The 288,358-nt window shown below is 42.5% G+C and overlaps 2 protein-coding genes across 2 annotated transcripts; one reads left to right on the plus strand and one right to left on the minus strand.

Annotated features, from left to right (window-relative positions):
* The first annotated feature begins 20,720 nt into the window (after positions 1-20,720).
* Positions 20,721-208,292, plus strand: CPXM2 (carboxypeptidase X, M14 family member 2). The gene is made up of 16 exons (XM_006136104.4): positions 20,721-20,784; positions 73,639-73,769; positions 74,560-74,721; positions 86,918-87,019; positions 124,936-125,045; positions 132,741-132,880; positions 162,833-162,917; positions 164,949-165,099; positions 171,860-171,948; positions 183,513-183,636; positions 185,502-185,698; positions 187,537-187,716; positions 189,281-189,578; positions 196,489-196,628; positions 197,908-198,007; positions 204,800-208,292. The coding sequence occupies exons 1-16, from the start codon at positions 20,726-20,728 to the stop codon at positions 205,051-205,053; spliced, it is 2,322 nt and encodes a 773-aa protein (XP_006136166.2). The 5' UTR covers positions 20,721-20,725; the 3' UTR covers positions 205,054-208,292.
* A 50,566-nt stretch (positions 208,293-258,858) lies between these two features.
* On the minus strand, positions 258,859-279,732 carry GPR26 (G protein-coupled receptor 26). Its single transcript, XM_006136103.4, has 3 exons — positions 279,065-279,732; positions 270,152-270,265; positions 258,859-259,705 (listed from the first exon to the last, which is right to left on the minus strand). The coding sequence occupies exons 1-3, from the start codon at positions 279,730-279,732 to the stop codon at positions 259,477-259,479; spliced, it is 1,011 nt and encodes a 336-aa protein (XP_006136165.1). The 3' UTR covers positions 258,859-259,476.
* Positions 279,733-288,358: the final 8,626 nt, after the last annotated feature.

The following is a 288,358-nucleotide window of genomic DNA, read 5'->3' on the forward strand; positions in this document are numbered from 1 at the left end:
CCCTTTTGTGGTACACAATTGTCTTCCTGATTTGTGGAATATAGTGGTAGCTGCCTCCCATGACATTGGAACACCAGTCACTGCATTGGAGTCGGGATAGAGCAGTTCTAGTGTTTCCAAGAGCTACAAGGGTATGTCTACACTACCCTCCTAGTTCGAACTAGGAGGGTAATGTAGGCATACCGCACTTGCAAATGAAGCCCGGGATTTGAATTTCCCGGGCTTCATTTGCATAAGCGGGGAGCCGCCATTTTTAAATCCCCGCTGGTTCGAACCCCGTGTAGCGCGGCTACACAGGGCTCGAACTAGGTAGTTCAGAATAGGAACCCTAGTCCGAACTACCTAGTTCGAGCCCCGTGTAGCCGCGCTACACGGGGTTCGAACCAGCGGGGTTTTAAAAATGGCGGCTCCCCGCTTATGCAAATGAAGCCCGGGAAATTCAAATCCCGGGCTTCATTTGCAAGTACGGTATGCCTACATTACCCCGCTAGTTCGAACTAGCGGGGTAGTGTAGACATACCCCAAGTGACTACAATTCCACCTGGCCCTATGGCAAATGTGCTAGGTCAGGGGAAGACTAGTTTCAACTTCTCCACTTGGCACTGACCAAGCACAAACTTGGCCTAAGTGAACGTGTGTCACATGGATTCTGAATACATAGCAGGAACTGTTCTCCAGGACTGTAATTTGGATTTTTGGTGCCCTACACAGTACTAATAAACTGCAGTGCCTATGCCTGACTTGCTTTTAGCAAAACAAACATAAGGTTACAGTACTGGAAAACTTGCTACATGTATTGTATTAAAACCAGTTTAAACAAATTAAGCATACTACAATGCTGATAGACTAAGCCATCTATTTAGAAGTAACAGGATTATAATGTCAATGTCCATATTATTTGTTTCTCCGATGAAAACTGTCCCACTCACCCCCCCAAACCAAGTTTGTCACAAATAACTGTCAACTTAATTTTCTATGTTTGGCTAAGATATTGTTTTGTTTTTAAGTATTGAAATTGGATTGAGGATTATTTGGGAAGCATATTTGGCAGCCCATTTGTTAAATGATAATCTCACATGGTTTTGATAAAGGTATTTAAAATGTCACCAAAGCTGGCAAAAAAAAAAAAAAAAAAAAAAAAGAGAGAACCAGTCCATTATGAACCCTGCTCAAAACATATGGTTGAAAACATGTAAAAAAGAGAAAATAACCCACAATAAAAACTAGCTCTGATCCTATGATAATGTTCTGTTGCTAAGAACTTGTTCATGTTCAAAGCTGATCAATAGCAGCACTGCAAATTGGCTCACTCTTAGCCAGCTGGTCCAATGGCCACAATAGATGGAATCTGTGGAACTCAAAAATCCATCTCTTGGGGTGCAGAGTGCTAAAAGCAGCAGCAAACCCTCAGATCACGTCCCACCACCTGTCACTGTTGCCTGGCATCTCTAGGATGGGGGACTTACGAGGCAGCAGTTGCTCCTCCTTCCCCATGCAGTGACTGAGGAACAGGGAGACAGTGTGTGTGTGTGGGACTAGTGATGGGGGCCAGTGGAACAAAAACAGTGGGAAGGGTGAGGGGGAACAGAGTACAGTATGGAAAAGAAGAGGTAGGAGGACAGTGTGGGGCAGGGAAAGCAGTGAGTGAGGGGCAGAGGGATAGTCGGGGAGGGGAGGCAGGTAATGGGGACCATGGTGAGGTTGAAAGAGCAGAGGGACAGGAGTACAGTGGATGGAAAAGGCCAGGGAAAAAAGGAGGACAGACCTGGGGAGGGGAACAGGAGAGGAACATGAAGACGGGGGGCATAGTGAGGGCATTGAGTGTGTGCGTGGGGGGGGGGCAGGAGGATAGTCAGGGGAGGAAAGGCAGTGAGTAGGGATTAGGGGAACAGTTCGGGGAGGGGAGACAGTGAGGGGGGACCTAGGACATAATTCCCCCTGTTCCCCTGCCCCCTTCACTGCCTCCCTCAGGGGAAGGGAAGCAGTAATGGGGGATGGACAAGGGCAGAGGAGGGGGCAGTGAAGTGGGAGGTAGGGAGCAGGGGAGCCAGTAAATGGGCATGGGAGGGGGGCACTGGAGGGGCTGTGCAGTGGTGGGCTTGGATCTGCTTTCCCAGTTAACACCTGAGGCCCACCCACTGGGGTCAGCTGCTGAGGTGCAAGTGTGAATCACTCAGCTGAGCCAGCCAGCTCAAGCACCTGGACCAGAGCTGATCAGCAACCCTTTCCCCCACCAGGGCTGGGGGACCCTAACCTCCCACAAGGGGCTGCTACTCAATGCTGAGGGGCCGGTCTGGAGCTGGGCTCTCCTTGTGGGGGCTAGAGGGGGACTTGTTACCCATGCCACGTTCTGCAGCACCCCAGTTTGGTGTGTACTCATTTGCTTGGAAGGGAGGGGCACATGAGCTGGCTGACTCCTGAGGAATGCTTGGAACGCTGTCTCTCCAGTCCAGCAGCTGTGTAGGGCCCCCAAATGCCCTGAGGCCTCACACACCTGCATAGTTTGGGAATTGGTAGAGACCACCCTGCTGTTTTTATTTTTACATTGTTATAATGAGCCATAACCGCAGTCTGTAACCTACTAACCCACCTTTGTCCATGGAATGCATAGGCGTTAACTTCCCACTTCACTCTGAATGGTCTCTTGCAACATATGTTAACTCCTTAATGTTTAACAATCTGTTCTACCTTATATTTAGCTGTGACACTCTGTCTACCTTTCCCAGGAATGAAGAAGAGCTCTGTGTAAGAAGCTTGCCTCTTTCCCCAGGAAGCAATAGAAGATATTGCTCAGCCCATTTTCTCTCTCTATTATTATTTTTACATAGTCCTTTTCAGAATAGGAATCTGGTTTTCAGTAGCAAACCAATACAAAGCTAAAGTACAACTTGTGGTGAGACTATCTGACTGGAGAGTTGACTGATCTAAACGAATTTAAATAGAAGGGGTTCTTTTAGGTGAAATGCTGAATCCTTTAACCCATATGAGAGAAGGCCTCATCAAATTTTAATATAGCTTAGGATCTTGGTGCTTATAACAATAATTGTAGACTGTTGCAGGCACATAAATGACATATGTCTGGGATATCAGAAATGGATGTCCAAGAGGAAAAAAAAATCAGGGAAAGGTACTAGAGCTCAAAGAACTTTAATTAAAGTATGAAGGGGAAATGTAGATTATCTATATAATATATATTATCTATATATGTGAGATTTTAATGTAGAGTCCAAAGGAATCCTCTTTCATTCCTATGGTTCAGACATTGCAAGCAAACCAAATCTCCATGAAGAATACTTATAAATGATACCATTAAGTGTTATCCCTTAGGGTATGTCTACACTACCCCGCTAGTTCGAACTAGCGGGGTAATGTAGGCATACCGCACTTGCAAATGAAGCCCGGGATTTGAATTTCCCGGGCTTCATTTGCATAAGCCGGGCGCCGCCATTTTTAAATCCCGGCTGGTTCGAACCCTGTGCCGCGCGGCTACACGCGGCACGAACTAGGTAGTTCGGACTAGGCTTCCTAGTTCGAACTACCGTTACTCCTCATTCCACGAGGAGTAACGGTAGTTCGAACTAGGAAGCCTAGTCAAACTACCTAGTTCGTGCCGCGTGTAGCCGTGCGGCACGGGGTTCGAACCAGCCGGGATTTAAAAATGGCGGCGCCCGGCTTATGCAAATGCAGCCCGGGAAATTCAAATCCCGGGCTTCATTTGCAAGTGCGATATGCCTACATTACCCCGCTAGTTCGAACTAGCGGGGTAGTGTAGACATACCCTTAGAGTGAGCCATCTACATTTTTTTTAGGGGGGGAGGAATAGTTAAATTAAATAATCTTTCTTTTCTGCTAAAAAAAGAGATGCCTTTATTCTGGGTTGAGATACAAATTCACAGATTTTTCCCATCTGTCTACACACAAAAAATAATGTTTTTAGGAACTAAAAGTTTGATGCAAGTATTTGAGGTATGGATTACATTATTGGCTGATATTAAGATGGAATGGTTCCAGCAGTTTTAAATGGTTCATTTTATTCATTTCTTTTTCAAGTTAATAAATCCTATAGGATTGGCTGCAAGTGTTAGTTTTGGTGTGAGATCTAAAACACAAATTAACCTGGAGTGACTGATCTCTTGGGACTGGAAGTAACCTGAATCCTTTGTGAACTTTGGTGTATGGCAACCAACTATCACTTAGTCCAGTTTGCCTACGTGGTAAGAGTGGCATGACCAAGGGGACTGTCCATATGAGTCCATAGTAGGACAGTTAGGGTGTGTCTAGACTACAGGGTTTTGTCAACAAAAGTGGACTTTTGTCGACAAAACTATACCTGCATCTACACTACCGCCGAGTTCAATCGAAATAATGTTGACACAACTCGGCAGTTTTGTTGACAGCAGTAAACCTCATTCTGTGAGGAATAACACCTTTTGTCGACAGAGTTCTGTCGATAGAAGGCATTGTTGTATCTACACTGTCCTTTGCGTCTACACTCTCATGTCGACAAAGTGGCTTGCTTTGTCTGCGGAACTGGATGTAGTCTAAATTCTCTTTGTTGACAGAGCTTTGTCGACAGTATCTGTAGTCTAGATGTACCCTTAAAGTGCCTCTGGAGTTTGCACTAGTTACTGGGTTGATGAAATCTAATTATAAGGGCCATACCAAATTCACAGCCAGTTTCACAGACTGTGAAATCTGGTCTTCTGTACGCTCTTACTCTATACTATGCAGATTTCAGAGTGGAGACCAGAGGGGTCCTGATCTAAATGGCAATAGCAGGGGAGGCCACAAGTTTATTTTGGGGAAGCTTATTGCCACCCTTACTTCCGTGTTGCTGTCAGAGCTGGGCAACTGGAGGGTGGCGGCTATTGGCCGGCTGCTCAGCCCTGAAAGCAGCACCCCGGCTTAAGGAAGGGTGGCAATAACATAATATGCAACTTTTACTTTTTCACTGCTGCCTTCAGAGCTAGATGGCTGGGGAGTGGTGGCTGCTGAGTGAGCACCCAGCTCTGCAGGCAGCAGCACAGAAGTAAGGGTGGTAATACTCTACCATGCCATCTTTCTGCCAGCAGCTGCCACTCTCTGGCCACTCAGCTCTGAAGACAGTGTCCCCTCCAGCAGCAGTGCAGAAGAAAGGATAGCAGTACCACAATACCCCTTGCCATACCCCCCCACTCATTTTTTGTGTCAGGACCCCCACAATTACAACACTGAGAAGTTTCAGATTTAAGTAACTGAAATAATGAAATTTATCATTTTAAAATTCCTATGACCGTGAGATCGACCAAAATGGATTGTGAATTTGGTAAGACCCTAGTAATTATAGAACATATCATCAGTCCGGGGTGTCAGCCATGCTTTTAACAGTCTGCTGTGCAGTTGACACTCACTGTTGTAAACCACTCCAGACAGCATGACATTGGCAGCTAAATTCTCTAAAGGTTCTGTCTGCACAGAACCTGCTCTGCCCCTTCATAGCACCCGTGAGCCAACTTCCAGAGCAGCTGAGCATTCTCTGTCCCAGGGCTGCAGGGACTGAGAAGGTTGCTTCTCCTATGTGTCACAGTGATCCTAGGCAAAGGAACTGAGAACTAGGACACTGTCTTTTCTCTCGACTCAATGCTCCCCATGCTGTTGTCCAAGCAGCATGAAGGGGAAGGAGGAAATTACATTACTATAATGTGGAAGGGCAGTGGGGCTCAAATGTTTCCAAGTCATCCTTCCCTTACCAGTTATGGAATCTATCTATGGCCCCCCTCCTTTACCACACAACCGAGGCTTCCTCAGCAGTGCAGTTTTGGCTGAAGGTGGAGCTGGAGGTGGAACTGGGGATGGGGAAGGAGCTGGAGCAGGAGGTGGAGCTAGTCTGGGTTCAGAAAGGGAATGAAGGCAGAGCCAGGCAAGTGGAGCTGGGACTGCGGGCCAATGCTGATCTGGTGGTGGAGACAGACTCAGGGAAAGCTTGGTTTGGGGGGGAGGGGCAAAGTGAATTTGCAGCTGGGGTTGGAACTGGTTTGGGGATGTAGAAGAAGTGAGGGTGGAGCTAGGTGTAGCGGTGAAGCAGAAGTGGGGGTTGCACCAGGTTGGAAGCAGAGTAGAGTTAGAAGTGTGGCGCTCCCTCCCTATTGGGATTGGCTTTAGCCCTGCCACATGCCCCCCTGAATGTTTGTCTGTGCCCCTTAGGGAGGTGTGCCCCATACTTTGAGAACCATTGCAGAATGGTGACAAAGGTAAGTGGGGAAGAGTTAACTGCAAGTGGTTGCACAAGTGCCACAGAATATGGGGGCAAAAGTGATAGTCCTGTGGGAAAAAATAATGTGATCACAGATTAATAGGTTTTAAGGACAGAAGTGACCATTATGACGATCTAATTTGATCTTCTGCATAACACAGTTGAAAAAGCTTACTGATAACTTCTGCATCAAGGTGACTATAGCCTATTAACCATGTAATTAAATGCTATCACAATGCATATGCCCAAGGAGGTTGAATTAAGTTTTCACAGGTTTTGGATCAGGTCCTTCATTCCTTAGTCTAGGATTCTCCCGTGGCATCCTGCAAGAGGATGCCCCTTCCTTTGATTCAGCTCGGACACAAGTTGGCAACAAATAGGTGCTGTTCTTACAACGGTAGCATGGCTACTGAAACTTTTTAGAGCTATTGGTCAAAACGAATGAAATATATTGCACCCAACTTACTAACTACATCTAGAAATGATGGAATGCAGAAAATGGTGAGTCTTTAGAAATTCATGTACTTAAAAGAGTTTGGCAAGATTATTGTTCCAAATCCCACAAGTTATTTGAAAAAGTTCTGATCTGATTGTTAAATCACTCTGATGCTAATTTGCTCTAGGTAGTCCTAAACTGCTGGGAGCTGATTTGTTTCATCCACAATGAGAATTTACCAAACAGAAATGCTAGGAAGGCTGACATTAACAGTGTGTTTGTAAGCAGAATAGTAAGTGATGATTAAAAGACTCCACCTTTCCCTTTGGTTTAGGAGGCTTCAGGAGGTGGATAAAATCCCCTCAGGTAAATATAAGAAAGCGAAACTACTGTCAACATAAATAAAATTATTTGCTAAAAAGTGACATGGATACCCTTACAAGAGCTATTCCTAAACTAAAGGGCTATATTTACACTCGTGGCTTCTTGTGCAAGAAATATGCAAATTAGGCTAAGCGTGGAATATCGCCAAGCCTCATTTGCATACCTAATGAGCCACCATTTTTTGCAGAAGAGGCTCTTGCGCCAGAAGGAGCTGTCTACACTGCCCCTTCTTGCGCAACAAAAACCCTCTTTCGCAATGTCGCTATTCCTGAAAATAATCAGCGTAGCGGCATTGCGCAAGAGGGTTTTTCTTGTGTAATAAGGGGCAGTGTAGACAGCTCCTTCTGGCGCAAGAGCCTCTTCTGCAAAAATGGCAGACCATTAGGTATGCAAATGAAGCTCGGCGATATTCTACGCTTAACCTCATTTGCATATTTCTTGCGCAAGAAGCCGCGAGTGTAGACATAGCCAAGTATATCTGTTCTAAGCAATAATGCTACTAGCCACTCTACATTTCCTTTTGGGTACTAATGCACATCATTTACAAAGGAACCCCTCTTTGTCTCAGCTTGGAATTCTGCTATTACCTCACCTTAAAACACAAAACACCTCTAGAAGAAAAGAGGAATTGGATGAGCTGATATGCATTAATCTGGGAAGGATAATACACAGTGGAATGGATGGACTTGGGCAACGCAATGTGGGCTGTATCTGCATGTGGTATCTAAAGTGATAATTTTTCTCTCAAAATATATGGTGTTCTGCATTGAATATGGCTTCAGATGCTTTACAATGTAGTGTTTTAGATAATCATATTATTGAGTGCTTAGACTCTATCCAAAGCCCACATAAGTCAGTGGGAGTCCATTTCTTACCTGGTGTATTGGGTATCCGATGACTTGATAGGTGTTATAAGTGATTACCCATACTGTATAGCAGCAACACCATATGTGTTTCCTCAAAATGATTTATAAGGAGGCTTTCACAAAACTGTGAGTAATAACAGAGCAAACACTTGGGATTTTTACAGAGGTAACCTAAGATGAGCCAGGAAAATCAAGCTATTGCCACTGCTTAGATATAGAGTGGTAATTACTTAGGTGCTTTTGAAAATTCCAAGTCCCGTTGATTGCAAATAGGATGTGTGCTCCTAGGACATTTAGGGTCAGATTTTCAAAGATAGGTGCCTTAAGATTCAGCTATGCACCTTCCTGCATAATTAGGCATCAGAGGGATTTTCAAGAGCACCAAAGCAGGTTTAGACATCTAAATGCCATTGAAATGCCATCTGCTGGAGGATTTGTGCAACACTTTCATGTGTATCTGTGTCCCATACAACATGCCAAGAGAAGACACATGCAGCTGGCTGAAGACTTGCTGGAATGTAAGGGTATGGCTACACTATGGGCGAGTTTTTCGGAAGGGGTATGCAAATAGCGCTCGCATTTCCATACCTTCTTCCATTTTTTTCCTGGAAGAGGCTTTTCTGCCATTCGGCTCCATGTACACGGGGCCAAATGTCAGAAAACCCCCCTCTTTTGAGAGCCCCCTTATATCTGGTAAAATGAGGTTTACAGGGGCTTTTGAAAGAGGGTTTATTTCCGACATTTGGCCTCATGTAGACAGGGCCAAATGTCAGAAAAGCCTCTTCCAGAAAAAAACCAGAAGGAGGTATGCAAATGTGAATGGTATTTGTATACCTCTTCCAAAAAACGCCCAGACTGTGTCTAGACTGGCCACTTCTTCTGGAAAAGCAGTTGCTTTTCCGGAAAAACTTGTCAGCTGTCTACACTGGCCGCTTGAATTTCCGCAAAAGCACTGACAATCTCATGTAAGATTGTCAGTGATATTGAGGAAATACTATGCTGCTCCCATTCGGGCAAAAGTCTTTTTCTGAAAAACTTTTGCGCAAAAGGGCCAGTGTAGACAGCAGAGATTTGTTTTCCGCAAAAAAGCCCCGATCGCGAAAATGGCAATCGGGGCTTTTTTGCGGAAAAGCCCATCTAGATTGGCCACTGATGCTTTTCCGCAAAAAGTGCTTTTGCAGAAAAGCGTCCTGCCAATCTAGATGCGCTTTTCCAAAAATGCTTTTAACGGAAAACTTTTCCATTAAAAGCATTTCCGGAAAATCATGCCAGTCTAGACGTAGTCCAACAGTGTAGCCATACCCAAAGAAAAAGATAGAGGAAGAATTCGACTAGCAAAAAAGTAACTGCTCAAATATATTGTGATTTCATTCTACAGGATCTTTTTAAATGCCTTCACTTATTATCCAGATGATGCGCTCACAGCCTTTACTACCTTTTAACGTGCTTACATCATTTCTGCTTTATAGCACCTACTCACAATCTTACACACCCATACCTTTCTACAACTTCTTTTCATAGAGCAAAAAAGTATTTACTGTTTATGTAGCTGTAACCGATGGGTTATATTTTGGGCTTGAGACATGTCTAGAAGAAAACAGCCAAAGGAAGACCGAAAAAACCTTTCATTTCAGTCTGATGTTGGGAAGAAACATCATACACTTTTCAACTGATTGAACTGTGGGCTGGCAATATGAGTGTGCCAAACCAGGCTGGCAATCCAGGTACCTGTCTGAAATATGGGTGAAGTTGCTCTCGCTCTAAAGAAGAGTGTTATAAAGGTCATCTGTGAAACATGGATACATCACAGGTGAGTTTGGGAGTAAGGCCCAATATTTCAAAAGGGCAGCCTCTCTTTTTGTGAGCCCAATTTGTACCTGTGACTAAACCACTTTGGGAGGGCTGCCCATTTAAGGTACGTTGCTGGGTAGAGGTAATTTGAGGTTCTCTTGCTATCCAGGAGCAGACCCAATTAGGGAGAATAAAAGGGCATAATGTCTTAGCAATATTCATGAACAGATTGAAACAAAATACAGGACTATGTAGCACTTTAAAGACTAACAAGATGGTTTATTAGATGATGAGCTTTCATGGGCCAGACCCACTTCCTCAGATCAAATAGTGGAAGAAAATAGTCACAACCATATATACCAAAGGATACAATTAAAAAAAAGTGAACACATATGAAAAGGACAAATCACATTTCAGAACAGAGGGTATGTCTACACTACAAAGTTAGTTCGAACTAACGGACGTTAGTTCGAACTAACTTTCCTAGGCGCTACACTAGCGCTCCGTTAGTTCGAACTTAATTCGAACTAACGGAGCGCTTAGTCCGAACTAGGTAAACCTCATTTTACGAGGATTAAGCCTAGTTCGAACTAGCTAGTTTGAATTAAGGGCTGTGTAGACCCTTAATTCGAACTAGTGGGAGGCTAGCCCTCCCCAGGTTTCCCTGGTGGCCTCTCTGGGCACAACCAGGAAAACTCTTCTCCTCTCCCCCAGCCCCGGGCCCTTAAAGGGGTAGACTCTGGCCAGACAGCACTGGAGTCAGACAGCCCTGCCAGCAGTCTCTGCCCCTGGGCCAGTGGCCCCATCATGAGCCAGGCAGCCAGTGGCAGTGAGCCATCCCCTGCCCAATCCCCGAGCACCCAGGGGCCAGGCAGGGACCGTAGACGGCGCGCGGCCTCCTGGTCTAGTGCGGAGGTCATGGACCTCATTGAGGTTTGGGGGCAGGCCCCCAATCTCCAAGATCTCCGCACTAGGAGGAGGAACGCGACCGTCTACGGCCGCATAGCAGCCGCCATGGCCCGAAAGGGACACAGGCGCTCGCAAGAGCAGGTGCGGAATAAGTTGAAGCAGCTGCGGCAGGGGTACGCCAGGGCCACAAGGGGCGGCACCGCTGCAGGGGCTGCCACCTGCCCCTACTTCGCTGCCCTCCACCAAGTCTTGGGGGGCAGGGCGGTCCGTGCCAACCTGGGGGACAGCGAGCCGGGACCAGAGGGCCCTGACCTGGGCGCACCGGAGGGGCCACCGCCAGCAGTTCCAGCAGGGTCGTCCAGGGAGACCGTACCGGGTAAGTAGTTTGAATGAAGTAGTTCGGGGGAGGGGGGAGGTGGGAGGGAGACCAGAGACCGCGCGTGTGGGCCATGCCTTCCACGGATCACGCAGACACCTGTGCACATGCGAGCACGTGCCATGCCACCCTTGGGCAGGTGGCTCCAGCTGCGTCACACCCAGGGGCCATTGCCCAATAGGCACATGCTTGTGCAAAGAGACGTGACATGCTCCCGATCCCTGGGCAGGACCCAGCAGGATGCTTTCCCTTCACATGTCCCCTCTACACGGAGGCAGGGGACATCTCCCCCTCCCCCCCGCCGCCCCGGCCACACTATACATGGCACAGGGACATGGGTGCGGTCTTGGGGCAGCTCCCAGTCCCGGGGAGAGCCAGACATCCTGACCATGGCCTCTGTACAAGCACAGCGGCTCTGACGGTGCAGGACATGGTCACCCTCACGTTGCGGGGTGGGGGAGGGGGCTGGGCATCATCCTCTGCGCCCCCAGGGAGAACTGACCACTTCTCTTCTTTCTCTACAGCTGCACCAGCTGCTCGTGCAGGGCGCACCACCCCACCCGGGATATGCGCCAGCACAGAGCAGGAGTACCAGGACCAGCACCTGGGGGCCCTGCGAGCCGTACACCGCACACTGCAGGCCTGGATGCGGGAATACCTGCAGGTCCGCCACGAGCTGCTGGCTGAGGTCCGAAGGCTGAGCACCATCCTGCAGCTCCTGCTGCAGAGCCTGGTGCCCCGTGCTGGTCCTGCGCCTGCTGCCCCCCAACTGCTGTCCCTCCTCCCACTCCTGCCCCCCCTCCCACCTCTTCCTCCTCAACCCCCACAACCTCTTCCTCAATGACCACACCCCCCACCTCAACCTCCGCACCCTCCACCCCATCCTCCCGGGGACGCCGAGGCCCCCTCCCTCGCCGTGCTGGGAGGCGGTTGGCCCGGCGAGACCCCCACCCCTGATCCTTCAGTTTCCCCACCCCCTCCTTTCCCTTGCTTCCCCCTTTCAGCTCCCTCCTCCCAGTTTTCCCCTCCCCTCTCCCACCCTCTCTCTTCCCCTTTCCCACCTGCTTTTCCCAGTTTCCCCGAGTTTTGTTCAATAAATAGAGTTTCTAGTTTTGTCCACACGTTATCTTTATTTTGTACATCAGGAACTGGAGGCTGGGGAAGGGTAAGTGGAAGGAGGTGAGGGAGGAATGGGGTACGAGCCCCCGATGGGGAGGACTGGGCTGGCTCTGTGGGCTTCTGGGGGTGGAAGCTCTCCTGCAGCCCCCCAATTGCCCCCTCTCCCCAGATGGCAGCCTGCAGCAAGTGCAGCCGGGCTGATGGCCGAGTGCTGTGATGTACCCAGTGTGGGCACTCCAGGCACTCCAAGCCAGGACTGCTTTGCAAGTGGGGCACCCCTGAGAACTGTCTGTCCGGGGTGGGGGTCGGGTCCCTTTAAGCACAGCCCTCGGCTAGCCTGAGACAGCAGCTCCACGCTCTAAGTCCTCCTCTGATGCCCTGCCGGCACTGCTTCCGGCCATCCTTAAGCCCGATTCAGGGTCCACTTAATGTGGACATGCTAGTTCGAATTAGCAAAAAGCTAATTCGAACTAGTTTTTAGTTCTAGACGCGTTAGTTCGAATTAGCTTAGTTCGAATTAACTAATTCGAACAAAGTTAGTTCAAATTAACGTTGTAGTGTAGACGTACCCAGAAGGAGGATGCGGGGGGGGGGGGAGGTAAATGTCTGTGAGTTAATGACCCACGACCAGGACTTTTCTATCTGCTTCCCAAGATCCATAAACCTGGACAGCCTGGACGCCCCATCATCTCTGGTACATTTACCTTCCTTTCCCCCCTCCCCCCCCCCGCATCCCTCTTCTGTTCTGAAATGTGATTTGTCCTTTTCATATGTGTTCACTTTTTTTTAATTGTATCCTTTGGTATATATGGTTGTGACTATTTTCTTCCACTATTTGATCTGAGGAAGTGGGTCTGGCCCACGAAAGCTCATCATCTAATAAACCATCTTGTTAGTCTTTAAAGTGCTACATAGTCCTGTATTTTGTTTCAGCTACACCAGACTAACACGGCTACATTTCTATCACTATTCTACATGAACAGAATGGTATGGTCCCATGGGCCAGTGCCCCCAGTTCTTTCTCTTACTAAAAATAAAAAGAAAGAATTGTAAGTGGTTGCTGGGGAGACAGAGTTCATCCAAATATTTTCAATTTGTTTTATTTAATTGCTCAATTTGCTGGTTAAAATCTTTATTGAAATGTTTATTTCAGATGTGCAGGATGTTATTTCTGCATCAATTCCTACTGCTTATATTTGGCATGTCTTCAGAACTTGAGCTAGAATTCTTTTTCTTTCATCTCCTCTGATTTTGGCTTCATACCAAACGGCTCTTATATTGGAGCTTAAACTGTCTGCAATCATGTCTTTGTTTACAAAACTGTCTTTGGATATTGGGAGCTTGCCTAATTTCAGAGTGACAAATCCTCTGCTGTTTGAATTTGAGCTTTTAGAGAAATTAGTGGCCTTTCGTCTTCTCACTTCTTATTATACCCATAAAAAAGTTTTTCCTGCTGGATGACAGAGTGACATCATCACATCACTCTGCGCCCCACAGCTTGTCCCCCCCTCAGCCATACGGCCTCCTCCCACTCTCTTCCCTGATGCTAACCCCATAATGGGGTGGGCAACCTATGGCTCGCAAGAGATCTAAGTATGGCTCTTTGATTCCTCAACAGCAGCACTCACCTTCCTTGCACCTGGAAAGTAAGCTGTTGCTGAGCTTGTGGGGGAAGGAGAAGAGGCACAGGACCACATGGCGAGTGGGCAGGCGGTGGCAGGATCCGTGGGGGGGGCAGTTGGAACTGGGGTGCATCCTGGCCCCCAGAGCTGCTGCACAGTGGCTGGCTGAAGCTCCAGTAGCTGCCACATGGAGGGCAGCTCCCATTTTAAAAACAGCTGATCGGGGCATCGGCAGTGGGATCTGCACAAGCAACCACACTGGGGGGAGACGGGACAGTTGTGATGGGGCGTCAGGACTGGGGTACACTCCAGTCCCCATAGCTGCTGCACAGAGGCTTGCTGAAGCTCCGGCAGCTGCCATGTGGCGGGCAGCTGCCAGTGTTTTAAACAGCTGCTCCAATCTGCATGGGGAGGCTGCAGCAGGACCTATACCAGGCGGGGTCTGTGGGGAGAGTCAGGACTGGGGTGCACCCCGGCCCTCGGAGCCACCACACAGCAGCTGGCTGAAGCTCTGGCAGTCACCACGTGGCAAGTGACTGCTGGTGTTTTAAACACAGCTGCTCCGTTGCACCAGCAGTGGGACCTGTGCAGTGGGGGATGGGGAGGGAAAGAAAGTACTGGGCTGGCAGAGGGGAGGACGCCTGGGCTGGTGCAGCTGCAGCAAGGCCCTTCCCGGTGGCTGTGGAGGGGAGAGCCAGGTTTGCCTACTCTCTGAGACAAGGGGGTTGGGGAGCGCAGCAAGCAAGGGGCTCACCTCCTAGTGTCTTCATATAATTGTGATTAGGTTTTGGAATCCAAACTATGTGCAAAGAGTTTTATATAGGGGTGTTGTAGGGTGACTGCCCCCTCAAAAAGGAACTGGGGCAAGTATATCTAGATTAATGAACTGATTGACTAAAAGGAGGGCACCTGAGCTTTAAAAAGGGTCTGAGCACCTTTAGAAGGGGTACTAGGATGTGTCCCTGGGGCACCAGAAAGTAGTGCAGTTGTGTTGTCAGAGTCTAGTTCAGCGTGTTTTAGTGGGATCCTTGCTATCCCAGTTGTGAAACTCTCTGCCACTGTTAGGACCCTAGGCTGGGATCCCTTTCCCCTGTGACCAATCCCACACCCACATCCTCTGTCTGGGTGGATTTTTCAAATAAGAGGAAGTGTCTGGAATTTCTGCAGATCAAACATTGCAGCTTAGAAAGAGCTGGTTTTGTCTCTTGATGGGTCCCTTGGCTACAGCTGCCAGATCCCAGCCCTGCAGAGGGGAGGTACTGACAGACAGCTGGCCCAGTGAACTGGGGCCTGCACTAGCCACCCTGCCACTGTGACTATCCTAGTGAGATAAATAGAAAGGAACATAAACACTGTCAAATCAAGTGTAAACATGTAATAAGAAAAGCAAAAAAAGATTTTGAGGAACAGCTAGCCAAAAACTCAAAAAGAAATAACAAAATGTTCTTTAAGTACATTAGAAGCAGGAAGCCTGCTAAAAAACCTGTGGGTCCTCTAGATGATCGAGCTATAAAAAGAGCAATCAAGGACGATAAAGCCATTGCGGAGAAACTAAATGATTTCTTTGCTTCAGTCTTCACGGCTGAGGACGTTAGGGAGATTCCTGAATCTGCACCGTCCTTTGTGGGTGATGAATCTGAGGAACTGTCCCGGATTGAAGTGTCATTAGAGGAGGTTTTGGAACAAATAGAAAAACTTAATGTTAGCAAATCTCCAGGACCGGATGGCATTCATCCAAGGGTTCTAAAAGAACTAAGATGGGAAATTGCTGAGCTATTATCTGTAGTTTGTAACCTATCCTTTAAATCGGCTTCCGTACCTAATGACTGGAAGGTAGCTAACGTGACACCAATATTTAAAAAGGGTTCTAGAGGCGATCCTGGCAATTACAGACCAGTAAGTCTAACTTCAGTACTGGGCAAATTAGTCGAAACAATAGTAAAAAATAAAATTGTGAAGCATGTAGAAAAGCATAATTTATTGGACAAAAGTCAACATGGTTTTTGTAAAGGGAAATCCTGTTTTACTAATCTGTTAGAGTTCTTTGAAGGGGTTAACAAACATGCAGACAAGGGGGATCCAGTAGATATAGTATACTTGGATTTTCAGAAAGCCTTTGACAAGGTCCCTCACCAAAGGCTCTTGTGTAAATTACATGGCCATGGGATAAGAGGGAAGGTCCTTTCTTGGATTGAGAACTGGTTGAAAGACAGGAAACAAAGGGTAGGAATAAATGGTAAATTTTCAGATTGGAGAGGGGTAACTAGTGGTGTACCCCAAGGATCAGTCCTGGGACCAATCCTTTTCAACTTATTTATAAATGATCTGGAGAAAGGGGTAAGCAGTGAGGTAGTAAAGTTTGCGGATGATACCAAACTGTTTAGGATAGTCAAGACAGAAGCAGACTGTGAGGGACTCCAAGAAGATCTCACCAAACTGAGTGGTTGGGCAACAAAATGGCAAATGAAATTTAATGTGGATAAATGTAAAGTAATGCACATCGGGAAAAATAACCCCAACTATACGTACAGTATGATGGGGGCTAATTTGGCTGCGACAAATCAGGAAAGGGATCTTGGAGTTATCGTGGACAGTTCTCTGAAAACTTCCACGCAGTGTGCAGCGGCGGTCAAAAAGGCAAATAAGATGCTGGGAATTATTAAGAAAGGGATAGAAAATAAGACCCAGAATATCTTACTGCCCCTGTATAAAACTATGGTACGCCCACATCTTGAATACTGTGTACAGATGTGGTCTCCTCACCTCAAAAAAGATATTTTGGCCTTGGAAAGGGTTCAGAAAAGGGCAACTAAAATGATTAGGGGTTTGGAACGGGTCCCATATGAGGAGAGGTTAAAGCGACTGGGACTTTTCAGTTTAGAAAAGAGGAGACTGAGGGGGGATATGATAGAGTTCTATAAAATCATGAGTGGTGTGGAGAGGGCTGATAAAGAAAAGTTATTTATTAGTTCCCTAAATAGAAGAACTGGAGGACACCAAATGAAATTAATGGGTAGCAGGTTTAAAACTAATAAAAGAAAGTTCTTCTTCACACAGAGTGTAGTCAACCTGTGGAACTCCTTGCCAGAGGAGGCTGTGAAGGCTAGGACTATAATAGAGTTTAAAGAGAAGCTAGATAATTTCATGGAGGTTAGGTCCGTAAAAGGCTATTAGCCAGGGGATAAAATGGTGTCCTTGGCCTCTGTTTGTCAGAGGCTGGAGAAGGATGGCAGGAGACAAATCGCTTGATCATTGTCTTCGGTCCACCCTCTCTGGGGCACCTGGTGCTGGCCACTGTCAGTAGACAGGCTACTGGGCTAGACGGACCTTTGCTCTGACCCAGTACGGCCGTTCTTATGTTCTTATGTTCTTATGACAGGGAGCAACACTGCCCCCCACATCAAGGGTGAGGGATCCTAGGGAATCCCACCACCCTGCTCCAACTGGCCCTCATAATTCACACCCCTCCAACACCTCCAAAATATGTCTGAGTACACACACACCCCTCTAGCACCTCCACTATCTCCTCGTACACACCTCCAAATAATACCCCGTCAGCACACACATTGCCTTCCAGTACCCTCCAAATACTACATCCTATAACCCCCAAATGTATCTCCCTTATGGGTGGAAACCTGGGAGATGGTAACTCCGATGATCAGCAAATCCTCTGCATTTGCTCCGGAGTGCAGAACTAGAGCTTAAGGTTTGCAACGTGGGTAAGAGGCTCTCTAGTCAGTGTTTTCTCCACAGCCTTGTGTAGGAAAATTGATTGGGAGCCAGCCAGAAGCTCTTTACTATGCTTCTGTGTTGGAGACCTGGAGCACAGTCCTTTCTGAATTGGTTGGCCAGTTCTTCTGTTCATCTAAAATGCTCTTCGAATCTGCAGATAAAGCTATATTTAGCATCTGACAAATAAGATTGCTCAAGAGCAGACTATTACTTAGTAGGGGTAGGTAGATGTTAATCTGCTCTGTGATAAGACATTAAAGTCCAAATTCAGAGAAAGAAATTAAACTGTCAACTTTACAGAACATTAAACTCATTTTTAAACTGCATAAATTACCTGGGCGCAGTCCCCTAAAGATCAGCATAATATGCTTGTATTTGTTTAATCTAGTTAGAACCCCAGAAGTATTTTCTCTCATGTGCAACTGATCAAGAAGGATTTTTGATCAACCTCTCAGCATAAAGTTAAAGGGCAACAGCTCTGTCCTTAAAATACATGGGTATGTGTCATATTGGTGGCAACTTAGTCATCCAAATAAGAACAAAATGTGAATACAGCTCTTTCTTAAGAATGAGAGGCACTGTGAAAGAAACACAATTATTATCTGAAGAAGCTGAATTTATAAATATGACAAGATGTGGAGCCACATGGTTTTTGGTATAATGCACTTCATTGCAAGACAGAGAAATCATGCATTCTATTAATGTCCTGTAGAGGCCTAGAAATTAGCATTTTGGTTAGACTGTGCTACGTTGGTATGTAATGTGAAGACTCTTCTTTGATAGCTGAGAAATGCCTGCTCAATATCATAGCTAGTATCCTTCCTTGTGCCAATGACAATTACACCTGAGTATCATGGAGATAATTATAATGAAGTAAACCATATTTGGAAATAGTGTCACCCCCTCAAAAAACCCAGGAAGAGCTGGTTTTGTCTCTTGACGGGTCCCTTGGCTGCAGCAGCCAGATCCCAGCTCCCAGTCCTGCAGAGGGGAGAAGCAGGAAGGTACTGACAGACAGCTGGCCCAGTGAACTGGGGCCTGCACTAGCCACCCTGCCCTGCACATCAAGACAAAAATCTTTTATTGGACCAACTTCTGTTGGTGAGATAGAAACTTCTGAACCACTCATTGCTCTTCTTCAAGTCCAGGAAAGATGCTCTCTAGCACAGGGGTCAGGAATGTCTCTTCTGGAGCCCCAACTCAGCCCCCTTATTGCCCCTGCAGCAGGGAGGAAGCACTAGCGCTACGGCTTTACGGCCCCCCCCACATGATTAGAACACCAGCACTGGCTTCCTGTGGGTGGGGGGCAGGGACGGGGGGAAGGGAGAAGAAAAAGCCCTGAGCCTTCCTCCAATCCGGCGTGCAGAGAACAAGTGGAGCAAAAAACAATGTCTTGGTGTGCTGCTCTTTTCCTTCCCTTGCATGTGGGAAATGAGCAGCCAAAATGGCTCCATGCGCACTGAAAACACTTCCCTGGAGGCTTCTGGGGAATGGAAGCAGCAGGAGGCCCTGTTACACAGTGCCTGGCATGCAGCACGAAAACAAGTAAGTGCCTCCCCACTCCTTCATGCCCAGACCCCAACACCCTAACTCACCCCCTTCCCAGACACCCCCTGTCCTTTGCTCCCTGGCTAGAATCTCCCCTACAGGCTGGCTAGACACCCCTTGCCCTCTGCTTCCTGGCCAGAATCCTCTTTGCCCCCTGGCCATGCACCTCTTTCTCCCCTGCCCAAAATCCCCACCCACCCCCTGGACAGACTCCCCCTGGCCACAGCCCCCTTGGCCAAAATCCCCCCTGCCCTCGGCCCCCGGGCCTCAGCCCCTGGCCCAAATCCCCTCTGTACCCAGCTCTCTGGCCAGATACCTCCTGGTCAAAATCCGCCCCCTGCGCCCAGCCCCCTGGCCAGAATCCCCTCTGCCCTCTGCCTCTTGGCCAGAATCTCCTCCCCGCCCCTGCCTCCATCAGCCAGGCAGACAACCCCCAGCCTACTCCTGCCCCCTGGCGTATGGCTAGGCAGCCTACCTCCTGGCCAGACCTCACACCCTCGCTCCTTCCCATTCCCCACCTCCTCGGGCCCAGATCCTGCACTCCCATCCCTATTCCATTCTCTGGCAGCCCTGTTCTACACACTTAACCCCTCATTTTTTACCTCACCTCAGAGTCTAGGGGGGACCACAAAATCCACTAACCCTGGAACTCCAGAAGAATAAATCTGGCCTGAGGCCTTGAACCTCAGTCCTCCCTGTTCCTCCTCCCAATATGGATCTGGAGCACCAGGGGACTGAGATGTTTCATTTGGGGGTCACATCAATGAGGGTTTGTGTGTGTGTGTGCGGGGGGGGGGGGAGGTTGGAGTTTGTTTGTTTTTTGCTTCTCACTTGTGTGTTCCCTGACTGATTTTTGTGTGTGATCCAAAAAAGGTTCCCCACTCCTGCCATAAATCAAAATAATGTTGAAATCTTTTGTGTTGGACATAATATTTTACTTTATTTAAAAATGAAGCCTGGCCAATAAGCCCTCAATTGGTCCCCAGCCCTCATCTGGCTGTAGTGTCATAACACTACTGCACTCACACACCAACCCTGAGCCCATCATACACCTGAACCTCCTGCCCTGAGCCCCTCATACTGCCACATCCCCAGACTCCTGCACTCCCACATCGCCAGATCCCTGCCATAACACTCCTGCAACTCTACACACCCGAATCTACTGCACTGAGCCCCTCGGACACCTAACCCAGACTCCTGCACTCCCACATCACCAGCCCCTTGCCATAAGATTGACAGAAGACAGTCTGAATGCATGCATGAAGTTGGATTTGACCAGTCATGATGTCAACTTCAAAGAAATGTGTGAAAAGATGCAGCAGCTGAAGTCCCATTAAATAAAGTCTGTGAGTATAATGTTTCATTTATACTATTATTAATCATTATGTCAATTATCAATAATATTTAATTGTCTATTTTCTGTCATGCAAATGGGCATTCTTATAGGGCTCTTTGTTGACCACTTGTTCTGAATTTTGATGTAGTTTGGCACTTTGGTTTGGAGCCCTTACTCCTGCCGACTCGATAGAACTGCAACTGGTTTGTCGTGACCATGAGGGATGGCCAGCAGCCTGGAGACTAAGGGGTTAACTGTGTCCCTTGCCTAACCAGGTAGCAGTCAGCCAATAAAAATGCAGATAGGGATTTCAAACTGGGACAAAGGAATTTTTGGGTTTTTCCTTCCTTTGTCTCCGGGCAATTTCTCTCCAGATGCTGAGGGAGAGCGACATGTCTCTCTCTCCAAGAAAAGACTCTTTACTACAGTATCTGTAAGTAGGATAAAGTTTAGATAAATCCGTTTTATTGTTTGGGAATGGAAATCTGATGTCTGTGCTTTTAGAAATGGATTTTCCTCTCTATTGCAACTAAGTTTTGGCCCATGGTGAAATTCCTCATGAGTTTATTCATTGGTGACTTTTCCATCTACACACTATGCTTGTAACAGGAGTATTGTGGTGATAACAAAAGTTCTTTCTTTTTTATTAACCAGGTATTGGTTCATTTTTGTGTTCTGGTTTTACTTTAGGGCTGAGATTTCCCAAGTGATCTCTTCCCTGGTTTTCTTACCATTACTTGGGTGGTGGCAGCAGATTTTTATCCCCCAAACCTAGGTTTTTAAGATTTTGTGGGGAAGCTTTATACGACAGCCTGGAAAGATAAAGCTTTGCAGGCCCCCACTTCTGCATTTATCGTGCCAGAGTGGGGAAAAATCCTTGGCATGGTGGCATAGCGGTGGGATGATTTTGAGAACCCAGGATTTTTCTTTGTGGACCACTTGTTCTGAATTTTGATATAGTTTGGCACTTTGGGTTAGAGCCCTTTCTCCTGCTGACTCGACAGAATTGCAACTGGTTCCATTAATCTCAGTGACGTTACTGAATAGGCCTGGGCTAGACTAGGTTGGTTTAAGGTATGCCACTCCAGGATGGCTTCCTTTAAGCTGAGTCATGGCAGCATCTACACAGTGGGAAGCCAATAGAGTCCTGGTTTCCAGCGGGGGCTGCCCTCAGTGTTCAATTTATGGGTCTTCAATAGACCTGCTAAATCAAACACTAGAAGATCGACCTCTAGACAGTCGAGCTTTTTGCTACTGTAGAGATGCCTTTGGAGTCAGAATATAAAAATTTGGGCCCAAAGCCTCTACAGGAGGATGGGTTTTTGTTGTCCAACCTCTTTGACGCTTAGGGCTTGATCCTGTTAATACTACTGTGCATGGGGCTTACTAATGGGAATTAGGCCGTTGTGTTTGCTGCTTACAGTTGTAGGGCCTTTTGGACGAGAACTGTGTCCACTTCTTCTAACACATGCAGAATTAGATTTTCCCATTTGTGGTCAATATCATGGTTAACCCCACAGATGTTGGTTAGTAAAATAGATCAGTGGAGTGGTAAGGAAGCTGTATTTTTGAATTACTACAACACTTAGTGTTCTAGTAATTACAGTATTACTGAAGTAGTAATTATTTTCAAAAGGAAGATAAATCTTCAGCTCTTGACATGTAGCCGAGTATAAAATTACATTCTTGTTAATACTCTCACCTGGGAAGAAAATAATTATATTAACGCTCATTAAAGCACTAGATGCATAATGTATTCCCCCCTTTTTCTCCACTGATATTTATTTTAGGAAAAAAAACCCATAATTGTCAAAATTAAAAAAAAAAAGAAAAAGAAAATCCATTAAAAAATCTCTTAAGTACTACTGAAAACTTGGGAGGTATTTTCTTCATAAAAATAAAATTATTTGTTTCATTTATACTATTATTAATCATTAGCACTAGAGAGAGCTGAAGATCCTTTACTTTTGTGATTTTGTTTTAATGAGGAACCATAATCTAACATTAATCAGTTTATTTTTCAGTGACCAATGGATTTCGTGGCCAACAGCGACTGGTCGACTATCCTGTCAACTATCCGATAAGCATTTGCTTATCAGATAGTCGACTAGTCCTTCACATCCCTAGTTTTTTTGCCTCCAGATGGGACACTCAATAGGTGTGTGGGTTACATAACAGCTGAAAGACAACAATGTAATTGCCATCCTATTTTCATTTACACCTGTTACATATTCTTTTGTTTCCTCACCTTGTAATTTATACCCACACAGACTCTCGTAGAATGACTCTACTAATCATATAGAGAAGTCAAAGTGAGAATTTAATTTACAGTAATGGAGTCTTTACAGATATCACCTTTAACGTTACTTCTGAATTTGGTTAATAATCTATAGCCCTTAAAAGGAAGAGTAATTATGGATGTGGGGATGGTATAGGATTTGATAACAATAATTCTGTACAGAGAGATACCCTATGTTCTCCTTATGCAATTTACAACTCAGCAGTATTTCTTATTCCCTGAAATAAATAGTAGCTTTTCTGACTCAATAAGATTGCATTCTCTGGAGAGAATAGACATAATAATTGGCTCTGTGTCAGAGGAGATTAGAGGGCAGCCCAGACATTCTCTTCCATCTTTAATGATGAGATGTCTTGGATCCTAAGTCACCTTGATAAAAGGTAAAGCCACGTGGCTTGAAACACAATATTAAAAAATGTTTGGCTTTGGGTGATATTCACCCATTGCTGTAGGATCTAGGAAAGGTCAACAATGCTATAGAAGCCCGACAGTATCCCTGGAATAGTGTAGGAAGAAGATCTGAATCTTCTGTGCACTGGCCCAGAGGAAAAATGTAAAACCTTGTTAATGACAATCCAGAGGCAGGTATGCCTCTTGAGAGGATGAAGAAGGGCAGTGGCTGCTTCTTGGGCCCACAGACCGAAATATCTGCTGCAGAAGATCTTAAAATAGGCTTATTGCCAAGCTGCAAGCATGGGCTGAGATGGAGTAGGATAGGGTGTGTGTGGATTGCATCATGCTGCAACCCCAGTGCACGACAGTCTCATAAAGCCTTAAGCTCCATGTGAGATTTATGAGTAATGAATGGTCATGGATCAGAACTATTTTGGCTGGGGTATGTCTTCTGGCATCTTCTTCACCAAGCTGATCTTGCTTGTGTTTCTACACTTTGTTTGAAGAACTCTGTAGATATCTGTCACCAAAGCCCCCACGGAGCATGTGGCAACTTCCACCAGCAAGACACATTTGAATGTCTGTCAAGGTTCTGCAGATGTGGTCAATCTATTTCTGATCAGCCTGCCAGAGAAGCCATCTTTGGGATATTGTCTCAGATTGAAGGGTGAATGATTTAGAAAAACCTCATACTGGTAGAGATGAGGAGTAACACCACTGAAGTTACATTGGTATAAAATTAGTGTGAGAAGAGAATCAAGCAGATGTAGGTCTGATGAAACTTATAAAGAGAGTGTCTTTGTGTATAAATCACTGTTGTCCTACCATTTGAAGTGGATTTCCGCCCCCCCCAAAGGCCCTTTTTTTAAGAGTAAATAGTTTCTACTATGTAATAGAGAATAATTATAGGGTTAAACACACCTTTGGATCTTATGAGCACAGGAAAGTTTGGAACTCATGGATTTGATTAGCTGCATCTGGTAGTTCATGGAATTAATCTTAGAAGCTGAATTTGTTCTTCCCCACAGGTGGCTAGAACCTTTCAAGTCCATGTGGCTCCCCCAGAGGTGTTAGTCTGGGAATTAGCAACAAGAATCCAACACCCCCACCCCCCACTCCCCGCATATCTTACATTATTGAAAACTTTCAGTGTTTCATTCCTATCATCTGGAGATGAATAGCAGACTCTATCATGTTTGTTTTTTTAAAGAAAGATTTTTGATATCCTGAAACATGCTCCCCAATAAGTCATGTAAAGCACATTGCAGATGGTGTCATTTATTGAGATGTGATCTAACTAACATGAGGGCAGACAAAACATTATTTTATCCGGCAAGAGTCTGAGTCATTTGAGGGTAGCATGTATTTTTTCCAATATAATGAAACCAGCACATTTTTGGCAGCTAAACAGGAAGAGGAGTTTTTATAAGAAAAAAGTTAGAGAGTCTGGGTTTTAATTTGGTTATAGTTGCTCAATATTGGGATGGTTAAATGATTCTTACAATACAGGCAGTCCCCGGGTTATGTACAAGATAGGGACTATAGGTTTGTTCTTAAGTTGAATCTGTATGTAAGTCGGAACTGGCATCCAGATTCAGCCGCTGCTGAAACTGACCAGTGGCTGACTACAGGAAGCCCGAGGCAGAGTTGCTCCGCCCCGGGCTTCCTGGAATCAGCCGCTGATCAGTTTCAACAGGCTGAATCTGGACGCCAGTTCTTACATACAGATTCAACTTAAGAACCTCAGGCGTCCCCAAGTCAGCTGCTGCTGAAACTGATCAGCAGCTGATTCCAGGAAGCCCGGGGCAGAGCAACTCTGCCTCGGGCTTCCTGTAGTCAGCGCTGGTCAGTTTCAGCAGCGGCTGACTTGGGGACGCCTGGGGCAGAGCAGCTGGGGTGCTGCTGGGTTGCTCCAGTAGCACCGCTCTGGGCGCTACTGGACCAACCCAGCAGCACCCAAGCTGCTCTGCCCCAGGCGTCCTGATTCAGCCGCTGCTGAAACTGACCAGCAGCGGCTGAATCAGGACGCCTGGGGCAGAGCAGCTGGGGTGCTGCCGGGTTGGTCCAGTAGTGCCCAGAGTGGCGCTGCGGGACCAACCGGCAGCGCCCCAGCTGCTCTACCACAGGCGTCCGGAGAAAAGCCTGGTCTACTGGGGGGGGGGGGAGCGTGCTAGCTGCGCCCCCCCCCCAGCAGACCAAGGAGAAGTGGGCGGCGGACCGAGACACATCGCGTTCCCACCGCCCAGGTCCTCCGCGGCTTTGCTCCGCGTCTCCCTGGTCTGCTGGTCTCCAGCAGACTAGGGAGACGCATGGGCAGCGGGATAGCCCAGACGTGCCGCGGCTGTCCCGCTGCTCGCGTGCTCTGCAGCTTTGCTCAGCGTCTCCCTGATCTGCTGGGGGGGCTCCCCCCCCAGCAGACTAGGGAGACGCGGAGCAGCTTTTCTCGTCCCAGAGGCGGACGGCCGGACTGCGGCGCATCTGGGGGTCCCGCCGCTCCCGTCCTCCGGGGCGAGAAAAACCCCATTCGTAACTGCGGATCCGACATAAGTCGGATCCGCGTAACTCGGGGACTGCCTGTAGTTATTTGATAACCTGCTATGTTATAAACAGTATCAATATTGGACTATAGCTATTCATAGCTTCATGCCAGAACATATTTTCCATTTTTGAGATGCCTGACCTTGTGTCAAAAGGTACTTATGCTATTTCTTCTAGGACTGTTATTTTCTTTCCCACTGATTTTTTGTAGACAATAGTAGATTATTACATGGCAAAAATATTCACTAATGCAAGAGTTAAGGTTGCCCAGTGATACTTTGTGACCTTCCAGAACATCCTCTTCAGCAAAACTCAGCCTTCTGAAAACCAAGAAATACAGAATGAAGGAAAACAACTACACAACCCTAATGCCACTTGTCCTGAGCTGGCACTAGCCACTGGGGATTATTTGCCTATACTCCAGCTGAAGTTGCTGTGTTCAGGGTAGTAGCATTGAATAGTAGAGAGTGAGTTGTCTTTCCTCCTCTTTTTTTCTCCTTTTCCTAAGCCAGGACCCAGTCCTAAGTCAGCAGGGCTCCAAGGGGGGAGAGCGTTCTGGCACTTCTTGCTTGAGGGCTCAAGCACTGTCCTAGATCATCTGAAGGGGCAAGGGAGTGGGCCTCAGAAATGGACAGGGAAGCCCCCTTCCGGAATCTGACTCTCATCAGGAGGGACAGAGAAAGGAGGCTACACTCCACAGATTAGCAGGGACCCCCAAAGCTTGGCACGTACATGGGAAAGAAGTGGAGTTCAGACATCACTGGGGAACAGGGACTCCCAGATCCCTTCTCACAGAGAGGGGTTTCAAAGCTGAGGAGCTTTGAAGCCCATTCCCATCAAGAACCTGATTTATCTGAGGTGGGTAAGGAAGCATCCCTTCCCTGTAGGCAGGCTGGGAGTCCCCCAGATCATGGGACACACACAAGAAGGGAATGTGGGCCTGACGTACCCCTGCCATTATTCTCCCACAAGCTGTACTATCATTCTTCCCTATGTCCCCACTCCTAGCACCCATCTCTATCCTGTGGTCCTAGTTTCTCCCCATTTCCTGATCCCATAGCCCTTCCCTCTCATTCCCACATATTTTTTTTATCCCAACCACCCTCCCCTCCTAAGAAGCATTTGGAAGTGTAGTTTATTTTTCTTAAAAAGAATAGTATCAGCCCCTTCTGACTATTCCTCTGCACTCAGATTATACTTCCTACTGTAGGAATCATAAAGACAGCCTTGGAGCAGGGTGGTTATTTAGTTTCAGCTTTCTGTCCTTCATTGGCTTTGCACTCAGAATGCCTATGGAGAAACTCAGAGCTCCTGACTATGCCAGTTCATCAGAGAACACCCAGCTCCTTTAATAAAGAGATTGTTTACCAGATAATTAACTTCTTTCACTCCATATGCTTGGTATAATTCTTTAGCACATCACTTAGTGCATGAGCCTCTGCAAGGAGGAGGGGGGATGCAAAATCTTATTCCAATAACTGTGTAATCTAATTTTCCCCAAAGGGCTTGTGTCCCTATGCACATTGTTGGGGTAACTCTTGAGGGCTATACATTCATGTGCAGTGATCCAAGCCTTTGCTTATGCAATACATGAGTAAAATATATTGCCAATCTCTCTACTTTGAGAAAAGCTGTTTTTCTGGGGTTATGTCTAGACTGCATCCCTCTGTCGACAGAGGGATGCAAATCAAACACGTAGAAATTGCTAATGAAGCAGAGATTTAAATATCCCGCACTTCATTAGCTTAAGCATGGCCGCTGCTTTTTTCAAAACGGAGATTTAAAAAAAAAAAAACCGGCAGTCTAGACGCAGATCTGTCGAAAATAAACCCTTTTTCGACAGATCCTGTATTCCTCAAAAAATGAGGTTTACAGGATCTGTTGCAAAAGGATTTATTTTCGACAGATCTGCGTCTAGACTGCCTTTTTTTTTCTTTCAAAAAAGCTCAGTTTCGAAAAAAAGTGATGGCCATGTTTATGCTAATGAAGTGCTGGATATTTAAATCGCTGCTTATTAGCAATTTCAACGTGCCTAATCTGCACCTCTCTGTTGACAGGGAGGTATAGTCTAGACACAGCCTGGGGGTGGTATCTTGGGAACCTATTGATCAAATGGCACCAAATTTAGCCTGTTAGCAGAGCATTACACTCCCCTTCCAAAACGGCACATCAAATTTCAAGGCAATCCAAGTAACCATGTGGATTTTACAGCATTTTGAAGAGCTAACCTTTAAACAGAAACTTGGTCTTCATTATAGCAAGTTTGCTGCCCTTCTATAATATAGGTCATAAGCAATGAGAACAGTATTGATATTTTCTATATTTCCTTTTAATGGCAAGAATACATGTGTATGGGATAAATCAGCAATGAAATAACACACAAAATTACATTTTTCCTCACTGCCAGTAAAAAGGTTGTACAACATTTCCTGGCAATTTTTTGAAAGTATTTACTTTTTAAATTGTCTCAAGTTTTTAATTCTCAGAACCTTCCAACAAGGTTTTTAGCTAGTTAACATATCTATTAATTATTAGAGGGTTAGCTGTGTTAGTCTGGATCTGCAAAAGCGACAAGGAGTCCTGTGGCACCTTAGGGTATGTCTACACTACCCTCCTAGTTCGAACTAGGAGGGTAATGTAGGCATACCCCACTTGCAAATGAAGCCCGGGATTTGAATTTCCCGGGCTTCATTTGCATAAGCCGGGCGCCGCCATTTTTAAATCCCGGCTCGTTCGAACCCCGTGCCGCGCGGCTACACGCGGCATGGACTAGGTAGTTCGGACTAGGCTTCCTAGTCCGAACTACCGTTACTCCTCGAGGGTTCGAACGAGCCGGGATTTAAAAATGGCGGTGCCCGGCTTATGCAAATGAAGCCCGGGAAATTCAAATCCTGGCTTCATTTGCAAGTGCGGTATGCCTACATTACCACCCTAGTTCGAACTAGGAGGGTAGTGTAGACATACCCTTATAGACTAACAGATGTATTGGAGAATAAGCTTTCGTGGCCAAAGACCCACTTCATCAGATGCATATAGTGGCACCTGCCTCTGGAAATTTCTGCTTCATGCAAAGACCCACTTCGTCAGATGCATGGTAGTGGAAATTTCCGGAGGCAGGTGTCATTATATGCATCTGATGAAGTGGGTCTTTGCCCACGAAAGCTTATGCTCCAATCCATCTGTTAGTCTATAAGGTGCCACAGGCTTCCTTGTTGCTTTTGCATATCTATTAATGTTTTTATTGCAAATGTAAGGGGGCTTCCATTGAAAAATTGAATTTTGATTAAAAAAAATCCAGTCATACTTGAAATTTGAAAAGAAATGTGATCAGCTGTCACTCCAAGTTACAATTTTCTCCTGTATGGAGAATTCTTGTTTGTAAAGATTTTGGACCATTCAGCCCACCAGTAAATGTGTTAATACACCTATATGCCATTTGTAGGACATTAAAGACTTCCATTTTCTTTGTTTTTCCAATTTGTTGACTGATCAGTTTAGTTTGGGGATGAGTGGGCATATAGGGCTAAGAATAAAGAGTCCCTGTGCAGTCATTAATTTATGAAGACCTCTCATTAACCGACTCTTATACAAGATTTTATAGTTAAAATATAATCTAACCCATAAACAAAATCAAAGTATACATAAATATAAAAACAATCAGTATTTCCCTTCTGGACATCAGTGGAATCTGCTTCATCAAGATTTCACATTAGAGCCGATTACGAGGAGAATCAGAATCCTTTCTGTACCAGCCACAGTGTTACTATTATATTAGATCATACCTATAAAAATAGCAAAATAGCTATCTGAGGTTCTTTACATTGGCTTCATCCTCTTTTGCTCCATTTGAGAAGTACTCCATTTTAGTAGAATCTGGTTGCAGCTACCCATTTAAAAATTCCTCTGGCAAGAGTGGACCTCTTGAAGGCTATAAAGAGTATGGCTAGACTGCATGGTTTTTTTTTGAATACCTCTGGTATCCCAAAAAAACTCCGCCGTGTCCAGGGATCACGTTTGTTCTTTTGCTTTTTTTGAAGAAAAGCAAATGCACTCTTTCGGAAGCCCTTGTATTCTTTGTTCTACGAGGAAGAAGGGGGCTTTTTTTCCGACATTTGGTCCAGTGTAGATGCCTCTTCCAACAAAAGAATCGGAAAAAGGTACACAAATGCAGAGCGTATTTTGCATACTTTTTTCCGACAAAAACTTGTAGTTTAACCGTACCCCGAGTGAGCAAAGCTAGCTCTTGTACTAACTACCCTTCAGCCTGATATCTAAGGGTATGTCTACACTACCCCGCTAGTTCGAACTAGCGGGGTTATGTAGGCATACCGCACTTGCAAATGAAGCCCGGGATTTGAATTTCCCGGGCTTCATTTGCATAAGCGGGGAGCCACCATTTTTAAAACCCCGCTGGTTTGAACCCCGTGCAGCACGGCTACACGGGGCTCGAACTAGGTAGTTCGGACTAGGATTCCTATTCCGAACTACCGGTACACCTCGGTACACCTACCTAGTGCGTGCCGCGTGTAGCCGCACGGCACGGGGTTTGAATGAGCGGGGATTTAAAAATGGCGGCGCCCCGCTTATGCAAATGAAGCCCGGGAAATTCAAATCCCGGGCTTCATTTGCAATTGCGGTATGCCTACATTACCCCTCTAGTTCGAACTAGCGGGGTAGTGTAGACATACCCATAGGATGCTATTTGGAGGAGTAAGGAGAATAATGAGGGTGCAAGGCAGAGGTCAGTTACAGGCCACTAATTTTCCTTCATGACCACAGCAGCATAAATTACAACAGCCTTTAGGCTGCTCTAAATTACCATAGGGCTGGTTGAGAATAACAGCTATCACCTGCTCTCCTCTGTGCTAACTGCTCAGAATTTGACCCTTACAACTGTGAGGACTGTTATTAGCGGGGGAACAGGTTGGAAGACCTACTTTTTTTTCTTATTTTGCAGAAAGCTTCCAAATGGGTTAAAACAAAGTATTGCCAGTTGTGTATTAATATAGGGGCATTAAGGCTAGCAATGAACAAAGCCTGATAAACTCTATATGACTATAATGCTGCTCTTTTGTGACAAGAGTGCTAGTTTCTACTGTACTGCCCAACTCCAGAAGGGTCCCTGGGGCCTTCTGGCATTGTAGCCAATGAGCTCATGATATTTACACTACTAATAATGATAAACTATTCCGAACTGATGGGCTGACAGACAGATTGTCAGAATCTGCCTGCAGGGTAAAAACTGCAGCGAAAGCATAACATCAGGACTGAGGGACTCATCTGGAGAGATGCTGAGTTCCTTCTTCTCCCAAAGACCATAGAAATTGTGGATGCTCCAGCATTGTGCAGGATCAGAATCAAACTGAGAAACTTGAAGTAGGAACCTGCAAGACTTTTCCAGGAAATGAGCCTACACCTTGGCTAAGCATTTTTGTTAAAATGAGTTTAATAGTGATCTTAATGAATTTCCAGCTTCATGTTGTTTTTCTATATTTGTCCTGGCTTAAATGTAAGTGTTTTACAGCTTTCCATGCTTCAGATCTCTGATGGCTGTGGGCTAGAATAGCTAGTGCCCCAGGCACCACCAGACACAGCAGCTGGAGTGCCTGGGGGAATTCTGTGTGATTTGCTCAGACCTCTCCGAGGGATTCCCAAGCTGTGCCCACTGACACGGCAATTACACCTTGAGGTTACACATCCCACCAGCTCTGTGGTTGTTACATGGAGTAGAGGCAAAGCAATGGCCCCACACTCAGGGATTGTCTCGCCTGACAGCACTGCAGCAGCACAGCTATAGCACTTAATGACAACACTAGCTTCTTTTCTCAGTGTACTCCAACTCCTTGACAGGCAGGAGCTATGTTGATAGAATAAGCCCTCCCAGCAACCTAGCACTGTCTACACTGGGGGTTAAGTCAGTGTAACTATGTTGCACAGGGGTGTGAATTTTCTGGTATAGTTATAGTGACATAAGTTTGGAGTATAGATTAGGGCTCAACCTCTTTCTTCCCTCCCCAACATATATTGGCATTGGAAAAGGTTCAGAAAAGGGCAACAAGAATTATCAGGGATTTGGAATGGGGGCCATATGAAGAAGAATTAAAAAGACTGGGACTTAGAAAAGATAAAGCTACAGGGGTGGATATGATAGAGGTCTATACAATCATGATAGTGAAGAAAGTGAATAAGGACAAATTTACTTGTTCTCATAACATAAGAACCGGGAGTCACCAAATGAAATTAATAGATAGCTGGTTTAAAAAAAGAAGTTTTTCTTCACACAGTCAACCTATGGAACTCCTTGCCAGAGGATGTTGTGAAGACCAGGACTTTTAACAGGGTTCAAAAAAGAACTAGATACATTCATGGAGGTTAGGGCTATCAATACTTATTAGCCAAGATGGGTAGGAATAGTTTCCCTAGACTCTGTTTATCAGAGGCTGGAAATGGATGACAGGAGAGGGATCACTTTGATTACCTGTTCTGTTTACTCCCTTTGGGTAATCTGGCTTTGGCCACTGTCAGAAGACAGGATAGTGGGCTAGTAGATGGCCCATTTGTCTGACCATGTATGGCCTTTCTTATGTTCTTATTTCTGACATTTGGAACACATGGATCTACTAGAATAGAGCGGGGTCTGTAATCACTGATGAATTTTTTGCCATCTTGTATACCTAGACATGGCATGGGGAGCTCCTAGTATTCTCTCCCTCTTCCTTGCCACACCCCTGTAGTAGATTTTCTTTTGTGGGTATCACACCCTTTTCAAAGCATTGGTTTCCAGGGCTTCCTGCACATGGACATTGCTATTAAACTAGTGCTTCCATAATTATGGTGTTTGCTTTTTTTCTCCTGGGGTCTCCTCATATAAATAGTCCTGTCATGGCTCCTTCCCCACTCTGGCACGATAAATGCAAAAGTGGGAAACAGCAAAAGTACCCCAAAACCTTATCTACTAGGCTTTGGTATAAAACTTCCCCCCAAAATCTTAAAAACTTAGATTTTGGGAATAAAACATCACTGCCACCACCCAAATATTAATAAAGCATCCAGGGAGAGACTACTTGGGAAATCTCACCCCTAAAGTATAAACCAGGACACAAAAATTAACCAATACCAGGTTAATAAAAAGAAAAGAGAAAGAACTTTTATTATCACCACAAAATTCCTGTTGCAAGCATAATGATTAGATGAAACAGTAACAAAATAATATATTCATAGAGGAGAAATTTACCATGGGCCAGGAACTTAGTTACAAAGGAGAGCAAAACCCATTTTTAAATGCACAGATCAGATCCAATTTCCCAAACCATAAAACAATAAAACATAATGGATTTATCTAAACTTTATCCTACTTACAGACTGTGAAGAATATTTTCTTAGAGGGAGACATCCTGCCCCCTTCAATAGCTGGAGAGAAACTACTCAGAGACAAAGGAGGGAAACCCTAAAATTCCTTTGTCCTAGTTTGAGATTCCTACCTACATTCCTATTGGCTAACTCTACCTGAGGGTATGTCTACATTACCACCCTAGTTCGAACTAGGGTGGTAATGTAGGCAACCGGAGTTGCAAATGAAGCCCAGGATTTGAATTTCCCGGGCTTCATTTGCATATTGCCGGGCGCCGCCATTTTTAAATGTCCGCTAGTGCGGACTCCGTGCCCCGCGGCTACATGCGGCACGGACTAGGTAGTTCGGATTAGGCTTCCTATTCTGAACTACCGTTACTCCTCGTTCCATGAGGATTAATGGTAGTTCGGAATAGCAAGCCTAATCCGAACTACCTAGTCCATGCCGCGTGTAGCCGCGGGGCACGGAGTCCGCACTAGCGGACATTTAAAAATGGCGGCGCCCGGCAATATGCAAATGAAGCCCGGGAAATTCAAATCCCGGGCTTCATTTGCAACTCCGGTTGCCTATATTACCACCCTAGTTTGAACTAGGGTGGTAGTGTAGACATACCCTGAGTTAGGTATAGTTAATCCCTTAGTCCTCAGGCTGTTGGCTAACCCTCATAATCATGACAATTCCTTAAGGGGGCTTGGTGATGGTATATCCTATTTTTGTAGGTAGGCTTAATAATATTCCTAAAATGCATTTATATGACACATTAGTAATAAAAGTAGTCTGAGGAGCAATAAGAATTCAATAAAAAAGTAAGCCTCTAGGTTAAATGCCATAACATGGGACACAGCAAATCCAGTCTGAGCCATTATTCATTTCAGAAATGTAAAATTTAAACAAGGGAGATTAGCCCAGGTTACAGTAACCTACAATGCTTCTCCTTGTCAAACAGCTGATACCCCAGATGTTAGTCGGTAGCCAGTGATTCAAGCCTCTAGCCTTGCAGTATGAAAAATGTGCTCTTCTCCAGGAGGGAAGACTCCAGCTTTGGTATCTGTTTAAATGTTGAGTATATTCCAAAGGCAGGTCCACAGTTGCATTAGTGAAGATGGTCAGCAGAAAGTGATTTTTAGCTCGCTACTCGAAGAAGAGAGGCAGTACATAGTTGAAGCCAGGTTTTCACAGCCTCCACTAATGCATGTGCAAAACTGTGCAGGTGTAAAAGCGAGCCTGTAGTTTGCTGAGGCAAACACAACAAATAGCCACCAAATCATAGACATGTTGACTCATTCATCATAGACACAGGAGGCCCCTCCAAGTTGAGGACTATAGTTTTCACAAACTGTAGACTTAGAGCCTTGTTAGTGGATTGAGAGAAGTAACCATTCCCCTCTATTCAGCACAGGCGAGGCCACATCTGGAGTACTGCATCCAGTTTTGGGGCCCCCACTTCAGAAAAGTTGTGGACAAATGGAAGAGAGTCCAATGGAGGGCAACAAAAGTGATTAAGGGGGCTGTGGCACAAGGAAAGATTAAGGAGAGGTAGAGGAAACTGGTCTTACTCAGTCTGCAGAAGAGAAGAGTGAAGTAGCTTTCAAATGTTTGAAGGGGGGGGGGGTCCCAAAGAGGAGGGAGCCAGGCTGTTCTCAGTGGAGGCAGATAACAGAACAAGGAGCAATGGTCTCAAGTTGCAGTGGGGGAGGTCTAGGTTGGATATTAGGAAAAACTATTTCACTAGGAGGGTGGTGAAACACTGGAATGGGTTTCCAATGAGGTGATGGAATCTCCATCCTTAGAGGTTTTTGAGGCCAAGCTTGACAAAGGCATGGCTGGGATGATTTAGTTGGAGTTGGTCCTTAGAGCGGGGGATTGGACTGGTGACCTGCTGAATTCTCTTCCAACCCTAATCTTCTATGATTCTATGATTAGAAACAGCAATCAGTGTGTATATGGAGAACCATGCAGTTCCTTGAGGGGGCAGATCTCATGAGACATCTAGATGAACATCTAACTCAATACAGTACTATGGAAGGCCCATTAAATGTGTAGAGGAAAATTATTTTTTTAGAAGTGGCTGGCTGGGGCCCAAGGCCACAAGAGAGATTTCACTCTGCCCCCATGGGCTAGTCTTATTCTATAAAGAAATTCCGAAAGGCCCATTCTTTCGTAATTACCCATTGTGTGAGGGCTTCCTGTGACACAACCATGAATATAGCAAGCATGCACATTACACTCTCACTCTACATAAAAGCTTCTCACAAATTGAGCGTATGGTAGGAAACTAACAAAATGACTGATTTAGCTTGTGAAAATCCTATCAATATTTTACTGCGCATTAATACTCCTTGGTTCATTATCTTTTCTAAAGCAAATGTTAGGCGTTTGTGGTAGGGGACTGAAATGCCACATGACATTTTATTTTTATTTTAAAAGACCATGTGCTTAGTTTTAGTTTTCTTTGAAAATATAAGCTTCTCCTTAACTTTTCATGATATGAAGCTGGCTGCTTTTTCTCTCATACTGCTTTGACTTTTCAAATTGATGTTTATTTTTCCATTGTGCCATATGGAGTAAAGAAATGCTTCCCTTTCCCTAAAGAGAGCTACATATTTGGCCAGGCAATTAGATTAAAGTATATAGTCTAATAATTTCAAACATAAGGGGCCCAATTTATCCTTGCTGGAACTCCACTGAAATGGTTGTGGTGCTATCCAGGATGGATATCACCCCAAATTCTGGTTTCCTTAAGTAGATTTTTAGTAAAGTTATATTATTCTAGATTAGGGGTGGGGAACCAAAGGCCCAAGGGGCAGATGTAGTCCCTGGCTTGCCTGGATATATCCCCTGGGGTGCCAGGCATTGGTCCCTGGCTTGCCTGTATACAGCCCCTGGCACTCCAGCCCCTGCTGCCTCCCCTCCCGACTGATTTTTCTGTGGGTCAGTGGCCCCTGACCCATAAAAGGTTCCCCAACCCTTCTTTAGATACTGATTCCAAAGATTGTTCTTCATAATCAAAGTGTTATGAAAGCCTAGAGTATATAGCAAAGACCTGCTCTTCATTAAATAAAAACAGAGACTGGAAACTTAGATGTCCTCAAAGCTTTCTTTTTGACATGGCAAAGTTGTGGGCAGACAAACCTAATGGGCAGAACCAGAATTAACAGCAAGAATCAGGGGCGGATATAGGGCAGGGTGAACAGGGCGGCCGCCCCAGGCCCCGTGCTTAAAAAAGCCCCGCGCATGCGCCATGGTGCCACCGCGCATGCGCATGGCGTCACGGCGCATGCGCCATGGCAAAGGGGGGGCCCCGCGGAGTTACGCTGCCCAGGGCCCTGCAAAACAGTCATCTGCCCCTGGCAAGACTACCAGGGGATCAGAGGAGGAGACATAGTGGAGATTAAAACCACACATTAGAGGTTAAGAGCAAAGCCAGATCACCATGCAATGCTATGCTGTAAAGGCACATGATCCACTCTTCTATGTAAGGTAGATCCCAGTTGTTCCAGCAGCTTTCTGGCCCCACTGCTGGTTTAAATAGGGCTAGCAGGTCAATCAGCTGTTCTGGGACTCTACCAATAAGTTATCAGTGGCTGAACCTCAAACTGTGGATAGGCTTCAGGAATCATGGGTGAGCTGGTTGCTCCCTTGGACCCAGGGTCAAGGCCAGTGGGTTTTAATACTTTATATTGGACAAATGGGAGACTCATGTTTGATTCTGTCCAGCTCTTACACTTCTAGATGGCATTTGATAATTCCATTGTGAGTCTTCTTCCTCCACCAAGAAAACATGGAAAAACAATCACGAGAAGGAAAAAAACAGGAGAAGAGAATGAAGACATTTTGGTAAGAGAGAAACTCTAAAAAATTAATAAGGGACAGCCTTCGGGAAAAAATCATAGACTGTCAGAGCCATAACAAAATAAAAGTGTTTTGTGGGTGCTTTTTTGTAACAAATCATGCCAGACAATCTTGATCATTTTCACAGTTATGGGGTGATGAACATAGAGTCATGTAATATAAATGGACCTTAATACAGTGTGTGATCCACTTTCTTACAAAATTTCATTGGCAAAACAAATTCCAGTTGTGAGCCCTGATACATGGATTGAAAACTGGCTGAAGGTTTATGCGGGGGGAGCCAATGGATTGAGAAACTGAGAAATACCCAGTGTGGTGCCTCAGTGGTTGATTTTATTTGGTATCTTTATTAATGACCGAGAAATAAAAAGAAATCCAATATTATTGGTGAAGGTGCCTGGTGGGGAGGGAGAAATAAACTGAAACATAATACAGGTCGAGTGCCCAGCCTACCTGTGACAGACTCTGCAAAGGAGAATGAATCAACCCAAATCCACCAGTGAGTAGCTAATTATCTAAGTGACTGTGCAGCAGTGAATTGGCTGAGGTACATCTGGGCCCAACACTGGCTCATAGGGATTCAAGGTGGAAGCCCTACTCCTAAGGAAAGACATTTCAGCTGTGCTGGGCAATGAGGACACTCGGAAAAGGGGACTTAGGAAAGGTGCTGCTGGAGGGAGCTACTCCCGAAAGGGCTGCTAGTGGGCTAGGGAAGGGCCAATTGCTATAAAAGACCTTACAGGAAAGCAGTAAGAGGTTTATATAGCTGAGGAGCAATACACTGATCTAGGGAAGGCCTGTACTGGTTTGATGTCTGGAGGAGGATTCCTTGTCCAGCGGACACAGTAGGCCTGATAAAATAAGAGTATCCCTGCTCAAGAAGGCCTTGCTGGTGAACAGCCTGGACAGAGCAGACTCTTGGACTAAGGTGGGAATATTTTTCTCTCCCTCCCTCCCTCCTGCCAGGACACTGCTGTTGAAGGCCTTCTTAAATAAAGTAGACCCTAACAAAGTACTGTTGGCTATTATACAAGCTTCATTGAATCTAGTGATGTCCATTAAAGGAATATGGAGGCAGGGAGGTACCTTTTGCTCCATATTGGCCTGCTAGTGGGTATGTAGGGCAATGTTAGTGATGATGATGGGGGGGGGGCTGTTGTGGGGAAGCCCCATCTCTTACACATGGATATGTCATTTGAAGGAGCTGCTTGTCAAGCAGTAATGTCAAAACAGAAATAATAGATGATAGGAGAGAGACTAAAGACAATCTAATCTTGCTATGGAATATGATAGTAAAGTAGCTTATGTGATTTGGGGCTAAGTACCTTAAGGCATCATGTCGTGGAACTGGGAATCTTTTTCTGTGGGGGTATGACTAGACTACAGGCTTTTGTCGACAGATACTGTCGACAAAGCCTCTGTTGAAAAAGAGCATCTAGACTACAGCCAGTTCTGTTGACAAAGCAAGTTGCTTTTTCGACAGAGCGTCTAGACGCTCTCTTTTGAAAAAGCACAGTGTGGATGCAATAGCATCTTTTTTTGACATAACTCTGCCAAAAAACGGAGTTATTCCTCGTAGAATGAGGTTTATCACCATTGACAAAACTGCCACGTTCTGACGACTTATTGTCAACAGAACTCGGTGGTAGTGTAGACACAGGTATAATTTTGTCGGCAAAAGTCCACTTTCGTTGACAAAACCCTGTAGTCTAGACACACCCTGGGGTTTTTGTGAGGTTTCATTGAGGGTATTACAGTCTGTTCTAGGCACTTCATTTCCTGTAACAGGTAAACAAATGTGTGGGGGAAGGGGGATTAGAAGAGGTGGCACCAAAAGGGGACTGGAATGACTGTTTTATAAAGGAAGAGTTACATATTTGTAGGGAAAAAGATTATAACTAATGGGGAGAGGAAGAATGGCTGATCATCTCCCCATATTTCAGTATTTCTCAAAGTGGTTCACGAAACCACTTTGAGAAATATGCTAACTGGCTGTGCTGATTTCTTTATGTACTGGTGCCACAACCACAGAGAGTCATGGCTCCTATTGGCTCTGTTTTGCCATTTGTAGCCAAGGGAGCCAGGAGAAGTGCCATGGGCTGGGCATGGGATTAAGTTTCAGCAAAAGACAACTCAGTTAGGGAGCCTTTTGGAAACAATCTAATGGAGAAACATTAAACAGTAGACTAGTTCCCCAAAAACGAGTTTTGGAAGCTGGACAAAGTGCTGGTGAACAGCTTGTACTAAAGGGACCAAATCTTTGTACTATAAGAATGATCCATAGGGTTGTCTCTTTTTTTCCCCCTACTGATATTTAGAGGGATACTGATTACCTTAAACATGTTTAACTCAAGGTTGAGTTGAGTGCTTTGTTCAAAGGAGATGTTTTAAAAATGAGAAATCTAGTTCCAAATTGGATCACTAGGGAGGGCTGCTCACTGGAGCCTCAGCAGAGGATGGGGAGAGAGATTTCAATAGGAAAGAAATGAGAAGCCTACTGAGGGAGTGTGTGTGTGTGTGTGTGTGTGATGATTTGGCTTTTCAAAGCAACTGGGAATAACTTTTCAGCTCCGCTGGGAAAATCTCTGACTTTTTCCAGCAAAGGTCGCTGCAAAGGCAGATGAAGACTAGGAAGAGCAGTGTTGACAGGAGAGCCCAGCTCAGAGAAATTGAGGCACCAGGAGAAGTGACTGATACAGGCAGGTTGTCTTCAGCTTCTCTTCAAAGCTTCTCAGATGAGCACTTCTGTGCTTGTTTCCCTCTTAACCCCCTTCCATTCACAAAGCAATCAAGGCAGTTTAATCACCTGCCTCCAGTTGGTAGATAAAACTTGCCTCCAGTGCAGATGGCCAGCACAAGCACAGTATATACCTCTGAAATTGCACTTCAGTCTCTTTTTCCGGGCTAGTGCTTGTTCTCTGTGCAGGGTGAGCTTCACCATCCGTGATTATAGGAGAGGAAATTGGTGGTCGAAGTAGGCAAAAGGAGAGACCAGATGACTAACATCTGGCAAGCTAATCCAAATAACTTTTAATTGGTCTGTTAAAAATAAAGTTTTGAAACAGAATGCCTGCTGTTCTTTTCTAATTTGTCCTTAATTTTTAAAAATATTTTTGTCAAGTGTTTTTCCATTATTTATCTTTTTTAAAAAATGCACCCTGGCATCTTCTTAAAGGAATATTTTCTATTCCCCTGGATACATCTGTAGTTAATATAAACCAAAACTTAATGACAGTCTGATTCTCTTTAAAGAATGAATTAAAGGAGCAGACAAACGTAAATTAAAAACCAAGTACACAGCATTAAGCTTTTTATTGGACAACACCACAATAAAGGCCTTTGCTGCTCTTAAAGAGGTCATAAGCAGTGACTTGGAAATACAATAATATTGTGCAGTAGTAATACAAAGTGAATGCACTATTATCTTTCAAGCTTTGATTACCTCTTCTAACCTCACAGCAGAAAGTCTCCAGACTGAACTACTGAGTGTGTGTGTGTGTGTGTGTGTGTCCACATAGATAGCATGCCTAGACCCCGAAGAAAGAATTTTCCTATTAAAGGGAAACCAATTATATGACCTTTATATTTCAAAGATCCATCTGGAGAATTTTAATCACCAAGACAGCATGAATGATTCAAGTCAACTCTGCTTACAGTCAATCACAATGCATAAGCAGTTTTATACTTGCCATAAACTGGCTAAGAAGTTACCTTGAGAGAATCAGTGATTTTTATAGTTAGTATGTGATAACTTACATTAATCTTCTTCTTTCTGATCCTGTATTTATGTAGTGGTAGGGAAAACTTTAGGGGAAAAACTAAGGTTAAGAACATATATCTATATCTATATCTATATCTATCTCATGTCCTCCAGTGTTTAAAAATGGCCATTATTATGATTTATCCTGTTAGCCAAGTTGTGCTGTTATACCAGATCAAGTTTATTAATCTCCTTTAACCAATCCATACTGATGCTACTTTAGAGTGAATTCAAAAGAGGGATTACAAGAACAGACATGGCTGAACCATGCAGTTTGAAATTCACATGCCTTTCCCCATTTGTTCTGTGAGGCTTTCTGGGAATGAACTGAAACAAAAGGTTCTAAGTTCAGCTGCCAGTGAGGATACATCATGGTGCCTTTGATTTAAATAGCAAAGGAACTTGGTTTTTCCATAGTATTTGGAAGGGAAAACTATAAGGCTACGTCTACACTGGCATGATTTTCCGAAAATGCTTTTAACAGAAAAGTTTTCTGTTAAAAGCATTTTTGGAAAAGAGCGTCTAGATTGGCACAGACGCTTTTCCAGAAAAGCACTTTTTGCGGAAAAGCGTCCGTGGCCAATCTAGATGCGCTTTTCCGCAAAAAAAGCCCTGATCGCCATTTTCACGATCGGGGCTTTTTTGCGGAAAACAAATCTGAGCTGTCTACACTGGCCCTTTTGCACAAAAATTTTGCACAAAAGGGACTTTTGCCCGAACAGGAGCAGCATAGTATTTCCACAAAAAGCACTAATTCCTTACAGTAGGAAGTCAGTGCTTTTGCGGAAATTCAAGTGGCCAGTGTAGACAGCTGGCACGTTTTTCTGGAAAAGCGGCTGATTTTCCGGAAAAACTGGTCAGTCTAGACACAGCCTAAGAGAAGCAAAGTAAGGGAGGTCAGATATATAACATGAGGGTCTGGAGAAAATAAATGAATGGCTAAAAAGAGTGAAGGAATCACAAGATGGAAGACTCTAGCAGCTGTTTGTGACGAATTCTAGCTCTATAGATGCAACTGGACACTTCTTACCATGTTTAATCATCCCCAATATGGGAGGCAAGTATCCACATCTTCATTTTCCATAACACTTAAGGTTAGAAGGGACCATAAGTTTATTTAATGTGATATATAAAAAATCAGATAATTAAATTTCACTCAGTTACCCCAGTATTGAACCTTCTGGCTTGTGTTTGGCTAAAACAGATCTTCCAGAAAGGCTTTCAGTTTTGATCTGCCAAGCAGTAAGAAGTCCACCACTTCCCTTGGTAGTTTGTTAATCACCTTGCTATTCAAAATTAGTGCCTAATTTCTAATTTTAATGTATATAACTTTTGCTTCTAGCCATTGGTTCCTGTTAGGCTAATGGAGAAAAGCATATCTGGCATTTTCTCCTCCATGAAAGTACTTCTGTACTTTCATCAAGTCACCTCTCAGTCTTTTTTTTTCTGATAAGCTAAACAGATGGAGCTCTTTAAGTGTCTCCACTTAAAATGTATAAAATGTTTAAAAATGTATAAAATGTATAAAATGTTTTCTCCAGCCCTCAAATAAGTTTTGTGGTTCTTTTCTGCAACCTTCTGATTTTAAGGAATATTCTTTTCTTTGTCAGAATTTTAGATCTGTGTGGCACAATCAACCGAATATGGGACTAAGAACTAGGAGCCAATGAGTTTTACTAGTGACTTAATGAGTAAGATCTCAGTTCAGTGGAACAGGAGACCTAGGTTGATTCAAGAATGGAAGAGGGTGACACTATCCAAAAGGATGAGAACCATTGATCTAAGTCTACTCTAAATTCACAGGCAATGCCTATTAAATACACAGTGCTTGATTCTCCCTTTACTCCTGCATAAACTCATGGCAGCTCCAAATCAATGCCATTAGATTGGTGCAATATGGGCTTAACTGACAAGACAGTCAAGATCACTTTTCTTTCTGGCTGTATATGTCCTCCACAGACCTTAAAAGTAAGTTTTCCCACCTATGCTGAAGCTATGACATGACATGTAACTTCTGGTTTCAAGGTGCATGGGAACATGAGACTATTGCAAGCAGTTGTGAGAAGGCTTGATGTCTTACACTTGTCTGTGAATTAGGAACAGCTAGCTGTAATATTAATCTTTTTTTTTTGCTAAAGTGTTCTATGTCTCATGAAGAAACACTGGATACATCATGTGATTACCAGACATTTTTATTGGGTTCCATGATAGAGGTTACCTTATTTATGGTATTTCCATAAGTGCCATAACTCCCATTATGCATAGATTAGGTACAATTTCCATATGGCAGTGTCATATATAATCTCTTCTTGTTAGCAAAGCAGAAAGTATTAGAAAACAGTATTCCCATTTTACAAGCTGTGTTAGATACCAAAAATAGACTATTCACTCACTTTTGGAACATTTTTCTCATGACATTAAATAGCAAATGTTGATGTGGAAACTCAGTTTCTAAAATATCGCTCTGACTCTTGTCACTTATAGTTTAAGCAGGGGCTGTATAAAATATTTCTGTCCCAGTGGCATTTCAGAATGGAAGAAGGCTAATGTGCCTGGTAACATAGGGGAGATCTCACCTCACCCATTTGGACAGCATCATAATGCTCTCTAATCCCCCCCCCCCCCGCCCCCGTCCCTTGTTCATTCCACCTGCTATTCAACAGCAGACCTGCAACTTTGTCAAGTCCCATGATTAGAATGGGGGTGATGTTATGTATTATTTATAATGTGGTAGGAGGTACAGGATTCCACTTGGTCAGGGGCTCACTCAACTCTAACACTGTTTTTTTTTTCTTTTTAATTTCTTTGCATCAAATTTTGAAAGTTTAAAACACTGTGACCAGCACCACTGACAGAATATATTGTACTATGATCTCTGGTCCACATCCCTTTTTCTTCAGTTTTTTGTGTCACTGTGAGGTTTGAAAAGACCAGTAAAAATCAGGGCACCTACTGTTCACTCTGTCTGTCTTGAGCTAGTCAGCGTTGTTTGCATAAATATAAACTGGCAATAACCAAAGCCCAAGGCTCATGAAGTTTTCCATAGAAAGGGTTATGGAGGTTGGCTTTCCCAGAAGCTGAGCATGGGCAACAGGGGGTGGACAGTAAATGACTACCTGCATGGGCTGTGGGTGAACTCCCAAAGCCCGTCAGCCTTGCCCCTTCTGCCCACGTCCCTTTCTCTGCATGATGGTGCCTCAAAGCCTCCACCCCTATAACAGGAAAAGCCCTGAGGTCATCTCCCCCTCAGACCAGAAGACCCCTGGAATGCCTGCTTCAGCCACATCAGGCCAACCTGTCATCTTCCCCCCCCCCACCAGATTGAGTTGCTCTCCTGGCCCCAGAACACTGGTCTGGCCCCAGGGCCTGACTGGACTGGCAGCCACCCTGAGCTGGTAATAGTCAGGCTCTCCTGTTATTAAGCTGAAATGCATTTACTATTGTTTTTTTCAGGGTTTGGTTTGAGCCTCCGTTTTGGGAAGCATTCTTCCATAGTTCAGAGGTCTTCCATTAATGCTTTCTCAATGTCATGGAGGTTTGGTGCTTGGATTACCATAGCAGGATCATCTGTATATCCAAATATTCATTATTATATTCAAACAAACTGCTGGAGTACAAAGAGATGCAAATTAGACTGAGCTCAGAACATCTTGCCCAGTTTGAGTGGAAAGTTTACACACACTTAAATTAAGAAGGAATTATAATCCCATAGTCTGCCATAGAATTTCACTACATCATTCCTTCATCAAGTCCATAAATGTGTGTAGACCTGGGGATATATCTGCAGCAAGGGAGATTTAGGTTAGATACTAGGAAAATCTTTCTAACTATAAAGATAGTTACTAACTGATACAGGTTTACAAGGGAGGTGGTGGACTCCCTGTCCTTGGAGGTTTTGATCAACAGAATAAACAAACTCCTTACAGGGGTGGTCTAGATATAGTTGGGAGAGTGGACTAAGAGGACTTCAACCTTACATATCCAAACCTGATTTACAGATTTCAAGTGCTGGAAGATCCACCATTTCCCTATGTATGTTCTTCCGATCATTAACAAGGTACACATTTTTAACAGTGCTGCTTACTGCTAGTCTGAATGTGTTTAGCATCAGTTTCCAGCCATTGGATCATGTTATGCCTTTGGTAAATTGAAGAGCTCACTAATGTAAGAAATCTACTCCCACTGTAAGGTATTTATAGGCTGTAATATTTATATAACAGGGCACTTGTTAACCTCTTCTTGGATAAACTTAAACAGATTGAACTGCTTTACTTTCTCTTGGTAGGTTTTCCAGGCTTGGAATCCTTCTGTAGCTGGACCCTTTCCAATTTAACAGTTCTGTGGATTGTGTGCTATTTCTGTTGTGGTAAAATTAAAATGACTTCTCACTCTTTCAGATTTAACACAGCATCTCAGTTTTTAGTCTGAAATCTTTTCAGACTGCAGAAATACTTACCACAACTATTACATTCTGCTTAGACCAAACCAGGAAAGTGCCAGCACATAAAAGTGGCCGCTTCCACTTTTATCAGTGAGGACACTGTGATATATTTCCTTGGACTGTATGTCTTGAGACAAATATCTCATTCAGACCACCAGAGAGAAATGAGACTAAGCTAAAAATAGTGGTAAGGTTGTAGTGTTGGAAAATGGAATCAAACCAGGATCAGAACTCAAAAAAAAGGAGGAAAAGGAAAAGGTTGGAACACTACAAAAACTCTGTTCTTACAGCACTAATTCAACAAATGATTTTCTCTAAAAGGAAACTTGGAAATGTCCTTTATAGAGAGGAATTGTTCATATGGGGATAAAGCTTTTATAGAACAAATGTAGGCTGCTTGCTGTGACTCCCCAGTCACATTCTTTGGAATTCAGCGATGAAAAAGATTTATGTTCCAGCTCCTGTTGGTATTGTTCTCTTACTCAGACAACAGAATCTGGGCCTTCTCCTGCTTTCATTGTAATAGCAAGATTGAATCCTAGGGGCCTTGCTGCAGCTGTCTTTATAGCTTTGCAGTGCAGAACAGCTAAAAAGATGCTCAAAAGAGGCAAGTGAGGTTTCCTGCTAATGCAGGAACCCCACAGGTGATGGAGAGTTGATGTAACAAGCTCTATTGTGATGTAACAAGCTCTTCTCCAGGTCAGTGGTACATAGGGATAGGAAAGAGGAGATAGTGCAGACCACCTTGGCTAACACAGTGGTTGGCTGCAGAAAGGATAACAGAGCAGGTTTTCTCCTTCAAGGCCACACCAAGTGTAAATTTTGTGTAGCTGAGGACTGAACCGAGCGATTAATCACCATATTCCTTAGGAATAGGATGGGGCCCTGTACCCACTCCCGATAAACATAGGCATACAGAATGAAATACCAGTATTTACTGTGTTGCATTTATGTCAATCTATGGGTGGATGTGCATCTCATATTTAACTAATCCATTTAAAACAGCATGCCCTTTTATACTTAGCTATCTCCGCACTGCTGCATCTCAACCTGAAGTATGATAAGTGTCTGTCCTTCCATCCATGTCGGTTTGTTCAAGAACTCCTCCTAAACGGAAAGAGTTCAGACCATCAACTTTTGTATGTCGCTTCCTCTTATCACAGCCTAAAGCGATGTCAGGGTTTGGTTATTCCAGGACAATGGGACATGCATGGAATGAGATTAATTCTCTCTGCTATTACACTCCTCCCTTTCCATTCGATGGGAAACATAGTAATCAATGACCATGAGAGCAGCAAGTGCCCCAGCTCTGGGGACCCTGGGATCAGCCCCCAGTGGGCTGGGCACCGCCCTCCCCCACCTTGTGCTCTGATTCCTGCATAATCCATCCCTGCCTTGAGCCTTTCCTTTGCCCCCAGCCCTGACTCCTACACCCCTCTCACCTCCAGCCCCCTGCCCTGAAGGACCTGAGCAATTCTGGGTAAGTCTTCTAGTTGTTAGTATAAGCCCAAAATTGCAATTTTAATTGTCTGTTTCAATGACAGAATACTCTGGATTGTTATGATTGGTAATAAAATAAAAGCCAAGTCTTCTGTATATTGCTGTCTAAACTGAAGCTTATGAGCTGGTGCTGACTTTCCTTTTGCTGGTGTAACTAACAGTCATTGCAGTCCTGTTTAACAGTGAGGGGAGATTTGAAAAAAAATCATAGACCTATGGCCGGGAAATCTAACTTTAAAAAAAAAAACGATTATGCTTGGGTGATTCATTTATCAATGGTAGGAATCCCTTCTTGATTGCCTCCAAACTTTAAATAAATCCTATCCACCTTTTAACAGCAGTTCTCAGAGTGGGGGTCTGTGGGTCTCTGGAGGCCTGCCGGGTTGTGTCCAGATTAACTCCTCCCAATCTCTCCCAGTGCCTCCTCCAATTGCAGAACAGCTGTTCAGGCACACAGGAGGTGCTGGGAGGGAGGGGAAGCAATAGAGATGGAGTGGGCTCAGGAGAGAAGATGAAGAGGTCCAGAGAGTGTACTTACTGACATGTCCACATTTACAGATCATGTCATGATCTGCTGTTTCTGTTTATCTTACTTTGTTATATGTATCATTTGTGTGTATAAAATTAGACACATGGAGTGGGGAATACTTTGTGAGTTTCGAATGGGAGACATGGTGGGTATTACCCGCAACTTCTTGATGAGCCGCTGTTAAACAATATTTTGTCCTTAAGTCTGAGCACTGGTTGGTAGGGAATGGCCTCAACTCCTTAACAAAAAGATAGGAAAGCAGAGCCCTGGGTCTTTTGGCTGGGCAGCACCTGAAGGAAGGAGCGTGAGACCCCAGGGTGGGGGAGACAGCCCTGGTTTGCAGAGGCAGCTGGAAAAGAGGTTTTAGGGTGAGTTTGATTAAGTTTGTACTGAGGTTTCAGTCAGAGCCGGCCCGAGTCCTTCTTGGGCCCCAGGCGTGCGGTGCATGGGTGGACCTGCCCCTGGCCGTGTGGCTCATTCTTGTGCCCCGGGCGCACAGCGCATGCGTGCCCCCACTCCTGTCCCCGCCTGGCCCCACATCACCACACGCCGCCCCTTACAATCGGACGCCCCGGGGTATCGCCCGGTCAGCTTGTAGCTTGGGCTGGCTCTGGTTTCAGTGTAGAATTAGCCAAGTTGCCAGGTGCCCGGCATTTTTGCCTGCTGGCCAGGGAAGAAATCAGAAAGTACCGGACATTTTAGGTATTCGGTATTCTCTGAATTTTTTACCAGACAGGAGGTGAAAATACTGGACACCTGGCAATCCTATCTCCTTAGACCTGAAGAGGTTCAGTGTCTGTATTGCTTCTCGGTGGGGGCAGGGACCTCAGCTCGGGGTCTTGTCTAGGGGAGACCAGTGGAGCTGGCCCAGCAGGACTGGGTGGTGAGGAGCCCCAGACAACAGGAAGGCAAATGGCTGTGGCTGTGTCAGCACCCCAGGAGGCACCCCCGAGGGGTCATCTGTGACTGTACCCCATCACAGCTGTTCTTACTATGTTGTGGAGCTGTTTACTTCAAAGAATTAATGCTGTCAGCAAATCACTGTAAAAAGTTGGAAAATGTATTGAATGCTGCACAATTGTTAGCCTCAGTTACAAGTTTTGCCATGGAAGTTTGAAATGGCTGTAAGTCTGTAGAAACAGAGGCACTAGCATTAATGGAAAATACAGATTCCTCTGATATATTTGATGAGAAGAGGTTAAAAAAACCCAACAAACCAGGAAGCTATTTTTCCATGAAATTAGAGACAATGAAATTAATTTAAAAGGGAAAGCAAAGATCATCATTGAGACGTCAATGTTATTTGTGGCACAATAAGGGTGTGTCTAGACTACAGAGTTTTGTCGACAAAAGTGGACTTTTGTCGACAAAACTATACCTGCGTCCACACTACTGCTGAGTTCTGTCGACATAACGTCGACAGAACTCAGCAGTTTTGTCGACGCTGGTAAACCTCATTTTACGAGGCATAACGCCTTCTGTTGACAGAGTTTCTGTTCGCAGAAGGTGTTATTGCATGTAAACTGTCCTTTGCGTCTACACTACCATGTCGACAAAGCAGCTTGCTTTGTCGACAGAACTGAATGTAGTGTAGACGCTCTTTGTCGACAGAAGTTTTGTCGACAGTATCTGTCGACAAAACTTCTGTTGACAAAAGCCTGTAGTCTAGACGTACCCTAACAGTGCAATTGCAGAGTAGAGGTGTATCTCTAAAGGAAACTGTTGATTTATTTTGCATGTTTTTTTGACAGAAGTATAGATGAAGATGCTAAAAGCCATTACAGTAAGAAATTAAGTGAATTCTACCAAGAGGACATAGACACAAATCTTTTTGAAGATTAAGTGAAACATTTCATTCATTTTATTGAAAATGATGAGGTCTGTGCTTTGAAATCGCTAGTTGATTTGTACAGACTTATACATGACGGTTTGCAAGCAACCTTTCCAAATGTAGAAATCATTCTGAAAATACTTTTAACACCACCTGTCACAAAAGCTTCTGGTGAACATTCTTTTTCTGTATTGAAACGAGTTAAAAATTATTGGCAAAATACGATGAGTCAGGAACATTTGACAAGTTCAGCAATATAGACAATTGAAAGTGCCTTTTACAAAATCAACAAGAAGTCCTGTGGCATTTTATAGACTAACAGATTTATTAGAGCATAAGCTTTCATGGGCAAAGACCCACTTCATCCATGCACGTACATCTGACGTCAGATGCATGCAGGACTTCTCATTGTTTTTGCAGATTCAGACTAACACGACTACCCCTCTGATACTTGTCTTTACAAAATATTACTTAGGATGACTTAGCTTTCTTTCTACACCTTTTCTTTACAAAATCAACTATGTGAATAAATTTATTTTTTCAAATTGAATAAGTTTCTTCAGAGGAAGCTAACTTTTCTATTTTTCCACTCATGCGTCATCTATACATTTTATTTTTACACATTTTTCACATTAGCTTAATGCAAATACGAGCTTTCATCTAGACCAGAAATTCTCAAACTGTGCTCTGAGAACTCTATTCAGCTGGACTAAGGAAAGGTTATTATGGTTTTTTTTATATAAAGTGCTCTTATTCAAAGCACTTTACAATAGTTAGGAAATGGTACAAACAATACTTGGAAAGATCATTAAGTGGTCCACCGAGATCCTCAGCAATTTTCAAGTTGTCTGGGGCAGGGTGGGGGGGAGTTAGACGACAAAAACAATCAAAGTACCTCACTTTTATTTTCATTTACTTCTTATTACTTATAATATAGGAGGAGGATGAAGAAAAAAGAATGAAAATGGGTGGGGCAGGAAAAGTGAATGTTCTTTTTTTTGGCTCATTCTCTAGTGGAGCCCCAAAAATGAAGCTGAACTCAGGGCCCCACTAACTCTAAATTTGCCACTGTTTAAAGTGGCATTGTGTCTTATTTGCAATTAAAAAGAGGGGTGTGAGTGAAGATATTAGGCTAGTGGTTAGTGGCCCCAACATACATGAGCAGTAGAAACCTTTTGCAACCATAATCCATGTCAGATAACTAGGGCTGGGAAATAAAGATTGATTAATATCTCTTATAAGCAATCTTTTTTTTTTTAAAAAAAAAAAAGCTCGATAAAAGCTTTTACTTTAGAGAATGACACAGATCACTGCTGGGACTTATTGTTGTTTTGGTCTTAATACACTTGTTTCCTCTGAGTGTACACAGAGAGAGCTAAGTATCCAATTATAACATTTTTTACTATCCAAATCATGGGACTATTCCTCAAAAATGCCACACTTCTTTGCCATTCATTCCAACATACTGGACTCTTATAAGGGAAAGTTATGCATCGTTATCTGTACACTATCAGAAGACAAACAAATCACTGATCTCTGGGGGGAAAAAAGCCAAACAAACCTCTCATTAGCGATACTTCTAAAACAAAATCTGTCAGCCGAGCCTAAATCCAGATGGGAAAATATTAGCATCTGTATCCAATGGAAAAGTACTGCCTTAAAACAAACGTGTCAGTAAGGTACAGGAAGCCAGTTTTGCCAACAAAGACACTTCTCCCTGTTGCTGGGCAAAATTTGAGTGATCTATTTTGTGGCTGAAATGGTAGTGATTCACTGTGGATGTTTCACTTACTCAGCCACTTCCACTTTTCTGTGAAGTCTTCTATTTATTTAGGCACAAGAACTTTAAGCTTTTGTATTACACAAGGAAAGATGCCTTCATTTGTAACCTTCATCTGTGGCTTCCCTAGCAAACCCAGGTGACCTGTGTATTCTCAATCTCCATCCTTTTACTGAATGCATTTCCTATTAACCTGAGTCAGATTTGTAGCCAACCACCGATTATATAATAATTAAACATTTAAGTAAAGCTTTGACAGCCTTAGAACCCCAGTAAATTCTGCACTAAAATTATTGGATTACTATACAAATTCTATGTCCGGTATACTAAATGAGTTCAAATAGCTTGTACCCAAATTACAGGCAAACAGAAACAAGTCTGATTTATTCTGGGTGTAATTATACCTTAATAGGTGCAAATTTAGTAAATATCCTAATTTTGGGTAATAGATTTGAAAATCTCAGCCAGTGCCTATTAGTTAGTTTTTGATGTGCCCCCTTCCCTTGGGTACTTTTGAGAATCCCACATGTCCTATGCAGTTTTTACAAAAATAGATAGTTAATCCACTTCCTATTTGGAATTTCAGAGTTAAGATTGAAACAACTGTGCTGCTTATACAGTTCAACGCAAAAGGAGGTGGTGACAGAAAGGACACTAAAATAGGATCCTCTTTATAAGGAGACTCTTCAGAAGATTGGCTGGCAGTTTAGAAGCTGTTAGTTCGTGGTGAAGAATCATGTAGAGAACTGACTAACCAGCTTGGCACCCTTGCGTCTGTCAATAGGCTTGCATTGTTGTTGCTGTTGTCAGTGTCCATATTAATGAATCTGCCAGGTCCAAAGCTATTTAGTAATGTGAAACGTACAGTTCCAGGTGTGAGATCAGGAAACTCTTTAAATAAAACACCTGAGCACCTGGCCACTGTCCCCTTGCCTGGGTTCCAGATGCTGGCCCCAGGGTCCTGGATGCCTGAACTGCATATCCCCAGCTTGCAGTCCTGTCCATGAGCTGGGGTTCTGTAGGTGCCCCCAGCTGTGACCCCACCCCCCAACCTGGGGTAGTGAGAGGCACGGACAGGAGAAAGGGTGGGGAGGTGTCACAGCTCAGCACACTCTATACTAAACATTTTTCCTTACCACTGTGGATATAGTGATTTCTTTTCCCCATGGCTAGCACACTGTGTTGAATTCCATCTGGCTACAATGTGGCTGAATATATGTATTCCAATTTTGGTGTGACGACACACAGCCCAACTGCTAGGTTCAGCTTACCATTAAAAATGTATCTTTGGAAGGGTTTACTTCCCCTCCTATTCATGGATACTTTGAATAACTAATACTGACTTCTAGTGAACCACAGAGAGAGATGTAGAAAGATACAAATAGAATCTATAGTCCTTTGCAGAGAGGCACTCTTTTTGCATTATTGAATGCCTTTCCCTTTTTCTCCTGCCTCAAATCCCTTCCCTTACATTTGCAAATTGAAGACAATGTGCATGAAAGTAGAATTTTCTGCAGTCGCAAAATGGAAGTAATTGAGAGTTCCATAAACAGAGAACTTGCAAAATAAAGCAGTCAAGCAGTTGCAGCTGTAGTTTCAAAGGAAGAAATGGCTCTATCAGAAGTTTAGTGCATTGAATGGAGGTCAGGAGAGAGAGTCAGTTCCCAAACTTGGTATCTGCATTTATTTACACACACAAACTGCCCTTTAAAAGCCTTGAACTGTGATTTAAAATCTATATATGGTAAATTTCAGTGCCATTACCTACATGGCCATACTGTACAATTATAACGGGGGAAGGGGAAGCTTAGCTCCACTAGCCCCAAATGACAGCATTGTGTTGTCATCTTTTTATTTTTATTTTTGAGCACACTGATGAAGAGGAAGCAATTATAGGCAGCATTACACTGCTATATAGGTTTTTAACAATACTAACTGGACTCAAAATGTTCATGACATTGTGCACAATTACAATACTATTAAATACCTTGATTATGGGACTGCTTTCCCCTTTCACTAACAGTAACCATATTACTGATTTAAGGCTGGAGCCTATTTCCATCAAAATCAGTGGTAATTCAGACATTGACTTTAATGGGAGTTGGATCAGTCCTTATCTGTGTATAGTACGCAGTCGGCATAATATCCATTACCACTGCTCAGTCTCAGGTTAACAATTGAATAACTCATAATGGATTTTTGTGTAGGGATGTAAAATGCTCTTTAATCTGTTAACTGGGTTAAATGTTATGTTTAATCGGTTAACTGCTTAAACAGGGGCAAGCAGGGGGCTCTGAGGCACACCGTGGGCAGAGGCTGCTCCAGATGGGTTGGCATGATCCCCACCCATGGCATGGCTAGATGGGTTGCTCCAGCCTGGCTGGGCCACCAGTTAACCAGTAACCAATAATCATCACCTGGTAAGGCTAACCGGTTAACTATTCACATCCCTATTTCTGTGTCAGCTAAAGTATTATCTGACTTGCTCTCTTGGTATCTTTTGAATCTGCTTGTGCCAATTGGTAGACAGAAAGAGCATCTACACTACACCTGTAGCTCAAAATAAGCTATGCAATTTGATCTACACAAATTGCATATCTTATTTCAACAAGAAGTCCTGTGTCACCTTATAGACTAACAGATTTATTGGAGCTTAAGCTTTCATGGGCAAAGACCCACTTCATCAGATGCATGTAGTGGAAATTCCAGAGGCAGGTATAAAAATACAGGCATAAGAAAAGAGTTCCAATCAAGAGTAAGGTTAGCGATAATGAAGTCAATTCAGTCAGATAGGATGAGGCCCCCTTCTAGCAGCTGATGTGGAGGTGTGAACACCAATGGAGGAGAGACTGCTTTAGTAGTTGGCTAGCCATTCACAGTCTTTGTTTAATCCTAAACTGATAGTGTCAAATTTGCGGATGAATTCTAGTTCTGCAATTTCTCTTTGAAGTCTGTTTTTAAAGGTTTTTTTGTTGCACTATGGCTACTTTTAAATCTGCTACTGTGTGTCCAGGGAGATTGAAGTGTTCTTCTACAGGTTTTTGTATATTACCATTCCTGATATCTGATTTGTGTCCGTTTATTCTTTTACATAGGGACTGTCCAGTTTGGCTGATGATACCATGGCATAGTTAGTGAATGATACCAAGCAGTGAGGGGTTGCAAGCACTCGGAAGGACAGGTTTAGAATTCAAATGATCTTGACAAACTAGAGACATTGCATGAAATAAATAGGATTAAATTAAATAAGGACAGATGACAAGTTCTACACTCAGGGTATGTCTACACTACAGCGCTAATTCGAACTAACTTAGTTCGAATTAGTTAATTCGAACTAAGCTAATTCGAACTAACGCGTCTAGAACTAAAAACTAGTTCGAATTAGCGTTTTGCTAATTTGAACTAGCATGTCCACATTAAGTGGACCCTGAACAGGGCTTAAGGATGGCCGGAAGCAGTGCCGGCAGGGCATCAGAGGAGGACTTAGAGCGTGGAGATGCTGTCTCAGGCTAGCCGAGGGCTGTGCTTAAAGGGTCCCGACCCCCACCCCGGACAGACAGTTCTCAGGGGTGCCCCGCTTGAAAACCAGTCCTGGCTTGGAGTGCCCGGAGTGCCCACACTGTGCACATCACACCACTCGGCCATCAGCCTGGCTGCACTTGCTGCAGGCTGCCATCTGGGGGGAGGGGGCAATTGGGGGGCTGCAGGAGAGCTTCCACCCCCAGAAGCCCACAGAGCCAGCCCAGTCCTCCCCATCGGGGGCTCGTGTCCCATTCCTCCCTCACCTCCTTCCACTTACCCTTCCCTAGCCCCTTTTCTTGATGTACAAAATAAAGGACAATTGTGTTCAAAAATGGCTTGGTCACTGTCCCCTCCAGGGTCCCTAGGGTTAGCCGCTGTCAGCAGACAGGCTACTGGGCTAGATGGACCTTTGGTCTGACCCAGGACGGCCATTGTAAGCTCAGGGCTCAGGGTCGGGCCCCCTTGATTTTCATGCACACCTGCTCCTGGGTGGCCAGGCTGGCAGCTCTCCTGCCCAAGCCGGCCACTTTCCTGTGCCTAGTGTGGAGATCGTGGACAAGGTCCACGATGTCCGCACTAGCCCAGGCGGGTGCCCGCCTCTTGCGGTCCTGGGTAAGCTCCTGGGAGCCGCCAGCCTGGTCCCGGGAAGAGGGGGTGGGCTGGGGGACATCGGGTGGGTGGCTCGATCCGTGCCAGGTGCAGGGTCTGCTGGCTGGGGGATGGCAGGCTTGCACCTGGCACGGGCACCGTAGCCAGCCTGTGCCCCTTTAAGGGGTCCGGGGCCAGGAGGGGGGCATAGAGTTTCCCTGGTGTTGGCCAGAGTGGCCATCAGGGAAACCTGGGAAGCCTTAGCCTCCCACTAGTTCGAATTAAGGGTCTACACAGCCCTTAATTAGAACTAGCTAGTTCGAACTAGGCTTAATCCTCGTAAAATGAGGTTTACCTAGTTCGAACTAAGCGCTCCGCTAGTTCTAATTAAATTCGAACTAGCGGAGTGCTAGTGTAGCACCTATTAAAGTTAGTTCGAACTAACGTCCGTGGAACGAGGTGTACCGGTAGTTTGGAATAGGAAGCCTAGTCCGAACTACCTAGTTCGAGCCCCGTGTAGCCGCGCTGCACGGGGTTCGAACCAGCGGGGTTTTAAAAATGGCGGCTCCCCGCTTATGCAAATGAAGCCCGGGAAATTCAAATCCTGGGCTTCATTTGCAAGTGCGGTATGCCTACATTACCCTCCTAGTTCGAACTAGGAGGGTAGTGTAGACATACCCAGAGAGAGTTCGGGTGAAGGAATGGGTTGTGATTTGGGTCAGGAGATTGGGGTGAAGAGTCAGGGAGGGTTTTGGGGTTCAGGAGAGGATTCTGGCCTGGGGGAGCTGTGTAGGAAGGTGTATAGAGTCTGGGAGGGTATGTCTACACTACAAAGTTAGTTCGAACTAACGGACGTTAGTTCGAACTAACTTTAATAGGCGCTACACTAGCGCTCCGCTAGTTCGAATTTGAATCGAACTAGCGGAGCGCTTAGTTCGAACTAGGTAAAACTCATTTTACGAGGATTAAGCCTAGTTCGAACTAGCTAGTTCTAATTAAGGGAAAATGTAGGCGTCTTCCTCCACATGGCTCTCTTCTCCAGAAGGAAGGAAAGGCTTGTTCAGCCCCTGTCCCTCAGGTCGATCTTTCAGCTTCGATTGTCTGGTTGTTTGTGGCCAATCAGAGCTGAGAAACTGAGTGGGGTCAGTTCCTATTGGGTGATTGTTTCTAGCCAATAGGAGCTGAGGATTTGGCTGGGGGCGGGGAGCTCACTCGAAGTCTTCCTCTTCCTCCAGAGTAAAGAGTCACTCAGAGCATCCCTGCACTTAAAACAGTGGCTGCTGTGTGCCTGCGGTCCTGGCAGGGGGCCCTTTGGTCTAGATCTGGTGGCTTCGTGGGCTGGATCTGGCCCATGAGAGGTATCTGTCCCACCCCTGGTCTAGATAACATTAGTTCTGTCCCAGTGCAGAGAATTGGACAAGATCATCTGTCTAGCTACCTTCAAGCCTAATATTTCTGTGCCCGTTTTTTAACTCTCTTTCATAGATCAGATTTCTAAAGCTCTTATTTTTGTTGTTCTCCTCTGGACTTTGCAGTTTGTCTACATCTTTCCTCAAGTGACATGCCTAGAACAGAATATGGTACTCCATAAGAATTTGTAAGAGTTGAACAGAAGTATGTAGGTTTCCTGGGCAACCACCATTTCCACAGTGCCAGCAGTGACATGTACACTCCCCAAAACCTTCAATGTGCAGAAGTTACACGTTACAGAAAAATCCATGTTGAGTGTCTGAGAGTTGTCTTGGTGATTGTTGATCATCTCCTTGATTCTATATAAATCCCTGGGGCATGCCAGAAAGTGTCCAGGCAATAATATTAATTTCTAGGTAGCTGCTGTGACTGTCCTGCTTCTGAATTTTTTTGCTGGTATTTACCTTGGCTCTTACTTGGATACTGAGCCCCGGTCAGTTCTGGGAACATCACCACTGACTCTGGTTCTTCTTCGAGTGATGTCCAAATGGGTGCTCCACTGTTGGTGTCGTGCTCAACCCAGTGTCATGGATCGGAGACTTTCAAGCAGTCATCAGGCGGGCTGTGCATATGTGAGGACAAGAATAATATGGCAGACACACTCAGCCGCAACTACCTCAAAGAGCAAGAGTGGAAGCTGCACGATCACATCACCCATGAGCTCTTCCAACGTTGGGGTATACCGCAGATAGACCTCCACGCCACCAGACAGAACTCCAAATGCCCCAAGTACTGTTTGAGAGCAGGCATAGGATGTGGCAGATGCAATGATCCTTTCTTGGGGGACCCATTTACTATATTCCTTTCCTCCTATCTTCCCTCTTACCCAGAGTCCTCTGAAAGATACAGGAAGACGGGGCCCAAGTGATTCTAACAGCCTCAGCATGGCCTCGACAGACATGATTTCCATGTCTTTATTAACTGTCTCTACGACCTCCCTGCCCACTTCTGAACTTCCCAGACCTTCTCTCCCAGAACAAGGGCTCAATACTTCATCCCCAACCGCAAACACTACACTTGATGGCATGGTACCTACCTGGTTCTCAGAAGCGGAGCAGCAGTGTTCCCAGCAAGTGAGAAACGTACTGCTGCACAGCAGGAGGCAAACAACATGCAAGATTCACCTGTACAAATGGAGTCACTTTACACAAATGGTGTCACTTTACACAGTGGTGCATACACATAGGAATCCAACCCTCCGGGGCGCTGCTCCACCTGATAATTGTCGAGGTAAAATGGAAGATTCAGGAATGTGGCCAGCCCTGGGGAGGTGCGGAAACAGGCAACCTTGTACTGAATATCTTTTAACTTTTATTAAAATGCTTTTAACTATAACTTCTATTTAGCAGTTTTTTACAGGCGTGGGCGCCAAATAACTATTAACAGGAACAGTAAACAAACTGCAGTGCAATAGAGGAAGATACCCTGAGGTTTTTCCAAGTCCCAGTAATTATCAATAACAAGCCAGGGATTTTTAACAGTTATATTTACATTAATTTCACTCATAAGGTCTAACATCTATCTAAACTCCTAACAGTACTATTTAACAAACTTCTAACTAACTTACTCCTAACAGTATTATTTAACAAACCTCTAACTAACTTTACACAGCAATACTCACACTTATCAGACATACAAGGGACAACAGAGACAACAGCATATTTGTTATACATTTACGCTCTGCAGAAGATTCAGTTGATTCGGTGAGTGGGAGGGGGCCCTCGGGTGATCAGCCCTCAGAACCTGGCTCGTGTTCTGCCTTCCAAATTTTTGGGAACCCTCAACTGGATGCAGGAGGGGTAGCTGTTTTATAGAGCGAGCAAGAGCTTTCCCACGCTTCGCTGTGATAGGCGTAATAGATTCTGTCTGCCTAGTGACAGGACTGAGGGGGAAGGGGAGGGGGTGAGATGGCTCTTGACTTGCGCGAACTTTGCATGACCCTTACCTGCCTGGTTTTTTACTCCTGCTTCTTACTGATCTTAAGTCACATAGTGCAGGATTTTTGGTTTGAGGGGAAGGTAATCTTGGGGTAAGAAGGCTATGCGCATGAGGCCTGGCCAGGAAAGAGCCTGCTTTTACAATAATGGGCTATATTATGCACCTGAAACAGCAAAATTTATCATTCTCATCACTCCAAGTGCACATAGAGGCCTTTACAGCCTTCCATCCCCCCATTGATAGGTTCTCCATATTTTCCCATCCCATCTCGAAGAGATTCTGGAAGGGTCTACAAAACGTTCACCCACAGCGTACCTCCCACGTGGGACTTAGGACTGGTCCTTCACTCACTCACAAAACCACCTTTTGAACCAATGGCAACTTCATCACTTACCTTTCTCACACTGTTCCTTCTCGCAGTCACATCCACAAGGCAAGTTAGTGATCTTGCAGCACTCAAGGCTTTGCTTTCATACATGACCTTTCACAAGCACAAGATTATTCTGCAGCCGCCTCCATCCTTTTTATCCAAATTTGGGTCAGAATTCCATATAAATGAGCTGATAGTCCTTCCCACCTTCCATCCAAAACCGCACCGCTCTAGAGAAGAAACCATATTACACACTCTGGCTGTTAGAAGGGCAATTGCCTTCTATCTTGATAGGACTCAGTCCTTTCAGTTTTCCCAGATATTGCTGGTATCCCTGGCTGAAAGGTCCAAAGGACAACCACTGTCTTCGCAGCACATTTCAAAGCTGGTAACATCATGCATGTTACTCGCTCCAGAACAGGTCATTACTGATGACTCCAGGGCCTATTCTACCAGGGTGATGATGACATCAGCTGCTTTCCTAAAGGGGGGGGTCTCATTCCAGGAAATACACAGAGCAGCAACATGGTTATCAAATTACACATTCATGAAGCACTATACTATTCCACCATGCTCCACAACAGATACTGGAGTAGCCACTGCGGTCCTCTCCACAATTTGTAGCAATTAATCAAAGCCCACTGTCCATTTCAATGGGCACTACTACAGAGTTACCAACAGTGGAGCACCCATGGAGACATCAGTCAAAGCAGAAAGAGAAGTTACTCACTTTGTGCAGTAATGATTGTTCTTCGAGATGTGTCCCCCTGTGGGTACTCTACAACCTGCCCTCCTCCCCACTTCTTTGGGTAATAATAGCAGCCCACAAGGGCGTCAAAGAATAAACAGAGGGAAAAGCGGGCTGCATGCATTACTTCAAAGGTGGGAATGCTGCTCTCCGCTCAGGCATGCAAGCCTGATGACTGCTTGAAAGTATCCAATCTGTGGCACCAGGACAAGTCCAACACCAACAGAGGAGCACCCATGGGGACACACATCTCGAAGAACAATAGTTACTGAACGAAGTGAGTAACTTTTCTTTCTGATCCTTGGTCTGATTTTTGACTTTGTCTCTGACACTAAGCTCAATTCTTGAACTTGATGCTAACTTTGACTCATAGCTTTCATTGCAACAGCATGTATTCTGTCTTCTTTTCTGAGCTTCCCTCGTTCATTCTCATTGGGATTACCACCTGTTCTTGTTTATTCCAGACAGAAGTTCTAACAACCTCACTCATCCATCATCACAATTCCTATGAGACTTCTCATGAAACAGAACCATGAAATTGTGGAGCAATGAAGCAGGTACAATCACAGTTGTGAAAACAAGTCTTAATATGAACATGGGTCTTAAAGCTGTGAAGGTGACATTGAAGAATAGTAAGCCTGTTTAGCTAGTTATTTAAGGAAATGACATAAAAGCTGAAACTTCATTCTATTAGACATCTTCCCTCTAGTTACCCTTAGGTCAAAGCCAATAAAAGGGAAGCAGATCTAGTGGCAGGGGTGAAGGAGAGGGATAGGAGCAGAGGAAAAGAGATTCTAGCTAATTATAAGGTGCTATGTAATATTAAGTCACAGAAAAAAATAGATATTTCTGTGTTTAGGTTTGTTTGTCAATTTAAATGACAGTGGTAAATCACTGAATAGATTCTCTTGGAATACAAAACGAATCATGTGCAAATGGTGGACAACAGGCAATTGCTTTTGATGTTTATTTTCTTCACACAACGCACAGTCACCCTGTGGAACTCCTTGCCAGACTACAACAGGGTTCAAAGAAGAACTAGATACATTCATGGAGGATAGAGCCAATAACCGCTTTTAGTCAGGATAGGCAGGGATGGTGTATCTAGCCTGTTTTGTCAGGGCTTGGAATGGGAGACAGGGAATGGGTCACTTGATAATTACCAGTTCTGTTCATTCCCTTTGGGACACTTGGCATTGGCAATAGTCAGAAGACAGGATACTGGGCTAGATGGATCTCTGGTCTGACCCACTGTGGCCATTCTTATGTTCTAATCCATGTAACTACTTACCAGTAATGCTTAGGCAATAGGTCTGCTTTGGATTCTTAGGCCAGACCTACACTAAAGAGAAAGGTCAACTCAAGATACGCAAGTCCAGTTATGCTAACTATGTAGCTAGAATTGATGTACCTTGTTTCGAATGACTCTGCCATCCCCACAGTGGGAGGCTGATGAGTGCAAATGCTCCAGTAGGCTTCCCTTACTCCTCACAGAAGCAGGAGTACTGGCCACCAATGGGGGAGAGAGGTGCCCTCTGAGTTTGATTTAGTGGGTCTGAAATAGACCTGCTAAATTGAACTTCAGAGGATTGATCATGGCAGCACTGATCTTCTGTTTAGTAAATCATAGAATCATAGAATACGAGGACTGGAAGGGACCTCGAGAGGTCATCGAGTCCAATCCCCTACCCCCATGGTGGGACCAAATACTGTCTAGACCATCCCTGACAGACATTTATCTAACCTACTCTTAAATATCTCCAGAGATGGGGATTCCACAACCTCCCTGGGCAATGGGTTTGACATGATTTGTTCTTTACAAATCCATGCTGGCTGTTCCCTATCACCTTGCCACCTTCCAAGTGTTTACAGATGATTTCCTTAATTACTTGCTCCATTATCTTCCCTGGCACAGAAGTTAAACGAACTGGTCTGTAGTTTCCTGGGTTGTTCTTATTTCCCTTTTTATAGATGCGCACTATATTTGCCCTTTTCCAGTCTTCTGGAATCTCTCCTGTCTCCCATGATTTTCCAAAGATGATAGCTAGATGCTCAGATACCTCCTCTATCAGCTCCTTGAGCATTCTAGCATGCATTAAGGACATGAAGACATGTCCTTAATGATTGCCTACTGTTCATGTAAGAACTCTCAGCTGTCAAGTGAAGGCCTGAAACTGTATAAAAAATCCTTGGGTCCTGATCTTTTTAATCTCATACCTGCTTGATGCTTTATGCAGGGGAAGCTTGAATCCTAAGAGTGAGATGTCCAGGCCTACCAGGATCATCCTGAATAGGAACATTGGACCTGTAATCTCTGGCAGAAGGTTCTTTCAGAATTAGTAAACTAGAAAGTTCACCACCTCTACTATAAAACTGATCTGAGAACTGCAATCATGTCTGTATTTGGACAACACTTCCCTTCTCTGTGTGCCCGGTACACAGAAGCATAGGTATCCAAATGAAAGTATAACCATAAGGTGCACTTTAACCCACTTGCAGCCAGCACAGTATATCTGAGTGAAACACTATTTCTTTCTCTTGCTTTCAAAACAGCCCTATAATCTGTTTGGTTTTGGACAGTGCAAAGGGTGTAAGTGTAACTTGGTGAGCTCACTGGGGACTTGTTGGAGCCAGTACTTATTGTTTCCAAGAAATTTGAAAGACTCTGGCTGTGTCTAGACTGGCAAGTTTTTCCGCAAAAGCAGCTGCTTTTCCGGAAAAATTTGCCAGCTGTCTACACTGGACACTTGAATTTCTGCAAGAACACTGACCATCTCATGTAAGAAATCAGTGCTTCTTGCAGAAATACTATGCTGCTCCCATTCGGGCAAAAGTCCTTTTGTGCAAAAACTTTTGCGCAAAAGGGCCAGTGCAGACAGCGCAAAAAAGTCCCGTTCGCGAAAATGGTGATCGGGGCTTTTTTGCGCAAAAGCGCATCTAGATTGTCACGGACGCTTTTCCGCAAAAAGTGCTTTTGCGGAAAAGTGTCTGTGCCAATCTAGATGCTCTTTTCCGCAAATGCTTTTAACAGAAAATTTTTCTGTTAAAAGCATTTGCGGAAAATCGTGCCAGTTTAGACGTAGCCATTGAGTTTAGAGTTTGAAGGACATTTTATTTACATACCATTTTAAAGTTTTGTTTATCAGTAGTGAGGCCATTCTGTCCCATTGTATCTCAAAGTTACATAGGCTCTGTGTTGTTCCCAACTTCTAGATAAACTATGTAAATAAATATGCAATATATGTATCTGTTTTGATCAGGGGTGGGAAATAATTTTGGAAGGGGGCCACTTCACAAATTTTGGAAGTGCCCGTGGGCCGACTCGGAAGGGGCGGGGCCTCAGGCAGAAGGGGCATGGTTGAGAACTACCCTGTGGGGTACTGTGACCTTATTTTCTGAACCAGCTGCAGCTAGTAAGAACAGTTTAATTTAAATTATGAAACAGATTAAGCATTTTAACTTTCTCATGTTAATTTATCAAACTTTATTTTAAATAAAGTAAAATATTATGTCCAACACAAAAGATTTCAATGTTTTCTTTATTTATGGGAGGGGTAGGGAATCTTTTTGGGTCTGGGGGTCACTGACCTGCAGAAAAATCAGTTGGGGACCCCACACAAGTGAGAAGCAAAAAAACTCCTCCAAACCCCCGCAACGGTCACTGATGTGGCCCCAACTGAGACATCTCACTCCTCTTCTGCCCCAACCTCAGTGGATGAGGGGAAAGAAAGCGGGAAACTGAGGTTCAGGACTTCCCATCGATCAGATTTACTTTTCTGGGGTTCTGGAGTTAGTAGATTTTATGGACCTCCTTAGGCTCTGGGGGAGGGACAAAAATGAGGGGTACGGTGTGAGAAACAGGGCTGCCAGCAGGTGAGATAGGGATGAGGTGCAGGATCTGGGTGGGAGGTGGGGTGCAGAAGCAGGCTGGGAGTAGGCTATCTGGCCAGGTGGAGGGAGCAGGAACAAGGGAGGGTGCAGTGTGTGGCCAGGAGAGAGGGTGCAAGAACAAGGAAGGATGTTGGAGCAAGCTGGGGGTTCTGGGTCTTGTGGGAGAGGGAATTGGCAGGATTGGGGTGGGGCTGTGGGGTCTGCACATGAACAAAAACCTTAACTGGCTTCGTGCTCCCTTGCAGCAAAAGCTGCAGCCACAAGGTCCTGGCCACCCTGAAGGGAGGTCCTGTTGCTGCAGCCATGCGGTCCCGGAGGCTGGAGACACGGCTGCCATGGCCATGCATTCCAGGGATGGCCCCGAGGCACCATGGCCACAGGCCGCCCCCAGAGGCACCCCTGCTGTGGCCATGTGGCTTGGAGCTGGCCCTGGAAGCACAGCAGCCACACAGCCCCAGGGTGCTCCGGAAGCACCACGGCCCTGGGCCGGCCCCAGAGGCCCTGGAGGTGCTGCTACCATGACCAGGCAGCCTGGTGCCGGACCAGAGGTGCCACTACCATGGCCAGTTGGCCCAGTGCCAGCCTGGAGGCACCGATACTGCAGCCTGGGGCTGGTCCCGGAGGTGCCACTACCGTGGCCACTGTGGCCTGGGGCCGTCCCTGGAGGTGCAGTGGCAGCAGCACCTCCAGCCTCTGGGGCTAGCCCCAGACCATGTGGCCGTGGAAGTGGCCCCATTGAGGACCCTCAGTCCAGGCCCTGCCTCCTCTCCAGCGGCAGAAAGTGGAGGGGTGGGGCTGAGCTCCTTCCCTCCAGTGGGGCCTGTAATTGCCTCGCGGTCTGGATTAAAGCCGAAGGTAGGCTGGATCTGGCCTGCTGACAGGCTTTTGCCCACCCCTGGTTTTGATTAATATGAATGCCAAAATCCCAACACTTAAACCAATCATTCATTCAGAGCTACAGTCTTTAAATACAAATATGTCAGTTAAATAATCTGAGTAATTAGCTCCTTTTCTTTTAGCCACCCAATTGTATAAATGTTTGGAGCACCTGTGAATCTCTTCAGTCCCTCTCCCTTAGTTATGCACCTCTTGGAATGTGATTAACAAGTGCCAGGTCAGCATAGGGTTGGCATTAAAACCTTTAGTTATGCTGGGACTTGGAGAAATTTGGTTTCCATCAGTATTCTTTTAAAAAGTACCAGAAAATATTTTAACTATGTTTGCCGCCTTTTGAACATGCCACAGAGACATTGGATGATACTGTCCAATCTGCGTTCTTTAAATGCCATTTCTCCTAATCTGTCTCCTCTTTAGGAATTGAGCAGTAAACAATTTTTAAAAAATTAGTACATATACACCCTCATGAATAGATATGGGTCTGACCCAAGAGGGCAGATACAAACACTCCTGTGTTGTAGGGGTATGGAGTGCTGGAATCCAAATTCTGACTCAATTCCAAAGTATTCCCATTGTGGACTGAGCCAAAAGGCAGCACAATTATGGGGAGGCTCAAAATCCAGATTCAAATAGTGTAGCTCAGGACCTCTGTAGGTATAAATGGGTTCATATGATGATTATGATATCATAGCATCTGGGAAGTATTAGATATCAAGGTTATCAAGGTTTCCATGGCAATTTGAGCTCCTTCCTCATACACACAAGTACAAAAAGTGATCTTGTGAAAGTCGTGTTGTTTTTTTACCAGAAGAGACAGAGATAAAACCATACTATTTACCCCTTTGGGAGCTGTGCTTCATTTCTTAAACAATTCAAATAAGCAATTTCTAAAAGCAATTGTCTAAATTAACGTCACGTGCCAGTTTTAGACATTGCTTTCCTAGAGGAAATACAATGAGCAGTTCTGTGGCATGCTAGAGACTAGCAGTAGGAAACAGCAACTTTTCTTGAGCAGAGGGAGCATTAATGGCTATTCTTAGTTGTAGTTCACATTTTACAACAGTTTCTGATGTGCTCAGGAGATAGAGGTGGCTAATATTTTGGCAGCCTCCATTTGACAAAACCATGAAAGTCTGTTTATACTAAAAACCCATTTACAATTAATAAAATGGGTTAATATGAGATCAGTGTCCGGCCACTGTTTGAAGACAGGGTTGTAAGAGGCATGGTTCCAAATTTTAAGTGAAGCTTGCTTTTTATTTTCCAATAGCACTTTAAGGTTTCCCTTTTCTGTGGCGATATATTTTGCCTATATTGACAGCTGGAGTAAAATGGTTTACGAGTGTGGGGGTATTACTTCAACTTACTTCATTTTATGGTCCACGATTTACAACACATCTTAATTGTAAAGGGACTCATACTTTCCTGGTGCTTGGAAGAACAGTATAGTTTTGGTTCCAAAGCATATAGAAACCTTATGCGCTATCTCAAAAAGCTACTGTGCAATAGTAATTAAATAGGGCTGCTGCTTTGTTAGATTACAAGATTTTTTTAGTGAGCTAATGACCTAAGTAGAAAAAAATCACCAAAGGTCACCCACTGGTTTAATATATAATTAATTTATATCTAAAATAGAAGTATGCTGTATATGAGAGAAAAATTAAGGCCCAGAATCAAGAAAGTACTGAACGTGTGCTTATAGTTAAGCATAGGTATGCATGTGCTTATGTGCCCTTCCTGAATAGGGATACTTTCCTGAATGAAGACAAAAAACCTGTTTGTCAGAATACTAGCTGTTAAGAATTAAAGCTATTCTCTCTCTTTCAGCAACATATAGGATCCAGTTTTCCACAGATGAAAATTAAGAGTATTTCCACTGAAGACATCTGAGTTAATCTTATGTTAAACTGGTATCAGTGAAATCAAAAGCAGGTCCATAATCTCCAAATGCATACTTGTTACAATTAGAGTGAAATCCTGGTGCCTTTGCAACTGATTTTTGCATTTGACTTCTGTGGCGGATTTACGGGTGCGAGCACCTCGCGCCCCCTCTTCTTGGCTTAGCGTAGAGCCGGGGGCGGGGCTCCACGGACCCACCGCCTTCTTTGTTCTCCTTGTCCCCAACCCCAGGGCTTGTTGGCGGGGTCGATTGGGGAGGGGGGGTGCGATCACCTCCCGACCAGGGGTGGCCGAGAGGGTTCGGCGAACCCCGAGTTCAGGCCCCCTCCTCCGGCCGGAGGGGGGGGGGGTTTGGTTGTGGTGTCTCTGGGGAAAGGGGGTTGGGGTCCTGACCCGTGCCAGGTTCTGCGGCTGGCGCCGTCCGCCTTGCTTCCAGCTCTTGAGGGTTGCAGGAAGGGTGGGGGAGTGGGGGACCCGGGCCCTCCCTCATCACCGGGTCCCAGCCCGAGGCCCTAAGTGGAGTTGGCGTCTAAACGTCGCCCTCCACGGCGGATGGGACGGCAGCCCTCAACTCCTCCGCCCACGGGCGCCAAAAGGGCCCTGCCTCGGGCTCCTTCCACTCCCTGCTTGTCCGCCCCGGCGATGGGGCTGATCGGGGTGCACTCACCGCGCCGAAGTCTCCGGGTGCGTCCCAGTGCGAGCCGCCAGCTGCTGACTTCGTCCTTCCTGGTCGCCCCGGGGGCCGAGCCCTTGGTGCCCCTGGAAGCCAGGGTCGCCGCCTCCTCGCTCCTGCCCCCCCGTCCGTCTGCCCGGCTGCCACCTTTATGGGCGCCGGGGAGTGACGTCCGGGCGTTCCGCCACGTCCGTGCACCGCCGCCGCCCCCGCCCTTGCCCCAGCGTGGGCCCGTGCCCCGTTCAAAGCCGCCAGCCGGGGCGGGCGGGCTGGCTGCTTTCGCGCGGTCCGCGCCCTCCCCCGCTCCCGGCGGGGTGCCCCGGGTTGGGCTTGCTGCTGCCCCAACTCCGGGGCTGTGATGCCGGTCGGCGCGCCGCTTGCGGCGCGCGGTTTCTCCCGAGGGGGGGGGGGGAGTCCCGCTCCCTCCTCTAGTGTGGACCCCGCCGGGTCCGTCACAACTTCCTTGGGCCCAGGATTTAAATATAGTATAGTGATCTACATAGTAAGGAGAATAATTCATTGCAATAACAGGAGTGTTGTGAGCAAGACACAAGTCATTCTTCCACACTACTCTGCACTGATTAGGCCTCAGTTGGAGTATTGTGTCTAGTTCTGGGCACCACATTTCAAGGAAGATGTGGAGAAATTGGAGAAGGTCCAGAGAAGAGCAACAAAAATGACTGAAGATCTAGAGAACATGACCTATGAAGGAAGACTGAAAGAATTGGGCTTGTTTAGTTTGGAAAGGAGAAGACTGAGAGGTGACATGACAGCGGTTTTCAGGTATCTAAAAGGGTGTCACAAGGCGAAGGGAGAACAATTGTTCTCCTTGGCCTCCGAGGATAGGACAAAAAGAAATGGGCTTAAACTGCAGCAAGGGAGGTTTAGGTTGGACATAAAGAAAAACTTCCTGTTAGGGTGGCTAAACACTGGAATAAGCTGCCTAGGGAGGTTGTGGAATCTCCATCTGTGGATAATTAAAGAGCAGGTTAGTTAGACATCTATCAAGCATAGTCTAGACCAGTGTTTCTCAACCAGTGGCATGAGTACCCTATGGGTAGTCAAGAGAAGTCTGGGGCATACATCAACACAACTTAAATGTGGAGAGAGCTGAATTTTTGTTTTAAGTTTTACAGTGCTTTGTTATTTTTGTACTTTCTACACCCAAACATGTCATTGCCCGTCTGGCTATGATTAAGTTGTTTAAACAAATGTGTTGCAATGGTAGAAAATTTTTTTGTGTTTCTGAAAACTGTAGGTACTGGGGGCACTTATAATTTTTTTAAAGGAGTACTTTATAAAAAAAGGTTGAGAAACACTGGTCTAGATGGTACTAGGTCCTGCCATGAGGGCAGGGGACTGGACTCCATGACCTCTTGAGGTCCCTTCCAGTTCTAGTGTTCTATGATTCTATAAATAGTAGAGAATCCAGCTAGCTGTAGTTGCTTTAAGGAAATATTAATTTCTTACCATTGTAATTATTTTTAAACTGCCCTGACATTTCATAAGTAAAACTGATGGAAATTGTCTTAGGCCACCACACCCACCGACCAGGGTAGGAAGGTGTTGAAGGGGAGAACTGCCCCGGAACCTGGCAATACAAAAGACCCCTGAGATTCAGGTCCTTTAAATCACTACTGGAGTGGCATGTGACACACTCCGGGCAGCACTGAAGGTTGCCTGATGCAGGCACAGTGTTCTCTGTGCTGCTCAGGACTGCATAGCCCCAGCCCTTCCTCCTCTACCCAAAGCCACACCCTTTCCAAGAGGCCCCTCTTCCTCAGGAGCCCAGTGAGGCTTTTGGCTCTGTTCTAGGCCTCATTCATTCTTAGTTATTGCCATTGTGAATTCAATGATCTAATAGAATAATACTAGTTTTATGGGGCAACATTTGGCTCAATTTTTGCAAATTGTGTAGTCCTACAACTCCGTTTTCCAACAAAACCTCCCTGTTAAAAAGAAGAAAAAACTGCAACCACCCTATGCTGTTAGGGGATATATTCTGTCCAGAGATGTGCATGCATAGCTTCAGCTGACTGCAATGAGAACCATGTGTGTATTATCCAGGAGCAGAATTTGTTCCAAAGGGAGCCAGCAACGTGTCTGTATGCATGCAGTTAGGGGGTGACAGCTATTTCTAGAAGGAGTGGAATTACTAGAACTGCGCCGTTTGATTATTCTCCCCAGATGGGATATATGGAAAATATTTGAACTATGAGGAAAAGTAAATAAAATTAAACAAGATATATAGATGTTTGGGTAAATGAGCCTCTCCGTGCAGATAAGATCTAGTGATGAATGTTAGTCAGAGATAGGCATGTGTACATGAAAAAGAAAACAGTTGTTTGATATTGTTGAGGAAATGTGAATGGTGCCTGTGCTGTTTGGGAGTCTGCAATATTCCACTAATAACCGAAACTTTGTGTGTGTGTGTGTGTGTGTGTGTGTGTGTGTGTGTGTGTGTAGGGGGGAGGATGATAAAAAAAAATCTGAAGAATATGGGGAAAAACAGTGTGTGTGTGTCTGATGTTTCAAAACTGGGTAAACATAATTTCATGTATACTACTGTGTTTTTCTATTTTGCATATGCAAGTGTTATAACCTTCTCATATCAGGCATTTGCACTTACTAATGGACTCATCTGATGAAGTGGGTTTTATCACGAAAGCTCACGACCTAATATATTCCTTAGTCTCAATTGGGTGCCGAGGGACTGCTTGTTGTTATTAATGGTTCTGCAGGGGTTTGTTTTTGGACCGTCTCTGTTCAGTATCTTCCTCAACAACTTCGATGATGGCATAGAGAGTATGCTTATTAAGTTTGCAGGTGATACCAAGCTGGGAGGGGTTGCGAGTGCTTTGGATGATAGGGTAAAATTCAAAATGATCTGGACAAACCAGAGAAATGGGCTGATGCAGTTCAATAAGGACAAATGCAAAGTACTCCATTTAGGAAGGAACAATCTGTTTCATACATACAGAATGGGAAACTACTGTCTAGGAAGGATACTGCAGAAAGGGATCTAAGTGTAATAGTGGCCCACAAGCTAAATATGAGTCAACCTTGTGACACTGTTGCAAAAAAAGGAAACATGATTCTGGGATGCATTAACAGGAGTGTTGTGAGCAAGACACGAGAAGTCATTCTTCTGCTCTACTCTGTGCTGATTAGGCCTCAATTGGAGTACTGTGTTCAGTTCAGGGTACCACATTCCAAGAAAGATGTGGAGAAATTGGAGAAGGTCCAGAGAAGAGCAACAAAAATTATTAAACGTCTAGAAAACATGAGCTATGAGGGAGGACTGAAAGAACTGGGCTTCTTCAGTTTAGAAAAGAGAAGACTGAGGCTATGTCTACACAGTGGCAATTTTTCGGAACAGGAAATGCAAATGAAGCGTTCATTTGCAAATCTTGCTTTCTCATTTGCATATTCTCTTGAAATCCTTTTTGCGGAAGAGGTTTTTTAAAGAGCCTTGTGTAGATGGGGCCATTGGTTGGAAGGAGGTGGAGGCAGAAAAGGAGGAGGCAGAAAAATTATTCTCCTTGGCCTCCAAGGATAGGACAAGAAGCAATGGGCTTAAATTGCAGCAAGGGAGGTTTAGGTTGGACATTAGGAAAAACTTCCTAACTGTCAGGGTGGTTAAACACTGGAATAAATTACCAAGAAAGGCTGTGGAATCTCCATCACTGGAGATATTTAAGAGCAGGTTAGATAGATATCTATCAGGGATGATCTAGATAGTGTTTTGTCCTACTGTGAGGGCAGGGGACTGGACTCAATGACCTCTCAAGGTCCCTTCCAGTTCTAGCATTCTATGTTTCTATGAATGGACAGTTAAGTACATGAGTACATGTATACTAACTGTGTAGTATTTGTATGCACAAATCAGATGCATGCAATTGAACACATGCCATTACATTCACTCAGCTTTGAAATTCATACCCTCTAGCATTGTAATATATATTCGGTGAATTAATAAATTAGTAAACATTTATCATAGTAAAATAATTTTTAGGTAAGAAAAGGTTTCTGTATGATGTGAGGGGGTAGCTAATGTACTGAAGTGTATATCTTTAAAGCTGTTGAATGCTACTTATGCAAAATTCCAAAAATTCTATTATCCACATTTTTACTAGACACTTGATTCCAAATGTTGAGAAAATACTTTCAGCTTATGTTCAGACATGGAAATCTGTTCCAGTTTCTACATAAAGTATTTTTTTTTGTCAACTGCAGTGAATTAAATAATTTCAGTTCAAACTTATTTAGTTATTGAAAAGATAAGGTCATTTCTGCTAACATGGAAAAATAATTAAAATTGTCCTTCTTTTACAACAACTGAAAGTACCCTATTTCTGGTTTGTATTAGATTTATGTACACCTCTGGAACATCTGAAAGAATGCAGGATAGTAAAATTATGCACATTTTCTGTGACTAAAGATCTGCACTAATTTATGCATAAGTCGAAAGGAGTAGAGTTGTAGATGTCCTAGAAGGAGAAAACAATGTAAGAACATCTGTGAAATCCATCAGGATACAAGATGGATGCAAGAGGTGCTACTAAGAAGGATAATCAGGAATTATTATGTAAATTTCCCCCAAGTACAGAAGTCTTAGCTCCCACAAACTGCCTTCTTACCATCATTGCTCTAGGGTCAAAGTCTGATTTAAAAAAAAAAAATACATCCTGTGCAGAACTGGTTAATTTTTTTGCATCAAAACTTTTTGGATAGAAAATGGCTTTTCAGTTAAATTAAGCAATTTTAATTGTTTTCATTTTATATTTCAGTGAAAGAAATGAAAACTCATACATGAAAAAGTTTTGGCAACTAAAAGCCACATTATGAAAATAATTGGTTTTCAGATTTTTTTTTTCAAATAAAACTTTAAATGAAAACATTTTTTTCATTTCTGTTTTTTGTTTGTTTGTTTTTTGTTTTGTTCAGTAGTTTCCTACCAGCTCTAATTCTGTGCAGGAGAAGTGAGGATCATAGCTGTAATTCAGAAATTGCTATGAGGAAGAAGAATAAGAAACTTACGTTGATGATTACGCATAAAGTAGTGGATCAAAAGTATACGGATTCACTTAAATTTCAGTGGGTAGGTCTGGAAAGCAATTGTTTTAAGGTTTATGGGTGCTGAGATCTGAAATTTTGGTTTAATCAACAAGAACGTTGTGCAGAAAAACTACTATGAATTATGTTTGATATGTATAATCTTTCTCTCTGGTATGTTGTATTAGTAGTAATGGTGTGGGGGCAGGGGAGACAGGAGAAGGTTGGTAAAGGTAAAAAGACCTGATGGACTTGAAATCTGTGGAGGATATTTTCACTTGATTTTCATCTGCTTTTGCCTGGAGCAATTCATGCGTCTTACTCCAAAATGAGGCTTAGAGAACCCCAGACTTAATATGATTCCCTTTCCTCAGCGTGTAGCAAGATTTGAGTGGCCTATGAAAGGTTACACACTTCTTACATTCCATGGCACCCAATATGCCAACGACTCCCATGGTGTGTCTACAGAGCTCCTTTACCTCAAAATAAGCTACGCAATTTGTGCTACACAATTTGCGCAGCTTATTTCAAGGTAATTTTTGAAATAGCTTATTTTGAAATTTTGAAGTAAAATGCTATTCCAACAAGTCCCTTTACCCTCATGGAACAACAGTTATAGGGATGCTAGAATAGCGTGCTCATTATTTCAAAATATTTCAAAATAATGGGCATGTTTAAAGACGCAGAATTGCTTATTTTGGGATACTTCCAGTATCCCAAAATAGCCCCGCTATCTAGATGTAGCCCTATAGGGTTGTGGTATATGGGCAGTGGTGTACGCTAGGGAGTTATTTCAAAATACCCCCCTTATTTTGAAATAATAAGCAGAGCATTAATGCTGTTTTGAAATCTCTACTCCTGCTTTCCTCAGGGAATAATGCTTATTTCAGAACAGTCATTTTGAAATAATATTAGTGTGGATGCTCTGCTGCTGCTATTTCAAAATAACTACTCCTCAGAGTCATTCAAAGTAATTACTCCCCAGAGTTTCCTGGGGCGATACGTTGCAATAGCATATTCACAATAACAAAGCTTGGCTCGGAATAATTTCGAGGCTCCCCTATAGTGGGGACACTTTATTTCAATTTTGTTATTTTGGGAGTTGTTATTTTGAATTTAATGATTTTTGAAATAATTTCCTAGTGTAGACATGCCCTGGCAGAACTGGGGGCAAAGTTAGGTGAGGACTTAGAAGGAGTGGAAGTCCGGCAGGTGGATACAGTGGGACTGTAGGTTTACTTTCCTTACTTAAGACCTTCTCCAGTGACTTTTCTTGAGCAAATCTTTCATTTTCTTTCTTGCCTTTGTGTTGCTATGTAGAGCAAGTGCACCATAAAACTAAGAAAATATGAAGGAAAAATACAAATCACCATCACCTGTTCTATATCCACCCCATGCAACCAAATAAAATGCCTTAGGACTAAAGGAGATCATGCAGGCACATTTTCCTTTGTGTACAGCTTCATATAAAACAATGTTAATTTTACTTTATAATCAAAGCAGAGAAACAGAACGTTTTCCTTTGATGTAGACACAGTCTCTTTGGCAAGAAGGAGATGTACATTTATATTGTGACTGGGAGGCAAATGCTTGTTGTCAATTTTACTTTTTGTCAAATAAATGAAGTCCAGAATCAGCTGGGTGATTGAGGGCTGGAGTCACTGCAGCTTGCAAGGGTAAGCCAGGGTCTGAATGAGCTCTCCCCTGCCATCTAGTGAGGGCCTAAAGGAAGACACTTCAGGAGCAGTGTGTATATTTGCATAGAGTGGTGCTGCAGCTGTGTCAGACCAAGGATATTAAACAACATGGGTGAGGTAATATCTTTTATTGGGGCAACTTTTGTTGGTGAGAGAGACAAGCTTTCAAGCTTATACAGAACTCTTCTTCGGGATATGAAGTAGGCAGAGCTGCTTTGCCAAAGTGATCAGTTTTGGCATTGTTCAATGCCCCCCCTTCTTTCAGGGGTAGGAATCGATCCCACATGGATGCACTCTCGAGTTCCAGGACTTGGCTGATACAGACAACTGAGAGGGAAGGGAAAACGGAGTGGCATGTTGAAGGGACATTCATCCATCAAACTTTCATACTGCAAGGTGGGAAATTAATTGTCCATTCCTTCTCCCTTTTAATAAAACTTTCCTTTTGTTATACACAGACTAGGGGCTTGAGAGTAAGGAACTATCACCTCTTAGATGATCCTGTTAAATTTTCCCAGATTAGAGTAGGAGCTTGAACGAGTTCTGTTTCTCATTGTTCAGAGGATCCCCTAAATATTGAACTGGATGATCTAGCAGAAGAGTTATACAAACCAAAGACACTGAGCTGAAAACTGTGTCTTGTAGCTTTGGTTTTTGCAGGGAAAGAAAGAGGGAAAAGAGAAAAAAAGAAAACAAGGCAGAGTGTTCTGGAGAGCCACACCTGCCAAGTGCTGGCAGAGCAGAGCTCTCTCTCTTCCCCCTGTGTGTCTATATATGCGTCTGGCTGGTGAGTCCTATGATCACATGCACCTCGGGCTCCTGCCTCCCTCCCTCCCTCCCCAGCCCTCTCTCTCACTGCACTACTTGCAACTTTTGAAAACTAGTCTAATGCAGAAGCACTTACCATAGACCGGACTCTGTATCCTTCCTGGGATTCACCAGCAACCAAGGCTTACTGTTTTTCCTATCTGCTGAATAAAGATCTGGGATTCACAGTGGAACTTTTGTGCTGCTTTAAAAATGATTCCCCTTAGCAAGAAAGGCTCCTGTTCTTCTCATCTCTGTCTTGCTCTCTGTGCCTTCTGGCTAGTGCTGCTTTGGGATTTTTCCCGGGCTTTGCCTGTGGAGGATCAGGATTATTACCTACAGGAGATTATAAGCAGGGATCATTATTATTCTTATCCAGGTCCCGATGAGGAATTTTCCCCTTTCACAGAGCAACCTAGAGAGGAAGAAACAGTCCCCGTCGCAGAGGCAGAGGAGCCCCCAAGGTTCAGACCAGGCAAGAAAGAGTTAAAACAGAAGAAAGACAACAAAAAAGAAAAATCGATTCTCGAGATTCCACCAGGTAACTTTCCACCTCTTTCTCCAAACTTTAAGAGCTCTGCTGAGTCTCACACTGAATCTGACTTTTAGCACAAATTAATTCCCTAATAATGACAGTAATAATAATAATGAATGTGATGGTGATGATGACACTAACTTCTAACACCAGACTTGTTCTGCTCTTTGGAAATCTCACATGCACTTTCACCCTTTCCCTCTCACCTGTCATGTTAAGAGCTTTCAAAAACACTGCATTTTATTAATCAAATGAGACTCCAGCTGGTGCATGAACTTCCCTACTCATTGTTTTTCACATTTGGCTTGTTGTTGAAACTACTGTTTTGCAATCACATGAAGAGAGACTCACTCAGTGGTAAAATCTGATTGTTTATTTTATGGTGATTTTTTTTTATTGTACCACTGTTCATTTTAACTCTTCACCTTTGTACAAGTGAATAACTATCCAAAGGTTCTTTACCTTTGTACAGGTGAATAACTATCCAATTTCACTTTAAAGCCCTCCTATGAAAGAAGCCTAAACAGGGATTTTCCTTCAGAGAGATCAGTTCCTAGGGGGATTAATTTTAATTATTAGGAGGTACTTGTGAAAACAAATAAATGAAAGGGCAGCCATATCATTTGTCATTTCAATTATTCCATGTCACTACTTTGGCTGAAAGAAGATATGCTCTGGAAAACCTACACATTGCTATAATTCACAAAACTGTGGTCAATAAGCAGAGAAGTGTGGTTTATGTTATGATACAGTCACACTAAGTTGGAAAGGTGGTTTATTCTACAGGCATTCTCTGTTTTTATTGGCCTTGTTTGATTTCTTTGGTGAATATTCAAAATCAAAATGATTTCACAGAGTAAGCAACAATCTTATAAAATTTAGGGTGAAATCCCACAGTCCTTGATTAGGCAAAACTCTCTTTGGCTTTAGTAGGAATTTTGTATCCTTAAATACTATGCGATATGGTATCAACTTGGCAAATTAAAGACACGCACATCATATCATATATAGACCATATCATATCAAGCTGAAGAGGTAAGATTCTCATAGTAGCATTAGCTCTTAAGTTGCATATCTACTATATATTTGAGAGCGTTTGTCTGTGCATCTCTGCATGAATCTGTGTCTCTGTCTGTTTGTTCGAGAACTCCTCCTAAACTATAAGAGCTAGGACCACCATGTTCGGTATCCAGCTTCCTCTTATCATAACTTAAAACCAAGATAAGGGGTTGGTTGTGCCAGGGAAATGGGATGCGCCTGGAATAGGATTGCGTCTCATAAAACCATACAGAAAAGAGACAGAATCATGAAGAGATGAAAGGGACTGGTGGTGATGTACCATCCCCTCGTCCAGGACTGCTCTGGTCCCAAGCATCCCATCCCCTAGGTGCCCTTTCTGGAGCCTGATTCATACTTGAACATTACTGGCTGTTCCCCCCTCTTCAGGGAGCATAGGGAAAGTGCACAATTTGCTGCATTCCTCCATTTGTCTGGGTAGCACGGGGGCAGATGAACTGGACCTGACCCAGCTGGGGAACACATACCCTTTTCCCAGCTGTGAATGCTGGAGCAGTAGCAGCCATGGAGAGATGTTTCTCACCAAACCACTCATCCCCAGACCCACCCAGCAATGATTCAAACAAAGCATGTACATTTTCATTTTATTTTCTAACCCCCCTCAAATTAATTGAGTTAAGGACCCAAGCAACGCTGGATAAATCTTCTAGTAGGTGATATTAAATTTAGGGTTGCAGTTTAAGTGTAGAACTAGTAAAGATCAATTACTTTTCAGTAATTGATCTTTACTAGTTCTACACTTAAACTGCAACCCTAATTTTAATATCACCTACAAAAATATCATCAACAAAAAACTGAAAACACTTTTTGTAAGTTATGCATTTAAATTGTCCCAAATTTCCCATTTTGGCAGTGTGGAAAATTGTTTGAGGGTCAGCAGATCTTAGCTGCAAGTACAGGTCCTTGCAGAGGATCTTAATGACAGAGAGTCTGCCTGATGTGAGGGTAGCAAAGGTACAAGAAACCTATAAACCTGATGCTCTACTGGGGATCAGCAGTGAGGTTCAAAAGCAAAGTGCGCTGACAAGGTATCTCTGTGATGTGCTGATTGAGCGTATTGTCTGGGCAGTCCATGCAGTTAATACTTCCTCCCTGCATGTCCTTGAAATGTGCTAGTGCAAGTTCTGTCTTTCCTCCCATTTTGTGTGGAGCAAGCCAGGAGTGCAATCGCCCGTTTGTGTACAAGGCTCAGTTCACAGCTCTCCAGACTTCAGGGGGCATGTAGGAAGCCCCACATATGGACAGCCAAATTATCCCCAATAGCTCAAATTGATGTCTAGAAACTTTGTGTGCGTGCAATGGGAGAATTTACCTGCCTCCAAGCTCCCTGACTCTCCTGCAACTTCCATTGCAAAACAGCTGCGAACATACTCCTAGAGAGCCCAGCATTACCCAGGGGCTTTGTAGTAGAGGCAGGGATAGAATTTTCTCCTCTCCTCTTCTTGCAATCTCCTTCTTCATTCGCTACACACTTTCCAACTTTTGCAACAAATGAGGCCAGAGCCCTCCAAACAGCAACCCCCTTTAAACTATCCTGATTAAATCCCAGTACAGGTCCCTTTTGTGGAGTTAATAAGGTTGGAGTCCCATGGGAAAAAACTTGTATGTAATCATGTAATTAAAGACTCTCATAATGCGTATGCACATGGGAGCTGAATTACTGGCCTTTTTTAGTGCCTTGTTTCTTTAAGGGCCAGAGGCCTGGGCCCATCCAATCTTAGATAGTAAGGAGGTACACCTGAGACTGGATCAGCTGATTCCCTACAAAGATTGCAAGGAAGAAGAGCAGAAGGTCTGCGAAAAATAAGGAAGTACATAGAAAGGAAGGAATAGTGAGGACTGCTGGAGACAGGAGGCCTGGCTATAAGCTAGAGGATATTTTCATGAAGGCAGAGACTAAAGCCAGAAAGGTATCTTCATGTTTGCATTTTTGTATTGGAAAACAAAGCCTCGCAGAAGGGCCTGCAAGAGTGATCAGCTTGTGAGTTTCATTGGGCAGCCTTGGAGAGGGGTGAGATTGATGGAAGGGGGCCTGCAGAGTGACCTCATGCCACACGGGGGCATTTGGGAGGCAGCACACTGTGAGGCTGGTTTTCCCAACTTTTGAGCACATGGTGGTGTCTGAACCTCAATGTTCTTTTAACATCTTTTTTTTCTTTGTAATTTCCTAGATATTTTATTTAAAAAAAAGAAGCAAACTGTCAAAACAGAAATTCCATATTGTGGCATTGTATTGACACTGATCTGATTCATCAGGTGGGCTGGAACATTTAGATCTATCACATGGACTTCTGCCACTTGACCCCAGGGAGTAACTGACAGCAACAGTAGCTGGTCATCCTCTGTGTGGACCCATATTAGTTGGGGATAAGATACATTTTGCCAGTGGGTTTCATGCACATTTGCTGACAGCAGACGAATGGTGAGACTTGGGAATGTTGGTGTCCTTGTCCCCGCCATATTTGTTCTTCATCCTAGTGTCTTGCAGCACCAGTCCCTCACCTAGCCACTCTCTATCTCCTTGTTCCAGTTCCTGTGTCCTTGACCAGTCAGTTTAGGCTTCTTCGACTAGTTAGTCCCAGACTCCATGTCCCCACATACTCTCGGTCACAGTTCCCTCAGCTTCTTGTCCCAGTCATTCCCAATCTCCTTTTCTCCCCTGCCTCCTTTTCCAGTCTGTGTCTCATTCTTTCATCCCTTGTTCCCCATCCCAAATCCCCCATCAGATTCCTTGTCCCAACTCTACCCCTTGTCCCAACTCTACCCTAACTTCCACATTCAGCTCCTTGTTTCTTCCACATTTCTTCCTCCTCCTCCTCACTACTTGGGTCCCAGATCAGTGGGTAATGAGAGAGCACGAGTGACTATTTCCTTGTTCTGGTGATTTGGTGCCATATTGCCTTAAGCTATTACAGAGAAAGTCCAGTTCAGCCTTGGGCTGGAGTATGTTTAGTGCAGAGAAACTGAGCTGCCGATCTCTAATAAGTCTCTGTGGAGCATGTGTGATCTGAAATCTTTCAGACCTATAGCATGGCCATATTTGGACATTTTTGTCAGTGAGACAGCAATGGGCATATCCCCAACGCCAGTGTGACTCTGATGAATTTCAAGTCCCTGCTGTGAACTAAGAGAGGCTCTAAACCATCTCAAATAATTGGTCATAATTTTTTTAACATGGGGGGGAGGGGGGGAGGTCACATTTTCCTCTTACTCATGCTCTGGAATGTCTGAAACATTTTAATTGAAACTACTGAAAATCAATCAGCCTAAGCCAGACACCCAGAAGGCTGAAACTCAGCTGGAACGCATAAGGACTGGTACATTTTAACTAACTGAAAAAAGGGATCCTTAATAAGAATTATTGAAGAGCCTTAACTATAGGTGACACTAGTAGCTCCATATATACTGTATATCAGTGGTCTCCAACCTTTTAAACTACAAGATCACTTTTTCAATTTAAGTGCCATGTAAGATCTACCTCAAACCTAAATACCCTTGCCCCGCTTCCTTCCTGCCCCTTCTCTGAGGCCTCACCCTGCCTGCTCCATCCCCCTTCTTCCCCCAACCTCATTCACTTTCATGAAGCTGGGATAGGGAGTTGGGGTGCAGGCTCTGGTCTAGGGCCAAGGAGTTCGGAGTGTGGGAGAGGGCGGGGAATTGGGGTCTAGGAGTGGGTTTAGGATGCAAGCTCTAGGAAGGAGTTTGGGTGCAGGAGAACTCATGTCTGGAGCAGGAGGGAGTTCAGGACTGGGACAGGGATTCAGGATGCATGCTCTGGCTGGGCACCACTTAACTGAGACGACTTGGCCCTGTACCCCTCCTGTAAGCAGCAGGCAGATACAGCAGTGGCTCCATGGCGCCATGTGCTGCCCCTTATCTACAGGCACTGAGCCCACAGCTCCTACTGGCCACAGTTCCCTGTTATTGATCATTGGGAGCTGCAGGAGTGGTGTCTGCAGGCAAGGACAGGATGTCGAGACCCCCTGCTCAGGCTGCAGGGACATGCCAGCCACTTCCAAGAGCAGCACACGACAGGTTAGGCATTTTAGAACTCACTACTCAAAGAATTAAATTTAAGTATTAGAGAAATTAACATTATGAAATGCACAGACCAGTCAAAAACCAAAACCAACCCACTTTGCAAGCAGTAAGAGTAGTAGCAACAACCCACACATGTGTTGGGTCAGATGAGAGTGAAGGACAATTGATGTTTGTGGGAATGACAGACACACACAGTGTGTGAGAGTGACAGAGATTTGCATTGCCTAACACCCTCCATCCCCTTCTCTCTGTGTGGAGACAGGGTACAGTAGTGGGGGGAGGAGGGACACCCTGACATCAGCACCCCCCTTCTTGCTTCCACACTCTGCACAGCAAGCAGGAGGCTACCAGCGGGGCAGCTCCAAGGCAGAGGGCGGGAGCAGCATGGCCGTGGGCGGAGGGGCAACTGAAGTGCGAGCGTTTGATAGCTTCCTGCCAAACCAGTCAGGATCACCTGTCAGAGGCTCCAAGATCTACTGGTAGATCTGATCTACTGGTTGGTGACCACTGCTATACATAATATAACTATCCAAAGCAATGTAGAGTGATCCAGCAATTATGCAGGTTAAATCTAAAACACCATCCCGTGCAGTGCCATCTGGATTAGTACTATTATAATCAATTAAAGTTGTTGGTTTTCAGCACCTTTAAAGATCAAGCCACTTACATACATGCCAAAATATAAATGTAGGTACCTCACATTGCACTCCCAACTTTGATAATTTGGCCTTATAAAAGTACAGAGTGTAGAACTCAGGATTCATTGGTGCTTACCTAAGAATTATGAATCTCACTGTAAACATGTGTAGGTGCGTATAACTCTATGTAAATTTACATACGTGAGCAAACACTTTTATACATTGAATGGGGATTAAATCAATGGATGTACAGTAAATATAAAATGTGTTTTTTTGGTGAAGTTCAGTGGAAGCAGGGGCGTGTTGGATTAATTATATGTTGTAGCAAACAATAGACTGGATCTTGGTTGGAATGAAGAAAGGAAGAGGAGTGAGAATGTATGATCTGCCCTTTGGCTGGGCAGCTGGTAGTGATCAGTGCTAACTTTGAATTCAAGTTGGACTAAAATCATAACAGTGTAATGGCTACAGCAAATTGCATGTGACACATACTTGATTAATTTAAGCTAATTACTGTTGATGGCATGAATGCAGCTGTTTTACGTTGTGAAGTATTAATACATTGTGAAGTACAAATCCTTTTCTATTCAAGTCAATGGGCAGGGCTCCCAGTGACTTTAGCTGGGCAAACCCAGGATTATGCCTTGATAGTTTTTAAATTAAAGCATATTTGTGAGCACTTGAGTTACAGAGCAATACATCAATCTTATCCTGCCCTTTGACTCCTTTATCTTACTATATATTTTAGAAATGTGCATCTGTGTGTCCGTCTATTTGTTCAAGAACTCCTGCTCAAGGGTAGGAGCTAGGACTGACAAATTTGGTGTGCAGCTTCCTCTTATCATCACTTAAAGCAAGGTCAGGGTTTGGTTGTGCCAGGAAAATAGAATTCACTTGGAATTTGATTGTTTATCATAAAATGGAAAGGGAGGTGTCTGGCAAGAGGAACAGTTATACTGTTAAATGACCACAGGGGGCATCAAGGGATCAGATATGGGGACTGTGACAGTTATACCCCGTTGGGCAAGTCAGGGGCATAGGTGGAGGAAGGGAAAGCTATCTACTATATATTTCAGAGAGTTTGTTTGTGTGTCTGTATGGTTGTTTGTGTGTGTGTCTGTCCCTGGGGGACATGCAGCCTCCCCCCACTGTGGCAGTGGCCACGGTCAGGCCACGGACAAGTGCTTCTCACCTGGTCCCAAGTTGCTGCAGTGAGAAAGGGTTGGGGTTGTTCTCTCTCCCCAGGGCAGCCTGCATACTGAACCCCTCATCCTCATTCCTGCCCCAGAACAATGATTTAAATGAAGAAAAACAAAACTTATTTGAGTTAAGGACCCAAGCCATTCAGGGTAAATTATCTAGCAACTTTTATAAATTCAGCTGTACCCTAATCTCTGCAAGGCAAGACAGATCCTATCAAAAGTAGATTTGTACTTTCTAATTCCATTCTCACTTATTTAGGGCATGATCCATTGAAATCAACATGTCCCACTGGCTTCAGTAGGTTCTATTCTATATCTGTTCTTATGCCACATTCATGACTATAATATCTGAGGTCCTTCCAGTAATGCATTAAATAACATGGTCATATAACTCTCATCTGTTATTTGTTCTCTCCTCCTCTTCCTAAGTGTACAAACATGTAGTGTAGTGTCTTATTTTTGTAGATTTTTTTTAAATACATACATTACTAGGGCTATGTCTAGACTGCAAGCCTCTTTCGAAAGAGGCTCTTTCGAAAGATACTTTCGAAAGAGCCTCTTTCGAAAGAGAGCGTCTAGACTGCACGTTGAACTTTCGAAAAAGCGGCTTGCTTTTTCGAAAGAAAGCATTCAGTGCGTCTGGATGCTCTCTTTCGAAGAAGCCCTATTTACATTCAAGAACGCCTTCTTTCGAAAGAGGAACTTTTGAAAGAAGGCGTTCTTCCTCGTAAATTGAGGTTTACCGCCATCGAAAGAAAAGCCGCGTTCTTTCGATTTAATTTTGAAAGAACGTGGCTGCAGTCTAGATGCAGGTGAGGTTTTTTCGAAAAAAGGCTACTTCCATCTACTTTTTTCGAAAAAACCCCTGAGTCTGGACACAGCCTATGTGTATATAAGGGAAGGCAAATCAAAATGTGCCTTGCACTTGAATAGGAAGATGATGCAGTTTGTGATGGTCTTTAATTCTTAGGGGAATTTCTTCCGAAGTCTCAGATCAACGCTCAAGAATATTTTGTCTCCTGCACAGACAAGCTTTATATTTGTTTATCTTTCATTATGCCAGAGGGGCATAGTTATTGACTGCCGTTCCCCCTACCCCCAGAGTTTCTGGTGTTTTTTCAGATGTGTTCAAGGATCTCCATGGCCTGGGACCAGTATAAGGACTGAGACCTTGAACTTGCATTTGAAATTCCAGGGGAAGTCAGTGTAGTAGAGAGTAGAAAACAAGCCGCAAAGTTCTTGTGGTAACCTGTGTTGCCGAGGAGAATCTCTGTAGAGTTTTGTGTTAGAGTTTCTTAAATGTTGAAGGCTTCATGCCCAAGGTGTACAGCACTGTTGTAGTCAAGCCAAGAAGTGGCAAAGGCACGAATACCTGAGGTTAGACCTAGACGAATACCTGCTAGGACAGGGCAGTCTCCTAGTGAACAAGAGATATTAGAAAGTGCTACTCACAGCTGTTGCTTTGTTAGTACTTAGAGCCCGTGAAGAATCCAAGAGTATTCCTATACTATGAATGGATCTGATGCAACGTGTATGTGTACCTTCAATCAAAGGAGAATGTGCTATGGCTGCAAATTCCTCCAAATAATTCCCTCTGCCCACCACTGTCTTGTTTGGATTCTGCTCCAGCCAGCAGTGCATCCATGACTTCATCCTGGTGGCAGCGGTGTAATTGTATGTGGTGAAGAACAGGTAGACTTATGTACTATAGGCATATTGCTGGCAGTTGAGTCTATGTTTTATGATCATTTCACCTAATGGATGACTGTAGATGTTGAAAAGTAGTGGAGAGACAATTGTTCTTTGTGGGACTTGACAAGTGAGGAGTTTAGTGATGGAAGTGGAGTTTCCTGGCACTTCTCTTTGGATGTGTCACTTCAAATAGGACTTAACTCATTTTAGCAAACTGCCTTGGATAACAGTTCTCTGTCCAAAGTTATCTGGAGTTAGAAAAGCCCATACCAGTTTTGATAGGACAGCTCAATCAAATGCTATTGTTTCTATTTTCTGATTGGATGAGTGTAATTCTAAGGTTTGGGGGAGGATTCCAAGAAGTCACACGTGCTTTGATTCGCTTAGGCTGTGTCCAGACTCAGGGTTTTTTTTGGGAAAAGTAGCCTTTTTCTGAAATAACTTCACCTGCGTCTAGACTGCAGCCACGTTCTTTCAAAATTAAATCGAAAGAACGCGGCTTTTCTTTCGACGGCGGTAAACCTCATTTCACGAGGAAGAACGCCTTCTTTCGAAAGAAGGCGTTCTTGAATGTAAATAGGGCTTCTTTGAAAGAGAGCATCCAGACTCACTGGGTGCTTTCTTTCGAAAAAGCGGCTTGCTCTTTCGAAAGTTCTGCGTGCAGTCTAGACGCTCTCTTTCGAAAGAGGCTTGCAGTCTAGACATAGCCTTAGAGAGAGGTAGAAGTATTGGTGTGAGAGCAAGATATAAGCAGCACTAGCTGATTTGCATAAAATGTGGAAAACATAGTTATCAACTTCATGGGTGCTCCAATCCTGAAGCACCCACAGAAAAAAATTAGTGGGTGCTTAGCACTTATTGACAGCTGCACTCTCCCTTCCTCCCCAGTGCCACTCGTCTGCTGGCAGCCCTCCCCTCCCCCCATCAACTCCCTCTTCACTCCCAAAGTTTCCCTGCCCACTGCAATCAGCTGTGGAGGGAAAGGGGATGAACAGGGATGGGGCATGTTTGTAGGAGTGGGCACAATTGGGTTAGAAGAGACAGGGCAGGCTGGAGTGGGGATGGGAAGAGGTAGTGTGTGTAGGCATGAGGGAAGGGGTGGGGTTGGAATGTGGCTGGGGGCAGAGTGAGGAGAATGAGCAGCTCCAGACCTGGAGGAAGCCAGAACCTATCATGAAGAAGTCTTTTTTTTTCTTTTGTGGGACACACAGGTACAAGAAGGATGGAGCAGAGACAGATGAAACCTCCTCAGTTGGGAATTAAGCTGCTGCTGCAACCTCAGAGGCAATGCAGTGCTGAGCTGGCAGGTGGTCTCCCCAGTCCCATGGAGAACAGCCATAGTGGAGGAGCTCAGGCAGATACTGGCACCAACTGGAGGGGTTGGTGCCTCCAGAAGGGTTCAGTGCATGCTGCCCGTGTGGCAGAGGGAATGTCAAGGGAATGGCTCTGGGAATTCTGGTTCTAGGAGTGGGTGGTGACAGTCTGGGAAATGGCATTGCCACCACCAGACCCTTTTACTATGCACTCTTCCCAGATCCCACTTGAGGCTGAGATCTGCTGCTGTCTCCTAACAGTATCTCAAGAGGCACGGGCTGGTGCCAGGCAGGCTCAGTCCCAGGTGTCTGGCCAGATTGGAGGCCCAGGCTGGCTACCACTGGGTACTAGTGCGTAGAGTAGAGATGGAGCAGAAAAGCAACAACCTCGAACAGCAATTCAATTTTGTGGCTCAGGCTCAGATTACATGAGACCCATTTACCTACTCCCATCCTTGAACCACCCAATTCCAGCCCTTTAACTCTCCCTCTGGAGGCATCTACCCCAGTTTCCTCCATCTGCCATGATCTCCACCCTGCAAATCCTTCAATCACATCCTTCCCTGTCTCTAACTCCAGCTTCTGGTTCCTGACAGTCTCTGTGCCAGCCCTCCGATTCTAGTCCTCCCTCCCTCCAACAACCTCAAATCCATTGCTCATTCCACTCCATCTCACGGCTCCAATCCTGCAAATATAGCTGTGGGACTCACACCTCCCCTTCTGTCTCCTAAATACATTCCACCAGTTGGCCCTTACTTCCCGATGGCCAGCTGTAGTGCTTGCTCCTTCTTGCTTTTGAAATGAACATGGTCAGATCCCTGTATACTGAGAAAATAACCCAAAAGTGGAGTGCAAGTAAATCATGGAAAATTTCCCTTGAGCTAACAGTTTATCAGTCCAGACATTTAAAGTAATTATTACTTGCCTATTTTGTCACTGCAGAATTGCTGTGGTAGTTAGTCCACAGAGCTGATCTCATTCAGTATAATTTCAGGAAACGTTAGGTAAGTTTTTGAGACTCCATCCACCTGTACATCTGAGACTCCCATGGTGCCTGATATGTCATCCCCATGACAATTAGGCTACCAGAAGATTTTGTTGCCTAGTGCAGAGTTTAAATTTGATGTTTCTCTCATCACATTCACACACAGAGGAGCTGCTTGTGCATGCGCTGCCATATAGACAAAGGACACATCAGATACATATGTGGCTTGTTTAAATGTCCCATGCAAAGGAACTGGTGAGCAACCTGTGTCAAGCAGCATTCATGGCCATATAATCTATATCATTCCTGGCACGGACACGTGAGAGCTTAACATTCTACTTTCTGGATGTTCGTGCAAAAGTAGACACAAAAGGAATCCAAATATGGTTGAAATGAGTGCATCTTAAAATTCAGAGGGAGAGTATTTGGCTAGCTCAGATACACATGAACACAAAGAGAATTAGTAATGGTGGTGGCACAAAGCCAGGTGAGAAATAGAGCAATACATTTCCCCTTTTATTCTCTCCATAGAACCACTCCTGAACAATCTGCACTAATATCAAATGTTTAATAGAGTGGGTGTATATTTAAAAAGAATTAAGAGGGGACAGGCCATCAAGACTTGTTCAGTGTTTTCAGGCTTCTCTTCTGTTGGAGTAGGATTGCATTGCTGAATGTTCTTTGGAGGTGAGAGAGCTTGTATGGAGGACACTGTAACAAATCAGAATATAGATGCAGAACGATGCTGCTTTTCTGCTCACTAGCTTTGGGGGCATTCTTGCCTGTGGACAGAATATTGGTGGAGGTCTGGGAAGATGTTAGATTACTGCAGTCTAAATATAGTCATCCTTTTTAAGGTCTGATCTAGCTCCACTGAAGTCAAGGGGAGTCTTTTTGTTTACTTCAATAGGCGTTGGGTGTAGGCCTTATATATCTGATTAGGAGCACTGAGCAATTAACTGTAAATGGTGCACATATAATCATTAATAACTGAGTTCCCTTAGTGCAAGAAAGAAATGCATAGTGTTCCTTCATAGTGCAGTGAAGAAAAGACACTCATGATTCCTTGTACTCATATTTCTACAGTACTCATACCTGGAAAAAAATAACAGGCTATTCTAAACTGCTATATTGGAAGTCTTGGAATGCCATCACACAGAAGCAAACAGTTTTATTCGTTCTGTAGTTATTAGAAATTGTTAAATATGCTTTATAGTGACAAAAGTAAAACTTGTTTTTCTTTTATTCTTACAGCTAAAAATGGCAACAAGAAAGGTGAGAAAAACAAGAAAGGGAATGAGAAGATGCCTGATGGTGACTATGAAAGTCGAAATGCCTATCAAGACCTCAGGGAAAGTATGTGGAGAGTTTCTAAAATACTTTTGGAATTCTTGGTTTAGCTGCTACTCTCTCCAGTGATGTTTAAATTAAATGACAAAAGATGCTGAAGAGTGCTATGAAATGTCTAGATGCAGCTGATTATGAAATGGCATGCTTAAATAACCCATGTTAGCCCCATGTGTGACAAAAGATGGGGACCGGAAACCACATTGTGTTAGTGTGGGATGAAGAGAGATACAAAGAAAGGGAAGAAGCCTCGTTCACATTTCCACTAAGGCCTCTTTTAACATCACTGTGGCAGTAAAAGGGACCTTACAGTAAGTTTCCCTCTCTGGAGTTGTGTTTAATGGCAACTTTGTGGAACTGAGAATGAAGCCCAAGATATTTTTTTATCATTTATAAAAGAGCATTGTTTCATTTAAAACAAACAGTTTGGGGCTTTAAGAATAGTGCTAGATTAAGAGTTTTGGAGAATGAAGTCCTGTCTCTCTGGAACAACAATGGCAAAGGAGTTTTCATTCTGTTGTACCAATATGCCTTCAATCTGACCTGGAGAGTTCACCTCAATTTATGTGAGACTGAACTAGCCAGATGCTAATTGTGGTTTCTGTACTGTGGATACTTGTCCATTGTGACCTGGACTAATATTTCAAACGATTCATGAAAATTAGTGAATTCCATAAGCTGTCATGATTTTCAGTTATTACAAGCCTCAGGTGGAAATGAATCACTGATATACCAAAGAGAGTCTTTGTAATACCTTGAGAAATCCAGTCTTCCTTAAATTTATGGGAATTTATAGCATGGGCATGCTATGAATTTCTATTACTAGCATGGAGACTCAGACCAGTATTGGGAGTACCATCCATCTGATCCTCTCTACTCCTGCCTCCCAGAGTATTTTAAAAAGTGTTCTAAAGTGTTTTAAGAAGTTGGCTTTAAAAAAAAAAAGTTTTCAAAGTATTTTCATGTGCAGGTGTATGAATCCAAATTTCATTTTGAATATGTCTGTTCAGTAGCTTCTCATTTATGGAGATAGAAAATTTTGCATCTCCAGTGAATAGTTTCTGATTTATTTTTCTCCCATTGTGACTTACTCAGACATTCTGATTTTCTTTAATGTAAATTGTCCAACAACCGTTTTGTGCGAACATATGTCGGCCTATAGGCTGTTTGCAAATTATCTGCAGTGAGTGACTGCCAACAGTACAATCTGACCAAAAATCAACTTAGTATTCCTCTGATTCTCCAGAAGGACTGGCTAAAAAAATAGTAGAGTTGAAATTCTCACAAATGTTAGATTAAGGGAGCTTTAATCATTTTGATTACTTTGACTCTTAGAAATTTGCCCATTTTCAAAATATCTTAAAAGGCAAGACAGTCTGGTGGTTAACAGTAAACTGGAAAATTCAGGAGATCTGGGTTCATTTCCTAGCTTTCCCACAGACAATGTCTATGGGTACGTCTAAACTACATGACTCTGTCGACAGAGCCAAGTAGATTAGTTTACTCGAAAAAGGGAAATGAAGCAGTGATTTAAATAATCGCCGTTTCATTTAAATCAAAATGGCCACCGTGCTGCACTGATCAGTTACTTGTCGGCACAGCACGGCAGTCTAGATGGGGATCTGCCAGCTCCAGAACCCTTCGTCGGCAGATCCTGTAAGCCTTGTTTCACGAGTTATAAAAGATCTGCCAACAAAGGGTTCGGGGGTCGGAAGATTCCTGTCTAGACTGCTGCGCTGTGCTGACAAACAGGTGATTGGCGCAGCATGGCGGCCATTTTGATTTAAATGAAGCAGCGATTATTTAAATTTCTGCTTCATTTCCCTTTGTTGTCCTGCCTCATCTACATGGCTTCGTTGATGGAGCCATGTAGTCTAGACACACCCTATGGGATTGGATGAAGGGAGATACAAAGAAAGGGCATTTAATCTGTCTGTAACTCAGTTCCCCATTTGTAAAATAGTGATGATAACATTTCCTATGTCTGATTTCTCCATTCAGATTGTAAGGTTTGATGGCACTCTCTGGAGTTACTTCAGAGAGTGAAAATTTCTTACCCACATGCCACTGACAGAGTAGCTCTTTGGGCCTTTCCTGCTTTTTTTGTTGCTGTTGGCTCTCTAGCTCTTTCTCTGGCTACTCAGTTCTCCTAAACCTTGGATCCATGGAGAGGATGTAGGGAGTCTGTGTGGGCTTCCATCCACAGCTGCTTTATGCAACCCTATGCAGGAGACATGAGGAAGCCTTCAGTATCACTAACCTCAATGGGACCAGAAGGCAGATCTTCAGCTTCTGCAGCTTTCCCTGGTCCCATTCAAGGGACCAAGAGGAATCTTGAGGACTTGCTGGTTGGCACCTGCTAGAGCCACCAGCCCTATGGAGACTAAGGCTAAGTGTTTTATTCCCACTGCTCCTAGAGCTTTGCCCAATTCAGTCTGACTAGTGGAGTCTCCAACCCCTAATGCCCTAGTTAGAAGCCAGTGTTTTGTTTGGTCCTAAAGAGGGATCCTGGAGGGAGACTTCCAGTCCCTTACTCCTCCACCTCATTTCTCTTACCTCATTGCATATTCTATAGGAAACAAAACAGTCTTCTTCCTTGACTTCATTCCCCTTGATTTCTATGGGAATTATGCTTAGTAGGGAGTGTTGGGATAGGCCCCATATCTCCTGCCTCCAAAATGCTGAGTTTTACTGTAAACCATCTGAGCGCATGACTCACTACAGTGTGTTGGGAAATGACACTCTTTGGAATGTGCACAGTTGCAAACCATGCTTTTCCAGCAATTAGAGTATATTTATGTTCACTTCTTCAGAGATAGCTTATATTATGGTGACAGTTTTACAGCCTTCCTTTACTGTCAGTGTCTTCCTAAAACATTCATCCAAGGAGGGGAAAAGTTCAAATATATTAAAACTGTAGATGTGCCTAAACTGCAAAAGTTGTATCCAGATTATGAACCTCTTCCTACCCCCCGTTTTGAATGAGATGAGATTATTCCACCAAAGTGAGGGTGGAGATCTACAAAGGTCAAAACTGGATCCAGGATCAGCTTCCAAATCTCTAAAATACGTAGGAGTTGTTCAGATCTGAATTTTGACTCATGCCCATCATTCCTTGTAAACTGTATTGTAAATTTACACTCACAGAAATAAAAAAGGATTTATCCGGACACAGAAGCTAACAACTCCAGCCTGCAAATTAGATCGTAAATTCTCAGCCTTTTCTTTCTTTTCATAATTGATAGATGATGTAAAATGTTACAAGGGACAAAAAAAAAAACAAAAGTTGGCATCCACTCAGCAGGCTGGCTTCAGCTCTCTGTTCTGAAGTACAGAGTCAGCTTTGCTCCCTATGGTTTCTGTAAAGGGAAATCATGTTTTACTAATCTATTAGAATAGTGATAGAAATGTAGCCGTGTTAGTCTGGTGTAGTTGAAACAACATACAGCACTAGTCTTTAAAGTGCTACATAGTCCTGTATTTGTTTAATCTATTAGGGTATGTCTACACTACCCTCCAACTTCGAACTAGGAGGGTAATGTAGGCATACCGCACTTGCAAATGAAGCCTGGGATTTGAATTTCCTGGGCTTCATTTGCATAAGCCGGGCGCCGCCATTTTTAAATCCCGGCTAGTTCGAACCCCGTGCTGCATGGCTACACGCGGCACAGACTAGCTAGTTTGGATTAGGCTTCTAATCCGAACTAGCTGTACTCCTCGTGGAATGAGGAGTACAGCTAGTTCGGATTAGGAAGCCTAATCCGAACTAGCTACTCCGTGCCGCGTGTAGCCGTGCGGCACGGGGTTCGAACTAGCCGGGATTTAAAAATGGCGGCGCCCATCTTATGCAAATGAAGCCCAGGAAATTCAAATCCCGGGCTTCATTTGCAAGTGCGGTATGCCTACATTACCCCGCTAGTTCGAACTAGCGGGATAGTGTAGACATACTCTAAGAGTTCTTTGAAGGGGTTAACAAACATGTAGACAAGGGGGATCCAGTAGATATAGTATACTTAGAATTCCAGAATGCCTTTGACAAGGTCCCTCACCAAAGGCTCTTGTGTAAATTATGTTGTCATGGGATAAGAGGGAAGATCCTTTCATGGATTGAGAACTGGTTAAAAGACAGGAAACAAAGGGTAGGAATAAATGGTAAGTTCTCAGAATGGAGAGGTGTAACTAGTGGTGTTCCCTAAGGGTCAGTCCTAGGACCAATCCTATTCAACTTATTCATAAACGATCTAGAGAAAAGGGTGAGCAGTGAGGTGGCAAAGTTTGCGGACAATACTAAACTGTTCAAAATAGTCAAGACCAAAGCAGACGGTGAAGAACTTCAAAAAAATCTCACCAAACTGTGGGATTGGGCAACAAAATGGCAAATGAAATTTAATGTGGATAAGTGAAAAGTAATGCACATTGGAAAAATAACCCCAACTATACATACAATGTGATGGGGGCTAATTTAGCTACAACTAATCAGGAAAGAGATCTTGGAGTTATTGTGGATAGTTCTATTAAAACATCCATACAGTGTGCAGCAGCAGTCAAAAAAGCAAATGGGATGCTAGGAATGATTAAAAAACGGATAGAAAATAAGACAAAGAATATCTTACTGCCCCTATATAAAACTATAGTACACCCACATCTTGAATACTGCATACAGATGTGGTCTCCTCACCTCAAAAAAGATATTTTGGCATTTGAAAAGGTTCCAAAAAAAAGCAACTAAAATGATTAAGGGTTTGGAACAGGTCCCATATGAGGAGAGGCTAAAGAGACTGGGACTTTTCAGTTTAGAAAAGAAGAGACTGAGGGGGGATATGACAGAGGTATATAAAATCATGAATGGTGTGGAGAGGGTGAATAAATAAAAGTTATTTACTTGTTCCCATAATATAAGAACTAGAGGACACCAAATGAAATTAATGGGTAACAGGTTTAAAACTTATAAAAGAAAGTTCTCCTTCACACAGCTCACAGTCAACCTGTGGCACTCCTTGCCATAGGAGGCAGTAAAGGCTAGGACTATAACAGAGTTTAAAAAAGAGCTAGATAAATTCATGGAGGTTAGGTCCATAAAAGGTTATCAGCCAAGGGGTAAGGAATGGTGCCCATGGCCTCTGTTTGTCAAAGGCTGGAGAAAGATGGCAGGAGACAAATTGCTTGATCATTGTCTTCAGTCCACACCCTCTGGGGCACCTGATACTGGCCACTGTCGGCAGACAGGATAGTGGATTAGATGGACCTTTGGTCTGACCCAGTATGGCCATTCTTATGTTCTTATATACTTAAAAAAACAAAGTTTTCTTGTGTTCTTTAATATTTTTATACTCCAAGCCAAAAGACATGCTCAGTGCCAAAAATGTAACACAACTTAGGCAAACTGTTCTGAATTCTGACATATCCAGAAGTGACTTAAACAAGTCATGTACGTCAGTCATCTCAGCATGGTGAAGTTCAATCTTAAATTATATTCCCGACAATTCCCATAGCACTCTACCGGGGTGTAGCAGCTGTCAGTCTGGCCTAACCAGTCATAGGAAGTTCACCCTAGGTTAGGGGATTATTGCAAGATGTACAGCCAAACCAGCACCTCTTATTACACACATCTTCCCTGGTGCTGGTGAATGGCTTGAAACCAGGGGAATGGGAAAGCTAGCAGAGCTTTCCTCTGTCCTGATGATTCCTGACTGTCTAATGCAGTATTTCTCAACCTTTTTTTTTTATAAAGTACCCCTTAAAAAATTGTAAGTACTCCCAGTTCTTACAGTTTTCAGACACACATTTTTTTTCTACCATTGCAACACATTTGTTTAAACAACTTAATTGAACTGGGCAGACAATGACATTTTTGGGTGTAAAAAGTACAAAAAAAATAAAGCACTGTAAAACTTAACAATTCAATTTTCTCCAAATTTAAGTTGTGTTGACGTACCACCCAGACTTCGCTCAAGTACCCCTAAGGGTACTCGTACTGGTTGAGAAACACTGGTCTAATGGACCATTGGCAGAAAGGAGACCAGACAAGCCCATAGCCAGCATACGATATAGGGAAAAGGAGCTTAAAGTGGGAGAATACACACAACTGGAACATTGGTATAGAAGGGTACAACTTGCTCAGGAAGGACAGATGGGGAAAAAGGGATGAGATGTTGCCTTATATATCAAACTGGACTGAAATCAAGTTGGAAATAGGACATAGAATTGTTGAGAATCTCTAGGTAAGTAAAAGGGGTAAAAACAAGGGTGATGTCATGATAAGGGGTCTACTACAAACCATCTAATCAGTTGAAGCTTTTTTTAAACAACTAACAAAATCATCCAAAGTGCAGGACGTGGTGTGATGGGGGACTTCAGCAATCCATACATATGTTGGGAAACTGATAGATCAGGGCATAAATTATCCAGAAAGTTCTTGGAATGTATTGGAGACAATTTTTTTTTATTTCAGAAAGTGGAGAAAGCTACTAGCAAGAAAGCTGTTGTAGATTTGGTTTAAAGAGAATTTGAAAGTGGAAGGCAGCTTGGGTGAAAGTGATCACGAAATGATAGAATTTATGATTCTAAGGAATAGAAGGAGGGAGAAGAGTAAAGTAAAGATAATGAAGTTCAAGAAGGAAGACTTTAGTAAACTCAGAGAACTGGTAGGTAAAGTCCCATGGAAAGCAACTCTAAGAGGAAAAATGATTGAAGACAGTTGGCAATTTTTTAGAGAGACATTATTAAGGGTACAAGAGCACATTATTCCACTGCATAGACCACTTCGGCTTTACCAGATCTTCAATGATCTGAAAATCAAAAAGGAGTCTTATAAAAAGTGGAAACTAGGTCAAATTACTGAGGAAGAATATAAAGAAATAACACAAGTATATAGGGGCAAAATTAGAAAGGCCAAGACAAAAAATGAGATCAAACTAAATAGGGACATAAAAGGGAACAAGAAAACATTCTATGAGTATATTAGAAGCAAGAGGAAGACCAAGAACAAGGTAGACCCATTACTAGATTAAGAGAGAAAAACAGTAAGAGAAAATGTGGAAATGGCAGAGATGCTTAATGACTTATTTAATTTAATTTTCACCTAGAAGGTTGGTGGTGATTGGACATCTAAGACAGTAAATGTAAATGGAGTAGAATCAGAAGCTAAAATAGGAAAATAACAAGTTAACAATTACTTAAACAAATTAGATGTCCTTAAATCACCTGGGCCAGATTCAATGCATCTTAGAATACCAAAGGAGCTGATTGAGGTGGTATCTGAGCTATTAGCTATTATATTTGAAAAGTCCTAGAATACGGGAAAGATTCCAGAAGACTGGAAAAGGGAAAATATAATGCCCACATATAAAAAAGGATAAAAACAACCCAGGGAATTACAGACCATCAGCAGAACTTCTGTACCAGAAAAGATAATGGAGCAAATAATTAAGGAATCCATTTGCAAACATTTGGAAGATAATGAGGTGATAAGGAACAGTCAGCATGGATTTGTAAAGAACAAATTATGTCAGACCAACCTGATAACTTTCTTTCACATGATAAGAAGCCTTGTGGATAAGAAAGAAGTGGTAGATGTGGTATATTTAGACTTAAGTTAGGCATTTGATACAATTTTGCATGACCATCTTATTAACAAACTAGGGAAATACAACTTACATGGACCTACCGTAAGGTGGGTACAGAACTACTCTCTGAAAATGGTTTTCCTGCCAGTTATAAATGGTTCACAGTCATGCTGGAAAGACATGAGTAGAGCTCTTCAGGGAACAATTCTGGGACCAGTTTGGTTCAATATCTTCATAAGATTTAGATAATGACACTTATACAATTTGTGGCCAACACCAACCTGAGAGGGATTGAAAGTCAAAATGATGGAGAAATGATCTCAGATAAATAGAATGAAATTCAATATGGACAAATGCAAAGTACCCCATTGAGGAAGAAACAATCCATTACACACATACAAAATGGGAAATGACTGTCTAAGAAGGAGTATTGTGGAAAGGGATGTAAGGATCACAGTGAGAGGGGACATAACAGCTTTTTAGTATCTAAAAGTTTGTTACACGGAGGAGGGAGAAAAGTTTTTCTCTTTAACCCTTGATGATAGGACAAGAAGCTATGGGCTTTAATTTCAGCAAGGGAGGTTTAGATTGGATATTAGGAAAAGCTTCCTGTCAGGATGGTTAAGCATTGGAATAAATTGCCTCAGGAGGTAGTGTAATCTCCATCATTGGAGATCTTTGAGTCCAGTCCCCTGCCATGAATACAGGGCCCTAGTCTTGATGACTTCTTGAGATGTTCTTTCCAGGTCTATTATTCTATGATTCTATAAAAGCCACTTCTGCAGACACCCTCCATTTGTCCTCAGGTTGCTCTGTGTGCACCTTGACAGCAGGCATGGATTGCAGCCTCATACTCTTCCAAGACCCTAATTCAAAGGGCAAGATTTTCTGTGCTGATTCAGGGTAGATAGACTGAGGTGGTGAAAAGGGCGGCTCTAAAATCCTCATGTCATCAGGTGGGAGGATTTCTGTGGCTCAGGTCCTGTGGACTCCATGCAACCCTGACATAAGGGGTAGAAAGAAGCATGGTGGAGATGGGAAGGGTATGTCAAGAGAGGAATCACAGCACATGGTACTGCAGAAACCAAAAACAGGACTGTGTAGCACTTTAAAGACTAACAAGTTGGTTTAATAGGTGATGAGCTTTCGTGGGCCAGACCCACTTCCTCAAATCAAATAGTGGAAGAAAATTGTCACAACCATATATACCAAAGGATACAGATAAAAAAAATGAACACATGTGAAAAGGACAAATCAAATTTCAGAACAGAAGGCGGATGGGGGGGGGGGGGAGGGCGGGAGGTAAATGTCTGTGAGCTAATGATATTAGAGGTGATAATTGGGGAAGCTATCTTTGTAATGGGTAAGATAATTAGGGTCTTTATTCAAATTTGAGTGTAAAGTGTCGAATTTAAGCATGAATGACAGTTCAGAGGATTCTCTTTGAAGTGAAGTCTTAAAAGGTCTTTGAAGCAGGATGCAGGTAATCAAGTCGTTGAGACAATGTCCTTTCTGGTTGAAATGGCAAGAAACTGTTAATGATAATGTGAATTTGAGAGACTGTTGCAGCACAAAATTTGCAGGCCAGCGCGAAGGGAGGCTGAGGCAACTTTGTGCCACCATTGCGCCTTCCTGATCCCAGAAGGCCTCCTGTCTGACTTTCCCCAAGTTCTGTGCTGTCCATTCACACAGGACAAGCAGGACGAATAGGTCAGTTTCTCTGACACTGCAATGGCATTCCTAGAAGTGGCAGCTATGAAAGAAATGGGCATTAGCATTTACCAGATGACACAGCATCATCTCAGTACTGCAAGTGCTAAATATCTTCCTTGCCATATAGTGCATGAGCTCTGTTAATCATGGAATCATAGAATCATAGGACTGGAAGGGACCTCGAGAGGTCATCGAGTCCAGCCCCCCGCCCTCAAGGCAGGACCAAGCTCTGTCTACACCATCCCTGACAGATGTCTATCTAACCTGTTCTTAAATATCTCCAGAGAGGGAGATTCCACCACCTCCCTTGGCAATTTATTCCAATATTTGACCACCCTGACAGTTAGGAATTTTTTCCTAATGTCCAATCTAAACCTCCCTTGCTGCACTTTAAGCCCATTACTCCTTGTCCTGTCCTCAGAAACCAAGAGGAACAAATTTTCTCCTTCCTCCTTGTGACACCCTTTTAGATATTTGAAAACCGCTATCATGTCCCCCCTTAATCTTCTTTTTTCCAAACTAAACAAGCCCAGTTCATGAAGCCTGGCTTCATAGGTCATGTTCTCTAGACCTTTAATCATTCTTGTCGCTCTTCTCTGTACCCTTTCCAATTTCTCCACATCTTTCTTGAAATGTGGCGCCCAGAACTGGACACAGTACTCCAGCTGAGGCCTAACTAGTGCAGAGTAGAGCGGCAGAATGACTTCACGAGTTTTGCTTACAACACACCTGTTGATACAACCTAGAATCATATTTGCTTTTTTTGCAACAGCATCACACTGTTGACTCATATTCAACTTGTGGTCCACTATGACCCCTAGATCCCTTTCCGCCATGCTACTTCCTAGACAGTCGCTTCCCATCCTGTATGTATGGAACTGATTGTTCCTTCCTAAGTGGAGCACTTTGCATTTCTCTTTATTAAACTTCATCCTGTTTACCTCTGACCATTTCTCTAACTTGCTAAGGTCATTTTGAATTATGTCCCTATCCTCCAAAGAAGTTGCAACCCCACCCAGTTTGGTATCATCTGCAAACTTATGGGGGAGTTCATATTCAGAAGTACCAGAACCTTGGCTTGGTTTCGGAGGAAGCTGGACAAATGTATGTGTGTATTTATGTGATGGGGTTATTTGTGATGCTAGAGGGCCAGGACTCAACAGACCCAGGGCTTCACTTATGTCCAAAAAAGCTCATGCTACTGGGTTTCAGCTGGCCACCTGTGGAGGACAGGAAGGAATTTTTCCCGTAATGCATTCTGGATTTTTTTTCTCTTTCCTATCAAGCATCAGGGTGGTCACAGCTGGAGATGGGCATTGGAATGCAGGGGGCAGGGTTCTCAGGTGCCACTCAGCATTCTCGCTTTTGGTTGCGTGGGTAGCTGGCCCTTGCTCACGTACCTAGATTCTAACTGATTTGCCATATGTGGGTTTGGGAAGGAATTTTCTTCTAGGTGAGAAAGTGACTGGAGACGTGGAGGAGGGCTTGCCTTCCTCTACAGAGCATGACTGTGGGTCACTTACCAAGGTTTTCTGTCTGTATTGCACTTAATTAGCTCCCTGCCATTATGGGGGAGCTTGGGAGCAGGGTTCTGCCTGTTCTCTGCCTATGGCTCATAACAGTCTAGTTTCCTGGGGGCTGCAACACTTGGATCTAATTGTGATTGTCGGGTTTAGTGTGTGTGTGCGCTGAGGGGCACTGGTGGCCTGTGATATACAGCAGATCATATCACATGATCTGGTGGTCCCTTCCACCCTCAAAATCTGATTTTTGTGGCCCTTTCTTGTTCCTGCTTCTCTGAAACATTCACAAAAATGGTAACTCTACTTGTCAGCAAAGCCAACAACAAAACATGAAGAATATTTTAGGGTTCACATGCTAGAAGAATATGGGAACAGTTTAACACCAGGCCTGCCGATGGTGGGGGTGGGGTTGGGGCAAAAAGGGCAACTCCCCAAGGACCCAGCGATTCAAAAGGGCTTGGGACTCCCGATGCCACCACTGCTACTGCAGCCAGAGCAGTGACCAGACCCTGGTCACTTTAAATCACCACCAGAGCTCTGAGGGACATGCTCTGATTGGTGCTAGAGGGCTGGTAGGAAGAGGCTAGCTCCTGTCCTGCCCTTTCCACTTGAGGCCCTGCCCCTTCTGGGAGTGCAGAGCCACCTCTCCCACCTTGCCCAGGGGCCTGGCAATTCTGTTGACCTCCTCTGCGCAACACTGAAATCTTAACAGGTCCTTTATAAATTGCAGCGACCGTGCTAAGTTTGCTTCTGATGTATTTATTCCCTAAAATGAGGTATTTATGGAATGTAACCGATCATGCAAATTATACGGCATGTTGTTTGCTTCCTGACTGGAGGGCTGAGACTTGAAAACAAAAAAAGGAGAATTGTGAATTATGACTAATGCGCTTTCCATAGGAATTTTCTGCAAAATAACTTTTGTACTAGACTTCATTCAACGTTCAGGATCTGAGACCCTTTCCACAATAAATTGGCACTTATGCGTGGGTGTCTGTGAACAACAAATAAAACCCCACAAAGAACAGCAGAGCAGTCTCAGTAAGGTTGCATACAGAAATACTCCCAAATAAGCTCTAGGCATTCAGCGCTATTTTAGGACTATACAGGAAAAAATGATGCTTAAATGTCCTTTGGGCCCACTTTCCAAACAAATGTAAGTAATGACCCTTTACATTGGCTACTCACAGTTCTGCTAATAAATCTGAATTCTCTGGTATTGCTAAATAAACAGTAGCAGTCTTCCATGTCACTTTCAGAATGCTAGTCCAAAAGCAATCATCTCCTGGGGGAGAAGGAAGCTACATGGGTTTTTCAAAGAGAACAACATAACCTTTTCAAAGCACAGCAAAAATGTGAGCAGCAGGGTCCTCACTAAACTGAAGGAGAGTTATGCAGTTAAATCACCATCCAGCCCCTTAAAATTGAAATGGCAGAATAACCATCCTCTATGCGTTCATTGCTCACTTTCATTCTCTGATTCTGAGGGTGTGTCTAGACTACATGGCTTTGTCGACGGAGCCATGTAGATGAGTGTATTTGGCAAAGGGAAATGAAGCGGCAATTTAAATAATTGCTGCTTCATTTACATCAAAATGGCTGCCGCACTGTGCCGATCAGCTGTTTGTCGGCACGGCGCGGTAGTCTAGATGGGGATCAACCGACCCCAGATCCCTTTGTTGTCAGATCCTGTAAGCCTTATTTAAATAGCCGTTTCATTTCCCTTTGCCGAATACACTCATCTACATGGCTCCGTCGATGGAGCCATGTAGTCTAGACACACCCTGAGTGAGATCTCTTCCCCTTACACATCTGAGTTAGAGAATATAGTTACAGAATGGGTCAGATTAAGCCTTGGGGCAGCAATAACAGAAGTAAGATAGAAGTAGGCATTTGGGGCATGCTCTCATGGTCGATTTTCTAGCATTCAATTTAGTGGGTCTAATATAGACCCCTACAGCGAAGGCTGAGGGTGGCCCCTGTCAGTGTCCATACTTCTTCTTCTGCGAGGAGTAAGAGAAGCCAATGGGAACATGTGCTCTTGTTGGCCTCCTGCTGTGTGAATACCGCCATGGCTTGGTTTCAGGTAAGCTGACTCCAGGTACACACTTTGTATAGCTGGAGTTGCGTATCATAAGCTGACCTGCCTGGTCTGGTGTAGACCACACCTTGGAGTGTATATGGGAAGAGAAAGTAACATGGCTAGAGTCCCTGGAACAATGACACAGGCACAAGCTGAGGCACAGCAAAACATGTGTTTATTGCTGGGGGAGGGGACAGAGGCAGAGGCCCAATTCTGGCCAGTACTGCAGAAACCTCCCCACCCCCAAAGACTTGTATTCCTACCCAGGGAAAAGCAGCCCTTCATCTTCTGAGTCAGAGGTCTTCCCCTCCTGGAGGAGACACCCCCTTTAGGGGCAGTGTGTGGGATAAAGTGTGGGAGCTCTATTTAGTCCATGTGCAACGGGTGCTGCTACCTCCTGAGCACCCCTTTGTGATTAAGTGTGACTCTGCTGTGGCCTGCCTCCGTTTCCCCCAGATGAGGTAATAGTAAGGTCCCAACTAACAGCCTGGTCAGGGAGAAGCCAGACACTCCACTTTACAGCAGTCTCTCTCCCTTTAATAAAGCTTTCTGAAAGGAGCACTTATCCTACAGCTTAAAGGCTTTTGTACCAGAGCACTGATAAATAAATTCTCATAACAAAAATCAGTCACGGGTAGGGTGGACATCTGACTCTCCTTAGAGGACCAGCCCTGTGATATGCTAATATGACCTGAATTAGGCATCTGGAACAGAGACGGGAGAACCTGAGTGCTCAGACATTTGGACTGGGTAAGTGTCTAAGCCAGGGGTCTCCAAACTACGGCCCGCGGGCCAGATGCGGCCCGCGAGGCCCTCTCATCCGGCCCGTGGAGACCTTTTTGTCTACAAAACTTTTGCATCAAGGTACCTTTCAATCTTTGGAACAACATACCTGTGTGAACAAACATTTTCAAGAATGAAATACGTGAAGAACAATTTGAAAACAAACTTGTCCGATGATAATCTCAGGTCACTGTTGATGTTAGGGACAACAAATCTAAAGCCAGAAATGTCTGCTATTTTGGCATCCAGGAAACAATTTCACCATTCACACTAATACAGGTGTTCATGTGTAGTGTATCAATGTGTTATTAAATAATAACTGAATAACATAATATTAAATAAATAATTAAAAACAACATCCATGTTTTGATTGTTTTTTATTTGGACCTCAAGTGTGTAGTCGGCCCCCGAACTGCTGTTTGATAGTTAATGCAGCCCTCGGGCTGAAAAGTTTGGAGACCCCTGGTCTAAGCAATGAAATGTTCATCTGAACCTTGTTTGAACCAGTGTTCTTAGGTTTGCAAAACTGAGCTGGCAGCCTCATAAGAATAGGCTCCGTTGCAGGATTTCCAGTGCTTTGTTCAGAGAAAGGGTTCCACGTCTGAGATTTAGGGAGGCTGACCACTGGGCAGTCTCCTACAACAGCTTTGAAAGATACCCCTCTCATCTCTTCCCACAAGCCCCTGCCTTCCTCACCTAGCTCTTTACTCGTCTTTGATAGTGAGACTTAGGTCTGTTCCACTCTCCAGTGCTGACAGGAGACACTACAGTTTCAGTGGGTTGAGGGCCTGACACACACAGCACAACCTGGGTGTTCGCTACACTCCTAGCCACATGATTTTCATAGTGGCTGCATCTAGATTGGTATGATTTTCCAGAAATGCTTTTAACGGAAAAGTTTTCCATTAAAAGCATTTTCGAAACAGAGTGTCTAGATTGGCAAGGACGCTTTTCCGCAAAAGCACTTTTTGCAGAAAAGCGTCCGTGCCAATCTAGACATGCTTTTCCGCAAAAAAAGCCCCAATCACCATTTTCGCAATCGGAGCTTTTTTGCGGAAATCAAATCTGAGATGTCTACACTGGCCCTTTTGCGCAAAAGGGACTTTTGCCTGAACGGGAGCAGCATAGTATTTCTGCAAGAAGCACTGATTTCTTACAGTAGGAAGTCAGTGCTTTTGCGGAAATTCAAGCGGCCAGTGTAGACAGCTGGCAAGTTTTTCCGGAAAGGCGGCTGATTTTCTGGAAAAACTGGCCAGTCTAGACACAGCCAGTAGGTATAAGGTGGCTGCAAGGCAGCGTGTGCATGAAACGTACAGAGAATGTTAGTTCCAAGTAGGAAAAAAACACAGCACACTGAATCTCTTCACCCACAGCCAGCAATGCAGTACAAAAACTGGCCAGACCAATTAAGAGCCTGCCAACTGACTATCCTGTGTGATCACCCTGGAAATGCGGAGAGCACTGCCTTTCTTGCAGTATATTGGCACTTCTGGGACCAGGAAGCTTGTGAAAATGATGACTACTAAAAATTTAAAAGACATTAACTGAACCTTTAAAGCCATGAGACTCAGGTGGTAACTTGAATTTGGAACAAAAATTCTTTAACTGGAACAGGTTCCCCTTTCTGTAGATTGAAGCCAGATAGGTGGGGAATGGGAAGTGGGTAAAGCATGGGAGGCGGTTGAAATTAAGAGGCTATCCGCACAGTGAGCAGCTGTTTGAAATGGAAAGTACCTCAGAAAGATTGGCATAAGAAGCAAAACTAGTGAGTTGTGGGAACAAGAAGGCCTGGATACAGTTTGCTGGTAAGTTTACTTAGCTCTTTAAAAGGCATGCCCTTTCTAGGGGTGGAGTAAAGCATAAATGAATGGTCTGAATGATCCAGGCTTCATACTCAGATGGCATCATCAATGGTACATTTTCCAGTGGAATGCTTAGGCCACTCATGGTTTTAGGTTTTTTTTTGCTGTAATCCCCAGTCACTCCTAATAGACTGGTTCTTGAAAGAACCTGCACATATTTTCTCCCTCTCCAGAAATACTCTTCTCTCGGCTGAGCCAAATTGGGGCATTCTTTCTTGGTTTAGGCCATGTTTCATGTTAAATAATCTCTGGCTTAGGTTTCCTCAAACTCTTAGAATCCTAATTTTTTCCTTCATTGTTACTTTTCCTCTTCTAACTTCTTCAACATTACTATGCATTTCAGGGGTTAAAGAGCATGTAAAACTTGCATTGTTTTTGCAATAGAGAAACTTATCTATTGGGTGAATTTTTCTCAAAGTCATATAGCCCTATAAAATAACTATTTCTCTGTGCCCATGTATATCCAAAGAGCTTCCTGTTCTCTAACTAATTTTTCCCGTTCTTTGTATTCCATGAGGGTATGTCTACACTACCCCGCTAGTTCAAACTAGCGGGGTAATGCAGGCATACTGCACTTGCAAATGAAGCCCGGGATTTGAATTTCCCGGGCTTCATTTGCATAAGCGGGGCGCCGCCATTTTTAAAACCCCACTGGTTCGAACCCCGTGCAGCGCGGCTACACGGGGCACGAACTAGGTAGTTCGAACTAGGCTTCCTAGTTCGAACTACCGTTACTCCTCATTCCACGAGGAGTAACGGTAGTTCGAATTAGGAAGCCTAGTTCGAACTACCTAGTTCGTGCCCCGTGTAGCCGCGCTGCACGGGGTTCGAACCAGCGGGGTTTTAAAAATGGCGGCGCCCCGCTTATGCAAATGAAGCCCGGGAAATTCAAATCCTGGGCTTCATTTGCAAGTGCAGTATGCCTGCATTACCCCGCTAGTTCGAACTAGGAGGGTAATGTAGACATACCCTCACTGATAGAATATTCAAGTAACCTATATGTTTGTTCCACTGACCGACTCAGTTGTTTTGGATGTTTTAATACTGTTAGAAAGGGGTTTGAGAAAAAAATCTTTGGTTGAAAAAAAATCTGTCTAAAAGGACAACAAATTAAAAACAAAGCCAAACAAAAAACAAACAAAAAAACCCAACTCCATGTTAATTTTTTCTTTTAACATATTTAAGAAAAGACAAACAGATTTCCTTCCCAATCATTAAGCAAACAAGCAAAGTCAGGAATTAGATAAATTGCAGACACATGAATTTCCTCTGAATGCACTGTCTGAGTAATAGCAGGTCTTATGAAGATGGTGTGTTTTTATTCCTGACTCTTATTATCCCATATGAAAGACTAATAGCACAATCCTCCAATTTGTCTAGGTCATGCTGGACCCTATCCTTATCCTAGCATATCTATCTCTCCCACTAGCTTGCTGTCATCAGCAGACTCACTGAAGGTATGAGGGTAGTTCGAACTAGGGTGGTAATGTAGGTGCAAATGAATTTGAATTTCCTGGGCTTCATTTGCATGTTGCCGGGCGCCGCCATTTTTAAATGTCTGCTAGTTCGGACTTCGTGCCCGCGGCTACATGCGGCACAAACTAGGTAGTTCGGATTAGGCTTCCTATTCCGAACTATCTGTACACCTCATTCCACTTCCCCACTTACCTTAGGGCTTAGGTCACCGTCCCCTGACAAACCTAGTTTAAAGCCCTCCCTCTAGGTTTGCAAGCCTGCCTGCGAAGATGCTCTTTCCTCTCTTCATTCAGTAGATCCCATCTCTTCCTAGCAATCCTTGTGCCTGGAACAGCATCCCATAGTTGAAGAATCCGAAGCCCTCTCTTCAACACCACCTGCGCAACCATGCATGTACTTCCAAACTTTGACGATCCCTACTTTGACCTTTTCCTTGAACAGGGAGGATGGACAAGAACACAACTTAGGCCTCAAACTCCTTGATCCTTCTTCCCAGCACTATATAATTTGCAGTGACCCACTCAAGGTCATTATTGACAGTATTGTTAGTTCTTACATGGAGAAGTAGAAAGGTGTAGCCGTCCAAAGGTTTGATCAGTCTTGGAAGACTCTTGGTCACATCCTGAATTCTAGCTCCAGGTAAGTAGTACACTTCTCGAGATTCTGGTCTGGACGGCAGATGGATGACTCTGTCCCTCTTAGGAGGGAGTCCCCGACCATCACCACCCATCTCATTTTCTTGGGAGTGGTGGTCATGGAATCCCCATCCTTAAGACTATGCATTCCATGCCTTCTGGTTGATGGGGTCTCCATCAGATCCCTTCCCTCAGACAGGGGCAGATGACCATTTTGCAGGTCCTGGAACAGCCTAATTTTGTGGGGCCCCCCTTTGCCACGGCGCATGCGCGGGGCTTCTTGAAGCACGGGGCCCGGGGCAGCCGCCCCGCTCGCCCTGCCCTATATCCGACCCTGCCCTCAGATGTCTCTGTCAAGGTGTTTTCCACCGTAGTATCTGTGCAGTGGTTACTTACCTCCACTGGGATTGGGGATATCTGAGTAGTCTTTCTTCTCCAGGAGGTCACATGCTGTCAGTTTTTTCCCCCTGTTCTGTACTGCCTTCTGTGGTTCTTCAGCATCCTGTGCCTGCAGTATCAGATGCTGACTTCTATCCAGAAAGTATTCATTTTTTCTGATGGAAAGTAGAGTTGATATTTTGGCCTCTAGTCCTTTAACCTTCTCTTCCAATATGGAGACCAGCTTGCACTTCGTACAAAGTCACTTCTATCTTCTGGGAGAAAGACAAACATAGCAGGTCACAACAGCTGATCTTTCACTATCCATACTGTTTTCCTTCTGACAGACTCCTCAGATGTTGTTTTTATTGCACCCTGAAGCCTGAAGAGGAGAAGAGAGAGAAAAAAGAAGAGAACAAAAAGAAGGAAAAATACGAACCTCTTTGGGGTTCTCCCAAGGCAAACTCCCAGGCAAACTCCCCATTGGCTGCCGCCCTGATCGCTGCTCCGAGCAGGAGAGAGATAAAACTTAGGCCAATCTGTGGGTGGCGAAATTATGGATAGAACTTCATGTAAATAAACCCATCTAAATTTGAATAGTCATCCATTTAATGTTGATGTCTCTTCCCTCTGCTAGCCTATAGAAGTTCCTGCTGATTCAGGAAGAGAGAGTTTGTATGGTGTTGAAATATGCATCCTCTTAATCATTATTACAAGATAGAAAGCTGTGTTCCCTGGCTGACTGTTTTATTGTATTCTCTAAGCCCTGGAACATTTCTCTATTAGACTTTGCTCCTCTCCCATCAAGCTCTTTCTGCAGCCTAAATAAGTGGGGGAACTTCGATAGGCTTTATGGTTAGCAGCGTGTTCTTGAGCAAGAATTTTTAAGTGGCAAGGTGTAAGAGGAATGGTTTAAAAGTGAAACCTTAAAACTTGCATCTCTGTTGATTTGGCCTTGTTGCACAAAAAGAATATTTTTATTCCCATTTTCCTTGGTAAATGTGAACTTTAATAAATGCCCTAAAATATCAGAGGGACAATTGTATGGTTGAGTTAAGCTGGAGATACCTGAACTCATCATTTTGGATGTAAAGGAGATTTATAACCTGCCATGAGCAAAAGACAAATAATTTCCTATATCTGCTCCATGCTTGATGGTTTAATGTTTCCTTTCAGTTCGGGGGTGTTGTTTTAAACAGCTATCATTTGTTATCCATCAATTGGCTCACCAGGTGAAGTGGTGATTAAATGCTTCCCCATGCTCCCTTGCCAATGTGTCTCAATCTTTACCAGAGAAGATACTGTTAGAGGAGAAAGGATAGTTCCTGTCTCATACTGAGTCAGCTTTTGGTTTCTGATCATATTATGCGCTGGTTAGGCCTCAGTTGGAGTATTGTGTCCAGTTCTGGGCACCACATTTCAAGAAAGATGTGGAGAAATTGGAGAGGGTCCAGAGAAGACCAACAAGAATGATTAAGGGTCTAGAGAACATGATCTATGAGGGAAGGCTGAAAGAATTGGGTTTGTTTAGTTTGGAAAAGAGAAGATTGAGGGGGGACATGATAGCAGTTTTCAGGTATCTAAAAGGATGTCATAAGGAGGAGGGAGAAAACTTGTTCATTTTGGCCTCTGGGGATAGAACAAAAAGCAATGGGCTTAAACTGCAGCAAGGGAGGTTTGGGTTGGAAATTAGGAAAAAGTTCCTAACTGTCAGGGTGGTCAAACACTGGAATAAATTGCCCAGGGAGGTAGTGGAACCTACACCTGTGGAGATATTTAAGAGTAGGTTAGATAAATGTCTGTCCGGGATGGTCTAGACAGTACTTGGTCCTGCTGTGAGGGCAGGGGACTGGACTCGGTGACCTCTTGAGGTCCCTTCCAGTCCTAGTATTCTATGATTCTATATGGATCTACCACACTGATACACCTATTTTTGTATTGTACTAAGCACTGAACTAAGAGTACAGATTCATTTTCATGTTGACTGCCACAGGCATCAGATGTGAACTAGATAATTTCAGGTGCTATTAACCAATTTTAAATGAAAAACAATGACCTATAGGCAAAATACTCTGTATCCCATTGCCAGTCAAACAAAGCATCTAGTTCCCATTAAAGGTCAGATTTTTGTTTTTAAATTATATTCTGCCATAGCCTAATTGTCTGAGGTTTGCTGGACATGTGACAAAAATGTATCAAAATAACCTATTTTTCTCTCTGCAATTTTCAAACCTTAGATGGTTGCATCTAAGGATGGTATGCATCTGCTTGAGTAACAATGCTGGCATACATTTCATATAAATAACAGAATAACAACTCTAGCATATATTTCATATGAATAACAATAACAGAAAATGTGGAAATGACAGAGGAATTTAACTTCTTTGTGTCCGTTTTCATCTAAAAGGTTTGTGGCAGTAGGATACCTAACATAGTGAATCCTAGTGAAAATCGGGTAGGTTCAGAAGTTAAAATAGGGAAAGAGTGATTTTAAAATTACTTAGACAAGTTAGTTGTCTTCAAGACACCAGGGCCCAATGAAATGCATCCTAGAATACTCAAAGAGCTGAGGGTATGTCTACACTACCCCGCTAGTTCGAACTAGCGGGGTAATGTATGCATACCGCACTTGCTAATGAAGCCCGGGATTTGAATTTTCCGGGCTTCATTAGCATAAGCGGGGAGCCGCCATTTTTAAATCCCCGCTGCTTCGAACCCCGTGTAGCGCGGCTACACGGGGCTCGAACTAGGTAGTTCGGACTAGGGTGCCTATTCCGAACTACCGGTACACCTCGTTTCACGAGGAGTACCGGTAGTTCGGAATAGGACCCTAGTCCGAACTACCTAGTTCGAGCCCCGTGTAGCCGCGCTACACGGGGTTCGAAGCAGCGGGGATTTAAAAATGGCGGCTCCCCGCTTATGCTAATGAAGCCCGGGAAATTCAAATCCCGGGCTTCATTAGCAAGTGCGGTATGCATACATTACCCCGCTAGTTCGAACTAGCGGGGTAGTGTAGACATACCCCTATAGACCAGTCATCTTACCTTCTATGCCAGGAAAGATAATGGAGCAAATAATGAAGGAATCCATCTGCAAACAGCTGGAAGAAAATAAGGTGATAAGTAAGAGTCAGGATGGCTTTGTCAAGAACAGATCATGTCAGATGAACTTGAGAACTTTTTTTGATAGCATAATAAGCCTTGTGGATAAGGGAGAAGCACGGTATACCTAGATTTTAGTAAGGCATTTGATACAGTCTTGTTTAACCTTCTTATTAATAAATTAGGGTATGTCTACACTAGAACTAGGGTGGCTAATGTAGGAATTCAAACTTGCAAATGAAGCCCGGGATTTAAATATCCTGGGCTTTATTTGCATGTTCCCGTCCGGTCGCCATTTTTAAATGCCACTAGTCTGGACTAACTGCCCGCAGCTACACGCGGCAATTATATAGTAATTCAAACTAAGTCCTTAGTTTGAATTACCTGTTACACCTCATTCCAGGACAAACTGAAGAAATGATCTGAGGTAAAAAGGATGAAGTTCAGTAAGGATAAATGCAAAATACTGCAGTTAGGGAGGAACAATCAGTTTCACACATATAAAATGGGAAGTGACTGTATAAGAAGGAGTACTGAAGAAAGGAATCTAGGGGGCAGGCCCTGCCTTTGGACAAGGTGAGTGAGGCAGTTGCCTTTGGCTCCACGCATACAGGACCTTTGCTGCCCAGCTCCCGGCCCCACCCACATGGCCGCTCACTTGTCGGGGCCTGATAGTGCCCAGCTCCTAGCCCCGCCTACCTGGCTGCTCACTTGCTGCCCTGACTGGGAGCCATGCATCTGTGTGGCTCAGGGCCCTGTGCTGCCCAGCTCCCGGCCCTGCCCACCTGGCCGCTCACTCGCGGCCATGCTGCTCAGCCATGCTGCCTTGGGTCCCACAAACTCTTCAGCCGGGCCTGTCTAGGGGTCATAGTGGACCACAAGCTAAATATGAGTCAACACTGTGACACGGTTGCAAAAAAACAAACATAATTCTGGGATGTATTAACAGGAATGTTTTGAGCAAGATATGAGAAGCAATTATTTTGCTCTACTCTGTGCTGATTAGGCCTCATTTGGAGTAGTGTGTCCAGAATTTTGCAATACAGAAACTTATCTATTGGGTGAGTTTTCTCAGATTCATACAGCCCTATAAAACAACTACTTCTCTGTGCCCTGGTATATCCAAAGAGCTCCCTGTTGTTCTCTAACTAAATTTTGTCGGTTCTTTGTTCAAGCCGTCTTTGCTCTAAGTTCAAGATACATTCCAAAAAACTTGGACTTAGAGTGAAACAATTTAAAGCGGGGATTTTTTTTCCCGTGGCTGACTTCCATTTGCATTTCTTTCAGTCAGGACCACCATTTTATAATAGAAGTATGTATGGTCATTGAAAGAGATTTTGTATACTATTATTCATTGGAATATGTCTGCATTAGAGTGTTGTCCCACCTTAACTAATCCAGTATAAAAGTCTTAGAGGGGTAGCCATGTTAGTCTGTAAGGGTATATCTCTACTAGCCCCCTTGTTCAAACTAGGGAGGCTAATGTAGGCATTAGAAGTTGCAAATCAATCCCGGGATTTAAATATCCTGCACTTGATTTGCATCTTCCCGGCCGGTTAGTCTGGACTAACTGCTCATGTCTACACGCGGCAGGGACCCGGTAGTTTGAAATAAAGCCCTAGTTCGAACTACCTGTTATTCCTCCTGGAATGAGGTTTAACAGGTAGTTCGAACTAGGGCTTTATTTCGAACTACCGGGTCCCTGCCACGTGTAGATGCGGGAAGTTAGTCTGGATTTGTAAATTTCAAAAAATGGTGACCGGCCGAGAAGATGCAAATTAAGCGCGGGATATTTAAATCCCAGGCTTGATTTGCAACTTCGAATGCCTACATTAGCCTCCCTAGTTCGAACTAGGGGGCTAGTGTAGATATACTCTAACTTAAAAAAAAAGTAGTCCTGTAGCACCCTAGAGACTGAGATAGATAGATAGTATCATAAGCTTTCGTGGACAATACCCACTTCCTGAGAGTGGAGAAAAAAGGGGAAGCCTCTCAATTTATAATAGAAAAAGAAGGGAGAGGGGGAGAAAAAGAATACCCTGTTAACTGGAGTGCTGGTGCTAATGAGGCTAACTGAGTGGGCGGTTAGTGTCCCATACTTAACTCTTGATGTCATCCAGCTCTGCAGTTTCCAGGATAGTTATAGCAATACAACCTGCTAGTGTGGATGCAGTTGTATCCATATAAAGGTACACTATATTGGTATAGCTATTTATCAGTGAGAAGGGGAACACTATACTGGTATAAAATCATCCTTCTGCATGTACAAATGCATCCACACCAAGACTTTACTGGTGCAATTATTTTGGTAAAAAGAAATCATGTTCTCGCTGACAGTTACATCTGTAAAATGTGCAAGCATAGATCAGACTATAGTAGTTCAGTGGCTGTTGTTTGGGTTAGGTTTTACAATACTGAAAGATTTGGCTAAACTATGTCTTCGATATGTTTCCTATTTCCCTTCCCATTTTCATCCTTTTGTCATTAGGCCCTTATTGGCCCAGCATAATGTTTAATGTAGCAGCAATCTTCCTAGTTTCCTTGTCCTATTCATTAATGTAATGGGCAAAGTTAAGATGTCTTTTGAGTTGTAGCTACCGTGTGTGTCCCTCTGTGAAATCTTTTTGGCCTTGCAGTGTATTTCATGGTTTTGATATTTTTAAGACACTTTAGATACACAAATAGTCAAGAGGTATGCTTTTTCCACTGATAGTTTTTGTCAAATATCCAGCCTTTCTGAGAGAGGATTGCCTCTGGTTTTTATCTGAGATGCTTGAATAAGTATGTTTGTTTGACTTTGCAAGAGAAAGCTAATTCTTTTTCTTTGACTACTGTGTTTAGTTTGGCTGCTCTACTTGGAATCATGCATTCTTTTCATCCTTGTACTTTAAACAAATATCAGATGAAAATGTTTTGAATTAACAGCACACAAGTCTGCCTTGCTTGCACTTAATTTTGAACTCATAATTTTTACATTTTAAGGGTTTGATTCTCTAGCAGTGAAAGAGAAAACATCTCTTTCAAAGAGATATCAGCCACATACAGTGTTCTTTTATAGAAGATGGGGTGGGTTTCTCAGTCAGTTGTATTTGGGTATGAATCTGGAGTATTCTTCTTTCATCAATGGCACAGCACACCAGCAAAGAGATGTACAAAAGCCCTTTGGAAGCATAGCTACTGCAATGTTTTCATGGAAGGTGCAGAATACGTTCCTTCCTGCAGAGTGAACTTTAATACTGAGTGAATTCAAGCCATGGACATTGTTCCTGCCATGAGAAGACTTGCACCATTCTGGATGATTCTTGAGCTCTCTACAACATGCAACATCTACAGTTAGGTCTATACATATAGACAGAAGTGAGGAAGACTCCTTGTGCCCATTACCCTTGCTCCTAACTAAGGCATAATCAGACCCTAAGACAATTTTGTGATTTCTGAGCCACACTGACTGGAGGCCATCTGCTGTATGGAGCTCCCATATTGTCTTTGCCATAAATGACGTAACTTCTTAGGTAAGATGTTTGGCAGCAGCAGCAGGCTCAGAAATTCCAGTTTTTAAAGTTGGAGAGCCAAGGTGGGTGAGGTAATACCTTATTGAGTCAATATGACTTCTGGCTTCTTGAGAATATGCAAGAAACAAAAGATATTACCTCACTCACCGTGGCTGTCTAATATCCTGGGACCAACACAGTTATAGCACCACTGCTTGCATCAGTTTACAAAACTGTATGTTATCTGAACCTCTTAAGTCAGAAAACATGGAGAGGAAATCTTCTAAAAACAAGCTTTCTGGGAAAACCTGCTTTCAACTCTGCAAGAAACACCACAAGATCCCAATGCTAAATATGTTATTTTGGCATGTCCAGATCTGCAGCCTGCAAGTGTGAAGGTGCTTAAACATGACAAATAAGTGAACTTTTCTGAATTTAAAAAATGTTTGGTTTCATTTCAGGTTTGAGTTATGGAAATGGGGTAGTTCTTACTTCATTCTATACCTATCACTAGTTTTACTTCAACTAGGGAAAAAGAAAAAGAGATTTTCCCTGATACCTATACTATACTCCACAATCTTTTCAATAAACCATGTGCCCAATTTTGTCAGTTGGTGCGCAACATTTAGCTGACAGAAAAGGTGCAATTTACAGTCAGTCTTTTTAAAAAGGACATACATTGTCACAAAATAAATTCTGCATTGTTCTTTTGTCCTAGCAGGAGTTGGGGACATAATACAACTTGTATCATGCTCAGATTTTTCATGAGCTCTGTAGAAGAAACTAATTTAGTCATACAAGAAATAGGTGTGTCTAGAGCCTGCCCACTTTCTTAACATGATATGTAGAGGACACTCTATTTGTCCGTGACATTGGATCCAGGTGTGGCGGTGACTGATTGGAACTGGTATCTGAATCCAGTGATGGACTGGATGAGATTGAATAAGCTGAAACTGAAACCATGTAAGACTAAGGTTCTGTGGATCAAGAAGCCATCTGACCAGGAATGTTGTGTTTTACCTGTTCTGGATGGGGTCATACTTCCCCTGAAAGAATAGATATTCAGTTTGGGAGTCCTCCTGGACCCTTTTTTAACATTTTAGAATGAGATTTCCTCAGTGGCCAGGAGTGCTTTTCGGCAGCTTTGGCTGATCCACCAGCTGTGACCCTTCCTGGATAAGAAGGATCTGGCTATGGTGATTCATGCTCTTGTCACATCCCAATTGAATCACTGCAATGCACTCTACCAGGGGCTGCCTTTGAAGAGTCCTTGGAAACTTCAGCTGGTACAGAATTTGGCTGCTCAAGTTTTAACTAACGCTCATTTTACAGAGCACACTATGCCGGTGCTTCAGCAGTTGCACTGGCTTCCGGTATGTTTCTGGGCACAATTCATGGTTATGACTTATAAAGCCCTAAATGGGTTGGGACTGGGGTATTTGAAGGACCATATCCTCCCATATGAACCTGCCTGGGGATTGAGTTCAGCTGGGGAGGCTCTGCTCCATGTTCCTCCACTTATGGAGATAAGGTTAACATCTATGCAAAGCAGGGCCTTCTTAGCTTTTGCCCCCCAAGCTATGGAATTCTCTACCCCAGGACAGTCACCTGGCACCAACATTGGCATTGCTTCAGCACCAGGATAAAGCCACCTGTGCTTTTATTGGTGTTTGAGTTTGTGTATGTGCGTGTGTGTGTGTGTCCTCCTGAGATGTGTCAGCAGGTTTTATGTTCCCCCTTCTGGGGACTTGTATTTTATTCCTTTTGATATAATATATAATTGTGTTTGAAAAATTTTGTAAGCCAACTCAAATATTTTAAATAGAGAGGCAAAGTAAAAATATTTTAAACAAAATAATAAATGAATAAATGTGGGCAGTCATTCCTAGTGGCTGAAGAAGGATTCAGGCCTAAGAGCTGGTGGAGCCGTCAGTAGTCAGGAATTGAAACCCAGGAACAGAGCCAGAGTCAGATGGCAGAGCAGGATTGCCAACTTTCTAATGGCACATAGCCGAACACCTTTGTCCTGCCCCCTTCCCTGAGGCCCTGCCCCTGTTCCACCCCTTCTCTGAGGAACCTACCCTCTCACTCCATCCCCTCTCACCTGCCTTCACTTTGACTAGGCTGGGGAAGGTGATTGGGGCACGGGAAGAGGCATGAGGGCTCTGGCTGGGGATGCAGACTGGGGTGGGGCTGGTGCTTGGGTTGTGGGAGGTGCTCCAGGCTGGGGCTGATGAACTTGGGGGGCGAAAAAGGGGGTCAGGATTCGGAAAGATGGAGCACAGGGGTGAGCGTGGGGTCTGGGTGGCACTTACTCATGTCTCAGGAGCTGCTATGCTGGGGAGCTTCCTGGGGCTCCTGGAGGTGGCAGGGAGGCTCCATGGGTGCCCACCCCAGAAATTCCCATTGGTTGTGGTTCCGGGGTGGGGGCATGGAGCCACAGAGACCTGCCAGCTGCTTCCTGGGAGCCACATGGAGGTAGGCAGTTAGGGAGTCTCAGCTTGCCTTCAGTCTGGGCCCCTGCTGCACCACCAACTGCACTTTTAATGGCTGCTTGGCAGTGTTAACTGGAGCCACCAGGATCCCTTTTTGACCAGGCATTGTGGTTGAAAACCAGGCACCTGGACCCTCTGTGGCAGAGCCAAAGGTCAGAGCCTAAGTCTCACATCAGAGCCAAGGGTCCGAGCTGGGGTCAGAGGCCAGATGCTAGAGCTGAAGTCAGGAATTGGTGAGCAGAGTCAAGATGGGTTACCTGGAGTGAGGCAAGGCTGAGACCAAGCAGGCAAGGCCACCATCACAGCTGTGGGTAAATGCTTAGAGGAGCCACTGAACTGCTGCTGTACTGGACTGAGAAATGGTCTGAGGACTCTTCAAAGCTGTCAGGACTAGCCAGTTACAGTCATGAGGTTGCTGACTTTGATGTCTGATACCCATCAGAAGCAGTACTCAACTCTCTTCCCCTCCCCCCCAAATTACATAATCATCCAATTTAAAACATCACTAAATCTGGCCGCGCGCATGAGATTTGGGAAGCTCTGTTTAGTGCTAGGTTTGATGTTACTGAGTGTGGGCACTGTGTCTGTAATAAATAATGGATGAGTCCCGGGTGCAACCTGGCCAAGATTTAAATCCAAATTTTATGAAAATTCAGAGGAATCTGGATGAAAGGTTCTGGTGCAGACATATCTGATTTATACCAGACCCAACCACAAAGAGAGTAATTTCTCGTAAGGACAAGCTCTCTGTTTCTGTTTCTATACAGGAGGCTCCCAACTTGCGAAGTGATTGGTTCTGGGGGAAGCATCGCAAGTTGGGGATGTCGTAGCTCGAACCTGCATTTACGGTAGGCACCAAGCGCCATTGTAAATCTGGGCCAAGGACATAAGTTGGGGGTTTCCGGCCCCTTCCACACTTACAAAAATGGTTGTAAGTGCGGAACTTGGGTGGTTGCAAGTCAGGGGCCTCCTGTATTTGATTTAATATATACGTACACTGTGTTTCTAGAACATGTTCATCAGTGAGAATTAGGTAGGGGAGGAGTTTTGATCCCAATCAAATATTGAGGGGTTCAGTGTTTGACTCTAATATGAGTAATTGGATTCATGTTTTTACTTAGGAGAGAATTTCAGGGCTAAAAAGCATACCAGATGAAGGATAAAGAAATATTCAGTGTGAGATATGTTTACCGTGTCCTATATGTCTCCCTGTGCCAGCAGTTTTTGAAGTCTCTTCTGTCCCTGCAATATAGAAGAAACATTTGAATGGAAATACTCTTAAGAAACCCCTGTGCCCTGCCATATGTTTGCCCATTTCTGATCCAACCACCATTCCAGATCCAATAGACATGATCAGCAGTAGCTCATTTGTTATGTAAAGCAACATACATAACATATTTTTATGCACACTGATTCTAGCTATATTATGACCTATGTTATGTGCCCCCCCAAAGAGCAAGGGTGTTTGAGGAGCAAGGGAGCTGCTGAGTGGGCTACATGCATTGCAGATAACAATCTGGCTACCTAAACTTCTGCTCTGAGACTGTAGCAATCTGCATGGAGCATAAGTTACAGGAGGCAAGAATTTGGAGAAGGCACCAGGAAGTCTGTCTGCACATAGCTTTAATGCTAGCTGCAATTGCAGCATCTCTATAAATAGTTGACTTAATAAAGAACCATTTTAGTTTCAGAAATGCTGAATCCTGTCCTGTTATTTACCTATTGATTGGTAAAAGCAACCATGATCAATGACACATCATGAATCACAAGTAGCTAGTAATTAATGTGGCTGATTCACCGACTGCCCATAGGTTGAAATATGTTCCCACGAAATGTTCACTAATTGAGATTTATTAAAGTCCACTAATGGATAATTTTTTAGGTAAGAGATATCCTCATTGAATAAGTTATTTACCATGAATAATTATCCTAATTCTGTGCAAACAACACAGTCTTATGTCACCTCTAGGCTGGCTCCAAAGCCCATGGAAAGACTCCTGTTGATCTCAATGGACTTTGGCTAGGGATGTTAAATATTGGTTAATTAAATAGTCGATTAACCTCATGAATTTTTATCATTTAGTCGACTATTCTATAGTCCCAGAGCAGCCCCTGTTTGGGGGGAGGGTTCTGAGCTCCCAAACCCAGCATGGAACTGCACTGGGTTGTCTGCCTGCCTGGCTCCTAATATACTTTAAATGCAGAGTCACAGTGGGGGTAGGTCTAGGACCCAGTGCAAGCTGGGACTGAGCTGGGCTACTGGCCAGCCTGCTAAAAAATTTACTGGCAAGGGGTAGGGGGGGGGGGGAAGCTTTTGCTTATTGGTTAATCGACCGTACTATTACATCCCTACTTTGGACCAGGCTCTCCATGCTTAGCCAAAAAGGAATCTTTCTCACCAGAACAATTTCCTATGCTTACAATATACCCACAGGGTCTTTTTTAAGTTTTGACAATAATAGTATAAAGGGACATGGATATTATTGCCTTTTCCTTTTAAGTGGAGAATCCCCATTCTGTTAAACCTCATACAGTGGTTGCTGTTTGCATTAGAAAGTTACATGGCTTTGATGGCAAAATGCAGTGAGTGCTTTCCTAGGATAGACTAGAGTTTTAGAGTATCTTTATTCCCCCACTCTGCACCTATAAATTCAGCATTGATCATAGCATATGTGTAATTAGTTGTAAGCTCAGAGATAGCCTGCCCTGTTTCACCAGTGCAGTGGGAATTTTTTTACTTGAAAGAGGAATTAAAAGTAAATCATGTGCCAGAGCAACTTTCATCTGCTTCTAGTAGTTCTCCTAAATGGGGAACGGGAGGTCACCTGAAATGAAAGCAGATGATAACTATTGTAGATGTATGGAATTGAGGAAGACGAGAAAAACGACACACAGCTGAATCCATGAACTTGGATCCTCCAGAAAAGCGAAGGTAGCATACCAAGTAAATGAAGTGACTCATACACATCTGTGAACATTTCACACTTATGTGAACACATCCTCAAAACAGAAGAATTTAGCTGTAACATATTCCCCCAAATTGGTCCAAGACTATAAATAGAACTAATTATTTAGACTGAATGGAGAATGTTGTTCCATTCCATCCAGCCCCCACAAAGGCTGTCCATGGCAATATTTAATGGCACAAAGCAATCAAAACATATTTTCAACTCAAAAGCTGCTTGGTTGTTACCGCTCAGATAGAATCTGTTCTGGCACATTGCGTGTTTAGAATACTTTGTACCACTGGTGACATAATAGATGTTAAATGATGAGCAAAAGTCGCTATGATGAGGCACAGAATATGGATAGAATAAATTAGGGCTTTCCACACCATATGTTCCATTACTAGAAGGTGAGTTATTCAAACACATTTCATAGGGAATAAAGAATAAAATTATATGCATTTATATGCAAGAGAATAAAATTTATATGACCTTGACCAAACCCATAGACCTTAGGTTGACTCTGATTGGGTTTTTTATCTAAATAAGAGCAGCATAAGATTTGCCTCATAATAATGCAAATAAAATATTAATGAGTAAGGCTCTGATCTAGCAAAGCACTTATTGACCAAGTGTTACCTTTTCAGTAGGTAAGTAGCCCATTGATTTCAAGTTGAAGTTCACCATGTGATTTGCTGGATGCGGGCCTAAATATCTGTATATCCTCAGGACATACCGACATACGTAGTGCTCAGGACAGGAAAATAGGAATCTGAGGCTGTGTCTAGACTACATCCCTCTTTTGACAGAGGGATGTAAATTAGACACTTTGAAATTGCAAATGAAGCAGGGATTTAAATATCCTGCACTTCATTTGCATAATTGTGTAATGGCGCTCTTTCAAAAAAGCGCCATTTTGAAAGTAATCCGCGGTCTAGATGCAGTTCTGTCAAAAACAGCAGGCTTTTTAGAAAGATCCTGTACTCCACATCTTTCGAAAAAGCCTGCCGTTTTCTACAGAACTGCATCTAGACCGTGGTTTTACTTTTGAAATGGAGCTTTTTCAAAAGAGTGCCATTATGCGATTATGCAAATGAAATGCAGGATATTTAAACCCTGCTGCATTTGCAATTTCAAAGTGTCTAATTTACACCCCTCTGTTGCAAGAGGGGTGTAGTCTAGAGACAGCCTGAGATTCAAACTTCAGAAGCAATGTTGTACTCAGTGTGGTGGGCCAGAGGGAAGAGCAAGACCGTAATGTGCTAACAGATGTGCCTACCATGTTCACAGCCAAATCTGGTAAGCATGTCTCCTGTCACTAATAGCAGGCACAAATTGGAATGATTACAGTGATATTATTGCTGACCAAAGGAACAGCATAGCATCAGAATGGCCCCACATGCAATGGCAGGACTGTTCCTACAGGGCAGTATGGCCAAGATTTGTACTACGTGTGTCTTGACTGATTTTCATAGAGGCTAAGTACCCACAACTGCTTGTGAAGATGGGAGCTGCGGCTATTCAGCATATTTGAGAATCAAGCCCACAGTATATATAGTCACAGAAATCTCATTAGTGTAACTACAGTCAGTTCTGTATAAACTATAGTGAAGTACTTGAGCTCAGATTACTGAGAGCCTGATTCAACTCCTACTGAAGTCAATAGGAATCTTTCCCAAGCCCCAAATGCGTAGTTAGAGATATCTTGGGGAAAATTTACAAAGCCAACACCAGTATTTGTATATGGATGATTCTATATCAAATAAATATTGGCAGTGTCTTGATCTCTTTTAATCTTCCCCTGGACTGTTATGTCTATAACATAAACTCTAAATTAAATAAACATGTTGAACTGCTGTGGGAGCCTTATCTATTTAAAAAGGACAAACCTCCTCTAGCTAAAACACATTTAGAATCATAAAAAATAAATAAGCTTTCAAAGTAAATTCTGCCTCCAAAATGGTTAGACTGCACTGTGCAAATATTTCTCCACTTATAGATCTGTATATCACTGTGTGGTGAGGAGTGAGACAAGCACAGATTTTCTTGTGGAAAACCAATATGATCATAGATGCATGCCTTTCAAATGATAAATATGAATTTATAAATAACAAAGAAACACTCCCCCCAATAGAACGAATACATGGTTAGAATTGATGGGAAATCATTTAAAAATAAAATAGCCAATTTGGTTGCTTTGCCCCAGAAAAGCAACAAAAGAGAACTGATATTTCTAAATTGTATCTATTAAATATAACAAAATACATGTCAATCTGTGCTTTTAACTGAGAAAATTGACTGAGAAGAAAAAGAATACATTAACAATTGAACTAGGATAGCTAACTTATTATTTTCCCTGCCTATTGCTGAAACTGAACTGTAGTTCCAAGGATGTATAGGTCCTAAATTTCATGATGAATTGTGAACATTAGAACACCAGTTTTAGCACCATGGTTCCTCTATCACTTACCTGGACAAGTAATAATTATTTCAGTGATTGGGATCTAGTCTGAATCCTTCCAACTGAAATATGATCCCATTAAGTTGGTGAGCATTTCTTCTCAGGTGTGATCCAATAGAAATCAGTGGGACCGCTTACATGAGCAATTGCTAACCTAATTATGAATCTTTGAGCTGGGCATTGGTTCTCCACCAGTGTTGCCCACCTTTCAGCTCAGTGCACTCTACATTACAAAGGAACTTGGGCTGATAAATACTTTTAGGATTGAAGGATAATAGCAAAGGTATTTGGGCATAAGCTTTTGTGGGCTGGAGCCAAAGTGGACTCCAGCCCATGAAAGCTTATATCCAAATACATTTGTTAGTCTTTAAGGTGCCACAGAATTCCTTGTTGTTTTTGTTGATGCAGACTAATATAGCTACAGGGTAATAACATGTATTTGAAACAATCTTCAAAGTCCCTGCCATACAGAAAAGTTGTGGCTAATGTCTTGGCTAATGAAGATTCAGCATCAGAAATGCTGGTTGGTCTTATCTGTACACTACACTACTCAGCAAGCTAGCCCTAAGCATTATCTGAAGGAATGGACATTGCATCATGGCTGCTTTACATAGGTCAGAGGTACTGTATTTAGCCTAGAAGAGCTCTCATATAAAGGACTTTAAATAGTTCTGCCTGTAGTAGATTGACAAATTTAGATGGATTTCTGTGTCTTATATTCAGTATCCAAGAGAGCATCAGACCAAGTCTATTGGAAACTTTCCCACTTCCATTCCCCCATCCATTTACCAAACAAAGGATTGAAACCCTTTGTTTGGTAAACTCTGTAAATGGCACAAACTTTTCTTAATATTTGTGGTGTTGATGAAATTGGCATGCAAGTGAAACAACTGAGTCTCTTAAAAAGTTAGACTTCATTTATTATAGGCACTCAACTTTAAAGTAAAATCAAAGATAATCTTTTGTGAAAAACATTGGAATCCCATATACATTCGCTGCTTTGAACAACAGACTTGACAGAAAGATCACCACCAGTATTAGCAATTTAATAGCCTAAAGGTAGGTCCAGAAATCTTTTATGAAGAGTGATATTGTTCCATTCCTAGTTTGGCATGACTGCCAGAGAAAGAGGGACCGTGAGTGGAGGAAATCAGATGTTTTTAGTTAAGGTCAAATTTTTCAGTCCAGACTTAGGGCAACATATGTGATTTTTCTTAAAGGGATTTTTTTTCCCAATGACTTCATGTTTCATTGAGTGAGTGCATTAGCCTTGACCTTTGGAGACTTAGTTGAAATTTTATCTGAGGTTTCAAATGAAAACATGGTTGGTGCTCTCATCCTAATTCCCATGTGAGCACATAGCAAAAGTAACAGAAAGGGTAAAAGACTGACTCCATTTGAATCAATGGCAAAATTCCCATTGACTTCAATGAAGCTAGTTTCATTCAAAATGTGGCAGGATAAATAGTCCTTCATTAAGAAAGGCCAGTGTATTCTCAAAGCCACATGAAGGCGTTTTCACGATATGTATCCATGCAGTATGTTGTTTGTGGCTTTAAGCATTCTTTTAAAAGTCTGATCCTCCTTTCATTGAAGCTAAAGGCAAAACTCTCATTAATTTCAATATGTTGCAGGATTGGTTTTTTTAATCTCGTGTGTTCATGGTAAAAATTAATTCACCACTTTTTAATAAATTTAAACTCACACTTTATCTGGGAATTTACAGAGGCATCTACTTCAGATGATGTAGCAGGTAATCTGGAAGTTGGGTTTATACAAATATGTGTTGTCATGCCCCCCATGCTTTATGAAAATTATCTTATGAATATGGATATGGTTTATGCAAAATAAGACATGCAACATGTTATGTTGAAAATTGTAATCCACTGACTCTATATATCCTATTTTTGTGTGTGTATTATTCTTATATGTGAAGTTAGGAATATGAAGTGTGAATCTGTTTTTAATTCTAAATGTGTTAAAGAGGGCCATTAGCGATACTTTAGGAACTTAATGACTCAGTGGCCAGTGAATGGTATTAGTTTTCCTGTAAGCCCAGACTGTGGTTGGTCCCAGAAAGACATGTGATCATGCCACCAGGTCTGGAATCCACCTTGAATTTAGTACTTTTCCATGGGGATGGGGAAACTGAACCAAGGGTTACTGCTCTGGGGAAAGTGTATTTAAGGAATGGAAAGCAATCGGGTCTTTATCTTCAACTGGCCTGTGAAACTGCTTTGCCCAACCTAAGAGGATACACATGAAGAAACCTGAAAACAAGAACTCCAAAGAACTCTGAAAAGCTGTAGACCCAGGCCAGAATAAAGATAAACTCTAACTTGAAGCATTTTATCTGAGATAAGAACAATTGTTAAGAGTAGGAATTTGCATGTAACAAGTTTCTTAGTGTATTAGAATTAGCTGGTGTCTTTTGTTTATTTTGGTTTAGTAACTTACTTTGACCTGTCTGTTTTAACGTTCAACCACTTAAATCCTTTTTTATAATTAATAAAACACTTGTTTATTATCAAGCCCAGTGTAAATAATTGTTACCTGGAGGGAACAAACAATGTGCATATCTCTCTTTCATTGATAAATGGAGCTGACAACTTTATGAACTTTCTGTGTAAAAATTCCACATAGATGGATTCATTTGGGATTTTGTTTCCTTTTGGGGGTTTGGTTCTTGGGTGCTGCCAACAGTCTTATAGCTGAGCCCTCCCAGAGCTTATCTGGTTCGGTGTCTGTATTGCTCTACAGGGGTGAGGTAACCCCAGCTCTGTGCCTTGGCTGGGGGAGACCCAGAGATTCTGGCCCAGCAAGACTGGATGTGGGGAGCCCCAGAGGGCAGGAAGGTTGGCATCAATGGCTTGATCAGAAAACCGGGGGACAACCCCAAGGGGATTTCTGTGATCCAACCCATCACACATACACACATAATTTTTCACTCTACATGTGACTTTTATTCTTCCTTTAATAAAATATTAAGAGAATAATTTGAATATAGTACTGTATCATGTATGCTACTTATCTTCCACAAAGCCCTTGGATGGCCCCATAATGCATGGGAAATATACAATGCCATATTATAAGTCTCAATAAAAACCTGGCATAGTCATGCAGGATAACTGATCTCATTTATATTTTTAAGAAAATTAACCAACTGGTTTTCTCAGAATTCTTTGTAAAGATTGTCCATGGCCATAAGAGTTAAAGGTACTTTAAACAGGGAATAGAATTACTTTATTTTATATACCTTTTTATATTATGGTAGCATCAAGAAATCCTAATCAGAAATGGGGACCTGGACGGCTAGGTACTGTACCAACACAGAAGCAGACACTGCCTGGTATCTGAAGAAATTAAAACTGTAAATGTTACACTTTGTATTATTGGTTTTGTGAAGTTTCAAGCATTGCAGAGATAAAAGCAACATGCATTCACTTCTATCACCAACCTTAGGATCCAATCCTGCCAGCACTTACATGCCTGCCTAACTTTATTTTTATAGTTTTGTTTACGGGCCTACATATGTGAATGTACTCAGGTGCAGAAGTGTTTGCAATATTATGCCCTTAGATTGATTTCTAAATCTGTTCAGAGGGTTGAATTTGTAGGAGTGAGACAGGGAGTTCTTATTACCGGTTCTTCTGTGTAACTTACTCCCAATAGAGATCTTTCAGAACCTCAGGCTTGTCTTGTTCACGGAACAATATAAGATGAAACACTCATATGTCACAGAATATAATTAAAACAAACAAAATTCCCTCTAAACTACTCCTTCCTCTGGTTTTCCCAGTGCATCCTGTCTCTTCTCTGTTTGTTAATTAGATTGAAAGCTTTTCTGATCAGGGTCTGTCTGCATGTTGCCTTTTGTGCAGCATTGAGCCTATTATTAGTGTTGTAAAAATACATTAATATTAAGTGTTTATCATTCTAATAATCCCATTCCTGTCTCCATTGTAATCAGGAGTTTTGCCATTAACTTCAGCTAGACCAGAAGCTGGCCCTATTGCTGATGATGTGTCCAAACCCTTTTTGTAAGGGTGAGCAAATAAATACAGCAGCATAATCCCAGTTACATTTTTCCAGGAGGATTTTACTTTGTGCAAGAGCTAATGGGAAGAAAGAAATTCCATGTCCTTTCTATCAATTTGTGTATGATGACTGGAGATAGACCTGGATCAGATTCTCAGATCCAGATAACCCTGAATTTCAGATGAATGGTGTGAATCAAGACCTAAATCCAGACATAATACTAGCCATACAAGGTCATATCAAAGGTCCAATAAGCCCAGTAGCCCATCTTCTGACAGTGGACAGTGCCAGGTGCCCCAGAAGTAATGAACAGAGCAAGTAATCAAGTGATATATCGCTTGTTGCCCATTCCCAGCTTCTGGCAAACAGAAGCTTGGAACACCATCCTGGCTAATAGCCAACGATGGACCTATTGTCCATGAATTTATCTAGTACTTTTTTTGAACCCTGTTATAGTCTTGGATCTAAGCTTTACATGCATTGCTAATTCCACAGCTCTAAAACAAAGCATAATGGAAGGATGGTCTAGTCATAGTTATTGCTTGCATTAGGAGACCTTAAGTCAGGCTCCTGTGTGAATGCTCTCTCTATGAATCCACTTCCCTTCCAGGAAAAGTTGATAAGAGAACTTTCCTATCTCTGAGGACTGATATAAGGAGAAATACGTTAGCGATTGTAAGGAGCAGAGATACTATATAATGGAGGTCATATAAGTACTAGAATAGAACTTTTTCTGATTACAAAATATAGTAGGACCTTTCTGATGTCTTATCATCCAGAATATGATCTTATGGCTTTGACTTTGTTGCAGTACTATACTGGCATCTATTTTTTACTCAAAATTCTGAACATTTTGAAGCTTACAGAGGTGGCTTCTTGTTTCAAATTTGCCCTGTTTGTACTTACTCATTGTTCCAGCAGAATTCCACAGTGTGGCCTCCCAGACCTTTGTAACAGATACTATTGTACAATGTTGTGCATGACTGAAGTCTCCAAAACGAGCTTTAATTGGAAACATAACTTGACACAGTAATAAATGCCAAAAGAGAAAAAATAAAAGGCCACTCTGCTGGCATTTTGTACTGACAACACTTGACAGGACATACTGTGCATAGCTGCGGAAAAGGAAAAGTATGGCAAATTAAAACAAGAATTATTAAAGAAAACTTAAAGGGGTAGATCCTCAACTGGTATTAATCAACATCATTCCATTGATTCCAATGAAGTAACCACTATATCATTGATTTCGTTGATGCTCCCCTATTTAAACTAACTGAGAATCTGATGTATTTCTCTTTCACGTATACACATGCACACAAACTTAAAAGGATATTTATTTGTTTCCATTTTTTTCAATACAAAATTCTGTTTTATAGGTTGCCCACCGCTTGGTTTAGAGACGTTAAAAATTACTGATTTCCAGCTCCATGCTTCTACAGTAAAGCGATATGGCCTTGGGGCCCACAGAGGAAGGCTTAATATTCAGGTAAGATCAATTTTCTTTGCAAGTGGTAGAATGGCTTAGGGTTGTACAATTTTGCAGACAGTGCTAATGGATGTTATAGGTTTTGACTGCCTTGTCAGCTCACATTATTCAAATGAAGAGGAAATATTGAATTACATTGGTGGACAGGGTTGGTGAAGTTGTGCAGTTTGTTTTATGCTTAAAAAAACCTTAAATGTCATGGTGCTTAGAATTTAAATCCTAATGGAATTCCATAAAATAAAGAGCTGGATGGGGCAGCGGAAAGAACTTTTCCTCCTGTGTTAGCAGAACACAAAGAGGAGAATGTAAGGATATTTGAGATGTAAGATGGTTTTGTTTCATTATTTGCCTGTAAGTAATGAACCTCGTAAACAGAAAAAAAGAAAAACATTTTAAGCAAAGTAATAGAGATGCAGCCCTGTTAGTCTGGTCTAGCTGAAACAAAAGATAGGACTACGTAGCACTTTAAAGACTAACAAGATGGTTTATTAGGTGATGAATTTTCGTGGGCCAGACCCACTTCCTCAGATCAAATTGTGGAAGAAAATTGTCATGACCATATATACCAAAGGGGTACAATCAAAAAAAGTGAACACACAGAAAAAGGACAAATCAAATTTCAGAACAGTGAGGGATGGGGAGGAGGTTAATGTCTGTGAGTTAATGATATTAGAGGTGATAATTGGGGAAGCTATCTTTGTAATAGGTAAGGTAATTAGCATCTTTGTTGAGACCAAGTCGGTAAGTGTCAAATTTAAGTATGAATTACAGTTCAGAGTTTTTGATCTGAGGAAGTGGGTCTGGCCCACGAAAGCTCATCACCTAATAAACCATCTTGTTAGAATTTAAAATGCTACATAGTCCTGTCTTTTGTTTCATTTTAAGCAAAGTAACTTGTCATCAAACAGCTTTTCCCAGGCAATGGTAATACTTCTAAAACTGGGCCTTTGGGAGCCACTTGTATATGTTCTCCCGTCTCCTGTGTTGGCTACTTTCTCTTCATATAGTGTTATTTATTTTATTCCAGCATCAGCGCTTAGGCAAAAAGTCACAATTTAATTCTAGGCATATGAATATTGCTAGTTAATGTAACTGCTAATCTGGGAGAACAAGTTTAAATAGTGTGTTTTTAATTGTTTTTTTCCCACTTTTTTTAGTGCTTACTCTTCTACTCTGGTCCCTTCCAGTCTAAATCTATTACTAACACAAAAGAGCACAATATCTATTGCTGAGTAGCACGTACAGGACATTAGTCACCAAATTAAAAGTGAAAAGTTCCTAAAGTCTCAACTAGTTTTATGGTTCCAGTATATTATCCCTTTCATCCCTTCTTTACAGATCTCTTTTCTAACTACGAACACTTACAATACACTAGGAGTTGTTGTCTAATGGGTTGAACATGGAATTAGGAATTAGCTATTTATTCCTAATTCACCCCTGAGTTACTTAGTTGTATGTTGGTATAAATCCACTGACATCAAAGGAATTAAGATAAGCATAAAACTGGAGTTATGTGGTGTGAATCAGTTTCCATATATTTATTTACTGATTAAGCAAAGCAAGGGACGTATTTCAAGGAAATCTTCTTACTCTAGTCTAGCTGAGTGATGGAATGGAGCCATGGATCAGATGGCTTGAGGAGAGTGAGTTAACCAACATTAGAAGTGACCCTTACTTGCTTTGAAATTCTTTCCAAACTGAAGTTCAGCTTGACACTTTTCTTTAGCCAATAGAGTGGAATCCAGTTGTTGAAGTAATTTGATTCAGGTTGCAGTTACTTCCAAGATGATTCCTTCAGTCTCTTCCTTCCAATGCAGTTACCAAAACCAGAATCAGTGCATTCATTGTTTAAGGGGCAAACATGATTAGGTTGAATATGTTTAAACCTTAAAAGGTTTTTTTTTAAGTATAAAAATGGTTGAGGGGATCACTCTTAGATTTATGACTGGATCAAAACCTCATAACCGGAATGTAAACAGAAAAGAGGCTCCAGCCAATTATTCCTCTCAGAATAGCCAAGATGCACTCAGGCTGGACAGTTTCCATACAACATTTGGTTACTTGTTCAAGCTTCTTGTCTCCAGTTTGTTACGTTATAGGGTTTTTCTAGGCCACAGAACTCCTTTTTTGGGTCTTTTTCTCATTTTGATCTGTATCCAACTCTTCCTCCAGCAGCTCTCCAGACACCACTGTCTGTAATTGTAATATCTGTACCAACTTTCAGATAGTGACTCCATTTTTCTCCACAGTGAAGCTCATTCTTCTCATATCTCTGAAGCATTTCATACTTTAGGTGGTCACCTGACAGATGCAGTGAACTCTTCCATTAAGAGTCTTTTAACCCCAAAGGCTAGTCTACTTTATTTCAAAAATATTTTTCATTTGTTCTTCATTCTCCAGTTTCAGGTCTTTGTCCAGAAAATTGATCTATTTTCCTACTGCACAAATGCTTTAGCCTGTCATAACGCTACTAGATGCAACATTTTATTACTCTCTGTCTCTCTCTCTCTCTTCCATTTCCATTGGCAAACATAATCTCTTCATTTTCTGAACGACTTTCAAGTTTGTTTTGATTATTTCCTGATATAAATACTTCACAATCCTAACACTGTTCATATATAAACAACACTAGAGTGCCTAATCTGCTGTTTAAACACAGGGGTTTCTCTCTTTTCCTTTTCCTGTTGAGTGCCACCTTTTTCTCCTTCACAACTTTATCTTTACTAGACAGTTTTGGTAATCTTCAGATTGCACATTTTCTACATTATAGCTCCCAGATAGCCATTCTATAATCCCATAAACCAGCACAAACTCTCAGAACACTTGCCATAACTGAAAATGTATGAAATGTGATTGTTGGTACTTATTTATGTGCTCTCATTCTTAAATGTAACTAGGGGTGTGAAATTCAACCCTGGGCAGAGGTTTTTTTCTATGCACTTCAGCTGTGTTTAGAAGGTGTAATGGTTGGATGGCCAACTTTCTAACCATACAAAGACCCTTGCCCTGCCCCCACCTCGCTCCTTTTCCTGAGGTCCTGCCCCGACCTGCTCCTTCTCTAAGGCCCTATTCCTACTCACTCCATTCCCCCTTATTATGTCACTTGCCTCTCCCTTCCCCATCACTCGTTTTCACCAGGCTGCGGTAAAGGGGTGAAGTGCAGGAGGGGGATGAGGGCTCTGGCCAGGGAACTGGGGTGGGGCTGAGGATGAGTGGTTTGGGGAACAGGAGAAGACTTTGGGCTGGGAAGGGAATTGGGGTGTGGCATGAGTTAGGGCTCCGGATGAGGAAAGGAAGGGGAAATTCTAGATGTGGGAGAGGGACCTGAGCCAAAGCCAGGGATTGGGGGTATGTGGGGGTGAGGGTGCAGGTTCCAGAAAGGATTCTGTGTGTTATGCTTATAAGAAGCACACAGGATCTTTATAAGGGAAATGGCAATATGCCGTGTTTATTAAGAATACAATAGTAAAGTAGCTAGCATATGCTCACATAGATGAATGCACACGCACACACGCACACACACACACACTGTACCACCAATCGGTCTCACCAATAGATGTTATATTTACCAGTCCACAGTCCAGATCTCTCTGGTGGTCAACCAGATTGACCATGGACAGGGAGGAATAGGGCTCTGTCGGTCTGGATTGATGCTCCAGTCTTGGTAGAGCTGGATCCAAAAACTGTGGCAAAGCAGCTCCTTTTTATAGCACCTTTCCTTCATTAGGCTCAGTAAGTTTCACACCATCATGCTATAATCAATTGCTGTTTGACTGAGTGCTTGTTTTTTAAATTTTTCTTCTCATGTCACAGCTATTTTGTCCCAATTGATAGGTGCTTGCCTTATCTTTTAGAGTTGTCAATTTGTCATTCAGCTGCATCTCGTTAGGGATATACTGCAATCTCAGGGAGCTTTTATGTCTGTCCTCCCTAGAACATCTGGCTCCTCTGTAGAAGATCTGGTATGATGATGGACCTCACACTTATCTTCTAATACACATTCCTTTTTCTGCACATACACAAACAAAAATTACATAGTTGCTTCTGTAAAAACAGATCTAATACAACCCCGCCCAACCACCACCATTCTTATACTTCTAAATTAGAAAAGAAAACAATCCTAATGGTAAAAGAGTGACAATAGTGACAAATAGACCCTTTGGTCTGTTCCTGCTTTAGCATTAATAAAAAACACAATGGATCTTTATCAAAAGTGCTAGGCTGTTTCTTTCTGTAAGTCAGAAAGGATGACTGGTAAAGTACACTGAGGCATATTGCATTGCATAAAGCTACATTTTAGCTACATGGCTAGATGTGTGTGGGAAGGGACTCTGGGCTGGTGCAGTGATACTGGGGTATAGGACAATGTTTGGGGTGCAGGGTCTCAATGACACTTACCATGGCTCCCAGGAAGTGGCCACCAGGTCTCTGCAGCCTGGAGGCACCTGGAGGCTTTTTCTGACTGATGCCCTTGCCCCCGCAAGCACTGCCCCCACAGCTTCCATTGGTTGCAGTTCCTGGCCAATGGGAGCTGTGGAGCTGGTACACTGCCCCTGCCCCGAGTGATGGCTCTGCAGCTCCCATTGACTGAGAACCATTACCAATGGGAGTGGCAGGTGTGACATCTGCTGGAGAGATGACAGTAGGCAGATGAAGCCTCCCTGTATCTACATTCCACAGGAACCTGGTGGCTGCTTCGGCGAGCTGAATATGACCAAGGAAGGAGGGATGCCTGTATTAGCCCTGGGCCCTTGCTGTGATGCCAACTGGACTTTTAAAGGCCCACTTGGCCCACCAGGGTCCTTGTTTAACCAGGCATTTTGGTTGAAAACTGGATGCCTGGCAACCATATTTAGTTGTGATATAGGTGGTACATACAACTTTATAGGCCCTGTGAATATTACCCAGTGTGCGCATAATAGATTCTCTTTTAAATGTCAGAAAATAAATGTGTGTGTAGTCTTGTTTCTTCGTGTCACTCTTATAGGACAACAAATACTTAAGTTATTTTATCCTGAAGAAATGCTGATGAACGTGTACAGTTATATTTAAAAAATGGTTGTTACATTGTTGATGGTGATATGCACTGTGCTTTTCATTAGCTCCTGACAAAAAAAAATCTGCTCTCACATTGTTAAGGAGGTACATGACTATGAACAACATCCTGGTTTTACTCTGTGAATTTTTGTGGCAGTACTCTTTTGTGTTGTCAGTCTCTAAATGGAGTATGAGCTGGTTGAAAGTACAAGTCCTTAGCAATTTCAGATCTACAAGCTTCCCGTAGCAAAATTATTATTGCCTTAGAGGATCTTACTGTTGTTCTCATTCCACTAGGAATCCACAATATATTTGAGAGAGTTACTCTACTTGTGTGTCTGTCTGTTCAAGAACTTCCTAAAGGGTAAGAGCCAGGACCACCAAATTGAGTATACAGCTTCTAGTAAAGACCCACTAAATTGAACATTGAGGGCGCCCCCATGGGCGTCATTATGCCTTACTGTTGTTTATGTAGCTAGAATTGTGTACCTTAAGCCGACCTTCCTTCCCGCAACATAGACCTGGCCTTAGAGTGCTATTAAATTCAATGTGACAGAACTGGGTTCATAAATAACAATATATTTGAGAGATGAACTACAACCAAAACTACATAGACAAATTTCAGATCCAGATCATACTTAGATCTAAGTTTGCAGCTTTCAAGTTTCTGCAGTGGTCTGCATCAAAAAACCAACCATGACCCCCGGGAGCCTTGGAAAAGTTTAAACCCCAAGTTCAAGAATCTTTAGAATTGGGGATTTGGACTTATCTGTAATAAAGATCCTAACCAATCTGAACCTGGATTCAGAGTTTGAAATCAGGGGTGTGGCCTCTCTTTAAAATCAAAGTATGTATTTAACTTGCTAATTAAAACACTTTAATGGTCTGATTTAATACTTTGGCTGACTTTCAGCCCATCTTCTTCCGTGCTTCCACTAATCCCTTTATTCATTTAGTTATAAATTTATTGTATCAGTACTTTAAAATGAACTTTTGAAAAATTTACACTTTTAGCCATGCTTAAATCATAATTCTAATCCCTTAGCACCCTTAATTAAACTGATGGAAGTTTAAATTGATGTAAATATCTTACTTGGGATTATATATTTTGTTCCATATTCTTTAACTTAGTATTTGATTTTAGCTACTTTCCTCATGTAACCAGGAATGAAAATTACAGTCATAAAAGATGTGCAATAATAATTTAAACCACTAATGATATGATTAAGCACATAGCAAGATTATGGAAACAAACTGAAAGTGGCCAGAAGGCACGTCTAAGGAACTCAAACATGTTTTTTTAAAACAAATTACAGTACCATGGCTTTAAAAAGAGATTTAAAGCAAATTATTTGTAGGATATTTTTCCTAAGAAAAAAGCCTGTTTTAAGCATTTTTTAAATTAATTAAGCATCTTAATGTTTAAAAATAGCATCTTTAAACAATAAACAAATTGCTGATACGTTACGTAGTAAATATATTCTAGTAGTTGGAAAAAAGTTGATGTAAGAAAAAAAATAGAACAAGAAGTAACAACAGACTTCATCTTCATGTCTTCTTTCAGACCCAGGCTCAGAAAACCACTTCAGCACATGCTGAGCTTTAAACATGCACTTAAAACCATCCATATTCAACAAAGCTCTTAAGCATGTGCTTAACTTTTACAGTGTAATTTAGTTTCATTGAAAGCAATGAGTTTTAAGGATTTGCTTCAGTGATTTGTGCAAACAAGGCTTCTGATATGCCATTGGTCTTTTCCTTCTTTCCTCCTGTCTGCCATCCACAATACTGCCAAGTCCATCTTTCTTCCCACCCCCAGATAAAGCAAACAGCACCCAGAGTTCCTCCACACATAATGACATTGCAGCCTGACATAGCTTCCCAGGAAATGGCCTGTTCTGAGGTAGTTATCGCTTAATAGCAATTTCCTCAGATTCAGTTGCATTTGTCTGTATTTTATATGGCCAGCCCAGAGTCATTCCTCCTCCTTTGAAAAAGGTGGGAGATGGCATGTTTGTTATTTATTGACAGAATACACTGAGTGTAAGACATGTATGGGCTAGTGGTTTAAGTGCAGGACTAGGAGACAGGTCATCTCTAACCTTAACTAGCTATGTGGCTTGGGTGTCCCACGTGATGGAGATGAATGTCCCTGAGAATCAGAAATAGTGGAGTGTGTTGATCCCATTTGCACAAACTCTCTGTTCTCCAAAACAGATTTTGGAGAAAAAAGCAAGGGTTCCTCAGCACGGAAGCTTTTCCTCGATATGAGTCAGTCTGTCACAGAGATGCTAGCCTTTTAAGACTTGAATACTTTGAAGGCCACATGGATAATTTATGCTGGAAAGACTTTCTGAGGTTCCAGGCACAGAAAGGTAAGTTGGGTTGAAGCCCTATTCAAAATTAGCCCAGTCCACTCTAAATTAAATGTATATTTCAGGGTACTAGTTTTTAAAGGATTTTAAAATATTTTTCCACTATTGCCAGGATGTTTTCTTTCCCAATGAGTACAGGGACACTCCATCAGAGTCTTAGAACACCTGTATGAGGAAAAGAAGGAATGAAATGAATAATGATTTGGTGTTCTCTTATTTTTTCCATGAAAGGCTTTTGGTTTATCAGTCATGATTTATGAAGACAGCTTTGCCTTCTTTTCAGGCAGGAGTTAATGAAAATGATTTTTATGATGGTGCTTGGTGTGCAGGACGAAATGACCCATACCAGTGGATTGAATTAGATGCTCGAAGGCTAACAAAGTTCACAGGCATTATCACACAAGGAAGAAACTCTCTCTGGTTGTAAGTATATGCTTACTTTTTCTAAAGTTTGTATCTGAGAGTATGTCTATACTGCAGAGTTTTTTCAGAAAAATGGCCATTTTTCCAAAAAAATTCACTTACGTCCACACTGCAATTGTGTTCTTTTGAAAAAAATTGAAAGAACAGAGGGGTTTTTCTGACATTGGTAAACCTCTTTCTATGAGGAAGAAGCCTTTTTCCAAAAGAGCTTGTGTGTGGACGGGGAGGAGGGGGTTCTTTTGAAAGAAGAAGAAAGAGGAAAAAAGCACAGATGCCCTGGTGGCCACTCCACCCATAGTAATCAGAGCTTAAATGTGAGATAGTGTCCATTCAGTCTGGACACTCTCTTTCGAAAAAGCAGATCACTTTTTTGATGCACTTTTGCTGTGTGGACACTCTCGGAAGAAGTTTTTTTTGGAAGATCTCTTCTGGAAAAGCTTCTTCTGAAAGAAGCCTGCAGTCTAGACATAGCCTAAGTTGTTCTTTTTGTCCCCAAGAAAGGAAAAAAGAAGAGATAGTGGGGAATTATTATAGTTTTAGCAAGCAATTAAACAGCGAATAGGTAAAAGGCATGCTTTTTGTACAATATTTTGTATATGCAAAACAAATCCAAAGGTAGCACCCGTAAACTACGGATGTCAAGAAAGCAGCACAACACACTTTGATAACAGTCATCATTATCACTTAATTGATGAGTAACACTGTGTTACAAATACAGTTATCTAAACGAGTGTGCATATTGCTGATACTAAGTCTCGTCTGTTTTCTAATATTTAACAATTATTCATTTTCATTCATGCTGGATATAATATTTATTCCTTGAGATTTACTGGTATATCAGCAATCACCAGTTATTCTATACTCTGAGTCACATAAATTAAGTCAACATTTTCAATCATATTTATTTGCACATCACCTCCTTTCAAAAGGAAAATAATCTGAAGCTCTTCCAAGAAAATATACATTTTAATCAGAGTTCCAGCACCTGCTACTGCACTGACTTTGTGCATTCTGGTTGGAGTCCATGGAATTGAAGTGTAGCTAGTGGGCTTGCTATAGCTTCTCCAAGGGGTATACTGCCAGAAAAGGGACAACTCTCCTCTCTCTCCTCATAGACAGCGGCCTATAGAGTACAGAATAACCTCTTCATGACCAGCATCCTAATTAAAATGTGTAGCTTCAGCACCCATACTATTTTTTGAAAGTTCATCCTGTTATGTCTACCATTCAAATTGTCTCTGCATTAGTCATATTACTCTAGCACTGTGGTTCTCAACTGGTGGTCCATCGACCACTGGTGGCCCAGGGTGACTTTTTCAGTGGTCCACAGGAACATTGTCCAAAGTCACACAGCGTGAGCAGTGGCCGCCATTAGTCTGTTTTATACCGTGTTCACAAGCACGCGGAGCTTCATCCATAGCATCACCTAGGACGCAACCGCATTGTGTCGCCAGTAACTTTTGTCTGAGGCTCTGAGCGTCAATGTAGCTGCCGCCGTCATGCTGAGGGGTTGCTGTGTCATTTGTCCTGGGCTACAAGCGCTGTTTTACAGGTGTGGTGTAGTTTGTTTATAATGTCAATGTCAGGAAGAAATGTCAAGTGCAAGTATTCGGAGGACTACATCAAATTCGACTTCACTTGTCAAAAAAAAAAAGAAGGCATGGATTTGCCACAATGTGTTATTTGCTTCAAAGTCTTGGGGAATGACTCAATGAAGCTGGCTAAGCTGAAACTCCATCTCGAAAAGTTTCACCCCAACTTGTTGCAAAAGGATGAAGATTATTTTGAGCGGCGGTTATCAGGTCTGAAATGGCAGCGCCTCGACTCAACAAGTGCATTCTACAATAAGACAAGCAATGCAGTGCGTGCTTCCTACATTGTTGCATACAAAGTTGCATAGGCCAAGAAGCCTCATACCATTGTAGAGCACCTTGTGCTCCCCTGTGCAAAAGAGATGGTGTGGCTTGTTCTTGGCGAGGAAGCAGCAAGGAAGCTGAATGATATTTCTGTCTCTGTTGAGGGAACGTATTCAACAGAGTTTTTCAATTGAGAGAGGAGTTGGATTTATTTCTCCAGGCTCAAGGGAAAGAGGAATTCCGAAATGTGCTGACACAGTCACATTTAGAACTTGCATATCTTGTTGATATTTTTGGAATCTTGAACAAACTGATTCTTCAGCTGCCAGGGAAAGGTACAAATCTATTCTCTCACCAAAGCATCATCAAGGCTTTTCTTGACAAATTGGTACTCTGGATCATAAGAGTCGAAGGCAATAATTTGGTTCAATTTCCATATGCGGATGCCATGCTCGGGGAAAAGGAAGCCATTCGGACGCAAATTCTCGATAATTTACGGAAGCTATGAGACGCATTCCAACAATTCTTTCCGGAGGTGGACAGGACAAGAGATGGATTATCTTTCATCGGGTATCCATTTACAACAGATGTTAATAGTGTTTCAGAGGATCTGCAGGAGGAATTCTTGGATCTGAAAAATGATTTTGCAGCTCAAGACGTGTACCAGCAGTCTACCATAGAGAAATTTTGGGCCAGCATGACTGGGAGTTACCCAAATCTGTTAGCACACTCAGTCAGATTTCTTTTGCCATTTGCCTCAACTTACATGTGCCATTTGCCTCAACTGGATTTTCATGTTTGTTGCCTGTTAAGTCCAAACAGAGGAATCGGCTTGCAGTGGAAAGCGATATTCGTTGTGCATTATCAAGTACCACTCCAAACATTGAAAAGCTTGTCAGTGAGAAGATATCCAAAAATCTGTTAGTAAGAAATAAATTTCAAACCAAAATGTTCACTGTCTGCTCTTTTTTATCATATCTCAAAAAGAAAGTGGTCCATGAAATTTTTTTGATTGGCCTGGTGGTCCGTGGGCTGAAATGAGTTGAGAACCACTGCTCTAGCAGAAGGCTGATTGTGTGGCACTTTTACCTCCCTACTTGTTCTGATTTTGCACTTTTCAGACAGGAGTTGATGAGACTGAGTGTAATAACACAGAGAACTAGATTCTATTCCAGACTCTGCCACTGGACTGATGGCTGACCTGGGCAACTCACTTCACCTCAGTGTGTCTCCATGTCCTCATCTATGAAATGACTGATACTGTCTTTGTGAAGTGCTGTATAAGAGCAAAGAGGAATACATTATTATTCACTGCCACAGTATGGCCCCACTCATGAATAACAGAGCAAGATCTGCACATACTTAGCAGAAGCCTTAATTAGAGAGGGAAATCTATCCTGTCTATACCTCTCCCTACTAGAGATTTCCAGGCGCTTACTTACTTCTAGCCTATAGTCATAATTAGGCCCAGAGGGGTAGTACATGGGGCAAAAGAGGGAAAATGTATTTGATTTTTTAAAAAAGCACTGATGTTACCAGACACAGAGAAAGGAGCAAGTGACATCTGAATTGCCTCCCCTGAAGTCAGTGGTGTTTCTTTAGAATAAGACCAATTAGAATTAAGCCCTACAAATACAAAGTTCTCTTAAGGGAGGAAAACAGGAGGTGAATCTTGGTATTTATTTTGATTCTTCCCCATGCAGTATTCGTTCAAATCCCCCTTTGATCTCTCTTTCTGCATTATTCAAGCCAGCAATCCCATTGGTACTACTGAGCCTTTTTCAGTGAGTAGAGGGTTGCAGGATTTAATAAGCTCTGTATCCCACACTGTAAAAGATGTAAGATGTACTAGAAAAAAATAATAATTGTGGTAAAAACAAACTTTCCCTTTTTATACAGTAATCTCTGGTATTGATTTCTTTCGCATACTGGCGTGGGTGTGCGAGCCTTTTGATGATGAGTTTGCTGCAGTTATTCCTCATTGTTCTGTGATAGGTAATTACTGTGGCAAAGGAACAGACATCTTCTGTACTTATACATTAGACATCCCGTGTCAGCTATCATTTATACCAGCATGTAACTTCTTCATCTTGTCATGTTCCTGGTTGTCAGGTAATGATATTATGCAGTCTGGAGTAGGGCATGAGGCCCCGTTTACATTGGCAACACACTGACTTCTAGGTTTTTAAACTTCTGAACAAGGTGCATGATCCTGCCCCCCATTAAAGTCAGTGGGCAGGAGGAGCAATGTTCAATTTCCTTGCCTTCATGCGTCTACACTGTGTCTATCTCAGATATTCAGGCCAGGCTCAAAATCTAGCCCTTCTTCAGTAATGCTTTTCCATAGGACCTGATCTTGCTTTATGGAAGTGTGAATTTTTATTACCTACCATAGGATCAGAAGCAAGTCCTTTTTTAATTTTGTTACTTCTATTTGTAAATTGTAACATTAGGTGTGCTATTTGATTTGGTTAAACTCTGCTCTTTAATCTCTTATCTCAGAAATGATTTAAAAGCAGAGATTTCATTATCAAGTTTATGATGCCTGAAACATGAATCTGCAGTATAATTTTAAAACACGAAGGAAAAAATGATAATGTTTACTGCAATGGATGTTTAACATTTGCTGTCAGCCTTTCCAACATGCGATGTGTGTGTTTGCACTGTATGAATAAAATCAAACTGTCTGATGCTTTGAACCACTCCTGTTTAATCTGGGAACACGCTTTTGATGATTTTCAGAATACAATGCATTTTAAATAACTCAAAAGAGATGGTGTAAATCTTTCATCCAGTTGAATGTGTATCTACAATGTCACTCAAGCTGAAAGATGATCTAGTATAGAGCAGTGTTCCCTCTAAGCTGTGCGGCAGCATGGCTTCACAGGTGATTAATCAGCCCCACCCAATCAGAGACTCAGGGCTCTATGCACAGAAGGGAACACTGGTACAGAGTTTCTCAATATATAATTTTTCATGATTTTATTTCTTGGGTCATGAAGAACATATGTTGTTGCTAGCTATCACTTATCCAGCACAAATGTGTGTGAGGTGCCATACTAGCTCTGAAAGGCTTAGCTTCAGAAGACTGACGAAGATTGACAACAGGCAAGTGGGATTTAGGGCAAGGAAGACTAAAAGTGACTAATCCTATGGGATTGGTTTGGCTAGTTCTGCACACACAGGTCTTGAATTTTCAAACACATTCATGTTGACACCAAAATGGGTGTCATATTTTCAAAATTCATAAGTTAGGGCTTTTTCAATCTGTCTGGAGATGTTACCACTGGGACTTACGAATTCTGGACTCTCGTGTGAAAATCTGGCCCACAACGATGTCCGGTTATGTTTTGTTTTTAAGTATTTTAATTGTTTCTAAATGACCATGCCATTTAATGTGTGTCTACTTTCCTTCCTTCCTTCATTGGTCAGGCAAATAAGAGCAGTAGAAAATAGGGAAATGGTAGGGCTAATGATGACTTAATGAGGGAAAGATGTATAGAGAAGGATAGCAAATGGAGGATAAAAATAAAGATGGTGAGGAAGAAGTATATGATGTATGAAGGGTTAGGGGAGTGAGGTAAGTTAGCAGAGGAAGTGATAGAAGCAGATGTTCAGGTGCCAAAGGAAAGAGCCTAGTATTGCGAACTTCTGGTGATAATCAGGAGGTGAAATTTCTCTTTTTTGATGCCTGGATTAATGGATCTTGGGCTTCAGGTGGTTTTAATGACCTTTTATAGGCCTCTCTAGTAGCCAGTTGTCATGGGCAGGGGAGGAGGGAAAGAGGCTCACGGTGGCTTGGGCAGGAACCGGTGTTGCCTGTTGTCTCAGAATGACTGCTTACTGGTCTGGTGGAAGGAGGAGGGAAGGGGATTAATCGACCTGGCTCTCTCCCTTGGTTAGTTGCTGCTGTTGATTGGGAGGGCGCCCAAAGAGGTTGTATAAGAAGATGCTATTGTATTATCTGAGGTCCTGTCCTATTTTAAAATTAAACAGACATGAAGAATATTTCTTATTCCAAAGAGAACACATGTTGGCAAAGAGAACCAAGGAGTACCCTTCTTCTGAGTTATGCTGCATTAAAGGAAAAGATAGCTAAGCTTGCTAGCCAGTGGGAAACTTGATTTAAACCTTAAAGGGTATGTCTACATTACCACCCTAGTTCGAACTTGGGTGGTAATGTAGGCATACCGCACTTGCAAATGAAGCCCGGGATTTGAATTTCCCGGGCTTCATTTGCATAAGCCGGCCGGCGCCATTTTTAAATGCCGGCTTGTTCGAACCCCGTGCCTCGCGGCTACACGCGGCACGGGCTAGATAGTTCGAACTAGCAAGCCATTCCGAACTATCTGTACGCCTCATGGAACGAGGTATACAGATAGTTCGGAATGGCTTGCTAGTTCGAACTATCTAGCCCGTGCCGCGTGTAGCCGCGCGGCACGGGGTTCGAACAAGCCGGCATTTAAAAATGGCGCCGGCCGGCTTATGCAAATGAAGCCCGGGAAATTCAAATCCCGGGCTTCATTTGAAAGTGCAGTATGCCTACATTACCCCACTAGTTCGAACTAGCGGGGTAGTGTAGACATACCCAAAGAGTTTACAAATGAGAAAAAAAATAAGGCATTAAAATATACCAGCTTCCTGCAGTCGGTCTAGGGGAAGCCACAGGTTAACCCTGGACCAAGGAATGATTCCGGTTAGGTTCAGTTAGGGTACATCTAACAGCTGTGTTATTTTGGAATAACACCCGTCATTCTGAAATAACTATGTGAGCATCTACACAGCTAGCCCATTATTTCGAAATAACAGGTGCTTAGTTTGACATTTGTAAACCTCATTCCATGAGGAATAATGCCTCTTCCAAAATAGCTATTTTGGAATAGCAGTAGTGTGGATGCTCCACTGCTGCTATTTCAAAATAGCTCCTCCCCCAGGTCATTCAAAGTAATTATTCCCCAGTTCTTCCTGGGGCTCTAAATCATGGTAGAACATCCTCATTAGGAGGGCCTGTTTTGGACTAATTTCCAGGGTTCTCTGTAGTGTAGAGCACTATTTGACAATAAGTTATTTCAGAGTATTTCTTCTGGAATAACTTATTCCAAAATAATCGTGCTGTGTAGATGTAGGTAGTGCTCTAGTTTAACTACTGAAACAAAAACACAAATGCTGGACTCTTCCGCCCCACCTGCATATTCTGAAAAGCAGAGAACATGTGCAGTGGACCTCCTCCACAGCCCACAGGATGTGTGGCAGCACACAGATCTTTGCCACTGACTGAACAACAGGAATATTGGAGGGGACAGGAAGGACAAATGGGCCTATTCGTAGTACAGATGCAGTGGCTCAAAAGCTTGTGTAGGCAATGAATGCAGCTGCTTCTCCTTTATACCCAGTAGTGGCATCTGAAAACTGTATTTGCTGGTGATCCAGTCCATTCAAACAGTTCCTAGGGATAAAGCTCTTCTAGATCATTTATGGAAACAGTTTTGATCATGGAAACAGGTTTTGGCCTTCAAGACATATCATATAGAGCAGTCAAGTTCACACCCCCTCTGATGGAAAAGCAATGAATGAAATGAAGATCATAGAATAATAGAATAATAGGACTGGAAGGGACCTCGAGAGGTCATCGAGTCCAGCCCCCCGCCCTCAAGGCAGGACCACGCTCCGTCTACACCATCCCTGACAGATGTCTATCTAACCTGTTCTTAAATATCTCCAGAGAGGGAGATTCCACCACCTCCCTTGGCAATTTATTCCAATATTTGACCACCCTGACAGTTAGGAATTTTTTCCTAATGTCCAATCTAAAGGGACATCATGCTGGGACACTTATTGGGTGGAGTATGAAAAACACTGTCCCATTTATTGCATCATCACAATCCATCCCATTCTATTCCTATCAATATCAGCATTGTTACTGAACTATACAATGTACCTGTCTTGCAAGTCCCAACCTGCTGCAAGTTTCTGGCAGCACTGACTTCCTGGGAGGCCCTGCTCGCCTGTCTGAAGTGACAGACCAGTGGCAACAACTGCTGAGGCTTTTCCTAAGAAATGGAAGAGAAACTTTCAATATCCAAACAAAGAAACAAAAGGGCGGGGGAATATGGGGAGGAAGAGAAAAAATCAAAAGCAGACAGGAGACGAGGCACCAGCAGAGGGCGGTGGGAAGGGATGGGGGAGGGGGGAGCTGAAAAGAGATTAAATACTGTCCCAGAAGTGTAAAAAGTAAAAGTCAGAGGAATAGAATCAACATGAGAAAGGGACAATGGCACCAAGAAACAACTCAATATAAAAAAAGATGACAGAAAGTACAGTGATGAGGAAAGAGTGGAGAGAATGAGAAATACAGAAGAGAATTAAATGTGAGATTGGGGTAAACGGAAGGTGGAATGTGACAAAAGAAGAGGAGGAAAGGGAAATGGGAGAGAAGACCTACGGAGAGAAGCAAAGGAAACTGTTGAGAAGAGCAGTAATAAGTGAAGAGGGAGAAAGGAAAATGGGATTCTGCCTGAAGAAGGTATCAAAATCTGCAGCTCTCACCCCACCTTCTCCCTTGCCCCTGAAGTAAATGCCATGAATTGCTCTATCTCACTTCTTCCCTTTGTAATCTGTCACTTTGTCCATGTCTCCCCTTCACCTCTGACTGTGGGACTTGCTTATTCCTCCCCCCTGCTAAAGAATACTTGTGTCTGAGCCTGAAGAGCAGAACAACAGACAAGTGCAGAAAAAGGCCAATATGGAGCAGCAACTCTTGGGCTATGTCTAGACTGCAAGCCTCTTTCGAAAGAGGCTCTTTCGAAAGATACTTTTGAAAGAGCCTCTTTCGAAAGAGAGCGTCTAGACTGCACATGGAACTTTCGAAAAAGCGGCTTGCTTTTTCGAAAGAAAGCATCCAGTGAGTCTGGATGCTCTCTTTTGAAGAAGCCCTATTTACATTGAAGAACGCCTTCTTTCGAAAGAGGAACTTTCGAAAGAAGGTGTTCTTCCTCGTGAAATGAGGTTTACTGCCATCGAAAGAAAAGCCGCGTTCTTTCGATTTAATTTCGAAAGAACGCGGCTTGAGTCTGGACGCAGGGGAAGTTTTTTCGGAAAAAGGCTACTTTTCCCAAAAAAAACCCTGAGTCTGGACACAGCCTTGGAGATGAAGTGTAGCAAGTGGGAGGAAGGAGGAAACAAACTTGTCAGTACTGAGTAATTCATGCATCATTCTTATTTCCTTCAGAAGACAGAAGTCATTTCAACTCCATAGGCCAATTCTGCACTCACTTATATGTCTGTGATTCCTACTTGTAATTGCACCCTTTACAACAGAAGCAAAATTGGACCCCTAGAGGAGATTTCATAGATTTTGATGAGTAACCTTATTTCAGTGATTAAATAAACACATGGACTCAGTGAACAGAATTGTGTAGATGCTGCAGACCTGGTTAAGAAGTCTGAAGACATATGAAAATTGCCTGATTTAATTCATCATCAACTCATAAACACTACTGAGGTTTGTGAAAACTTTTGCAAAAGTTTGCCAACCTCCGAAGCACATCTGGGGCCAACTGCAAATAAAAGTGGGCTGGTTCTGGATTTTATAATATTGCCGTGGTGTGAAACCCACAAACGTAACAAATGTGGGTTGAGATCTTTGCAAAGCACTGGTCTGTTAGTGGATAGGATGGCTTGTTGAGAATGACTACCTGGGGTATTAGATTTGAGGAGTAGCTTCATTGTTTCAGCATGAATGCCAGCTGATTAAGAAAGAGGCATTAGTAAGGATTCTTTGCAAAGCCATTTTGCCTGCATTCTCATACAAAAGAAAGTTGCCAGGGTGACGCAACCTTTTAGAAAGGGATGTGAAGCTCTTTCCTGAGAAATGGATACTAGCTGATGGGATTTATTTGGGATGGGGGAAGGGTTGTGGCTGAGTATTCATAGAAATGTGTGTTATGTGTAATGAGTCATTACTGTCCAGGTGTATTTGTGTTTTATGACCCACACATTTTACACAGCTGTTCACCCCTATTCTGAGTGGGGCACCATAAGTATTCTTTTAAAAATTTTCTGAAGAAATTATATGAAGCTATTTAGAACATGCACTTTTCTGGCAGAGGAGAAGTAAATGTGAATTGCTGCTAGTCTCTAGCTTATTCTCGAAAAGCCTTAGGGAGGTCTATCTCTCACTGCCCAAAGAATTTGTGGATAATTTAGCACATCTTTTGTACTAGGAATAGAAAAACATGTCTAAATAGAAGTGTACAGTCCAAGTACTGTCTTTGGACTTGTATCCCCTGGAGTTAATGGCAAAATTCCCATTTTCTTCAGTGGGAGCAGGATTGGGCCTTTGAACATCATTCATTTTAAACATAAGGTATTGCCAAAATAATTCCTTTCATGTCATGTTAAAGGCCTGCAGATTAAAAAGAAAATAACATACTGCAAGAGCTACTACCTCAGAAAAGTTTTAAAGACTAATTTATGTTGCAGGTACTATTGTATTGGGAGTTTTATTTTTTGGGTGTTTTACTGTATTTTCTACTTGATGTGACTGAGTAAGGGCTGTGAATTTGGGATCTATTAATATATAGCCCTTTGTAGTGTATATATAGCTTATGAAGTGTTTGAGGATCATTTTTGCAAGATGAGCTTGCTGGGTTGACAGTCCAAAAAGCCTCTTCTGATCTGCAAACATCTGAGGCCAGTCCATAGGGCCCTCATTCTGTCTGGCTAACACCATGAAGCCAGTGTAAAAAAGCCATAAGGGAGGCATAGACAGTCTCTAGTGGTACCCATATCTAAGTGAAATGCTGCAGTTGATGTAGAGAGGGTGGAATGGCTCTAGCACCTTCATTCTTGATCCCTGTCATAGAAAGAGGGTTGGTAATGTGTCAGAGGCAAATGTTACTTCTTACAAACTGACTCAATAACCAATTATATGGTTACTGCTCAGGTATGACTGAACCCAGTCTCTGGGTCCCTCTTGTGTACAAGCCAACATGAACTGATCTTTGCTCTGAAACTCCTGGGCACACTCCCAGACTCAAATCTCTTTCCTGACATCCTTCCGCGGGATGTAGAATGTTGCCCAGACCCTCGAACCAGCATGTCAGACCTTCCGAGCTATCCAGTCTCTTACAAATACTCCCTCCATGTACCATCTACACCCCCCCTCAAAAAATGAGGAGTAAGGGTTATTTCGAGGGAAGTGTTTTATCGCGAAATAACCCTGTTTTTTCTCTCTTGAAATAGTGCTATTTCAAAATAGCGCCATAACGTGATTATGCAAATGAAGCGTGGGATATGTAAATACCCGCTTCATTTGCAATTTCGGGTGTCTGCATTTGCATTGCTCTCTTGAGAGAGGAATGAAATGTAGACATACCCCAAGTAAATAGGCTTACAGAAGGAACTGACTTGACTCTTAAAGCATGTGACAGATCTTTGAAAATATCAATAGTCCTGAGATGCATCTTCCCTCAGACTGAGCAGTTTACCCATTTTTGTGAGTCTGGGGTTCATCAGCATTTCAGACTGGACAGAATCTCCCCTGCCCTCTCTCTCTCTTGCAGGTCCTCCTTTTGTGTGGCAGTCATGAGAACAGAGGGTCCCTATCTCCTTGCCACGGATTCATGGCCCTGTGGTCTGGCCTCAATTGTGCTCAGATTGCAAATCAGAAGAGGCTTTTTTGGACTGCCAACCCAATGGAAAAGCATAGTCCTTGGGCTCCCTCAAGACCAGAGCCTGCTCCTTTCTGGCACACTCTGAGGCACAAATCAGCCAAAATGGGGTGGGGAGGAGGTGGTCCTGCGGCCCTGCCTCTACTTTTACGTGAGATATTGGAGTTCACTGGCTGAGGGGAGAGCATGCTGCAGCCCAGGAGTGTGTGTGCTTCCCTGCTCACCCTGGAGCTCTGGATGGGATTGTGCATAACTGAAGGACAATCCCTCATGAGCTGATGCAGCTCCCAGCCTCCTCCAATGGGAAGAATGTCTAAAAGCTGCAACTGTCCTCTTCAATTGCAAGATACAAAAAAGAGGAAATAAACACAGATCCTACTTTACCATTCCTGTTGAGTAGCTTCTCTGACTGTAACCATGCTTGTCAGCAGGGTGAGTAACAGTGATAAATATTCCATAAAACTGACTTTGGGTCTGATTCTGCCCCCGCAGTGTAATATGTGGGTGTGTTGTCACTGGCTGCAGAGGTTCATGAGCAGGCTCAGATGTATATACTGGTGCAAATGAAAATGTCTGTTGGTTTAGTCTCAGATGTGTTAGTCTGCACTTGCAAAAACAAGAAGGAGTCCTGTGGCACCACAGGCCATGTCTACACAATAGATAACATCGAAGCAGATGCAGTCGACCTTCGGAGGTTTGAGTTAGCAGGTCTAGTGAAGACACACTAATTTGAACTGAGAGGGTGCTCCCATCAATGCCAGTAGTCCTGCTTGCACAAGGAGTAAGGGAAGTTGAAGGGAAAGTGTGAGCTCTTTGACTTCCCGCAGTGTGGATGGCAACAAAATTCGAGTTAAGATACTTCGACTTAAGCTACTCAAGTAACGTAGCTGACGTTGCATATCATAATTCAAACTTATCCCCTAGTGTAGACCAGGCCTTAGAGCAGGAGTGTTGAACTTAAGGCCCAAGGGCCAGATGTGTCCCCCAGCTTGCCTGGATCTGGCCCTGTGTCTTGGGGCTCCCCCCAGCATCGGGATCCCATGCTGGTGCTTCAGTTCCCCTGATCCCATGAGGCTGGAGCACACAATCTACTAACCTGGATCCACGAAGGCTCTGGTGTGGAGGGGTATATCTGGGGAGTGTCTTTCTCCTTCTTAGTCAGAGGCCACATCAGTGAGGGCATTTTTGTTTTATTTTAGGGTTTTTTTATTTGTGTGTGTGTGTGTGTTGTTGTTGTTTTTTTTCTTCTCTTCTCACTTGAGTGAGGCCCCTGAGTGATTTTTTGTGGGCCAGGTGCGGCTGACCAAAAAAGGGTCTCCACTCGTGCCTTACAGTATGTCACACTACAAGAGTATTTTAAAATAAGTCATTTTGGAATAATAACTCATAAAATAACTATTTTGAAATAGGACATCCATACTACAGGGAAGCCTCGAAATTAGTTCAAAGCAGGCTCCCCTAATGTGGACATTCTATCTCAATTTAGCACTCCAGGAAGCACTGGGGAGTAATTACTTTGAATGGCCCTGGGAGGAGCTATTTTGAAATAGCAGCAGGGGAACATCCACACTGCTGTTACAGGCAGTCCCCAGGTTACGCACAAGATAGGGACTGTAGGTTTGTTCTTAAGTTGAATCTGTATGTAAGTCGGAACTGGCGTCCAGATTCAGCTGCTGCTGAAACTGACCGCCAGTTCTGACTTACATACAGATTCAACTTAAGAACCCCAAGTCAGCTGCTGCTGAAACTGATCAGCGGCTGATTCCAGGAAGCCTGGGGCAGAGCAACTCTGCCTCGGGCTTCCTGTAGTCAGCGCTGGTCAGTTTCAGCAGCCGCTGACTTGGGGACGCCTGGGGCAGAGCAGCTGGGGTGCTGCTGGGTTGCTCCAGTAGCACCGCTCCTCGCTCCTTGGCGCTACTGGACCAACCCAGCAGCACCCCATCTGCTCTGCCCCAGGCGTCCTGATTCAGCTACTGCTGAAACTGACCAGCAGCGGCTGAATCAGGACCTGGGGCAGAGCAGCTGGGGTGCTGCTGGGTTGCTCCAGTAGCACCGCTCCTCGCTCCTTGGCGCTACTGGACCAACCCAGCAGCACCCCATCTGCTCTGCCCCAGGCGTCCTGATTCAGCTACTGCTGAAACTGACCAGCAGCGGCTGAATCAGGACCTGGGGCAGAGCAGCTGGGGTGCTGCCGGGTTGGTCCAGTAGTGCCCAGAGCGGCGCTGCAGGACCAATCGGCAGCGCCCCAGCTGCTCTGCCCCAGGGTCCACAACAAAAGCCTGGTTTGCTGGGGGGGGGGGCACACTAGCTGCTCCCCCCCCCCCCCCAGCAGACCAGGGACACAGGGAGCAGAGCTGCAGCGGCAGCGGGGTGCCGTGCCTCTGATGCTTTGCTCTGGCAAAGTCTCAGAGGCGAGGGACCCCACCGCGGCTGCAGCTTCAGTCCCGGTGCCTGTGGTCTGCTGGGGACGGTCCCCAGCAGACCACAGGCACCGGGACTAAAGCTGCAGCAGTGGCGGGTTCCCGCGCTTCTGAGGCTTTGCCTGGCAAAGCCTCAGAAGCGTGGGAACCCGCCGCTGCTGCGGCTTCAGTCCCGGTGCCCCTGGTCTGCTGGAGACGGTCTCCAGCAGACCAGGGGCACCGGGAGCAGCTTACGAACGGGGCTTTCTCGCCCCGGAGCTCGCAGGCAGCAATCCGCCACCTCGACCTCCGGGGTGAGAAAGTCCTGTTCGTAAGTGCGGATCCGACGTAAGTCGGGGACTGCCTGTATTTTGAAATAGCAATTGCAAAATACGTGTTATTCCTCATGAAATGTGAGTTTATTATTTCAAGATAAGAAGCCTATTATTTTGAAATAATTTTGAAATAGCGGGCTTGCTGTGTGGACACTCACCTTGTTATTTCTAAATAAGGAGAGTTATTTCGAAATAGCGTTGTAGTGTAGACATGCCCTTAGAGTCTAACAGATTTATTATGTGTCTGAGATCTGACATAAATCTCTGTTCATAATTATTTGTGATTTTGGTGAACTGCTTACCTGTTATTTCCCACTTCTTGTAGAGTCTTTCATGATGAATCAAAGCAATTAATGAAAAACTGGCATCATTTCTGGTCTGATGTCTTTGTGTCTGAGTATCTGGTAATTCATAACTTCTGGTAAATTCACAGGCAATGTTTTAAGCAGATCTTTGGTACAGTTGCTTTATAACTTCATGATATTTTAAAACTGAATAAGGTTATTTAAGAATTGCGAGGTCTAATCCTGGGCCAATCAAAGCCAATGGTAAAATTTCTGATGGCTAAAATGGAGGCAAGATTGACCTTCATAAGTTTTTTTGATTAAAAATCACATTTGTACGATGGGATTTGCTCGCCTCACAGTGAGCATGAATAACTCTCATTAGCAGTTTCAAAATGTCTCCTGATTACAACTAGATTGTTTCACTTGTTTTTCATAGGAATAGAAAATGTTCTACCTAAAAATATATGTAACAGTTGAATATAAAAACACTCTAAAATTATTGGCTCAAATGTCCCTTCTGCTATACCCCTGCATCATCACTGACATCAATAGAATTTTTTGTACGCATATCTGAGGGCAGGATTTGTCCTGCCAGTTTTTTAAAATCATAATCTTTCTTTTCAGAAGGAAGATAGCGTTTGGTAAAGAGTTTCAAATAAAATATTCATTTCAAAAGGAAAAGTTAATGCAATAGAAAGTAACTGATACTTCCTATAACAAAGCTGTGGCTACCTAATATGGCATGGCTCTTGCACTATGGTCATGGAATGTAGCCTGTGCAGTACTGAAAGAATTCCTCAGAATGCGTCGGATCCATCATTTTGTTTTCCTATGATCAGGGCTGTCCTTTCACTTTATGGGGCCCTACACAGAACTAGTAAACTGATAGCTAGAGGTGAGAGAGAGATGTATGATTTTATAATCTTCAGCAAGACACTAATGAAATATTTTTAAAGCAAATTTTAAATGAAAGTCCTGTACACTAACTCAGTAATTTCAGAAACTGACAGTATATACCTGGGGTTGGCAAATACTGTTAAATGGCTTCATTATGACATAAACGACTCTTTCATAGGTTCAGTATTCTGCTAATAGGTCTGGCTTTTTCACTTTTAAGTTAACTAGATCCTCCTCCAGCGGAAGCAGAGCCGTGAAACAGGAAGAGGAAGAGGCAGGTGGGTGGACATTAATTTGCAGGTGCCCTACACAGCTGCATATTCTGTGTATGGATAAGGAAGTCCCTGCTTGCGGCGATAGAACAAGTAAAATGTAAGATCTGCCATACGAGGCCGGACCAGTGGAACATCCAGCCATGTATCCTGGCCTGACAAGCCAATACCAGAGCTTCAAGAAGAATGTACAGTGTAGGGCAGTTGGAATGATCCACACTGTCTTTCCGTCCTGACTTCCAGCAGCCAGAGGTTTATGATCATCACAAGAAGTGGATTGCATTCCTGAGCATCTTGGCTAATAGCCTTTCATGGACTATCCTCCATGAATTTATCTAGTCCTTTGTTGAACGCAATTATATTTTTGGCCAACATAACATCCCATGGCAATGAGTTTACTAGGTTAATTGTTCTTTGGGTGAAAAAAAGTTCTTCCTAGTGTTTGGACTAAACATGCTGCCTATTCATTTCATTGGTTGACCCCAGGTGTTTGTGTTTGTGGGAAAGGGTAAATAACAGTTCACTTTTTCCACACAATACTTGATTTTATAGACCTGAAACATAAGCCCCCTTAACTGTCTCTTTTCTAAGATGAACAGCACTCATCTTCTCATGTGGAAGTCATTCCATCCCCTTGATCATGTTTGTAGCTCTTTTCTGAATCATTTGCAGTTCTAATAGATAATTTCTGAGATGAGGTGACTAGAACTGAACAGGGTATTCAAGGTGTCAGTGTGCCATGTATTTATACAGTGTAGTTAAAATATTTTCTGTCACTTTTCTAATCATGCCTAAAATTCTGTTAGCCTTTTGACTTCTTCTGCATACTGAGCTGAAGTATTCAGAAAATATCCTTGGTGATGCCAAGATTTCTTTCTTGTGTGGTAATAGCTAATTTAGAAAGTAAAGCAGGACATTTTTGACATCTCTTCTCTTACGGAAAGTTGTGAAAAATATTATCTCTTCCGAATGCACGTGCGCAGCACTGAAAGAAGATGAACAGGCTTTCAAAATAATAGCAAATATACTATGGATTCAACAGTGCAGTACAGATTCAGAATATAATATTTAATGATGAGTTATTTCCATTGTAAAGGCAGTTTTTCATGGGGTGTGGTGATTCAGCCATTGTAAATTTGTTAGTTGAATCATGATGATTTAATAATATTGCTGATAAGTAATCAATAGTCATCACAGTAATAAAAAATATTTAGGGTTACATTGTGCCGCTAAGGCACCACCCATCTCAAGTAACATTGCACCCTGCCAGGAAGAAAATAAAGATACATTCCACCTTCAAGGGTCACAGTGACCCTCAGAGCTTCACATTTGCAGCATGTGAAAGATTAATTTGTGTTATCCCCTTTAATAAGCTAGAGATCTCATGGCTAATTCACCAGACAGCTTTGTGGTATGCACCATATGTCCACCCACTCCTCACCTATCTTTGCACCTTTTTAACATGATGCACCCAGAGAAAAGCGGCAGCCAATTGATGTGGAGATCTTGGCGTCATTATGGATAGTTCTCTGAAAACATCCACTCAGTCTGTAGTGACAGTCAAAAACAATGTTAGGAATGATTTAAAAAGGGATAGAGAATAACACATAGAATATCTTATTACCTCTACATAAAACCATGGGCACACCCACATCTTGATTACTGTGTACAGATGTGGTTGCCTCATCTCAAAAAAGATATATTGGCATTGGAATAGGTTCAGAAAAGGGCAATAAAAAAGATTAGGGGTTAGGAACAGGTGCCGTATAAAGAAAGTTTTAAAAGACTGGGACTTTTCAGCATAGAAAAGAGAAGACTAAGGGGGGATATGATAGAGGTCTATAAAATCATGACAGATATAGGGAAAGTGTATAAGGAAAAGTTATTTAATTGTTCCCATAACATAAGAACTAGGGGTCACCCAATGAAATTAGTAGGTAGCAGGTTTAAAACAAACAAAAAGAAGTTTTTCTTTACACAGCACATAGTCAACCTGTGGAACTCCTTGCCAGAGGATGTTGTGAAGACTAGGATTTTAACAAGGTTCAAGAAAGGACTAGATACATTCATGGAGGTTAGGTCCATGAATGGCTATTAGCCAGGAAAGTTAGGAATGGTGTCCCTAGCCTTTCTCAGAGGCTGGGAATAGGTGACAGGAGAGGGATTGCTTGATGATTCCCTGTTCTGTTCACTCCCTCTGGGGCATCTTAAAGACTAACAAGATAGTCTTTAAAGTGCTACATAGTTTTTCCTTTTGTTTTAGCAAGATCAAACTAACACAGCTACCTCTCTATTACTATTCTGGGGCATCTGGCATTGGCCACTTCAGCACACAGGATACTGGGCTAGATGGACCTCTGTTCTGAACCAGTATGGCTGCTCTTGTGTTCTTATGTTCCTTGACCACACATGTTGCAGTCTTTTTATGAAAGGTGCGGGTTCTCTTCTCCCCTCTCCCAGTCTGCAGCCATGTTAAACAGAGCCATCCTCTTGTCTTAATTATTAAATATGTTATCCTCTAGTATTTGGGCTGTAAAGCACAGTGGGCATGTTTGACTTGATGATAATACCAAGTCTGCCAATGGAACTATATTAGCCTCCACATATGATATGGTGGTTTACCATTCTATGGTTACTCCAAGTTGCTACATGTCTCTAGGAAACTATAGTTCTGCATTGTACTTAGAAAAAACAATAGGCACATTATAGTATAATGTTGGCTTCAATATAGGATGAGTTGTTAGTGGTAAAAATACTGGCTCCTTCACAAGAATAGTTGTATCTTACAAGAGGGCTGCTTCAATAAAACTTGAACACATTTAATGCATATGTCTTGGTGTTTTATCCAATTACTGTTGTAAATGAGTAGCTGCTATGTAATAACACACAAAGAGGATCTATGATATATCCTACCATTACAAACTATTATTTATCCTGCTTTCCACTCACTGACAGGAATATGGAGATTGTGACACATCCTTGCATTTGGTAAACTCTCACTTCAAGAACTGTCCTAGCCACCAGTGAAATCATGTTGGTTCTATAGATCCTTCCTAGTAGGATTTCAATGGAAATGTCCAAAAATAAATCTGAATTCAATGCATAGAAATAAACTAATCAATAGCCCAATGTTGATATGATTAATAGTATGATATTTATGTAATCGTTTTCTATTCTTAATAAAAAATGCTTTACCATTAACTGTAGCACTGATACTGCATCTTCTCTGACATTGTCCCAGTGGAACCATCTAATGTTTTTATTTCTATATGAAGGAATAAAGTTCAGATTGTTAAAGGCTTTTAAGCATTAGTGCACTTAGTATTGAAACACACAACTGATTTAGGAGCCTAAACCTCATTTAAAAAAGGAATTTAGGCATTTGAGAAAATTGGCAGGATTTAGATTCCTAAATCCTAAATCCCTCTTGAAAATGAGGTTTAGGCTTCTAAATCAGTTAAGTGTTCAATTCTGAGTGCAGCAGTGACTAAATACCTTACATTTCCGGGTCAAAGACATTAAGCCTCTGAAAAATTAAATGTGGAATTCCCTTGATTGATTTATTTAACTGCAATTTTGTACCTAAACTGTCATTTTCTGGTTCTTGCATCCTGGGAGGAGCAGGATCAGCTAACTACCCACACAGACTGCTGATTGGACACATTTTAATATAAGGCTTCCTGCTGCTGCCACACCACTTGTCTAAGCAACTACTGGCTAAGCCTGATGCTGACCTAACTCCTGAGACAAAGTCTCTGCCTCCTTGCCTGATTCCCACTTCTTACCCATTACTACACCCTGCTTCTTGTTCCTGCTGCCTTACTCTAGCTCTAGTTATTGACCCTGCCTTGACCTTTGGCATGACTCTTACTTCAACTCCACTTTGAGCCTTGACATGGCTTCTAAATCTGACTCTGGCTTCGACTCTTGGTGTGAATCTTCACTATAATCCCAGCCCTACTTTAGGCGATGACTAGTAAATCAGTGCTGTCTCTAGGCATTACCAAAATACAACTAATCATAATTAAGAACAGCACCAATAAGAGTGTCAGATATATTTGGGTGTTGAATCTGGACAACTGGGTGAATACACAAATAATGAAATTAAATCCCAGTTAAGCCATACAAATGAAAATTTCCAAAGAATTCAGAACTCAGCACCAGGTTTTCAAGAGCTCAGTACACTGGTGTTTGGGTTCTTTTAGAATCTGGTTGTAAATGTCACCATGGTACAGAGTACTTTTGAAAATCCAGTTCTGATTCAGATCCCTACATGGGTACTGAGCTTTTGATAATCGACCCTCAAGAGGGGACACTGAGTACTTGAAAATCTGGCCCTGAGCTCTTCTGAAAATCCAGCTTTGTCAGTCCATGGGCTCTCTGAAGAGTTCAGTTTCACCAAAGTTTAGTATAAAGCTTTTGGTCACAAAAGCATAGCTCAATTATTTTTAAAAAAGTTAAACATTTTAAGATTTCAGTTATTAAAAAATACCCCATTGCTTGACAAGTTGCATGATTTAAATTCAATATACTTATTTTAATTACTTTTGATAATGCATTGGCCCACATGTGGTTAGCCTGAGAGCTTTTGAATGTTGCCTATAGGGAGAAGCAGTTGGATAGTGGGCGTTTTAATATTAACACTTTTATATTTAATTGCTTCTGACTACAAATTCCATTCTCATGCAGAAGTTCACTTAAATTTCAACATGCTGTTTTTTATATCTATATATCTATATATCTATACACACAGAGAAATGTATATATAGATCTATGGTGGTGGTATGGCAATATTGGTCTCTGATTATTAAAGAGATAAGGTAGGTAAGGTATATCTTTTAAGGTGTAACTTTTTTGGGGTCAATTTTTGTTGGTGAGGGAGACAAGCTTTTGAATTAACACAGAGCTCCTCTTCGAGCCTGAGGAAGACCCATCTAGTTTCTCTTGAGATGAAATGGCATTAATAAGAAGGTGTTGGAAAATTTGTTTTGTCTTGACATGATTTTTTTTTGTTACAGAAATCACTGATTGAAAATGCATGCTGTAACAGAGGGTGCAAACCTATTCTTTGCCCATTTTTATTTTCCATTCATTTTTTGGTGTTTATAATGCAGCTAAATTGGATTATGATGACAGCAAAAGAATAATTTGATCAGCTGGAGCCAAGTCCATTGTAAACAGCATTAACTCTCCCTTTGTAGTGTGGTCTAATCTCCAACATCACTGCTTTTTCAGTCCTGAAACACTGCCAGACATATTGAATTGTGTTAAACTGTGTGGTAGCTCTGTGATATGGACAATCATCCACTAGGGACTGGGGTGAGACCATAAGACTTTCCTTGTTGCTTAGTTAGGGCTTCGTTGTTACAGAGATTTACATTCATTTTTTTTGTGCTTAAGTCTATAATTCAAATAAAACCTCAAACAGTGATAATTCTGGATCTATGTACTAGCTGGAAAGCAGGCAGATAACAAATTTGGGCTCTGTCTTTGTGTCATTGCTGTACCTGGCATTAACTATATTGATGTAAACCAGGGCTGAAATGAGCTCTCTGCTGCCTCTATTGGTGAACTAGCAGAAAATACAGCTAGGAACAGACTATTTTCACAGACATACCTATTTTGCCTGAGTGATCAACAGACAGATGTGCTAAGCAGAATGATCAACTATGGCTGTTTTGGGTTAAAATTCTCTTTAGTCTTGTATGCAGGGGTAATGTTTTCCTTAAGATATGTCTATGTGCAACTGAACTGTACTAAAGAGGGACTTAATTGGGGGAAAATCACCTTAAACTTAAGCACATCCATGAAGTATGGAGTATTGATGCCAAAGTCAAGTGCAAGGGGATAGGGACAGGTGTAAGTGTTCCTACTTTGTGGTGGAGACTCTGTTTAAGGAGTCCTAGATACCATTTGACCTTTGCCCTCCAATGTTTAGACAGAAACCAGGAGCTTGATCAGCTCTTAGAGCTGAAATTAATGATAAGCTAGTCTGGGGGTTGAGCTTTACAGCTGGTATGGGGATGATGTTCTGGGGAAAGGTAACATAAGGGAGACAGTAAAGGGAGCTGCATTGAAGTTCCTTGGTGCCCACTGAGCTGAGCTAAAAACTGGGCTCAGTGGTGGAACCTCAGAACATAGCAGCAGCAACTGCAATGCTTGTAAACAGGGGTGGTGGCAGCAGCAACCACAACTCTTGCAAGCTGAGGCAGAGGTGGCAACATCACTCAACCACCCATTCACTATGAGGTGGGAGGGGACCCACATGAATTCACCCCTGACATCAGACAACAAACTGCAATTGGGGTGGGACTTGAAGCAGTTCTGTTGCGTAATGCTAAGAAGAACCCCTAAATACTGAACTGGTCCCTCTTGCTGACAACACCCCCTGGTGTTATATTAGTTATGTTAGGTTCTTCTGTGTCTATCAGAGAAGGTATGTCTACACCACAGAGTTGTGTTGGAAAAACGGCTGTTTTTCTAACAAAACTTGAGTTACATCCACACTGCAATTGCGTTTTTTCGAAAGTAAATCGAAAGAACAGAGGGGTTTTTCTGACAGTGGTACTCCTCTTTCTTTGAGGAAGAGTACCTTTTTCAAAAGAGCTCTTTCGGAAAAAGGTGTGTGTGGACGGGGAGGAGGGTTTTCTTTCAAAAGAAGAGGCCTCCAGGAAATAACACAGGTGCCTTGGTGGATACTTCATCCAAAGTAATCAGAACTCTATCGTTCCTGTCTCCTGCCAGCTCTTAAAGCTGCAGGCACCCTGGACAAGCCTTGTGGTAGAAAGCCGGCCTGGGAACAGCACCTGACTGTGCAGCTCTGACTGCCACAGGCCTACTGACCCATGGTGGAGCCACAAACCAACCAGCACTCCTGGCCCTTGCAGGGAGCAGCTCCAGGGGTCCTAAAAACCACCCAGGGGGACCAAGAGGCAGGCACCTTCCTGATCCGGAGCAAAGATCCTGTCCTTCCTCAAGCTGTGGGGCAAGGAGGAGACATTGCAGGATCTCCGTTCCAAGCACCACAATGCGGACATCTTTGAGCACGTGGCCGAGTCCCTGGCAGAGTGTGGACACCCACCCTGGACCTTAGAACAGGTCTGGAGGAAGGTGAAAGAGCTCTGTCAGGGATACGTCAGGGCCAGAGAGCACAGCTCACGCTCAGGGATAGGACCCCACACCTGCCTCTACTATTAGAAATTCCACCAGATCCTGGGGGATGGGGAAGCTGTTTCCCCTGTTGTCGTCCGGCCGGAGGCCACAGCAGAGGAGGAGGAGAACCAGCGCCAGCAGGAAGAAGAGAAGGAGACATACACCATCACCCTGTCCCTGGAGCTGGTTCCTGTCAGTCAGGATGTCTCCCAGGCCTCGTCTGATGCCAGGGAGGGATCTTCAGGTGAGTGCTCTCAGATTGTCACACACACAGGGCAGGGGAGATGGGTGTAGAGGGGATGGGGTGTGAGCGTCGCTTGGACTGCTCGGGCTGGATATCGTGCTGCAGTCCGTGCACGTGAAACCATGTTCAGCGTTAGTGTGCACCATGCCGACTCAGCAGGCAGCCCCTTGAGCATGGGTGGGATCCTGCTGCTAGGCTCAGTGGAGGCCACACACATCTGGCCCCAGGAGGGAGGGAGCCCTCCCACCACCTGCCTGCTTCCAGCCATGACTAGACACAAGGCTGCAGGCACGACCCCAGATACACTGAGGAGTGCAGCACACAGCACACGGGCATGCCTGTACGTGCGAGGCACTACACACTCCTGCGGATAGTGCTGCGAGCTGCAGGTGTGTGAGCTCCCCTACGTTCAGGCGGGTCAGGAGGCACCTGAACCATGCCTTGAGGTGGCCGAAGGTGCACTCGACCTGAATCCTGGCCCGGTTCAAGAAGGCATTGAATTGGTCCCTGCTGGGGTCCAGGTGGCCAGTGTATGGCTTCATTAACCATGGCATGAGGGGGTAGGCAGCATCCCCCACGATGCATAGTGGCATCTGCATGTCGTGGCAATGACAAAGTCGTGGCAGGGGAAGAATGTGCACGCTTCCAGCTTCCCGTACAGGCTGGAATTCTTAAAGACATTGGAACTCCAGCCTGTATGCCAGCATTGTGTGCCCTGCCCGACCACCCTACAAAAATGTCCGTGAAGTGTCCACGGTGGTTGACGAGGGCCTGCAGCACCATGGAGAAGTAGCCCTTCCTATTAATATACTGCACTGCTCAATGCTCAGGTTTGGGATGTGGGTCCCACGCAACTCAGGAACCCCAGAATAGCAAATCTGGACATGATCGGGTCCAGGTCTCCCAAGTGAATGACCCTCTGCAGCAGGATTGAGTTGATGGCCCTCACAACCTGCAGAAGGAGACAAACAAACACACAAAACAGAGAATGAGAGAGGGAGTGCCTGAGCCTCTCTGTTTCAATTTCCCATTATAAAATTAGGATAATAATACTTTCCTACATCACAGAACAATTGTAAGGTGTTTAGATACCATAATGATGGGGCCACAGAAGTATCATAGATGGATAAAATATAGACCATATAGGAACACTAAATAACAACAATAATTAAGGGTATGTCTACACTACCCTCCTAGTTCGAACTAGGAGGGTAATGTAGGCATACCGCACTTGCAAATGAAGCCCGGGATTTGAATTTCCCGGGCTTCATTTGCATAAGCGGGGAGCCGCCATTTTTAAAACCCCGCTGGTTCGAACCCCGTGCAGCGCGGCTACACGGGGCTCGAACTAGGTAGTTCGGACTAGGCTTCCTATTCCGAACTACCGGTACATCTCGCTGCACGGGGTTCGAACCAGCGGGGTTTTAAAAATGGCGGCTCCCCGCTTATGCAAATGAAGCCCGGGAAATTCAAATCCCGGGCTTCATTTGCAAATGTGGTATGCCTACATTACCCAGCTAGTTCGAACTAGCGGGGTAGTGTAGACATACCCAAAGAGATCCACTATGCCTAGTACAGGTTGGACCTCGCTGGTCAGGAACCTCAGGACCTTACTGGTACTGAACTAGGGGATTTGCCAGACCAGTAGAAGTCCCTCCCCTCATGACCCCCAGTGCCCTCAGGCTAGGGCTCTAGCCCAGCCATGCTGCTGCTTGGCGCCAACCCCAGCCCCTGCTGCTGCCTGCCTCACTGGGGCTCCCCAGGCCAGAGCTCCCTGACCACAGCTGGAGAGGAGCTCCAGAGCTCCACAGCCGGAGTTCCCTGGCCACAGCTGGAGCTCCCTCACTGCCATCAGGGCCGGAGCGCCACTGCTGCTGCCAGCCCACCACCGCCCGGCTACTGGGGCCAAAATGCCCCACTGCGCCATCTGTCCCTACTGACATGGGGCTCCTGTCTGAGTCACCGCCTCTCCCCACACCTCACCATGCTCCTGCCCCACCACCAGAGCCCCCTGTTCCCGGGCTCAGTGCTGGATCTTGAATGTTGCTGGACCAGAGAGTCCATCATTAGGGAGGTACAAACTGTGTATTTCAATTGTGTTTTGATTGCCGTGTCTCTCCTCTGTGAGGTTAATAAAACTTTCTCAGAGAAAATAAAATCTTCATAACAAATTACTTTTTTGACTTTTGTAGCTATGTTGTTATTACATAGAACAGTCTGGCAGAAACAACTAAAGCAAGAAATGTTTTTCATGGGGAAACACCTGAATCAAGCTGAAATCTAATAGATCCATATTTCTTGTCACCGTAGGTTTTCTCCCTTCATACCTTTTGGTTTGTGGGCAGGTCATGCAAACTGTATTTAAAGCTGTATCAGCACACTGAGGAATAGCTACAGCCAGGGTTCGCTGAGCCGTGGCGAGCCCCGCTCGCCAGCCGCGTGGTTCAGCACGCTGCGCATGCGCAGACACGTTGTGCATGCGCTGGTCATGCTGCAGTGCTCTGCCAGGCTATAATCTACTCGCCTGTGGCGAGTAGATTACCTTAATTGTCGAGCTCACAGCAAAACAACATCTAAGCCCTTTAATGGCGACTGTGTTTCAAAAAGATTTGTGATGTCAAGCCCGTGCACAAAAAAATAGCTTGATAAGGAATTCAGTATGGCTCTGTTCTAAGGAATTTCCATAAATTAGGTTTTCATATGTTCACAAGCAGATGGGTATCTCTGATTTAGTATACTACAGGATTGTGGTAGATTCAGCTATTTGTACAATTAATTCAGCACAGCTTCTCAGCATGTTCCCTATAAAAGAGCTATAGATGACCAAAATACTGGAAAGTACTCCAATATTCCCTTTAATGGGGAAGTTCTGCTGTTAAAATGTTTATACATCTTTTAGAAAAGAACCTTGAGGAGTTTTGATGTGAAGTACTGTTGAAATTGTTGTTGTCTTCAGATCTCAGAGCCAATGTCGAGTCTAGCACATGAGCTAAACCCTGTAGTATCCAGTTCAGCAAGGTGAAACAGAGATGTTGCCCAGTGTTTCCTATGCCAAGGGACTCCTGCTGGTTGTGGCAGGATTTCTCAGGGAAAGCAGAAAACAATGCTCTATGCATCTGTTCCTGAATTATTTAATTCAAAGGAAATTTTTCAGTCAGTGTCAGTGGGACCCAGATCACAGCACACTGCAGGGAAAAGAGGATCACTTCCCTGCTCTGAGCAAGGGCAAAGGTATGCTTATTTGTTGCAGGCTATCACATACCTCCTAACCTACAGACTACAGCGAAATGAGGGCCAGATGTGTCGGCTGCTACATTAGCGTGCATTATCTCCTACCACCAATCCCGTGCAGTCATTTCAAGCTGCATATGTATTGGGCTAAAATCTAACCACATTTGTATTTTAATTGACAGACATTGTCTGAGAAGCAGGTTACTTTTTTATCACTTCCAAGAAGGTTAAAATCTGATCAGTGCCCATTTTCCTTTGGTGCAAATGTGGACATTTATAAGTGTGTGAAGTGAAAATTAAAATGAAGATATGATGACAGAAAAACAAGTCAGGAATATAATTGTAGCTTCCACCTGCTTCCTTGTGTCAGTAGAATGAGCTAATTCCGTTGAATGAAAATGTTAGGGACCAGAACATTTGCCACAATAAAAAAAAAGATGTTTAATACTGTCATATGCTGTGTGCTGGTGGGTTTTACATCCTACATCTATGGAATGGTATTATAACATTCTCACTTATAAGGGATTTCAGAAGTGATTTGGAATATTGACTTAGAGAAACTCAGTGCTTGATTTATTTTCCTGTTACTTTCAAAACCAGTTACTTAAGAAAACCATGGAAGGAGGTGGAAGGGGAACTGACTTTTACTTTTTATCCTTATTTAAATTACAAAATCCAAATACAAATATTCTGTGGTAGATTTCAGTTGGTTTCAGGAAAGGAAAGATGCCTTTGGGTTTGTAATAAAACTATTTTTGGTTATCCATCCTGACCTTAACAAGTAGCCCTGGAGAATAGCAAAAAACAAAACAAAATTTAAAAACCCATTGTGTGTGTGTGTGTGTGTGTGTGTGTGTGTGTGTGTGAGCTTTTTGATTGCAGATTTTTTTGTGTGTGTTTTGGCAGGGGTTATCTCCTAAATTCCTCATTTCCATCTCTGCTGGATGTAAATTGGCTCTGTAGGGGTATGTCTACATTACAGAATTTTGTTGGAAAAATGGCCGTTTTTCCAACAAAACCTGAGTTACGTCCACACTGCAATCGCATTCTTCCAAAAGTAAATCAAAGGAACAGAGGAGTTTTTCTGGTGTTGGCAATCCTTTTTCTGTGAGGAAGAAACCTTTTTCTGGGAGAGTGCTTTCGGAAAAAGGCGTGTGTGGACGGAGACAAGGGAGTTCTTTCAGAAGAAGAGGAAAAAGCACAGGTGCCCTGGTGGCCACTCCGTCAATAGTAATCACAGCTTAAATGTGAGAGAGCATCCAATCAGTCTGGATGCTATCTTTTGAAAAAGCAGATTGCTTTTTTGATGCACTTTTGTGTGTGAACGCTCTTTTTAGGAAGAAGTTTTTTCGGAAGATCTCTTCCGAAAAAAAGTTCTTCCAAAAGAAGCCTGCAGTCTAGACATAGCCTAGGTCATGGATGACAGTGACTCTCCTAGGGCAATCCCCCCATTATTTCACAAGGTCAGGAAAGAAAGATGCTACTATAAGTGAACTAAATGTATTCAGAGCTCTGAAGTTGCTCTATTATTTTGTATCATTTTACACCAAGAAAGACTTGAGATGCCAGCATAGCACTTTTCAGAACTAATACCCTAGTAAATCCTCTGTCTCTAGAGATACTTAATTGAGTTACAGAAAAACTCAGTGTAGGGCTTCTGTCTTTTAACAATTATTTAATAAACATCACAGCAGCATGTATATTATGGGTGGTTTTCTAGCTTTTAACTACACAGGCAAAAAGTCCACTCTTCCTGATGATAATCAAGTTTTTGCAGTCTAAATTAGTAATAATTTTTAAAAAAAGGCTGAATATTGATTCAAAATGCAAACCAATTAACTGGTCTTGAAAATGCTCAGGGCTGGGGGGACAGATTTACAAAGACGCTTAAAAATGCACATAGGTACCAAAGCCAAGTGCCTAACTGTTATTAATTTTCAATGGGAGTCAGATACCTCACCTGCCTAATGACTTCTGAAAATCCCCCTGGGCTCTTATTGGCATGTGTAGGTACCTACGTATTTTTGTAAGTCTGACCCTAAGTGCTCACTATCATCCACAATCTTATTTACAGTAATGGGAATACTCCTACTAATGAGACAAACCCAGTAGCAGCCCCACAAAGTCTTTATGTTTTTGCTAGCGGGGGTTGGTTCACTCATTATCTGAGCTGTCACCTCCCGATGAAAGAGAAAGGAAAATATCAGTTGCCAGCCATGCAGAAGTTTGGTGAACATGGGATAAGATTGTTTTGAGAGCTGGTAAAGCTCCCTCTTGCCTCTCAGGCTCCTATACTGATCACCAACAAGCCATAATACTTTCTAGAACTAGCTAAGGGCTAAATTATGACTTTAGTCCAAGTAAAGGAGCTGCATTACGTACATAACCCCAGCCAGGAACTGTGACTCAGAAGCACCTCTGTGAGAGACAGTTCCTTCCCCGATCCATGCTGGCTCTCAAACCCAGGAAGGAGGGGCTGGGAAGGAAATAGGTGACTGCTGCCCATCAAAGGGCGTAGCTTACTTCTTTCCTCACACCTCACTAACCCTTCTGGCCTGTGAGTGGTAGCAGTGGTGGGGAGAGGAGCTAATGCTTTGCCCTTTCCCTGCCCCTCCTATTCTCTCCACTCATAATAGGGAGTACAGTACCAGAGAATAGGGGCTGTGCTCCATATCAGATTGACCACAGGATCTGAATAGGTCTGATTCAGTTGAGCATAGAAGCCATGGCTTCTAACTCCTCTGCAAACCCCTGATAAGTTGAGAAGGACAAGGGCCATTAGGTAAGAATGAGAGTTCCTGTCCTGGGACTAGCTGCTAGAAGTAGAGAGGGTCTGGCTGCAGGTGATGTGGAGGGGAGGGCCTCTTAAGAGTTCAAGTCTGTGGAACCTGGACCATATTATTCCCATTTTGTATTCATATTTCAGTAATGCCCCAAATCCTCACTCAGCTAGGGACTTATCCTGCTGGGAACTCAGTAAGACACCTCTTTGTGAACCTGTAGCGTTTGATCCCTTTCCATCTGCTGGGAACCCAACTTCAGGATTCAGTTCATATGCCCCTTCTTGAAATACCATACTTTTTAGGATTCATACAGCCCTCATTTTTGCATCTGGAAATGGAAAGAGCCTGTTATTAGAAGTAGGATGAGCCACTGAATGGAAATGCTGTTGCTTAAATTCAGGGGATTTTATTCCTAGAGTTTTTATTAACTTTTTTCATCCTCACTGTCAGTGATGGTAGGAATTGCTAGTGTTTTGTGGCTGCGGGGGAGTGGTGGGGAGCATATTCATGGGTAATGGAAATTCTCTGGAATTAGTACGCCGGCTCTGAATAAACTATCAAAGAAGCTAGACTCTGTTTTATATACTGGGAGGAAGGAGAGGACTGAACATTATCTTGTGTGTGCTGTTCATTTCCATCTTCTTGAGTTTTTAAATTGTCTGCCAAAGCCAGTTCTGAATTTTGGTTTCCCAGCCAAGAGCTGATATTATTTTGCCATTTGGGATTTCAATAACTAGCAGTTTTATTGAACATACTTGAATACATTTACAAACAAAACCCAACACACATGACCACAAACAACAAAATCCTTTGCCTTCTGTCTAGGAGTGACTGGGTGACGTCTTACAAAGTAATGGTGAGCAATGACAGTCACGCATGGATCACTGTCAAAAATGGATCTGGAGACATGGTGAGTAGAACAGAACAGGAGTGCTACAAAGAATAGTGGGAAAGCATTACCTGAGAAAAGAGGAATCACACTGACTTTTGACTTGCCAGTGGTATCTGTCCTCGAGAAGCTCTGTGAGGCCACAAGGGGAATATGTATACATGCCCCTAGTCCTCTTCATTGTTTGAATGTTCCTGCCTCATGTCTGCCAATCCTTGCAGTGTAGATATGATTTTGAAGAAGTGACCCCCCCTCCCACTTCTTGCACACAAGAGGGGATAGATCAAATATGGAATCCCCTATGGATGTCAATGTGTAGACAACTACATGATTAACTGACAAGCCTGGGCTTATTGGTTAATCTTGATGACTACAGGCACTCCCTCCCATGCTGCCTCTATATCAGAGGCAGCGGGGGGGAGGGGGGAAATCCAGTGCCCAACAGCACTGGATCGGTGTGTCCAACACCATGCTGCGGCCTCTAATAGAGGCAGCAGTGCAGAGGGTGAGCGGGCAGGTGGGAGCTGATACACACGGGGAGATGGCTTTCAAGCAGACCTGCCTACCCCCTCCAGACATGCTCCACTGTGGACCAGCCTGCCCCCCCTGCAGCTTCCTTCAGAGGCAGCAGCAGGGGAAAAGGGGGGCAGAATCTGGTGCTGGGGGGGGAGGCATGTTAAAAGCCATTTTCCCATAGCATCAGCTTCGTGGAGCTGCCTGTCCCCCTACCCCACACTGCAGCAGTGTGGGGGTGGGGGTGGGACCCCAAAGCAACCTCTGTCTGCAGCAGCCTAGGCCCACCATAGACAGAAGCTGCTCCACACGAGCAGCCCCTGTCTGTGGGGAGCTAAGATACCCCACGGACAAGGGCTGCTGCCATCCCGTGCTGCTGCTTCTGTATCTGAGGTAGCAGTGCAAGGCAGCAGGCAGGAGCCGGTCTGCACAGGAAGCCACTTTTTAAACTGGCTCTCCTCACAGACGGGCTCCCGCCCGCCATGCCGCAGATACAGAGGTAGCAGTGCGGGTTGGCAGGGGGCTCCCTGGGAGTAGAGCCGAGAGCGCAATGGCTGCCAGCCTCACATCTGGGGGCTATCGAATAGTCATGTAACCGTTAAAATTTCATGTCGTTACACAACTGTTAAATTACATGCTATCTAACATCCCTAGAATTCCCTCCATGAGCCAGATCCTTAGTTGGTGTAAATCCGTTGATGTCAGTTGAATGACACCAATTTACAGTAGATGAAGATCTGGCCTCCTGTGTTGAGCTGAAGGGGTCCCCACATGCATAGTGAACTGTGCTTTTCTAGAGCTTGACACACCCTGCAGGTAGCTTATCTCAGGGTGAGCTGGGGGAATTCAAAGTGAAATGCACTTTTCTGCTCTTCCCTTAGAAAAGAATGTTCTGTCTAGACCACGCTATTGAGAGCAGGATGCCCTCTCTGCAGCTGCAGTGGAATTCTGGCCACTCGCTCTGTTTGGCAGACCACTAATTTGACTCAAACCTCTTGTGTACCAGTGGGTAGTACAATAAGATCTCCCTTTCTGATATGAGTTCAAAGGCTACTTCATCCTCTTCCTATGCATCTCAAAGAGCACTCATGCAATGCAGGGAGGAACTTGGGTTTAAAGGTGTTTGAACAAGATTTGGGAATGTGCTATGAATGCTGAGGGCCAGGTTCCTGAAAGATGTTGGCATGAGTGAGGAACATATGCAAAGGAGCTATATGTCATTGCATGTGGTGTGCAAGGGCCACAGACAGTCTCTACATATGGAAAAGTCAGGCATGTGAGTTCTATGCCTTTAGGGTGGACATTGTTTGAGAGAAGCTATGGAGAAGATGGGACTGTGACACTTTCCCCTTTTACTCTGTTCCACTAATATCTGAGCTGACTGTGTGATCTTTATGAAAAGCAGTTCCTCTCTGATTCCCCCTCACCTGCCTATCAGGGCATAATCTCATTCCAATCTTTGAGTTTTATCTAGTTCCAAAAGTTTGGAAAGCTCTGTTGAACTGAACTTGATATTTTTATATGTTTGAACCTGAATAGATTTTTGAAGGAAACAGTGAGAAAGAGATCCCGGTTCTCAATGAGCTGCCAGTACCAATTGTTGCTCGTTATATCCGTATAAACCCTCGATCATGGTACGAAGAAGGGAGCATCTGTATGAGACTGGAAATCCTAGGCTGCCCCCTGCCAGGTAAGCACACTTCTCAGTTACAGTTGGCAGGATTACCCACAAACTTTGCCAAGACCACATTAATCAGCTCATAAGGCGTCCTAAGCATGTCTTGGCATTAACATCTCTCTCTTGAATGGACTATCAAAGTTCTGTAAAAGGTAACAGAATTACAGTCTACCCAGCTGCAATGATAGCATCAGCGTAATTATATTTAAACACAACAAAAGTATGAATAATGGCCATGATTAATAACCCAAAATTACTCTTCTGATCTAATGAGGGTTCATGTTCAAGATGAGATGTGATTCATAAACCTTATTGAATGCACATGTACCCTTGTTAATAGAAGTATGCATTGAAAGGCTGATTTGTGAATTGCATAGAGCCATCGATTTTTGAGGAAAGAATGGACCACTATGACCATGTATTATGACAGCCAGCATAAGATGGACTTCCCTGAATAAATTACTGCTTCAGGTCTGATAGCTGTGCTTAAACTACAGTATTTTTTTATTCTTTTTTTGGAGGGGGCAGGAATCCAACTGGGAATTAAAATGTATCAACTGTTGACAAATGTTAGCAAATGGTTTCATTTTCCTTTAAGATTATGAAAGTCACACATCCTGAAAGTCAACACAAAATCTTCTGAATACAAGCTATTTCAGTAATCATACTCATGCAAAATGTATCTAGTGCCTAACTAGGTACCGTATACAAGGTGGAAACGAATTTGAGGCCATTTCATAAAAAGGTCATTCAAAATTTCACATTGCCTCAAGCTTACATCTCAGTTATGGATTATCATAACATAGCCTAGTGTCATGTTCAGATATAGATGTGTGTGTGTATGTGTGTAATTTGTAGTTTTGTTTGCTCAAGTTTTGAGCTGCTCATTCTAAATCTTTCATCTGCTTTTTTTCCCTTTAAACTGAAATTCTGGTATCTTGGGGTTATCTCTTCCTTTTCTTCCCGCAGGAGGCTATGAATAGTGCTTTCAGAAATACTAGAACCTAGACAAGAACTGCCTTTCCAGATCTTACCATTCCCATTTTAACTGCTTCTTCTCTGAGATTTGCTGCCTCCAATTCCACTGTTGATGTAGGTTCATCCCACCAATTGAAAGTGCAGAAGAAAAAACCTCGTGGACCAGCAAAGAGCAATGAGCACCTCAGATTTCTATTTGAAGTATACACCATATAGCCTTGGTTAGTGTATCTACAGGCACATTTTTTAGAATACAGGATGTCAGACAGAATTAAGTGAGAAACTCTCCTTCTTACTAGGGAACCAGTAGCAAGTGCACAGGAGGGACAAGCATAGTGGTTTCCATGGTATTATGAAGATGATGCTGATACCATGCTAGAGAGTGACATGTGCTATGGGAGACATTGAAAGTTCTTTACCACCATTAAGTCTCAGTTCTGTAAAACTGGTCTTTTTTTGATTCAAGCCAAAGGCAAAATGTGGTGCTTTGGAAAGTAAATGCTTTTTAATAATAGCTGTGTCATAAATACTGGATGTGAACACATAGAAACACATGCTGCCAGCTGCTGATGAGTGTAAGCACTCTGCTAATCACCTGGGTGGCATATGAATCTCTGCTGTGCATCCACCCAAGTGCTCAGCTTAGAGGAAACACTGCTGCTCATGTGCATCTGTAGGATCAAGGCATAAATAAACCACATAGGGTGTAACTACACTGCAGGGCTTAACTCGAAATAAGCTATTCAATTTGAGCTACGTCAATTGTGTATTTTATTTCAAAATAGCTTATTTTGAAATAGGGAGCATCTACACAGCACCTATTTTGAAAGTGATTTTCTGTTTAATCAAAGGCAAGACATGCTTATTTGTGGAAGGAGAGATGGCAAAAAGTCTTCCTGCAGCAGTGGAACAGTACAACACTCACAAGCTGAAGAGAAGGATGATGAAGGCGGCACTGGTTGTTCTATTTCCCCCCTGGTTTCCAAAAACGTTGCTACTTAGATACAGACTGACACATTCAGTCTTTTGCAGCTGTCTCAGAGGGATAGAAGTACTTTTCTTTCTTGTCTTTGCTCTAATGCAACATAAAGAAGCTGGATTTGATAAAAAAATCAAAAATATTGGAGGAGATAAAAATTCAAGAGAGGCTTTCATGTATGTATTATGTCAGAGAATGATCTCCACAATCGATGATTCTTTTAATAGAATAAATTCATGACATGAATTTAATATAATTTTCTGAATTCTTCAGATTGAGCTAAGAGGTAAAAATAACTTACATGATAGTATGTGCAAGTATATACTCTGTTTGATGGCATAATCTTTTGCAGTGGATACTCCATTCAATAGCTCTTTGAGCTACAGAACATTTCTTGCTACAGGTTACACCTCTAAAATCCGGAATTCTCTGGTCCGGCAACATCTGTGGTTGGGAATGACCGCAGATGTTCCAGGATCAGAGAGCCCTGGAGCTGCAGGGTGGAGGAAGGGGGCAGGCAGCACATGGCTCAGCTGTACTGCTTGGGGACGGGAGAGCAGGAGCAGGTGCACAACTCAATTGGGCTGCGAGGGGGACTGGGGCTGCGTGGCTCAGCTGTGCTGGGGGTGGGGTGCCAGGAGCCGGTGCACAGCTCAGCTGTTCTGGGGACAGGCCATGAGCTAGAACGTGGCTCATCTGGACTGCGGGGGAAGCTGGCAGGGGTGAGAGGGAGTGAACTGAATTCACCTTCCCTGGTCCAGAAAAATCCCCTATGCAAGACCAGTCAGGTCCCAAGGGTGCCAGACCAGGGAGGATCAGCCTGTAGATCAGAAGACATTAACAAACAAACAAACAATAGACTCTCGAAACCCTCAAACTCATATCCTACTGATGGGTAATCATTTACACAAGCAGTTCCATTGACTTCAGTGGGATTGCTTATGCGAGCGACTGCTGTCTGTGGTGTCAAAATCTGGCCCTTTGTGTTTTTAATTTTATCAATGTAGAGAATTAAAGTCTTTATGTAGACAAATTCATATTAGCTTTCCTGGAAATTTTTCCTATGTTGGGGACTGCATCAAAATAAGTCTAAATTCAATAAGGGTATATCTACACAGCGACATTATTTCAAAATAACTTAGTCCATGTCTACACAGCAGGCAGTTATTTTGAAATAATGTCAAAAAACTGTCACGCTGGAGGACTTCTTACTCCGACTCCTGTAACCCTCATGGTATGAAGAGTAAGGAAAGTTGGAGAAGAATGCTCCATTTTGAAATAATTGCTGTGTAGATGCTCCCAATTTCGAAATAAGCTGTGCCATTGACATAGCTCAATTTGTGTAGCTTATTTTGAGTTAAGCCTTGCTGTGTAGATATACCCTATGAGATTTGAGTGTAGCCTATATAACATATCCCTATATATTCATCATGGGGGATGTGTTACAGCATGCTGTAATAAAATGATTGTCCTCAGAATGTTTCCTTTCACCTCTTCATTGTTCCATAAAGTTCTGTTATGAGCACCTACTCCCTATGCTTAGAATGGGGAAAGTTGTTGGAATCTGTAATATTTCTAGAACAAGTATAAACTTTACATTTGCTTATTATTAACAGTTAAAAGAAAACTTTTGAAAGATAACTCCTATAGACTAATGAATTTATTCTTAGGCTGAACATACATTCCATTTTGGCTGGGACAGTCTCTTTTCTAAGCCCAGTCCTGGACATCCTTATTTTTTGGGGACAAAACTAGGTATTAGTACTGATTGCTCCTACAAATGGGACAAATGGCCAATTGTGCTAAAAATTGGGAGACACCCCCCTAATGGGGTATGGAGGAAGTTGGGGAAGGGGAGCAGTGACCATGAAAATAGAAACACATGATTTACTCTAGTGGCTGTCTGTACATTTCTTCAAGATGTGTTTAATATCCATAATATGTTTAATTTGCTAGAGACAGTTCAGACTTGTGCATGTTCATTAGGAACAGGGTGTACGTTCCCAATCAATAAGTCTGAGATTTTCAGAGTTACCTAAGGGATTTAGGCGTGATCATCCTTTAATTTTAATAGGAGGTATATCTAAATCCTTTACAATGCACTGAACACCTCCAGAAGAATACTGACAATCAAATTAGGCCCAGGAAATGGGTTGAGAACAGCCCTCCCTATGACGTCACCCGTGTGTGTCTGGCATGTGGCACAGGCAGTGGATCGGGCTCTGTGTGCCTCATACAGCACGGATGCAGAGCCGGTTGGAGTGAGGTGCAACGGTGTGCGGACATGATGGCCCATTAGACGATAGCCCACCGGGAAATTCCCGGTATTCCGCTGAGCCAGTCTGCCCCTGAACACCTCAGCCACAAACAAACAAACAAACAAACAAACAAACAAACAAACAAACAAACAAACAAACAAACAAAAAATGCAGAATTAGAATGGCTGCAAATTCTGTGAATCTATACAAGGGAATCTTTATCATTTGGTAACGCAAGGTGCTTTGAGAGTTATAGTTTCACCCTCCTATCTTAATGAGACTCTTTTCATACATGGCATTTCACATCCACCCCTAAAGAACACTAAAAACTGAAGAAAGAAAGACATAATTACTTACCATTTATTTATTTGTTTATTTGTACATACTATGGTAGCACCTGGGAACCCCTTTCAAAGTTCATGGTCTCATTGTGCTAAGCACTGTACAGACATGTAACAAAGAGACAGATCTTGCCCTAGAGAACTAAAGTCATCATGACAGACAGGATACAAAAGGAGACAAAGCTAACAAATAGGGTGGAGCAGAATCGGAGGATGCCAGAGGTGAGCAGAAAATTATAAGCATTTGTTTTATAAAAGTAGTTTAGATTAATTGAAAACTCTCTATGTTCTTTAGTTGAGAAGCAATTAGACATTGTGGCAATTATTTCTTTCTCTCTCATTCACACCCAAACTCTCATAGAATTACAGATAGAAAAGATCATATGTCCATCTCTCTGCTAGTGCAACAGATTTCTGTATTTTACACTATGTTGTTTAACTTTGGGACAGAGGTAGAAGTATATCAGAAACGATTCTTTCAAGGTTCCTTTGCCAGCCAGTATATAAATTAGCTGTGATTCTGGCTTAAATGGAAGTTGACATTGGAAAAATCAATACATTCTTTTGAATTCATCATAATCGTCCTGACTTTCAGGGTGTCTTCTTCCTAGAAGGGGGAGTGATTGTTTGAAATAATGCCAGGAAACCACAGTTGAAATGCTACAATGATTTTAGCTGCATGGGGTCTTATTTTCTGTTTGAATGATGGTAAACAGTTGTTGCTAAGACAGACTTAATATATAGCAGATGAGAGTGGGGTTTTGGTTGGTTGGGGTTTTTTTATGTTTTGGTTTTTGTCTTCTGCATTTTGCTCTGTTATGTCCTAATCTATATTCCTGCTGCAACAGAAAATTCAATGGTCAAAACAGCCTGAAAATAGAGGTTGGCAAAACGTTGTTTGTTCACAAGAGATCTTACGTTGTGCACATTTTAGAAGTAGCACCAGAGGTGCAATACTCCTTTTGTAGGACTGTTTTCATTTTCAATGGAAATGGGAGGTCCCTTATTACCTTCTTTGGGTTTCACCCACCAAATCTATGGCATTCCTAGGACACAAACATGTCATGCATAGACAAAATGCCAGGCTTTGAAAGTCTCTCTTAAAGGAAGGGAATTTTAAGTACTGATCTGGGCTGTGGGACGTTAGCAGCCCAGAGGGTCATGGCGGGACAAAGCCAAATGTTTGGTGGGCCACATTTTGCCAGCCTCTGTTCTAACAGTAGACTAGAACGTGGAAATGCAGAACAGAATAACAATGAAAAATAATCCCTGGTGCGGGTGAAAAACTCAATTAACATTTCAGAAATGTCCAAAAATGGTGGTTTGGGTTCACTGCTTGGAATTAGCATAAGCTGGAGTTGGGAGTGTTTCTAACTTTTCCAAAAGAGTTTGCTCATCCCACCTTTTTCTTTAATGGAACTTCCAGTGCATTCAGCTGGAAAGGCAAGAAAGCACAGGTTTTTGTTTCACCTTCATCTTCTTGCTTGACACTAATTATTAACTGTCACGCTGCTGGTTTAATTAGATATGTGATGGCCTGCCTTCTGTTGAGAAATGTTTCCATGGAACACATCACACAGAGTAAATTATATCCACATGGTAAAGAAAATAGTCTGTTAATTTTCAATTAAAAAGCCCAAAAGCTTTTGCAGTCAATTTAAGAAAATACTTAGCTAGAGATAATTCTTACTATCAAGTGTGGGTCCATTATTTATTAGACCCAATATTTTTCAGGCAGTACACAATCTCTGAAAATGCTAGCATCAAAGAGCTACTGGTTCTCTACAGTAGCTAATTATCTGGTAGAAACATAACATTTGCTGGGGCTTTTTCCTTTGAAGTGGCCTTTCCATTCTTAAATCCATCAGAATGATGCCTTGATCATTTTCTAGTGTCTTTTGCCCTTTTACAAAGCACTAGAATGTGTTTTTTGCTTTTCCTATTATTCCCAGTTTAGTTGTTAATGCAGAGTAAATGTGTCAGTTACCATAAGCTTGCTGTTTCTTTGCTCCTATTTGGTTTAACGAGTTGATTTGTATGGTAATTAGTAATATTTCAAAGCTGCTGTTTGTTTACTTCAGCTATTCAAAAGAGTCTTCATTAAACATGACTAGGAAAATGGTGTTCAGAGCAAAATGCTTTCTCTCCATGTTTGGCATCTCTTCCTTTGGGAATAGTTAATAACTATATGCAATTTTTAAAATTTCTTTTCTCAGACCCAAATAATTATTATCACAGAAGAAATGAAATGACAACCACAGATGATCTTGATTTTAAACACCACAATTACAAAGAAATGAGACAGGTAGGCCACACAGAATGCAATTTAAGTTCTGGCATGTGTACAGGTGTGGGTGGGTGATTGTGTTGGGGTTCTTGTTTAGATAGTTGAATTCTATCAACTCCTAAATTTTGCAGAGCATTGTAGGGGAAAAGTGAATGTATAGGCAGCTGAGATCTATGCATTTTCCAAATACATCCTAGCTGCAGATAAGGCTTTTCCAAAGAATACCTTGACCAAGTTGTTTTGTAAGGGCTTACAGAGGAAATTCAGTGTCCATCAACAGACCTTGATAGTTTCATTTATTAACTTTGGGTACAGTATTGGTGTGTGTGATAAACCATTAATGAGAAATACATTCTAGATCTCAGAGAGCGGGTTTCTTTCTGCCTGCCCCCTTTCTTTGATTAGCTACTTTAAAAGGCACATGGATTCTTCCTAGCAATGCACGTTTTGGCCGTATGGTAGATCCAGAGCTCTCTGAGGTTGGTAGGCGTCTTTTCATTGATTTCAATGGACAGTGGATCAGCCTGGTGAGATTTCCATTGAGTGTCATGCTTATGCATCTATTATACAAATATATATTTAAGGACTTGTACTAGTACTTCAGAGTTATTTAAGATGAGCATTTCCCCCTTAAATGCCACAGAGAAAACATTAACAAAGACTTATGAGCTGAAGATGCAAGAAAAGGATATTTAGACTTTGTCACTAGACAGCGGAATGGTACTCATGGAAGGAGGTATTTTATGAATAGATATACAAAATAAAATATTATAAATCTGGAAAAATTATTTAGAAATCAGAGGTTTACCATGTTTGTTTCAACTGTGAACATACTGTCTAATCTAGATTTGTGCATTGGTGTGTTATACATTAACATTTTTGTAAGCTGACATCACTATGAACACAGCACACTAAAGAAGATATGATTTTTCTTTCTATTACTGTGGTGACTATTATTACATCAAAATGGCTTTAGAAACTACATTTAACATTTATGTGACATTTGCAGCTTTTAAAATTGGCAGGTACAACATTTAACGTACAGTACTTTGAAATGTCAGTTTGTTTTTAAACTTTTTTCTTGATGATGAAAAAGAATCTACCTGGCCACAAAAATGAATGCTGGCACATATGGCTAAAAGTCTAGCTACTTCTTTGTCAAATTTCCATTCAACCCTAACAGATTTTTCCCTGGTGGTGGTGGTGACATTGCCCATGCTTATTGTTTCAACAGTTTGCTTTTGTGAATACCCAGAATAAGAACATTGCATTATGTTTGTTCCTTCAGAGCACACTAAAAGTTCTTTAATAACAAAACTGTGGTCACAGCTCCTTGCCCACCCCCAGCTAGGACAGCTCCCCCCAGCTCCCTGACACCCCCAGCCAACACAGCACCCCCCCCCCAAGCTAGGGCAGGTCCCACCCCAGCCAGGATAACTCCCCCAGGGCCCCCCCAGAGCCAGGGCACCTCCCTGCCCCCTCCCCGCAAGGGCAGCTTCCCGAGCCCCCCCCAGCCAATGCAGCTCCCCCCAGCTCCCCACCCCCTTCCCAGCCAGGGCAGCTCCCTGCCCCACCCTGGCCAGGAGAACTCCCCCCAGCTCCCTGCCCTCCCAGTTAACACAGCTCCCAGCACCCCCCTCCTAGTGTAGGGCAGCTCCGAATCTGGAGCTCCCTGGCTTCCAGCACCCCCCGTCCGAGAGGGCAGGTCTCAGCCCCAGCCCCAACTGCAGTGCAGGGCAGCTCCCAGGCCCCCAGCCACACCTTCCCCTGCAGCTGGGTACAATGCTGGCCCAAGTTTGACCAGTCCCCTGGCCAGGGCACGAGGGACAGGAGAGCAGCCCAGCTTCCTGATCCCATGGGGCAGAACTCTGCCTGCAGAGCAGAGACCCCTGAATCCCAGATCCAGGGTCTGTTTGTTCATTGCAACAGTCACTCTCACATGGTAGCCAGACGCTGCTCCAAAAAGGGAATAAGTTATCGGCCCATGGGCTGAGGGTGGAATGGAAGCCGCGCCTTGCCAGGAACACAGGGTGTCTGGCCAGCCTACTGGCACCTGGATGACAGACTCCAATGGCTCCATGATGCTCTCCAGTGGGTGTGAGTGCACGGTACGCACAGACAGCGCAAGGTGGGGGCAGAGCAGTGGGGACATAGCCATGGCAGCAGCAGGTCCTTCATGAGCAAGATGGCGGCCAGGTCTGCTTTTGCCCCCCACGCCAGGTGAACCTGAGTGTACGTCTACTGTCACAATGAGACAGGTAATGCTAGTATGAATAAAACAGGCATGATAAAATTCCTTGCTTGCTTACACCAGTGTAAATCTATAGTAACTCAGCTCACATCAAATGAGTTATTTTGGATTAATACTGCTGTACATTAAAATAAAAATTGACTCAGGTATAAGGGATATCACAAAGGTATCAGCAGGCTCATGCCATGTAAATGCCCATGTACCAAAAGAAAGGTAATACTGCTAATCTAATTAGAAACCCACCAGTTTTAATTATCTACTTTTAACTTGAAATAGAGGGAAAATCTAGATTTATGTCATCCCAGACATAGGTGTGGGATGTGCTGGAGAAATATTTCTTCCTGTCTTGCTCTTCAAATCTAAAGATAATATGCTCGGACTTGAAGTATGTGAATCATTATCTGAGTGCTGAATTTTCAGTGTATTTATACTGCATGAGTCATCATTCATTTCTATTGAGCAATTGTGTACTGAGTCACACGTTTAGTTCACCAGAGATTTCATGGCCTATATTCTAGCACAAAGATTAGACAAGTAGAAACTCAATTGGCATAATTAGTGTCAAGAACAATAAGTGTAAATGCATTTTGGATACTAATTGCACAAAGAAAGATTGGTCAGGTTTGAAATATCTTTGAAAACAGCTTGAAAAGAATTATTTCCCTAGTTCTTAGGTAAGGAGAAAAATCAACATGCGATTAAACAATATTAAGGGCTGTGAACTGGTCAGCTGTGAACTAGATGTCCTTTGCTGTGCTTTTTCAGTAGCATAACTCATTTTGGAGCACTCTAGTCACGGAGAAAGCTGCCAGATGGTTCAGGGTAAAATTGGAGGAAATCATGACCACACACCATTGAGGATGTGGGAGAATTCATTGTCTTTGAGCACTTAAAGCACAACAGCTTTTAAGAGATGTGTGGATTTCCCCATTCAACATACTGCTGTGTTCATTGTTCAGTTTATTGTTGACAGTTTTGTTATCGACTTTACTTCTGACTATGTTGGAAGAAATAGCTAACTAATGAGTTTTCCACTCTGGTTGTTTATCATAGACACTAGAGAGGGACCTGTGGTAAGTGTTCAATGGACCACATTTTGGGACCCACTATCTTAAGCGACAGTGCATAAGCTGTTTACAAAAGACAGTTTTCCCTCCCATCAACCAACCGCAGCAGAATTTTGTGTGCAAAAGTACATTCAAAGCTCTCTGTGAAATCAGTATGAACACTCTCCATGCATCTTAGAGTATTTTCATATTACATCATGTTTGTACATGAGCATGTTAGAATGATTTACAAAAGTATGCAGCCCCCAGAATAATTCAGGGAGTGGGCATTTGATCACACATGGATGCCCATGAATAGGATAATTAAGGCAAAACTGTTCTGCTAAATCAAACCCCTAGTTACGTTCAAGACAGATGAAACTTTAGATAATTTGGGAGTAGGTATTTATTTCCCACAAATATTTTTCATTCCATTTTGTGCGTTATGAAGAGAAAGGCGCTTGAGCCAAACCAGGAATCCAAATATCCCTAAACTTCAGAAAAGTTCAGATCCCAGCTCTAAAACAAATGGACTGAAACAACTGCTCAGGGCCTGTTTTCTGTCTGGAAAATATTAGCTAATTTCAGTGGAAGTTACTTGTATCCTCTGGGAAAGAGAATGAGGCTCTAAGTTGCCCTGAAATTTGAGAAAGTTGACCCACTGTTGTAGTTCAGGTCCATTTTTAATTATCGAGATGGAATGATGATGATATTGAAAATCGATCTGATTTCAGCATACCAGGGTGTGTTACCATTAAAACAGCTACACTGGAGGATGAAATACAACCAGCTCTGGAGATTCACAGAAAGATCCACAACATCCTCTTAGGCCACGTCTTTACTTCCTGTGGCAGAGATCAATCTTTTGGCATTCAGTTTAGTGGGTCTAGTTAAGACTTGCTAAATCAAATGCTGCGAGCAGCTCTGGTTGGCACTGCCTTCTGTGAAAACAGTGCCAAGCTCAGCTTAAGGTAAGTTGACTCCAGTTATGTATTTTATATAGCTGGATTTGCATACCTTAATTCGACCTTCCAGGTCTAGTGTAGACCTGGCCTTCGATTCACCTTAGGGATGTGGGGAATGGAATAATGCTGGAGATTCTTGTAGCCCTCAGACACTACTGAAGTGGTTTCTTCATTAGTCCCAGGGTATGTCTACACTAAATCCAGGGTATGTCTACACTAGCTCCCTAGTTCGAACTAGGGAGGCTAATGTAGGCATTTGAAGTTGCAAATGAAGCCCTGGACTTAAATATCCTGGGCTTTGTTTGCATCTTCCCGTCCGGGAGCCATTTTTAAATCCCCTTAGTCTGAACTAACAGCCCGCAGCTACACGCGGCAGTCAAATGTTAACTCGAACTAAGTCCTTAGTTCGAGTTAACTGTTACACCTCATGGAACTAGGGGGCTAGTGTAGACATACCCAGTGAATAAAGAGGCTTTATAGTTAGGCCTGGGCAGGGACCACAGGACTGATCCCTCAATGTATCTAGTGTCCAAATCTACTTTATAGAGTACATGAAATGGCAGTGGACATTATTCTAATCTATAGGCCAGAAGAGCATTGTAGTCCTCCAGCTTTCCAAAGGTTGGGGGCCAGTTGGCTCTGGATTCAAAACACGCGCCCTTTGTGTGAGATGGGGAAAATCACACCCTCAGAGCCCAATTCACTGGGCTTCTTCAGAGAATTTATGTCATTTTTTGAGTGTGTTAATAGAGTAAATAATTGCTGATTGCCAACAAATAGAAATTTCAATTAAGAAATTAGCTTCTGGAAATGTTTTATAACCCTGCTGGTTCTTAAAAACACTCTGACTGAGCATTACCATAGATTATCTTTGACAGTTTGTGCAGGCAGAAGGCAAAAAGCTGTCTGACATTTCAGCTGGCCTATTGTGCAATTTGTATCATGTAGATATGAAAGAAAACTGAAGATGAAAAATTTTCATTCAGACCCCTTATTTAGTACCATCGCCATCACCTCAGTGGAAGATCTTGCAACGTCAAAGATCCAGTGGAATTAGTCAAGGAAAGATATTCACACCGAACACTTCAGTTGAATGGATTATTTTGGAAGACTATTTATTCTTTATAAAATTCTAGGGTGAGGGGCCACATCTGTTTTAAAAGTAAAAAATTATAAAAGTTACTCCACAGTTTGCATCATTTGCACCATATTTAGATAGAGACCTACTTTTTAATTCTCAGTTTATGTACCTCTTAACATTTGAGTTTATATGTAAACATGAACTATCTTAATTACACCTGCATGGCTGGGCTTTGGTAGAATATTAAGAGATAATGAAAACGTAATTCATGGCTCCAATTCAAAAATTAAGTATGTGCTTAATGAGCATGTTGTTCATTAAAGTAATGGAAATATTTCCATTTATTTCAGTCCTCAGCTTAAGGGCCTGATCCAAGGCATGCTGAAGTTAGTGGAAATATTCCGATTGGCTTCAATGAGCTATGGATTAGGCTCTCGGTGCTTTGAATTAGAATAAACTCAAAAATGGGCTTAAGTGCTTTTCTGAATCAGGACACAAGATACTATGGCGATAGGCACATTTGAGATGCTTCATCTCTATTCCCCTAGTTCTTTGAGGGGCTCAGGCTTGGTCAGATGCCTGTTCCTACATGGAAATGGAAAATGGTGCAGGGGTTTGCCCATGTGGAGTTTTTTGTAGAATTAAAGGCTAAGTAAGAACCAAGGTGGATAGATATGAATGAAATACTTTTTCATTATCTATAAATCAGAGAAAGGGAATTCATCCTGCTACCATAGACCTCCTTTCATGTTTCAGGAGTTATACATTGTACTCTTTCTGCTTTGTATGGTAGATAATTCAAGATAAAAATTATTTCCTTTGTGTAGTAAATAAGTGTTTCTGGTCCAATGTCCTATTGAACATGCCCTTTGAGAATATCATCAGAAGAACGGTCATTTAAACAAAATATTAGAAAGTTTTAAAAATTATTCTCATTTAAAATATGCCTTTTTAATTGGAGTCACAGATATATTCCGGAGATATATTCTAAACTATAACAACAAAGGACGAGTTATCAATATATACATTAAAAAAAATTAAAGACAAAATTAGAAAAAATAGAAGAGTGGGAAAAGGAGGAGAATGGGGTTGAGGAGAGAAAAGGGATATGCAGGTCATGATTAATCAGAAAATGACTCTAGTGTTGTTCCATTAGGCCCTCCAACAGCAATTCTGGGCCCCAGTGCAGTCAATGGGCCCCGGCTGGTGACCAGTGAGCTGATGGCTGCACTGATAGACACGCTCTGCTGGTGTTATGCTTAAAAGAAGCACACGGGATCTTTTTCAGGGGGATAAGGCAATACGCCACATTTATTGATAATATAATGAAGTAGCATATGCATTTACACACACACACACACACACACACACACACACACACACACACACACATCCTGCTGATGGAGTAGTTACCAGTCTGTTGCTTGGCTCGACCTATTGGCCAGATAAGTCGGGTGAGAGGAAGGAGCCGGGTTCGTTTCAGTTGGAACTGAAACTCCACTTGGTCGTTGCAAGACAGAACCCGAAGAACTATACAAGACACCCCACACTTTATAGGGTTTTTCTTCCATGCAAGTCTGTGCATGTTGCCTTGTCAGGCCTTGATCAGTCACTCGGCATCACAATCAATCTTCCTATGACATGTGCTTATCAGGAAGAAGTTGTTCTCACAGCCATTTGATATCCATATGCTGATGACCCCTCGGGGGTGTTGTCCTTCCAGTGAAAGTTGTTATCGATTCCCTATCAAGGGGTGCTTGCCACTAACTTCAGGGTCAGTCAATCTGCTCCGGTAGTCTGCGTCTTCAGTGTGCTTTCACTTAGTTGATAATTATTTGGTGCTTCTGAGTCTCCAGCCCCTCCTCTGATCTTTTGAGCATGCAGTGGCCTTCACACTTATCTCTTCTAAAACATTCTCTCTCTCATTCACACAAACAATACATTTACAGAATTGCAGCATGGAACAAAGGGGTACTTCTAGACACTTTAACAAAGTTACAAAGTCTTTCAACATTTAACTTCTTTCTATCTATTACAAGGCCTTATCTAACACTAACATCACTATGCATTACAATGTTCTGTCTCTTTACTTCAATATGCTAATATCAAACAGAGCTGGAGCTAAGTTAACAAAGCTGCCTGGTCTGTCTGAGGCCTACTTCTTGTATTTAACTTTAATACAAACCTTTTGCTATAACATACATTTATTATAACTGACATATTAGTTACAAAATTCCAATTCCAGTGCTACACTGGTATGCCCATGGATTTCACATTCCCGCCTGGCTGCCTTTATTGCTGCTAGTACCACTCTGTGTACACATAGGGTGTGTCTAGACTACTGAGTTTTGTCGACAAAACTATACCAGCGTCTACACTACCGCTGAGTTCTGTCGACATAACGTCGACAGAACTCAGCAGTTTTGTCGACGCTGGTATACCTCATTTTACAAGGCATAACACCTTCTGTCGACAGAGTTCTGTTGACAGAAGGTGTTATTGCCTGTAGGGTTGCGTCTAGACTACAGGTTCTGTCGACAAAACTTCTGTCAACAAAACGCGGTAGTCTAGACGTACCCATAGGAGCATATGCACCGACTTCCAGATTTCCTAAAGTGCTCAGGTTAGGCCTCTTTACCCAGTGCCCCACCTCACCCTGCCTCTTCCTACCCCTGTTCCTCCCCCACAAGGACACGCAATATACAAGGGCCAGCCATGTGTTCCTCACACCCACTTCCCCTTATGTCCAGCCCAGGGCTACTGAACTCTTCCTGCCCCATGTTACTTGTGATGGTGGATCTTTGTTCTCCTGCTGTGGCTCCCTCCAGCATGTTCTGCTGCTCTCCCTGGTTGACGATAGCCCAGGGTAGGAGGAGGAGGTCACTGCTTTTAGCTTGTGGTCACTGCTCTATAGCCTTGTATTACAACTGCCTGAGAGAGCCTGGCTGGGAAGGAGGCGGGTTCTGCTCTCTGGTCTTCTCAGCTGTTGGGGATCCTGGCACCCAAGCCCAGGCAAGGAGCAGAAGTCACCTCCCCAGCCACGATCTCTCAGGCAGTTGCTGCGCAGGGCTGCAGCAGAGACCATCTCAGTGGCTAGAAGGGCCTGGTCCCACCCCTTCCACTCCCAGCATCTAGGTGATGTGTCACTCAAGCCTGCACACTGCCAAACAGCTGATGATGGCTGGCAGGAGGAACTGGAGAGGAGTGATGGGAATGAACTGATTGGCAGGTCCCACTCCTGTCGACGGATGGTGGCGGGGAGGCCTGGCCTGCCAGTGGGTGCTCAGCATCCACTCTGGTCTTATGCTTAGGAGCCCTGTTGCCCACCCAGGTGATTTAAAAGAGCCTGGGGCTCCCAGCTGCTGCTGCCATGATAACAGGCAATTTCCCCTTTGCCTCCCCCAATTGACAGGCTTGTGTTCCATTTATTATGGGCAAGGGAACTTCCTCGTAATTCTTTTTCAGGTTAATTATCACAAAGTGACCCTTCATATGTCAATGGTACTTAAACAGGAACTCACCTAATTAGGTTCCAAAGAACTGCTGACCAGTTATTCTCAAACAATGGTAGTAAGTGTCAAGGTAGGTAGATGAGCCAATATTAGTGTTACTGATCAGCTTATTATACCTGCAATTTGCACAGACAGCTAACCTGTGGATTCACATGCTTTTATTACCAGTAACTCCTCTTCCTTTCCTCCCTTTTTTTCAACCGCCCCCTATATCTTTTAGATCGTAAGCCCTTTGAAGCAGTGGCTCTCTTGTCTTTTACTAATTGTGTGTACAGTGCTTAGCATGATGGGGTCCTGACCTAGTTGACGCATTTAGAAACTATTGTAATATCAAAACATTGATGATGGTTGTGAAGACGATGATGATAAATTAAATAATTTGTCTTAAATGAGGACACTGGGAGTCTTATACTGCATGACAATTTCCTGATGAGGATGGATTTTATTATGCTGAAGAAAGTTGCTCTTTTATTTGTTAAATTGGTCTCTACAGTTAGTGAACTTAGAAAAATATTACATCACTTAGTCAATCTGCAATAAGATTGCAATTAGTATTGCAGTCTTTTATGGGTGGAATTTTGGTAATATTTTCACCAATGTGAATTGTTTTTCCATCTAGATTTGCTAAATTGGAGCCTTGGTATTGGACATATCTAATTACTGCATTTCTAAAATTGTCAGCCCTCTTGTCATCCAGCATCGGTTGTAAATTAACGCTGGGAGAACAAAGTTATGTTATGTTACAATACTCATTCAGTAGATTATGCACAATCCAGTGAAGAAATTATTGTCTAATTCATTTCCTTTGTATTCTAATTTACAGTAACATCCTTATTTCTTTAATCTCTTCCAGTGAACAAAATCACTGCAAAAAATCAAGGACATTCTTATAATTCAAAACTGTTTTCTACTATTTTTTATTAGGACCTCATACTTTGAACTCGTATATTTATTACTTTTTTTAATCCAACTGAGACTGATGCAGGGGTAGAAAAATTGAACTCAGTGGTCACTAATGGTCAAGTAGTACGTGGTGTATAACACTGCCATGCAGTTAATTTGCAACAAGCCAGACATTATAGTACATATCAGTTCAGCAAGTTTGAATGTCATGTACATTAACTTTATACTCACCTATAAATCTTTGAATTTGCAGAGATGCATGATAATTTTTCTCTGGCTTGGTGATAGTTTTTATCTCATATAAAAACTACAAAAAGACTTATATGGCATTGCCCAAGTCTGGCCTGGGGCAGGGATGGGGCCATTGCAGGCCTTATGCTGGTGCTTCCTGGGTCTAACCCAGGGCATCGGGGGCCGAGCAGCAGCTGGCAGCTACTCCCTGGGGCAACCCAGGGTGGAGGTGCTGCCAGCCAGCTGCTTCTCTGCCCCCATGGTCATTCCACAGTATAACTCCCTCCTACCAGACCCTTCCCTTTCTATTTTATAAGAAACAGTCTAATGGCACATCCCATTGGCCTAGTACAATCAAACCCTGACCTTGGTTTAAGTTATAAGAAGTTGCTGCATTCCCAATTTGGTGGTCTTAGCTCTTATAGTTTAGAAGGAGTTCTTGAACAAACGGAGTCATGGAAGAACAGACAGAAAGCCAGACAGACAGATGCACATTTCTAAAATATAATAGATAGATGTTAATTTCACAGACTATATCTCATGCTGCTTTGAGCCAGGCATTGGCACACACAGTAGCAAGGCACCTAGCTTTGCTACAGATGCTTTAGATCATAACCCCAAACCTCTGAAAAGTTTTAAGGTATAATAGCATATTGATGAAAGGTAAGAAGTCGCCTATTCTTCCTGCCATGTGCTCACAATGGGGAGAGTTCAGATTAGGTAGCATGCCCTTTCAGATGAGGCCTGTCTCACTGTTCTTTCCACTTCCATATCTCATCATGCTGCAATCCTACCACATATTTCATGCTGATCTGAGTAGGATTGGACTTGCTCTGTACTTAGGTGATGGCCTCCAGATATAATCAAAATGCTGAAAAAATGGGGTGAATGATTCAACAGGTGAAGTTCTTCCCTCTTGCAGAACGAGAATCCCAGTATGAGATTGGGGATACAGTGCTTCTGGAGGTATCCTCTGATGGACTGTATATTTGGCTTGGGTCCTGATTCCCTTATATTCAAGTCTCAATTCACCAGTAACTCAGTGTGTCACAGGCTCCATTTTTAAAAAAGAAAGTAATTATTGTACTTACCTAACACAGGAGTGTTGAGTGTTTGTTTAATTATTGTTAGTGCTTTGAAAATGTCAAGTGCTATACACCAGGAATGGAAAGTATTATTATTATTCGTTATTTATTTTTATTATGACTATTCCTCCTCTCAGTTCATTAGCTTAAATAATGTCATGTGTAAGAAGGATTTTGAACTTCGCCCACACAGTGCTGCTGCAGCAGACTGTTACACTTGTTCTAGCTGAATGAACATTTGGTTCTCAGCCAACAGACCTATAATTGTCTCAAGAATGGATCTTTCAGCAATTTTTGTTCTCAGCTTTAACTTTTAATTTTAACATCCCAGAAAAAATCAAAATGAAGATAGTATCTTTCCCCAACATCCAGTTTTGGATTATAGAAACATCTAAACTTTGTATTAGTTACTGTATAATCAATATTGTATGTATGTATATATACTGATATATACATTTGGAGCCTATATGTAAAATATAACTAAGTGCCTCAATTTTTTCTTTGACAGCTGATGAAAGTTGTGAATGAAATGTGTCCGAATATCACGAGAATTTACAACATTGGAAAAAGTCACCAAGGACTAAAGTTATATGCTGTTGAGATCTCAGACAACCCAGGAGAACACGAAGTTGGTTAGGATTATATCCTGAATAAATGTATTTCAGGGTGGTTTTATTGTATTTTTTTATTCCACATCTTGTCTGCAGCAGCAATTATCACTGAAGAAACTTATGTTCATTGCTGCAGTGCTTTTGAATATGTGTGGGAGGAATTTCAGTGTTATAGTTCTAAGAGGAGAAGAAAAGACTGAACATAAATAGAAGACATTATAGAAGCGGAATCCAATTCATTAATGCTAATGGGTTAAAATTTTAAAAATTAAAAAAAGGGTAGAGTGGATTTTAGTGCAGTGGAATGTGTTTGGATCACAGCCTTCAAGATAGAAAGAAAGAACGCTCAAGACACTATGAAAGAAAGCTATCAGGATGGTTGACATGATTTGTTCTCTACAAATCCATGCTGATTGTAACTTATCACCTTATTATCTTCCAGATGGATTCCTTAATTATTTGCTCCATTATCTTTCCAGGCACAGAAATGACACTAACTGATTTGAAGTTTCCTGAGTTGTCCTTATTTCCCTTTCTATAGATAGGCACTATATTTGCTCTTTTCCAGTCTTCTAAAATCTCTCCCATCTTCCAGGACTTTTCAAAAATGATAGGTAATGGCTCAGATACCTTCTCAAGCAGCTCCTTGAGTATTCTGGGAGGCATTGCATCAGGCCCTAGTGACTTGAAGACATCTAACTTTCCAAGTAACTTTTAACTTGTTCTCCTATTTTAACTTCTGAACCTACCTCCTTTTCTCCAGCATTCCCTGTGGAACGAGGCGTACAGATAGTTCGGAATAGGAAGCCTATTCCGAACTATCTAGTTCGTGCCGCGTGTAGCCTTGGGCACGGAGTCCGCACTAGCGGACATTTAAAAATGGCGGCGCCCGGCAACATGCGAATGAAGCCCGGGAAATTCATTTGCAAGTTCGTATGACTACATTACCCCACTAGTTCGAACTTGGGTGATAGTGTAGACATACCCTTAGATACTACCTATGTCATAGTTGTGTGTGTTTATTTACTAACATTTCAAGTTCTTCCCCATATTTTTTGCATCTGTATACAGACAACTAAGATACTGGTTTGAGTTTGCCCTCCTCTCCACACCCAGTTTTGCTTTGTTTCTGCTTTCTCCCTGCTATTACAGCCCATGCTGCCTCCAATGTGACCCATCTCCCAGGTCTCCATGTTTTTCACTAACCTGTGGGCTTTGGTCACTTGCCCCCGTCAAACTAACTTACAGCTCTCCTCACTAGGTTAGCCAGTCTGTATCCAAATACTCCCTTCCTCTTCCCTGATAGGAGGACCCCATCAATGCTTAGCAGTCCTTCCTGGAACAGCAGCATCTCACGGTCAGAGAAGCCAGCAACACTCGTAATCTTGTCAGAATTATGACGTAAAGGACAACAAACATTGTAGCATTTAATGAAACCTTGCCAAATAAGTATGAATAATTATTTTAGATTAATGAATGGAAAAGAGGGTGTGAGGTCAGAGACATATTCTGAGAGTCAGGAATTAGTAAATATTTGTCATGTTATCTTTTAAAAACATAGATCTTTTAAAATGATGCTCTATATCAGTGTTTTACTGTAATGGGAAAATACAAAATGATGCATTTTTATTTTACACTATGTTTTTCAATGGAAAATGTATCCCAAATGCTTTTCATGGTTTCTGTAGATATTTCCAATATATAATTAAATTGTGGGTAGGAGCAATGGGAAAGACACATTAAGTGGTATTGGCAAGTTAGAAAAGATTAATCCTTTTAGCTGAGATGTTTATTTTGGCGTGTGACTCCCATTGACTCCGTTGGGTTGGATCCCTGAGTTTTTCCTCTGACAACATTCCTGTCCTGTTTTGTTTTGTTTTGAACAGGTGAGCCAGAATTCCGCTACATTGCGGGAGCTCATGGGAATGAGGTACTTGGACGTGAGCTCATACTTCTGTTAATGCAGTTTATGTGCCAGGAATATCTGGCCGGGAACCAACGCATTATACACCTCATTGAGGACACCAGAATTCATCTCCTTCCTTCAGTCAACCCAGATGGCTATGAGATGGCATATGAAGTGGTAACATTACTTGTAATTACCTTATTCATAGGCGCATATGCTACCAATCTACTGTTATCAGGATGATTTTTTGAAAATGACCAATGTGGACATAATCACTATAAACAAAGGCAATAAAGCAACAATCCAAAAGGAAAAGCAAAACAGGAGTGAACCATGTTCCAGATGATCTCAGTTGCTGTGAGAGCATGATACCCGGGACATACACCATGTAGAGTAGAAGCACAGCTAAGCAAACAAGCATCTCCAATGCACACCAGCTGAAATTTCAGATGGCTTTTACATGCAGCTCAGAGTAGAGAACACTGCCATTTTTCAATGTGGAGTGAACAATCCTGGGAGTATTGCAGGCTCACCAGTGGGGTAGTAGGGGGACAAAGGGGGCAATTGCTCTGTGACCCATTGAGACAGCAGCTGGCAGTCCTGGGCTGTTTAATCACCATCAAAGCACCTCATGGCATGCTCTGTGTGGCTCTGAGGGCTGCCTGCCGGGGAGAGTGCTCCAGGCAGTGCTGACAGGTGGCTGCCCCCAGCCCAACCTTTTCCACTTGAGGCCCTGCCCCTTCTGGGAGAGCTGAGCTCCCCCCCACTTTTCCCAGAGGACTAGCACATTGGTGCCCCCCCCCAAAGCACTCTGATATACACACCCAAGTATAAAAATTGCCGGCCCCCTGAACAGGTGCAGAAAGTGATCAGAGTTACTCAATAGTGCCAAGAATCCAAAAGGACCAGGAGTTTGTAAATCTCAGTATCAACCTGCAAAGGTTCCCTCTCCATAAAGGAAGTATCTGTCATCTCTACCATCTCGTCTGGGAATTTGCCTCCATAACTTGTTCCAGATGACTGTTCTTTTTATTTTATTTTTTAATTGGCATAGGTACTAGATGATTACAACTTTCTTTCTTCCAGTTCTGGACTTGTGTGATGAACATCATAGTCAAAACCCATAATAATTGAGTTAAACCAAAATTATATTCATGAATTTGAGTAATTAATATGAGGTGATATGAATGAAACTAGTCAAATGAAATGTTTGAGATGAATGCAGTTAAATATTACAGAATTTAATTTAATTCATTTTGGGGAGGAGTTGATAGCTAATAGTTACTAAATGATGATGATCTTATTTTAATATATTACCTTTAATTTCAAAGGATCTTCAAGTCCTTTATAAACTTTACTGATTCTATCTAGACCTGTGGATAATTGTGTGTGTATCTTTAACACAGTGGGTCACATCCTTGGCCTCTGCTAAGGTTGCTTTGTACTCTTAAAGTGTCACAAAGAAACCTTAAACTGTCCTTAGAAGGGCTGCTGGGGATTCCTCCACATAGTCAACTTTATACCATTTTCACTAGTATGGAGGGACCATATCAGGGACAAGACAGGATCGGGCTGGTGCACACACAGTCTCATCCAATCAAGTCCATTGGTGTGCAGCTTCACAGTGCTATGCCTTCAAGTCACCTATAGAACACTATAATTAGAATTCATTCTTCTGCCACTGAAGTACAGCCACTTTGGGATAAAATTCAGTACAGACAGTAACACTCCACAGCACTATTGGACAGAGATTGAAGAACAGAGTAGTTCATCCAGTTGGAACTTCAGCAGAAAGCTTAGGTAGACAGAATCTAATTCCCAGTGCTAGCATTTGACCAAGATAGTAAGCACTTAGGATAGTTTACTCCTAGAAGAGAGTTCATTGGGATCCAATGTAGTTACAAAGATTTTTGAATGCCTTTTCTAACAGAAAGATGCATGTAACATCAGATATTCAATGTAACATAAGGTTGACTGGAGGTAACATACTGAATGATTTGAAAATTGTGTCACAGGGTTCGGAATTAGGAGGCTGGTCTTTAGGAAGATGGACTAAGGACGGCATTGACATCAACAATAATTTTCCTGATTTAAATACCATGCTTTGGGAAGCTGAAGATAGGAAAAAGTTTCAGAGAAAGGTCCCAAATCATCATATTCCAATTCCAGAATGGTACCTTTCTGAAAATACTACAGTAAGTACAAATAGCTCCAGAGAATATGGGAGGGACAAAAAGAGGGTGGGATGAACCTGTGATAAACCTTATGACATATTTGCATAAAAGTTTTTAAGATCTTACTTCCTATTCATCAGAAACTTAAATCAGGAAGAGCGATGATGAATGATAGACTGTTAGAACATATAACAGGGCATATTAAAACGTATATTCACCTCCCAATTTAGATTAACTTGATTTTTAATAGTGAACATTATTGTGATTATATTAATTTTGTAGGTATTAGTTTATATACCTGGGCTCTTTTCTATTTGTTTTGGAGAGACTGCGTGTTTAATCATTTTAATGAGCCATCACCATAACTTTGTGAGATCCTCTTTGGAAAGCACAAGATTAGACATCAGGCAAATTTCCCCTAGGTTTCCAACTGAATTTCATTAAAAAATCATAACATCAAAAATCTCTTAAACATCAGACTCCATCTTACATGCAAAACCATCCCAATGGCCAGTGTCAATTGCATGTATTGGATAGTAATGCAACAATATTACGTTATTTCTGTATCTCTTACTTTAACCATGGCCAGTATTTTGAATGGATGAACATAGCCATCTTGAGAAGAAATGAGGGGAAGGCACTTCACCCTTGTGAACTCTGTATGATTTAGAAATATTTTCATACTTAAGCCTCTTCAGTTTGCAAATTCTTTCATTTTCACTGACACCAATGGGGCAGGGAAAGAGCCTAGTTCCTTGGTGGCTGCTGCTACAGAGTACATGCACCCTCATCACTCTTTGACTAGCTGTTTACCTATTTAGCACCCCAGCATACGGTAGATCAATCCGAAAGCTGTATTTTATATTGGTTGCTGGTTACCTCAAGATACACAGCCAATAGCTACCAGGATGCAGGGAAGCCCTGAATACATCCCCCTTTCTCTTTCTCATTCCTCTTCTGCTGACTACAGTGAAGAGGGTGACACAGGAATTGCAAGACTCTGTGCTAACAGAGTATCCCCTTGTATTCAAAGGATCCCCCCATTGCAGCTATGCTGACTTTAGAGATTACTTTGCACCGACGGCTTTAGCATAAAGTGATCTGTGTGCAGCTGAAAACAGGCCATTGTTTCTAAGCGATAGGAACTTTGCAGCTAAATCCTCTTATATTGTTTCATTTGTAATATTGCACAATAAAGAAGGGAAAAAAATCAAAACCTTGATTCTGAATTTCTTTGAAATTCTGAGAGTTTATGTTCAAAACTCTGCCCTCATTCTACCCTCTACACATCCAAAAGCCCCTATTTTCCAAATTCTGGTGCAGAAGCAGTCAACTTTTCATGAAAAATAAACGATTCTTCCAAGTATCTGGCCTGAGATGGTAAAAATGTCCGTGTTTTGCTCCAAAATTGTATGAATACAACTCAGATCTATTCAATTCAGATGTGAACCCAAACCTAGTTCTGATTTGACTTCAGGCCTTACGATAAACCTCATGCATAACCAAGCACCATCTCTTTGGTCACTGCCCAAATAAGTGGGGACTACTGAATTTTGTATGCAGCTGATGTTTCTTTTGTATATAGGTGGCAGTTGAGACTCGAGCAGTGATAGCATGGATGGAAAAAATTCCATTTGTACTGGGTGGCAATTTACAAGGAGGAGAACTGGTTGTTGCATACCCATATGATATGGTCCGATCTACATGGAAGACTCAGGAGCACACACCTACACCTGATGACCATGTATTTCGGTGGCTGGCATATTCATATGCATCCACTCATCGACTAATGACAGATGCCAGAAGAAGAGTATGCCATACAGAGGATTTCCAGAAGGAAGATGGGACTGTGAATGGGGCATCATGGCATACAGTTGCTGGAAGTAAGTGTGTCAAGAAAATTTGCATAGGTTTCATTGTAGAGCAATCCTCTTCAGTGCTATAAACACTTTAAGTCTATGATACATCTCATACAATTACTGGCAGGCAAACACCTACAGTGAGAGAAGAAAATACCCTAATGAAATCTGCCCTGTTGGGTTTCATATGATGTGCATAGATTGACAGAGAGTTGTCAAAATTTTCTGGTAAATACGTCATTTACTGCTGATATTTTCCAAAGTTATGCATATGATACCTTATTTATTAAACATATTTAAAAGTCACCTGTCATAAGTGAGCCACAGAAAGTGCCATACCCCCCATTCCAAAATTAAAAACAATCCAAAAGACCCAAAGTCACTGACAGTCAGTAGTGGGCAAATTAGTTGAAACTGTAAAGAATAAAATTGTCAGAGACATAGATGAACATAATTTGTTGGGGGGAATGTCAACACGGTTTCTGTAAAGGGAAATCGTGCCTTCCTAATCTACTAGAGTCCTTTGAGGGAGTCAACAAAGCCTCACCAAAGGCTCTTAAGTAAAGTAAGTTGTCATAGGATAAGAAGGATGTCCTTTCATGGATTGATAATTGGAGTGTGGATTCTTTCGAAAAAAGGGTTTTTTTTCCTCGAAAGAACCCTGTCTAGACTGTGGGGTTTTTTTTTCGAAAAACCCTTTTTTGGAAAAGCGCTCTCACATGATGAAGAGCAAGATTTGCAAATCCGCGCTTCATTTGAATTTTCCATCTCCTTCATTTGCATTCTTCTTTCAAGAGAGGAATGCAGTCTAGATGAGCCCCTAAGACAGAGGATATCTTATTGCCTCTATCTAAAACCATGGTACACTCACATCTTGAATTCTGCATGCAGATGTGGTTGCATCATCTCAAAAAAAGGTATATTGGCATTGGAAAGGTTCAGAAAAGGACAACAAAAATGATTAGGGATTTGGAATAGGTCCCATATGAAGAGAGATTAAAAAGACTGTGACTTTTCAGCTTAGAAAAGAGGAGGCTAAGGGGGGATATGATAGAGGTCTATAAAATCATGACTGGAATGGAAAAAGGGAATAAGGACAAATTATTTACTTGCTCCCATAATATAAGAACTAGAGGTCACTAAATGAAATTAATAGGGAGCAGGTTTAAAACAACAAAAGGAAGTTTTTCTTCACACAGCACAAAGTCAACCTGTAGAACTCCTTGCCAGAGGATGTTGTGAAGACTAGGATTTTAACAGGGTTTTAAAAAGAGCTAGATAGATTAATGGAGGTTAGGTCCATCAATGGCTATTAGCCAGAATAGGTAGGAAAGGTGTCCCTAGCTTGTTTGTCTGGAAATGGATGATAAAAGAGGAATCATGTGACGATTACATATTGTGTTCCCTCCCTCTGGGGCATCTGGTATTGACCACTGTCGGCAGAAAGTATACTGGGCTAGATGGACCTTTTTGTCTGACCCAGTACAGCCGTTCTTATGTTCATATGACAGGAAAGTACTCACCAACTTTTACGCATATATCTTCACCAGCAAAATGTGCCATTGCCATATGAAAGCTGGAGGAAAAAGAATAGTACATACTAGAATTAAAGTAGTAGTCCCAAAATGAAGAAATCAACAAATGATGTCAGTGACCCTTTATTGAGAATGTCCAAGGCTGCAACCTGACCCGTGCACATTGAATTTAGGAACAGATCTTCCCCAGGTGGCAGTAACTGGATAGTGGAAACATGTAAGACCTGATTGTTCTCAAGTACTACTGCCCTAAGGACATCATATATTACCCTAAAACATTGAATAGCATGTATGGGCATTTCAGCAGCCAGAAATTATGATGGTGGTGGGTTATCACTCGTTGCTGAATATGATCATCTTCCATGGGTGTTGTGGATCCTCAGAGGCTGGTAAGGCTCATACTTGAACTGCAAGTTCTATTACAATGAAGACAGATGTTTCCAGGTACAGCAGGAGGCTGTTGACCATGACCAGAAGTCAGTCTCCTGTTCCTTCTGCACCTCTTCTCCTCCCCAGCTTGTCGGTGGGCAAATTCAAAATGCAGGGGGCTATTTCGGAGGACTTCTCTCCATTTTGAGCAATGTTGGGTGAGTGTTTCCTGTGTGTCAGTGTCAATGTTGCACTTGCATGTGATGGCCTGGCATGCAAACGTGACCTATCCAGAGACGTTGTTGATGGATTGCCTCGATACTGGTGGTCTTTACCTCTTCCAGAACATGTGCCAGTCTTCATATTTGATCTTCAAAATCTTGGCGGCAGCGTTGGTGATAACTGTCAAGGGCTTTCAAGTGACACCTTTAGGTTGTCCAGGTTTCAGACCCATACAACAGTGTTGGGAGAATGATGGCTTAATAGACAAGAAGCTTGGTGTCTGTTTGAATGTTGTGATCTTCAAAACCTCTGTGTGGTGAATGAGCAAAGGCTCTACTGGCACAGCTAAGACAATGTTGGATTTCAACATCAATATACAACTTGAATGAAAGATAACTTCATTTTTTTAATTACAGACTACCATGGCTACCCTTCTGAAACTTCCAAAGCAGAGAAAATGACTGATATTCTTCAGTGCTTCTCCGTTTATTATAATAGATGGGACATATGGTACCTCATTGGAGAGGGCTGATGGTGCACCCTCAACATCAAGAAGACTAAAGTGCTCAATCACCCATAAATCATAAAATAAATACAAATGGAATGAGTTGTACTCATATCCTTTGCTCCTATCTAACAGAGCAAGAGAGAAATAGCATTATTCAATAGTTGTAGCCTATGGATCAGTTTTAAGGGAAGACTAGGTGGTCATAGAGTAGTAATTGGCCTCAGTGCCTCTTGGATGTGCTCTTTCAAACACAGTCTGATTCTTAGCAGGTTATGCTCCATTGATGTTCCAGCCCCTGCCCAAAATCTTCATTTCTAGAGCAGGGGGCAGAAGCAAGATGTGAGGGTGGGGCTTGCATAGTCATATACCTCACCAGATTTGTCACTTTGCTTGTGCATGCTCAGTAGCACTGCTGAGGCCAGGTGTCCTCACTCTGCCTCCCCACTGTCAACAGGCATGGGTCATCACTAACTGTGGGGTTAATACAACAAATGATCTGGTAGCACTTTATAGACTAACAAAACATGTTGATGGTATCATGATGGTACCATCTACATGTTTTGTTAGTCTATAAAGTGCTACCAGACCATTTTTTGTTTTTTCCTGTACAGACTAACTCGGCTACCCCCTGAAGCTTGTGGGGTTAATGTAAGTTCCGTGAATGTCTATATGTAATCCCATGAATAGTATTAAGTATAACAACGATAATAACTGTAAATAGATACAAGCATGTGGTGTACATGCCATTTGCTTTATTAGAGTTTTTGGTCTTGTCTATTATTTACAACCATTCTCACTATAAAAACAATTCCAAGTTTTGGAAGCTACTTTTATTGCTTTCACATTGGAGCAGGCAAAATTAATTTTGGCTGGCACTGAAGCCAAGCAGAAACTTGCTGCACTTGAAAATATTTTTCACTATGTTAAAAACAACTGCACAAATTCAAGGGAAGAAAGACTGAACTGTCCACATCACAAAAACAATTCCTGCAGATAAGCATGCATGCATTATGCAAATTCTGAAACCCTGAAATTCAAATTATTATTATTTAATAGTAATTAAACTGCCTAATTATTGAATTTGATTTTAATTTTCTTAAGTGCCGTATAAAACAGATTATGAATCAATGCAACAAAGACAAGTCTGGTTGTCTCATTAACATCTATAACATTGAGCATAGATGCTGAGTACTATATGATTTCTTAGTAGCAATTATGTCGAATTTGATTAATTGAATTTGTTTTGTTACAATATGAGGCTTCCCATTACTTTTAATATTCTGTTGTCTGGTGCTATAATGAAGTTTCTGGGTTCGTGTTGTGAGGAGATTACTAGAATATTTTTCCTAGTTTTCTTCTTAACACTAAAAGCACTGAATTGAGATTCAGGAGAACTGGGTTGTATTCAATACCTGTGGGTTTCCTGTTAGGTGACTTTGGGCAAGTCATTTCTACTCTGTGTGCTGCAGTTTTCCCATCTATGAAATGGGGCTAAGGATATGTCCTTTGTAAAGCACTTTGAACTCAGCTGATGAAAAGCACTGCATGGGAGCTATTTTGTTAAATTAGGAATAGCCTAGCATTAGTTACTAAGGAGACTAGTAAAATATGGTTTAAGTGAACCATAAACAAAAAAAATCCCACCTAAATTATATTTAACAATTAATAACAAAATCCTCTTTAACTAGAGACATCCCACATTGCTATATTGAGCTCCAAATCTGGACTGAAACTGTCTTAGATTTGGGGGTAAGGAGTTGCCTGTTACGTCGACATTACTTCTACCTCGTCACACATTTCCACACGGGCTGTTCTCTGTTATTCATCTTTTAAGTGCCATAGTTGTAACAGTTATTCCATTTGAACTGCTGTTCACTTAAGTTCTTTCCCAAAGTGACATTCCTGAAAATTACCCAGGGTCTGCTCTAACTTATCATATTGTCCAACGTGTTTCTCTACAGCCCCAAATAACTCAGTTCAAAGCTGTGCAGCCCCTTCCTTCTCCCTCCCTCGGTCCAGCCTTGTCCTTAGGATGCCTCTACTCTGGGTATTGGAAAGGAGCCAGCGCTACCCATGCATGGAGAGAGTTGCCCAGAAGCTGTCTGGCTTCTTCCTACCACCCAATGTCCCTGGAGGTGTAGTAAGCGGACCATTAACTGCTTCTGCAGATATCAAATGCCTCAGCATTTCTTTGGTATTTAAACCACACTGTTCTTTGTTGCATACCCCGGGCTGCCATGAAAATGATCTCTTCAATTCGTTTAAAAATAACAACTAAGGACTGGATGAAACGCATGTCAACGAAGCAACGCATGAATCCTATCTTTGAATTGCAATGCTGGATTTGGGCATTCAGACAATATATGGAGCGTTCCCCTTGGCAATGAAGGAGACGCGTGAAAACAGAGCAATTACTGTAACACAAATGTAACACAAAACATTTCACTATAGATTAGCCGGGATGAAATACGATATGTAAAGAGAAAATGTGAGTATTTCTCAAATGGAAAGGAAACAGGCTTCTGTAAAGCAGCATATGCCAGCATCTGAAATTTTAGTCTTCCCCATCAACAAACATAAAAATTTAACATCTGTGTTATATAATCCTCCTACTTTGAATCCAGAAGGCACTGAGGGCTCATTAAATACTTGACTGCTGCTGCATGGTAATTGGATTGATTGGATCTTCTTTTTTTATTATTTTCTTCAATCAGATATACTTGGTGAATGTATTTCCTGCTAATCTTTGCCATTAGGAAAGAAATCAGCTAATAATCATTAATGAGCAATTTTCTTTCTAGCCTTCAAATATTTTTAATTATAAATTTGTTTGGGTAACGAGAAATTAATCTGCATTCCTTCCTTCCCCCTGCACTCAGCCATAAAACTGTGTTATCTGCGTTAGTTTGGAGAATATTAATAAATGAAATTCCCTGAAGGGGGATTCTTCTGATAATCAGCAAGGGATACGGAGAAAATGGAACTGGATTGGAGGTTTCCATCTACATGCAAACTTCCTCCAATCCTCAGGGGATTCTGGAAGTGTAGAGTTTGACCCAGTATAGAGACTGAAGTTAGCTGTGACGTGTGAACACAGATTGGAGTTTCCTCAAAGTTGGGGTGTGTGTGGCTAGGACAGATCTCTAATGGACACCTTTAGTATGAGACAATACTAATTCTGATCTTTTTCAGGAGGCTGTAGGGGAAGAAAACATGAAGCCCCTAATTCTCTCACCATGCTAGGCTCTATATGAGGAATAGGTCACTCTGGCTGTGTCTAGACTACATGCCTCTGTCGTCAGAGCCAACAAACAGCTGATCCGCTGCTTGTCCGCTCAGTGCGCTAGTCTGGACGCTCCCCTGCCGACATCAAAGCCCTTTGTCGGCAGCCCCATTATTCCTCGTGGGATGAGGTTTACCGGGGCTGCTGACAAAGGGCTTTGATGTCGGCAGGGGAGCGTCCAGACTAGCGCGCTGAGCGGACAAACAGCTAATCAGCTGTTTGTCGGCTCAGCGCGGCAGCCATGTAAATGTAAATGAAGCCGCGATCATTTAAATCGCGGCTTCATTTGCCTTTGCCAAAACAACAAATCTACATGGCTCCGTCGACGGAGCCATGTAGTTTAGACGTACCCTCTATGTTTACAGATGAAGGGATACCAAGTATAACCTATATGGCCTCAGCTCTTCTCTATACCCCTATCACTTATACATGATGTTCTCATACACACCACTTTAGTAAGAAAATATTTGTATTGTCCACAACCCTGCTTATTAGTAATAGCTAAAAACTAAAACCACACTCCCTCTGCATTGGTTATTTAAGAGGTGACTGAGGTTGAGTGGGTGTCAGTGCATTGGTGATTGTGTAGTCCATTCATTCACACACACTCACTTGGCTGTCTCTCAGATGTGTTGAATACAAGAAGTGATGGGACTGAACCCTCAGACATGCCAACTAAGACTCCCATATTCTTCAATAGGCTTTCTGCAAGGATCATATTGGGAATGAATACAGCAGTTGGGTGTGTGTAATATTCACTGTAGTTTATCATGCACTGTGCTATTCAGTTCCCTATTTTAAATGAGATAAAATTAAGATGCACTAGATTTTTCTATGGGCACAATGTTATAAAAATCAAATCTAATTAATATATTCATGAACTTTATTAAAACAACATTTTATTTCCAAAACTGCAGACTACTTTGTGCTTTGATTAAAATAATCAGATCTGGTGCACAGAATAAACGACAGCATTTTTATGGTTCTGAAGCTTTTCTTATTTTATTGCATCAACAGGTATAAATGACTTTAGTTACCTGCACACAAACTGCTTTGAGCTATCCATCTATGTGGGCTGTGACAAATATCCTCATGAGAGCGAGTTACCTGAAGAATGGGAAAACAACCGGGAATCCCTGATTGTTTTTATGGAACAGGTATGACAGCATATCTTGCCCAGGCCTTTGAAATTAAAATTCTCTTCGGCAGGGGCCTGTGTGAAAGTCTTCATTTGAGGTCACTATGGCCCTGCTGTGTTACCCCATAGATAAGGTTTCAGTCCAGTAGATCCACATAGTTTGTAGAGATACTCTACGAACTACCTGCTCCCCCAGGTTGTTCACAAATCACCTTCTACCTGATCCTGCAGAGCCAAAGAGTTCAGGACTGTGCTGATCCTTCTTGGAGCTCTCTATGGGTTGCCCTCCACAGCTTTTCAAATCACCCAATGGGATCCAGATACATATCTTCCATTAGCTTAATTATTTATCTTCCATTGGTTCTCATGCTACTTTGGAAATTTCAATCACAAAGCTTACTTTGCATTACGGTATAGTCCAGATTTACCTTTAAAATCCAGAGTGCTAATGCTAATAAAGGAACTGAGCAGCTCTGTACAAACACAGATAGAATGAGGCATCATTTTAAAAACTGGAAAAAATACACTTTCTTTCTCAAAGTTTGCCAGTCCTCCACACACCCCTTGTGATCTCACTGGTCTAAAATGTTTCATTTCAGTAAAACCCTTTGTGGTAGCTAATTCTTTCACTGAACGGTTTCACTTATAATCTGTGTTTTGAATTATGAACATTTTTGGCATTTATAATAGAAACTTTACCCTTCAAAAATACTGGTAATTTTTTTTTAAACATCAGACTATTTACGTTTAAGAGGACAAAATAATGAAGTATGGTAAAATTTTACAAGAGTGCAGTGTTTGATTGAAACAATCAGATGAAAACCATGTTGACTTGCTACTTTTCATTGTTTTATCTGGCTTGCTCTTATTTTTGTAACTACAGAAGCTCTCAAAAATAACCAAGTCAAAAGTGGCTGAAGCCTAGAAACTTAGTTTCATATTGATAGTGATATTTCAAAGCTATATTATTTATAATATAGTTACAAAAAAAAGTAAAAAGCCTAACATGCTGTTTACATACATATATTTTATATGCTTTGAAAATGCATGCCATTTTACTTACAGCAATATGCAAACATAGGGAGAAGACTCAGATTTTACATTTGATGAAAAAAATGTTATTTTTAAGCTTGGGGCAAGATTAATATATCTTTCATCCAAGATTCCTGACTGAAGAGAACATAGTCATTATCAAGTTAATGACTTGCTTTCTCATGCAGATGTGACTGTTGGATGAGTCATCATATTTGCTTTTCACTGTTATGTAACAAGTATTCATTTATTTGTTCCATTAATAGGTCCATCGGGGTATCAAAGGCATGGTAAGGGATTTATCTGGAAAGGGAATTCCAAATGCCATTATTTCAGTAGAGGGTGTTAACCACGACATTCGCACAGGTAAAAAAAAATGTATCTCCACAAATCAATAGATTTATTATCAATAAAGATATGGCTACATTGTAACTTTAAAATCTGCCCCAAGTAAGGAAGTGCACATTGTTCCAGTACCTTAGGAGTACACCAAAGAATGATTTGTCATGCAATTCCTCTGCTCTGGAAGAGCTGTAAGTAACTTCATTCTTTTTCATGGAGCAGCTGCTCCAACCAAAAGGTAGGGAAAGGAGCTAGTGGTCCTCTGGCTTCTTGCCCTTTTCTGCCCCCTCTCTGCCTAGTTGCTTATAGCAGGCGTACTGGGTAAGTATCCCCTGCTCTTTCCAAAAGAAGTCACAGTCTGAATCAGGCTGAGCTGGGGAATAAGGGAATCCTTACTCCCTTGTGTGGCCATGTAAGGGCTGTGACTTTCTAGGCCAAAATAATTAGAGCACCAGTTAACAATAGTAAAAGGTTCTTTTAGGGTTATTAATGCTTAAGGAAACATGGAAGATTTAGGGGTCTGGTTTGGATGAGCATGAAAAGATGAAGTAGCTGTTGAATGAAGGGAAGAACTTCATGCTCCTTTGAGTTTTACTGTTCCACTGTGCATGCTTAGCAGAATCTCCAGGGTATGTCTATACTAGCTCGTTAGTTCGAGCTAGGTAGGCAAATGAGGGTAACCGGGGTTGCAAATGAAGCCCAGGATTTAAATATCCCGGGCTTCATTTGCATCTTCCCGGGCGCCTCCATTTTTAAATCCCCCTTAGTCCGAACTCCGTGCCCACGGCTACACGCGGCACAGGAGTAGGTAGTTCGAATTAGGATCTCTAATTTGAACTACCATTACTCCTAGTGTACTGGTAGTTCGAATTAGAGATCCTAATTCGAACTACCTACTCCGTGCCGCGTGTAGCAGCCCTAAACCAATACTTCTAGAATTCTATCTGTCCCATAAATACCACATACAGAGGAGGTAATCTTGTGAACAAATGTGAGACTATTATGGCCATATATTCAAGGGTTGGTTTGGTATTAGAAGGAGGAAAAGCAATTAACAATATGGCATACTGGGTATTTCATTATCTACTCATCACTGAATTTAAGATCTGCTTGTGCAGTTGTATGACATAATTAACCAATGGGAGACTATGGCATACCAGGAACTCCAGCAGTTTTAAGTAAGCAAGTTCTGAGACTCAGATATCTGCTATTTTAGGTTAGCTGACACAACAATAAATCTCAGCACATTTAGCTCAGTTATGATAAGTTTTATTTCAATTTTACGGCATCTCTGCTGTGAGAGAAAACATTGAATTGCAGATGTGGTGTAAGGCAATTATGACTTCCTTAAATATTTCAAAATGGGGCCACTGGGAAACAGAAGAGGGAATGAAAATAATCAGTTGATTTTTCACTAACCAGGAAGGCTGCCATGAAGTGTAGCTTGTATTACTCTGATAAATATCTGCTGGGAACTGAATACAGGCAATCCCTCATTATACTCAGTTACATTGGGTACCATGCTATAGAACAGTGGATGATTTAGAGAAATTGCAAAAGGAAGTGCATATCAAGGGGAATCCCATATGAATGAATAATAATAGAATTATAGCCGATCCCATAATCTACTCTGTAAGCACTTGTGGCTTTTTAAGAAGGTCAAGGGCTGATCTGAATCAGAATTGTCTAGCTCAGGTTCACCTCTCGCTATTAATAATGAAAAAGTATAATTATTATTCTTTTCCAAAATCTGGGAAGTGTAAAAGTTGATACTCTTATTTATAGATGGAAATATAGAACTTCTGTTTTGTCTTACAGTGAATAGGGGAAAAGGATGAGCTGGTATTAGTTTTTTAAATAAGAAATGTTATTGGATAGCCATTAAGTTAAAAGGATATATAAAAAGGCAGAAATAAATTATTCATATGGGACTTCATTATTCTCTCTTTATACCTGTTTAAATAGGGAATATTTCCATTGAAGCAATAGAGTTGCACTGGGTCAAAATTGTTTTAAATGAGAGGAGAACCTGGGCAACTTTCTTTATCTTTCAAAGTTTTGCTTTAAAATGGATTATAGCTATTAACTTTTTAAAATACTGCTATTTTTTGGACATGTAAATGGAGTCAGCTACCCTCTTAAGCAGACTGTGCCGACAATAAGCTTTCTATTGACATTTACTAGATTCAGGAAATTTCCCCTCTTCCATCCTAGTGAAAAAGGAACTTTTTGTTATTTTCACTTAGCTGTAACAATGTATCTGATGGGTGTATGAGGATGGTGACAGGGTGCTGATAATCTTAATTGACTAATTGAAATGATTGATTTTATAAGATGAGGATCTTGAAAACATTGTTCTATTTTTTTCTTGATGCACATACAGCTACTGATCGGATAGACGTGAGGACATGGTATTATGGTTACATGTGAACTGTGCTCTGTTAGTAAGATGATCCTCGGAAATAAGTTCTTAAGTTGAATGAACAAATTTGTTTGGACCCTTTTTTGTTTTGTAAAGGCCAGCTGACTGAGGCCATTGAGATATGAAATTAAAGTTATTCTAAATATTTTTATTTATACATAGGGCCTGATTCCAATGACCATATTAATGTCATATAGAACTTTGCTCCTTGGGGTGATGGAGTTCACACAACCCTATCACCCAGGGCTGTACTTAAAGACACACTTCAGCCTTTAGGGTTAGTTACAGTCCTGAGGAAAGGTGGCACACAAGTTGAACCATCCCAAGGATAGCTTTGGGAGACATAATGTATCCGAAACACTTTTCTGCAGTATAGTTCCCTTTCTGCTTCACCTGTGTTCCAGGCCTTTACCAGCAGCAAATTGCAACACGCTTTGTGCTAGCTCAGCTGTGTTGACTAATCTGTTGTGTGAGGGAGAGAGGTGAGACCCTGTCTATTCTGTGCTCACTTACCTCTGCATGCCTAGATACAAGGTCTGGGTAACTCATAGAGAGGTGTAAGGGATATATATTAATACCAAAAATGTCATGTGCACACCTCTTTTCCCATTCACAATCCCACACCCTCTCTCCTTCCATAAACAATCAGAGAACATGCCTGTGGCAACTTGGAAAACACCTCATGCATTTTTAACTATTAAAAACATATTTAGCACCAGGCTAAGGAAGAAAAGTCAGCATTGTATGTCCAGTTACCTTTCTGCAAATCCCTCTGAAAGCTCCATGGACAAGCTGAGGCCCAAAGACCGCTGTTTTGAGGGCCCATGATTTATACAGGGACTTAGCCCATTACAGGTACTCAGTGTCAAACGCATAATCTACTCTGCTATCATTCTGGAAGGGTCTGTGATTTCTTTGGAATTGAAATGGAAATGGAATCTTTTCAGAGTAAAAAGTCCATTTTGCCTATGGCAACCTGCCACATGTGCAGCGAACAATTATTATTTTACTAATCACCAACGTTTTGATGAGGGAACTTCCCCTGCCCACCAGAGCTCCTGCTGGAGAATAGGGTTGGGGTGCGGGTATCTTCCCCTGCACTGAAGCAGGGTCAGCCTCCACACCCTGACCCCACTCTCTAGAAGGAACTCTGTGTGGATGAAGTGGAGCAGGGAGCATCCATTTTTTCTGAGGCTCCTGAATTGGACGGGGCTTCTGGTCTCAGGATCTACTGGCCCAATGTCTAATCCATCATTGCAAATTACTACACCCTTCTACACCAGCATTGTGGGAGTGGGGTAAAGTCAGGCTTTCCTATTCCCTACCCACTTGGTATCCAAGAAAATATGCCCAGTTACTCTGGTGCACCTGGAACCAAAGTGGGTTCTCAGCTCCCACTCCAAACTAGCTCTAAGTCCCTGTAGTGGACACTGTATCAGTGCAGGACAGGCAGAATGAAGCAGAGCTTCTTCATAACCCCACTCAGCCCTATTCCCGAGAAGTGCCCAGCCGCCAGTTAGCAGCAGAGAATATGACCCATCTCCATCTTTTAAAACAATTCCAATTGGTTGGTAGAAAAATATGAGCCCTCTTTATTATACAAGAAGTAACTTGACCAGATGTGCCAGTTATGTACTGTCCCAATAATTTCAGGAAATGATTAGCGTAACCATCTGCAGGCAGATTTGAATCTGTGACCTAACGTAGGATCCTCTCTACAGCTTGAGCTATAAAGCTGGCTCTTAGCTTGTGTTCTAGAGCTCACTCATTCTTATCTCTCGCTGTAAGTGGTCTAAGTGCCACTGCATGGGACAGTGCACTGCACCCACTAGATGAGTGGGTTACAATTAGCACTGCTTTTTCTCCCAATTCCTGCTATGTCAAAGCATGATGCCTAGTTTATCTAGCCCCTAATACACAATTTTATACCTTTACATCAGAGGTGGGGAACCTCAAGCCTTGGGGCTGGATGCATCCCCAGCTTGCTTTGATCTGACCCCCCTAAGGCTCAGGGACCCCCAGAATTGGGGAGACAGCACTGGTGCTCCAGCCGCTCCTCCCCCCCTCCCACCGCTTCTCACACGTGTGACCCCCAATTAATTTTTCTGTGGGTCAGTGGCCTCCATCCCCAAAAAGGTTTCCCACCCCTGCTTTACATAGTTGCAAGAAGTGAAGTATATAGCCTAGCTCCAGCACAGTCTTTGTTATTCCCAGCCAACAACCTTTTCATCTAAATTGTCTTGCATTTTAGCAACACTGTTTCGTAAGTCACCCAGGGGCTGGGCCAATAATAGTAATGTCATTTCACATGAACATTACAATAACTCTTCCTGTGGGAGATGTCACGTTTCTTTATATATAGTATTACGGTTAGGAACCCTTGAGAATGCAACTCAGTTTACAACTCAGCAGGCTTTTCTAGGGCAAACTGTAAAATAAATAAGATTTTACGGTAAGTAGCTAAATTTCCTCCCCTCTTCCAAAGCATTACTAAGCATATTTGCTGCTTAAAGTAATGCCACAAGAAGACCATAGAATGTCAAATTATTGGGTAATCACTAATCTATGGATGTTTTCTATAAGGAAAATCAATATGGCCCTGATTCAATGAGGAACTGAATTGAAGCATGTGCTTTACTTTATCTGCACAAATAGCTCAATGGACAAAGCCATACCTAGGCATACATGAAATACTTGACTACATAGGGTACCCCTATGCAGCTGTGTGTGCTTGTATGCCCAATTATGGCCCTATCCACCTCTGTTGAAACTTGCTTGGTTCCTCTCCCCCTACCCCTGACACTCTCTCTTTCCCCCCCCCCCCCATCCACATGCTCTGCTCAGCTAGCAGCCAGTTGTAAGGGAGGGTGCCCCCCTGCCACTCTGGGGTGGAGAGGAGCTTTCAGCTTCTCTGGCTGTGCTCCATCCCCAGGGAAGCCCGCAAGCTCAGGTAGAAAGCAGGGAGAGGAGGAAAGGAATCCACAGCCCCAAGCAGAAGCTTCATGTGTGGCATGCCAGAGGGGGAGGAAGGGAGAATCCAGGTCCCAGCAGAAATGGTGGAGGAATGAGGTGGGGGAAGGGAGGGAAGCTCTGAGCCCCAGGCAGAAGCTACTAGGTGATGTGGGGGAAGAGAAGCTCCAAACCCCTAAACCCTCATCAGAAGCTGCACAGGGAGAAGGGCGAGGGGTGGAGAGCTCAGTGGAATCAGTTGCGTAGGGCACGATGAAGCATAAGGACAACCCTGACAATGGATTACAATGGGAGTACTTCTGTGTTTTAAAGTGGGGCATGTGGTTAAATACTATGCTGAAAATCATGGCCTACATTACATATGGCACTGAAATTGCTCTGTCAATGAATTGATATTAAACAGTGAAAACATGATCCTGGAATGTGAAGGGCAACAGTGAAAAGACCCTCACATGGCAAATATGGGGTATCAAGGAACTATTGTGGGTGTATTTTAATTCAGCAAATATCAAATCACTCAGATCAATCTTAATTTGGTTAATGGAGTTGAGAAACAGGTTATTTTAAACCCTTCTCTCAGCCCTGTGTGAATCTCACCTGTCCAGAGAATTTTAAAAATCAGCCCAATTTTTATTTAGTTATTGAATTTTGAATGGGAAACAAAAATTGTAATGGATTTTCATGGTGGCATACTCTTTTCATTGCTTAGCATATGAAAGGTTCATTTATATTTCCAGGGTGAGAAATACATAGTCACACATGGGAGCAGCCAGGTCTATGTTACTCTTCCAAGTAGTGACTTAACTTGGAATCAAGCACATCTTAACTTTTTTTCCATTTAAAGGTCATAAAAAAGGCTTCAAAGGGAGTTTGTTTGCTTAAAACATATGGTTATAGAGAAGTATGGCATTGTCAAGCAAATGTTATATATACCATGAACTAGATTCCTAGAGTCTGTCGTGTTACTTTGTGTTGCTCTAGTGGTACGAGACAGGTAGCAGATCTGGCTACTTGCATGGTGTAGGCGTATCCTTGTGTGACATGAAGCCAGTGTACCTCGCCCTATACAGCTCCTCTCATTGCCCCAGTGTTCAGAAACAGGATTTCTTGAGTTTCAATGAGGCTGTTTCAGCCCATAGGCTGTTTCAGCTTGTGTGAGACACCAAAGTGTCACGTAGCTGATCTCAAAATTAGTGGGAAAGAAGGCTGTAAAGAAGGGATACAGCCAGCTTTGGTGCCCCACTTTTTTTCTGGGTCTGGTACCAACTACAGCCCAGGGGAGGTTAACTGGACACAAGGATCAAGCCCTACACATATAACTTCAGGTCACAGATCTAACATAGATCTTTAATAGTCGATAAGTGTTGTTATTTCTGTCAAAAGGACAGCAGTCTGAAAATCATCTTTTCTGATTTCTTTAACAGCGAGTGATGGGGATTACTGGCGTCTCCTGAACCCAGGAGAATATGTGGTCACTGCAAAAGCGGAGGGCTATACCTCTTCCACCAAGAACTGTGCAGTAGGTTATGACATGGGAGCCACTCTGTGTGACTTCACAATCAGCAAAACCAACCTCGCACGAATCAAAGAAATCATGGAAAAATTTGGAAAGCAGCCCATTAGTCTGTCAATCCGACGGCTCAGGCAGAGGGCTAGGCAGAGACGCCAGCAAAGATAGACTACTTTCTCCTTTGTAACACATGGCATTTGCAAGTTCTCCTTAAATCAAAATCCATAATATTAGTAAAAGTTACATACCCAACATTAATACATTTTTGTCTATGTTCTAATTAGGGTATTTGTATACTAATTCTAAACCTAGAGTTCTACTTCGTATATTTGTATTGAAGAATCTCTTGAGCTTCTTTTTCCTCTTGAGGTTTTAGGGCTCCATGTTTTGTTCTCTGTACAAAATCCAGCTAAATGGGCATTGGGTGGCGGGCCTATGCAAGTTGGTAGAATGGAATTCTCCCTTCTTTGCTGTGTCAGCAGCCCTATACCACTGTTTTTCAGTTGTTGCTATGCTGTGGGCACCAGATTTGTGCCTTATTGACTTTTAAGTAACAAAACGGCAGAGGATTGTCAGGAGTAATCCAGGTTGACTTGGGGGAGAACAAACTAGAGAAATACCAGACAGCTCTTCAGTTGGTGAAAATCATTTGCAGCCACTTCCAATCTACTATGTTGATTTACACTAGAGAAGGGCATAGCCCTACGTTATTAGTTTCCTGTTGAAATTCTATGAATAAACATAACATCCCTTGTATGCTTGGTAGCAAGAATGCAGTGTGCACTTTCAAGTACATTTCTGCTAAAACCATTATTATTTCTGTTAGAGTGTTGCCTTACTCAGTACATTCTTATGATTCCTGGAAAAGGTGATCACCAAAGTATCATTTGGAATTGAAGAAAATAAACTTCAAATAGAAAATCTTTGGTGAAAATACATGTCTGTTATATTTAATTTATTTCTTCTTGTCAACAACTAATCTTGTACATGAAGAAAAGAAAGACAAAGGGTTGCAGAATCAATAATATACACTAAAAGCAATCATCAATCCTTGCATAATAACTAGTTTTAGTCCATCCTATGAAAGCTATTCCAGCACAGACTTATTCTGTAAATATCATTAAACAACAATGCTGCCACAGCTGGGACCCAAGGAAATAGCAGGACTCTCATTAAATTTTGTATTATTGAGATGGTTGCATTATTTATTAAGAGCATGACTCTCTCTCTCTCTCTCACTTACATTACTGAAGTATACAGGGTCAAGGCTTCTTAAATTCCACTCCAAGGTGCATTTAAATTGGGTAGTAAAACCTCTGGATTTTTCAGTTCTCTGGTACAAATCTTAGGGCACTTTCATTTAATTTGAAAAATTGAGGTTTTCAATGAATTGAATATGAGGTTAGACTAGATGATCACAGTGATCCCTTCTGGCCTTACAATCTATGAATCTATGTCAACTGAATAATTTAGCCCCCATGTTATTTTGATGTTACATTTTATTTATTTCTCCCTGTCCCCATCCTTTTAGTGTTCAATATGCCACAAATTTTTGTAGTGCCAACACCTAATTGTATTTGCAAGTTGCCAAGGAGAACCGGGAGATTTTTGCAACTGAGTAGGAGATTTGTGTGCCTGGAGAGACGTGACGAGGAATTTGGGATTGTGGAATACTGACAATAGCATGGTGTTCCTGTTCACTTGGTCAGCAGTGCAATAATTAGTAATGTTGGCATTTAAACTGACATGTTTAGATTACAGAGCCAACACTCCCAGTTAAAATAAATGGGGCAGTTCACATCACACCTGCTTAATGTTCCAGGCTCTTTGCAGACTCAAAGCAACACTGAATATTGGGTGCGTCTAGACTGGCAAGATTTTGCGCAAAAGCAGGCACTTTTGCACAAAAACTTGCCTGCTGTCTACACTGGCCGCTTGAATTTGCGCAAGAGCACTGACTTTGTAATGTACAAAATCAGTGCTTCTTGCGCAAATACTTTCATGCTCATTCTCAGGGATAAGCCCTCTTGCGCAAGAATACTTGTGCAAGTGGGCCAGTGTAGACAGGCACCTTAATTTTTTTTGCAAGAATGCCAGATGGCTAAAATGGCCATCGGAGCTTTCTTGCGCAAAAGCGCATCTATCCTGGGCATGGATGCTTTTGCACAAAAGCACTTTTTGCGCAAAAGCATCCGTGCCAATCTAGACACTCTTTTGCGGAAATACTTTTAATGGAAAAACTTTTCCATTATAAGTATTTCCGCAAAATCATGCCAGTCTAGATGCAGCCAATGAGTTTATACTGGTGTCACCTTTAGAAGGGTATCTCCAAAACCTTAAAGATTAGAAATATACTTCTTTAAAAGTGAAAGCCTAGTTCTGGAGCATAATTCTGCAGGAAGGGGTGAATTCCATGGCAAATTCAGAGACCATGGAATTTCAGAATGTATGGGGTCCTTGGCATGGAGACAATGGAATCTAATGTTTCCTTCTTCAGTACTTATTCCCTGGTATTGATTTTTGATGCTTGATCTTCTATCAAAACATTTATTTCTTACAGGAGGATTTCTATGGTATAGATCAGGAGAATGGAAGGGAGTAGTACAGAAGATTAAAGTGTATTTACTTCTCTCAAAATATGTTCCTAGTAGCCTCAAAGGTGGGGTGATTTTGTCTAGGCCCTCAGGGTAAAGAAAACTCTTTGCCATTTTAAGGATTGCATCTTCCCAACTGTCTCTTCCCCATAGGCTAGAGGAGAAAGAAGCTAAGTGGCTGATTGACTGGACAGAAGGTTGCAGCATAACCTTATTCGCTTCCAAAGGTGCCATTGTGCACTGGGAAGAAAAATCCCTCTCTTCTCCTTGAGATTAGAATAGGACTGAGTTTTGGGACCTTGCTGTGGGCATCATGCTAGTTACTTTTTAGGACTAGGTAGGAATTTTTCCTTCATTGCCAGTCTAAATTTGCCTATGGCCAGTGTGGGGTTTTGTAACTTGTGATCCAGCAGGCCAAGGACACAATGAATAGGTTAGGTGGTAACATTCATTTTATCACAATTTGGTAAGTGCCTAGAGCACATATTGGTCAATGGGAGGGGTGTGTCTGGTAAACCAGTACTGAAAGTGGATTAGGAGAAGGCATTACCTAAAAAAAGTGAGGAATGGGGTTGGAACTCTTACGGTCTGGTACAATGAGAAGACAACCTCTGTCCCTTAACTCTCAGGTGAGTGGGGAATAAAGGGTTCCTGGCATCAGTGCTGGGAACACTTTAAGAGGTGCGGAGATGTTGGCACTCTTCTGCCAAGAGATACCAATTATGGAAGGAAGGATAACTTGTATTGGAGGAGTTATTTCTGGATAATTCACAGATGTGTTCCTTAATAAAGCTGCAGTCTAGTTAAACCATATTCTGGAGTCTCATCTTACTGTGCTTTCCAGAACAAATATACTTTTATAGATGTGTATGTGAACAAGCACAGGAATGTGTGACAGGAATGTGTGGATGCAACTGCGAGTACAGACTCCAGCAGGAGGCGCCCTCAGCATTTAATTTACGGGTCTATACTTGACGTGCTAAATCAAACCCCAGAAGATCAACCTCCGGATTGTTGATCCGCCAGTAAGTATAGATGCACCCTTATTGCATACTGATGTATTTGTGCATCTGGGACAACCAAAGGAGATCTTTAGCCCATCAATGGAGTTTTCTTCCCTTACAGGCCTAGAATCACAATCCAATAGTAAAGAGATTTCCATTTGGTGAGGTAGTGAAGTTCTTTAGCTCTAATCGGTGCCTCTCTACTGCTCAGATTGTTAAAGACCTCATTATCATTAGATGACAAAAGTAGTAATGTCTACACTCTTGTACTGGCTTTCATTAGTGCTTGTATGTACCAGCACAATGCAGAATTTTGACTAATGTAAGTGACCTTATGCCATTTTCTTCTGGCTGTTGCTTAATAGCTGTCAAGCCTGCCAGTGTGTACTTTGTATTCATCGGCGCACATTTTTTTCTTTGACAATTGCTGGAAAGCATGGTATTCATTTACATTGTGCAGAAATGAGCATTTACCTCACAGTCCTGAAGTCATAACCGTACTTCTGTCCAGTAGGAAAATATCTTTTCTTCAGGAAGCTGCAGTTATTCAGTGGACTTCACCCTGCAGGGCGGGAAATCCTTGAAGTGAAAGTGGAAGTTTAAAACTCCACAGGTAAAGTCCTGGCCCAATTAAAGGCTAAGGGAGTTTTGCCATTGAATTTGATGGCACTAGGATTTCGGCCCAGGTTCATAATAACAATAATTTGATCTCCTAGTCCTGTCACTAGAGAGACAAAGAACTGACACTCTGGTTCAAAATTACTGGATAGCATGCATAAATAGTTATATTACGATTTATGCATGTCATACAATAATACTGAACCAGGGTGTCAATTCTGTACTGACAGGACTAGGAGATCAAAGTATTGTTCACACACAGGCTACATTTATACTGTATGTTTTTTTGCAGAAGAGGAAATGCAAATGGAGCACTCATTTGCATATCTTCTTCCGATCCTTTTTGCAGAAGAGGTTTTTACAATAAAAAGCTCTGTGTAGACGGGACCATTTGTTGGAAAAACGCTCTTTTGCGCAAGAGCCTGTAAACCTCATTTTTGAGGAATAAGGGCCCTTGTGCAAAAGGTTTTTTTTTCTGACAAATGGCCCTGTCTACACAGGGCTTTTTATCGCAAAAACCTCTTCCACAAAAAGGATTGGAAGAAGATATGCAAATGAAAGCATGAAATATGCAAATGAGAACTCCATTTACATTTCCTCTTTCACAAAAAATACACAGTGTGGACATAGCCTCAGAGACAGAGTCTGAAACAGCAGATGTTTTTATGAGAACTGGTGGTAGGCCCATGCCACAAGCTTATGCTGATAAAATCAGATATCATGTTTTCCATTTATATATCTAGTCTACATCCTTATAACAAATATTTTCTCTTGATGGACATTACATTCTACCCTTTCTATCGACCCAATGAATACTGTCTGTACTGTGATAGAATGGACAAAATGTGACAGTTTTCTATTAGGGGAAATAAATCTCCATTATATGTGTGACTCCATTTTATTATTATGTTTCTTTTTCTTAGAGCTTTGCTTTCTTAGAGCCTCCTGGCATATTTGTTAAAAACACAGTCCATCCAAAATAATAACAAATTCAGCTGTCTGTCCAAAACAAAAAGTTAAAACAAGAAACACTAACCTTTAGTCGGCTCCCCATTCCTCAAATCCTGGCAAGTATAAAACAAAATATAAGTCTGTTATCTTTCCCTTGGAGTTCTGTATACTAATGTCAGTTACAAAAGCTTTCACATCAAGTCTCACATTCTTAGTCTTATGTATCAGCATTGTTAATGCCCTTCATGTACACTTTACCCAATTCAATCCAAGTTAGTAACAATGCACAATTCTAAGTGCATTGCATTTATATCCCAGTTACATAAAGTCCTATGGCAGATCTCAGTTTATATGAAGCAGCATGGCTCATCTGAAGCCAACAGAGCTGTGTTTATTTGCACCAGCTGTGGAACTGGCCCTTTTATTTCAATCTTTGCAGAAGAAGAGTTGTTCATTTTTACTCTGTTATCAAGCAGTTGACAGCAGAGGGTGAGATATAAGTATTTTAGTATCTAATGTATTAGAAGATTGGGCAGTGGGTGTGTAAAATCAATTTTAAAAGGAAGCCAAGGATTATAGATTATGAGCTCACTTTCACTAAATGGATTTATCCACCTCTAAATGAAGTCAGTTCCAAGATATCTATTGGCTTCAATGGGAGTTGACTCAGACTCCATAAAATATCATGTTTTATAGTTCTTAGACCTCAACAAATTAAGTTAAGGAGGCTGCAGAATCTTTATCTTAGGAGCTTCCCATTTTGTGTGTTTAAGTTACAGCCATATCCTTGCTCTAATGTACTTATTCAATTTAATTTACTTTTAAAAGGCCATTTAACTTGAAATGACATTGTTTTATTTCACTTTGACATTGTAACATGGTTTCTAAGAAGTGAAATGGTGCCTGAAGGTAGTGAAGCCATCACATTACATGAAATCTTTTGCCTGGATAGATGAGACTCAGAAACTCTGTTAGTTTGCCCATGATGTTCGTATAGTTTCTATCCAATAGGAACTGATGAGAGCTTTTCTCCTTCTCCCATGAAGTTTAGAGATTCATCATTGCTGTGAGGATTTTTTGGCCTCACATTTCAACTCAGTACAATTGGAAATGGCCCTACTTTTCACTTCTGAGTCTTCTAATGTAGAGTATTTTTACTTACAGCTTTTATCCTTCTAATTTATACTTCATAATACCTAATGGAGAATGATGATGAACACTAAATATACAACAAGGAATAATTTCAGAGTTTTTAAAGCTACTATAAATGTTACGGGGTAAAATGATCTAAAGTGTCTGATTCAGGAGCCTGAGTTCTATTTTCAAAAAGGATTCGGACACTTAGGAGCCTACGTCCTATTGCCTTTCAGTGAGACACAGGAATTTAAGGGCCAGATTTTTCAACATGTTTAGGCATCCAAAGGTGCAGATAAGCACTGTGAGTTTTTAAGAAATGTCTAGGCACTTAACTTCCATTGAGTTAAGGTAGAGCCCATGCAAAATAGCCTTGTGTGGGATATAAACTGATCCTTAACATAGTGTGCATTTACACTACAAGCCTTTTTTTCAAAATAATGTTGAGCTGGAGGACTTCTTACTCCAACTCATGGTAACCCTCATTTCACAAGGAGTAAGGGATGTTGAAGGAAGTGTGTTCTTTCTTTGACTTCCTGCTGTGTAGACAGCGCCAAAAGATGAATTAAGCTATTTTGACTTCAGCTATGCAATTGATGTAGCTGAAGTTGCGTATCTTAATTTGACTTTGGACCCTAACAGAGCTCTTGGTCTTAAAATGCCCCATCTTAAAATTCCATTTCCATTTCAGATTTGTATTTTATTTTCCTCATGTACTAATGCTGTTGTTCAGAGAAAGCAGTTGGCTGACATTTACCTCTTTTTAATATGCTAGGCATTGAATATTTGAATAAGTTTTTTTTTAATCGCACTGGCTTTAGAGCAGCTGTTTGTAAAACTTCATGTGCCAATTATGTCAACATCAAAGTCATTCTCATCCCAGTATCAACAGAATACAGTATTCCATGCAAACCTTCACTTAAGGATTTTATAAAATTGAGCCAGCCTTATTGTTAGTGAGTATGAATTTGAAAAATTGAATTAATTTTCATACCCTAAATGTGACAATTTCAATAGCTCAGTTAATGAAAATCAATGACAGCCTTAATCTCATTTGAATAGCCCATAGTGCTTTAAATTCAAGATCTTTTCCTTCCCTCTAGGGATCTGGATCAGATCATTTAGATATAGTTTTTATTACATATCATGTGTTTAAATGATTACATGGTTTAGTATTGACCAGAGTATGAAAATATTTTGTTCATCCTCCAGAAATGTGATTCACCACTCAATGGAGTCAATAGAAGTTATTCTACTGCCTTCTATGTAAGTTAGAACAGACCCAAAGCACATTTCATACTGTACAAACAAAACCTGTATATTGATAAGGAGCCCTGTGGCACCTTATTGACTAACAGATGTATTGGAGCATAAGCTTTCGTGGGCAAATATGCATCTGACGAAGTGGTCTTTGCCCACGAAAGTTTATGCTCCAATACATCTGTTAGTCAATAAGGTGCCACGGGACTCCTTGTCGCTTTTGCAGATTCAGACTAACACGGCTACCCCTCTGATACTGTAAATTGATGACACTTCCAGTATGACCAGCTGCGTGGAAAAACCTGAACATTATTCTTGTGGACACTACTTTTAAGAACCCATCTATTTTTATGTGAAGCTGCTACACATTTAGAAAGAGTCATCAGTAATGTTACATTCTGCCATTTCTGAGTAGCAACTATTTGAAACTTACCCTTCCTCAAAAAATGAGTTGAAAGCTTTATAAAATTTTCTGAAAATATTTCTGCCTTTCCTCTTTGCTTTTAAGCTAGAACCAGGATGTGCAGATGTACTCAAAGTAGACTAAATAAATACCTAAATAAAAGGTCAGAGAGCAAAAGTAGTCATGTGGTTTTTGTTTGTTTGTTTGTTTTAAATTCTGAACCTCAGAAAGGTTTCTTGTTTGTATTTCTCTGACTGGTTTGGTTCTTATTTTATTGAAATTACTTTCTCCATTTCTGGTATTTACTGTAAAAGATTCTTTCTCTCCCCTGGCTGCTCTGTGCAGATGGCATAAACCAAACAGCAGTAGAGTTGCTAAGCTCCAGCAATGTGAGGGAGAGGAAAAGGAGTGAGGACACGCATAAAATAATCAATAGCCTTTGAATCCACCACTAATGTTCAGCAGGAGATGCAGCTGCTGTTAAAGATGCAGGATCAAACTAGATGATAACAACAATCCCTTATAAAAATATAAATCTATGTGTAATAGGTTTGGGGAAAGCACTATCCCAATGTTAGGTATCATTTTTCTTTCCCCTCCTTTGTACATGATCCTACCCCATATGATGGGCTGTACCAACCAAACACTGAGGCTATGTCTACATTGGCATGATCTTGCGCTAAAGTGTTCTTGCGTTAAAGTGTTTGCGCAAGAGAGCGTCTACACTGGCATGTACCTTTGCGCAAGAGATGTGCTTTTGCGCAAGAGCATCTGTGCCAGTGTAGATGCTCTCTTATGCAAGAAAGCTCTGATGGCCATTTTAACCATCAGGCTTTCTTGCACAAGAAATTCATGTTGCCTGTCTACGCTGGCCTCTTCCGCAAGAACAGTTGCACAAGAGGGCTTATTCCTGAGCGGGACTATCATAGTTCTTGCACAAGAAGCACTGATTTCATACATTAGAACGTCAGTGTTCTTACACAAGAACTCCCCACCAGTGTAGACAGGCAGCATGTTTTTGTGCAAAAGCAGCCGCTTTGGTGCAAGATCGCGCCAATGTAGACACAGCCTGAGGTTGAGAGTGCTAACCCTGCCCACCTGGAAGAGGCGGCCCTGCCCACATAGCCCTGCTGGGCATGCTTCAGCTGGCCAGGTATAAAGGCCTGTGTGGCTGCTCAGTCTGGGCTGACAGCTAATGAAGAAGGAGGTGCTGTAGGAGTGCCTGAAGAGGAAGTGCAGGTGTACTCAGAGGCCATTGTCAGTCAGCAAGAAATGGCAGCAGAAGTCCCTGGGCTGGAGGGGAGAGATGGAGATGACTGTGCTGGAGAAGCAGGTAGGAAGTAGCCCAGCGTGGGGAGATGTACCCTGGGTGCTTGGTGTGTTTTGGTGGTATTTGTTGGTGAGCTAGTGGTAGACCAATGCACCACAGGATAAGGTACACCCAGTGAAGAGTGTGGGCCTAGGTCCCCTACACCATCCTCACCACCCCCATGAGGGGATCTAAACCCTGTTGTTAGTGACTCTGACTGCCAGGCCGTCTGCTCTGTGGGAAGAGGGCATGGATATCGACTTGGGCTGCTGATCCATGCTGCCCTGAGGGGAGAAGGTGCTGTAATTGACTTGGGGCTGCCAGACCCTGTAGTCTGGGATAAGTTATTGGGAATTGTCAAAAGAAGGCATAGCCTGTCCCAAACGGATATACATGTGGAGTTGAACACTATTTAAGGCGCCTCAGATGCTGGATGCCTGCCTCTCTGAGGGGGATGGGTGCATTCACCTTGTAAGATTCTTTCTGTGGCACAGACCATAGTTTAGACTTATTAGGCTTGTGATATGTGTATGTGTAGATGTAGATTTGTCAGTACATATAAATCACCATTTAACCTTTGGTAGGCAAGTGGCACAACCTGTGAAACAAACACTTAGGCTGTGTCTAGATTACATCCCACTTTCGACAGAGGGCTGTAAATTGGGCGCTTCGAAATGGCAAATGAAGTTGGGATTTGAATTTCCTGTGCTTCGTTTGCACAATCACAAAATGGCGCTCTTTCAAAAACATGCTATTTTGAAAGTAAAACCATGGTCTAGATGTGGTTCGTTTGAAAAGGGAAGGCTTTCTCGAAAGATCCTCTAAACCTCAGGCTATGTCTAGACTACACGCTTCTTTTGAAAGAAGCTTTTTCGAAAGAATCTTTTGGAAAAGCCTTCTTTTCCCAAAAAAAGCATCTAGATTGCACCAAGAGATCTTGGTACCTGGAACCACTTCTGGCAGGGTATGGGGGCAGTGTTTACTTCCCGGTGCTGCTGCATGCCCTTTGCAGAGACGGTGCTTAAAGGGACCCCCCCTGGACAGCCGTTTCTCTGCTGCTGCTTCTGGCTTGTCTACCTCTTAGAGGGACAGCAAAACTGTTTCCGAAATTTTTGTCATGGAGCCAGAGCTGCCCCTGGGCAGGCAATGGCCCCACACAGCCATGCTGCAAATTCTACTGCATCTACATGACACCATCATGAGGCTCCTGCCCCATCTGGACCCAGACCAGAGCTATGAAACCTTTGCCCGGGATATAGGACCAATGCCCTTGACTGCAAACCATTTTGGGGAGAGGTGTTTTTGGAGGCACGAAACGAGTTCGGACTGGTGGGAGCGGCTTGTCATAGAACAGTGGGATGACCAGCAGGGGCTCTGCAACTTCCGTATGCTGAAAGCCACATTCAGGCAGCTGTGTGTTTGGCTCACTCCTGTGCTCCAAAGACAGGACATCCACCTGTGGCCTACCATCCTCTTGCAGAAGCAGATTGCAATTGCTCTGTGGAAGCTGGCAACACCCAACAGTTCCCGCTTGGTGGGACACCAGTTTGATGTGGGGAGGCCTACCGTTGGGTCCATCTTGATGGAGGTAAGTCACTTTCGGGGGGCAGTCCCTGCTGAGTGGGGGTGCTGAAAAGGGGGGGACTGTCAGACATGGGCAAGGGGGAGTGAGAGATGGAGTTGGAGGAAGCTCCTCGATTAACCCAGTGCTGCTGTGGGGTAGGGGGCCATCCTGAGAAGGGGAATGCTGGGGTGGGTGGGTGGTTTCTCCTCCCAAGGTCTCAGGCACCCTGTCTAACTCCCTGGTTTTTGTCTATTTGTCTCTTTCTGCAGGTGGTGAGGGACATCATTTCGGAGCTTTGGGTTTTTTTGGGGGAGGGGCATTTAAAAACACCACAAGTTCAGATGTAAAATATAGAATGTGTAATCCTCTAGGGCTGTTTGGACAGATTTCCCTCTCTCTCGGTGGAATAGTGTGCAGACCCACTTCTGGGAGACAAGTAATCGTCTCAAAATCCTCTTTAATCTCCTCTTGAGACTGTATAATTTTCATAGCCTACAGTAAATTCTGCTCTCTTCCTATGAGGTGAAGGCTCCTGCAGTCTTTGTAGCAGATTCTTTTGGTCCTTAAGTTGCTTCACTGCTGATCCTGCAGTCTTGCTCCCATCCTTCCTATTTATAATCTCTCCTCATGAGTTCCCATGGGTTCCACTCTGGGGGTGTGTCTACCCAGTTGGGCTTAGCTCAATTTGCTGCGCTTATTTCAGGTTATGTCAATTGTGTAGCTTATTTCAAAACAGGGAGCATCTACAGGGCACTTATATGGAAACAGAGTACTCTTCCTCCAACATCCCTTACTCCTCGTACAATGAAGGGGTATGTCTACACTACCCCGCTAGTTCGAACTAGCGGGGGTAATGTAGTCAACCGCAGTTGCAAATGAAGCCCGGGATTTGAATTTCCTGGGCTTCATTTGCATGAAGCTGGCCGGCGCCATTTTTAAATGCCGGCTAGTTCAAACCCAGTGCCGCGTGGCTACACGCGGCACGGAGTAGCTAGTTCGGATTAGGAAGCCTAATCCAAACTAGCTACTCCATGCAAATGAAGCCCGGGAAATTCAAATCCCGGGCTTCATTTGCAACTGCGGATGATTACATTACCCCCGCTAGTTTGAACTAGCGGGGTAGTGTAGACATACCCAAGGTTACAGGAGTTGGGGTAAGAAGTCCTCCAGCTTGATAGTCTGCGTCTACACAGCAGGCAGTTATTCTGAAATAATGTTGCTATGTAGATGTACCCTGGGTGTGTTCTACCAGACTGCCTGGCTACAATGGAAGTCACCTACATAGCTTTAAACTGTTAATAAGCAAGCTTAGTGCCCGACATTCCATTTCTGGACATTCCAAGCCCATCCTGCCTGTTTCTGGCAACTCTGCAGGTAGAGTCCCTCATACAAAAGTAAGGAACTGTGCCCTCCTACGAGTTTCTTCCTTTATTTCTAGTACTAAATACTGTGTTCCCCACACGTCTTACAAATCTAGTTTAAAAAAACACACACAAGCAAGTGAATTCATAGCCATGCCAGACTGGGAGACTTGGAAAGTGGAAAAACTCTGTCTTCCTATAGAGCAGGGATTGCATGTCAGCACACGCGTCACCATGCTGATCCACCCATTTGCCTAAGTCACATTCAGAAGGGATGGTTAAGGACCGCTTAGTCCCTGGCCTCTATTGTTAGCACTCGTGTAGAATTTATCCTTCAAGACTGAGACTACAAATTGGAAACCAAACAAACTTTAGAGGGCTAGATATTGCAGACACTAATGATTTCAGGTTGCTACTCACAGCTGGCCATAGGTAAAAAGCTCCATGTCTCCAAATAAGGTTTGTGGTGTGTTTTTCTTTTTTGAGGGGAAAAAATTGGCAAGAATCTTGAAAACTAACTCCATGAACTGACAAATACAATAAACTTTATCAAACCTGTCTCTGTATTGGAGAATCCTCTGTTTCAATGGGCATTATGTAGATTTTACCGTGAACATCTGCTTTGACTATTCCCATGTCACACAAAGTTTCAAGTGCCCTCTATGATCAGTTGCATTAACCATGAGCTAATAGCTCTTGCTAGAAAAATTTTGCATTCTGTTAAAAAAATTAAGATCACACTTGTTTTCACTATAAATCTCACTTTCTGTTATGGATAGATTTCAGACAAATAAGTAGTAATTACTGACTAAGCAGCAGTTCTGCAGAAAAGGACTTGGGGATTACAATGGATGAGAAGCTGGATATGAGTCAACAGTGTGCCCTTGTAGCCAAGAAGGCTAATGGCATATTAGGTTGCATTAGGAGGAGCATTGCCAGCAGATCTAGAAAAGTGATTATTCTCCTTTATTCGGCTCTGGATTAGGCCACATCTGGAGTATTGTGTCCAGTTCTGGGCCCCTCACTATATAAAGGATATGAACACATTGGAGAGGGTCCAGTGGAGGGCAACCAAAATGATTAGGGGGCTGGAGCACATGACCTATGAGGAGTGGCTGAGGGATTTGGGTTTGTTTAGTCTGCAAAAGAGAAGAGTGAGGGGGATTTGATAGCAGCCTTCAACTTCCTGAAGGGAGATTCCAAAGAGGATGGAAAGAGGAGAGGCTGTTCACAGTAGTGATGGATGGCAGAACAAGGAGCAATGGTCTCAAGTTACAGTGGGGGAGGTCTGGGTTGGATATCAGGGAAAATCTATTTCCTTGGAGGGTGGTGAAGCACTGGAATGGATTACCTAGGGAGGTGGTGGAATCTCCTGGAGGTCTTTAAGTCTCAGCTTGACAAAGGCTTGGCTGGGTTGATTTAGTTAGGATTGGTCCTGCTTGGCCAGGGGGCTGGACTTGATGACCTCCTGACGTCTCTTCCAGCTCTAGGATTCTATGAAAAATGTGACTAATACAGGTGTTGTCCCAAAATGCTCAAGTTAATTGTTCAATCTGATTTCCACCACCCCCATCTCCATAGCTAATTCAAATCCAGAGCTACATCTCATTTGGATGCCATGCTAGTATCTAGAGAAATTTCAAGCATGGTATCCAAGAATTAAGGCATCTGAAGTCAGTGGCCACGTTTGATAATTTGACTGTAGTTATAATATCCTCGCTCTTGGTCTAATGGCAACTTTTTGGCTTTGTTGATGTGAAATGCTGAACTAATTTCCTTAAATGAGACAAAGCCTTTAAAATGTATTCAGTCTTCAGGCTTGACTTTGAAACTTTGACATTTGCAGTAAGATGATTACACAATATCAGTATCGTCTGCCCTCTAAATTTGTACATGAATTTAATGTGTGCAAATAGCTCTGCATTTAAACCACTAGTTACACTGTAGCCTCAATATGCAATCCCTAGCACTGACAGCTTTAAATGAAGTGCAGAATACACACAATTTAGAGCAAATCCCCCATAATGTCAGTTTTTGAGTAAAGAAAAGCATTCTTACAAATTAAATAATAAATTATTGTCTTGGCTTCAGAAATGATCTACCATTCCTTAATGTAATAAGGTGCTCCAGAGAGTACATTTCACTCTTGTATGTCTCAGGTGTATTTTGAATCATCTGGCTATGGGATGATTCTCTATTAACGTATTGCAAATCTAACTTAATACAGTAGGTACTTGGAAATGTACTGAATTTCATCTGGCCAGATTGCTTGGTGGCTATTAGCTCTGCAGCCTGGGATGCTCTCACATCTTGAAACAGCAGGTGCCAGGGTTATTTCACAAGAACAGCCTTTCTAGGGGCATTTTGAGTTTGCAGACTTGGAACAAAACCAAGCAGTACAGATGCACACACAGTGTGGCACTTCTTCCTCAGTGTTATCTAATATATTTGAAATACTAAAAAAATTCTGTTCAATTTTGGACAAAAGTTATATCCTCAGTCATTTAGCTATTCTACCAGTGTTGATGGAAGTGTTACTATTTGAGTGATTCAGAGCTTGCCAGTATGAGTAAGGATTGAACAGGCTTATCCTAGAAATGCAAACCCATCTATGGATCTGAATTTTGAAAACAGTGTCTCTTCAATTGGCTGAACAAAACACTACATGTGGATAATTCTAACTCTAGAATGTTGGTAATCAATAGCTGATTGCTGCTGCTGCTTGGGCCCATCTTGCCTCATAGCAAAGGAGTGGGAAAAACTGAGAGTACAATATTAAGAGCTACCTGTCCTATAATTCTCATAGAAAGAGAGAATCTCATGACCAAAACTGGTAGGTGCAATGTTCGACCTTGGATTATTTTCCTGGTTTTGTCACTGTCCTGCCTCTCTGCCTTAAAGTCCACATTTGTGAAATGGGAATGATGATACTGACCTCTTTTGTGAAGTGCTTTACAAACAGTGGGTTTACCTAGGCATTGTATGCAATGAACCAACACATGCAAACAGGCTCCTCCGAAGCAACAGCAGTTAGAGAACTCATTCTCTGAATGCCTTCTCCTACCCACAGTTTGTAAAAGCACTAACAAAGGTGTAGATCCTCAACTGAGTCTCAACACAGGGTCTCATTGTTAAGGCATTGTTAACTGTTCTGGGGAACTGGTTTCTGTCCCTGCCACAGCGTTCTTGTGTGCTTCCAGTCAAGTCATTTAAGCTCAGTTTTTTTCAGGGCCTCACTACTGGTGTTACTTTTGACCTTAATCTCTCCATGCTTCACTTTCATCCAAAATAGGTACAATAGCATCTTTCACAACATTCATGGGAGTTGAAGTAAATGCACTAGTGTGTAAGAAACACTCAGATGCTGAAGTCATGAACAGCACAGGAAAACCCATGAGGAAATAATGCTGTCTTCAGAGCAGGGGTTGAAGTAAGTAAGGCTTGCACCCACACAGTGAACAGAATATTGGAGGAGACAACAAAGTATTGACTAGCTGTTCACAAAGCGAGCACAGTCAGGTGTTTATAAAGCTTAAAATAGCTGCAGGAAGAAGCATTCTCCATAAGGTTTGAAGGAGTTGTAGCTAAAAAAAAAAAAGTAACATGTTTCATTTCCTTTGAAACTGAGTGAAAGAAAATATCTGTACTTTCCTGTAGCCTAATAGAGAAGAATGTGCCAGAAATGTGCAGGGTGTGATTCTGAGCTCACTCCCCCCAAAGAATCTCCCCTGTGTAGGTCCATTGAGTTATTCCTGATTTACACTAATGCTAGTGAAATCAGAATAAAGCCCATTAAATCTGCTTCACGGGTAATTGCTCACTAGGGTATCTAGCCATTTGTAGCAAACTGCAACAAGAATATTTCTTCTATATTTGACATGCAGACATCTTATATGCTCCTGTCAAGTTGTGTTATCTCTTTGGGTTGCTGACCTATATAAGAAATCATTGTTCACAAAAGCCCAAATGGATAGGAAAATGCCTACAATATTTGGAAAATGTTACCAAAAATACTCTACATCAGATATGATGGAAGCAATATCCTATTCTGTAACTGATTTCAGCCAAATCATAAAGACCCTGTTTTTATTTTGAGAGGTAGCCAAAAAATAGTAGAAATGCTCACACTGTATAAATGTGTTCACATGCTTGCTCTATTGTGTGTGTGAATATGCACATGCACACACACACACCACACAGAGACAGAAACCGAATAAAGGCAAACATGCCAAAGCATCAAACAAGGTTTAGATACACATCTTTGTAGAATTATCTTGGAATTAAGCCACTGGGGATTTAAGCAGACCCAACCATCAAAACAATCATTTGGTTGGTGTTGAAAGCTCTTGGAATGTCTGGAAAATAATGATCACATTCTTGATGGCATTAGGTAGTTACAGAATTTCTAGACTTGGCATTGCTAGCATGATAGTGTTGGTAAGGGAGTATGGTACCATAAAGTAATTAATATAAGAAATGTCCAAACTACAAATATCTCAGCACCTTCAAACAATTTTCTGATTATATTTAGATGGCTTTTCATTATTTTACTTGTGATCTTTTAAAAAAATAATTCTACTGTTGAACGCTATACATTTTAGAAAAATTGCAGATGTGCTCTGAAAGATTTGTATACCACTCCTTTCAACCATGAGGGGTCTCTGTAACAGTACTCTTAATTACATCTAAAAATCCCTCCAATATTTACAGAATATTAAGATTAAAAAATAAAGTACTCAAAAGGCAATCAAGGTCAGAATTCATTCTCTGTGCACCCTTAATTCAGTCTCCTTGTGCATACAGGCAGTCCCCGGGTTACATACAAGATAGGGACTATAGGTTTATTCTTAAGTTGAATTTGTATGTAAGTCAGAACTGGCTCCAGATTCAGCTGCTGCCACTGAAACTGACCAGGGGCTGACTACAGGAAGCCGGAGGCAGAGTTGCTCTGCCCCCAGCTTCCTGGAATCAGCCTGATCAGTTTTAACAGCTGCTGAATCTGGAGCCTGGGACAGAACAGCTGGGGCGCTGCCCGGTAGGTTCCCACAGGACCAACCCGGCAGCACCCCAGCTGCTCTACTGGAGGCGACCCACAACATAAGCCTGGTCTGCTGGGGGGGGGGGGGCGCACTAGCTGCTAGCTGCACCCTCTCCCCCCCCAGCAGACCAGGGAGACCCGAGCAAAGCCAAACAGGTGGAGGGACCCCGCTGCCCGTGCGGCTTTGCTCCTTTGCCCCCGCTCAGGCGGCGGCTTTGCTCGGGTGTCCCTGGTCTGCCTGGCGGGGGGGGGTCCAGCGGCTTTGCTGGACCCCCCCCCCCCCAGCAGACCAGGGAGACCAGGAGAAGCTTTTCTCTCCCCGGAGGACACGGGTGGCGACCCGCCGCCCATGAGCTCCGGGGTGAGAAAAGCCCCGTTCGTAAGTGCGGATCCAACATGAGTCGGATCCGCGTAAGTCGGGGACTGCCTGTATATACATGATTCAGTCTTCATTACATGATCGCATACTATTTTTAACATTTCTTGATAAAATCAGTAGTTACTCAATAGCTGCTATTCAGAACATACCCCCAGACTATATTCAATGTGTAGTATTCAAATCCTTACATGAATAAAAATTGTCTTCATGATTGTTTCAGTGTCTCTTTCTCCATAGTATGGGAGTGTTGCATAAATACTGCTGAATTTACTTTTTAAAACACACCTTTGAGATTGGATGTGCCCATTTTGCAGCTGCGAACCAAGGTAAAGAAAGTGAGGCCAAAATTATCACATGTCAATTAGTATTGGATGCTCAACGTGAGACACCTAGGATCTGCTTATTCAGTAAAATCAGCACTTTTATAGCATGTTACACGTTTAAAGCACAGCTTTATTCCATTAGCTCAAATAATGAGCTTCAGTGCTCTGGTTGGAAAAGGCAAGGGTTCAAGGACTTCTGAAAGGTCTTTACAGTTGTATATGATATTTCCCATTTTCTTAATTCACTGCCATGGGGCATACAAACCCCATGTTGGCAACACAGGATCACTGTGGGCTCAGGTGCTCTCACCCTGTCATATCTGTGAGAAATGTCAGACTTGGCAATTCAAACTTAAATGAGCTGGGCTTCTCCCTTTTTGAGGGAAGATCAGACTTTTACCAGTGTCTCCTTCTTCCCCCTAGTTAGAGGGCAGAAGCTGCTAAGGTGGCTGTTGCCAGATGTCCCCTTCCTGAGAAATGAGAGAGACAGATGCTAATGTACTTGGGGAGTGGATCATTTCCCCCTCTGTGTTAATACCCCTTGCTCACTATCTTGTAAGGGGAGAGACTTCTAAGCAACCTGTCAGGAGGCCTAAATCACAGAAAGAGGCAGACCAGCACAAGCTGGGAGTGACCACTGACAGGAAGTACTAGCTATAAGATCATGAGCTTTCTTTTGTAGTAGAAACACCCCTGGTGTAGTGGAGTAGATAGATCCCCACCATGAACACTTTATTTAACTCTTTAGAATCCATTCACCTCCCCACCTGCAGGTTGAGCATGAGCTACCCAGCATAGACAAAAAGGCTGCACTCTAGCCAGAACAGTACAGTTGCTGGTGAGACCAAGAGCTACAGTGTGGGGGCTTCATGTGGCTGGACCAAAGGAAGGTGCCTAGTCAAACCAGTTATCTGCCAGTAGGCATCAGATAAGAGTCCAGTAAGGCCCTGTGGTAGGAAGCAATCCATGAAAACAGTGGGTGATTGAAATGAAGAAGTTCCCCTCCCCCTTGGGAGAGGGGTCCACTCCCACCCATGCATGATGGGAATAGAGACTGCCAGGTACCTAACCAGGGTGGGAACAATAATAGGAATACTGGACTTCACTTTTGTGTTCATGCTTTAACCTATAGTTTTACAAGGGGTGCCCTTTAGTTTCTGAATTCATTTCTGTCCTCCTTAAAGAAGGAAAGGAAGAAACCTGTCAAGCACTGATAACGGGGGTTAGGAAAAATCTGAGATGAAAGCCCTAACTCCTGGGGCCATTGCTTGAAGGTTCTTTAAAGGGGCTGGTAGAACTTTTGTTGGGACCAGACTCCTTTCAGTCCCCAAAAGGAAGATGTTAGTAACCTAGCCACATGGCTGGAGTTATAGGTGAAGAGTAGATAGAGGCCCCATCCCTCAATGAGCTAAGGGAAACTGAGGCAAGGAGCAGCACAGTTCTGTGGCAGGCTGCAAGGGATGCTATAGGGCCAAGGTCCCTTGGTTATTACTGATTCACTAAGGGTGTGTCTAGACTACAGAGTTTTGTCGACAAAAGTGGACTTTTGTTGACAAAACTATACCTGCATCTACACTACCGCTGAGTTCATTTGCTGGCCAGAGCAGTTAATCCAACACTGTGTATATACCCGAAAATATACCACTCCCCAAGGGATGGCTGGAGTGGAAGGAGCTGTCAATGAGTGACACAGCCTCTGCACAGTTCCTGGTTCAAAGCAGTTTTACTCTTTGACTCATGTCAAAAATCCAGATTTCATCTCTTAGAAACCATATGATACATTTGTGGTTTAAAAAATGCTGAAAAATAATGAAGAATAAAGGAAAAGCACTATAAATGCCAGCATTTCCAGAGATGGCATAATACTGCAGTATGGCTGCGTGGGCATGTTGTGTACAGTTCATGTGTTGTCTTTTGATAGAAGGAAGCAATTATGGACATGCAGCCCTCAGGGAGTATCAACATTGTATCACTGCCAACTGTTTGACATTAATCCCCCTCCCCACACTACAAACGTAGACTTGTTAGAGAAACAATCAAAGCACCATGTAGGAGTCTGTAGTATTTCTGGCTATTTGTCTTTTCATTTATTCCATGGAGGCTAGGCTGTTTCCTAACACATGTCTGAAAATGTAAAACAGTGGTCTTAAAAACTACCCAAATCTATTGGAAAAATATATTGGGAAAACTCTTTTTTTTGAGTGTCTCAAACTATATATTTGTACAGGCCTTGTTCTTATTTTAGGGGCTATTCAGGAAGAGAGCAGGGCTTTGCAGAGGAAATTACAACAACCTGAACTTGTTAAGACAAATTATCCACTGACAATTCTAGCTCTCAACTTCTCTCACTGAAACAGCAGGGGCCAGACTTACCACTGGTTGCTAGTTACCTGATTGCTGATCTGCAAGAGTGGTGATGTTCCACATCTAAAGACTGTGAGTTTGCAGAGCACTGTCTATTCCTCCTTGAATATTTAAAATGTTTCTAGCATCTAATGGGTGCCACTGTAATTAATATAAGTCACCTGAGTAATTTCATTGTGAGTTCTATATATTTAATGTTTCTTCTCAATGTCCAAGCCCAGAAAGTCAAATGACTACATGAGCATCTTTTTAGCAATATATCATCATTGCTGAGGAAGTGCTTAAAAACCTAACCCCATCCAAAAAGCCTCCCACAATAGCTTTTAAAATCTCATGACATTGGCTTTTAAAAAATGATTTTGATGATACCTGACTGATGTCTGAACACTTGAGGTTTTTCAGTATTGATCACAATCTCTTTAAACAAAGAATCAATTATAATTGGGTGTTTCTGAGCGCTGTATGATTTCTGATTCACAATGCAAATAGGGTGCTGCACACAATGGAGAAGTATCAAAATGTTACTATGTGCAATTATCTATGTAATTAACAAGAACTATTTGCAGATGGGCCCTAGCCCACAAGTTTAGCTCTGTATACCACCATGTTTTTGGAGGAGTGATGTCTTTTTCTGGTGTTCCTTGTGTTGTTGCTGCTACTGCAAGCAGTAGCAAGGTGGATAGAGAAGCCCATGTTACAACAAAGGCAGATGTTAATAATATGGAAGTTGTCTGAATAGCCAACGCTGCTCTTAGGAGTGGTAAGACTTTGAGTGCTGTTATATTATTATAGAAATGTAGCCGTGTTAGTCTGGTGTAGCTGAAACAAAATACAGGACTATGTAGCACTTTAAAGACTAACAAGATGGTTTATTAGATGATGAGCTTTCGTGGGCCAGATCCACTTCCTCAGATCAAATAGTGGAAGAAAATAGTCACAACTATATATACCAAAGGATACAATTAAAAAAAAATGAACACATATGAAAAGGACAAGTCACATTTCAGAACAGAAGGGCATTCATGCTAAAATTGGACACTCTCCGCAGGGGGCTGAACAAAGACCCCAACTACCTTACCCATTACCAAGATAGCTTCCCCAATTATCACCTCTAATACCATTAACTCACAGACATCTACCCTTCCCCACCTCTAATATCATTAACGCACAGGCATTTACCTTCGTCCCCCCCCTCCCCAGCATCCCCCCTCTGTTCTGAAATGTGATTTGTCCTTTTCATATGTGTTCATTTTTTTTAATTGTATCCTTTGGTATATATGGTTGTGACTATTTTCTTCCACTATTTGATCTGAGGAAGTGGGTCTGGCCCACGAAAGCTCATCATCTAATAAACCATCTTGTTAGTCTTTAAAGTGCTACATAGTCCTGTATTTTGTTTCAGTTATATTATTATATACCAGTTGTTTAATGTATTGGCATAAACTAGGCAGAGGTGCATATATAAGTACCTCATCACTTTATAAAGTGAAAGAAATCAACATTAACCCTTTAAGTACCTATTAGACTAGTTTCTCGACCAGATAGACTTTCTGGCTTGTGCTCATCTCTAGAAATGTTTTGTTTCTACTGTTTACACGTGTAATTGACTTGCAGTGTCAATATAAATTCATAGAACACTTACTCCTCTCTCCCTTCTGGGAAAAGAATAGCTCCCCAATGGTCCCTTTTTAGTACACTATATTAAGAGAGTGTTTTACTGACATGTTTAAAATGAACTTTCAACGAAACAGATCAAATCACATTTTTCAAAGGGCAGTTCCCACTGGTGGGGTTGGTGGTTTAGTTCCTCATTTATAATGAGCACTTGACCCTAACATCCAGATTAGGAAATTGTTTTATTTGTTGCCTTCAAAGGGAAGAAAATGTCACACCTCTCTGGGTGCCATGCAGCTGCAGGTAAAGCTGGCAGGAGTGCTAATTAGAGGCTGCATCAACTTAGCTGACCTGCTTTGGCATCAAAGTGTTTAGCAAAACTCAATCTGTCCCTGCACCAAGGAGGACTTGCATTTTGCCTGTTAGAAAGCTCAGTTTCATGGCTCTGCATGTAACAAACATTTGGCTGGAAGGAGCATACAAAAGTAAGACTTATAATGAATTGGAAAGGGGGTTTGCTTTTCCCTCTTTCAAACAAGCAGAATGATAATGTATATGTACTTCTCTAACAGAGGGGTTTTCAGTCCCCCTTTGAGCTAGGTACAATATACACAAAGACAGTTTCTGTTCTCACCGAATTCATGCTCTCACAGAATTCATACTCTGTACAAAATGGGGAAGAAGAAATTAGGGCTAGGGAATTTCTCAACATGCATCCCTGATACTTCTGGTAAAATCTTTTTTATTTTGAACATTATACCTATTAACTAATTCTCATTGGATGACTAACCCTAGCATGAATTTAAAATCAGCATCTTATTTACAAGTTCTCCAGAAAGGACTAACCATTGGTAAGGTAAATCACCACTTAAAGACACAGGACTTTGAAACATGGCTTTTACCCTCTATACTACTTGTCCCAAAGCAAACTGAGCAAAGTTCCTGAACCCTCCTCCCTGTAACCTAATCCTATTCAATACATCCTGCTGTGTCTAGACTGGCCAGTTTTTCCGGAAAATCAGCTGCTTTTTTCAGAAAAACTTGCCAGCTGCCTACACTGGCCACTTGAACTTCTGCAAAAGCACTGACTTCCTACTGTAAGAAATCAGTGCTTTTTGCGGAAATACTATGCTGCTCCCGTTCGGGCAAAAGTCCCTTTTGCGCAAAAGTTTTGCGCAAAAGGGCCAGTGTAGACAGCTGAGATTTGTGCAAAAAAGCCCCAATCGCGAAAATGGCGATCAGGGCTTTTTTTGTGCAAAAGCGCGTCTACATTGGCCACGGATGCGTTTCTGCAAAAAGTGCTTTTGCGGAAAACCATCCATGCCAATCTAGACACTCTTTTCCGAAAATGTTTTTAACGGAAAACTTTTCCGTTAAAAGCATTTGCAGAAAATCATGCCAGTCTAGACGTAGCCACACAGTAACTGACTTGACTTGTGTTTCTCATCCCATGCTTTTCTCCTCCCCATTGCTAGACAGTCCTCACCCACGGAACTGAAAGCAATCAGGTAGACCACATGAATAAATAAGATCCAACTAGCTGGCTCCAGGCTCCCCTGCTTCACTGCAAACAATTGAAATGGAAGAACATGAGTAAGAGTCATACTGGAAGTGGAGAATAAAGTACAGACTCTATGCTAAAAAAGAAACAATTTTTATCTGTTTTGATTTACTGACATTATTTTGTTGTGCCCTGTGCTGCTGCCAGTGGATGGGTAATAACAGCATTATCAGAATCTTCTGTTTCCCTACAGCTCCTTGTACCTGTCTCATTCTACTTCTCATACCTTCTACTTTTACCCCATTCATTTGCATTCAGGGGACAGTAACAATACCCTGTTAACCATTTAGTATTCTTTACTATGCATATTATAACAATGCTCAGATCTCCCAATCAAGCTCAGGGCCTCGTCTGTGATAGATGTTCTACAACCGCGTGTAGACAAGGCCCCCACCTCAAAACTTACATATCAAATAGTAGGTTCCAAAGTCACATATTTGGGATTAATGCTCATGTTGAGCAGTACTTTTCAGGCAATCTGAGGGTAAAGTATCTTCATACAAAATATTCCTTGAGCAACTTCAATAACGAACAAAATATATACCCTACTACAACTTGCAAACAGGAGGCGAAATAAACAGGAGTTCTTCACAACAAATTATTTGAATAGTTCTGTGTATGTAATGAAACTAGATTATGGCAGATCACTTCAATAGAATAATTAAGATGTGTAGCCTCCGAGGGGAAAGTGTTTGAAAAATGTGTGCACCTGCATCCATTAAAACAGTCAAAATAGGGATAAATGGCAAGCAGGAGCTCCTCACCTCATTTAGGGGTCATGGCATCTGTCAGTTAGAGCTGAAACAGAAGAAAAACAGAGACTACAGTTTGTCAGTCTGCAATTGTGTAATTAAAATGGCAAACGCAAAGGCAGTGTTGGCCAAGAAAAACAAGACTTTATCCTCAACTCCATGGCATCTGGTTGTTTATAAGATGATAACCTTTGAACGCTGCGTCCAATCCATTCCAAAATTTCAGGAAATGTTCTTGGCTTCCAAGGGCAGAACCCTGTTTGTTGTAGGGAAAATCAAAAGGGGAAGATTGGGGAGACACTAAGGCTGCGTCTAGACTGGCATGATTTTGCGGAAATACTTTTAACGGAAAAGTTTTTCCGTTAGAAGTATTTCCGCAAAAGAGTGTCTAGATTGGCAAGGTTGCTTTTCCGCAAAAAGTGCTTTTCTGCAAAAGCATCCATGCTAATCTAGATGTGCTTTTGCGCAAAAAAGCTCTGATGGCCATTTTAGCCATCGGGCTTTCTTGTGCAAAAAATTAAGGTGCCTGTCTACACTGGCCCTCTTGCGCAAGTATTCTTGTGCAAGAGGGCTTATCCCTGAGAGGGAACGAGAAAGTATTTGCGCAAGAAGCACTGATTTTGTACATTACAAAGTTAGTGCTCTTGCGCAAATTCAAGCGGCCAGTGTAGACAGCAGGCAAGTTTTTGCACAAAAGCAACTGCTTTTGCGCAAAATCTTGCCAGTCTAGACGCACCCTAAGTCTTTGACATCTAATTACACCACACACCAGCTTCACCCAGGTCTGTAATTGCCTATGTGCCAAAGAAGCTTGATGGCAGCAGTTAACACCTGTCACCATAACCCCAATCTCAGCTCTTCTTCTCCTCCCAATAAAGTTTTAAAATATGGCCACTGTGAATTACTTTTTTCAGAGAGGAAGGGTGATTCCTTGGGAGCGAGGGGGTACATGCAGAGGCCTATTGCATGTGAGGGAGAGAACCCCTATTGCCACCTCAAAGTGCACTATCAGGAGAGCACAGAAAGTGAAAACCAAAATTAAAGACAGGTAAGGACCAAAAGTCTCACATCCCTCATCTCCATGTTCCACTTCCATGTTAAATGTGGGGAAAGTTTTGCCACTTTCACTCCAGATGAACAAACACAGTCTCAGAAAGAGTAGCCCAAAGGTCCAAGCTTCTAAAGGTTCTCTTGGTAGCCCAGTTCAAAATGTTATCCTGTACTACGTTGGGTTTTTTCTTACTCTGCCGGGGAAGGATTTTCTTCCTTAAAATCTCCAAAAATTGGTGTGTTTCTTCTGGCTCATTTCAAACCCTGAAATGGGGCCTAAAAATATGATCCAAGGCACAGACTTTCTGAACCCATTATTGCAAATTATGATGACAGATACTGGGCTCTCAGAATAGGGAGGCCTCCCAGGGCTTCTCTCATACAAAGGAAAAGGACAGAAGAAACAGTCAAATGTGTTTACATATTCAAGCAGATGGCAAGTTTATAAGCTATAGGGAGTTTCAGGTTCTTAGTAAATTGCCATAGTGCAGTAAAGGAAAAATTGGACCACTCCCATGTTCACAGTCAGCAGGGTTCTAAGTCTAGTCTCTGTTGGTCAAAAACTAGAGTACATCTATACTGCAAGTGTCTTTTGAAAGCAAGGTTACACAAACATTAACTGGTCATATATGGGTCCACTCTGTCAAAGGAGTAGTAACCTCAAAGGCAAATGGTTGGTGTTCCTTTGAAGAATGTGTTTGACATGACACCTCTGCTTCAGCTGACAAAGCATTTGGATATTGATTGCCTTATACGCACCAGCTGCCTTGCTTCCTGATCATCTTAAATACAACAGTTTTCTGGGGAGATATGTAATTTGCTGGAATTGCATTGCAGAACACCAAGCCAGAATGACTCCCTTACTTGGCCTGTACAGCAGTCCAGGGTTCGACAACAACAAAGTTCCCTTCAGCAATGAAATATTGTTGGCAGTTTTTACTGGATGTCACTCTTACCTAGGGCTTTCCCTCTAAACTAGGAGCTCAAGCTGACTAGTACCTTACATGCACATAGTCACATTAAAATCAATACACTCCAAATAAGGGATACATACACTCCAAAAAAGGTACTACTGTGTGAGGAAGAGTGGCAAAATCTGACCTAAGTAGCATCTTCACTGGTTGTGAAAATGCCACCAGAGAGAGAGATGGTCACAAAATCAAGGTATGAATCCAAACATATAAACACAAATCTTGTGCACAGTGATTGGTTGTGTCTGTCAAGATGAAAAAGAAGTTGCTATCCATTGCATACAAGATAGCCCTCTTAGATTATCAGGTAACTTATATTTGTAACCTTTTTTAGGCAGAATGGCTGCCTACTGGTTCCTACAGAAATGTATACATCACTTTCTCTGCTTGGTAATTGTCTGAGTTCAGCCTCATTTACATTTTCCTTTAGATTTAGACACCATCTGCTGCTCTGTTTTCTTTTGCCTACTGTCATAGTCACAAGCATGTAATTATCATACTCCTACTCATTTTTTCTTGTTCTTTTTCACTACACGCTTAATTTCTGTGAGAGTTGCTGTCTTTAGCTTGTTTAAACCTGTAATTATTAGAAGACACTTAATGAGATCAGCAGCAATATTCCATGCTATATGGATAGTCTTGAAATGGGATAAACAAGGACAGATGACAAGCTAAAAGACCAAAAGTAATCTTTACATCAGACAAATGGAAGGAAAGATCAATCTTCTAAAAGCAGATGTACACACAATTAGTATTTTGAGGTCTCCATATTAGGGGCTTTAGATAGGATGTTTTTATTTGTTCCTTGAATGAGTAATTGCAAATACTGTATATCAATTTAAATTGTAAATATACATAAAGTTCAATGTTGACTTTGCTCTTTTTCCCTGAGCTCAAAGATCTGGATCATGCCACGAGATACAGAATGTTGTCATGTTTGTCACTAGTATCTAATCTTACAGTTGTATTTTTAGTAGGTCACAAGAGACTTGCTAGATATCTCCAGGATACAAAAGCGTGCAGTGACGAATATAACCTCACTGGTGCCTCTCATGGAGCGTTGTGGCTCTGAATTGATGGTGTGATTAAGGATTCTTTCCTGGCAAAGCACCTTCTGAGCAGGATTGCTTTTGCAGTTAACATTAAGAACAGCATGCTTTTTTATAATTAATATTTGGATCCTCAAAATATCCTGGAACTCTTATTATCTGAGCTCTCTGAAAGGTTGCAAGCTGACATCGAAAGCTAAAATTAATACAATGATTCACTAATAGCAGCAATTGACTAAATTGGGTTTAAGTGCACAAAATGGCTACTTGCAGGAAGATTAAACAACAGCTATGTCTTGATTGTGGGGTACCTGGTCCCTGTTCCCTGAACCTCATTGTCTCACAAAGCAAAAATGCACAACCTGATACTGAACCTAATGCTATAATCACTTTCCTATAAGGTGAGAATCTGAATAGAAAGTGGCTCCAAGATTATTTGATGGTTATGGTTACTGTCAGTTTATCATTTCAATCCTGGACAGTGTAATTTCTCCTATGCTTTGTGGGACAAAGGAAAAAAATAGGTGTTCAGAAGCACATTTGAAAAGAAGTATTTGGAGATATTTGTAGGTCTTTTATATATTCTGTATGTTGGTTACACAGAGGACTGTGGAGAGCATCTGACCCTAGAAACAAGTCGAAGAATCACTGAACACAGAGACTGGCAGCTCCGTGAAGGCAAAATTAAATGAACTCTCAAAAATACGTGGCATGACAAGCAGATCTAACCTTGATCCTAAGGTGATCAGTGGGTCTGCCTGTATAAATGACTTTTATGGTTGCATGAAATTATGTCTCATGACACTCTAATTTTCTCAGATACTGATTTTCTTTTAATTAAACAGCATGACCTGGATACCAGGTTTGTGGTGACACAGTGTGTTATGCACAGGCCTCTTGATATCTACTGGTAGCAGACTTAGAGGGCATATAGACTATGATCCCCAGAGTCTGCTATTTACATTCTAGTTCACCGAAGAATGTCATGTCACATATGGCTTTGACTGAAAATCTATTGCTCCCTGGTCATCACAATCTTCTCAGAATGTATGTGCAGATAATATGTAAGGAGATATGTGAGTATATATTGGAAGTCTTGTTCGTAAGGCCTTGGAGTTAAAGGCAGGTCACCCAGGGCACATCTACACCTGCACACTTACTCGAAAATAAGTTATTTTGAAATTTATATTTATATTTCAAAATAGCTTATTTTGGAAGAGCACATCTACTCAGCAAATGGCCATCGAAATAACATTGAGCTATTTCAAAATAGAACATCCATACTCATTGGACACTGAATCACATTTAAGGTCACCTGGAAGCACTTCAGGGCATCAGGACAGCACTCTCTTCCTGGTGCTGAGGCTTGAGCTTAAAGGGACTATCCTGTACTGCAGTGTCTCAGGCTCCTTTCCTTTGCCTACCTCACTGAAGGACAGAAAAGCCTTTTCTTTGTCTTCTGTGGTTGCCTTTATGGACACCAAAGCTCTCTAGACATGGAGCCGGACCTGCCTCCCAGCAGTTGACGACTCTTTTACGTCTTAGTGCACCTCCTGCTGCTGTTTCCGTGGGCTGCTTTTCAGGCTCTGCACGAACAGGACTCCCAGCTCATTGTGGGGAAATTCCTTTCAGCTCTCCAGATGCTGCTCATGCAGCTTGACTGCACCCTCCCTCCCCAGCACACCGTGCACCACCACTTCTGGCAACTGGGCACCAGTTCTGACCAGTGAGACTGGTTTATCCTGAAGCAGTGGGATGACCAGCAGTGGTTCTAGAATTTCCTCATGAGGAAGGACATCTTTCTGGAGCTGTGTGAGTGACTCGCCCCTGCCCTCAGGTGACAGGACACCGACATGATATCTGCCATCCCCTTCCAGAAGCAGGTCGCCATTGCCCTCTGGAAATTCTCCACACCAAACAGCCACTGATCCGTTGGGAACCAGTTCGGTGTGGGGAGATCGACCATCAGGGCCGTGCTCATGCAGATATGGTTCACTCATGCTATTGTCCCAGGAGGTTGGTGAACTGAACTGCTGGAGTGGGGTTCCCTAGGCTAGAGGGATGGGGGAGAGGAGGTGGAAGCCCACACCCTGGGAGGTGCCCTGGCAACCTTGTGATTCTCTGTCTCCTTCTACAGGTGGTAAGGGCCATCAATGCCATCCTGCTGAGCAGAGTCATCCACTTGGGCAGAGTGGACCTTATAATTGCTGGCTTTGCTACCATAGGCTTCCCCAGCTGTGGGGGTGGGGGGAGGGGGACTGTTGACATCACCCACTTTCTCATCCAGGCTTCTGACCACTGGGCATCTAAGTACATCAGCCAGAAAGGGTACTTTTCTATGGTCCTGCAGGCCCTCATCTACCACTGTGGCCAATTCACTGAAATCTATGTTGGGTGGTCAGGGAAGGTGCAAGACGCATGTGTCTTCTGAAATTCCAGCTGCCATCAGGGGGGAAGAAGGTGCGTGCTGACACCTTTTCCCCCAACCACACCATCATGGTTGGGGAGGTAGACACGTCTGTCTGGGTTGTAGAGGATGCATCTCCTTCTCTGACTCATGAAGCCCTACAGCAGACACCTTGACCCCACCAACGAACGGTTTAACATCAGGCTCAGCAGAGCCTGTTGTGTGGTGGAGGGTGCTTTTGGGCATCTCAAGAGAAGGGTCTGTTGCCTCCTCATCCGGCTGGACCTCAGTAACCAGAATGTCCTCCAACCTTTGTGAAAGGAAGGGGGAGATATTCCTATCAGGGTGGGGGGCAGACGCTGATCTGATCAGCAAATCCTTTGAGCAGCTGCGCTTGGCTGCTATCTGGCAGGCCCATCAGGAGGCTGTATAAATCTGTGAGGCCCTGAGGGAGAGTTTTTCACTAGGACCACAGTGACACACTTTCCCCTGGGCCTCCCCACAAGGGGCCTGTGCATTGCCCCTCTTTCCTTTTCCTTCCACACCTCTCCCTTCTCCTGCCCTCCCATCTCTTCCCCCCCCCCCCCCACCCTTCCCCTGCAGAGACAGTCGACTCTTATTTTTATTGGTGTGAATGGGACTGGGGAAAGAACCTGAGAGGCGGAGAGGAGAGGCTCAGGGCTGGTGCTGGGAGTGGCACCTGCATCAGGTGGTGCCACTGCCTTGTGTGTGGGGCCCTCAGTGGCCATGGAGCAGGGGGGTTGGGGAGAAGCAGAAGGGATGGGAGCCATCATGGGAGCAGCCACCAAACTGTATGGAAGGCTGTTCAGATGGATTGGCCCTGCTGCAGCATCTTCTGCCAGGTGTCATAGTGCAGCTGGAGGTCCTTCTCCGGTCCTGCCAGTCCATGGAGCACTGCAGGGCTCACGGGCCAGTGATATGCTCCCTCTGGAGATCCTCGTGGGCCCTCCAGCACCAGCAGATCATCCAGGGTTGGGAGGATGACACAGGAGGAGGCAACCATTCCCCTCTCACAGCTGGTTCAGCTGTGGAGAACAAAGAGAAGGGAATCATCCTGGGGGACACAGTGCATGAAGCCTGGCTCTAATCTCTGAGCCAAGGCCAAAAGATCTCGGTCAGATGAAGATAATGTGCTTCGAGCAAGGCCACCTGAGGCCTAGACAAGGGGCCCATTCCTGCAGGGGTGCAGATGTAAAAGGGGGGAGTCTCACTACCTCCAGATCCTGCAGACAAGCAGGCTTGGGAAGGTGCCAGCCAGAACGGAAGCCTGCAGGCAGGAGGGGGGGTCTGTAGGATGTCTGGGCTTCCCTCCAGGCTGCACACATGCTGAGTCTAGCGGTGTTGGTTTCCCACAGGAAAAGGACTTGTATCCCAGGCTGATGGAGGAGAGGGGGGCAGGGTGTTGCTGGGAGGTGTGTGAGAGTGACAGATGTTGCTTTGCCTTGCCATGCTGTTGCTGGGAGCGGATGCTGCCCCGAAAATGCAGGCATGCCCGTGTGCTGTGTGCAGCACTCCTGTGTGTGTGTGTGTGCATATGTGGGTGTCTCCAGCTGTGTCTAGACTACATCCCTCTTTCAACAGAGGGATGTAAATTAGACACTTCAAATTTGCAAATGAAGCAGGGATTTAAAGATCTCGTGCTTCATTTGCATAATTGCGTCATGGTGCTTTTTCGAAAAAGCGCCGTTTCAAAAGTAAGACTGCAGTCTAGACGCGGTTCTGTCGAAAACAGAAAATGAGGTTTACAGGATCTTTTGAAAATGCCTGCCTTTTTCAAAAGAACAGCTTCTAGACCGTGGTTTTACTTTTGAAATGGCACTTTTTCAAAAGAGCGCCATGATGCGATTATGCAAATGAAGCACGAGATATTTAAATCCCCACTTCATTTGCAATTTTGAAGTGTCTAATTTACATCCCTCTGTCAAAAGAGGGATGTAGTCTAGACACAGCCTCCATGTCTCACCCTCCCCACCCCCCCAAGAAGGAGGCTGAAGGAAGGCCTCTCCAGACACTATGTGAGCCAGAGCACAAAGGGTTCTTTGTTGCTACCTCCTGGGTTTTGTGCCCCAGACTGGTGCTCCACATGCACAGGCTGAGAAGGCCAAGCAAGGAGCACCTAGCAGCCCCTTACCACCTGCCACCTGCACTGGTGTGTGTCCATGGAAACTAATGGCACTCACCTGAGGGGCCTTCCCCAGCATCAGACAATGCCTTGGAAACATCCAGGGTTGGGGCAACTGGCTCCAGAGAGAGCAAGGTCTCCTGGCTAATGGGGATCATTACACTGCTGGCCTTGTCCAGCTCTTCCGTCTCCTTCCCATCTCTGCCCCCTGGGAGGGCGATGACAGATGTCTCTAGCCCTGAGTCTACTAGCAGGGGTGGGGGAAGGGGCTGACCTTCCCCTTAGGATGCGGTGGTGCTCATTATAGTAAGGGCAGGCCTGGGGTGCCAACCTGGAGTGGAATCTGTGCTCCCTGACCTTGGCATAGGCCTGCCTGAGCTTCTTCACTTTCATGCGCACCTGCTTCTGGGTGCACATGAGACCTTTGCTGTCCAGGCTCTCAGCTATCTGTCCATAGATGTCAACATTCCTGTATCTGGTGCAAAGATCCTGTAGGTTTGCCTCCTTGCCCCAGACCTTATTGAGGTCCAGGAGCTCCACACCAGACCAGGAAGGCACCACCCCTCTTTTATCCCCTGGCAGGGTCCTGGGAGTTGTCTGCCTTCTTGGCTGCAGCTGTAGAGGGCTTGGACGGAGCATAGGGGTGGCTCATGGCTGCAGGGGCAGCTGTGATGGCTTTTGCAATGTGGCTCAGGACTGTCAGAGCCTGCCTTTTGCCATAACATAATGAATGCTATTGGGAAGGGGGTAGTTTTAGAAGATAAAATAATAAAAAAAATAAGTTAAAAATCACCTAGAAAAGTTAGATGGCTGCAAGTCACCAGGGCCTGATGAAATGCATCCTAGAATACTCAAGGAGCTGATAGAGGAGGTATCTGAGTCTCTGGCTATCATCTTTGGAAAATCATGGGAGACAGGAGAGATTCCAGAATACTGGAAAAGGGCAAATATAGTGCCCATCAATAAAAAGGGAAATAAGAACAACCCAGGAAACTACAGACCAGTTAGTTTAACTTCTGTGCCAGGGAAGATAATGGTGCAAGTAATTAAGGAAATCGTCTGTAAACACTTGGAAAGTGGCAAGGTGATAGGGAACAGCCAGCATGGATTTGTAAAGAACAAATCATGTCAAACCAATCTGATAGCTTTCTTTAATAGAATAACTAGTCTTGTGGATAAGGGAGAAGCGGTGGGTGTGGTATACTTAGACTTTAGTAAGGCATTTGATACTGTCTCACATGATATTCTTATAAATAAACTAGGTAAATACAACTTAGATGGGGATACTATAAGGTAGGTGCATAACTGGCTGGATAACCGTACTCAGAGAGTAGTTATTAATGGTTCACAATTCTGCTGGAAAGACATAACAAGTGGGGTTCCGCAGGGGTCTGTTTTGGGACCAGCTCTGTTCGATATATTCATCAATGATTTAGATATTGGCATAGAAAGTACGCTTATTAAGTTTGCTGGGAGGGGTTGCGACTAATCTGGAGGATAGGGCCATAATTCAAAATGACCTGGACAAATTGGAGAAATGGTCTGAGGTAAATAGGATGAAGTTTAATAAAGACAAACGCAAAGTGCTCCATTTAGGAAGGAACAATCAGTTTCGTACATACAGAATGGGAAGCGACTGTCTGGGAAGGAGTATGGCAGAAAGGGATCTAGGGGTCATAGTGGACCACAAACTGAATATGAGTCAGCTGTGTGATGCTGTTGCAAAGAAAGCAAACATGATTCTGGGATGCATTAACAGGTGTACGAAAATATGAATCATTAGTGAGGCAGCAAGACCTAGTTCCATAAAAAGTGTTGTGGTTCTACAAGTAACATAGGGTACGTCTAAACTACATGGCTCCATTGACGGAGCCATGTAGATTTGTTTGTTCGGCAAAGGGAAATGAAGCCACGATTTAAATAATCGCGGCTTCATTTAAATTTAAATGGCTGCCGTGCTGAGCCGACAAACAGCTGATCAGCTGTTTGTCGGCTCAGTGCACTAGTCTGGATGCTCCCCTGCCGACATGAAAACCCTTTATCGACCTCCCCGGTAAACCTCATTCTACGAGGCATAATGGGGAGGTGGATAAAGGGCTTTCAGGTCGGCGCGAGAGCATCCAGACTAGCGCGCTGAGCCGACAAACAGCTGATCAGCTGTTTGTCAGCTCAGCGCGGCAGCCATTTAAATTTAAATGAAGGCCGATCAGCCTAATCTACATGGCTCCATCGATGGAGCCATGTAGTTTAGACACTCCCATAGACAACTTAATGTCTTGGGAGCAGTGTAGGATGTATTGTAGATACCACTGCTTCTTCTCTTATCCTGTTTTATTAGGAATCTCCTCTTCGTTTCTTTGACAAGACAGCACTTCAATGTCCTATGCTAAAAAGAACCCTCAGATGTTGTAATCTCCTCTTCTTTGAAAGTTTCTTTCCTTTCTATTGACCAAAGGCTAAATATGGGTAACTGCTTATTTGCTGCAATTTGCTTTTCTTTTTTCTAGTCTTGCCACTTAGGATTTTTTTTTGCCCCCTCAAAAAATCCTGAAAATATGCAAAGGATGCTAATATAAGTGACTTGAGTAAGTGGCCTTAGATACTAGCAGTTATATGTTGCTTCCTTGGCATATCTGTATGGCATGTGACGATGAGCTTAGCCCAGATATAGCTGGAGGGGTGGGGGGGGGAATAACAGCTTAGGTGAGCATAAATATGAGACCTCTTCTCTGTCACAACTGCAATCACTGGAAGTCCAGGGGCTGGATCTGCTTTCAATTGAAAGAGGGGGCTGATATGGAATGTTCTCTATCAGAGGCTTTTAGCTCTGGAACAAGTCCACCCTCCCACTAGTACACAATTCATGAGTGTTGACCTTCAGGATAAGTGGCATGGTGCATATTTGGGCATGCTGCTGCAGGAAGAGAGGGATTTGATGGAGGTTAGAAAGCATGAAGAAGAGGAGTTTTTATATTTCATTTTATATTGGTGGAGGATTAAGCTGTTTCGTTTTTGTTTGTCTCAGAACTTTTATCAGAGGCAGTTGATACTTTAGATAGGATATCCTTTAATTTTGTAGAAATGCAAAGGAATAAGAAATAACTAAGAATGTATATTGGTGGTACCATGTTTGTCCCTCCCAGAGTAGGGGTATGCATTTTGTGCTGTTGAAATTGCAAGCAGCTTTATTATGAACATCAGGTAACAGACACTGGCATGAAGCTCTAAAAACTGGATTCCAACAAAAAAGCAGGTGAAAGAGAAAAAATGTCAATCATCCAAATGCTGCACTCTTTTAAGAATACTTAGTCTCCAAAGTGAATATTCTGTCTCTGTTAAGTTTCCATGCAGAGCCTTCCAGGAATTGGTATCCTTGTGCACCAGCCTCTATGACATAAAAGGCAATGTTTGATATACTTAGAGTGATGCAACCAACTAGTTGTAATAGAGACCAGGACTAAAAACCCTCCAATAAATTCAGAGAAAATTACTTCCCAGAATCCCTCTCATTGTTCTATTATAAAACTTTACTCATTTTTTAATTTCAAGCACAGAGCATTTCATCTGACATATTGATTCCCCAGGTGCCTCTGTATTCTTCACAAGGGATACTCATTCCACGAGGAGTAACGGTAGATCGAACTAGGAAGCCTAGTTCGAACTACCTAGTTCGTGCCGCGTGTAGCCGCGCGGCACGGGGTTCGAACCAGCCGGGATTTAAAAATGGCGGGGCCCGTCTTATGCAAATGAAGCCCGGGAAATTCAAATCCCGGGCTTCATTTGCAATTGCGGTATGCCTACATTACCCTCCTATTTTGAAATAGGAGGGTAGTGTAGACATACCCTAAAGACTAGAAAAGTAAATCATGTCCCCATCAAATAATCAGTATGGAAAGTCTTCTGTGTGATATGCTTACTCCATAAGTCTGAAACAACCCCAAAGGCCCCAAGAAGAAGAATAGGGGCTTCCTTCTAAAGTATTGCATTCTGGGGGTTTGATCCTATAGAGAGAGAAAATGGCTGTGTCAATAGCTTCAGTGGGGCCCAGAGAACTTTCAGCTCCAACTGCTACAGAATGAGAAATCAGGCAGGATACTCACCCGGATTCCCAGTGCCTCAAAGAAAGACAATAATATGGAGAAAGTGGCCCAAAGTTTCAGACACGAATCCTTAAGCTGTGCTTACAAATCCTCTATCAGTTCAGGCAAAAGGATGTTTCAGCATGCAAAATGGGTAATAGTTTCTGCAAAAGGGGCATTTAGGCATGCAGTTATCCATTTTCCACATGCATTCAGGCATGAAGTTTCTATATGTTCTATGGTGTACAAAGAATACATGCATGCATTGTGCGGGTACAGTTTATTCTCCATATGTTAGCTTTGCCCTGATCTCCTAAAGGAGAGTTTACAATTATTACAACCAGAGATGGATTCAGAATAAAACCTGGATCCTTTTCCACCTCACCTGCTCTTCCCTTTGCCACAAATTTGGATGCTGTTTGAAATTTAAATGTAGTGCAGAATTCACATCTGGACTATCTTCACGAGCCAGTCCAAAACCCCAATCTGAGCTGCTCTAAAATTGGTGGTCTTCAAAATACAGATCAGACTGTGAAATATACAGTTTGAGATCTCTTAGGCTATGTCTAGACTACAGAGTTTTGTCGAAAAAATGGTCATTTTTCTGACAAAACTTGAGTTAGGTCCACACTGCAAGTACATTTTTTTTGACAGTAAATCGAAAGAACAGAGGGAGTTTTGTGCAACTGATAATCCTCATTCTATGAGGAAGAAGCCTTTTTGCGAAAGAGCTCTTTCACAAAAAGGCGTGTGTGGACTGGGAAGAGGGAGGTTTTTTGGAAGACGGGGAAAGAGGAAAAAGCATAGGTGCCCTGGTGGCCATTCTGTCCATAGCAATCACTGCTTACATGTGAGAGAGCATCCAGGCAGTCTGGACACTCTCTTTCGCAAAAGTGCATTGCTTTTTCGATGCATTTTTGCAGTGTGGATGCTCTCTTTGAAAGAAGTTTTTTCAGATGATCTCTTCCAAAAAAAGTTTCTTTCACAGGAAGCCTGCAATCTAGATGTAGCCTTAGTTTCTAGCTGGAATCCATATTAACTGACTTCACCACCTCTGACTCCTAAAGACTTGGGACATACTTCAACATTGTGGGCCTGATCTTATGAGGAATTGAGGGGAATCAGTATCTTGCAGGAAGGACTCAGCAAGTTGCAGGATCAAGTTGTGTGAATTCACTTAATGGCAAGGACAGAAAGACACGGCAGTCACTCAGCAATCACCCTTTTATACTAAATGACTGCAAGATGACAAAAATAAAAGGAGAGGCAAAATTGGTATGCAAAATGCTATATCATACTTATTGGACTACAACACTAGTTTGGTGTAATATTGGGCCTGCATGTTGTGTAACAATACATCCGAAATGGCTTGGTTTATCAAGGCTACTTTTAAAAGATAATTGGTGAAACAAAATAATTTCTTCCCAAAGTAATAGTTGATCGCTAACCTATTCTCGAAGGTGATCGCCAGTCCACATCATTGGAAACATGTCCCCTCTCCCCCATGTGGCTTATTCCTATAGGACAAAAGAGCATTACTGGTACTTTTGGTGTTAACTTGAATGTAAGCCATCTGTTTTCAATTATTTAGCTACCCAGGATAATCAAGAGTAGCAGAAGCTACTGTTTTATTTACTGTATTACTGCAAAACAGAAAAAACAAATACACTGAAATTGTTTCATGTGGGGACTCCTATGGTAGCTGGCACATGAACAATTTCTGAAGTGGTAGCTGCCAATTTATCATTTGCTACTTGGCTTACTAATTTGAAATGTGGGTGGGGGAAGAAGCACAACATTAGGCTTTTCACTCTTGGGATCAGTCATGGAAAGCTGAAACCTCCCCTAGAGTAGGGAGGGTGGACTGTCAGTTGATTTTGGCACTGGATGGTGGATCAAAAGATCTGAACTCTGTCACAAAGTTCCTTAACATGTCACACAAATTAGTTCACTCCTGTGGGCCTCCGTTTCCCCATCTGTAACAAGGAGATCATTAGAATCATAGAAATGTAGGGTTAGAAGGTAGCTCAAGAGGTCATCTAGTTCAGCCCCCTAAGCAGAGGTAGGACCAAAGATACCTAGATTGGGGTAGGCAATAACATGGTGGTGGTTCGCCAGCTATATTTACCTGCATGACTGCAAGTATTGGCAATCACAGTATCCATTGGATGCAGATTGCTGTTCCCAGCCAATGGGAGTGGCAGGAAGTGGCACAGGCCGGGACACCACTTCCTACAGCTCCCAATGGCCGGGAACAGTGATCCATGGCTGACAGGAGCTGTGAATGCCAATACCTTGGGCCATGCAGGAAGATATAATGGTGAGGGTCCACCAGAAGCTAACCCTGTTTGATTGGACCCAAGCCGCAGACTTGCATTCGCCCATCCTAGACCTACACCATACTTTACAGTTGTTTACTTAATCTATTGTTAAAAACCTCCCATGAAGGGGATTTCACAGAATCCCTTGACAACCTCTTGAAAATTTAACTACCCTTACAGTTAAAAAATTTCCCTCAACCAAAATCTTCTTTGCTGCAGATTAAACCCATTATATCTTTTCCTACTTTCAGTGGACATGAAGAATAATTAACTACTGTCCTTTTTCAAATAGCCCTTAACATGTTTGAAGATTATCAGATTCTCCTCCATACACACATACCCTGCCAGTTGTCCTTTCACAAGTTTTTTGAAAACTGGTCAGTTTTCTACACCTTTAACTATGTTTGTTGCTTGCCTCTGAATTTTCTCCAACTTGCCCACATCTTTCCTAAAGTGTGACACCCAGAATTAGACACAGTACTCCAGAGGAGGCCTTACCAGTGCTGAGTAGAATGGGACAATTGTCCTCTTTGTCTTACATGCAATACTCCTGTGAATACACATGAAATATTAGCCTTTTCCCCAACTACATAATATGTTGACTCTCATTCAGTTTATGATCCATCCTATCCCCCAATTTGTCAAGGTTGTGTTGAACTGAATCCTCTCCTCCGAAGTGATGATAACTCCTTCCCACTTGGTGAAATCTGAAATACTAACCACTCCATTATCCAAATCACTAATGAAAATATTAACAGTATTGACCTCAGTCAGAATCCTGCAGGGCAGCACCAGATATGTTCCCAGCAAATAGCTAATAACTGCTATTTAAATATGTTCCTGCAACTAGTTTTGCAACAACCTCATAGCAATTTAATTTAGACTTTATTTCCCTTGTTCGCTTATGAGAATGTCATGTGGGACGGCATCAAAAGTCTTACTAAAGTCATGAGATCTCACGTATACAGCAGGGTCTGTCTATTCCCACCCACTAGGACAGTGATCCAATCACAGAAGAAAAATAGGTTAGTTTGACATGATGTTTTTGACAATTCTATGCTGGCTACTCCTTTATAACCCTATTAGCCTCTAGGTACTTACAAATTGATTGTTTAATGATTTGCTCCAGTATCTTTCCAGGCATAGACAACTCATGGATTCATTGCTCAACATGATGCTCCCTCATGCCCCCTGCTCCTCTGGATGGCCCTCCCTGCACCCCGTCCTCTCACACGTACCAGTCGTCCATATTTCCAGGTTTCAAAGTTAAGTTCTGAAAACAATAGGAGTTTTGGGCATATAAAGGAGACGAGATCAGGCCTTAACATAACAAGGTAGGGAAAACTAAACAGCTGCTTCACTCAGAATAAAACTTGTACTGCTCCAGCTCCTCTTTGTTCCCCTCTTCAAACATCCAGGTTGAACCTCCCAAATCCAGGACTCTTTGGTCCAGGAATATCCATGGATCAGCAGGACCATGGTTGTTGCTGAACCAAAGAGCCCCAGAGGCCAGGTGTGTGAGCCAGCTGGGAGTCCCATGGGTGCGGAGGAGCCCCAGATGGGCTGTTGGTGGCTGGGGAGCCCCAACCCGGTAAATCCCAGTGGCAGTCGGGGAGCCCTAGCTGCGAACACCCTGTGGCAGTGGGGCCACCAGCCACTGGGGAGTCCTGGCTGGTAACCTCCAGCAGTAGCAGGGCTGGTGGCAGCCAGAGAACCCCATCAAGAGCAGAGCTGGTGATAACTGAGGATGCCCAGCACCAGCTGGGAACCCCGGCAGCTGATGAGCCTCATAAGAACATAAGAATGGCCGTACTAGGTCAGACCAAAGGTCCTTCTAGCCCAGTATCCTGTCTACTGACAGTGGCCAGCACCAGGTGCCCCAGAGAGGGTGGACTGAAGACAATGATCAAGTGATTTGTCTCCTACCATCTCTCTCCAGCCTCTGAAAAACAGAGGCCAGGGACACCATTTCTATCCCCTGGCTAATAGCCTTTTATGGACCTAACCTCCATGAAATTATCTAGCTTCTCTTTAAACTCTATTATAGTGCTAGCCTTCACAGCCTCCTCTGGCAAGGAGTTCCAAAGGTTGACTACACGCTGTGCGAAGAAGAACTTTCTTTTATTCGTTTTAAACCTGCTACCCATTAATTTCATTTGGTGTCCTCTAGTTCTTCTATTTAGGGAACTAATAAATAACTTTTCTTTATCAGCCCACACCACTCATGATTTTATATACCTCTATCATATCCCCCCTCAGCCTCCTCTTTTCTAAACTGACCTCAGGGAGTCCTGGCAGCAGGGTGGGGAGCCAAGGCACTGGAAAGTTCCAGAGAGTCAGAGAGAAGCCCAGGAGTAGGGTTAGTGACCATCAGGGGAGCACTGACCTCCCCTGGTCTGGCAAACTCCCTGGTTCAGGACTGTTTCCAGGTCCTGAGCATGTCAGATCAGAGAGGTCCAATCTGTAACATTGGCTTTCTCCAGTCTCTTTTGTTCTGACCCAGTCTCCAGAAGTTCTCAAAGATAATCACTATTGGTCTAAGGTTGCTTCAGCTCGTTCCTTTAGTGTGTTAGGATGAATTTCATCGGCTCCTACCAACTTCAATACATCTAAATATTTTCTAACCTGAGTTTTAGCATGCTCCCATACCTCTGTGAGGTAATGCCAGATTATATTCGCTTTGCTCTAGCATGGCAAAGATGAATGTTATTTGAAAGTCAGCAAATAAGATTGGAGTCTTCCTTTCCACTTGTTCTTTTGGGAGAGCCACACTTTAGAGAACATGCAAGTATTTGGTTGGGTTTGGGGGTTTTGTTTGCATTCTGCCATTCACTTGTCTACACCTTCATTTTTCAACCAACAATAGGAGAAATTCTGTCCTTGGATGCATACGTGGAACTCTGCACATGCCAAATGGTACTCTGTGGACATGTCCAGAATCATTTGTCCCATCAGGTGAACAGAATCATGAGTAATGATGTCCACGTTGTCCCAGGAGTTATGTCTTTCTTCTCAGACAAATTATGTTCTTGTTTACATTGGTATAGAACCAGAGTAATGCCATCAACATCATTGGAGCTAGTCCAGTTTCTCATCTGTGTGAGAGCATATCATACCCCAAACTTCTTATTTTATTTTGAATGAAGCAGCTGTTTACTTTTCCCTACCTTGTTACATTAAGGCCTGATCTTGTATCCTTTTTATGCCCCAAACTCTTTTTTTTCTTTTTTTTAAGAACTGGTCTCTCTCTGAATATCCAAAGGTAACTTTCAGGCCCAGATTTTTAAAGATATTTGAATGTTGTTTTGCTTAGCACAGTAAGATCTAAATCCCTCTTTCAAAAGTGAAAGACATTTTAGAGGCTGAACTTTCTTATTTTACAAATGAATTCACAGAAATTATACAAAAATACACAAATACAGGGAATGATGACACTGTTGGACAAGTGATGGTGAGATCACATAACTGTCTGAAATTTGTTTTATGACTGATGATCATAATGACATAGTTTCCATTGAACACATATAAAAAAAAAGACACCCAACTTTTCTGAATCATTTCCTTTTTGATGAAATTTTACTAGAAAGGACCCAAAATGAAATGACATGTTTTGACCCATTTCAGAAAAGAATGCTTCAATTTTTCTTTTCAAAATGCTTTTTTGAACAAAAGCTTAGTGGTATTTTATATACAAAATGAAAATTAGAAAAGTAGAAACCAAAACAAAATAGATCAGTGCTTTCAAACCAAAATATTTTAATTGACCCTTCTTATTTCCCTCTGAGAACTTAGTTTAGTGGAAACTTTTGTTTTGTTTTTTCTATTCCAGAAAAGAGTGCTGGGGAAGGCATTCTGTGGTTTTGAAATATTCTATCATAAAATTATGCTCACTATACGTTCATTTATGTAAAAGCACTTTCTCTTTCCCCATGGTATTCTCTCACTATTATTCTATCCTGTTGGATTTCATTTTATGTTGTGCATTCTTTCATATCATGATCTGCTGAAACTTGTCTCCTGCTTTTTTCCCCTCTCACATTTTATGCAAAAAGTATTTTTTTCTATATTCATATCTCTGCTTATAGTCCTTTGCACATTTATGTCCAGGCACTGTTGGGATATGTCTACCCTAGCTCGTTAATTCGTAGGAGCTATGAGGAAAATGAGGGCAACTGGGGTGGAACGAGGTGTACCGGTAGTTCAAATTAGAGATCCTAATTCGAACTACCTACTCCGTGCCGCGTGTAGCCGCGGGCACGGGGTTTGGACTAAGGGGGATTTTAAAATGGCGGCACCCGGGAAGATGCAAATGAAGCCTGGGATATTTAAATCCTGGGCTTCATTTGCAACCCTGGTTGCCCTCATTTGCCTACCTAGCTCGAACTAACGAGCTAGGGTAGACATACCCTTGTTGTGTAAAGGCTTTTACACAGAAAACAACTAAAATGACTAACTTTTCACATGAGACTTATGATTATGACTTAATTTTTTAAAACTGGGAGATGGTGCCAAGCTACAGAATTCTCATCTCTATATCCTCCTTCTGCTTCAAAGGGGCATTCAATCCAGAGTTATGACTGAGTCCCATCCCTAATCACAACAGTTGTGAAACAAGAATCTTCTTCTTCTTTAGAGTCCCCCTCACCTGTTGTTCTCTTCCTCTCCCTTTCTCTCTTCTTGGTTTCTCATTTTACCAATCTCTTTTCTTCTTTCCCATACCCTTCAAATCTATTTCTCTCACTGTTCCTTTCTTCCTCTCCTTCATCCTCTTTTTTGAAAGCATATATTTGTTTTCTGCATCTCAGTTGCTTTCTTCCCAAGCTCTCATTAGAAGGTCATCTCCCTCTTGTATGTATATGCTGTTAGTCAGGGGAATTGACTCCTTTGCATAGACTCTGTACAGCTTATCAAATTTTACTTCAGTGGAGTCTGACAATGGGAACCGTAAATTCAGTGAGATGCATTGCATTGTTCTAAAATCAGCTCTTAGGAGGAGCTAGAAAATAATAATAAAAAAAACCCTCATCCGGTGAATTTCTTGAAGCAAAGGAGGAAAATAGGATCCAAAGCCACAGAGTACATAAAACTGCTGACTTTCTCTGAAATTAACAGGCATTTGGGAGTGCTAAATTATCTTAAGGTCTTTATGCACTCCCACAATGGGAACTGCGCATCTGTAAGGAAAGCAGAACTAGCCCCGAGAGAGCTGATGTATGGACCAGAGTAGAGCTTAGTCCTTAAGTCCCAATCCTGCCAAGAACCCTGAATATGTGTTTGAAGAACTCATCAAGACTCATTTTTTGAATGTTATTTCTCTGTGAACTTTCAGTTATTGTATTGCTGGCTAAAAGGTAGCTAAGAGTTATCCTGAAGAAATGGCTGTAACATTGTAATGAAACATTACCTATTGATAGAGTCTACTTCCTTTAGCCTCAAATGGGCCACTGGGGAATGAAAAGTTCCTCCTTCCTCCTCTGGAGAAATGTGTAAACTAGTTAGGTCAGGTTCAGGAGCCATGCTTAAAATCTCAGATTTTTGGGCAGGGACTGCTAAGTAAAGGACCTTTGATTTGGCTGAAAGACAGCCTGGGTCCTGAGGAGGAGACTGACTTGGTTGAAAAGACTCTCAGGTCATGTTTACACTTCAGATAAGATCAAAGCAGCTGCCTCAGATCTTCTGGGGTTTGAATTAGCAGGTCTAGTGAAGACACACTCATTCGAACTGAGAGGGTGTTCCTATCAATGCCGGTAGTCCAGCTTCTGTAAAGAGTGAGGGTACGTCTATACTTGCTCCCTAGTTCGAGCTAGGGATGCAAATGTAGGCAACCGAAATTGCTAATGAAGCGGGGATTTAAATATTCCACACTTCAGTAGCATGGTCTTGCTGGCGCATTACTCCCCTTGGTTCAAACTAACGTTACTCCTCAAAAAGTGAGTCATTTTTTTGAGGAGTAACGTTAGTTCGAACCAAGGGGTTTGGTTCGAACTAATGCATCCAGGAGCGCACTTTCACTTTTGAATCAGCTGGTGAGCAGAGTAACGCGCCGGCGAGACCATGCTACTGAAGCGAGGGGTATTTAAATCCCCGCTTCATTAGCAATTTCGGTCGCCTACATTTGCATCCCTAGTTCAAACTAGGAAGCAAGTGCAGACGTACCCTGAGGGAAATCGAAGGGAGAATGTGCCCCCTTCAACGTCCAACAGTGAGGATGTCACCAATATTTGAGTTAAGATACTTTGACTTAATCAACACAATTCACGTAGCTGAAGTTGTGTATCTTAATTCAAATTTACCCCTAGTGTTGACCAGTGGTCAGAGAGGCAGAGGCTGCAGCCTGCAGCATCCAGCTGCAGTGCAAAGGAGGCTCCTGCAGCAAATGGAATCTGTTTAAGCTGAGAAGGGAAATTTAGAGAAGACAATATGAGTTTAGGTTTTTGTTATTTTTAACCATCCGCTTGTGATGTTCCTATGTGTACATAAATAACACATTCTGATTTCATTAATCTCTTCTGCTACTGAATTCACCCCTGTTCCCAGAGAGGATTCTGAATCATGAGCCAAACCCAGCTGGAGATGCTAGAGGTATTGCAGATGGGGAAACAGGAAATGTTGTACTCTTGTGGTGCAGACAAAAATGGAGTGCACTGGACTTTACTTTAAGACAAATTCAGGTATAGGCCTGGCATATGTAAGTGATCAAAGACTAAGATCATAGGTACAGCCTATCACCTGAACTGTAACATGGTGGGGACCAACTGAAGTCACTGCAGGATTGAGGATGTGATTACTAATTAGTACATCGGTGGTGCTCATACTGGTTGAAAAAATTTATCGTTATCACAATATACCCTGACCTAGCTACCTATTAATAAAATGAAATGATTTTATGTCGTTAAAAATAAATGATCTGCATCTTTCCAATAAGCAAGAGACAAATTTTATATGTACATTTTTATATAAAAATTGTTCACACAAGTTCATTTAATAATAGAATCACATTTTATAACAGAGTAACAAAATCACAATATACATATATATTTTTCTGTATTAACAATTAACTCTAGATAATAAAAATAGATTACAACATTTGCTATGTATTCACAAAGCACAAGCCATTGTAAACAGAACAGGCAGCACAGGCCTCTTGTTCAAATATATGTAAGTTAATTATATTAGTATGTAACCTTTTTTAATTCAAGGTACTATTGTAACAGAGTAAGTACATTTGTCAGTCTGTCTTTACACAAGCGATTCAGTACATCGGAAACATAAATAGGACAAAATAAATAAAGTAGTACATCAGTTCGCCTATATGGGAAATTGATGTTTTTATTACATGGCAGTTTTGTTCAGTTTGTCATGTGACATTTATTTTGATGTAAATATTCTCTGACATTTAGAAATATTTTATTCATTTAGCTATTATTTAAATAAATCCCTATAAACACATAGTATTATCCAAGAAAAATTAGTTTTAAGAATATCAAATCTAAATTTAAATGATATGGCACATTTAATGCTGAAGTAGTCATTCTACAGGTACAGTAGCTGTTAACTGTATTTCAGAACTACCTGATACCAAACTTTCTAGGTACTACTAAACATGAAAATAATAATTTTTATATTTATTAAAACTGAAAATCCTGGTCCTCCAAACCTTTAGTCATGTGGTTGAACCTTACTCATCCATATATTCCCAATGGGACTTATGTAATGGTTCCTAAATCATTGTTAATGATTATTTTACAAATAACCTAATTCTAATGAAATGGGTGTTTTTTGTTTTTAGTTTTGGGGTTTTTTTTTTACTGGACTGCATCTGGAAATGCTGGCAATATGTTACATTCGTGTAAAAATTCAGAAGTGATTCACTTGTGACTGCCAATCTACGGATTTTGTTTTCTAAAATGATTTTAAAATAAAAACATTGTGGGGAAAAATTCTGATATTTAGAAAAAATGCCCTGTAGCTAAAGAAAGGTAACTCAAGGCACCTTTTAGTTATATATATATTTCTCGTTTCCAAGGCAATTTGTGATACTGAGTTTTCAAATATCACCTTTGGGGAAGCCCTCTTGGTTTTCTTTAGTATAGTAGCTCCATTTTTACACTCTCTGGTTAGAAGGTTTACTGGGGTGAACATAGGTTTGGGAGTTAGCATACCTGAATTCTGATTCTTACACTGCCACTGATTTGCTGTGTAACCTTGGGTAAGTTACTTGATTTTGTTTTGTCACAAGTGACCACCCATTATTCTGGATCCTTTCACAGTTAACATCTCTGTGCCGCAATTATAACATCTGCAAAGCCTTGTAATAGGCTTTGAGATCTGAAGATAAGGGAACTCTATAAGAACTTGGTCCAAGAATCATTGAAAGGAACATGAGTCTGTCAACTGACTTCAATGGGCTTTGGATCAGGCTCCATAAGAACAAAATAATTAAAGTAAATGGGACTATCTGTAATATGAACAGAAGCAGGTCCTATGTTAGTATTCTTATTATTAGATTTGTGTTTGCATTTTCATTGTAAAGCACTATTTTAGTTTTTCTCTAGCAGCTCTGGCTGGGCTGAAAGCAACAGGTGGTTGGTGGTGTTTAGGGAAGTTTTCTAATACTCATATAATTTTTTTTAAATACTGGACATTTTTAAGACCTAGGCATTCAAATACCTGGAAGATAGTTTTCCAGCATTTAACAATAACCACAACATTACATATTTTTCAAATACAGATTTCATAGAACATTAGTCAATTATGTGAATTAGTGCCTTTTGGGTACATTGAAACCATGTGCGATAACACCTCTTAAACAAAGTTTCATATTTTTACTATACAGAATTACTGCACATGCATGGTGTAGTACACATGATATATCACCAAACATGTATTTGCTTTTCAGGACACATATTCTTGACAGTGCATTTAGTCTATTCATCCAGTCATCTTCATTATGAATGTAGATATATACGATAAACCATAACAACCATTACAATTTGTTAAATCAGTATGCTTTGTTTAGAAAAAAGTAAACCCTAAATACCTATTTACATGATACACAGCAATGACAATGGAGTCCAGTAGTAGATATTTTGTACAGGCCTTAACAGCTGTTCCTACCATGTGAACTCTTATACATCTCCTTGAGGTTCATTTTTAGCAGTAGATTTTAATAAGAAGTTCACACACAAATATTTAAAAGTATCATCAGTGGCCTGATTTAAAACATAGAAAGTAATTTATAAAGAATTAAGGCTAATACTTTATCCTTAGCTCTCTCTAATGGGTTTGAGTATTGGAGAGATTGCTAAAAATGTACTCCCTGGTTCTGCAAACGCTTATGGCTAGTATTTGGCTAGTCCCTATTAAAGCACATGAATAAGTATGTGAAGAATCAGGACCTTATTTGCACTACTGTCTTATATTACATGCTCAATTACAGTGATGGGTGTGAGACTTTTAAAAATTTTCTTGGATTATTTGAATATAGTTTTGGCTCATGATTGCAGTACCGCACGGGCAACAAACATTCTCCAAGGTGCTGTGTTAAGATCATACGCTACGCAAGTTGAAAGTGTACAGGACTAGATATTTAAACTTTTAGGTGCTTGTCATGTCTAAAGCCTGAGTAGTAAATTACTGGAAGGTGAACTACAAGGCTGCGTCTACACTGGCATGATTTTGCACAAATACTTTTAACGGAAGAGTTTTTCCGTTAAAAGTATTTGCGCAAGAGAGCATCTATACTGGCATGTGCCTTTGCGCAAAAGATTTGCTTTTCTGCAAAAGCATCCATGCCAATGTAGACGCTCTCTTGCGCAATAAAGCTCAGATGTCCATTTTAGCCATCGGGCTTTCTTGTGCAAGAAATTGATGTTACCTGTCTACACTGGCCTCTTGCGTAAGAACACTTGCGCAAGAGGACTTATCCCTGAGCGGGAGCGTCAGAGTATTTGCACAAGAAACACTGATTTTGTACATTACAACATCAGTGTTCTTGTGCAAATACTCGTGGCCAGTGTAGACAGATAGCAAGATTTTACGCAAAAGCAATTGCTTTTGCGCAAAATTTTGCCAATGTAGACACAGCTCCCAAGTGTTTAGAAATTTCAGATAAAAGTTGGCTGTTTAATCAGACTGTTGGAGCCACATGGGTTTACCAAATTGGTCTCAGAATTTCAGGAAAATAGATTCTCACAAGACCAAAGTGTTTCTGATCCTCAAAAGAGAATTTGGTTTGATTTATGTGAATAGTTTTGGTGGAAACTTGAACCCAAATGGCCTTGAAACATGAGCCATTTGGGTCATTCCAAACCCACTTTGATATAAACATTCTGTTGCTTTGAATCAATACTGTTCAGAGCTTGATTCCTCTCCATGCACTGCTCACTAGCTGGCCATTCAGGTTGGAACCTCCTATGCTTTACTATTGGATGATCTTTTGGAGGATGAGGAGCAGGTTGTGCAACTTTCAGGTTTCAATAGAGAGACTAGGTAACAGTGTCCTACTGCAGATATTGAAAGCCCTGCTGAGAAGCATCACTTTCTGGAAACTGTTTTGAATATCTAGTTCCTAACAAGTTGGGAACTGCAGCTTCTCAGAACAAGTCTGATCCCGGACCACTGAAATTAGAGGGACCATTGTCATTTTACTTAATGGGACCAGAAATAGACCCTATGTACCTAGGCCCAGATTCTTCCAAGATATTTAGACCTTAAAGATGCAAATAGATACCTAGTGGGATATATACAAGAGCCTAGACACTTCTCAATGGAGATTTGGTGCCTATGCACATCTGAAAATCCCACTACCCGTTACTGAATCTTTCCACACCTAAATACTTTTAAAAATCTGACCTGAAGCAATGTAATGGTTGGGTTAAACAGTATTTGCCAAATCATACATTCATACCTGTGGGGATAGATCCTCACAGCTCTATTGAAGTGAGTAAAAATATGATGACTTTATGCCAGTTGAATATTTGGCCTTTATATTCACTACAATGGTAAGTTTCAATCTTTTGTGTTTTTTTTCTTGAAATGCATTATTAACCCAAATACACCTGTTCCATTGTTGTTAAGACATAGATTCTATAAACCTCTGTCAAAGGACAATGAACATAAAAGAAGCTCGTGCTTTTAAAAGGCTACATGCCATACTGGGCTAAATTTTCATAGATATCCACTGAAGTTCTGCCTTCAAAGCACAGAGTTTCATGGTAGGTAATTGGATATGTATGTGAAAAATGAATACAGAATTGCAAAATTAAAACAATAAACTGCATATTATACAGGCAATTATGCAACTTTTGCCAAAGCAGTGGTGTTTACTGAGCACATTTTATACATTTTTTTTAAAATTACTCAAATAGTTCAAAATAACAACTGTATGTAAAACATACATACACAGTTGTGCTTCTGACAGGAAGACTATGATTCCGCTTCATGGTCAGAGATAAAGTATTGTGCATTCCATCATTATTCTAACTCACTGGAACAAAAGTATCATATAGTGTATATGATAATAGACAGACACCTAGTAACTTGAATGTACATTCATCACTCAGGCACATATTTTAGAAAACTTTGCCCATTGCCTGTAAGAATTCAGCTTAAAATCTAGCACTTAATGAGCCATTGAATCATATTTCTAGCATCCTATAAAATATCAGCAAAAAGTTAAGATATTACTTTTATTTTTTTATATTGAATCAGTTTATTGAGCACCAGAATTTACAGCTCTAGCTTGTCTCGGATGCTAGAAATATGGCAATGTATAAGATAGCTATATCAAGTTTTTAAAAAATGCAAGTATGAGGAAATTAAATTTGCTTCCCTTTTAAGGTTAATTCTGGAAGAAAGGCACCATGAAAGAAAGATAAATTGCTACACAACATACAGGGGGAGAAATTTATTGCTCATGATGACACATGAATCAACCATGGACTGGGTGTGACACGCAGTTGTAATGAAACAAACCTGTCTATATTCTTCTCTGTCTTTTACTAGCAACCTTAATCGTTCTACTAGAAGTTAGCTCAAAGGTCATCTCACTCTTTTTGAATGATTGCTCTTCTTAAAAAGTTAATCTGTGGGGACAGTATTGAATATTTAACCAGTCCTATTGTGGTTTTGCATGCAAAATTCCTATTGACTTCAGTAGCAGTCCCATGCGTAGATTGACAGCAGGAATGGGCCTTACGACAGCCAATTACAAATCACTTAACTAAACATGATCACTATGGAACCGACAATTATCTATGCTAGTGGGCTACGCCCCATCCTAGCTGTGATCACCTCTCTGGCCACTTTCGCTTTCATGGCCAGAGAGTATGAGAGTGTGATTATGTCATTCTGTCACTTGGCAGGAAAACCTTTTTGAAAGAGAGAGAGAGAGAGAGATTATACCCTTTACAGTTTTAAAACTAATAATGGTTAGTCATAATCCCCAACATTCTTGTCAGAATACAATCAAGCCATTAAAGTAAGTCCTTAAGAAACAAATACCATACAAAATGTTACTACTTATTGCACCTGAGAAAATCATGTTAAGCCTGATAATCAAATTATTAAAATGAGGTAGAAAATGTAATTTGGGGGGAGCTAAATTTGAGGTGTTTGATCAAGGGAAATTTAGCTAAATTCTGTAACTTTTTATGTCATTTTGATTGATTTGACTACTATTAATAGTTAACATGAGACTATTTACAGTGCAGTTATTTAAGATTTCCTTTTTAAAGTATGTGAATGTTTGCTTATTTACACGTTACTATAAAAGAGAGAACTTTATAGCAGGGGTAGCCAACCCGTGGCTCGCAAGCCACATGAGGCTCTTCTCCCCTGAAAGTGCAGCTTGCGAAGCCACTTCTGTGCCCCCCTTACAACCCTGCCGGCTCCCCTGTGCTCACAGGGAAAATGGCGCCCAAGCCTAAGCTTGTTTCTTAAAGGGGCAGCCTCCTTTTTTTTCTTGACAATTATGGGGGGCTTTCCTTTTTTTTTTCCTCAACAATTCTGGTGCGGCTCTTCACATTTTTTCTGCTGCTGTTTCAGCTCTCTTTGTTAAATGGGTTGGCCACCACTGCTTTATAGAACAATGGCTAAATTCACCATGGTTCTAAGCAGACATGGATACCTGCCCACATGGATATGTAAGGTCTGATCCAAAGCCAACTGGAGTTAATGGAAAGATTACCATTGACTTCAATAGGCTTTGGATTGGGTTCTTGCTAAAGCCTCAACAGTAGACATTCTCCCAAGGTGCAGGAGGTTGGAGAAAACACCTATGATCTCCCTTGAATGGGACAGCTGTATAAAACCAGTATTTCCAAAAAATGGACACAATTGATTGGAAAACATGCATGGCAGCATCAGCTAGGACCATACGTTTAGTTAGTCGATCAGCCTCTGCTAATGGAGCTGATAGATCAGTATAAAGTTCTCCTCACATGGCAGAAATATAAGGAGGAGCAATATCATTGCCTACCTTACTCCAAGAATAAATCTGAGCCTTCCCGTGCTGAGGACTTCATCAGTCCAATATGGCGCTCAGATTGATATTTATCTGCAGAATATGAACACAGCAAAAAAGTTTCAGTCTCATCCAAGGCCCTGAACCCTTAGTGGAAGATGCCAATCGTATGGAGATGCCAATCATATGAAAAAAGGTGTCTTATTTTATTCATTCCATTCCAGATTACTCTGGGCGCATATCTGCAATCATCTCATCACCAAAACATTCAGTTGGTTTTGTGGAGCAGACTACTTTTAAATCAGATGCTGCACACATATGTTCTGCAACAATTAATTTTTGTTGTTAATTTTTGCCTTTGTATTAAGTGACTGGACTCTAAATCACCTTCTAGAGATAAGTGTGCAGATCTGTGGCAGAATTTTGTCTCTATTAGAAAAAAATGGACTGTAAAATCTACTGAGAAGCATTAACTCAGTATTGGAATACTTCAGATACTGGCTCAAAGAGTGAGTTTATAAAAATCTTGTTGATATGTTTAACAAATATATAAATGCCATGTTAGGATTTTGAAGCCAACTGTGCTTGACTTAAAATCAGTCTTGCATCATGATGAGGACATCATGTGTTATGAATTGATTTTAAAATTACAGTAGCAAAAATCAGGAGTTATTAATTATTGTCCTTGTATTTTACATGCAGTTAACTGGCAAAACATTTGGAAGGGACAGACATAATTTTATGCCACCTTGGTTTTAACTGACTCAAAAGGAAAATTGCTGATAAGCTACATAGTCAATGAATATAATTCTGAATGAAAGGCTGGATGATGGCTTCAGGGTCAAATATGTACATACCACTTAATTATAAGTCATCTACAAACTGTAGTTAAAATTAAAGGAACACAAATATTGTGTTGCACTGAACTCAGTAACAATTCTTTATCTAAGTACTGAACCAAATGTAATGTACACAATGAAGTTCCCATAGAAATATTATACATAGGATTAACTTGATTTTGTCTGAATGTTTTGCCAATTTGTATGTCTGCATTAACAGCCAGTTGAATTGAAAATGCAGTGATTGCTAATGACGGAGCTGTTTTTTAAGAGTGTCTACATTGCAGGGCTTAACTCAAAATAAGCTATGCAAATTGAGCTATGTCAAGTGTGTAGCTTATTTTGATATAGGCTATTTGAAAATTGGGAGTGTCTACACAGCACTTATTTCAAAATAGAGCTTTCTTCCTTTGACTTCCCTTATTCCTTGTACAATGAGGGTTACAGAAGTCAGAGTAAGAAGTCCTCCAGCTTGACAGTATTTTGACATTATTTCAAAATAACTGCTTACTGTGTAGATGCAAACTTGTTATTTTCAAATAATGTTTCTGTGTAGATGTACCCTAATAAAAGAGGGGGGAAAATCATACCTCTAAAGGAGAGATGGGATTAGCTTCAAAGTGGAGTTCAGATTGAAGTCTCCAGATTGAATTTACTTCTAGAAGGAGCTAAATTTAATATCTTCAAGTTTGGGAAGTTCAAATCTTGATCCAGATTTTGACCCACAAATTCAGGAGAATTTGGATACTTGATTTTTGGCCAATCCATTTTGGAAACATGAAGTTTAGGCCCAGGGTTCACCACTGGGCCTAGCTCTACTTCAAATCACCTCTTACTTCTCCTAAAAAACTAATCATCAAAACCATAACCATGTAAAGCTTTTCAGGATTAATAAAGGTGTGGTGAATAAAATGAAGATACTCATTGAAAACTTTCTGGGAAATCAGTCCAGCCCTGCAGTCAGATGGGATGTGTCTAGACTACATAGCTCCATCAACGGAGTCATGTAGATGAGTTTACTAGACATAGGAAAATGAAGCAGTGATTTAAATAATCGCCGCTTCATTTACATCAAAATGGCCGCTGCGCTGTGCCGATCAGCTGTTTGGCAGCACAGCGCAGTAGTCTGGATGCGCCATGGTTGTCAAGGGAAGGCTTTGTTGACCACCCCAGTATGCCTCGTGAAATGGCTCCATCAACAGAGTCATGTGGTCTAGACATACCCTTATTGGGTAAAATCATTTCTTATACAATTCAGATAACTAGACAACGGAGTTGAAGAAAGGGACATAAATACCAAGATCTCTTATTCCCATATATTCTATAGAAAATCTGCTAGAATTGTATGGGAAGAAAACCAAGAGGGTTCTATAGAAATTAGTCTGAGAACCTACATGATTTCATAAGGAAATATGTCCTCTAGCACTCTATAGAAGACATCATTCTCTGTTTAGTATTACAGGACAGATCCAAAGGGTATATAGAAAACAGTCCTCAGGTCCTACTGCAAAGGAGCCAAATAAGGGTACATCCACTCAGGTAAACAGATAATTTTCTATTAAACTCCATAGGGATCTATTCAAGCAGCTAGATTATGTAATTCTAGCAAGAGGGTTGGGGCGAAGTATCACATAGAGCTGGCAACTTGTGCAAACTGGGGATACACACTGCAGCTTTTTGTAGTAGCATTAAAATGGACACTGCAACATTTTTGCTCCTGCCACTTCTTTGACTCCTTCAGCTAAGGCCATGACCCTTTATGGATGCATCAGATTGCATTGAAGTCAATGGGATATTTGTGTCTGAAGAGCCTGCAGGTCAGGTATGAATCACAACACTTCATGTCAACCGAAGGACGTGTGAAGCTGCTAGCTTCACTATGAAAGTTGTTAGATAGGCTGATGATGAGGTACAAGCTAGACTGTGAACTTCAGCGCATAACTTTCATAACCATTGCTAATGAGAGCTGTGTGTGACTTTCCCCTCTCTCCTTTGTATTCTTCCATCTTTCATGGAGATTCTGTGCCAGCGTCCTCATTCATTCAGTCTGCAATATATTCTGATTGTGTGATTCGCTTGTGAGGGCTGAAGAATTTATGGAGCTTCTTTTAAGAATCTTGTTTATTATGTCCTTCCATGTCTTCTTGTACTGATGTCGTAATAAAGAGTACACAAAAGGGTCTGAAACAGCTTTGCTGTAAGCCAAGCACTTGGAAATGATTCCCCAGTGGGAACTGATGGGGACTATAGATGATAACTCTACCAGTCTGTCAAGAAACAGGGGGAAAAGTGTTACTTAGAGAGAGACATAACAGGACAGATGGAAACAAAGTCCTAGTGGTACACCAGTTAGCTCTGGGAGGGGAATTTGCTCTGTATTTTTCAGTTCTTACAATAGAGCAGAACAAGAGCTACAATTTTAACATAGCACATTGGTTCTACACAGAGCTGCTTTAGTATAAGTGGAAGTGACATGCGTACCCTCTTGTACAGATTATAACTGGATGACTAATTGTGCGCCCAAGTACCAGCAGTATTGTTAAGTGGTTCTTTATAGTGGAAATCACCTTCCCTCAGATGGTCAAAGACAGCAGCTTTCTTGGAATCTTGAAGCTACTGAAAGATAGCATCAAGAAGAGAGAAAAAAACCCCATGAGCCCAACTCCCCAAGATCTTTAAACTAAATGCAAGAGGCCAAATGTCAGGTCTTTCTCAGTCAAGTCTCCATTTACTGGAGTCTAACATCCTGAGGAATCATCTCTGGATCTGATCTGAGATGAAATAGTCACTATGTTGGGCCACATGCTGCCCAGCTGTAAGCAGTTGCAGTCCACTGGCTTCAGTGAAGTTGCATCCTCGTGGAGCAAGGTTACATTTACTGTTCAAGCTTCCTTTTTGAAAATATTGTGTAAACATAACTTTACTTTTTTGACCTCTTCTGTATCCTTTCTAGTAACAATGAGCAAACAAAGGTGGTATTTCCCATTCAGCGTGGGTCTCACATTGAGCATTTAGGGACCTCCCACAAGTTTTATGATACATAACATATATTCAACAATTATTCTTTGATTCTCCAGATCATATTCCAGCTGTATGCCCCTCCTGATACATGTATATTGATTTCTTTGATCTCTACTGGCATACTATCCTTATAAGATCTTGCTCTAGTAAAGGAAAGCATGAATTTACCCTTGGGTTTCTTCACAAATTATTTTTAGATAGTGATATGTCATCAGGTTCATGTTTGTTATTGGTTTTGCTTAGTCACAGACCCTACAAAATTGTAAGGGGGATGAAATGAATACAATCTGCACTGAAAAATTTCTATTAAATATCACACTATCATCACACTAATTAAATGACTTGTGCATAACAAATTAATCTCAACTCTTACAAGATGCTTTTTCCAAACTGACCAGTATACTTTTCTAAACAGTGTCATAAACTTTAATCCAAACAGAAGGGAAAAGAGTTTCTCATATTAGTTACCTCATTTTGTGCTGAATCAAATACAGATACTTCACTTTGTGATTTCAGGAAATGTTGACAAGACAATATTGAATATTCTGCAAGCTTCTCTCGTGCATTGTCATGAGAAGCAAGCACTGAAAGGCAGTTCTGCTCAATGCGTGTCCAAAATTGTTGAAAAACATTTTTTTTCCAGATCAGTGTTTCAAAAGACTGCTATTTGAGACTAAAATGCTCTAATCTACACTAGGAAATTAAATCTTTACTGAAAACAGTTTTCAGCAGCAGGTCCCCCTAAACATGTATGACAAATGGATTTATTGCTAGTGTTCCTGCAAGGAAAAAAATGTCAGTATTGTTTCAGTGAGCATGTCTGAGGCATAGTTTTAGAAGCAGTATTAAGAGTAGCTTTGTCTTACTCAATCATCTTACAAATGTGTGAGTCTTCTCCCTTGATTTAATAATTTCATGTTCACTTCCTCTCTCAATCATGCTTTTTGCAAGAAAATGGAGAGGCAGCAATGTCCAGAGGTTAGGGCACAGGACTGGGACTAAGGAGACTGGGTTCCTTAATTGGCTCTTCCACTGAGCTTCAGCAACTCACTTAACCTCTCTGGCTACGTCTACACTGGCCCCTTCTTCGGAAGGGGCATGCTAATTTTGAAAGTGGGAATAGGGAAATCCATGGGGGATTTAAATATCCCCCGCGGGATTTAAATAAACATGTCCGCCGCTTTTTTTCCGGCTTGGGGAAAAGCCGGAAAAAAGCGTCTAGACTGACCCGATCCTCGGGAATAAAGCCCTATGGCTTTAAAGTAGGAATAAGAGATTCCTCTGGAATAAAGCCCTATTCAAAGTAGGAATAAGAGAGCCTCCGGAATAGGGCTTTATTCCGGAGGATCGGGCCAGTCTAGACGCTTTTTTCCGGCTTTTCCCCAAGCCGGAAAAAAAGCGGCGGACATGTGTATTTAAGTCCCGCGGGGGATATTTAAATCCCTATTCCCACTTTCAAAATTAGCATGCCCCTTCCGAAGAAGGGGCCAGTGTAGATGTAGCCCACGTGTTTCCCTTTCCCTTTCCACCCTTTGATTGTCCTGTCTACTTAGACTATAAACTCTTTGGCACAGAAATTATCTCTTTTTATGTCCTGGTTTGCACTACAAAATCCACACCTCTAAGTGATGTAATTATACTGTCCTATCCCCTGATGTAGACAGTGATCACTAGAATTTGTCCTGTTGACATAGCTACCGTCTCTTGGGGAAGAGGAGTATTTATGCCAACAGGAAAACCTTTGGGTAGGCTTCTTTACTAAGCACCACAGAGGCATCACTGCAGTGTTGTATAGAGAAGCCCTTTGTGTTTGTACAGCACCTGGTTCGGAATCATAGAAATATAGGGATTGAAGGGACTTTGAGAGGTCATCTATTCTAGTTCTCCGTGCTTATGCAAGACCAAGTATACCTAGACCATCCTCAACAGATGTGTTTAACTTGTTCTTAAAAGCCTTAAATAACAGGGATTCTACAATGTCATTGGAAGCCTAACCTAAGCCAAGAGAGCTCAACTACCTTTATAGGTAGAAAGATTTTTCTAATATATAATCTCAACCTCCCATGCTAGAGATCAATTCCATTACGGCTGCTACCTTCCGGGGAAATGGAGAACGATTGATCACTATCCTCATTATAACAGCCCTTAGTGTATTTGAAGACTATTATCTGGTCCCTTCTCCATCTTCTTTCCTCAGTGTTAAACTTGGCCAGAATTTATAACCTTTCCTCATATGTCAGATTTTCTAAACCTTCACTCCTATGTGTTGTGCTCCTCTGGACACCTTCCCTAAAGTGTGCTGCTCAGATCAGAAGATACTTCTTCAGCTGAGGCCTCACCAGTGCCAAGTACACAGGGCAATTACCTCCAATGTCTGATATGTGCCATTCCTGCTAATACATCCAAGAATATTAGCTTCTTTCATAACTGCATCACATTGATGGCTCATATCAATTCAAGTAATATTCATTTTACTTTCCGCTCTACCTCTTCATTACATTTTGGCAATACTAGCATCTAGTTAGGTATTCCCCATTTTTGTAGTTGTGCATTGACTTTTCTAAGTACAGTACTTTGCATTTGTCTGTACTGAATTTCATCTTGTTGATTTCAGATCAGGTCTACAATTTGTCAGTGTCACAACTGTAAAAATGGATTTCAATTGGGGTCTCTAGACACTGTTGTAAAGTAGATAATAACCAATAGTTTTATGACTTTTATACTTGCATTTAAATACTTTTTGTATGGGGGTTGTTTATATGAATGGTAAAACTTCTTAGTATGATCTTGGTTGTTGCAGAAACAGTGAAAGAAAGGGAATTAAGGGGTGACACAGCAGAAAGATGGATCCCATGATAGAAATTCAGGTAATTCATAGCCAGTCATCTTGAATTCAAGTGAAACTAATCTTCCCAAAATCAAACTTGTCATCTATGATAGCTGTACTCTCCAACATGTCAGTTTTCATATTTTTGTTTCATTTGACGTGAAAACCACTTTTGCTCTCATAGGGTACGTCTAGACTACATGCCTCTGGCGACAGAGGCATGTAGATTAGGGTACCGGATATAGTAAAATGAAGCGGCGATTTAAATAATCGCCGCTTCATTTACATTTACATGGCTGCCATGCTGAGCCGACAAACAGCTGATCAGCTGTTTGTCGGCTCAGCGCGATAGTCTGGACGCTCCCCTGCCGACATCAAAGGTATTTGTCGACCACCCAGGTATGCCTCCTGGGATGAGGCATACCTGGGTGGTCGACAAATACCTTTGATGTCGGCAGGGGAGCGTCCAGACTATCGCGCTGAGCCGACAAACAGCTGATCAGCTGTTTGTCGGCTCAGCGCGGCAGCCATGTAAATTTAAATGAAGCGGCGATTATTTAAATCACCGCTTCATTTTACTATGTCCAGTACCCTAATCTACATGCCTCTGTCGCCAGAGGCATGTAGTCTAGACGTACCCATAGTTTCCCAGTAAATATCATGATGATAAACCTCTCATATTCCAGAGGGGGACTTTTCATTTTAAAATCAGTTGACAAACTTGCCTTCAATGTCTGTCAGTTTGTGCATTGCACAGTGTAATTACTTGTACTCTGTGAGCAGCTACTGTCACCTGTTGCCAATACTATGGGGCTGTGTCTACATTGGCACCCCTTTCTGGAAAAGAGATGCTAATGTAGCACTTTGGAATAGGCAAATCCATGGGGGATTTAAATATCCCCCGCGGCATTTGCATTAATACGGCTGCCGCTTTTTTCCGGCTTGGAGAAAAGCCGGAGAAAAGCACCAGTCTAGACGTTATTCTCCGGAAAATAAAGCCTTTTCCGGAGGATTTCTTATTCCTACTTGAAAGGAATAAGAAATCCTCCAGAAAAGGCTTTATTTTCCGAAGAATAACGTCTAGACTGGAGCTTTTCTCCGGCTTTTCCCCAAGCCGGAAAAAAGCGGCAACCATGTTAATACAGATGCCGCGGGGGATATTTAAATCCCCCGTGGATTTGCCTATTCCAAAGTGCTACATTAGCATCCCTTTTCCGGAAGGGATGCCAGTGTAGACACAACCTGGGTGTTTAGATGAATATGAACTAAGACAATCATCATCCTTCCAGGGCAGTGAGTGAAGACAATGTTTGGCTATTGAGTTGAAACCTAAAAGTACCATTCTGTTGATTAGTTACCTTTCAAATAATTGCATATTGGTTGCTGCGTAACTATCAGGTTTCAAATAAGATTTTCTTTTCATCTCACATAACCAGGATCCCTTCATGTTGAAGATGCCAACTAACAAAATTCTGTTTGGGTTCTCCCATCCAGTGGGTTCAAACTAGGGATTGTGACCTAATACTGGGTCATGGAATGTCAGTCACTGGGTCTCATTGATGCAGGGTGATCAGTGGAAGTACAAAGGCAGATTTCCTGCCTATCAAGGCACTGCAGACTGCACTGCACCCTAGAAGTGGCCAGCAGCAGACCTGGCTCGTAGGTGTGTGTCTCGGGGGGAGAATGCATAGGGTTCTGCACATTGCCCTTATCCAGAGCATTAGCTCTGCACTCCTATTGGTTGGGAATCTGATGCTGGCTGCTTCTGTGGCACAGCATAGTCTGCAGTGCTGGGACAGGCTGGAAGCTTACCTTAACACCCCTGGTGCACTGCTGACCAAGCTAAGCCCCTCATGCCCCAGCCCTGACCCTCCCCAAAGCTGGAGCTCCCTCCTGCAGTCCAAAGCTCTCATCCTCATCCCCACCCACACTTCAGTCAAATTATGTTGGGTCGCAGGTATCAACAATTTTCTCCAACTGGGTCATGAGAAAAAAAATTGAAAACCAATGTTCTAATCTTTAGTTCATATAGACATTCTAGAATTGGTTGGCGACAGGCTATATGCTGCTCTTTCAGATAGAGGGACATTGAAATGTGGAGAAGATGTCCAGAGATCATCTAGGGGAAGAACAAATCATTTGAATTCTAGTAACTACAGTATACTTCACTTTACCATTTCATTTTCTGATAGAGTTTGATGGAACTTCATTAAATTCAGTGGATGCCCTCAATAACCGAGATGTGAACTTTGTGTTTGACCCTGTCAATCAATTCCATGAATTACAATCAATCTTCCCTAAAAGCACATCAAGTAGAAAGTTGGAAGAAGCAATCCAAGATTCACTGTTACGTTTTTTTCAGTGATTGAGATCTATTAAAATTTAATCAACCGAATTTTAGTACTTTGTGTCCTTGAAACTTACAATTTCTATAACTCAACGTATTATTTTAGCATCTATCTATATAATATATATATTTCTATGAATGTGGTTTTATTACATGTGTAACATATGTAATAAAACCACAGATATATAAATGTACACAAACTCAGTGCTGAGTATTGTGCAATGAACAGACAATTCCATGATGGATATTCAACACATATTGTATTTGTCATGATCTTAGAGGGAAGATTTTTTCCCCATTGATAAGGAACATTCTATGCATCCAGTTTCAATTTACACAAAACATTAGAGCCAAAAAGTGACATTTTCAGTGAAGCAGCATTAATGCTTTAGTACCATCTATAAATTAAATTCTATTGCATCATCTATATAATTCCATTAGCTGGTTTCATAAGCCATGATTGTACTATGTGATCTTCAAATGCCTTAATGCTTTAAAGCTATAAAGCTGTATTCCTTATAATATTTTGTTAATATTTTAGAATATTTTATAATAGGGGGTCATGTAGAAAACAGATATTTTAACTTCACTTCAAGTGAACAGGACAAAATGTTTAGTTTGAGTAGAAAGACTTTAATCTCTTAGGCACTACGAAGTGAAACCCCTTTGTATTAAGTCAATTCTTGCCTCTGTGTCTAAACATTTGTCATAGTGAAAGCTTTAACTGCAAACACACTAAAGAAGCTAGACAATGGTGCTGTTTCAACATTCTTGTTTTTCAGTGTGGTAATTTTGGAACAGAGCTCTAGGAAAAAACAATATAAGGCAGATAGTCTTGAACATTTTACCATGAGGCAAAACAGACATTTTCTGGGCCTTAGAGGATCATATCAGAACAAATTCATTCATTTCCCAGAAATATGTTAGGACTGTCTCTAGTGTATTACATCAGGTTAGCCCAAATCATGATTGTTTTAATATGTGTCCAAGTGCTAAGGTTCAACTTCTGCCCTCAGATATTTTCACACAATCCCCGTTGACATCAGAGTTTGAATGGAATAGTTTCTGATTAAATCTGTTGTACTGGTGAGATTGTTATTATCAAGGCTTTATCAGAGAGTTTTAGTGCTAAATGTTGATTTCTGTGTTAAATGTGGTAAAGCAGGTCTGGGCATTCAGTTCTTCATCTTATTGTTTGGTAAAATGGAAGTCTATTAGTATGGTGGCTACCGTAGGTGCTGGAACTCGGGATGTTGGGAGTGCTGCAGCACTTCCTGGCTTGAAGTATTTTCCATTATATACAAGGTTTACAGATTGATTCAATGGTTCTCTGCACCCCAACTGTAAAAATTGTTCCAGCACTTCTGGTGGCTTCCTTTTGACAAAATGCTGTTCTAATAGTCACTGCCCTGCCTAACCTTCCAAAGCATGAAAACGACTGATTCTCAGTGATTATGAGTTTGACCCAAAATTGCTTCTGAGAATCATGCATTTATGTGCACAAACTAGCAAGTGGGAACCATGCATGGGAATTCTGCACCCAACTGCTCATTTGTACAAAGAGGGTTCTGTGTGTAAAGATCAGACAACCAAGTTTGAAAAATGCAGCATTGTTGGTTTGTCAAATGCCCCCAATGACATCAGAGACTTTTTACCTTTCTTCATTTAAAATTAGGGGATTGGTTTGTTGGGGATTTTGGGTTACTTTTTACTGATATTAGGGGGTAGTTCATTAATTTAAAGCCAGATTATGGACAGACAGTCCTCCCTGACTCATAGGAGTAAATGTGGAATATTTTAAAATAATTTGAAGGCTCTAGGGTCTGCAATAGTTGCTAGAAAAATTTAAATATAAGTGTTTTCATTTTCCTATTCAAAAGCTACAGGGAGAAAATGGGTGGGTGTGTGAGAATGTTATCTAACAAATGATAGGTATATCTAGTGATCTAAATACAGAGATATTCAGAAAGGAAGGGAAGCATGGACTAGCAGCATTATTATAAGTCAAAGTTTATTAGCATATCCTAGAGAAGTTACAGCTATCATAATTATTACACTAGTAACTCTAGAAATATAGACCAAAATCCTTCAGAAACAAGGGGTATTAGTAAATGTCAGTAACTGGATCTAATGAGGTTTGTTATAAATTAAATATGCATTTAATAGCATGTTTCTACTTCCAAGCTAAACACAGTTGCCTCCATTTCTTGCTTGAATCAGTAAAAGTATTGTTTTAACCTCAGTTAGATGAGCTTTTCCCTGGGTAAACCCAAGTTACTTTGAGATCCTTTTACTCTAAACCTAAATTAATCCAGTTTTGTAGCCTCAATTCAGCAAAGCATTAACCCACATGTTTAATCCATCCCTACTCTGCATAGCATGTAAGCACACATTTAATTGAAGCAAATGCTTAAGTGCTTTGCTGAGTTAGGGATGGATTGCTGAAAGAGCGACTGAGTGATTAACTCTGTCTTTACCTCTCCACCTTATATTCACTCTTTATTTAGAAAAATGACCAGAGGCTCAGTCCTGAAAATTGTTGAGGACTCTGTTTGCAATCTGGAAAAACACTCAGAAAGCTGGTTAACTTTGAGCACTTGATAGACCCATTGACTTCAACAGGATTACTCACATGCTTAAAGGTAAGTATGCATATACTGAGATTTAGTGGATTGAGGACAGGATGCTCAGCACCTTGTTAGACTGAACCATAGGCTACTATAGAGAAGAACCCTTAAAAAATCATCATTCACCATTATATTGAATGCTTTAGAGTAAAGTGAAATTATCCTCTTGAAATCAGACTACTTACTTTAGTTCTGACGTTTTAAACCATGTGACTGGAGGCTACATGATAGTAATAATCTAAAAAGCGTCAGAATGGGTTCCCTAGAATATCCTATTGCATTATTAAGTGGAATTTATTAATAAATACTCTCACATTCTGTTAAAAATAAATGCCATGTATTTAAAGCTCTTTGTCATAGGCTATGTCTACACTATAAGGTTTTTGCGGCAGAGAGCATGCTAATGACGGACTCATTAGCATGAGTTGCGATATCATTAGCATATTTTCTGCCAATGCTTTTTGCGCAAGGGTTTTTTTTCACAAAAAGAAGCAATGTAGTCGCTTCCGTTTTGCACAAAAAAAACCCTTTTGTACAAGATCCGGAAGAGGCATAAGGATTTTGTGCAAAAGTGTTTTTTTGTACAAAATGGAAGTGGCTACACTGCTTCTTTTTGCACAAACCCCCTTATGCAAAAAGCATTGGCAGAAAATATGCTCATCATAGAATCATAGAATACTGGGACTGGAAGGGACCTCGAGAGGTCATGGCAGGACCAAGTACTGTCTAGACCATCTCTGCTAGACATTTATCTAAGCTACTCTTAAATATCTCCAGAGATGGAGATTCCACAACCTCCCTTGGTAATTTATTCCAGTGTTTGATCACCCTGACAGTTAGGAACTTTTTCCTAATATCTAACCTAAACCTCCCTTGCTGCAGTTTAAGCCCATTGCTTCTTGTTCTATCCTCAGAGGCCAAGATGAACAAGTTTTCTCCCTCCTCCTTATGACACCCTTTTAGATACCTGAAAACTGCTATCATGTCCCCCCTCAATCTTCTCTTTTCCAAACTAAACAAACCCAATTCTTTCAGCCTTCCTTCATAGGACATGTTCTCTAGACCTTTAATCATTCTTGTTGCTCTTCTCTGGATCATCTTCAATTTCTTGACATTAAGTAATATTCAAGAAAAGATTTCCTTCTCCAGTTCCAGATCAGAATTTTCTGGAGTCCTTTAATAACGAATGCAAGTTCTAAATTCCTTTCCAATACATGTAACTTCAGAATGTTTGTCTGGGCTTTAACATTTTTATCACAGGATTAATTTTGGGCTTTCTATAGGACCATTTTAAAAGATAAGATAGCTGATGGCAAATGGCTTCTTATCATAAATCAAAATAATTTTTGTTTTAGCTCTGAGCAACGAAATCTTTGATATTCTGTTTATGACTAAAGGCTCTGTCCAGTCAGACAAGATTCCCATTTAAGTCTATGGTCTAGATTCTGATCTAATTTAACCAGATTCTCATGGTTTTACTCAGGATGTGTAGTACCTGACTCTGTAAGGTATCCCACTGAAATCAGCGAGACAATTTGTGCTGTGAACTAAGTATAGATAAGGACAGCAGATCTTCTGACCCATTGACTTCCCTGCAGTTATTCATGGTGGTGTGAATGAGATCAGACTCCTGTCCTACTTGGACTCTGAAATCAAAGTCTGGCCCATTGCCTGACTGAGAATTGGACAGAATAAGAACTATAAAATATGTACAACACCATTAGTTCAGTAACAGCAACCTCTGTCATTACAGTGAAGATGTTTGACAAAATCTTTGAAGATAGTAGGAGACTTGTGGACTAATGCTCTGTTTTCTGATTCAATGATCTGACAGTGCCTTATTTTTCTGAAATAGTGACTATGAAATTTCAGTAGGTAGGTTTGAACTTACCTTGTAATTACATAAGGTGCAAAACAAAGTATAAAAGTACCAATAAAGGTACTAATTTTCTTTGTTGCTCGTTGTCTCCGTCTCTTTTGTTCTTCTAGACAACGTTCTCGTACACTGTGTAACATTTAACACAAACAAGAACATGAATCACAATACCAAATAGCAGATTTAAATTTTACTCCTGGAATGATTTATACAAGCCTTCCCAGATATGTTGTAATTTTATGGGGACTACTGTCTATTAATTCACTGTATCACATAACTTATGTATCTCCCAACAATATTTACTTTCAATTTTATTTTATAATAAGAGTTGGTCAAATTCAACCCTGGTGAAAGTAGCTATAAGTCTTACTACACTTGGTTAAAGTTGTCTTACTTGCTTACATCAGATCTGAATTTGGCCCTTTGTGTTCAATGGGATTTGGAAACAAAAGTGGTAAGCATGGAATTTTAGTCTATAAAAAGACCATTTTAAACAACATAATATAGGGGAAGGGGAATAAAAGAACTAAGAACTTCCCAAAGTGATAAGCAATAAATACTTAGCATACGAGTACTATAGTTAAAAACAGTAAAAATGTAACTAGAAAAATATATTGCACAAATCCTGTATGACATTAGAAATATCATAGAATCATAGAGCTGGAAGAGACCTCAGGAGGTCATATAGTCCAACCCCCTGCTAAAAGCAGGATCAATCCCAACTAAACCATCCCAGCCAGGGCCTTGTCAAGCTGGGACTTAAAAACCTCTAGGGATGGCGATTCCAACGCCTCCCTAAGTAACCCATTCCAGTACTTCACCACCCTCCTAGTGAAATAGTTTTTCTTAATATCCAAACTAGACCTTCCCCACTGCAACTTGAGACCATTGCTCTTGATTCTGTCATCTGTCACCACCGAGAACAGCCACTCTCCATCCTCTTAAGAGCCCTCCTCTCAGGTAGTTGAAGGCTGCTACCAAATATCCCCTCACTCTTCTCTTCTGTAGACTTAAATAAGCCCAAATCCCTCAGCCTTTCCTCATAAATCATGTGCTCTAGCTTCCTTATCACTTTTGTTGCCCTCTGCTGGACTTTCTCCGATGCAGCCACATCCTTTCTATAATTGATGGGGGGGAGGGGAGAATTGGACACAATACTCCAGATGTGGCCTCACCAGTATGGAATAAAGGGGAATAATCACTTCTCTAGATCTGATGGCAATGCTCCTCCTAATGCACCCCAATATGCTGGTAACCTTCTTAGCCACAAGGGCACATTTGACTTATATTCAGCTTCTTATCCACTGTAATCCCCAGGTATTTTTCTGCTGAACTGCTGCTTAGCCAGTCGGTCCAGAGCCTGTAACAATGCTTGGGATTCTTCTGTCCCAAGTGCAGGACTCTGCACTTGTCCTTGTAGAACCTCATCAGATTTCTTTTGGCCCAGTCCTCCAATTCGTTTAGGTCACTCTGGACCTATTCCTGCCCTCCAGCATATCTATCTCTCCCCCTAGTTTGGTGTTATCTGTGAACTTGCTGAGGGTGCAATTCATCCCCTCATCAAGGTCATTAATAAAGATGTTAAACAAAAACTGACCCTTAGACCATTCTGGTTGACCATGCTATCACCTATCTATGAATTGTATGGCTATATGCTTTGTATCTACTTGTAATTTCTGTGCATAATACTAGAAAAAAGTTTATGTAACATTGCAAAAGACAATTACATATCAAGTCCAAATAACCATGACATCCTGAACCTGGACTAGAAACCAGCACATTTGATTATATAGACTGACTAGAGAAGTAGAAATAAGCTAACTATATATTTCCTCCAGTATAATATTTGGCATGTTAGGACATGAACTACTCCTTTAAACTCACATTGGGCCAGATCTGGAAGTGTTTTTTGAAACCTAGGTTCTATGAGCCATCTATGAGTTCCGAAGGAGCTTAACCCAAATTTAAATTAATATGAGTTAGGCTCTCCTTCACTTATCTGAAGTGAGCCCATAGTTTTTGCTTGCCAAAACTCCCACTGAAATGAGTGACAATTTTTTAAGTTACCGACTAACACGGCTACTCCTCTGAGGCTACCTAAATAAGGAGTGAGAGCTTTAAGATCCATTTAAGGCCCATTCTGCGCATCTGTACATAGAAGTAACTCATTCTGCTGGCTACTCATTCTGAGCATAGCAGAATGGAAAAAAGAGCATGGAAAAAAGAGTGTCTCTAAGCTGTTATGTCGTCATTGTGCACATGAGGGAAATGAGCTCTGTCTCCCTCACTGTCCTAGCTAGCATGACTACACATGCTGTGGCAGGTACAGAGCTAGCAAAGAATACATTTCCCCTCCACCTGCCCTTGAGCAAGAGAAACTAGAAGTTGGGATCCCACAGTTTGAGTCAGGAGCAGCACTTCTGTAATTGTTGTTTATCAGTAATTGTATTGTAAATGCATTATTCATTGTCAGGGTCTAGCCATGTATACAATAGTAGGCATAGGGCTTACTACTGTCTCTGACTCTGATATCACTTAAGTCTAATGTTATCACAAGATATTTTCATCATCATCTATGGTAAGTTTCTTAAACGTTTTTGAATCCTACTAAATTCTTGCTACCTTGTGGCAGCAGACCTGCCAATGGGAGTCAGGCTCCCCATCTTTCTTGGGGCCCATGGAGGTATTAGTACCCCTTCCCCCACTCTGTGGGAATGAGTTCCAAGACTTGCCATGGATTTTGTTAAGAGAAAAATGATTTCCTTGTATCAGATGGAAATGTATTCTTACATGGACAGTTCCCTGAGCATCTTGAAGCTGCCACTGGTTTTAAAGGAAACATGCCGAAAAGTTTTTCCTCCCCTGAAATATGTGACTCCCCTAGTAACATTCCGCCCTCCCCCAAAAAACCCTCCTGCTAAGGATGGGGAGAATCACATCTCAACAATGCCACATGTGCAAATTCTTGGTTTTGATTTTTGATCTCTTCACAATTAGAAGTGGATATTTTTACCTTTAAATGCAGGATTTGCTTTCAGTTCTTAGGAACAGAGAAATATGTAGCATTGATAGATCTATACTATCTAGAAGTCTTTAGTGCTTCCTCTTTGCCCTGCACCGATTGCCTCATGGCAACTAAGCTGCTTGATTTTGTGGGTAAAGAGGTGTAATAAAAAAACACCCAACAACAACAAAAATTAGTTCCCATGCTTGCCTATGTGCATATGCAGAATAGTTATTAGCACTCAGCTGGGACATTGCATATCTCACTCAAGACCCCTACTCATGAGTAACACAACAATCTCCAAACCACATCTTAATATATTTTCTTTTACTCTTTTTCTTACACACATACACATGTATTTAAGGTACATATGTATATTTTCATTTACAAATGCATGTATATGTATATAAATATATATGTACATATGCATGTGTTTTGATAATGGTGATAAAACTGCATTAATAATTTTTCATTAATGTTTCTTCAGAGCACTGAGATCCTTAATTAAGGAAATTTCACAATTATGCTATCCTCTGTGGGAGAGCTGGTATAAAGCATTTCATTCCAGAATGGAAAGTTTATGAAATATTGGACCTTCAAATAACCACAATGTCATATATAGCAGCTAATTTTGAGGCAGGGATAAAAATATTCTAAATTTTCTACCAGTCTATTGTGGTAAATAAGGCAACATGGCTTTATGAGTAGAGAGATGAAAAACAATAACAATAAAAATGTAAAACAATGTTTACACAAAATACATGATTATATAAGGTGTGCTAAAGGTTTTCTTAGCGCTCCTTGTGGAAGACCTTCAAAGATTACTTGTTGCTTTACAACTTATGAATAATGTGGTCATCCTTTCCAGTATTATGTACTCTGTGTGCTTATATATTAGTATCTAAGGTCTGAATCCTGAATTATATAAAGGAGGCAGAAGGATGTGCGTATATGTTTCTCAATGCAGAATCGTGGCCTAAATGTATTCCAGCCAAAAAGCAAGTGTTAAGATTGAGGAATTGGGCATAGGTAAATCAGGAAAGGTTAAATTAATGACAACCAGTCAGCTTGTTGAACTTTGTATCCTCATTCATATTCATCATCATATAGTCTCTGTTTGTCATTATAATCGATAATGCAATAAAAACTGAGATTTCATATAAATCCCAGATGCAGGCCATATGCTCTACCATACTGTACTGCCGTGTAATATAAATGGTGCAAGATTTTGGGGAAAGGACTAAGTTGAAGGGACCCATTTGTATGCTGTGGCTCACTATCATTTTTAGTATAAACATTTAACAATTATAGCCCAGATGAAAGAGGCAGAAAAATAAATGAATATTTGTTATGGAGAGGTAGACAGAGGGGAAAAGAAAGACAGTGCAGGCAAGGAGAATGAAACTGGAGGACAGACATGGGAAAAATGTAAATAGAAAATGGGAGATTGGGGACATGGAGAGCAACTTACTGAATCAAATGAATATGGAGAGACATTGAAGGTTACAGTATTTAAAAAAATTGAAAGGTCTGTATAATGATTATGCCTTGTATGGAGCCTACATTGTAGCTTTCAGGAGCTCATACTATCTTTTTAGTTACTAGTTTGTACAGTGCCTCCTAATGGTCTTGAGTATGTGCCAAACAAGTGCCAATGAGATATGAAAACTAGATGACACCATTACATCTGGGTGCCTCTTATTTGACAGCTTTTAATCATTTCTAAGGAACTTGGAACCCTGCCTCTCTGTGATGGGAGAGTTGTTGCTTTCCTTTCCTTCTCTATCTTTATTTTCTTTTGTTCTCTCATTCAATTGTCTTCTCACCTCCAGATATTTCCCACTTTTATATTCCTGCCATATTTTTCTATTTCCCACATTTTCTGTATATTTTTCTCTTCCTCAGTCTCTCTACGTATCTGTTTGCCTCCTACATTTGTAATTGCTATTAATAAAATTATAACTTTTAAAATATTGAACCTAGGAACCACAAGCATGGATTTTTGAAGTTTATAGGTGTTACAGAAGGAATAATAATTAGCAAATGGGCTATCTAGTGGAAGAGGGTTAACTAGAGGTACAGTATATTCCTGACAGATTCCATATATTATAGGCGTGAAATGTTGTTTATAGCTGTGCAAGCTATAATGTGATGATGTATCAGATAGAAGCAAAGTGTCTTCAAATCTAACTCTGGATCCAAAATCCTGTGTTAAACACTGCAGTTAAAAAGAGTTCATTAAATATACAGGCAGTCCCCGGGTTACGTACAAGATAGGGACTGTAGGTTTGTTCTTAAGTTGAATTTGTATGTAAGTCGGAACTGGTACATATTGTAGGGGAAACTCTAGCCAAACATTTCTCCAGAGCTCAGTTTTATTCTCCCACACCTCACTTCCTTCAGTCCTTTATTCTCAAGCTGAGGTGTCTGCTGAGAAAAGCCGCTCCGCGTCTCCCTGGTCTGCTGGGGGGGGAGGGGGCGCTAGCTTCGCGTCTCCCTGGTCTGCTGGGGGGAAGCAGCTAGTGCGGGGTTGCCTCACCCCATTTGTAAGTAGGGATCCGATGTAAGTCGGATCCATGTAACCCGGGGACTGCCTGTACGAAGTATTTATACTGCTTAATCCAAAAAGGGTATTTCCTATTTCTGAACCTTTTGTAAACTGTTGGGAAAAAACTACCATATATTAATTTTAAATCACTACCGCATAAAATAGATCAGAATATAATTGCCATATTCTGTATTTTATTTTTCAATTTTCTTAGCCAACTAAATAGCACTATTTTGAGGAGAGTAAATAATAGTCCCTTAAATATTTGCAGCATTCAAGATTGTTCCTACAAGAAATATCAGAAAGCACAAGGGAATATGGCTGATACTAAGATAACCCTATCCAATTATCTTACTTTAACTGTCAGATTTGGGCGGGGGTGGGGGGGAAAGGAGGTTTGGAATTTTAACTCCCATGGATTCCTTTGAAAATCCCCACCTATTCCTTAGGCCTTGATCCACAAAATAAATCAACGAGACAACTTATGTATTTGAAGTTATGCATCTGCTGAAGTGCTTTGCTGGACTAGGGCTTTAAAGATGTATACAGGGATGAAAAGAGGGTCTTTGGCCTTTTTATAGGCTTCATATCATTGGAGTTCTTCTAGTGTACAACTGATTCATATACAGCATTTTTTACAGCAGTACTGGACAGGACAGCTACAGATTAAAGTCAGACAATGTTTCTGTTATTTACAACAGGATTTAAAATTCATTTTACTGTGCAGTGTATGGGCATTTGATATAATGAATGGATTATAACTATCACTAATGGACATGTTGTGCACCCTGTTATTCTGTCAGTTTGCAAGATAAAGTGTGTAACTTGCAAAAACTGCTTTGGATCAGCTCCTAGTGTCTGGAAACCGTTGTTTCAATGCTTTGTGCAGAAACATCCTCATGTTAATGTTGGCTACAGAAAATCACAATAACTTCTGTTAGCAATGAGTAAACTTTTCACAAAACAGAAAATGCTTACTTCTTTTCAACAATTATTTTTCTAATCTTCTAAATATTGTAGATACTATTTTAAGGCCCAATACTGCCTGAGGAGTCAAGAACAGGGATGATTATTTTAATTGGTCCCAAGGTAGTCTATGGCACTGCTAAGGGAAGGAACTATTACACTTGGTAGTATTTAAAAAAATAATATTAGGAACTATTTGGCAATGTTTTATCAACTAATGGCACATGTGGTAGGGGACTACTTAGTCATGTTACTGCTATGGAGTCATAAATAAGGGAGAGATTTAAGTCCTGCTGGCACTACTTTTTTATCTGCTTCATATCCTTAGTTGAAAACAACCCTAAAATTGTTGCTTAACTGAAAAATAGAAAACAAAATCTGAGCTAAGGTTTCCATTTCACTCTCTTTTCAGTCAACTGCAACTGAAGCAGGTACCATAGGTGGATGAAATCCTTCCCCTTCATGTCTTTGGTACTTGGGAACCCAAGGCTCAGTGGTATCAGAAATTTGACTTGTGTTCTTGTCCCCACAAAGGAAGGCTCTCCACCAGTGGAAAGCAGCAGTCTTGGGCTTCTGGAGCTCAACTGCTAGCCAGGTGCAAGCTGAATATCCTCTCAGCAGGGAAGCCTCTGTGTTTGCTTTGTAAGGATTCAGGCTGAGGTTGATCAATAGCAAGGAAAGTCACTGTGGACAGCTGGAATGGAATGCCCTTTATCCCACCCAGAGCTCTTCATCCACACCACTTCAGTCCCAGCCACATCAGCTCCACTCTAACCCCTCCCCAGACAGATGACTTTGACTCACCCCACCCACAGCCCAGAAACATCTTTTCCTTTCCAGCTTACTCCCAGCTCCTCCCCTTTACCACATCCTTATAGACTTTCCCAGACAGATCTACTCTCTTATACACAAAGGTGAAAGCAGCCAGTGCACCCGTAAGAGACTGGCCAGCTGGAGGCTGAGCTTTGGATGTTACTGGCACCCTGGGCTGCGTGGTCCCTGATGCCCTGGGGATCTGGTGTCCAGGAAATGCTTCCCCAGACAGCCCAGTGCTCAGGCAACCAGGCAGCACAGTCCCTGCTGCTCCAGAGATCTAGTGGTTGGACAGTATGGTTCACTCCAGCCAGTCCCGAGGATCCATCAGCTGGCCAGTGTAGTGGCCACACTTCCAACCCTGGGCTCCCCCCATCCTCCTGGCCTGAGCCCCCCACACCTTCGAACCCCCTTTCCTGATTCCTGCACACACCCACCCACATCCCAACTCCTTTCCCTGACTGCTGCACCCACCCACACTCCAGCTCTTAGCTCCCCTACTGCCCCTAGTTCCCTGTCCTCTACTTTCCCACACTTACAGGCACCCCAAGCACCTGCCCTGAACCCCCTGCCTCCCCCCATCAAGTTTTGTTGCCCTGTTCAGTTCCTTTTTTTTTTTGTTCAACAAGTTTTGCTGCTATTGGGGGGGGGGGGGGAAGGGGAACCTGAGGGTTTTTCAAAAATCAAAAAGGGGGGCGTGATGCCAAAAAGTTTGGGACCTGTTCCCCACCCCTCCTCTCTCTGCCCCTCCAAAACCTCTCCCCCTCTCAGTTCTCCCCGCAGCCAGGCACCCTTTCTTCCACTCCCTGCTCCTCCACCAGACACCCTCACCCAGCCAGTGTAAGGCCCTTCCTGACTATTGTCCATAGGCTTCTCCCTCTCCACCTGCCCCACTACACCCCTCACTTTCTAACTGGCCCAGGAAGACCCCCTCAGCAAAATCTGCTTCCCTCCGAGCTCTCTCCCCAGCCAGATCTCCACCCCCCCCCCCCGCATCCCCTCCCTACACGCTGCAGCTGCCCTCTCCAGAGCCCCTGAGTCAGGCTGGCGCGGAAAGGTCTCTCGAGTGTTTTACCCCTAGGTCTCCGCTCGGGTTTCCCGGGCACAGATTTGGCGCGCTCCCTCGCAACAGGGCCGAGGTACTGAGTGCGCGCCGGCACTGGACGGCTCCAGCCAAGGGACGGCAGCTCCCCTCTGGGGATCTGCAGAGTTAAGGGGCCCCTCTGGTACCAGCCCGGTGCATTTGAGAGGGTCGGTAGCAAAGCGCCGGCGAGTGCTAGATCCGCTTTCGGAGACAAAAGGCAACGTTATTTCCAGGGCAAGTGCCGTCCTATGCGCGCCCTCCCCAGGCACAACGGGGCGGTCAGTGCCCTTGTTTGCCATGATCCCATCCCGGGATCCGTCGGCAGTTAACGTCTTAGCAAAGGGGAGCAACTCCCATGAGCAGGCTGCTTACACCCGGAGCGGGGCGACATGTGTGGTATCCTACCCCCTCCCCATGCCTTCCTTGTGATCCGGATTGGATCCGATTTCCCTGATCTGGCTTCCTTTGCAGCGGGACCCTCCTCTTTCCTTGCGCCCAAAGACACCGCCTTACCTGGGATGGATGTCCACCAGCAGCACCAGGGTCTGCATGGTAATCACGTCAATCCGTTTACAGTGAAACCGTGCCACCTTCAGCACTTTTAGGTAGGTGAAGCACAACACTACGAGGGAGAGGAGGAAGCTGAGGGTGTGAAAGACCCCAGTGAAAATCACAAACTGAGTCCTCTCCTCCGGTCTCTTGCTGTACAGGGTGCAGGAGGCATAGAGGGGATGGAAACCCAGCCAGGAGAGAGACGCTGCCACGACTGGGAAGGACACGGCGTGTAACCACGTGTAGCTCAGTATCAGAGCAGCATCCTTGTACCGCATTTTGGAGTGGTAACTTAGAGGGAAGACCACCGCGATCCATCTGTCTATGCTCAGCGCGGCCATGCTGAGCATGGAGTTAGTGGTCAAGAAAGTCTCCAGGAATCCCACGACGTGGCAAAGCTGATCCCCTCCGGGTTGCTTCTTGTAAATGATCCCGGCCAGGGTGAGGGGCATGTTCAGAACAGTCATCAACAGGTTGGAGAATGTCAGGTTGAGGATGAACAATCCGGGGACCTGCTTGCGGATGTCCGCGCTGTACAAGAAGCAGATCAGCACCAGCACATTGGACAGCAGTGACACGAGGATCAAGACCACAACCAAGAAAGCCAGGGTCGCTTCCCAAATGTTCATGGTGCGGCCATTCACAGGCGGCACATTTCCCAAACTGCACCCAGCGGACACCCGGAGAACAGGGTGCGAGGCGCTCTCGCCTCCTCCGCCTCCTCCTCCCCAGCCTGCTCACACTCCGGCATGCCCGCGGTATTTTTAGAAGAACTGCAGTTTTTTTCTCCCCTCCTGCTGCTTCTTTCCACGTCAACGCTTCCAGAGCCGCGCACAAAGGCGCTGGGAATGCCCATCAAGAGGCGAGGAGGGCTTAAAACATATCAGCAGGGCTGAACCACTGTTTCCACTCGCCCTCCGCCCCTCCAATTCCCCCCCCCCCCCAACAAACGGAACAGCAGGTTGTTCTGAGAAGTGACTCTCCTGAGATTTCTAATTATCAATCCGAATTTTCCCAGCCTCTCACCGAAAGCGTTTACACTCTCCCTCTGCCCTACCCCCTTTCCGGCAGGCGGAATCTAACCTGCTGCTAAGATCACAGATAACCCCCCTGATGAACTGATCAAAGCGTGCACACTCCCGGTGATTCGCGGACAGGAACTGGTCCGTATATCCCCCTTCCCCCACTTGCCCCTTAGAAAGCTGCAAGAGTGACTAGACTTTCCTCAGGAAAAATCCCATGCCTCTATCCCACCGATTTGGCCGTTAATTTACAAACAGGCATGTAATCGGAGCCAATATTGGTCACGCACTTTACTGCGTTGGTTTGCACAATCGCTAGTTTTCGTCTAAGCATAGGAAAAGGCTCTTCTTTGTATGTATTAGTTATGCTCAAAAGGGGGCCCAGGAATACCTATTCTCTTTCTATTCTTACCCTGTTACTGGGATACTGTAATAATTCTACAGTTTATACTTAAGTGCTTTTCATTCCTGGATCTCTAATCTCTGTACACCTCTTTACCCCCCTTTTATAGAAAGGGGGAAACCCAGGAAAAGAACTATAAAGTAACTTGCCTCGTGGTCACATATCAGATCAGTGGGAGAGCATCAGGACTCAAGTCTCCTGGACTCCCTATGACTGCATTTGTTCCACCTCAGTCGTCACCTGCCCCCTGTAATAGGAGGTGAGCAATTCTTGTGTGGGCATAAACAAGATGCAGGTTGACAAAGCCAAACTGAGCCCGGTAGGAAGTATATGCAATCTGTTGTTAAAATTAAATCTGGTTGGCGTCTTGAATTTTGAATCGAAGGCACGGAACAGTTTTCTGTGCTCAGGTTTCCTTTCCTATCATTTTAAAATTTCTCCAATTCAAATTCTTAAATGTAGAAAGCAAGCAATGCTACATTCTCAACAAGGCAGTCAATTCTTAATACTCTTGTTATAAGAATTCAAAATATACCCTGGTGTGGGATTATGGAGGCTTAATAAGCACATGGGACTTGTGTGCAGGGGGTATCTTTTTAGAAGGACTTTTTACTGCTTACTTCTAGCACTTGTCTGGTACAATGCATGGTTGATTTACAGTGTCTATTCATTTTAAAAATACTCAACCTCTAATTCACACAGTAGAACAGCAGTCACTATCTACTATCTCAATGGGTTGGATATTAGAGAAGGGCTCCATATTCTTCCATCCAGATTTTTTTTTGCTTAAAACAGATTTAGCAAGGAGAAAGAGAAAGGAAATTAACCTATTGTGACACATTAAAGACTCTTTTGAATTCCTGGGCACATTTAACTCTAATGTGCAAAGGACACAGGACCTTTACTTAGGGTGTGTCTAGACTAAAGGGTTTTTTTGAAAAAAGTGGCCTTTTTGAATAAAAACTTCCCTGTGTCTACACTGCCACCATGTTCTGTCAACAGTAAATCAAAAGAACACGGTGGTTTTGTCGATGACGGTATACCTCATTCTACGAGGAATAACACCTTTTTTCAAAGGTCGTCTTTCGTAAAAAGGTGCTATTGCATGAAAACAGGGCTTTTTCGAAAGAGAGCGTCTAGACTCTCTTTCAAAAAAGCGAGCTGCTTTTTTGAAAAATCTTCTTGATGTCTAGACACTCTTTTTCAAAAGAGACTTGTAGTCTAGACGTAGCCTTAGTCACAAGGCATACTGGTAATCAAATGATCCAGAGTACAGAATCCCTTATTTCAAAATGGTCTCCTCTCACTCCAGGACATAAGTTAAGTGTATTTGTCACAGGGGGAATTGTGACTGTACAGAAGCAACACTCCAGGTTTAGGTCTGTGACTGAGTCAGGTGACTAAGGGGCACATCACAGCAGCTTGCAGGAAGTGCCTCCTGTCAGAGGGAGTGTTGCTTAGTCAAGGGATACTAAGGACTGGGAAAGACCTGGTGTAGATCCTTCCATAGAACCCAGTATGGGACCAATGTATTTCGCAGCCCAACTGAAGCAGGAGCCTAGGAAAGGATTGATGGAGCATGACAGCATAAAATCCATGACATTCCAGAGTGCCTCCATACAGAGGCCTGGAGAAACTCCTGTTTGAGAGAACTGGTGTCTGAAACTGGAGCATCAGGGGTAGCTGTGGAGACTTAGGGTACGTCTAGACTACAGGCTTTTGTCGACAGAAGTTTTGTTGACAGATACTGTCGACAGAGCTTCTGTCAACAAAGAGCATTTAGACTACATCCAGTTCTGTCGACAAAGCAAGCCGCTTTATTGACATGACAGTATAGACGCAAAGGATAGTGTAGATTCAATAACGCCTTCTGTCGACAGAACTCTGTCGATAAAAGGCGTTATTCCTTGTAGAATGAGGTTTACAGCCGTCGACAAAACTGCTGAGTTCTGTTGACATTGTGTTGACAGAACTCAGCGGCAGTGTAGACGCAGAACTCAGCAGCACTGTAGACTTTTGTCGACAAAACCCTGTAGTCTAGACACACCTTTAGGAAGGGGGCAAATGGACTGGGGAAGAGCTGCTACAAGTGTGGGCAGGAAGGAGTTAAAGAACATAGAGATACACTCCCCTGTGCCCTCTCCTGATCCAGCCACCCCATCCTGCCCATGCATACTCCAGGATTAGTACTGAAGGGCAACTCCAGGAAGCAGTGCCTCCATTTTGTTTCAAAAAGCTCTGCATGGCGGCTGAGAATGAATTCATGTAAGAGGCATGTGGGTTGATAGCACTGGAGGAGGAGGAGGGGTGGTAGGGGGGAGGGGATAATGGGATTCTGTGGAGAAGAGGGAATATACCAAGGGAAAGGGGGGGTCTTTCTGGGAGTATAGAAATGGGAAGACAATGTGTTGGGGATATATGTGAGACAGAAAAGGGACAGAAGGACTAGGTCTGGAGGGGGGCCTGGATGTGAGCAGGTCTGGGTTGGTGATGGAGAAAGATGGTATGTCAGTCTGTCAGGAGGGGCCCAGTGCAGAGTGGGTTTGGATGAGGAAAAAAGAAAAAGGACTTGGGCAGTGAGGGTGGAGAATATGTATCAGCCAGCACAGGGGACAGTAGGTCTGCAATAAGAGTGGGGGCAGAGATTGAATTAGTTTTTTTCCCCCCAGACTATGCCCTTGGCTTTTGAAGCAGATACATTTCTCTACCACAAAAAACAGATTGAACACTTGCTTTAATTGCAACAGAGTACCCAGCCTTAACCATGGAATCACTGCTGCAGCTACTAGTGCATTCCACAAGAAAGAAACAATTCTTAACAGCTAGGAGCTACTAGTATTAAATGGGGATGAGAGCCAGCCTTTGGATGAGACATTAAATCGAGCTATCTGTGTATGTGCTACCTTTATGACACAGGTTATTGTGAAGAAGGGAGGAGAAACCCAAGGTCCTGCTGACATTTCCTCATTTGGTAAGATATATTCAAATGCCCAAAGGAAGTATAGGCCATTGCTACTATTCTACTTGACAATTCAGCTAATAAAGATTAGTGAGACTTCATGAGTAATTTAGAGTGAAGTAAATCCTATGCCAGATCAGCAGACCTGTGTGGAGAAGGAACATGATGCAGGGAATTCACCTGCCATGAGGTAGTGGATCAATGACTAGGGGTATCTTATAGCCAACCCCCACCCTGAGTACAGGTGCCACAGAAACCATGGGGTCTATTGAAGATGAGAGACTTCTAAAGTAGGTATGTGTTGTCTCTGTGACCTCTCTCTCTGCTATTAAGGGAAAAACACACCATTCACCAACCAATAGGAACAGCCTCATTTGTAGTCCTTTGCACTCTGCTGAGGGTGTGTCTACACTGCACTGTTTTTTTCCGGAATAATGGCTGTTATTCCTGAAAACCAATACTAGCATCCACACAGCAATTGCGTTATTTCAAAAGAAAATTGAAATAATGGACAGCTTTTTCCACTGTTGGTAAACCTCATTCCATGGGGAATAATGCCTCTTCCGAAAAAGCTCTTTTGGAAGAGGGCGTGTGTGGATGCTCCACAGCTGCTATGTCAAAATAGCTCCTTACCAGGGGCATTCTAAAGTTATTCCTGCCCAGTGCCTCCTGGGGCTCTAAATCAAGACAGCGCATACACATTAGGGGAGCCTGCCTTGGACTAATTTTGAGGTTTCCCTGTAGTGTGGATGCTCTTTTTCGAAATAAGCTATTCAGGAAGGTATCTTCTGGAATAGCTTTTTCCGAAATAAGCTTGAAGTGTAGACGTGCCCTGAGTTCATAACTGTTTTCTGAGAGAACCCTCAGGGGCGTGAGACAATCCAAAGGGGGTATGGAGTAGCCAGCTCATTCCTCCCTCATGCCCAGGAGTTCTTATCTATAAGGAATTGTGGGATCAGAACCTGGATCTGTGAAATCTGAAAGAGCTGGTATTCCCACATCACCACTAGGAGGCCTGGCAGAGCTATCTTCAAAAATGCAAAGTAGCACGTAGGTGATACAGCAAGTACAACCCAAAAGGTCCAGGACAGCACCTTGTGGCCCTCTAAGACGCCCACTCGCTATTTAACCCTGGAAGGTGCCTGAGGAAGTTGCCTTGGCAACCATGCAGATTACTGGCATGCTGTGACTCCAGATCTCATCTCTTTTTCTGATCTCCAGCTGCTGACCTCCAGCCCGATTCTGATCCTGATCCTTGCTTGTCAGTCCTGGCTCTAGTGATTACTGTGATCCCACTAAATGAGGGAACCTGTGTGTGCAGAATCTGGGCTTCAGCAATTTATCCTAGGTATTGGAATTTGAGTGATAGCAAAGCTCAGCTCTTTGATTTTAGAGGATCAACAATCCACTGGCATTTAAAATAGTATTGCGAAGATTATCCTACTAGAAAAATGTTTGTTGCTATGTGTTTGTGCAGTGAGAGCCTGATCTCAAATGTGGAACCATTAGTACTATTATAATACCAATAATAAATAATCATCAACATACTACCGTTCATAACTGTGTATCACACTTTTTATGTGTAATGGCATATAAAGCAATACTTTTTCTATGTAACAATGTATCATAATTATTCTGAGGGCCCGCTTCCTTTACCTAGACATCACTTTAGTTATATAGCAGAATCACCATAATGTTGTATTTTGAAACTTGCCCGGGCAAGAATTTAACTTCTGACTCTCCACAAAACCTTTTCCATTACAATTTTTTCTATATTATGCCTTGGTCTTAGGCATGAGGATAATTAAATATTTATTATTTTAGGTTCATTGCTGTAGTTTAAATGCTCTTTGATCTTCAAAAGCCTTTGAGGAGAACGCAATTGTATTACATCACTGGTAAATAAGTTGTTCAATATGCTTTAGTGAATTTGGGTCCTTAGTGGTATAATTTAGACGGCTTTTTTGGGAAGGTGGCCCTCACTGAATAAAACCTTTAAACCACTTATTCTACAAAAAAAACTAATATTAAGTGTCTAAACAACCGAGCAAACAAGTGAGGGCTGTACTCTGAGCTACTCAAGAGATCAGATGTATTTTGCTAGGAATGACTATTGCAACTTGGAAGTTCCTTTTCTTGGTCCCTCTTTCACTTTCCAAATGCATTTTGCCCCACCTTCTCCATTAACAATGTCAGAAACTTTACAAACGGGTACCTTATATTTTTGATGAACAAAGGAGTCTGCTCACCTGCTAACAGCAGTATCTTTGCCCATTCAAATGTCATCAGACATCAGCATTTCTGGAGATGGTATAGGGACATTTCCTCTGCTCTCTGTCCACTGTGATTTTTAATTCCTACCTTTAGGTGAATTTGAAAATCTGCAGGATGTATTAGATTTGCTGCATATCCCCAGCTTATGATCAATTAACTTAAGTAACAGTTTTATTATTCTGACTATATAAGTATCAGATGACATGCACTCTCTTTTCAAATGAGCTGAATGAGATCCTGGTTATGCCGAGACAATGGTAACTTCTACTGACATCAATAGGGACAGAATTTTCACCTTGGTCAGATATCTACAGCAGGTAACATGAGTACTGATTTTCATAACACCTACATCTTATTTGGTGATTAACAAATGTAATGGGGCAGAAGGCACAGATGTGTACTCCTTTTCTGAGATGAAAGGGTCAGAAGCAGCAGAGAACCCTTCCTCCTCTGTTCTTACAAGGACTTACATGCTAGAATACTACAATAGTGAAAGTGTTGTGAATCTTCTGAGAAGCACTGGCAAATGTGGGAGAGGAAAAGGCAAGAGGAATCTCTTCTCTTTGTATGCTTTCTTCCACTCAACATTTAGGTTTGTTGGGGGCAGGTGATAGGTTTGTTGGGGGCAGGTGAACAAAGCCCACAGGTAAGTGCTGCATGTGCGGGACTGGGAGATGGGTTGGAAATGGGGGGGACTACGGCCTATAATGGGAAGGAGAAAGGAGGGTCAGGGCACAACAGGGAGGCAAGATCAAATCAGTATCTTAGATGCCTATATACAAATGCGAGAAGTATGGGTAATAAGCAGGAAGAACTGGAATTGCTAACCAATAAATACAACTATGATATCATTGGTATTACAGAAACCTGGTGGGATGGGACGCATGATTGGAATGTTGGTATGGAAGGGTACGGCTTGCTCAGGAAGGACAGACAGGGAAAAAAGGGAGGAGGGGTTGCCTTGTATATTAAAAATGTACACACTTGGACTGAAGTGGAGATGAATGTAGGAGATAGCTGTGTAGAGAGTCTCTGGGTTAAGCTAAAAGGGGTAAAAAACGAGGGTGATATCATGCTAAGAGTCTACTACAGGCCACCTAGCCAGGTGGAAGAGGTGGATGAGGCCTTTTTTAAACAATTAACAAAACTATCCAAAGCCCAAGATTTGGTGGTGATGGGGGACTTCAACTATCCAGACATATGTTGGGAAACTAACACAGCGAGGCACAGGCTATCCAATAAGTTTCTGGACTGCATTGGAGACAACTTTCTGTTTCAGAAGGTTGAAAAAGCTACCAGAGGAGAAGCTGTTCTGGATTTGGATTTAACAAATAGGGAGGAACTAGTTGAGAACTTGAAAGTGGAAGACAGTATAGGGGACAGTGATCACGAAATAATAGAGTTCATGATCTTAAGGAAAGGTAGAAGGGAGACCAGCACAATTGAGGTAATGGATTTCAGGAAGGCAGATTTTGATAAGCTCAGAGAACTTGTAGGTAAGGTCCCATGGGAAGCAAGACTGAAGGGAAAAACAACTGAGGAGAGTTGGAAGTATTTCAAAGGGATGTTGTTAAGGGCCCAAAAGCAAACAATTCCGCTGTGTAGGAAAGATAGAAAATATGGCAAAAGACCAGCTTGACTTAACAAGGAGATCTTGCATGATCTCAAAATAAAAAAGGAGTCATATAAAAAATGGAAACTAGGACAACTAACAAAGGAGGAATATAGGCAAGCAACACGGGAATGCAGGGGCAAGATTAGAAAGGCAAAGGCACAAAATGAGATCAAACTAGCTACAGGCATAAAGGGAAACAAGAAGACCTTTTATAAATACATTAAAAGCAAGAGGAAGACCAAGGACAGGGTAGGCCCACTGCTTAGTGAGGAGGGAGAAGCAGTAACAGGGAACTTGGAAATGGCGGAGATGCTCAATGACTTCTTTGTTTCGGTCTTCACCGAGAAGTCTGGAGGTGTGCCTAACGTAGTGAATACAAGCAGAGAGAGGGTAAGTTTAGAAGATAGGATACACAAAGAACAAGTTAAAAATCATGTAGGAAAGTTAGATGTCAGCAAGTCACCAGGTCCTGATGAAATGCATCCCAGGATACTCAAGGAGCTGATAGAGGAAGTATCTGAGCCTTTAGCTATGATCTTTGAAAAATCATGGCAGACAGGGGAGATTCCAGAAGACTGGAAAAGGGCAAATATTGTGCCCATCTATAAAAAGGGGAATAAGAACAACCCAGGAAACTACAGACCGGTCAGTTTAACGTCTGTCCCAGGGAAGATAATGGAGCAGGTAATTAAGGAAATCATATGCAAACACTTGGAAGGTAATAAAGTGATAGGGAATAGCCAGCATGGGTTTGTGAAGAACAAGTCATGCCAAACTAATCTGATAGCTTTCTTTGATAAGATAACGAGCCTTGTGGATAAGGGAGAAGCTGTGGATGTCATATACCTAGACTTTAGTAAGGCATTTGATACGGTCTCGCATGATATTCTTATTGATAAACTAGGCAAATATAACTTAGGGCCACGATAAGGTGGGTGCATAATTGGCTGGATAACCGTAGTCAGAGAGTTGTTGTTAATGG

The sequence above is a fragment of the Pelodiscus sinensis genome, chromosome 8 (genome assembly GCF_049634645.1).
Source record: "Pelodiscus sinensis isolate JC-2024 chromosome 8, ASM4963464v1, whole genome shotgun sequence".
In the NCBI taxonomy this organism is placed as follows: domain Eukaryota; kingdom Metazoa; phylum Chordata; order Testudines; family Trionychidae; genus Pelodiscus; species Pelodiscus sinensis.

Excerpts from the sequence above, each read along its gene's own strand:
- CPXM2 (XM_006136104.4), top strand. The coding sequence starts at position 20,726 with ATGCTGAGGGAGAGCGACATGTCTCTCTCTCCAAGAAAAGACTCTTTA. Across the intron at positions 74,722-86,917 it reads GATTCTCGAGATTCCACCAG|CTAAAAATGGCAACAAGAAA; the intron begins GTAACTTTCCAC and ends TTATTCTTACAG. Across the intron at positions 183,637-185,501 it reads CCCAGGAGAACACGAAGTTG|GTGAGCCAGAATTCCGCTAC; the intron begins GTTAGGATTATA and ends TGTTTTGAACAG.
- GPR26 (XM_006136103.4), bottom strand. The coding sequence starts at position 279,732 with ATGAACATTTGGGAAGCGACCCTGGCTTTCTTGGTTGTGGTCTTGATC. Across the intron at positions 270,266-279,064 it reads CTGGTGGACATCCATCCCAG|TGTACGAGAACGTTGTCTAG; the intron begins GTAAGGCGGTGT and ends AATGTTACACAG. Across the intron at positions 259,706-270,151 it reads GCACCTTATGTAATTACAAG|ACTGGTAGAGTTATCATCTA; the intron begins GTAAGTTCAAAC and ends GTTTCTTGACAG.